Consider the following 288,358-nt stretch of genomic DNA (forward strand, 5'->3'; position numbering starts at 1 on the left):
AGCAAAGAATACTGCATTTGAGATGGGATTTTCTTCCCTGTAACTTCCAATGCAGTTATGAGAGCTCCTCATCTGCAAATGACATCTGTATCCATATGAGCAGTTTGTCAGCATCCCTGGTAGGGGAGGCACTGGTGTGAAATTGCAGAAAGCAGTACATTGCATAAATGACATAATAAAAAGAACACACATTCATGTCAGCTTTCATCTGGTTTTACAAACTCTCATTTGCCCAGTCTCCCATTTTACGAAATGAAAAACGAATTTAAGCAATTTGCAAGAGATCAAAAGGGAAATCAGTGGCAGAACTGGGGTAAGGGTGGAAATCTCAGGATACACAATCACTTAGGATTCCTGTCTGTTAACCCCAGTAGGTCAATTCCTACCACTTTTGGCTTAACCACCAACTCTGGGGAACAGTGTAAAATATCTCTGTATGTGGAGGGAAGCTGTGCTACAATTTGGGACAGGAGGTGAAGGACAACACTGCATCCACTTGACTGTATGAGAGGAATTTAGGTCAGCAGAATGGAATAACCCGAGCTGGTGATTGTCCAAGGCTGATGGCTAAGCATCACAAGTCACAGAATCTGTTTTATGCTGCAAAGCCACAAATAATCTAATATGTCACAGCTGAATAGACCATTGCAATGTTTCTCATCTGTGGCTATGTACAGAAAGGATACTTAAAAGAAATTTCTTAAGTAGTTACCTTCCAAGGTACCGTATCAAGTAGGCCTTCTGTTTCTTCTATGCAAAGGATTAAATCAAGGCAATGGAAATTCCCCTGCCCATGACAGAAAATTCTTCCCTTTGTTTTAGAGCATTCATGCATTTCAGGCATTCTTTTTGAGCCACTGGTCCTACAGCTCTTTTCTACTTTTAATTTTCTGGTGAGCACTGAGGGGTGACTGGTCTCTCCCACTGACCCCCACACACCAGGTTTCTTTACCCAAAAGTAAGGTACAGGCTCAGAATATGCATCTATCACTGCATTCCCAATTAAACAGGACAGTAGCAAACTGCAGAAATGTGTTTGATAAATTTCCTTGGGGTCTCATGCTAATGAAGAGTGATCATTTGTAGTTCCTTTCCCCATTAACGTATGTTTATTAAAAATTGACCTTCTGCTATCATATTACCCGCATCTTTCTCTCTGTATCTTAATCAAGCTTTTGAACCCTTGGCAAATTTTGACCAAATTTGGTCATAAAATAGTAAATTCATACAAAATCGGAAAATATTGAGTGGAGAAAAAGATGCAAATACGGAGGAAAAGGAGAATCAACTCATTCTATCAGACCTCACAGAATCTACATGAGACAGTGAAAAGGGAAAAGGAAAAGTAATAATTTATTTTTGCTGGTTTTGCTGCTTAAAAAAGCTACTTGTTTACATTTTTGTTCCCAGATTGTGGTTATTAGTTTTGCCTCAATATGGCTTATTCTGTGCAGCTGTTTCAACTGGGAGCTGTTTAATAATGAACTGTTTAAAAGAGGTTTGTTAATGCTGCAGAGTTTGTGCCTAAACGTGGAAATCACGCATCTACAGAAACTCGTGAAAAATGTGCAGATTTGTCTAGTGTACTCTCCAAAATGTAGAATACTGCAAGTACTTGTTTAAAGCTCACTTTCTAACCTGGGTTGTCAAGGCATACTGAGAAATAAAGACCACAAGAAATTGCTACAAGCTGGGGATACAGACCACTGGTTTGGTTGTCTTAATTTCAAGCCAAAATATTTATGTGATAATTTTGCCTCATGTCTAGGGAGAGAGGTGATTAAAGAGCTTCCCAGAACCAATAGAATCAGCAGTCTATACTCTCTAATAGGCTCCCTCTCTTTTGGAACAGAACAGCTCAGAGGTGTTTCTTTTTCTACATTGTCTTTTACTTTAGTTGATTTTTTTGTTGTTGTTTTTGTATGGGGTGTGATTCAGACTCTACCATCCTTAACAAAATTCAAGAGAATGTTAGAAAAATCCTGTAATCCAGGTTTGTTACCACTAATTCCCTTACAAGCAATAAGCAGAGCCATGGACTAGAGCCCCGCAGAACAAAAAGGCTGCTTATAACCCTAGCTATTTTCTCATTTATTGATATCCTCTCCCAAACTGGCTTTCATTCCCCCCAAACCCTGAGCTTTCATTCTTAAACCAGTAAGAGACCAGGATTCCGGGGAGGAAAAGGGGATAGGAATAGCAACCATCCACCATCTGCTTGCTACAGGATTTTCACACTTTCTTCTTATGCATTTTGTAATGGCAACTGTTGGAGACAGGGTACTGAGCTGGATGGAGCTGAGGTGTGATCCAGTCTGTCAATCCGCAGGTCACTGTCTGTTTCAAAAGCTCCCAGATTGCTGCTGTTAAATCTAGTGCTGCTATAGTAGTCTCTCTCTGTCCTGTATTTTCCAGTCTACCTCAGCAATGGCTTGTAGGTGTTTGTTTCTTCGAGTGAATGCATGGAGGGAGGAGTGTTTGACATGAAGAATTATTGAAGGAAAGCCAGATGGCAGAGTCTGGGTTTTGCTGTAGGTACCAGTGATGCCCATAGCCCCTTCCACAGCTATGCATGGCAGGCACTTGGTTCACTGCATCCTTAGAAAGCTCTCTTGGGCTCTGTAATATATGGCTGTTGGCATCTGCAAAGAGGTTGGGGCTCAGACAAGTTATTAAGTGAATCTGTGTACTGTTGCGCTCAGCTCTTCTCCTGGCTTTCCTAGACCCACCTCTGTCTCAGGACTGTGTTTCCTGAGACAGTGTTAGCCCTCTATGGTCATTACAATACAGCAGAAAGGAGGAACTGTCAACTTCCAGACCAGGGTATGTGGTGGTTTTCCATATTTTTAAAAAATAAGTAATAGCAATAAAGAAGAATGTGGTAGCTTGGGTCGCAAGCAGGGGAAAAATGACATATTGCAGCATCATTCACTGAGCTACTCAGACTGTGGCACTTCCCTATCCTCTTAAACACTTCAGAGCAACCCCAGGCAGTCTGGAAGGAGAAGGCAGGGGAGACTCTCCAGGGGAAGGCAAGTATAGATGGTTTCCTCCTGTGTGAGCTCTCAGGTCAGGCACAATGACAGCAGCTGGTGCTGGCAGAAGTCACCGCTTGCTGACAGGGTAGGCAGTTGTGACCATTCTGCATTGCTGAGTCTCAATATTAAAAAGCAAATAGAGCCAAAGGAAGCCAGAGAGGAGCCCTTGTCTGTCCCCATTTCCATGTCATAGGGAAGCTCAGATGGCCTCAGTGTAAATTAAACTGCTGTGACATCAATTACAATTCCTGGCAGCTCATTAAATACAAGGGCCTTTTTCCACCTCTTGCCTCATCTTTTATTTAATTCCTTTTCTCGCCTTCCATATGGTGCCCATATCCAAGAGATCCCCTGAGAGGACATCTCTCCTGGGGTAATCAGTTCAGCACCCGGGAAGGTACTTGCATTACCACACCATCTCAGTGAGAGGAGAATAGGCTCTACGATTTCATTGCTGTTACTTCCTTCTCCCTTTTTCTGCACCATGTTGGAAGCCTCTCTTAGCCCCTGAGGAACGACTCAGCATTCAAACTAGGATGAACCCTTCCGGATGAGGTTTGGATGCCTGCTAAAATCTTTTTGACAACTGGTATTTGGTATTAGCCCCTTTTGTATATCCCTTCCAGTTTTTCAGCGCCGTGCTTGTGTTCAAGGATTTGGTGGAAGATACACCACAAATATTTAGTGTTAATGCTGATGCGTTGTAGCCCACTAACTGAGCCTCTCCTACCTTGCTTCAGAGTTCAGCACAGTAATGTCTGGATTTCCCCAGGTGGTCACTGACTGGGAGAAATCTGAGTTCTCTACAGAGCTGCAAGCTCCTGGACACCTCAAAAATGCTGGAAAAAGATGTGAAAGGGATAGCATGGCACATGGCTCATTATTAGTCGTTCATCTTTGGTGACTCAGAGGATCCAGAACAGCACACATGGCCAGAATTGAAACCAAGGAATGTGAGGGAGACAGGGCGAAGAAACTGCCAGCTCTTACATGCATAGATGGAAAAACATCACTAGTAAATACCTTAAGAGATCTGTAAGTCATGGCAGAAAGGGAGGTACTGCTGAGTTCAGAAATAATCTAAAAAAGCTTGTGGGTTTAGTGGAGGAAAAGATGGCAGGCTCCGCTTTGGCAGGGAGACCGGTGTGGATGGAGCAGTCAGGATGAGATCACAGCACCTTCAAGCCCCTCTGCATGTAAACACAGTGTAGCTAACATGTGAGTCCAAAGGCATAGCGGCCTCCAGGGAACGATTGAGATCATGGACTGGAAGCGAGCCACGTCCAGCATGTCAACTCCGGCTGGTGTAAATCTCACACAACAGCAGTGTGTTCAGGGGTGAACTACATCACCTCTGTGCACATCTTGTCATGTGCAGAGCAGCACTACAGAAGCCTGATGCCTTTTCAGGAAAAGACCCACAAATAATTCAGCATTAAGAAATAGTCCTTTCTCCTGTTTCTGTCAGAATATTCCTTGTGTGCTATAGAGAATGAAGCACTGACCTGAAACAGACAACCCCAAACTGCAGTGGACGCTAGGATTCGGTTTGCAAAGCTGCACAGTGCAGGAGCTGCTTTCCTGAGTTCATTTGGGGATCTTGGGTTAGTTCCTGTAAGATCTCAAGGAAAACCCAGCTGAGAGGATCTCGAGTCAGCTGCCCCACGTCCCTGAGTACAGGCTGTAAGCTCTGTGCTTCCCGTTACCTCCATCTGTGTCACACAGATCTTGGATGCAGACCAGCAGCTCTTATCCTGAGACTGTTTACGCACCCACCCGGATCACCCAATATACGCACACCCCAATAGTACTACTGCAGGGCTTGCATAGTATCAACCCATATATTAACACCATATGTTACAGGCTTCATATGAGAGGCTGCATCCACCGCTTCCGCAGTGCAGGCTGTTGCCTAGGGCAACGGGATACAGGGGGGCTGCAAAGCGTTTCGCTATTGCTTTCTCTGCGTGACTGTGAGCTGTATGATTTCCAGCTTCCCCGAGGCAATGAATTCTCTATGGCTGGCCCTGGATACGAGAGCAGTTATCTGCCGTTCCAAGCCATATGTGCAAGCCAAACAATGCTAATGTGCGGTATTTTGGTCTGCTAGCAACAGTTGCTGACAGAACCTGGCTCTCCTTGCTCAACACATGCGTTGACCTCCGGGGATTTTAGAGTAGTTACTCCCAGTTAACACCGGAGAACCACTTCAAGATACCTGCAACGTGAAGAGGTGAAGAAAATCTAAAGCCAGGAGTGGTGTCTTTCAGTACTTCAGGAGAGTGATTTAAATCCCCTTTAAATTCAGGGACCTCTGAGACAGCAGCCATTTTTCACTTTTTATATGTAGAGGATTAGCCTACAGTTGCTGGCATCTCCAAAATCATTGCAGTATCTATAGCTTAGTTAGGACTTTCCAAGGATGTGCAAGCACTAACAGACACGTACAGGGGGAAAGAACTGCAGCAAACACAAGCAGCTGTACTAGCAATGAGTAGAAAAGAGATCATCTGGATGTGCAAAGTTTGTGTATGTTCTCTGTTGGTTGTATATGTTACAACCTAAACACTTCAAATGCTTTTTTTTTCCTCCCCTCCATATGGACTCCATATTCTAATAGAATTGCTGTGGCTAGAATTAATATCAGGAGAGTTTGCCTCTTTTTGTCAATCAATAATCCTTCACATAACAAAGGAGGACTATAAATATTTCCCTCCTTGGGGTCTGAAGTTTACCATTGTCCATTGCACTTTGGTTTAGAGGTCTCCAAAGCCAATGCTTCATGTCTGAAGCGGTCGATACTGGTATTTGCAGCATAAAAGCTGCAGCTGATGACATGCATGGAAACCATCTTATTGATCTTGCAATATTCAGAGAAAAGGTTAGTTCAAACAAAAATAGCAAAGGGTCTTACTATAATGCTGAGCTGTAATCAGATGAATAACTAATCAGAAAGCTCCCAGCAATTATATGCCGGTAATTGGTGGAGGAAGGTTGCTGGAAAAATCTGCTTCATCCTTATTATGGTGATTAGCTTATTCAGCACTAGTGTATGTTTTTTTCTTTTAATGATTTAAAGCTACCCTTACTGTTTCATCTACCTCTGGTATTTGCATTGTTATCGGTATCTAGTATCTTGTCCCTTTCCATGTTAAATCAGTAGAGGATTCACAGTGGACTTACAAGTCACACTTCAGTTGGAGGTAAATTTTCTGGTCTTTATTTTAGTAGGTCATAGATATCCTACTTCCCGGCTTTAGTTTTCAGATAGGGGAGTATGTAGTTTCAGCACTGTGCAATCATCATTCTGGAGGATGGTTAATTACACTCTGGTTACACAGCAGAGCCTTGTGCATCATTACATCTTGATTGAGAGAAAGCTAGCAGCCAAGTGCACTTTGAGGAGCAATGCTGTTTGGACAGGAGCTACGAGGAATCTTTCAAAGTTATTCTGTGCCCGCTCTACCACAGCATCTACAATACAAGCACTGCCCAGGCCATGCTCTGCAGACATCCCACTCTCCTTTTCAGAGCTGGGGGAGCAAAGTCTCCCCATGTTACCCATGGGAAGGAGGGATGAAACAACTGACAGTCCCCTGCCACCTCCTCTGTTCAAAAGCACCGCAGTAGAGCTGCTGCCAGAGGTGGCAAGGGAATAGATTGATCTCAGGAACACAGCTGTGCTGGATCAGCCTTGTCCTCCTCATGCAGAGGAGAGAGCACAGGGGGGCACATCAGTGCTAATTCATACTACAACTTCTATTGCCATAAGTCCCTCAATAACAGGATCCACCTGCTTTGTCTTCCTTTCTCAGATCAGCTGAAAGGCAGGGGGTTACTGAGTTGGGCAGAGGAGCTCCAGCCTCACTCCCTCAAGCCCATTCTCCAGGAGATTTAACGGCACTGCAGGGCTTGGTACCCACAAGTTGCTTTCTGTTGAGAGACCCCATGCCCTGGGAGATTCAGAGGATAGCCCCCATCACTGCCACTTGGGGAGGGGCCACTAGTGGGCACAGAGGAGGGTGTAACCCTTGTACACAAACTTGGTGTAATCCTTGTACACAAACCCTGTAGGAGCAAGGCCATTTTACTGTTCATGCTGCACTCAAAGCATTGAAGTCCAAAACACCTAGTCAGCCCAGTCTCCAGAAGAAAAAGCCTATGAGATAGCCTGTGAGATAGATGCAGATCCTTTGAAAACTTGGGTACACAAGTTCTTTAAGTTTTTCATCTGAATTATATTAGACTAAAGAAGCATATCACTTCTTCACTGAAAGTTATGTGCATGTAATTTTGATGTCTAAGAAATATAATTCAAGTCATTGATACTAGTTTTCCTACTAGGAAGTAAACGTATCCATTCATTTTATCCCTAGAAGATAGAAGCACAAAACTAATCTTATAAGTGCTTTAGCAAAAGGTAGTGATCTCATGTGAAACTTGATAACTTCAGTTACAGATTAAGCTACAAACTGTAAGAGTCTTAAACATTTAATAAGGAAACACCCAGATTAGGAAAATATTTTACAACAAAATAAGAGCAGAGTTGACATGATCATCCTTACCTCCCAGAGGGTAGTCCTACACTACCCAAACAAGGATGGTGACAGATTTAAATGACAAAGACGGCCTAACATGAATCTAGTAAATCTAAACTACAAGTCATAAGTAGCAGAGAAAGTACCTGAAGACAACATCGGCCACAACACTAGTGGAAGAGGGACTGGGAGCCCTCTTAAATGGAGTCACTGGAGCACTGAGCAGAGTGATTGGGTGATGATTAGTGATTAGATGATTAGTGCAGTCAGGCCCCTTGCTACATGCTGCTACTAATTGCAAAATATTTTCTCAGTACACCCTACATGCTCTAAAATACCTGTCATGTCCACTACCAGTGCTGTTATTTGGGATCAGTCAGACCTTGTGCCTGATTTTTAAACTCCTTGTTAGTGTTTTGTTTTTATTTCAACTAATTAGCCCATTCTTAGCTGTTTCAGTTCAACTATCAGACCTGCTGCCTCTGAAAGAGTATGTAGTAGTAATTAGCCTGACACAAACAACAACTGCAAAACCTTAATGAGCAAGATGCTGTTTTAAAAATACAGTGTTGAATCTGCAGATATTATCAGATAAAGTTTGAAAACACTCTAATGTTCAAAGTTGCAAACAGGAGATAAATATTTATTGGTATGTCCCCATTTATCATCTAGCTTTACTGCAGTAATTGCAACTGAAATTAGACAAATTGTATGAATATCTTGGCCTTTGGTTCCCAGCTGAAGATTATTTTTCCTTGTGCTTCATTATTTGTATCAAGATTTTGAAGCTCCTGTGATGCTTCTGATGCAAGTAAATAAATACTGCTTTATTTTTTGTACAGCTGACAGTTGCTACTCTTGAACCAAATATATTTAAAATAAGGGAGACAGGTAAATATTTTGCAGAATCACATGAATTTATGCTACAAAGGAGCAACAATGAAAGGGTTAAAGAGGCAATGGCGGGGAAGGATTATTTCTCCACCTGAAGCAGGTATCAGTTAGGGGCAGGTGTTAGCACTAGCCCTGGTGTGGAGAATGGTTACAGGGCCTGCTTAAAGGAGCTGTGGAAAGAGATCCCAGCTGGAAGTAAAGAAATAATGAGGTAGGTTTTTAGGCAGAGAAAGAAGTACAAAAAGAGAGGCTGGAAGGGGGGGGTCTATAGGGTACCTAAAGGCTATGTAGGAGGCTGGTTTGTGGTTTGAAGCTTGTGTGCTGCGCTGGAGAGCTGAGTTGTGAGAAGTCTAAAGGGTGCCTGCTGTGCAGTAGGTTGCAAGGATGTACAGGAGAATTGAAGGCTTTTGGGAAGCTGGAAGGCTGCCCTGGAGATATGGGGCTATGTAGGAGGCTGGAAATCCCTGTGCTGCTTGGTAGGCTCAAAGGCTGATCTGAATCTGGTGTTATCAGCGCATGGGACAAAGAGACTCAAGAAAAAAAAAAAAGTTTATTTATAAGAGATCCTAAGGATGCCTCAGAACACAGGGATGCAAGCAGTAACTAATGTTTATTTACCAAGGCATTAAATAATTAGATTTCCCTTTAGGTAAATAGTAATCTTGTGGAGTTGTTAACCTACAGCTTTCAGAGGTGCTGGGGCTCCAGGAGATAGAAGAAAAATTAGGGACTATTCAAATATTAATGTGTTTTAAGAGGAAGCAGTACTTCTACTGAGGTCTGCGTGTGGCTTTGCTCTGGGTTGTGGGGTCAGATGGCACAAAAATGCTCACAATAAGGAAAATCTCTGCTGGTTCTCTGCCCTGGTACAGCAGCAGATGCACTAGGAACTGGAATTCCCTCTTAAAGCAGCACAGCCTCCAGCAGACATGCTCACCTGCTCAAATATTCTTCATTTAGTGGTGCATACGTACAGGTAATGTGTGGTTCAACCTTCTCCACTGCCCATACGCAGTGTGCCTCTGCCAATAATTAGAGCCGTGCTCTGAATACAACTGTCTAAGAAGGCAAATCTGCTGCTGAGGTGGAGCTGGCAGATATTCCTGGTTTGTGGGTCCAGAGAGGTGGTACCAACACAAGCACAGGTGTTTGGTAGCTCAGAGAATCTAAAGTGACCTTGCAGACAGACCTATTTTGGGGAGCAGGTAGGAGGATGGCATGCCACTATGTGCCTCCATCCACTCTGAGGTCACCTCAGGAGTCTTGGGTGTAGATCTGAGGTGGTTTTCTTCTTGGCAGCAGAGTCCTCCTAACTGTGAACCTGCTGCTTTGAGCTGCTTCCAAACCATTTTGGTGTTGCTTTTTTAAGCTGAATTTCTTTACATTTAAAGATTCCCTGTCAGCATAAACCAATTCAAAGGGCTCTCAAGCAAGTAGGAAATGTATATGTATATGCTTTCAGCATGTTCCTCCCCAGACTTTTGCTTTTGTGGTGCAAAGCTTTAGGCAAAATTCTTCCTGCTGCTTCCCCTGCCCCCAGCCCTTTTTCAAATGGCTCTCAGATGCGTTCTTAAATAAAACCTAAAATACATGTATTCTTAAACTGTCTTGCTTTATTGGCAATTAAATGGAAGATCATCTGCTTCATGAGGGTAGCAATCTCTCTGTGGTGCCAAAGTGCTCAGCTGAGAATCGCTGGAGAAGCACAAAGCACTACTTGATGCAATATTTCCTGAAGTGGGCTTATGTCTAGCGGGACTCGGGTCCATAAACAGATGTGTGGTTTAAATCTTTTTGAGTTAATAAGTGCTGGTCAGCAGAAAGTGTTTGCAGTGGGGTTTCCTGGCAGACTAAAGAGCAATTTCTTATCTCATTGGAACACTGCTCAGCTTTAGGCAATGCAAGCCCATCGTGCTGTTGCAGCCAGAAGTGCTGTCCTTTCTGTGTTGGTTGCAGGATGCTGGTGCTGAGTTGGCAGGGAAGGTCTCTGTGTGCTGTCCCTTGCCAGATGAGTTATCTCAAACAGCTGGGTGCTGCTTCTGAATCTGACTTCTAGACCTCTTCTGCTCTCTGTGGACCTACCTGCTTGTTAGCTTATACAGTCCCCAGATAAATTTAGGCTTGTTACCAAAGGAAGTGAAGCTCATGCTTTGTCTGTGTATCCCAGCTGGCTTTTTTAGCAGCTCTTCCCTGGTTTTGACACAGCATTGAAACTCCTGGTTTCCTGTGAACTTTGTGAGCATAGGTTGTGAGAGAGCAGCTCATTATTTTTACCATATTATTAGACATTACAGAACCAAGTTAGAGTAAGGTAATAAAAACCAGTGACTGTGCTGCTTGGGGAAGAGAGGAAGAGGGCTAGGAGCATGGTTGTGTGTGGTAGGGCAGTGTCTCTTGGAAAGCTCAGGAAATCACCCTGCAGACTGAGTCTTTCTGGAAACTTAAACCTGTCAGGCACTGGGCAGGACAAACTCAGACTGAGTGTAGGTGTGTGAGTGTCCCATTGTCTTCTGAGGCTGCCCAAGGGGGTGCACATGCAGGAGAGTGCTGCAGTTTCTCACTTGCAGGAGCCCAGCACTGAGAAATTAGTTAGAGATCTGTCCCCAAGACCTGTCCCCAGAGTTTTAACAGCAGCCCTGATCTGGGGAAAGAATAAGAATGGGCACTTCGTGGCTGCCACACTGGTGCTTAGTAAGGGGGAGAAACTCTGTTCTGACTGGCACAGTCATGTCTGTTTCATCCTCGTTTCCTCAGCATTGCCCTAGGGAATGTGGAAGGAGTGTTTGTGTATCTGCCAGCTGAGAGCCCAATCAGTCAAAGCCTTGGTGTTCAGAAGAGTAAAGACAGGAGTTTGAGTTCCTTTCTCCCAGCGGGCTGCTCAGGTAACCACCGTGCACAGACATGCAAACAGGAAAAGATCAATTGTCCCTGCAGTCCAATATCCCACCCTACGTAGTAACTGATGTTAAGCATTAGAGAGACAGCAGTAATGTTGGATGTTCCTGCACTGTAATTTGTAATGTGAGAGGCTGTTTCTTCCTGTTCAGCTAACGCTTGGCTTGTGTCCAAAAGCCTTGAGTATCAACAGCCCTCATGATTCTTGCAGAGCCTATTTTTATCCCATGTCTTTATGGTTCTCCTTCTTCTGCTTTAAGTTGTGAATTACAACAGGAAAAAAAAATACTGCTTCCATCAGGGAATGTGCACAGCTGCTCCTTAGGGAAAGGAGGCGTCCTGGTGGTCTTGGCTGAATGGATCTAGCAGCTGCTCTGTGCTGCTGATGCTCCAGTGATTGATTGCAGGGAGGAAAAAGGTGAAGAGGGAAGAGAGGGGAGCAGTGCAGTGTTCTGGATGCTGGCAAGAGTCAGGGTTACTGTCGCACTGGAGGTGATGCGGTGTGTCAGTGGCAAAGTACAGGGAGGAGAAAAACACGTTCATTTCTTAATATCCAGAGATTTCTCTCCTCCAGCATTCCCTTCCCACTGCTGTTGGAGGGCACGAAGACTGTGCCTGTGCATCTGCCTCTCACATTGTACCTTGTGTTGATGGCAATGTGATCATGGTGTTTAGGAGCATGAGAGAATGGTTAGAAAACCAGGACTCTAATCCAGTGGGTATGGCACTGTTTTTTGTTTTGGTTTGGTTTCTTTTCTTTTTAAAGAGGCTGGTAAAAGGAAAATGAATATCCCTGGATGTCTGCACGGTTCCAGCTTCAAGATGGCAACGAAAGTCTTTGGCAAGACTGTCTACTGATCTTAGCTGTGCTCACTCCAGGTTTGACAGCTCACATGGGGAATAAACATGCACCAAGAGTGACAGAGTTCTTGTTTCCCACTGCTGAGAGTGACCAAAAATATTTTGCTTGTCAATTAGGAAGTCACTTTAAGCAGATCAGTGTAATGAGATTCTGAAGCCATATGGCACTGGAATTAGTGCCTTCTAGTGCAGTAACTGCATGCTGTAATTGCAGCAGTGCTGTATGCTGAAAGTAATTCCAACTGCACAGGTTTTTCTTCTACTCATTCTTTTATCTTGTTAGGGTTTGAAACAATGCCTGAGATGTAGCCCTTGCTTTAAACTTATAAAAAAAAAAAAAAAAAAAAAAAATCTGGCTTTTTATTAGTTGGAATAAAATAAATGGAAGTTAACAGAAAATACAAGTTTCCTAGCTGAACAATGAAATGGGTTGTACCTGTAGCTGCATTGAGTGTTTGTTCTCTGAAAAAGAACCTTAATTTCAAACTCCTGAAATCCCTTGTGGCTCATCAGGTTCATGGTCTCAATGGTGAGGAAGGAACAAGGAAGGTCATTGAGGTATATATGAAAAGGAATAGCAGATTCCAGCATAGTCAACAAAGAACAGTTCAAACTTCAGATAAAACATCAGGATAGTGTGAAGCTGGAGTTTCAGTAGCAAAATCTGAATTTTTCTTATATTATATGCATATCAACCTAAATAACAGCAATGGATTTAGATTTTCTCTCTCAGCCTTGCAATATACTGTGCCTTGGTGAGGGGAGCTGCTGATCTCCATGAATAAGATATCTCTTCTTGATCTCATTGTATTTTTATTAATGTTTTTGAAATCATAGATGGATGGGAGAGGCAATCTAAGTCTTGTCTACTAAACCTGGTTCTTACAAAGCTCCATTGAAAACAGACATCTATTTCCCTTCAGCTGTTCTAATGACTCTGTAAGCTGTGAACAGGAGGTTTTCTACGGTCTTTTCTAGCTGCCTCACTTACATGTGCAGCAGAGGCAGGCTTCTCTCTCCCCCCTCCCCCCCCCCCCTTCCTCTGGCATATAAATACAGTTCCCAAATTCATTTTGAGTGAAGAGGCAAGAATTGAGATCCACTGGGACCAACATTATTGAGATCCAGTGTGTTTGTTGCTTGTTCCATGATTAACAGTGTTAATTATTGGAGCACTACCTTTGGGGGCAGGAGAGTATTATTCCACGAGGAAAAGATACAGGGCTTAAACACATTTAACTGATTTGACTTTAAATTTGTGGCAGTCCTCTGACTGCACAAGAAGATTTGTGCTGTCATTACTGTATCCCTAACAAAAAAGCTCCAATTCCAAGGTGAGCTGGTATTTCCCACAGATCTAGGAACTAGTGCAATTCCTCTGGTTTGATAATGTCAGCTGAAGATACCTGGGTTTTCTTATTTCTCATGACACTTACGCTATTTACTTGCTTATTCATTGTCAGCCCAACCCAGATAGGGTTGCTAGGCAATGCTGGCAATTCATGAGCAGAAAATGTCCTCCTCCTTATTATTTTCAAATGTGCTTGTCTGGAGCAGCAGGAAAGAAACTCCCCTCCATTCTGTGGCAATCTCTGGAAACAACCCAAGGAAACGTGCCTGCTTCTCTTCTGTACCTGCTCCCTCTGCTGTGCTCTTTTGTGTTTAAAGAACAGTGATTTGCTTTCAGTCAGGCTGATAACCTTTTAGCTGAAGAGGGAAAATTGGGAAGAAGTTAATTATGAATGCTGAGCGCATAGTTGGTAACGTGCTACATAAAAGCATTCCTGCAAACCAGCCGTCACAGCATCTCCTGAGCAGACACGCTTGGCGCAGTACAGAGGAGGTAATCCTTTGGGTGGCAGCAAACAGTGCAGCTCTCAGTGCTCCAGTGTCAGAGGTTTCTGATAACCTCAGGAGAAGCTGGCCAAGCTTCTTGTGAAATGTGAATGAAATCAACCTACACGGGAATAAACAGATCTTTCTGTCCACTGATCCTAACTCATGCACCACAGCGCTCTGTCCCTGAGGTAAACCTTACATGCCCTGGAGCTGAATGGTAAGCAGCTACAGTCAGCTTATTTTTTTGTTCAGAGCTGGGTGGTGGCAGTGGCATGCCAGGCATCTGAACCACATATTTAGCAGTGGAAAGGATCAGTGTTTCCTAGGGAAAAAACGAGACTTAAATGATGTTTACCTGCACTTCAGAAGCTCTCATCTAGGCCAGGTTGCTTTTCACATCCCACTTGTAGCATCAAGCATTCGCCTTGGAACAGCGTGTTTCACTGAGCCTCCTGGTGCTAACCCACGTGGTGGGAACGGTATATGCAGGGGAGGCTGGCAGACAAACATCTCATCACAATGTTGGATTCTCCCCGCTGTGCATCTATGTATGTGCAAGGTTGGAGTGCAGTTATTCTGTGTATGTGTGCACACATGAATGTAGTGTCAGAAAAGCTTATTCTTCAAGGTATGTCACGTTTGCCTTTGCAAGGACATCCTGAGCCCCTGAAACAGAAGAAAATAGAAGCTGTACAGAGGATGGAACAAAGGCTTTGAGAAAACCACTGGGATACGTTTCTACTTCTCTTACTTCATGATGACAATTTTTTTTCTACAAATTCTGCCTTCTGCGCTGCTGTTCTCCCCATCTGAAAAATATTGCAGTCCCCTGGGGATTTAATATGGAAGCTCTAATAAATATTTTACAAAGGAGAATGAATCGGGTCTGCCAACAGCACAGTATGCCATTGTCTTCACTCTGCAGGCAGCGTTTTGGCAAAGAGCAGGAGGGTGACCAGCTTTATGCCATGAAGCAAGCTTAGGGGAGGGAGCACAAATCTTTGAGAGCAAGGATCCCATTATAGCTCTCTGTCAACAAAAAGAGAGGATTAGGGAGCTCAGACAGCTCCCTGGTTGGGGAGCACTGGAGCTGGTAGGGGAGGAGCAGCACTGAGCTGACTTTGTGCTTTAGCCACCAGGCATTCCTGCTTGTCCATGTAGTTAGCCACCATGTTAGTAGCAGCTTCATGTGAGGCTTCTTCTCCTGGGCACTTTTGTCCCCTGTTGTTCTCTCTGTATTAATTGGGCTCCTCCTTTTTCACTCTGTCTGTGGATCAGCTGTGATCTGAGGCAGTCAGGAGCTGAATACAGGGTGTAGCTGTGTAAGACACCAACAGGTGTTAGTGACTGAGGCAGAAGGTGGCACAGCCTTTCCTCATCTGCGTGCAAGATCCTTGCAGCAAGCTTGTTCTGTGCCCAGGTCCCTGCAGTTGAGCTCTGGGTTGCAGCTTGGCTCTCATTTATGAAGTTCTTGTATTCTTTGCACTGTCACCAATACTGGCCTTGTGCCTGGTTGTGCATCTCCTATGCAGTTCCCCCTGCTCCAGGGAAGGCTCCTTTTTATTTCAGCACATCAGGGCTGAGTGTTCTCTACAGTCAGTTCCCTAAGTACTTGTTTCTTCACAGGGCTCTCCGATTAGTAATTATTATTACGGAAATAATTAAAAGTGGGGAAAAAAATCAAATAACCAGCACCTTCAAAGAGAGGTTTCTAAATATATGTTCCAAGACCCAAATATTAATGTCAAACTCATGGATCCAACTTCTTTTTAAGAAAGGTTTTGGTGAGGGTTGTACAGCTAGCAGAACATTTCTGCCAGCAATATTTCTGTTCTCCATTTGCTATTCTGTTCATTTAGATGATCAGATCTTGTGAGCAGGGACTGTACACAGCAGCAGAGGGCTCTTCTGTATAGTTGCAGCTTCCCAGCACCACTGCCAGGCATGAATAATTGGTTGAGCAGCTCTGCAGAGCAGTCTTCTTGCACTGTCCAAGCTGAAATGCTGAAGCAGGAAAAAAAAAGTGTCAATAATGAGGAATCATAAGCCTTAAAGGGAGTGAAAGTAATGAAGAAAAATGTTTTCTTAAGAACTTTGTGGATGTATTTGGTATGCCCTTTAAGGGGAGCATCCGGTGATATTGCAGTGTGCTGCTGGGATCTTCCACCTTCATCGTCGCTTGTAGGATAGCTTTAAATTAATGATAAGGAAGCCATTCAGGGCATTGGCTGTGCCGAGGTTCACAGGTTTCATTCTGAACGGGAGAATGAAGTAAACTGATATTGAAAGCAAGGAGGGAGAAACAACCACAGTCAGTAAGCCTATAAAAGTCTTAGCCAATTGCAATGGCGAACATCCTGCTGGTGGGGATGACCTTGAATGAACTAAGTGGGATAAAGTCACCAGCCTGGACTGACGGCTGAAGAACCAGGCTGGATTCCAGCAAACAGCAGATTCCTGCCGAGTCTCCTGCGCTCTGGCAATGGCTTCTCGGTGTCAGAGATGTGGACAACAGGTGCCCAGGAACCCACCTTTCACTGCTGTCCGGATAACAGAAGGAGAAATGAAGTCTTACCATGATTTTATAGGAGGATGCATTAGACTGGAGCGTATGGCAAAGAAAGGTATGTGCAGCATCTTTAAAAGAAATAGCATCTTCTCCTAGTGGTATCTGCACTGCATTCCTGAGAGATTTGCAAAAGGGGCTTGTTTTTCTAATGCTTTCTCTGAGGAGCCAGTGGTAAACAATTTAAAGGCAACTGGCTGGATTTGGATATTAACTCTGGCATGACTGTATCGTTTGGCTTGAATGTGCATGTCTGGGATATTTGCAGTGATTTAACCCAGACAAGGTTAAAAGGGGTGCTGGGTTCTTTCTGAGTAAATGTTTATTTCACTCGGCTGTCAGTGAGATTTCTGTATATGTCTGGAGCAAGTATTCATTGCACATCTAAAATACCCTTTTGAAATGAATGTAAGGAGATGGGGCAGTGGGTTTCCTGCCATAGCTGACCCTGTCACACTGTGCTCCTAAGGCACTATGTAGAAGGTCAGTATCTTTTTCACTGTGATGGTTTCCCTGGACCATAACAGAAATCTGGACTGTCAAGCTTTTTGTGCTCTGCATGTTTCAGGCTGAGTACAGGGTAATATTCTACTCCAAATGGGTTGCTAGTGTGAGATGCTGGTGTCCTGGCAATTTGTTCTAATTGCGTATTAACTCTGAAGTGATGTTAGCTGAAACCTATGGTGCTGACTGTTTTGCCAGCTATCAAGACTGCTGAATCATAGAGCAGTTTTTGTTTGTTGTCATTAAAGAGAGATCAACCAGAGGAACCCTTTGGTTTCATTTGCTCTATTAACTTGGATAAATACTTAGCAAACCTGAAATCCAGAAGTATAAAAAATGTTCACTTGTACGTGATAAAAAAGATCCCCCAAAAGCATGCAGTCTAGTTGTACTTTCAAGTTGATTTCTTTATTATGATTTAGTTAGCTCTTTAGCAAAAGTATTTGCAAATGGTCACAGGTTGAAGTTGTGAAGTATTTTGGTTCTTCTTTGATTACTCTTCGGAAACCTTTGTATGTGGGAGTTGCATTCAGTCTGGGAAATCGAGACTGTTCTGCAGGAAAAGAAGGTGGACCAGAAGCAGGTGATCTGCTGGCAACTCCTGCTTGCAGCAAATCGGGGTTTGCAAATGCTTTCTTTAACAGGGCTCTAACACACAATGCCAGGGTTTGAAAACTGCAAAGCCAGCCCGTTTACCTCTGCTTCTGTTGGCCGTTTATCTGTGCTGACTTTTGGGCTCAGTGCCTACCTATGCTTTGTTGGATTTGGCTGACCTTTCACTAACACGGATGTTTCCAGTTGCATTCTTTGTAACGAAGCATTCAGAGTTCACTCGGTAGCATGGCAGAAATGTCTGGTATCTTGAGTAAATAGCAGAATTCCTCACTGTTCCTCCTGAAGCTTTGATCAGGTCCTTCCAGGTTGCTTATGGCTCTGTGGGCCTACTGTAGTCAGAGCTCAGGCATCTGCTGTTCCTTTTCTTCCTGTAGGTAGAGAGGGGAAGACACTGGGTTTGCCATGGTTACTGTTCCCAGGGAAACACCCTTCCTGCCTAATAAGCTGAGAGATGACCTGGCGTAGTATTACAGGCAGAAATCCCTTGGAAAATTATTTTCTGGTAGAGAATGGGTAGTACATCAATGCAGTCTAAGCACATTCCCATTTTGTAAGGCAGAAAACATCTTTTCTGCTTCTGTTTAAAATTCTACCAAAGAGGACATCTGAAGGGCAGAAGGTAGCTTACCGTTAGGGATGAGGTGCCTTCAGCTGCATGAGCTGCGAAAGTACATCAGTGACAACTCTGCGTGTGGTGACCGTGTTGGAAGGGGACCGAGGAACTGGCAATGTGGTGTAGGATTTTGCATTAACAACGTCCCCTGTGTTCCCTTTCTTCTGCTGTATCATGAACTGACTCTGGCCTAGTACTCATCTTTGTCATGTTTTGGCCTTAGATTTTGCATCTGTAACTTAGAAGCACCAGGAATTACCTCCTTCCGTAAATAGTGGATCCTGTCAACGACCACTTACTGTGAACTGCGACTATTCTGTGAAGTTGAGACCAGTTTCCTTTTGTGGTAGGTGCTGCATAAACCCAGGGAAGGAAAGACAATCTGTCCCAGAGAACCTGGGCTCTGCCTGCCCCATCTTGCTAGTCCCCTGCTACTAGCAGAGGCTTGTTGATAAGCTTTAGGGGTGTGCGTGTGCCTTTTTCTCAGGATGGCTGTGTTTGAACATAGTGACAGGATCATGGATCTCCTTTGCATATTCTGACTTGGCTCTAACTTGGGGAACCTTTTCTGCAATGCAAAGATCCAGATGGAGTATTGTTCAGGGCTGGTGTTTAGTCAGTAGTACTTCAGGCACTCTGAGGTACAAACCATTTTTCACATATAGACTGCAGCTGTGGAGCCCCGGGAATATTCTGTGGCAATTGTCTCTCTTGTACTAAATAACACAGCGAGAGGAAATGGAAGACACAGGTAACTACAGCAGAAACAGAGGCCTCACGGTTGCAGTCAGGCCTGCAGTGACAGTCCTTTCCTGTGAGGTTACGGCTGAATATCTCAGCTCTGTAGGCTTGAGTCTTACAAGGAGTGAACAGCCTTTCTGTTCACAGCTAGTATCAGAAAAATGCTTTACTCTTTCTTTGGAATGATGCTCGTGAGCACAGTGATGCTTTGGTATTTGCTGAAGAAGTAATATCTTTTTATCTTTCTGTCTAATCTATTAACTACTAATAGGTCAATGATGACAGGTCCCTTACAGCTTCGGTAGCTATGTCTTATTTCAGACCACATTCATCCTGATGGAACCAGAACTAAATCCCTGCGGGTACTCAGCTGTCTACTTATATGCTGTTCCCTGGGTTAAATATCTGTGGTAAATGCAGCCGCAGATAACCTACATTTGCTCAGCAATGCCAGCAGCGAGCAGTGCTGGGCTAACCCAGTATCTGGGTTACTTACGTACGAGTTCAAGGCTTCCTTTGAATCCATGGGACTTGTTTTGATGAGGGAAAGTGTGGTTGTAGTCTCCTGCTCATATAGAGAAGAAAATAGTGAATGCTTGCCAAAAGAGGTCACTGTGAGGGGGTAGCTGAAGGGCCGTTTCCCCGTGGCTAAGTGATAACTGCGGAGAGCTCCACAGCTTGACAAAGAGGACGAGGGAAAGGAGCCCTGGTTCCCTCACAACAGGCAGAGGAAGGTTCTTGCTCTATGAGCTGGCCTACAGGAACTGAAGGCACCTTTGGCATCTGATCTGCAAGTATTTTGAGCACCGGTACGTGACCCTGAGACTCTGGGAGCAGCAGTTCACAGGTGTGGTCCCTGAATAGCAAGGGCAAGCAGACCCCAGAAAGCCAGGGAAGAAACGCGGCAGTCTAGAGCTGATCCTCCTTGTAGTGCTCTCAGTTCCATGCTAGACATCTTGAAACTGAAAGTGAAGCGTAGCTTCTTGGCATGAAATGCAGCACTCTTGGACAGCGTCTCATGGCTTTTCAGCAGTAACATGGCTTTCCATGTCACCCAGCTGCTGATTAATGTCCTTTATGCTTTAGGATCCCTCCTGCCAAAACAGTCCCCTCTGTCCCCAGACACCCTTAATAGTCTGCCTTGCTGTCAATGTTCAAGCCCTCCAGTATCTCACAAGGGACCTCATAGCTAATGGGCTTGACATGGATGGATGAGCATTGTTTCTGCACGCTGTGGAGCTTGAGGCTGCAGGCTACGTTTTTAACTGACTAAATGAATATTTTTTAACTGTGCTCAAGGCTGGTGGCTGCATAAAACAGGGTAGTGAATCTGCAGACACCAAGGAGTACGTAGTTCATTGAGGCTATTCGGGATTTTGCAGATGGTGCAAAACCAGACAAGATCCTCTGTCAGTAACTTGAGAACCTCTCTCTTCTGCTAATGTTGTATTTCTGATTTTGTTCTACCCTAGGGCACAGGAATGCTGCAGTTCTGACTGCCCAGCAACCATGGGTGCTTGCTCTGTCCCGCTGCTGTGTCTAAATTACTGCTGGAAATGAAAAGCAATCCTTCATGTCTATCTGTTCATGAAGACTGAAGTATTTGAAATGGGTTTAGAGCAGCTAAGGATTTAAAGGCAGAAAATGTCTTCTTTAGTGCTTCCTACAGAAGGAAATCCCATCTTAGAGAGGCCAGGCTGAGATTTCTTGTACTTCTTGAAGCATCTTTGCCTTCAGTGGTGAAATAAATGAGGAACACCTTCCTTTCCCCCGTGGCTGGCCCCCTCACAAAGACCCTAGTTACTGGGGAAAGTGACTGTATCATGTGAAGACAGAAATCTGCAGTGGAAGATATTTCAAAACCCACTGAGATCCAGCCACAGGGTCTCCTTGTACACTGCTCAGAATTTTTCTTGTTTTATTTGTATTCAATATCTATTTTCCTCTCATGTAAAATGCTACCTAGGGAACCTGGGATATATATATTTTTTTTCATCTGGTTCTCAATACAAAGGAAATAAATAAAATACTGTCTTCCACAGAGGTTTTTATAACAAATATTCTTATCTTAGATGCTTGTGTCTCTTCATTTCTTCAAAGCATGATATGTATCTTGCTTTGCTGCTAGTGAGTAGCACTGAATGCTGCTTACCTAATAAAAAAAAAAAGTCAGGAAAATGGTAATGAAAATAGGGAAGGCAGAGCTTAATTTCCATTTTAAAAGTTTTGAGAGACAAGTACTACAGAGAAGATCAAGAGAACAAATTCTCAGAAGGCAAGTTATAGTAGAAGCCTTCTGGGTACTTATATTTCTGTTCCTCCCAGGATACCAGAACAAGAAATAACTCAGTAAAATGGAAAAGCATTAAACATGGAGAGACAGATAGCTGTAATTGGTGATGTTTTGTTAACTTGCAGGGCTTATTACCACAAGATGATAGCTTAGTTTGCTTTTTTTTTCTACTGCCTGAATTGTAGTCTAAGTTGGCTGGGAAGGAGACTTTAGGGAAAAATGGTGCTGAATACACAGGGAGGTCAGTCTGTGCAGGGTTTGGATCCTGGTTCTGCCAGTGGAGCTCATTATCCAACTTCATCCAGATCTGCCACTTCAAGTGCCACTTAAGGACCCTATTTTGCCGTGATATGTTCATCTTGGGTATGAATTCCGTTGCTGCTTTATTATCTGAATCTTTCTGTCGATTAGCCTGCCCAATGAGCTTTCTCAGATGTGGAGTTGTCTCCCTCCCTCCCGGGATATTATCTAACCGAACTACTGGTGCTCCAGTAGAAAAGAATGATAAATAAAGCTTTGCTGTATCAGCCTAGCTTCCTATCTATAAATACTTGGACTGTGCCAGGTGTCTTGTTCCACAGTTTTGATCCTGGTGGCTCATTCCATTTCTCAAGGGCAAAAAATCCTCCAGGCTTCTGCAGCAGATGAGAAATATTGACCATTTCAATGACTCTTTCAATTATTTTCTTTTGACTCTTTCAATTATTTTTCAACGATCCTGGGAATTTGGAGAGGTCCCGGTAGACTGGAAGCTGGCAAATGTTGTGCCAATTTTCAAGAAGGGTCAGAAAGAAGACCCTAGCAATTACAGGCCTGTCAGTCTCACGTCAGTGCCTGGTAAAATCATGGAGAAGTTGGTTCTCGGACTTATTGAGGCGCACCTGGGGGACAGAGCAGTCATTGGTCCCAGCCAGCATGGGTTTGTGAAGGGTAGGTCCTGCCTAACTAACCTGATTTCCTTTTATGATAAGATCACCCGTATGGTGGACCAAGGGAAACCAGCTGATGTGATTTTTTTGGACTTCAGCAAGGCTTTTGACACGGTTTCCCATAGGATCCTACTGGACAAAATGTCCACCATACAGCTAAATAAAAACATCATACGATGGGTGAGCAATTGGCTAACGGGCAGGGCCCAAAGGGTTATGGTAAATGGGGCTGCGTCAGGCTGGCGGGTGGTCACCAGTGGGGTCCCTCAAGGCTCCATTTTAGGGCCGGTACTTTTCAATATTTTTATAAACGATCTGGATGTAGGAATAGAGGGTATTTTGAGCAAGTTTGCTGATGACACCAAACTTGGAGGAGTTGTGGACTCAAATGAGGGCGTAAAGGCCTTACAGAGGGATCTGGACAGGTTGGAGAGCTGGGCGATCACCAACCGCATGAAGTTCAATAAGAGCAAGTGCCGGGTCCTGCACCTGGGACGGGGAAACCCTGGCTGCATGTACAGACTGGGCGATGAGACGCTGGAGAGCAGCCTAGAAGAGAGGGATCTGGGGGTCGTGGTAGACAGCAAGTTGAATATGAGCCAGCAGTGTGCCCTGGCAGCCAGGAGGGCCAACCGTGTCCTGGGGTGCATCAAGCACGGCATCGCTAGTAGGTCAAGGGAGGTGATTGTCCCGCTCTACTCTGCGCTGGTGCGGCCTCACCTCGAGTACTGTGTGCAGTTCTGGGCACCACAGTATAAAAAGGACATGAAACTGTTGGAAAGTGTCCAGAGGAGGGCTACGAAGATGGTGAAAGGCCTGGAGGGGAAGACGTACGAGGAACGGCTGAGGTCACTGGGCCTGTTCAGCCTGGAGAAGAGGAGACTGAGGGGAGACCTCATCACAGTCTACAACTTCCTCGTAAGGGGGTGTCGAGAGGCAGGAGACCTTTTCTCCATTAACACTAGTGACAGGACCCGCGGGAACGGGGTTAAGCTGAGGCAGGGGAAATTTAGGCTGGACGTCAGGAGGGGGTTCTTCACAGAGAGGGTGGTTGCACACTGGAACAGGCTCCCCAGGGAAGTGGTCACTGCACCGAGCCTGGCTGAATTTAAGAAGAGATTGGACTGTGCACTTAGTCACATGGTCTGAACTTTTGGGTAGACCTGTGCGGTGTCAAGAGTTGGACTTGATGATCCTTAAGGGTCCCTTCCAACTCAGGATATTCTATGATTCTATGATTCTATGACCAAACACCTTTTTTTTCCACTTTTTTTTTTTTTTTTTTTTTTTCTAAGCCAGGATGTCTCAGCAATTCTGTTCTGCGCAGAGGCTGCACCTTATTCATATTCAGGTCTTGTTCTTGTCTAAGTTATTAAACTGAGGATTGCAGAGTTCAGTCTTTGTCTAAACTCCCATCACCACCTTGATAGAGAGCCCCCACAGCAGCATACTTCAAGGAGCAAAGGTCTGTATGACTGAAGGTCTGATTATGAGATGCTGTGAATTAAGGGTCATCATCTGCTAGCAATGGGTAGAGCAGAGGTGACATGGGAAGAGCTAAAGGAATAGGATACCTCTCATATTTTCCTTTGAACCTGTGCATATTGACTTCACTGCTGGGTTCAGGAAGGGAGATCTGCCAGTGAAAAGATGGTAGTGGTGGGAACTGTAATTTTTTTAAACCAAAAATGGAGAAGTCAATGGGTTGGAAGTTAAAGTGAGAGCTTTGAAACACAAGCCAATTTCTTTGTGTTAGGCCAGGTGCAGGGGAAGCAGTGGATTTGCAGTTGCCTAGAGTCTTTAACATAAGATTAAAGAGCTTTCTAAAATGCAGGTTTAATCCAATTTCTGTGAACTTCTTGTGTGTTCAACAAGTCAAACACAATGAACCTAGTGGTCCCTTCTGGTCCTACAGTGAAAAAATCTGGGAAGAGGATCTGAGTTAGAGACGCTAGGGTATGAGCCAGTCCTCGTCATGCTTTCAGAGTGCCATACTTACAGGTGTGAACATATGAGCATGCGGGGTCAGATGCTCAGACAGTGTAATGAAACAAAGGATGAGGTCCTTGAATTTAAAATAAACTTCTCTTGGTATTGCAGATGTTTACCAGTAACACAAAATAGAAACATCAGTAAGTAGTACTCTACTCCATGTGTTGGTGGGACAATATTCATGTGGGACAAGATGTTGTTCTGCTGAAATAGGCAGAGCTAAGCCTTCTGAGCATGGCAAAAACATCTTAGATGTGCACCTTTACTGGTTATGCAGATGAAAGATACCCAATACTTTTAATTCGAATTAAAGAAACTGAAAGTGTTTCCTCATAAATTTTCTTTTGCACATGCCTGTGGGTTCAGTGAGGAATTCCTTGTTGCCCCTTTTCAGGTGAGTTCATTCCTCTCCATCTCTCCGGAGTCCTTCATGAGGTTATCAATTCATGCTCACTTGCCAGGTAGCATTTAGCCTTCTGACTCTCCTTCTAGCTCCCCAGCTGGATCTGTTACTTCATCTGCAGCATCTTTCCAGCCAGGACTAAACCACTTTTCTGAGCCTAATGACCTGGCACGCTTATCGACCACTTCCATAGACTTGACACTTCCACAAGCCTTAGCAGCTTCCCCTACCTCTGCTCCTGGAGAGGAGCCTCTGCAGGCAGCTTACGGCTGCTGCCCGGGAGAGGGCAGTGCCTGACACCAGACCTTGGCTGTGCAGGCCCAGCCTGGTTTGGGGCGCTCGTTGGAGAGGAGCTGGGGCTGGGGCTGCAGTTTGGTTCTTGTCCGTTCGCTGTGCTGAATCTCCCACCCACAGCCTCCCCTCCTGAGAGCAAAACACAGCTGGAATGGGAGGCAGCCTGTTTGTAAAGCAGTTATACGAGAATGTTTGCATCAGTGTGGGCAGCGGAGTAATACTAGGTATGTGCTGCAGCTGGTAAATCCGTTTGTTTAGCACATGGTTTGGGAGAGGCTGCGGAAGGGAAGTGCAATGTAAAAACAAGCGATGCATCTTGCTGCTCTCCTCATGTAGCTTTATCTGCCGAGCCTGGCTGTAACACTGCAGCTGTCTTAAGCTCTTGTGTGTGTCTGGTACCCTAGCATGGTGATGCTCTGTGTTAATCTGGCATTTATCTGTAACTGCATACAAAATCCAGGTAGTTTTCTCATGCTGTGCCATGATCATTGCAATAACTTGTGTTGGTTGGCTGATAGGGGAATGATGGAAACCCTGGGTATGTTATCCTCAAGGTGGAGATCCCTGCTAGTAGCCTGACTGGACAGACGAATGTGCCTGCTGTTCGTTTTGCAAGTAAGGGAAACCAAGAGTGACCTGGATCCCTCTCCCTGTGCCTCAGTTTCCATACCAGCAAAATGAATGACACTTGTCTCTTCTGAGCTGGGCTGACAGCACGGCTTATAGAAGAAACAATAAGTTACTACTGTGTTGTGCTTCCTGGGTGGCAACTGTGCTGCTGCACAGTGGGTGAAGTGACCTGCATCTGAAGTTACTGAGCTGCTGGGTGGCTGGTGGCACAGGGACAACATTTCTGATAAATCTGTTGCTAAAGCAATGAGCCAGTGCTGCTTCAGACAGGTCAGCTGCCACGTTACCATTGTCACACCAACGTGTGTTTCTTCAGGCACTGCAAACTTGTGTCCTGGAGTATTTGTTGATCTGGTTGTTTAGAACCGCTTACTCCCCTGCCTGAGTGCTAGCCTTGTGTTTCCAACTAAATCAATAGGTTTTGTGCAGTCTTTTCCTTTGTCTTTAAATAGCAGTACTACACTCTGGTGTGTGGGTGTGCCTTTGGGATAGTCCTCAGAGACAGCTATTCGCAGCCACACTGTTGGTTTCCCTTGGCCCTGAATACTCTAGTATTTAAAGTTATTTTAATGAGAGCACTTTCCATGCCTTAGTCTAGGCGAGTGAATTTGTTCTGTGTCTGTAGGGATGTACCTTTATTTGTCTGTGCTAAGCTGTGAGTGCCTCCAGAGCGTCTGAGGATCTGAGTGGAGAGCTCAGATCTGGGAGGGAAGAAGGCAGCTGTACCTTGAGGAGGGTTAAAGCCTGGGTATGGTGTGTCAGAGGTCTGTGCTGGGATTTGCGTTGGAGCAGTTACTAAGCAATTTGTGCAGTCTCCTCCAGGAGAGCGTCAGCTCTTTGGTGCACCGCTGTTTAGATCCAGGAGTGCTTCCCCAGGAGGCTGCCTCTCTCCATCCCTCCCCTCTGCCTTCTGTGAACTCATTGCCACAGCAGGACGCCGGAGAAGCCAGCCTGGGACGTGAGGGAGGGCACGTGCTCGTGAGTGTGTATGGGTGCCGCTGCGGGGGAGACATCGCTCTTAGAAGCATTTCTATTGTTTTTTCTAATGGGCATCTGAACTGCGATGGTGGTGACAGCTTGCAGAAGGCTGCTGGAGGGGTGGCTGGGTCTCTTTAGCCAGACAGCCTGGCTGTGAGCACTGTTTGTCCCATTACTCAGATACATGCTCAGAGCGCTGCTGGCAGGAGCGATGGCTGCTATGGCTCACTGTTTATCTCCGATGGCAGTAACCAGGGAAATATTTTTGAGCTAACTGGCCTCTCTTCAGGAGTGAGCAAGAAAACAATCCTTCAGCTCCTGAGCCGAGTGGTCCATCATTAAAATAATTATGTGGATAGTCTCTGAAATGATTTTGCTGGATGCAGTAGTTCAGAGTTGAGCCAGTGACTAGAATTTTTTTAGGTTAACGTTTCAGCTGTGAAACTGTCTGCTGGCAAACTCTGGGGAGGAAGGAATGAAGTCTGCTATCCAGTCTGCTATCTCTCGATTAGCTTAGTGTCAAAGTAGTATAGTGAATGTATTTAACTTCACAGTTTGCCACATGTGTTTTTTGTTATTCATGATGGATTTTCACAGGACAGTGTGGAAATGTGAAACCGTCTTTTATTGAATTCTGTTCTCTGACCAGGAATTTGTGTTCCAGCAATCCAGTGTTGCTGTGAAGCATGCATTTTTTGGGAAGATGATGAATTAACTTTTGTCTGGCAAAATTTAGAAACTATCAAGAAGTGTTTACAGCTGAGGGAGTAGACAAGGTGCTGGGTTGTGCTGCTGTAAATCTGGATTCAGTCCGTGAAGGTGTTACTGAGGTTAGACCTTGGCCTTGAATGTCTTTTAATCGTGGAAGTTTGTTTTCTGGGGAGCAGAATATAAATTCTATACGATATCCTTTGTGCTCTGTGAAAACAGGTAACATCTATTTCAAAACAATTATTTTGCTGTGCAAATGATGTGGAATGGTGTTTCTTTTGTTCTTTGCTGATTATGGATAGTCAATGATGTGGGAGATTTATTAATCACCAGCATCTCATGAATTTACAGCAATGTTGTATCAAGTGTCTTCAGAACAGGATGGGATATGAAGTCACCTAAAGTAAACAGTGAGAGTGTATGCTTTAGTAATTCTGTATTAGTTTTTAAAATTTAATTTTCTGGTGATCATTAATCAAGCATTCATAGATGTGTGCATAAAAGCATGATGTGTTCTGGTACTAAGTAACTGTAGAAATCCTTGAAGTGTGTCACTCTCTGTACACTCCAAACAGCCAAACACGAACATCAAAGGATTGTTTTTCAAGAAGTGGTTAATTGGAAAATGTGGCAAAATCAGTTTCTTCCCCCGGGGAAGTTTATGCCAACATTTTTTAAAGTTGGTTTAGAAAGCTGAAATAAACCCCAGAGGGTGCACATTAGCAGCAACAGCACCGCATATGGTAGCAGCAGGGACCCGTCCTGCCTGGGTTCCTGAGCCTGCTCACCAACTTGACTCAAGTGAATAAGTGATTTTTAAACCATAAATTCTCGTGATTGAGAACCGTCAAATTCACTGCTTCCAAGCCTTGGGATTCCCTGGGCTCAGATTCTAATTCTGTATCTGAACTTCCTGCCTCTCCTCTGTCATTTTAGATAAATACACGTTTAAACATTTAACGAAACAGACCTCTAAGTCTGTGTACATTTCCTCTAGTTTCAGTGCAGCTGCACAGGGACTTAACTTTGCCTTAAGTGTGTGCCTGAGGGGTCTGCTGACCTGGCAACAACCAGGAAGCCTGGATCTAAAGCCTCTGATCCTGGGGGGAGTTCAGGTTTGGATCCAAAATAACTATGGTTCAATTGCATTTCCAATGTAAAGAAGGAGCGTGCTGGGCTCCTTGTGACTTGAAAAGCACTGCAAGTCCTTAAAGTCCTTGCAGTTTGCTGCTGTTGTCATCTGAGGATAAACTAGAAATTGCCTTTTGCATTGTGGCAATGTTGACCTGCAAATACGTGGGAATTTTAATTCTCCAGTGTCCTTACCTCCTTGATGCCTACCTTTCTGTAGTACTGTGGAAGGATAGGAGAAAGGATGGGATTTCCCTTCTGTTGATAGCTGGATTTTTAGTTCCTCCTAGAGCAAGCAATCCATAGCATGTGTGGCCAGCTTGCACCAGGAACCAATCTCGCTGTTCCTCTCTTCAGGCTGGATGAATAAACAAACTATCAATGAGTAAACAGAGGGCACACATAGTGAGGAAGGGAAATAAATAGAATCAAAAAAAAAAAAAAAAAAAAAAAAGGAAACCCAAAGCAAAAGCTTCTTTCTCTGATGTGACAGCCTATAAGTACTTTTTGGCCTTCAGGAAGGGAAACACTTTACTTAAAGGCTTGCACTGAAAATTCTGGTTGGATAGAGTATTTTTAAAACCCTTTAGCCTGCTTAAACCTTTTTGTTGATGATGTGCAAATTTGACTGTTTCCTTTTTATGCTTAATTCTTGAAATCTACCTTAGCTCTGATATACATTTTGCTAACTGTTTTTTTTGTTCGTGGCCTGAACTTGAGAGCGTTTAACTGTAGGTACTTCACAGCTTTCAGACTTTGGATTTGTGATCCTTTTTGGTAATTTTAAAGAAGAACGAGAATGCCTGACATTCAATGTCCTTTAACGCTCTTCAAATGAAATCTGTGGCCTTATGCTTAATTCTATCTGGCACTTCTCCCATCGTAACAGCAATCTGATTTTTTCCCAAATCCACAGTTCTGATTTAATACTGTGAGGGTCAGCCTTGACTGAGCTTGTACAAAGTAGAAGGAGGCTGATGTACTCCACCAATTTTGCAGAGATTTTAATTCACTCCCAGCTGTCTTCCATCCCTCCTTCTCCCACAGTGTGATAGAAATGTGAATCGCACAATTAGGCTGTCATTAGGAAGAGATGAACTTTGCTCTGGCAATTTGTAACCCATTATTCCAAGATTAGTGACTTCAGACGGGGGATTGAAGAACCCCCCTCCTTTTCCAACAGAAGGCCAGGCAGTTGCAGCATTCAGCCACTAAAAACAAAGAAACCCCAGTGTCCTGCTATGGCTGCTTGCCTTGGGTTGTGTTTCGTGGAGCAGTAGGTGCTGCTGTGTCAAGCTGCTTGGCGCAATCCAATCTTTCACTCCAGCAGGTCATCTCAGCAACACTGCTGGAAACCATTAGTTGCCATTAGCATATAAACTAGTTTCTGCTCCGAGAGGAGGGGACAAGATTATATTCAGTGGAGCTTTTAATCGGCTGCTGTTGGTGTAGCTCTGAAGGCAGCAGTCTGTGTGCTGTGCACCGGGCCTGCAGGAATGAATACAGCTGTGATGAGAAACAAAATAGAAAGCGTGTGTCAGGGGAAACCCAAGCATGTTTCACTGCACGGTGAAGAATTATGAGCATAACTGAATGGCTTTCCTCTGCAAAACAGGATAGCACAATTGTAGCTACCCTCTCTTGAGATCAGGGAGGGAGGAGAAGCTGTCAGACGTGACTACAGCAGTTGCTTTTCTTTTTCGCCCCCTTTGGTAGAAAAGCTTGGGAAACAGCAGTGCAAGGCCTAATGCTTCTGCATGAAAACTGGTCTCACATGCAAACATTTGAGTAATCTCTGCTAGGAACCGAATATACAGCAGTTTAAGAGGAGCACCAAGAGTAGATAAACTGACGTGTTTCATTTTTTTTCCCCTCTAGTATCACATCCTTATTCACATTTTAATTGTCCTGGCAAATTCAATTAACTCAAGTAATAAAGATCTGCATGGTATGCGTAAAGATTCAACTTTGGTGACCTGTGTGGGGCGCTGGCATTGTTCCACAGAATACTGTTTGATCAATTCAACTTTATTCTTTTTTTTTTTAAATTTGAGAAGCTAAGTGTGGCTGTCTTGTCAATTAAAAAATAATAAAAATATAAAAATGAAGACCTCAGGAGTAACAAGACAGAAGCTAGGAAATGCTCAAAAACCTTGAGAACTGTGCTCCAGCCCCTTGGCTGGTGTACGCCTTGAGATGATGTGCAGCTTCATGGCTATGTGTGTTTTTGGCAGAGGACAGGACTGCTCTGGAGCTATCAGGGGTTGCTAAATTTCTTCTGCGGATATTAGCAAGGTACAAAGAAGCAAGACAATTGCTGTCAAACTCCTGTGACTTGTCGGCTTCCTTAACCTTTCCCATTGACTTTTGGGCCCCTGTGTAATGAATTAAAACAGGCTAATAAGCTTTTCTGAAGCAGTCCATGAACCCGCAGCTGTTAGGCTGGTGTGCTGATAGCGAGCTGGTAAAGCAGAATTTCTCAGCTGTGGTATATATCACAATAAAATGGCACATTGCTTCTGCCTGAGAGGCTGAACACCACATCCTTGAGTGCATGTGGCTTGCAGTATGCGGGCCAGAAAGGCTACAGGGCCTCCTGGGATAAAGGCTAGTGGAAGAGATGAACTGCTTAATGCTCACTAATGCCAGGCAAAATGTCTTGGCTTTAAAACAAAACCAGACCTGTAGGATCATTTTGGTTTGCTTTTCAGATATATTTTTTCCAGGTTTTTCCTTTAGTCCAAGATTAAAAACCATCTTTATCAGCCCCAGGTAATCATGTGTTTCCAAGGACTCAGACTTCATTGCTAACTCTGAGCTAACTCCTAGTCATCAAATCTATTTTACACCTTTCTCATCATCTGAAAGTCTTGCACAGAGTGCGGGTTTTACAGGAAATCCCACGTGGCTTGCTGGAGAAAGTCTTGCCCAGTCAGGGGATTTGAAGAGACCCGACTGGCACTCTGCAGTTCTTGTTTCTATTACCTCATTTTACCCTTACACCACAAATTTCTTGTGGTAGAAAAAGGATCTTTAGAAACCAGAAATGAACTATTTTTAAAGCAAGCTACTAAAGCAGCTATATGAAGGGGGGAATTCTGCTCTTCTCGACTGTTTGATATCAGTGCTGGCTTCATATTGGCAAACATCAAAAGCAAACTGTTGGGCTGGCAGGCTGTCTTACCCTGGAGGAACAAGCAAGTTTGAGAGAGGCTGGAGATGGCAGCATGTTTTTTAGTTCATTTTCCCCTTCTGTTGAGCCTCCTTTTGATGGCCTCAGCCACTGTAGAAACCTTTGCTCCATTTATGCAGCTGCTTGGTACAAGCTCAGACTTGGCCACCCAAACCTGAGTGCGCCTGCCTGTTGGACTTCACGGTTGTCACAATATCTTTGCATTTTCCAGATGCTGAAATCAACAGTGGTTTCTTCAGCGGATGCTCCAGGGTATCTGAGTTCTGAGGGTCCATACTTTAAATATTTTAAATTAAAATATTTAGTTTTCATTTTCTTTTCCTACTTCATATTTTTTTGGTATTTAGTCTTAATAACCCTCTTCTCGTCTGCCTCCATCTTGTTGCCAACTTGTGCTCTGACAAAGATGGCTCCGTTACTACTGCAGTGATTCAGGAGCATTTCAAGTAGAATGTGCAAAGGGTAACAGAGCTCTGCGACCAAAGATCTGGAGACACTTGTCAGTACCTCTTGAGAACTGTATTCATGCATTACAGGCCCTTTTTGTTAGGGGTTCCTCGGCTGTCTCTAAACACATCCATCATCGTGCTGTTCTTAAGCAGCTAGTGGAGAAATCTGGCTTGTAGCATTCTTGGCTTCATAATAAATAATCTTGTATATTTAAAGGTTTTGTTTTGCCTTTCCTTAAACTCCAAACATGTCCAGAGTAGGACCTGTGGGGGAAACAGCAGAGTAAAAAAAAGAAGAAAAAAATTAATGAGTTACGGTTATTTTGTTTGCTTTGCCTGTTTGTTTTCTCAGAAGATGGTGTGTTTTTGTGGCTGTTGGCTGGTCTATCTATGCTGCCACCATATCGATAATAAATCTATCCCTTCCTGCTCAATGCACTTTCCTTTGAGAAGCTCTGAACATTACTAAAATGAAGCCCATTAACTCTGATTCATTACTCTGCTCTTCCAGTTGCTCTTAGCCACCTGTAAGAACCGGAAGAGCTGACAATATGCTGCATAAACAGGATGGAAATGAGGATACCACATTAAAAACATAACTCATTTCAGTCTGACTTTTCCCCTCTTTAGTTCCAAGAGATGACTTGTAGAATCCATTCCCTTGAGATTTTTTTTCCTATTGCTTGCAATTACTTCCTTGTTTACTCTATCACCCCACATCCATACCGCTTCTCTTCATGTGGTCTCACCCTTTGCCTAGGAGAAGGCAATGACACTTCCTCCCCAGTTACTTCTCGACATTAATGAAATGTTTGAAAGTTGTATGAGTCCGAAGAATTAGGGAATGGACACAAAGATCCACACTGTATGTAATTTTAAACTAAATTCCTAGTTCTGGAAAGGATCAGAATGGATGTCTGAAAGTAGGATAGTGACAGTATTTTGGGCGATATACTAGGATGCAGGAGAAGCAATTTCTAACCTCTCTGACCTCCCTGTCTCTTTCTGGACGGTGTATTTTAAACCAGGTGCCCCAAAGTATGTCAGTGCATGCCTTCACATCAGTGAAGATCTTGTTGCTTAAACACAGCAGCAATTTGCCTTTAGTCTGCTCTCTGATCGATCTGCGTCCTCCTTCCTTCCTTCCACCTGTTGCCTGGGTGTTTCAGACAGCGTAGTACGGAGGCAGCTCTACAAAGCCAGGGCTGGCTGTTATCTGTAGCAGAAAAGTGGCTGAAGGCCCAATTGTAACAGGTACTATTGCAACATAAACCTGGATCCTGCCAGTTAAGATAGCAGATATTCCCGAGTAAAAAATGTTGCTTGTCTAGACTGTGCTGAAGAGCAGGGAGAAGAGTTACTTGTTCCAGTAAGTACCTGTTACTGAGAGACATCAAAGTAGCTCAATGCAGATTATACTTGCTGGACACTGTATAGATCACACAGAAACTACACATGTGCAAATATTGTCATTATTTCTCTCCAGCTGCTTGTCAAGATATTTTTAACTTGTTAGTGCTTACTTAAAAAGAACAGGCTTTGTTTTCATGTGAAGAAAGCTTCACAGCCCCTTATTTCCTCCTTTTACTGTATACTCGCTTGTAGCGGAAAAAGCATCAGCAAAGGAAACTGTTCTGGGTTGGTTGGTTACACGAAGTCCTTAAGAAGGGACCGGGGAGTTCGGAGTGGGATGTGGCTCTCTATCTGAAATAGACTTTACTGTTTGAAAGACTGAAAAGCTGCTTTACATGGTGGCCCATATTCAGTAGCTTAATATGGAACATGAATTAGTAAGGGGCAGTCTATCAGCTTGAGCAAATCTGTGACGAACTCTGGCAAGTCTATTGGAGCTGGTTTATGAAATGCTCTGAAATCAAACGGCAATAGAACAGTAAGTAGGCTGAAGGTGAGACTGTAAGAATTGTAAACTTATCCATTACAGTCATACCATATCTGCACCAATAGTCAAGCCAGACTATTTTCATTTGAGTGTCATCTTCATTTTGCTGGGTTCTTGGAGGATGTAAAACTTACCATTAAGATTTTATTAACTCATTGAAGATTTCTGCTTTCCTTACACAGATGAAATCATGCAGCAGGAGATACGACCGCTGGTTGCAGTGGATATAATAGAACAGCTTCACAGGCAGTTTGCTATCTTGTCAGGTAAGAATTTTCTAGTAATGACGTTCTGGGATTCTCTTGGAAATGTGCTGGAATGTGTCGTGCTGACTGTCACTCTTCAGCTCTGCACAGCAGTTGCAAAAGCATTTTTATATCGCCAGTGAAAAGGGCCGTTATAATCAGACCCTCACAGTGCATGGAACTGATAAGTGCCAGCTTGCTGTGCTTGTTTTTCTTAAGGCGAGTTAATTTTCTGTGTTCTCCACAATGGTAAGAAATTAAATAAAGCTTTCAGTACATATATTTCCACAACGTCCAAGCTTGTTGTTTGTGGGAAAAGTTCTGGTTTATCAGGGAGTTATTCATGACCTCCCCCTCTTCCTCATCTGCCTTTGTTTTAGAAATGATTCATTTCTATAGTGTAAGGTTCTAATCTTTTAAAGATTTGATTATACCATATTCTTTTGTTTGCCTGAACTTTGCAATTGCACAAAGTGACGCAGTTCCTGCCCAAAAGAAATAGTTGATACTGAAATATTTGCCAAATTATTTAACATATTTTTGCTCCTGCAGAAGAGAAATCCTTGTCTTGGTCCTAAAGTGGCTTCTGCTGTAGACTTTGTGGCCTCTGGCAACATCTTTTGTCTCTTTCTGTCTGTTCTGCAAATAAGGAAACTAAGAAATTTCTTTCCTTCTTCCCTGTAGAGACACAGTGAGGTATCATTAATTTGCACAAACCACTTAGATGGTCACAGTAAGGTATTCTTGGACAGCCTGTCCCTCTCCTACTTGTTAGAGAGGACCACTGGATGCGCAGTGCAGAGAGTACACAGACCTGGCTCTGCAAATGATCAGCTCAGCAGACCCAATCCTTGCTGCATCTTTGTCTTTTAAAGTATGCATTCCACCATTGTGTTCAGTGCAGGGTAACAAAGAAATGCTAATATAGCATCTTCTCTAAGACAATTTTTGTGGAGTAAGGTTGCAGTGTTCCCTTTTGGCTTGTCTGGAAAAGCTGTGAGCCCCTTCCCCTTTGTGCTAGTTGCTTAACTGCAAAAATGACTGAGTGGGAGATGACAATCCCCTAATCTGGGGCCTGTTGTCAAATCTGAAATCTGTTCTCACTTAGGCATAGCATGAGTGAAGCAGTTCTCTAATCCCTTTTGTTAGTGCTAACTGACTTTTAAAATATTCTAAATACAAGGAAGGAAATGGGAAAGACTAATCACTGTTCAACTCCTTTTGAGTACTCAGTGAGTTTTTTGCTTCAGTCTTCACTGGCAAGAGCAATTTTTTGGCCCTCAGCACAAGAAGGACACGGATGTATTACAAGTCCAGAGGAGGTCCATGAAGATGGTCAGAGGGCTGGAGCACTTCTCTGCAAACAGGCTGAGAGAGCTGGGGCTGTTCAGCTTGGTGAAGAGAAGGCTTTGGGGAGAACTTATAGTGACCTTTCAGTACCTATAGGGTACCTACAGGAAAGCTGGAGACGGACTCTGCCAGAGAGCGTGGTGATGAGAGAATGGTTTTAAAGTAAAAAAGGGTAGATTTAGATCAGCTAATCATCTGAGGTCAGAGACAATGCAATCATGATATTTCTGTGCAGTAAAGCAGAAAAGAGTGGAACAATTGAAATCAAAGGCTCTTTGTTTTCTCTGGACATGACTCACTAGAAACACTTTCCTCTACTATTGCTGTGCTAAAACTTCTCAGAAGAGGATCTGACTGTCTTGTAGTCTCAGGACCACCTGATGGGAATTATGTAGCTAATAAGTTTAGTGTTTGACACGGTCTAGTTATAATGAATTAGACACTGGCAGCCTCCTGCATGTCCTGGTTCTCTAGCTACCCAACTCTCCAAGGCTGTACTGTTCATGCCAAGAATAGGGAAATGCTTCCAAGGCTTCCTTGAACTGCTGTGGTCATGGAAAAGGCTGAAGTGCAATGTGATGAGCTCCTTAATCACGCAGTTTACTTTCGTCATCTCCTTTCTGTGCGCTGATGTCACCTTGCTTAGCTTGTGAGATCTAGCGGGAATGCTGGCTCTTGTGGTTAAATTCTAGTTTTGAAACCACTGCTGCCTCTTTCCTTTCCCTGACGACTGAGCTCCTAATTATGGGATTGCAGCTGTGACAACACAGGAGTGCTTTGCACACATACGCAGCTATGTTTATGTTTCCTGTAGCTCTTAAGAGAACTAGATTACAAGGATAGGTAGTACTGAGAAGCTGCCTATTCTAACATGAACCAATTTTTACTGAAGAATGAAGAGACACTGGTAAAATACTGTTCCTGTCCCACTGATAGACTAATAACCCACTGTACCAACCTGCTTTTGCAACTGCTCATGCCTTCTCTCTTTTTATCTGCACCTTCACAACCTGTTCTTCTCTCAAATTACTCTGTCAAAGAACCCAATCTGCCAGATGCAGCAATAAAAGATCCTGTTACTAAATCATGAATTTATTAGATGAACTGTCACGAAGTGTGTTAGCAGAGATTCATTTTCCTTTTGTTCTGCTCTTCCTAAGCCAACGCACTTCAGTGCATTGGAGACTATATCTGAAAATGGTAACTGACTGTGAAGCCAGTTTATTTAATTTCTGAAGCCTGGAGGGCATTTGGCCATCTGCTTCCTGCTTCAACTGGGCCTTTTGGAAAACCTGGCCTGACCCTGCTGAAAGGACAATTTGGAGATTGTGGAAAAACCTAAGCCCAGGAAGTGTGATTCAACTTGAATAAGAAATTCAGCATTCATAGCCCTTAATCAACATGGAGAAACAAAATAAAAGCTATTCCAGAGCATGGAAAAAGCCAAACCTAACCAAGGCAGGGAAACTTCAGCCAAGGTATGACCGAACCCTTCATCTGTCTGACCCACAAGATGAACTGTGCTCAGCTCTGCTATGACTGAGGGAGCTCTCTGCATGTGGGCAGACACCAGCAGTTTGCCTGCACATCAGCAAAATTTGAAAGAAAACTTTCCAATACTATCTGATGAGTTGGTGTCTGGGGCAGGCGGCAAGGTGTGCGCTGTAAAATTGCAGACAAACTTCTGGAACTTCTGCTGGTAGCCTGGTTTTGTTTTCCCAAAGGATTCAGTGTATTTGCTGATATCTGATATTATTAGGTATTATTTTACATGTCTAGCTGCTCGTGTTACAAGAAGAGCTGCTTGATGTGGAATGGGACTTGAATGTAGCACCTCAGCATCTAAACCGTGGCTCTGGTGCTTGGGCAGGAAGCATAGGTGGATTAGAAATGGGGAGTCATTGACTTCCTAGGATCCCAACTGTGTCCAGGAATTTGGCTTGCAGTTGTAAATGCTTGCTGCTTTTACATCATTCCTACCAGCACGCAGCTCCAGCTGCGTGACCTCTCAGAATGCAGCCCTCACACCTCATTTGTCAATCACACCTTTCACACTGCAAAGCAAAATTAAACTTTCTCTGCTGTGATATCCTATTATCTGTCATGCATATTCCCCTGAATAAGTGTTCCCCTGAAACGCTTCACCTATTTTATGGCCACAGCCGATTTCCAGCCCTGTTTTTAACAGCTAGCTGGGCTGTACTGGCAGCTGAAAGATCTGTCACTGTGTCCTGTGATAAATTAATTTGTCTTAAGAACATGAAAAATATCTGATAGCATCTTGTAGTTGTTCCTGTGTTGTGCCCCTGAGCCCTGGGGAACTGGCACACATGAGAGTGAGCCAAGGTCCTATTGCCATGCCCTGCACTCCCCAAAACTGTTTGTGCCATCTCTCCTGCTTTTCTTTCCCTTCCACATTGACTGTGTACTTCTGTCCTGTCACCTGGGCTCTTCCTGTCCCTTTGCCCTTAGGCCACAAGAGAAGAGGAAAAGCTGAGCGAGATGCTGGGGTGGAAAATAAGGAAAGTGCTCTGGAAGAGGAGAGAACGGATGCTGGTTTTTTGAGTGGCAAACCTGGCAGGAGGTCAAGCAGGCTGTAATCTTTTCCACTTCATCCTTGCCCTTTTCCTGGCAGCTCTGCCTCTTGCTTTTCCAACTCCTGCTGATGTTGCCTGCCTCAAGTGCTCTAAGTTGTTGGGTTTCACCCACTTCTGTGTGACCCTGAATGGGAATGAGTTAACTGCTTACTGACAACCTACCTCTGATCGCATGTCAAGGCTTACCATCAGCATGCCCTTCCCCAAGCAACAGTGGGCTGGGAATAGGGACCAGCACGGACCTTTAATGCAATGAATTTGGGCTGGATGTGAGGCAGGATCCTGGCTGTCTGCAGAGGGTGAAAGCAGAAAGGAGCTGGACCTCTGGTAGGAAACTGCTGGAGCTGATGGGTGGCATCGCGTTGTGTTTGGAGGCTGGGCGGGGAGCTTAGCTCTGCGTCAGGAGATGGCAGATGAAATCTGGGTGAGTTTCCTGTGCAGACAAAGCTCAAGCTAGCTGTGACAGCAGCCTGGGTGTCACTGGGTGAGCAGCAGTGACCCGTGGGCAGCTGCCAGAGGATGGCCTGGCTGCCCCGAGGCAGGGTCAGAAGTGAGCCTGGCCTGAATGCAGCTGGAGGATAGCCCCGAGCCTCCCGTTCCTGCCAGCTGAGCCTCCAACTCCGATGGCTGCTGCTTGCAAGAGCCACTGCTACCAGCTGCTCTTTCCCTGGCCTGGAGCCAGCGTTTGGGGCTGCCAGAAGGTGTTGGAGGTGGCTGAGAGCTCGAAGAGTGCTGCAGGGTGGCATCTAATGGAGCCTGGAGGAGCTGCAAGCTGGCGAGGCAGAGGTCTGTGCATCGCATGAAGACAGCTGCCAGGCCTGGCTATGCTCATGAGCTCTCTCTTTCAGCGTATCTTTCTTTCTCCTCTACACTGCACTGAACTCAAGTCCTTATACCTCGCTCCTCCCCATGCAGCCCTTTAGCTCAGCTTGTGCCTCTCGTTGCTTTGGCTTTCCATCAAGCAACTTTGCTCCTGGCAGTCCTTGCCCCCTTATCTTTCTGCACAGACACCACTGAATAGAGCGGACGTGCCCTGGCTAGCCCTAATGTAACTCTCCTCAGCTTTGTTCCCTGCTCACGTCTCACTTTGCTCAGCACTCCTTTGCAGTCTCCCTCCTCTTGCCTTTACTTTCTACTTATAATGTCTTTTTTTTTTTTTTTTTTTTAACCTTGTTCTGAAAGTTTTTTTTTTTTCTCTTTTGTTTTCTTTTGTTCTTCACTGGAGCTGTTGGAGCACATTCTGTCCTTGTCTGCCTTACTTATAATGAATTATAAAATGTTCTGGTCAGCAAACAGTCCTTTTTTCCCCACTAGTGATGCCCAGGAGCATGGGCTTCAGGCACAATCCCAGCAGGGTCAGTGACTATTCAGAGAGTCTTTGGGGTGAAATTCCTTGCACTTCGACCTAATGTCTGTGGAACTGATTGAAGGCCGTCCCTGTTGGTTTTTAGTTTGTGCCCTCTGCCCTGTCAAGGCATTGAGGAGCCAGTCAAGTACTTTAAGGATCAGAAGACATCTTGTGACAACTCCCTGGAAGGTAAGGGTGATGGCCTGGGGAAAGACATGGGGCTGCAGCCTGTCAGTTCTGCAGAAATTTGCATACTGCTGCAAATTTTGGTTTAGTGTCAGGGAAAAAAAATGGCATTAACATGTAGATGCATGGAACTGCTCTTGTAAAGAGGAGAGAGCTTTCTAGACACCCTGGGTATATAAGTAGCTTCCACTCTATACCTTAACATCAGCTCTTGTTACCTTGCTAAATAGATGGATACGTGGATAACAGATATGGGTTGTTTTCCCTTGTAACCCAATTACTGCTTCAGGTTCAGATGTGGACATGAACAACGCATTCTAACATTTTCATTATTACTTGCCACCCAACAGTTTGGGCCTTCCTTTTTCTCACTGTCATAATATTTAACAATTTTGCTTCACAAATCTACACCAAACTTCACCCTGATTTTGCAGGAACAGTGAGTTTCTTATCTTTATTTGAAATACAAGATTTCTGTATTCAAGAGCCCTTTGAGCATTCTTCTGTAGCAGTGAGTTCTACCTCCATCTCAAGCAACAAGGAGGAGCCCAAGAGCTGTTAATCCAGCCTTTTAATCAAATGCTCAGTCTGAAGCTGCTCCTGTGTGTTCTGCTAGGTTTCTTGCCAGGGGTGGAGGGAAGAAGGCAGCTTTCTGTCTGCCTGCATCCATTCCTTGGATGGCTTCTTACAGGGGATTCTGTGACAAAAATACACACCCACGTACTTACAGTGCCTCATCCAGCCTGCCTTATCTAATTCAGCAAAAAGGGGACAGAGAAGAGGAACGCAAGTATGAATGTGGATGTAACAGAAAGAGAAGATAAAAGGGAAACAAAGGACATAAGAAGTGCCATGTGAAACTTGTAGATCAGACAAATCTTGACTATGACTGCAGGTAAACTATCGGGTGCTTAAAGGAGAACATCTAGGGAAATCTTTATCTTGCCCTCCAGAGGCAAATATTGCTGCTTCAACCCAGATTAGTCCAGGTAGCTACATTTCCCACATATAAAGAGCATCTTCTCGTTTCTGAAATACATGAATGGGAAAGCACGGTGCCCAGGAATCATGTATTAAATACCTGGTAGTGCCTGCAACGCTGCAGGAAGAGACAGAGCAGCCAAGCATCCAATTTGTGTTCCTGGCTGTTGCTGCTCACGTCCAGAAGATGTCACTAAGTATCTGTAACAAACCATCCTGACTGGGTGCTGGCCTGGTCTCTCGTTCCTGGTCTCTAGGCTACAGCAAATGGTCTGGGTTAGGGGGAAGTCTGACTAGATTGGCCTGACAGCATATTGCACATCAGTGCTGCTGGCAGGTAGTGCAGCTGGAGTGCCCCGAGGTCAGTTTGCCAGACACCATTCGCCTTCATCCCAGGCCAACGTGGAGGCTGTGTTCTGTTCAGAATTCGAAATCAGTTCGGTGCATTGGGGTAATGAAGCTACAGCGAGTTAGAGTATCAAATGGGAAGATCATAGAATCATAGAATGGTTTGGGTTGGAAAGGACCTTAAAGATCATCTAGTGCCAACCCCTCTGCCATAGGCAAGAACTTCCACCTGATAAGGTTGCCCAAAGCCCCATCCACCCTGGCGTTGAACACTTTTGGATGATTGCAGAGCTCCTTTATGCCATGTATACAGGTTATGTGTGCTTTTCAGTGATGGATATACCAGTGTTTCCCATTCAACTGAATATCAACCACTCTGTCCCAAGATATAAAACCACCCTCTAATCTATTTACAACCTTTCTTTCACAGGAGGAAGAGGGAAGGATGGAGCACCCATTATTACCTTCCCAGAATTTGCAGGATTTAGTGACATACCCGATGACGATTTTCTGAACGTGGTCACATATCTAACCAGCATTCCCAGGTGAGCCTAAGCATAAATGTCTGTTTATTTCCATCAGATCCTTCCTTCTTCAGTGGCTCACTGCTTTTAGCGGTGCTACCTGGATGTACCAATGATTCTGCATCCATCCAGCTGGTGTGAAACCTTCCTATGTGCAGAGGGCCCGAGGTACCACTTGCATTATTTGCATGGGAAAGAAGAAGAAAGCTTCACACAGGACAGGTTTTCAGGGCTTTAAGTGGATGGGAGAGGTGTGTAGATCTGGAGAGTGACAATGAAGGGAGCAGATCAAAAGGGAGCTAAGACAGGCTATTTGTGATAACTCTCAGGGGCACTGGATATACCAAGTGGAGAGTTATATCTGTTTCTAACACTTCCCAAGAAGCATACCAAGCTCTGACTGGACAGTCTAGCTTTATCTGAACAGTTATTAATACCTAATCTTAGTGGAAATTTATTTTGTCAATTTTGTCTTTGTGAGAATCCCTTTCCCTCTGCCCCAAGGGGAAAATGAAAAAATTGTCATATAAATATACCATTTATTTCATGATGCCCCACAAACCAGATCTTTCCAGGGCTGGAACTGCATAGGCTATATAGGCAGATGAGGGAAGTCATAAGTGCAGACAGCATGCTCTAAGCTCACCAGAGGTCAGACAGACCAGACTCAAGAAAGCTGGTAAACCTTCTTAGGAATGAGGATCCGTGACCTTGTAATTGGCTTGTTTGGGGATGTGTCACACAAGCTGAGGGCAGTGTGTGGGTTGTGTCCTCAGAAACAAGACAAACTAAGAAGATCCATGCAGTCTGGGGCTGGAACAGGCATTTGCCACAGTGCTGTTGATGTCAGCAGCTCAGTGAGAATACATAGCAGCCTTCCTCTTATGAGTTGCACATTATAGATTATCAAATGTGATTTGCATGTTATCAGGAAAGCTGTTATCAGGAAGGTTGTAACTTTGTAAACCGTATATCATCTTGTGCTTTTTGCTTCTAACGTCATTTAAAGTCAGTAGAAAGACTCCTCTTTGTCTTCTGTGATAGCTGAACTGTGTCCCCTGGTCTCTGCCCATAGATAAACATTTGGCGAATTGCACTTCCATACTTTGATTTTTCTGTCTTCTCCTTGAGGTCTAAGCAGCAGCCTGAGGTATTTATTGATACCAAATAAAACCATAGTATCTAAGCATTGCCTGTTGCTGCATTGTAAAAAGAGGGGGGAACGGGGTTCTTGGGTGTCTGAAAAGAAAATTAGCAACAAAGTAAAAGGCTGATGCAGTTGGTTAGGCTGTGGGAAGTATAGGATCCTGGGCTGTGTACGCTATAGACTAGCCTTACCTCTGAGAAATGTTACAGTACAGTTATTTTTGTACTGTTTTTAAGAAACTGTTTTAAGGAATGAAAAATAAGGGAGAGATTGCTCTCGTGGAACAGCTACTAGCAAATCACTGAAGCAGGGTGGGAAAGAGAGGTGAGTGCCTTGTTGACAGGGTTCTGGCAAGCACATTGTGCTTTCTGGTGCTTTGTTTACTGGGAGATTGCTCTACAGCTAGGATGTTTCCCTTGCTGTTTGCCTGCAGCTGTGTAAGTGGAGTGAAACAAACTCACTTCCACTGCTCTGAGGAAATAGGCTAAGGCATGGCTGCTGAATTACTTTTTGTTTATCCAAAAAGAACTTAATATTTTTTCAGTCCCCTGATCCTGTCTCTGGACCGTGGCTGTTTGTGCTAGTTAGAAGCACAGCAGGGATTTATTATTTCCTGTGGTCTCATGTATAAAGGTGCTTAGAGGATAACGAGGGGAAAACGTGCCTCCTTCAAGTTTAGGTAAGAAGTTTTCCAGCTCCACCTACATGTATTCCCCATATAGAGTTGCCAAAGCAAGCTGAGAGAAACCACACACTGTGAGTTTAACGGCTTCATTGTTTCCCTCTGCTCTGTAGGGCCTTTGTTCTGCAAGGAGAAACTCTTCTGTATTTCTTCACTAGCTTCAGGACTGGGAGGATGACCAGCTTCAGGGTTAATAAAACAGCAATAATAGTTGAGAAAAACACAAAGCTAGTTTGGCGATTCTTTGTATTTGGTATGTTGGTGGGTGATTCAAGGTAATGTTGGAGAGCTAGCACATTACATTGCCAACATGATGGGCAGAAAGATTTTATGATTCTTCAGCCTCCTCCTGAGGAACACCAGAGCAATGAGTGACAAATTAAATCTCAGAGTTTAGGAAGTCATGACAGCTCTGATATGCCAGTTTTACAGAAAATGAGGTACGTGTAAGTAGTATCTTCCGCTACAGACAAGTTTGCCAAAGCTCGTGTTGAGGAAATTGATTGTTCAGCTTGATTTAAACAACCTGTTCAAGGCCAGTGACAGGCTGGAATTTGAACCTACATTTACTGCGTACCAGCATGTTGGTTTGACTCTGTTTCAATCATAGATCTCACCATCAAGATATGAGTTATCCAAGGATTTTTCTAGACTTTGCTGCAGTGCTTTTAGAGAGATTGACTCTGCACTTCTTGAATTGCTATGAAACTTGCCAACCTTTGTGTAGAAGCTGAGGGACAAAGGTATTAATTTAGAAGGAGAAGAACCTGAGTGACAAGCTTTGGTTGTGATTTATGACATAATTATATGAAGTAAAATCTTTGTTTGCATAAGTAGTGCATCTATTTGGGTGCAGCAGATCTTTGTTAATCTGCAGTTGGTTGATCCTTGCAAAGAGAGTGTATCCTTCCTACATCTCAGCAAGCAGTAAAGGGACTGCGTTTGTTATTTTTTTCAGTACTGCCGTACAGTGTGTACTATGATAGCTTTCCAGTTATTTGCTGCTAGTAGTTCACATTTTATTTTATTCTCTAGGAGAAAGTCTAAGTATCAAAGAGACGAAGAGAAGATAATAATCTCCAACTCTTGTGGAGTTACAAGGGATATTGCCATGAATCTGGTAACATGAAGTATCATTTGAAAAGCAGTTCACCCAGTTTAGCATAGAAAATACTTCTTTGCTCATAGCTCAGTGAACCAGACAAATCAGTATCATTTTTTCAGACAAATTTAGGGAGAACATCTGTCGTTTGTAGTGTTTGTTTCTGTGTATCCTGCAGAATAAAGTTTGTGCTCATTGTGCAGAGGTCGGTGATTGCAGATGACATCATTCAGCAAGTTAGTAACTTTCTAAGTCCCTCTGGAACAACTGGTCTTCTGTGCCCATATGACAAAACATTGAAAAGACAGAGGTAGATAACAAGTGGTGTTATTTAGATGCAGAAGCATTATCTCATGTTTGAAGTTACCAAGCAAATGTGCTTTATCAGCTGTGGTGTAATGCAGTATTGTGGGGTGAGCTCTAAGCAATCCCTGCACTTCTGTGTTTTAAAACATAAACTACTTTCCAAGGCAGAAGTTCAGCCCAGTAAGACCTCCATAATCTGCTTAATTTTCCATCTGCTTCAACATGTGGTCATGAGTGTCCCACAAAAGGGACCTACATACATAGACATGCCCAAATGTTAGTTAGCATTGTATTTGCAAATGCATTCCTCTGTGTGTGCATGCTTACAATAGATATCTGCAGAAAGCCCTTTTTTGCTCACTGTATTCCACAGCCAGAATTCCCTTCTCTTTCAGCTGACATGGATGAACTACTTTGGTGAACAGGTGCCCTTCTCTTCTTCCTAAAAGGTCAACAAATTCAGAGTCTCCTGGCCTCCTCAAATCAGTGTTCAAGGGCTAACCTGAATTCAGAGCTGAGGATGGAGCTCTGACTGCCACATTTCATTGAGGGAGAGGGAATTTGCCTGCTAGCCATGTCTAGGCAAGAATTAGATTTGGAGGCAAGCTTGATGTTTATCTGCTGTGCACAATTCTCTTCAAATCCCTCTGTTCAGAGAACTGGAGAAATCCCTATGCACGTCCGTAACAAGGGTAGAGATATTACAGTACTGATAAAACACTGATTGTGTGCTTGTTTTTAAATGAACTCCCTTTCTCTGGACACACACATGCGAGTGAGGCTTCTCAGCTGAACGTCTGCTTGCACTGATGCAGTCATTTTGGCCTGGCCTCTTCCCATGGCTGTTTGCCTGCGCACGTCCTGTAGTGCCAAATGACATTCAGACCTCAGAATGGCCTTTCCTTTTGGTATGCTGACTGAAACAAGATCACTTGCTGACACTCTCTTTGTTTCCCTGGCTAAATTTGGGTCTTAAATCAGCCCCGTCTAGTCATTAAAAAAAAAAAAAAAAAAAAAAAAAAAAAAAAAAAAGAGAGAGAGAGATACAATTGGCTTAGCTCAGCGAATACAGTTGATACCATCCTGAACGTTGATATGAAATGTGGGGAATAACATTACAGAAGCTCAGGTCTAGCTTTGTGCTAGGGTTGCAGGCCCATTTTTTGTTGTCCAAAAGTAGCTCTCATGTTAAGATCTTCTTTGTGTTGCATCCACTAGCCCATAGCAGTCAAGATTTACAAAGACATATCTGTGAATGGTGTCTTTACTGCTTGTCTTTGCCTAGTCTGCCATATGATTCTGAGCGATGTGCCCATTCCCTGACATTTTCTTTAGAGATCTGCTTGGCTGCATTGCTTTTTAGCAACATGTGGTTTTCTCACCTTCTCTTTCTGCTCTTCCTCCTTCGGATTGTATTATTTTAAAAGTTTTTTATTCTCCATTTTTTCATCTTGTTTCATCTCAGATAGTGCACTAAGTTCAATGTTGAAGGTAGTACATACTGTAATAGCTACCAGAATCGTTTGCTTCGTGGCCCAGTTCTCATTTTACCTAAACAAATCTCTCAAATCTCATGCCTTGGCCTGCTCTTCATACTCATGCTCAGCTAGGGTTGTACCTGCACTGTTTGTGTAATATATTTTGTGCATTCTGATCCGTGTCTTCCCCCTGAGCCCCGTGGGCCAAGCCCAGCTGGTTGGCAGGCTTGGTCTTTGCCAACCACAGTTACTCTGCTTGGTCTCCCGTGGGAGAGAAGTGCTGGCTACACCCCACCACGGCTGGGCTGCACACTAAGTGGAGTTCTGCTCTCCTTTGCTCTTTTCTCTCTTTCAGTCCAAGTGTAACTCCAGTGTATCAGTATCTGTTTCAACTTTCCCTTTCTCAGTCTGTCTCTTTAACTGGCCTGCGATGCTGTGTGATTTGCGGTGGCAACTGATGAGCAATATTTCTATTCCCATATGTGCGTTATTCCCAGCCCTCCCCCGTGACTGTTCTCGCCAAGCCCAATTTCATGAGAAAATTCCTTTGCTGCTTCTCTCTTGTATTTTCTTGTCGGAATCTATATTTCATAAGCCCTCATTCCTATTATCCATGAATTTAATTTTTGTTACTGCATCTGATGCCTGGATGCATTTGTGCTGTTACAACCCCCTGTGGCAGAAGAACATTTGAAAAAAATTAAGCGCTAGATCATGCAGATATACTGGAGAAAACAGGGAAAGTCCTTCATTTAAGCGATTTCTTCTCTGCATGTCTGAGGAACTTTTAAAGACGGGACTTAAGAGTTAGTTCTGAAGCACAGAGGCAAGTTTTGCTTGGCACAACCACTTTTGTGTTTGTTTAAACCACGGTTGTACTTGTTGCCTTTGGCAGATGCCATCATGTCAGTTACTTCCTTTGCAGCTTGCTTACCAAGGTGTGATTGTAAGGGTCTGACTCTGGATTCCTTTAGGCCTCCAGTCCTTCGTGTGCACTCCTTTTAGAAAGCCTTTAGCCAGTCTCTCAGGCAGATGGGCAAAACAGGGCAATTTCTATGTGCAGGCAGCGTGTGTGAATGTGGTGCTTATGGATAGAATTACTTGCGGTTTAGCTACATCATAAATTTTACAAAGAACAGCTTTTTCTCATATTTATTAATTTGATATTAGGCGAATAATATTTTTCTTTAGACTAACGTCAGCATTTTGTTAACTTCAGCTAAACATGTCTACTCTGTTGGTCATTTTATTATAAATTGCTGGTTTTAATGGAGTTGCATCAGATTCGAACTTGATTTGTGTATCCAGTTATTGTGTGAGTGATATTCAGAAGCTGAAAATTGATTCTGAGTCTGAGCTATGAAGACCTAACTGGATGTTGATTGCAATAATACAATGGTCGTATTTTGGTGAGCCATGTGATTCATTCAAAATCGCCCTCTTACATTGCCATTTCCCTTCTGCTTTAACATGGTTCACAAAAATTGGCATGGCTGTCAAAACTGTATCAAGCCTAGTAAAGAGCCAGCTTTTTCCAAGGTCATCTAAACCTGTAGCTGTTGAAAACAGAATTACATCAACTTAATTCCCAGCAAGTCTCTCTATTTAACTTTGTTCTAAATAACAGAACAGATAGAATAACACACTCCACGTAACATCAATTTTGGACTGTAACATTGTTCTCTTGGAATAACTGATCACGATTCACATTTTTAGAATTTGGCTCTGGTTAACCAGATAGTTAGATCGGTATCAGTATTCCTTATAAGAGCAAAGAAATTCACGTGGGGTATGCATCTTGTGATTAGCCATTTCTGCGGGCGTCTCATGAACTGCTGGTGGAAGAACTAAACTAAAGAGTTTGTGCCTCAACAGGAGGCCAGGGAGCATGCTCGGCCTGTTCTGGGGAGATCTGGATTGTGACAAATGTCAGTGTAACTGGTATCAAATATTTGAAAACATTTTTTTTATGGATTAGTACTGGTGGATAGGTTGTAGGAGAGTTTTCAAGTATTTGTGAGTATGATCCTGTCTTTAACAAGCCAAATTTCTGTGGACTCGACGGTCAGACAGCAGGCAGTGTTGACTGACTGGTCTTCTGTTCTCTAGGCTGTGGAGCTGGGTATTTCTATCTGACAGCTTCCCTGTGGCTTCTCTGCCTTTTGGGGTGGTAGTTGCTTGGAGGATTGGTGTTCATGTTCAGTAAAGGGAGAAACCAGGGATGTTGTTGCTGGCACAGGGACCGGCAGAGCACCATGACCAGGGGGATGCAGCCCTGATGCTGAGGATTGGGGATTCACAGCAGCCCAGCCTTTTGCCTGGTGTGGGATGAGATCCCAGCAGGTATTAAATGGGAATGAAGAACCAAAAAACCTTTTCCCCATTTCCTCTGTCTCCCTTAAATTTAAATTCACCTTTCTTAAATGCATTTGCACTCTACATTCTCTAGCATTTGTTTTCTTTATAGAATCATAGAATTGTTTAGGCTGGAAAAGACCTCTGAGATCATCTGGTCCAACCTTTAACCTAGCACTGCCAAGCCCACCATCAAACCATGCCACTGAGCTTTACATCTACATGTTTTCTGAAGACCTCCAGGGACAGTGACTCAACTATTTCCCGGACAGCCTGTAACAGTACCTCACAACCCTTTCAGTGGTTTTCATTTAGGTTACTTTCTATAGTTACCTAAATGTTTTTTGGCAAATCATTAAACAAAAGAGTATTTTTTGCACATGTATTACATGAGCAAAGGGGGAAAATGACATATTGCTTTGTGCTCCTTTTGAATTCCCAAACTCTGGGCAAGTTTACCCCAACTTTTGCTGTTTTCACCTGAGGCTTTCAATCCTCTTGCTTTAAAGAGTTAGCTAAACATATGAGAATTTCTGGCACCCTATATATGATGCAGCAACATCAATTGTCAAGGCAGGAGAGGAAGCCTGTCCGCAGAGGTGCTACGTAGTGTTCTGGGTGCTGAAGGTGATTTGCCCGGGCCTTTCATGCTCACTAGACCTCCAAAAAGATTTTTGGTCTCAGTCAGCAGATGCAGTTTAATAAAAAAAAGCAATGCAAATTTGTGGGTAGTTTAAGAAACCCACAGATTTAGATTTTTGTAACTACTTTCTCACACCCTTTCTGTAACAATCTGCAATACACATATTTTTTTTTCGGTGCCTTCCTCTGAATCTTTTTTCCAAAAATCTTCAGAAAATATATAGCATACTGGATTTATTTATTTATTTATTTATTATGTATGAAGGCTGAAGGGGGTGTCTAATAACTTGAATTAATTTGGAGAAAAAGCAAGGTCTGAGATTTTTGCCTTCAGTATAGCACAATGTAATTTGTGATCCTGAATTATTTGTATCACCTAGATTTGGCAGCAAAGTAGCATAGCAGCTGAGAGATTCAGCAAATAAAATATTCATGTTTTGTGTAAGCTGGTAGCCTTACGCTAGGAAGAGAAAAAATCCTGGCTTTTGTATTAAAGTGAATTTCTGCCAAATATTCATTCTTTCCACTGTACATTGCACTTTTGTAATGGGCTTGGAGGGTGATCCGATGGAGGCTGAGTTTTGCTGCTGTACACTTCGTTGGAATGGGAGTATCTTCATGTAACCCAGCAGATTTATTTAATCTGTTTTGCAGTCTGGAGGCTGCCAGCATCGGGTTCATCATCATCATAGACAGACGACGGGACAAATGGAGTGCAGTCAAGGCATCCCTGACACGGATAGCAGTAAGTACATGCTTTTGTTATTTACCTTCTAGAAAGCAAAATTATCTGATGTGCCTTTTACACAGGATACAGTCTCATGTACTCATTTTTAGTTTCTATTTTTTTGGCTATGGATGCAGATTCTATCCTGTCCCGAAACTCATGAGTTTCTCATGAGAGAAAGGAAGCTGCAGTAACAGAAAGTACAGCCTTGTTTACTGCTGAATTTAGGACAAATTCCTCATGTGCTGGTTGACTGCAGTATGAATTCTAGTAATATGAAGTTGTTTCCAGAAGAGTCTAACAGAGGATCCTTTCTGTGCATTGTGAGGGGTGACTATGTGGCCTGTCTGTGAAATAAACAGATCCCAGTGGATTTGTGTTTGTGTGGTAGTAAGTGATCTCAGTCAGAAACTATTAATAGCTCATTGTATCTCATTTGTGAAAGTGGGAGTTCAGGCACTTTTTCAGTACTAATAAAAGCAGCTGTTTTTATATATCTTTTACGTAGAACATGTGCTGTGTGAGGAGCAAGTGCTTAGACACAGAGGTTTAGGATGAAGGGACGACCAAGATTACTTGAAATTACTTCAAGAGTTTTAGATAATTGTTTTTCATTTTTAGTTCTCTTTAGCTGCCGTCTTCTTGTTCTTTTTTTTTTTTAACACTGATGAGCACAGAGGAGAGGAGTGTGTGAGAGGTGTAGGCTAGGTGTTGCAGACAGGACTATGACTGCTGAATGTGTTGAGTGCCTGCACGTAGGAAAAATAAATGAGATTAAAAAGACTAAAACCTTTCCAGAGTGAGAAGGCAGGTCAGTCTGGGAAATTCATTTGTGCCACCTGCTTGTTTCACCAAGTCTAACATGGGTAGCCAGTTCTTGTAGGTTAAAAAAAAAAAAAAAAAAAAAGAAGGGTGGGGGGTTATGGGGAGACCTAAGGTGTGTTAGTGCAAAGGAGGCTTGCTGCGTTTTAGATGTGAGAGGAGGAAGGGTGAAGGTACTAGTGCAGAAACTTCAGAGATCTGTGCTAAATCCCTTCCAGAAAGCAATATATGGCTGGGCAGTAAAATCCACGGTATTTCCATTGGCTTTGGATACTGACATTGGAGTTGTGCAGAATGAACAGCTGATATCATTAGCAGCTGGACTGGCCAAGTTTCAGTGTCCTCCCTGGTTTACCCCCTTTAGGAAACACTTGGCTGAAAATTGCCTTGGCTTCCCTGCAAGGCAGAGTTTTGCCTTCTAATAATTTTATGGTTTTTGCAGGGAGCATTTCCAGGAAACCTGCAGCTGGTGTTTGTCCTGCGGCCCTCCCGCTTTATCCAAAGGACAATCGCTGACATTGGCATTAAACTCTATCGAGATGACTTTAAAATGAAGGTACCGGTAAGCATACATTTTTTTTGTCCATGTGTTCTTATCTCCATGCCTGCAGTGCCTTAGGTGTCTGCATCTTCTCATTACCCAATAATTAAAATTTGATTACAAGTGGCAACTGGGGCTGTGATCTGGTCTGTGTGATGTATACAAGGTCAACAAAACCTAAACAGAAAACAGAATGAGATCAAACAAGCTTTGAGAGGCACGTAGGCACATTTACAACTGACTCCATTGTCTGGATCAGATAAGTTATTTTTTATTTCATTCCAGTGATAGATATATGCAGGGAAAAAGCAGAACCTATTTGTATGTATAACAATGGTTTGTTTAAATTGTGTTTGTGGGATTATCTACTATCAGTTGCAGGAATGCCAAAGAGTTAATTCCTGGTGAATGTCTCACAGGATTTTAATGTGTCTCAGGTTAAGCAGTGACATCTTAACTTGGTGGAGCTGTTCCCCCGATGTAGGCAGAGGTAGATCTCACTCCAGTGACAAAAGTAAGTGGTTAGCACTAAAGAGAAGTGAAAGGCTAGGGCTATTTCTACACTATGGACTGCTGACAATCTCGTAGTGCCCTGTTAAGAGCCTACATGGCATTGCTTATTTTTAATGCTTTTCATGATCTCCACCCCTTCAAGATTCAAAGCATGCTTTTTACTGCTTTTTCTATATACTTGTCATACGTTCAGGTTGATGAGAATGTGATCTGAAGAAGGTTACCAATCCTGAAAGAGTTTTACATTATACTATGATAGCTCTTTTTGGAGTTGTTCCCAGCTGCACGCTTGCCTGTGGTTTCAAAGTGTTTTATAAATAAACATGAATGATGATTATTGCTGGTATTTCATCCCGGAACTGACTCACGCTGTGTTCCACAATGACTTTACTGGAGTGATTTCATATGATTGTTTGGGATTTTGCTTGTGATTTTAAATCGTTTTGCAAAAGACCCATGATTCCGCTCCAACAATTTCTACCTTTGTCAGTACCTAGGTTTGAAGTTCATGCACTTCCTGCTTCTGCTGTAGTAGGACACAGCAGACCGTTTATTACAGTGCATACAGAAAAGAAGCCATGAACATTCGCTTTGTTACTGTGGGTTAATTTTTCACACTGACTGTAGTTTGGCAGGGGTGGCTTTTTGGTGATTAATATGCAAGATTGATGTTAAAATATGTGTTTGATTACAAAACAAAATCTTTTCATTTTATATCACTTTAAAATTGGATGTTCCTGTACTTAGTAAGCCAGAATGTGTTACCATAGCAACTGTTGTACCAGAAACTGCAGCCTACAAAAGGAGAACATCAAGAAATAGCATTTTATAGCAATTCAGCATCTTCTCTACTTTTAGCAATTTATTGCATGGCAGAGTGGCATTTCAAATCCAATTTTAAACTATCACAGTTGGAAGAGGAGTTAATTGTAGGCAGGGATCAGGCACTGCATTAAGTATTAAATATTAGCATACCTTTGCTACAGGCAGAAAAATCGAGATGAGTTTAGTTGAGGGTCTTTTTGGACATTCAAATTTTGAGCCATCTTTGGAATGTCCACATAGCTTTTAGAGAGCAGTCCTAGAAAAACTAAGAGCATGATGTGCTTTATGCTGGATAAAGTCCTGAGCAACCTGGTTTCATCTCATATCTGACCTAGCTTTGAGAAAGAAGTTATTCTAGAGACAACCTGAATTATTCTAGGATGATTCTGTAAAAAAAAAAAAAAAAAAAAAAAAAAGATCAACCAAAAGCCTGTCCAGGCTTGTTTCAAGGCTTTTCTTAGAGCCCTTATTCAACCTGAAATATATGCCCTCCACACAGCTGGGCTCATCTCCCTGTCTACAGCATGTTTAACATGCTCCATTGGAATTAATGTGTGCTAACAGACATAGCCAGTCGTCCTTTCTTCAAACTGCAGGACAAAATAATACATTTAACACATTAAAGTCAAAGGCTTAAAATTTCTAGTTATTTGTTCTCAACATCTTGTTTTTCTGGTGCTGAAGTCATGGTGTATTTTCTAGCTGGTAGAACAACAGGGCCTAATTAAGTATGTTATTTGTGTAACCACTTGTGGTGCAAGATTTACAGTGGTAGCCGAAAGGTAATACTGCTTACCAGAAGATGCTTTTGCTTTCATTAAGCAGGTTGAGTGGTAGGGAGACTGTTTAGAGTAAGAAAATTGATCCTAAGAACAATGATTTAAAGGGCTCGTTATTTCTCTCAGTCTGCTGTGTTTGCATTTGTTTCAGATCATCATGTTAAATTCTGTTTCTGATCTGCACGGCTATATTGACAAGAGTCAGCTGACCCGGGAGCTGGGAGGAACCCTGGAGTATGGCCACAGTCAGTGGATACATCACCGAACCGTGAGTGTTGGTGTTGTTCTTACACGTCTACCCCCACAAGTGTCCAGGTGGCAAATGTAGAGCAACCATTAGGTAGGAACTCTTCAGCTGCATTTCAGCCTACACATTTTACTAGGGATTTGTGGAAAGAGAGGTTCCATGACTCAAACAGAGAAGGGTAAGTTCCCCTAAAGCTTGTAGCAAAAGTAGTAGTTGACCTGGACTAGGGTCTACGGTGTCATAACATTATTATTCAGCAAGGCCCTTGGGCACATTCTTATCTTTTGGATAACTGATGGATTCAGAGGCCTGCAGCTCATGGTCAAAATTGCACATACGCTGTAACAGTGTTCTGAATGAAAGGTCAGGATTCTCACTTTAATGAGCAATTATATCCATGTTTTTAAGAGAAGAAAATACTCAAGACATTTGATTTTATTTCCCTTTGTTTTCATTTCTGTGCTATGTAAACATTTGTTCCAGATGGCTCTTATTTTGAGTAACTTGAGAATAATTAATAATTGTAGGAAAGCAGAAAGACTATTTATTGTGTTGCCTTTAGGAAACTTGTTACAAGTTTGATTATTTGTTCCATTTTGGGTTGGTTAATGTATCTCAGTGGCTGCTTCAAAACAATGTAAACATTTCATTACGATTCCCAGAAAAGGTGGTGGTTTACAAAAAACAGACCCCAATCTTTGTCAGATAATCAGCCAAAATGTTGTCCCATCCTCTCTACATGGAAAGGTGCAAAGCTCAGTCCTCATCCTGGAAACTGAATTAATTTCCCTGAGGGAGTGTGCAAATGCTTGCATGAGTCTTTGTGGGTCTGCTTGCAAGAGTGGTATGTTAGAGCTCGCATCTAAGTAGCCCCAGTGTTTTGCTGTGTTCTGAGCAGCCTGGGATTTGGGTTTGTTGTTGTTGACCCACAGCTAGATCTAGCATTCAGAAAAAGCTTTTCTGAGATAGCTTGGAAGTCAGCGTTGATCATTGTTAACTTTTATTTTGTTGTTGTTGTTGTTGTTTTAAATCGGACTTCAGTATTTTCTGTGTAATAAACCACAACTCTTGTGAAGTCAGATCACTTTTGTCACTTTCCTGCTACCATTTTCTGTGCTTTGCTGTGCTTATAAGATTAAATTTTACTTTTCTTGAAAACCACCAAATGTTTCAGGCATTTAAATATGCAAACATGAATTCTGAGTTTCTTCTAACACCGGCTTGCTAGGTTTGCTGACAACAGTGAGGAAAACCTTGAGATAGAATGTGAACAAGCCTACAGGTTAAAAGTATCAAAAATATGAAACTGTCCTTGTAGGAGGCATGACTGAAGGAATCATCCATGTGATATTTCAAACCACTAAAGGCTTGAAAAAAGTGAGGAAGGGGGCTAAGATGAGGCACAGGCAGGAAAGTCTGTATTAATTATGAGGGACAGAATATTGCCTAAGAGAATATTGTGAGCGGGAACGTATAGTTTGGTAAAATACGCAAATAAAAGTGAGCCAAGATTTGAGATGAGTGTGGCTGTGTAACCGAAGATCTTTTGGTTACGTTTATTTCAATAGCTTTTTACCAAGCACAGAGACTTGAAGACAAAACCACAGTCACGCTTTAGGAATATGAAGCCATTTATTGCTCATATGCATGGGAATGAGTGGGGACAACCATGCTACTACTTGTGGTACTGATGAGCTTGTGGTGCCTGGTGTAGTCAGCCAGGTAATCTGTGCTGGATAAGAGGTTTGTCATCAGGGAAGTGTTGGCCTGAGTGGCACCTTGAAAAAGCCTGACCTTCAGTCTTGCTGATGCAGTGTCTTCATCCCCTTTACTGTTTCTCGTAGTACTCTCATATCTTGTACTGCCAGGGTTTTGTTTTGTTTCATTTTCTGAATCAGGTTTAAGCTGTTGCTAAAAAGTATTGATTTAGCAATCTTACAACATTGCTCTTCGTTTCTGCTTTCTTGAATGGCTAGGAGCCTGTGAGCTTTCTTGCTCACAGAGTACATTTTAGGCTCTTAGTAAGCAGCTCTTTGTCATGGATGGCTTTGTCTGTGTTGCAGTCAGAAGTGTGGCATTTTAGCCAACTGTAATACACTAATTTCATTGCTGAGAACAGCAGGCTACAGCTGATAAGCACTGAGCCAGAGCATATGTCAGTGTACTGCTTCTGCTGAACATGAATTTATGGGGAAGAAAAAAGGAAGAAAGCTATGAACTCTGCTAGCATTGCCTCATCTGGAGCCTGCTTTAAGATCACATGATGTGGAATGTAATTTCTGCACCTTTTGAACAACAATCTACCTCCAGTTTGTTTTCCACAGAGCACACCACGTAATTTTAACCCTCGTGGTTGCAAATGAGGATTTCCCATCATTGCTGGAGAAGGGAATATAACTTGCAAAAACTATATAATGTTTGACCGGGTGTAAGAGCATCCCCAGTGCTATTGAGTGACTCAAAATATTGTGTGGATTAGGTCAAAAAGTGTAAAGAACAAATCTGTGCAGAACAATACAGTCTTTGGTTATCCCTAAAGAAACTGGGGCATGATCATGAAAAAAATTGTAGTCACTTGCTACAAGGTACAAAGGTTTTAATCATATGTCAGAAGTCTGAACTATTCTAGTATTCTAGTTTGAAAAGGCAGCATTCTTATTAAGCCTTTCTCACTTTCACTTCACTTTCTTCAATAAAACCACAAAATTTGGATGAGTTTTGTGTTAGTGCACCCAAGAAGCAGCAATGCTCCAATGAATTTACGCATTTTAAATATATTTGTAGTAAGTCATTCTTCAATTTGTGGAAGGGATGGGAGGGAGTGACTGGAATACATTAAGTACAGATAGGCAGGATGGAGATGCTCAGTTTGAGAAGTCAAGGGGGAGACAGATTGCTGCTAAGTGAACAATGGCTGTATAAAAATAAAAGTAAAAAGGCTTTGGCTTATGTCCTTTTGGTGTCTCTTCAACTTAAATAAAGCCTTAATTAAAATCTTTAAACACCACAGAAATTCCCAGCAAGCATGGGCAGAGGATCTGAAGTTCCAGACTGGGCTTTGAAGTTGATGTCCTCTGTGGTTTCATTATGTCATTTAAGCTCTGAAAGTTCTCCATCTGGTTCATGGATATGGTGATACTTTGTAAGCCTTTGAAAAGATCCTTTGTGACACAGGATTTAATCTGTAACTTGTAACAGATCTGCTCAAAACGAGCAGCATTGCCAGCTTTACAGGCATTGCAGCACAGTGTCTGACGAACTAAACACAGCTGACATGCAGTAAATAAGCAGTCTGTGACTTTATGCTCCTGCTTTTCCAGGCTATTGAAAACTTTGCAATGACAGTGAAAACAACAGCACAGATGCTGCAGACCTTTGGAACGGACTTAGCAGAGACTGAACTTCCCAACGATGTGCAGTGCACAGAAGAGCTCCTGTCTGCACACACTGACCATCACAGCAAGCTGAAGGTGAATGTTGTCTCGTGACAGCTCCATTTGTGTAATAAGTGGGTTTTGATTTAACAATTTTTTCTGCCATTATTTTGGGAATCCATCATCTAAACTACTGAAGAGAGAAAAACCTGGATTCAGGAGATTGATTTGATGCAGCTATGAAAAAGGACTGCACAGCTTCAGGAATGATAGAACAGGATATTGTTCTATCCTGCTCTGTTGCAGTTGACATGAACTATGTTATCTCCAAAGATTTGGTGGTGTTCCTTTGTGCAGTCTCCTTCAGTGCTGGTAACAGGGGAGGACCAGGAATCCCTGCCTTATGAGAAAGTAGTAAAGGTTTTGTTTCACAGGCATCCCCTGATGACTTAAAAATGGATTTCAGAACAGTTCCATGCAAGATGTGTGTGGTGGAGACTCCTCAGCTGACATTAATTTTTGATCATCATTGTCCTTTTCATTGCTCATCTTTCATGCTAGGAAGATACCTTCTCCTGTGGTTGACTCCTTGATAGCTGGCATACCATGACTTAGCATGTCACAGTTTGAGGAAATCCCATTAAGAAGCACAATGTCTCAGCAGCGTCTCAGCTGACTGAACAATTGGCAGCACACATTTGATTTGTGTTAGAGTATTTTATTCTGAAAGTTACCCGGTCAAAAATACAATCTGTTCAGAAATTATGCAATGTTCCTTTTCTCAGAAATATATCTACTGTTCATTGTGAATAGATTTAGTCTCTGTATTCCTAGAAAGATATGTCGTCATTGTGAAGCACTTATATTCTGTTCCAAGTATTCAATGCCTACAAAAGTAACCTCCCTTAGCATTACTATGTTGTCTACCTAAGAGATGGAACTGTTGTTAGCATAAATATATACTTTTCTTGTTTCCCCCCTCAGGATGAGCTGAAACTAGCTGTGAAGCAGGGGGCCACCCTACTGACATGTATTAGGGAGCCAGTCACCCGAAGTGCCAACAGTAAACTCAGTCCGGATGAACTAGAAAATGTGGCAACAGTGGAAAGGTTAGTGAAGCTTGATTACCTTGGGCAAGTTGCTAACTTATTCCTAAGAAATGCAAATGTAATTTATGTCCTCATTTAAATGGTGTAAATATACAGGCTATAAATTCCAACTGATTCAGTCACTCAGGGTTTATTGGATACATAAGTCAGAGAAGGGAATGTCTTTGAGGAATTTACTTGATTAAGCTGGCAGTGCAAGTTCAAACAAGTCCTGAATTTCATGGTAATTCTTGGTTGGACCACTACCTACCTGGTGGAGGATTTAATGTGGAACATATTTTCCCTATTACATCCTCCAAATACCTGTGCCTAGTTAGAAAGTGGCATCTGGATCCATGTGAGATGAAAGAGTATATGCTTGTGTATTTCTGTGGAAACACTGGGGGAGGGAGGAACAGATAAAGATGATAGTCTGAAACCTTCACAGATGTATAAAAAGAGAGAAATCTCTGTTCCTTCCTACAATGCTAGTTATTACCATAATGCTTTTATTTACTATGTACAAGTTTCTGCTGTTCCATATGATGCAGTAGAAAGAGAAATGTTATGCTAGTGTTTCAGCGTATCTGCATTCAGCAGGAACAAAGCTGCCAAAAGTAAAGTTGATATTTTTCACTGAATACTTTAAAATCCTTTAATCAGTCATTCTGAAGAAATTTACAAATTCAGCTTGAATTCAGCAACTAGCTTTGATTAAAAACACATTTTTCAGGGATAGATTGAAAACAGGACTTGTTTTTGAGAGGAATAGGAAGGAACTATTGGTGTTTGCCCCAATTACTTCATAGTTCCAACATAGTTTCCTGCCTGCCTGAAGAATGCCAACTATTGAAAAATAGGATATTCAGAGAAAACTTCATTTTATTTCTTTTTTTTTTTTCTTTTTTTTTTTTTCCTTTTTTTCTTCTTTCTTTCTTCCCTGTTTAAACTGTTCTACTTTGTAATATACTCAATAGGTCATAGAGATTGCAAGGATGACTCATATTCTGGTGTTTGACACTTCACTCGAGATGTGGGACACTTGATACTGATTTTTTTTTGTGAATAAGTGTTTCATTATTTCCATGAAATGAAACATTGTCAGTGGGAGGCATTATGAGCCTCTAATCCATTGTGTTTAGGAGAGATGGATTAGGAAAAATGATTCAACCATTGCTTATTTCTTATGGCAAAAAAAAAAAAAAAGAAAATGAACAACAAGTTGTACAGTTCTGCTTTAAGCATTCGTAAAATTAATAATTGCATTGTATTCAATCTACATTGGCCTGAGGTGAATTATCTTTGAAGATTAGATGGAAGGTGGGGAGTGACAGCCACTTCTGGCTGCCAGCACATGGACCAGGTCTGTATTCCAGTTGTAGGTTAGGAGGCAGGACTACAACTGCCGTAGTAGATCCATGTAACTATCAGCCATCATCACGCTCCTGCATGTCCCACTTTAATTTTTGTTCTCTTTTTCCCAAGGGAAAACCGATGCAGAACCTTGTTCTGCTTCATACATAGGTGTAGGCTTCCCACCATCTCCAAACCCTGTTTTCTGCAATCAATTGGTGTAACTTAAAGGAAAAGAACTGTAGCAAATTAACTGCTTTTCACTCTAATTTCTTAACAGGTTGTTGGCTCAGTTGGATGAAACAGAAAAGGCTTTTGATCAATTTTGGACCAAGCATCATCTAAAACTAGAACAATGCTTGCAGCTTCGACACTTTGAACATGATTTTAGAGAGGTATTTCATTGGTTGATTTTGTCTAGTCTTCTCCTGTAAATAAGGTCAAACTGCCTATATGTAGAAGTATAATGGCATTCCTAAAAAAGAGATTGGGAGGGAAGCCATTCATTATAAAATATGAAATTAATATTCAAAAATTAAATTATTGGTAATTATCTGATATTTTACAGCATTAGGTCAAACTGTGAAATACCAGCTTCATGCTAAATGACTGTGTATTTATGTGTTATCTTACCAAGTATCACTTCTTCTGTGATGCTAAGTGTCCAACTCCACTGATGTCAATTGAAAAGAAAAATGGAAGGCCCAGCTGTCAGCTCAAAGGACAAAGTAATACAAATCTTGGAGTAATAGAGGCTCTAGAGTTATGGATCTTCAAAACTGCATGTCTCAATAAATAACAAGAACCAGGGACAGCTCTTTAGAGAATGGAGATAAATGTTTAAAATGTTTAAAGATGGAGATAAATGTTTAGAACTCATAGATTTGTTATAATTTTATGATCATCTTGTGATAGGTACGCTTTTTTTTGTCGTGTTTGTTTTAGGTAAAACTAACATTGGATAATCTAATGGAAGCACAGGCAGGTTTTTCTGACATTGGAGACAGTGTGACTCGAGTAGAGCACCTCCTAAGGGAACAGAAACAACTGGAAGAGAAAGGACAGGTTTGTGCTCAATATTGTATTCCAGCTGATCATCTAGATGTTTCTCTGTCACTATTGTTCTGTGACACTTACTCTCTTCTCATGGGTCATTATTTTAAACTGTGAAACTCTGATCCTAATTTCCAGAAACCAAGGTTGTTCAAATTTAGTAGTTCTGTTTTGTTACCTGGAAATCTAGAATCAGTTGAAATACCTGCGTTTCAAACCAAGACAAGTTAGGGCCATCTTTGGAATTTGAAAAACTTGGAAGACGTAACAGGTTCCCTTGGCCAGATACCATTTAAGACCATTCTGTTCAAGCTTATAGCAGTTTCAGGAACACACATGCCTTCTGATAAACATGTTTTTTTTGTTGTTGTTGTTGTTTGTTTTTTTCAGATGTTTGAACTTTGCAGTTGTATCAGTTGGTCACCTATATATAACATGCATCACATTTAGTATTATTAGAAAGCATTGAACAAATGAGTAAGCTGAATCAGAGGAGGGTGCACATGAACAAATGCAAAAACTGGTGATGATCTGATGATCTTTTTTAAGCACAGGATTAAGATTTAGAAATACGGTCATCTTTGCCCATCTGTTCTGTAGAAATCTAAAGAAATTTAAGTTACTGTAACTTACATTTTCCTTCCATTGTCCCTTCTTGTTGTGTGCTGTTAGGTGATATTTTAATTATGATCTATTCACAGCATATGTGTTAAAGCACTAACTGTTTTTGTATTTGACACATTATCACAGACAGCTTTTGTACTCCAATGAAGCAAATAACCAATAATAATGGATGTAGTTTGAACTCATCCCATTAAATGGGAAAAAATCTTCTGTACCTATAAGTATTCAGCAAAGAGCTGATGGTTAATAGCTGAAAATAGAGAAAATGTTTCACTGCCATAAACAGTTTAAATTCACTCTGACTTTGCCTTGCAAAAGTCTCGGGACCTTCACACTCCTGAGCAGTGGTTTTAAAAGTTGCCACACCCAACCTGTTATCACAACCTGTTATCTTCTGCCCCTCTGTGAAGATGTGATGTCCTGCTCTTCTGGGAATTTGTAATCCGTAGCTCTACAGATACGAGCTCAGCTGACAAAGCCTGAGATAACAAGATTTGTCATAGGAGTTTGCTCTGGTTCATTCTCCATATTGTGCTGCTCTACTAATCTTTAACTTGGGTTAAGCATGTGGTAGAATATTTTTTTATTCTATGTATGATCTACAGATCATACATGCTCTGTATGATTTTGAGACTGTTTAAGTACTCACCTCTGAATTTAGGCTGTGGAGGCAGGAAGAACAATAGTAAGAAATAATCACTAACACGTTGGTCTTCAATGCAAATTGAAAAACACGTCAGCTAGATGAATATCCCAAACCTTTAGCTCCAGGCTACAGCACAGATTACAGAGATGGTTTATCTTTACTAAATGTGTAATTTTAAGGTCTAACTTTGGATAGTTTCTCATTAATTTCACAGGAACCATTGGAGAAAGCCCAATCTCTAGCGCTCCATGGAGAACAGCTCATCCAAAACAACCATTATGCAGTCGATTCCATTAGACCAAAGTGTGTTGAACTCAGGCGTATTTGTGATGACTTTACCAATGAGACCAAGAAAAAGTACGATATTTTGGGAAAGTCTCTTGAGCTGCATCAACAGTTAGATAAGGTGAGTGAGCCTTTTTAGAGAACAGCCCTAACGACGGTTCTACTGAAAATGAATGCTTTTATAAGCACAGGTACAAAGATTTACTACTTTTTCCTCCATTTCATTCAGAAACTATTACCATAAAAACTGGAGCAGTTGCTTCTCATAATTATGATCTTAAAATGATGAATAGTAGGTTACTAAACAAAAAAAGAATAGAACTAGGCCTAAATTTGAAACAAGAAACAAATGTGTAAAAATATGCTTAAAAATAAACAGCTTACTACTTGTTCTTTTTTTTATCCCACTTCATGTGATCTGACTAGAATAGAAAGCTACATGTAAATGCTCTGAGAATGTTTACATGCTAGTTCAGCCTAATTCCTAAGAGGAAGTACCGGAAATTCATCTTGAAAACCTGCTTTGGAGTATTTTTAACTGAGTGTAATAGGCCTAAGAAGTTTTGGGAAGTTTTGATACAGATCAAATATTAATCTGGGGTTTTGAATTATTTTGTGACTGAACACTGAAATGAGGTAGTACAGCTGAAAGACTTGATTTGCAGCAACCACAGTAACACTCTTCCTCCTCAGAATATTATTATGTGTTACTGGACCATCCATCTATCCCATGAGAGCTGAATTTAATTTGCTATTGTTCTGTATCTATGGTGGGATGTATTTTGACCAGGACCATGCTATGAAGTAAACATTCATTCAGCAACATGGTAGGGCAAATCTGTATTTCATGGGGTGGTAGAAGCAACACTTCATAATATGGACTGTTGGTGATGTTGGGGTCCTTGTTGTCTGATTTTTTTTAAAGGCAAGCAAATGGTGTGAAGCTGGAATCTACCTCTTAGCTTCCCAAGCTGTGGACAAGTGCCAGTCACAAGAGGGAGCTGAAACTGCACTCGTTGAAATTGAAAAGTTCCTGGCAACAGCTAAGGAACACCAGCTTTCTAACCCGAAGGAGTTCTACAATCAGTTTGACATGATCCTCACCCCTGAAATAAAGGTAAAACCTCTCAAATGCATATGCACTCAGTTCAAATTGCAAAATACCAATTGCTTTCTATATGAGAGAGTACCAGACTATATCTCTGGGTGTGCTCAAATATGCCTCTTTTGCTACAGCAAAAGGATACAGAGGTGAGCACTTACGGCAATAAGTTTTACTTATACGAGCAGTCCTATAACCACACATACTTCAGGGTAGAGCTAGAAAATTTAATAAGTCACCAAGTCCTACTCCATGAAATATAGATCTGTGCAGAATGCATGGGCTGGGTTGGGTTAAGCTACAACATGATCTTTATCTCTAATACACCTAGTCTGAGTAACAGAAGTCATCTCAACTTGCTTAGTCCAGCACTGACAACCGTCTGCTGTTTGCCTTTTCTTTGCCTAGGCCAATGCCCAAAGAATTCTACAAAAACTAGAAGATGTACAAGAAATGTTTGACAAGAGGCAAGTGAGTCTGAAGAAACTGGCAGCCAAACAGACCCGGCCAGTACAACCTGTTGCCCCACACCCTGAATCTTCCCCAAAGAGAGCATCACCAAAGACTACGAGACCAGCAGGAGTAGGTAGGCCATGAACAGCTGCTTTCAGATACACACCAGTGTTTTTCTTGCATGGTCATGCTTTAGTTTTTGTTTTCAGAATGAAAACTTGTATTTGATGTTCAGTGTCAACCTTGTAGGCCCAGAAAGTTAAAACAAATGTGAAACAATCTATCACTAAAAGCATATAAGCAAGGGTGAACCAAAAAAAAAAATAAAAATCAGGCTCTTTTTCTTAGGTCTAATCTACAGAGCATATTTCTATACTGTTTCTCATTATGTCATATATTGCTAATTTTTCCCTGAAAATGAAAACCAGGTTAGTCACTGCAAAGTATGTAAAGTATGCATGAGGAACTCTTTTAAATTGCACATACAGTGATACGAACATTTGGCTTTAAAAGATCACAATCCCTCCAGTTTCAATTAGATACTGCAAAAAGCTTTATGCATCGTTGGTGACATTGACTCATTGGTGTGATTTTCTGTTCTTTTGTTTTTCCCTCCACATAACTATTTAGTCACTTTCTAGAGTTGTCCTCTGCTAACTAAAAAAGTTGAATACTGCTTCTGGTTGGAATTTACAGAAAGTTCTTGATTTGAGGTTAACATGCTTAACCAAGGTACCTATTTTCTGCAAAAGGAACGTGGGTGAAGCAACTTGAAACTGTGCATCTTTGAGGCCAGACACCTTGAACCTGGTGGCAGGAAGGGGTTAACCTTTTCAGCAGAGGTGTTTATAAAAAAATAAAGAAAAGAACTTCAGGGCTTTTTAACAGGGAACCTTTAGCTAAAAGGCTTGGGAAAAAACTACTAATTAGCATTAAGAGCATACATGTACAGCAAGCTTTGATTTTTCATCAGGAAGATTAGGCAGGCCAGTAGCCTGACCATTTTGCTTTCTAGGCATACTGTCAGAAGCTCGTACAAATGTCCCTGTTGTTTTCCTCTTGTCCCCAATATTCATCCTTTCCCAATGCCAGTTTGACATCTTTACTTTTTCCCCAAAACCTTGCTAGCTGTGGTCTTAATATGCAGTTACTACCTCAAGTTTCATTTTCATCGTTGCCTTAAAGCGAGCTGAAACCACAATGCCTTTGAAGAGGTCTTGCTCTGATACCTTCATCTGCTAGCAATGTGTTCCACTCTTGCACCGTTGTTGGCAGTCAGTTAGCTGCATGAATTTTTAAGTCTTTGAAAATTCAAAGAACTGACAGTAAAAAAGTAGTAGTTAGTTTTCCATTGTGTAAGTCAGTAGAATGTAGAGAGTTCTGAAGATCACCTAGCCCAATCAACTCCTCAGAGCAGCACTAACTTTAAAATTCTTCAGGCCACTAGTGCTGAAGCAAAGACAGTTGGAGAAAAATGACATTATGGGACCAGTAGGTCTAAGCTAGTTAGTCCTTGTTAGTGGCAGTAGAGTTTTAGAATGGCTTTCACCAGTTGTGAAACTGCACCTTCAGGCTAAAAGCTAGTCTTGCATTTCTATTTATGCATGCAATCTCTGTGTGTCTTAAACTTCTTTCTTGTCATTTTAAAGCACTTGCAGATTTTTTCCATTTTTGATATAAATAGAACCTTTAAAATAGTCACTAGTATAGAAATGACAATACTTTGTTGATCGTTGTTCATACACCCCATCCAATGCTCTCAGCTACTTCACAGAGAATCATGACATGTTCCCTTGCTCTGATCCTTGCATTGCTGTTCGGTCTTTTATAACACAGTACAGGAGATAACTGTGTGGTAAGGATTACTTAGCTTCTGATGTCTTGTTGTGAATTAATAGATAGATGATATTTAATTTGGAAAGTTACTCCAGTCATCCTCTGAGGTGATGCGAAGTGTGACCCAGGCCTGTTCAGACATTCATAAGTAGAATGTATCATCTCATTTAGATTCTTTTTGTGCCTGAAGATGATTGACATAGAGAAATGTACAAAGAAACAGAAGTCCCTGACTTTCTACATCTTATTTTAGGACTTAAAAACAGTTACTTTAACTGCCACGAGCAGTAGATGTATATTTACATGGAATCACAGAATAGAATCATAGAAACATTAAGGTTGGAAAAGACCTCCAAGATCATCTGGTCCAACCATCCCCCTACCACCACTAAACCATGTCCCTAAGCACCAGGTCCAACCTTTCCTTAAATACTCCCACAATGGTGTACCACTTCCCTTGGCAACCTGTTTCAATGCCTGACTGCTATTTTTGAGAAGCCTAAATTCCAACCTCAGCCTCCCCTGGCACAACTTGAGGCCATTCCCTCTTGTCCTATTGCTAGTTATCTGTGAGAAGAGGCTGACCCCCAGCTTCCCACACCTTCCTTTAAGGTAGTTGTAGAGAGCAATAAGGTATTCCCTGAGCCTCCTCTTCTCCAAATAAACAACCACACTCCTTACCCACTCCTCATAAGAATATATATACCGTATAATAGCATCACTTGGGTCTTACCCAATTGTTCACTACAAAGAATCATTCTGTGAATTTCCTGAGTGCCATTTCCCACAGAATGCCAAGGCACTTTGCAAATGCTATATTACTGGTAAGTATTTTCATCTCCCTTTTGCAGAAAGAGAACTGAAGCACAGATCAACTAAGTGATTCACCAAAGTGTTTCTCAGTCTGAGTCTGAGATGTGGCCGAGAACAGAAACTGGCACTAGGTTGTTTCGGTTTGTCCCGGCAGGTAGCTAAGCACCACACAGCAATTCGCTCACCCTCTCCTCACACAGCATGGGATGGGGGAGAGAATCGGGAAAAAGAAAGTAAAAGCGTTGTGGGTTGAGACAGACAGTTTAATAAGACAGAAAAGAAATAGCAATAGAAATAGAAATGATAATAGTAGTAGTAGTAGAAATAATAATAATAGTAATAGTAATAGTAATAATAATAATAATAATAATAATAATAATAATAATATGTACAAAGCAAGTGATGTGCAATGCAACTGCTCATCACCTGCTGACCGATGCCCAGACTGTCCCCAGGCAGCCCCTCCCATCCCCCGGCCAGTCATCCCATATTAATTGTTCAGCACGATGTTTTATGGTATGGAATATCCCTTTGGCCAGCTGTCCTGGGTCTGTCCCCTCCCAGCTCCTCGTGAGCCCCCAGCCTCCTTGCCTGCAGGGTGGTGTGAGAAGCTGAAAGGTCCTGGGCTTAATGCAAGCACTGCTCTGCAACAATTAAAACATCAGCGTGTTATCAACATTATTCTCATCATCCTAAATCCAAAGCACAGCACTATACCAGCCACTAATTAATTAATAATAAGAAAGGTACCCCATATTAATTGTTAATATTAAATGAGTCCTACTCCAAGCCTAGAAAATGAGGCTGTGATATTCTGTTCTTCTTGAATCTGCCCTCTGTAGGAATTTCCTCTGTGCCATTTCTTCACATTCACAGGATCAGCACAGAGGCAGCATTTACATATGGGTAGAATTTATTGAGAATCCTCTTGTAAAACGGAAAGAGGCTGGAAGCACCTTTTTGAAACAGATACCGTACTTCATTGTTATCCAGGACATATCTGAATATTTGTAAAAGCTTGCAAAATGAAACAGGCAACAAGAAACTACCATGTTCCTAGGATGTGTAAACATAAACAGAAAGCTAGAAAGAAAGGCGCTTGTCGCTAGGCAGCAGATCTAACAATACCACGGCAGCACTGCAATGCTTGTCTGTGAAAGCAAAGAAGTTACATTCATTCCAGAATAGATTTTGTTTTGTTTTGTTTTTGTTTGCTGACTCTCTATTTCCCTAACAAGGAGTGGTAGGGTAAATTCACCCCGATTCAGAGTGCTAATGGAAAAACGTTAACAGATGTGAAGGTTTAAGCATGAAATATACCATCAATGTATCTGTGACACACTTCATTCTGCCTGTGCATATACGTAGATGCACACAAGCAAAGCTGATACCATGTATGAGAGAAAGGGCAGATTTCTATCAGGAAAATGATGGAGTTTATTTTGACTATGCATTTATGTCCTGTGGTGGCTCTTGGCGGAGTCTTAGCTCAGTGAAGATTCACAGAAAGGCAGCACAGAGCTGCACTTTAAACTCTCCCTCATGCAGGCTTGCCCCCAGTGCTTTAATTTGGGCCTGGGAATCCTGAGGCAAAAATTGAAATTCATCCCATTTTTGCTTGAAGCTTTTGGTTTCGCAAAGAATTTGCGAATTTCACAAGGGCAGGCCTGTTCAACAGTGGTACTGTTTTATCTAGGAATTATGATGCTCAACAATGACAACAAAAATCTACACCAGTCTATACCAGTTGCAATTAGTGCAAATTTTATAGGAGTCTGCTTAAATATCATTCACAAATCAACCCAGAAAAGACAGGAAGCTGCTGACCCTTTTATAACAAATGCCTTGAAAAATTTTAGTGGTATATATGGCATCTTATTTCAAGAAAAACTCTGTGCTCCCTGTGGAAGCCTGCATGAATTAAGCTTTCCCAAAGACTATCTTACTTAGCTGGACATTTTCTTGGAAAACTTTAGTGGAAATGATTCAGCCACCTCAGTAATCAAGGCAGGGAAAAGCGTTTTGTTTTAATCACCCTTGTAGCCAAAGCTGAAACACAGCAGTGCCAAATGGTTTTGTCCCTTCTTGAAGCTTCCAGATTTGGTAGAATTTTAAAAACTTGGAAAAAAAATCTCAGCTCACACATGTTCATTATGGATTAACTTGCTACACTTTGGCTCCCAAAGTCTCATTTCTTTTGTTGTCAGCAAAAATGCCTGGAATCCAGAGACATGTTTCTCATCCCTCTGCATTTCTGGTTTCCTTAGAGTATGATCTCTTAGCAGTTTAAGCCCTCCTTAATGAAGGGCTGTTTTGGGCTCTTGCTTGTCTCCTCTTTGCCCAACACAGCAGTGTGTTTCTGACTGCTTGACGTCAGTACTTACAGTCACATAACCAGTGGTTGGATTTTTTTTATTTATATATTTCTGTTTCTTTTGGCTAGTTCAGCTCCTCATCATCCAGTTGAAAGAAATGCAGTGCTGACAAAAAAGAGGTGACAAAAGCGTGTGGCCGGAGGTTGGGAAGAAAGGGAGAACAGTACCAGCCCCAGCTCAGATGGGTTTCAACTCTTCTGGAGTCGTCTCTGAGATCGTGAGAGTTTACTGCTGTTTTTTCTCCTGCTGACGTGGGAGAAGCAGCAGTAGGTGTGAAGTTCTGACCCCATTAAAAACCCATGTGGGCGTTAACTTAGCATTTTTGTTTGTTTGTTTATTAGAGGGGTGATTTTAATAACTAGCGCAACTACATAAAAAGATCTACGTTGAAAGGACAGCGAAAGACTGAAATCAGAATTGTTGGTCAAAGTGTGTGCTCTTAAACAGGCAAAGTGGCGTATAGCAGTCAGTAATCTGAAAGATCAGTTCTAAAAATGTCAAGTTGGTCTTCCTTATTAGTCTTTTCTGTTTTGATTTTTTATCTATGGAAAAGCCTGTTACCTCTGAGAACTATCATGAAAACAGCTCAGCGAATATTTATTAAGCACTTGAATTGTAAAAAGGAACCCAAAAAAATGTACTTTCAGAGCAGGGATTGGAATAGTTTATGGAGAGTAAGGCTCTAAGCCCCCACTGAGAAATACAGATAAATCAAAATACTGAATAGCTGCTCATGAGTTCAGTGTGCTTTTTTTTTTTTTTTAATTTTTTTTACTGAATGAGGCAATAGAATAAATCCTTAGGGAGGGGGAGAAAAAGTAGTAAATGTGCAACATACTTGTCAATGGTTGGAGCTAGATGCCTGAACAGAAAAGGGGAAAAATTAGCGTTGCAGGTGTAGCTTTACTTCTGGCATCTTTTCTCTTCTGATCACTATAAAATATTCATGGCGGGATTTCTTCGTGTGCAGTATGAATGTGAAATACAGGAGCAAAACCATCAAAATTTCTGTTAGCTCATTAAGCAAATAATATGTTTAGCAGCACATCACACATACAAAATCCATGACTCACCATATGGGTTTATTAGAAGGCCAGCCTGGAACATGAAATTCATACAGGGGGAATACAGCTGGAGGCTTTTCAGTCCTTTAAAGAATGAAAGCCAAGCTGGTTCCATCTCATTTAAATGTGTACGACTGCTCATTGGATCCCTTCCAGCATTCCTCGCAGTCACTAATGCATAACACTCTCTAACTAATAACATCTGGATAGGGGATTAAAAGAGAATGTCTTGCAAGAGACTGGGGATGTGTGCAGGGAAGTGAAGCAGCAGAGAGATTAGCTGACTCAGAAAAAGACGATGAATGTGATTTTCATTAATGGCTCTTGGGAAAACACCAGTTTCTGTAGCTTAAGATATTTCTGTAAAGAGAAAGAGAAAAGGAAAAAATGCTTTCAATTCTGTGGCTTTAAGGCTGCTATCACATTTGGCCAAATCTGAGGAAACTAAGCAAGTGTTTCTTACAGAAAAATACTCCATTTACACGGGGCCTCACTCTCTGCTTCTTATACGGACAGATTTTCAGGAGGTTCAACAGCAATTTTGCTAGAGCAGAGAAGTATGGACTCTATTGCCTAAGAATGGAAAATACTTTCTATACAATACATGATGAACCTTAGATGCTTGGAAAAATGTTTCTTTAGCTGCCTTGGCATGCTGCTTTGTCATCAGCAGCATAGAAAAACACTCTTAAGTCATTAATTGTCTTCAAACCTGTGTTCCTGTGGGACAGCATTTGCTGCATGCCCCAATAAAACAGTTTAGCACATTAGTCATTTCCATGCCTATTCTTGATGAAGGACTTCGAAGTATGTTTCAGCTCAATTTCAACCACTGGTAGCTGCCAGGCTTTGCTATTCTGTTGAAGAAACTTCCTTAAACTTTCCAATATGAAATCAATGTGAGGAAGTAACTGAGGAAGTAACAGGCCTAAAACGGGCACTGCCAAGTCTTCACATCATCCAACATGGACTGATAAATAGGGGAAGATTTAGGGAAATTGGAAGATTTAGGGAAGAGGGGGATGGAAACTCCCTTAATTCTCTTCCCAGCTGCATGATAAGGCAATTGAAAAGACACAGGGTAGAAGAAATGTCAGCTTCTGGTATTATTGTTTACAAAGCAAAGATGTTGTCTTTTTAGTTGTATATAATTTGGTGTTTCTATTTTTGTTTTTTAAAATACATTAAAAGGAGAATTTAATGACAGGAACACTTGAAAATCTGTTACTCTCACACTTGCAACAATATTGTTCTTTGCCTGACCCAGCAACTTATATAATTTCTTTTGCTTATTTTTAACCAATTTAACACAACTAAAGATACAAACTACAACAAAGAAATTATTTCCTATTTAAGTCAAATATATGAGTTCCCTTCTCACCATTCATTCAAACACTTTTCTTTGAACGGCAGTCTCAGGACAAGTGTTTACGCTGTTGAGGATGATTTTCTAGTAGCATTTGATGACTGCTATAGCTATAAACTGGTTTTTCAGAGACTGCAAGGCTGAACCAACCTGACACGACAGCATATTCTGAAATCATTTTCCCAGAATCGCTGTCATTATATACACAGTCAGAGTGACTTGTTGAACACTTGTAGTGATTACTCCCTTGAGGCTTGTTCACGTGATGAAACCTTACAGGGAACAATCGTTTATAGTCTGACTTTTCCAACCCACTACTGGAACAAAAATGTCCTTCATTTGGGAAATCACAAAAGTAGCAAACCATGAGCTTAAAAGCAATCAAAGTGAAAATTATCTAAGTGTTGATACAACTGGCTAAAACTTACCTGAGCTATCCTAAAGATGGTTGCCAAGGAGGAAACCAAACCATGGTGGTCATTGCAGCATGAAACTACATGCCGATCTGAGGCACAGTGGAGGACTGAACAACGTAGCCCATTCCCTCATGCCAGTTGATGCTTCACCACTACAACCACAGTTTAGTTCTCTAAGCCAGCTGTCAGTTATCAAAGACATGGAAGGAACTTTGCTCATTGTTTTTATTAACATGTAGGACTTTGACTTTTAACATGAGTTTTCTAATATTACTTCCTTTTTGTCTCCTTCAGCTACCAACAGGAGGTCCACAGAAATTTCCTGCCCTCCAAAGTCCATCTCTGAGGCAGAGTTATCGAAAAAGAAAAGTATTAAGAAAACTAAAGGTGGAATTAAGGTATAAGTCTCTGTTTTGGGAATACTCCATATTGTGAGAACTCAAAACAAAATTAGTGTTTACATATTTGTACTTATTTAAAAATAGAAGAAAAACATTTGCAAGCCCTTTGCAAAACATTTTTTACACTTCACACTGCAGTTTAAGTTACTAGATACCAGTGTTAAGATTTATGCTCATAAATGTGAGCAAACAGGTTACACTGAAGTAAAAATCACTTTCAGAGGATGAAAGGGGCAACGTGGAGAGACTGTCCAATGATGGTACATTAAAAGTACCCTCCTTTGTTATAGCACGAGCTGTTTTGTTTCCCAAACTGAAATTTTATTCTAACTCATATGAAAGGTGTGTTATATTCAGGGTTTTACAGAGTTATACAGCTTTCCTCATTTAAATATTTGCTAAGATCATTCTATACCCAAAGGAGGAAAAACTAAACATTTAATACTTAATATAAACAACCATCATTAACAACAAAATTCCACTGCTAACTGTTACTGCATGAGCAAGTAAGATTCAGGGAAATGCATTTTACTTTTGTGTCTCTGTGATGAGATTTGTTGCATCATTGTTTCTGCAGCAGAATTCTGCTCTGGACACTTTGAACATCCTTATCCATCCTTCCCTAATCCCAAACCCTACAGCATTTAAGAGACTTGTCCTTACAGCAGAGAGTATTTTTATTTGAGCTGCAGCTTACCTGGGGATAATGAGATGTCATGACAAAATAGCCCTCCTTGCTTATTTTAAAACCGGGGACAGAAGAATCCAGAAACTTCATTCATCTGCATTCTTTATAACTAAGATGAACTGCAGCTGCATCCTGAAACCTTTCATTTGTCCAAGCTCACAGAAATGACCACTTCTAGAGACCAGATTTTTTCTGTTAAATTTAACACCTCCCTTGCCATATTTTAAATGCTTGTTTTTAAGACCATGTAAATACACCTTTACAAAGGGATGGAACCACAAAAGTTGTATTCTGAATGTTTCTATACTACAAATATTTCATAACTTTGCCAACATCCATTTTAGTTATGTTAGTCAAAAGACAAAATCAAAACATACACAGTGCCACTTAATCTTTTAAATGACATTCCTTTGCTGTAATTTTCTTGTCTTCCTTGCATGAAGATTCAAATTATTAGGGCAGCATATCATTAGAATAGCTTATCAAAATAGTCTACAACATACCAATTCATTTCAAGCGTGATTCTTGATTTTCAATTTGCACATCTAAGTCAATTATTTTTTAACTTGTCAAATGACATACTAGACTGGTGATGTGTTTATTTTTGTAAAGAATTAAAGTTCTCTATATAAAAGTATCAGTGATTAAGTATTTTCACATTGTGTGTGCTTTCCATTCAGATCGAAGTGATGCATGAAGCTAGTCAAGGCGGATCTAGCAGAGTCTTGGTGATGAGCGAAAGCGATGAGAACCTGTCAACAAGGAGGAGGTAAGGCTGTGTGCTTTAGTCATTATGTGACATAACTCCTTAGAATAAGCCTTGCTCATCTTATTTAGTAGTAAAGATCATCTCATGTTCAGGAAACTCTCATTTGACTATATGGCTTTGATACGCTTCTATTTTCAAGTAGAAGTTATAATAATCTTGTCTCCCTTTCTAGAAGGTCTTGAGAAAGATCATACTAATTACATAACCTAAACAACCAAATACTCAAGTCATTTAGTTTAACAAGAAATACCAAGCAAACCCAGTTTTGGTTGAACTTCACTGTCTCTAGGCCAAAGAGAATAATTTAAACCAAACTGCAACAAGCCCACAGAACAAACCCCACTCCTTACTACCTCTATTTCTTTTGTTTTCTTCAGTATAATTTAAATAATTTATATGTACATTATGTCTGTCTCACATGGGTACACACTAAAATTGCTTGATACAGGAGTACAAGTCTGAAAACACTAGCTTGTTAATACACTGTGCTATACAAGTCAGAGACAGCAAAATGCAACATCTCAATTTGTAGTAGGTTCGAAGTAATCTTATATACTATGAAAATAATGTCTATCACTGGTTACCAAACTATCAGCTAGTTTTCAGAAAGTACAAGATGTTATTTGAATAGAATTTATTTAGGTAGATACACATCTCTACAGGAATGATTGCCTCAAAAGAACATATTATTTTGGAAGTTAATATTAACAATAGGCTAAGAATCTAGTACAAGGCATTTTCCCACAGCTTTAAACCTGGAAAGTTGCTAAACAAATTTTTAAACTGCCTCCTTTCTTGAGAATTCCAATTTCACGTTTCCACCCCCTCCCCCTCAAAAGATCTGGAGGTTTGGTTCACAGTAGAACAGACAGGAAGGATAGAAAAGAAGAAAAAAAATCAGTTCAAAGTCCTCTAAGAGAGTACTCAGAATGGTAATTAAGCATCAGAGCTGAGCTTGTCAGCTACAAAGAAAGCAACAAGAAACTCACCAGCTTTTTTATTTTTTATTTTTTTTAAAAAAAGAAACAAGTCTGTTTATTCAAATCAAGTTTTACAAAACAATTGTATTTTGTGGTAAAGAGCAAAATTTAAGAATAAATATTGAACACTTTGTATAAAAATTAGTAATACCAAAGGGAAACTGATGCAAATCAAACAAACAGGTAAAAACAACTTTAGCATTAAACATGCTGTGCAACAATGTCATACTCTTAATGAGGCATAACCGACCATTCAGGCTGATACAGTTTTATTTGTAGAAGTAAAACCTGACAGCCCAGCATTGGAGCACCAAGACAATTGTTAAAAGAGGTTCCAGTTAGAGGTGTCAAATGTTAAATCAGTGTTTAGAACCAGAGAGTAAGTTTTCTAACTTTTTTTTTTTTTTTTAAAGGAGTGCCTTCATGCTTTCATTTTTATTCATAAGCAACTTCCTTTTTCACTGCAGCAGAAGAAAATGCATGCTACAAACATCAAGGTCCTTTTAAGTCTAAGAAACAATTCAAACTAAACTCAAACTAGCTATAAAACAAAAGTATTTCAATGGTCAAGTGACTTTCACATAATGGCAAACTGCATTTAAGCAGTGTTTTAGATGTTAGCTAAATCACTAACCTATAGAAGTTTAATCTACTTCCAACTCAGCTTGTAGAAGTGAAAACATTGCTGGAAGAAATTGTAGTCTTAGTAGTACACATTGGTTATACAGAGCGTATGTAGACCCTCTTTCCCCTAAAGTGAATGGGGTGACTTTTTCAGTAGTGCAGTTTTGCTGTGCACCTCACTAATTTAAACAGCCCACAACAGGTCAGAGATCTGATGAAGTCTTTCTTTCAAGTACTGAATAATACTTCCTCTGTGTGTACCACCACACCCTGCTAGAGCCAACAGATTGTAGAGCTAGGTTTGATGGTTTGTTGTGTTCTATTTCTTGTTTGTTCTAAAGCATCCTCGGATTATAATCTGAGTCTGTTTAGGCAAGGACATGGAGTTCCTGAACTACAGCTGTTGCAGTCTATTTTAATGCTGACAAGTGAGTTATTTGTAGGCTCTATATACCCAACATTTGAGTCCAGTTGGGGTTTTTCCCCCCCTCCTGGAAATCTACTTAGAGTTACATATTCCACTTAGTTCCAGTAGTTACCTAACATCCATCTGAAATAGCAGTTTGAAGAACAGACAGCAAGCTCAGTGCTGTTTGTCTATGCTAGCATATACCATTAGCCATTCAAACCCTTAAAACAAAAGCAGCAGCATTTAAACAAAGTTTACCAGTTGCAGTTTAAAACTGCTGTGCCACATACATCTGTTGTAAAGTTAGAAGACAAATTAAGTAATTCACTGCTCCACATTGCTGTAGCAGCAAGAAACTTCAGGCAGAAGAGAAAAGGCTAGCTTTAGACATCTTAAAAAGCAAGTAGCATTGCTCCTGTATATAGTACATTTCTGGCAGATCCAAGAACTGTGACAGATAGTTAGTAATTTGCAAGCTTTGGGGTCATTTGTTATTGCTGTGCTGATAAATGTGACTCATTCAATCTTTCATAAGTAGTTTCATGACACTACCCACACAAGAACTCATTCCAGCATCAAACCAGTTCACAAACAATATCTGACTGTACCTTGTGCAGTCTGTGTATCCACTCCAGGGAGAGCTACCACAGGCTTTGCAATTAGCAACTAAATAACCTGTACTGGAAACCTGTGAAGACACCATCAGTGAGATAATACAAGAAAAGACTGAAGAACCTTGTTTTTACAAAGTTTATATGGCACCACAATACAACTCATAACAACTGGAGTTTCAATACCACCTAGTTCTATCCAGATTTACAATGCACAGGTATTTTTGTTCCTCTACGGGTGGTATTATTTAACTCTATTCAAGAGTTTTGTGGACACAGACTACCCTGAAGCTGTAAATAATCTCTTGTCTTTAGGAAAAACTTCAGGTTTAGTGATTTTCGTTTGTGTACTGAGTTTGTGGTTCACCATCTCCCTTGTCCCTTCACCATGAAGTCAAAACCTCATGCAGAAAGTATTCTCCTTATTTAACAAATATAAGCAAGAAACATTGCTCTTTCAAGTCAATAACAACTTCAACTATAAAATTCTAAAGGAATACAGCTACAACTTTTGCTTGCTTTTCACCTTTAGAACTATGAATATAGGACAACAGAAGAATTGTTAAAAGAAAATAGGCCTTAAATGCATTTAGTCTATTTGCTTATTAGAGATTGGATTAATTATACAGCTTCATTTTTTCAGAAGGCAGAGATTAACACAACCAATTGCGTAAGTAACATTAGATTTTCTTCCTTTAAAGTTTACTTCTGATCTAAAGGGAGCTCATTTGTTACTTAAAAGAACCAAGTCAGAGGGCACTCAAACAGTTTTCCTTACGTCGAAGACTTAGAGAGCTTTGAGAAAAGAATTGTAGCAGGTCTTTACTTCTAGTACTGTTTGCTTCATGGAAAGTATACCTGGACCTGCATAACTGACAAACAGAAGTGCTGAGGACTTGTAACCAATTTACTTTGTTTTAGACTAGTACAATAGTCTCATTGACTCAGTTCTATTTTCCTCTTATTTTGAGAGGTCTACTCCATTTTGATATAGTTTTTTTTTTTTGAACCATATGCCTTAGCTCACATTGCTTTTTAAAAAAAGCTTCAAGACGTACTGAATCAAGTTCAAAGTAAATGACATTTTCACCAAGCACTTCAAATTCTAGAAGCCCGTTATAGTTCATTTAATGATCATACAATCCAGACTCATCCTGTGAAACATGTAAAAAGCATGTAAAAACAAAAAACACAACAGGCTACAATGTAGAAAGTTGCAGTACAATAGGAGAGCTATTCCAATAACCGTTTCTGAACAGAACCTGGGACCATCCTCCTCCCCCTTCCCTGGTTCACCCCCCAACCCCCACCCCAGCTATTCACATTTAAGTTCTACCCTCTTTTCACACTTACACATATTTTGAATAAACAGCTAAGAAGTTTGTTGTTCTGTTTTGGCTCAGTGGATCTTCAACACAGATATTCAAGTATTAAGAAAATGCAGCTGAACAGGGATATGTGTCCTCATAGAATAGTTTACAGAGAAGTACAATATTAACTATTCTGCAGTATACTCTACCCCAAAACCCCGAGGAAATCTTTTTAACTTCGGGATCTGTAGCCTGCTTCCAGAGACGGTGAAGATCCTCTACATGTCCATGAGATGTCATCATTTTGTTGTAAATGCAGGGATGATATGGAGCCTTTCCTTCCCCAGAAAAAAATACATGGTATTGTGGTACAATTCCCATTTTATTGGCACAGAGGCCCATGAAGACATCATCTATATAAAGACTTGTATTGAGAGTCAATGAAGCCTCGTATACTTTAGCTGCTACATCACTCGATATTACATATGCAGCTCCTGCTGTGTAGTCAGGATAAGAGGGCCACTGGTACATTTCATATGGAACATAGTATTTGCTAGTCTTGTCTCTTACGGGAGGGGATCCACGATGAACACGGCCAATCCAGAGGTCTTGAACACCCATTTGTGCTAGACTTTGGAGATAAGCAACAAGATTTGGCATATGGATAAATATATCATCATCTGCAGACATAATAAACCTGGCATGAGGACAGTAGGCATTCACCCAGCTAAACTGTAGAAGTAATTTAAGAGTAAGATTGTGAAAAGTATCCAAGAAATCTTGCTGAATCAAATCATTGTATTTCTGGTCTTCCAAATATAGTTTTCTTTGCTGCAGATGATCTGAGGGTCGTCCTAAAGCAAACAGAGTTTTAATATTGGCATTAAGTTTAGACTGAACATATTTCTCATTACCCCAAGTTTGTCGAATCGCATTCCTCCGATGATGGTTTTCAGGAGAAGTCTTCACAAGCAACAGGAGAAGAACATCCTGCTGTTGACATTTCTCTTCATGGTTGATCAAGTACTGGTAGCTTGATACTCTGTCCAGGTCTTCCCTGTTGACAGACAGGCTTTCATTCACAAAACTGTAGCTATTTATGAGGTATCTGTATGAATAGGACTTCATATGGCTTACAATGCGATTATCAAATGGTTCCCAAAAAAACATGAGACATAGTATGAAACAAGTGGCAAATAACTGCAAAAACTGGCATTTTCTGACTCTCCTAGGACTAACAAACATTCTGATGCAGTTCTTGTAATCCTTATTCCTGTTCAGGATCGGTGTTTTTAGAGTGCCCGTGTTTTAGCTTGAGAGCAGTGTCACCCCTTCAGGATAAGTGTCTACTGTAAGGCATGTTGTCTTTCATTCAGTAGCCTTGTAAAGCCAGCTTCCTTCACAGATTTCACAAGTCATATTTCTCAAAAAGATTTTTCTTCTGTTGGAAGAGTGCAGACAGTTTTGAAAGATGGGACTTGCATATGAGTTTTTTCCCTTTGTGGCATCTTAAAGTGAACACTGGTTCTAATCAGATCTTCTTACATGCTGATTTTCTTCATGAAGATGAGTACCTACCAAATGTAAGAAGAGGAGGGAGGAAAGTTTCAGTGAGTTGCTATTAACCCATCTGGTTTTATGTTCTGTCAGGGAGACTGACTTTACTGAGACATTCCCAATCACCACTCATCTACATAACCGGCCCCCTCCCCTCAAAAACCGGCAACAAGCTAGGGGCTGTCAGTAGCCCAAAACTTCCCTAAGGTTAGGAAAGGAAAGGGGGAAGCTGATGCGGAGACTTCAGTTCTGACACAAGAAGCTCTTAGGAAAACCCACCGCCATTAACCAGATGAAAACATTTTGTTTAAATTCTTTAAGCTGGGAAGCAAGCCACACAGCATACAAATGACTGAGTTTACAAACTGTCTTTGGGCAGCCTGTTGAAGAGCGAGGCCCACACAGACACCAGTGACAGCTCCCCGGTGTCACAGGGCTGGGCCCATCCCAACGGTCAGGGCTAGCCGCTAGGCCTCACCCCCCTCATCCCCACCACCGGTCCCTCAGGCAGCCATTTTCCCCCTCACTACCACCCCACCTTGACCAGGCTCTCAGAGAGGATATTGGGGCCAATGGGGGCTGCCCTCGTTCCCACTTGGGAGAGGGACACGGGAGTGCAGGCAAAGCGGGGCTGTCGCCACCTCAGCGCAGCCCCACAGAGCTCCTCACTGCCAGCAATAACGGCAGAGCCAGGCCACCAACCCTGTGGTGTTCTGAGGAGAATGGCGGGAAGGGGCCACTGCCACTTTGCCCCCCTGACCACAGCCGGGGTAGCACCACACCAGCTTTGTCCAGTGTGGTCCTGCCCCAGCCATGGAGCCCCTGGTGGCCTGGCAGGCAGGGCATGGGTGTTGTTCTCCCAGCTCAACCCTATGGGCAGGCTTGTAGAAAGTAAGCGGCCATTTCAGCCTGCCAGAGCGTGACTGAAATGAGATATGAACAGAATTGTGCTCCAGTGAAACTCATTACCAAACACTCCATGTATCATCCTAAAACCTGTACTTTCTAGCCAGTGGTGCAATAGAGACCATCTGCAACCAAGCTCAGGTGAAGACAGGTTATGCAGCATGTTGCAGCCGCTGGGGCTCAGTTTGGCACCCCTGTCATAGCTACAGCTGCTAATATCAGGCAGCTACCATCGCAGGGCTATTCTCACTGATATCAGCTAGGGTTTTAGTGAAAAATCTAAAAACCACAAAGCCACGCAAGTCCAGCCTTCTTGCCCTGCAGTTTCTAAAAGTCACTTCTTACGTAGGGGAGACGTGACTCCAGCTACACTAAACAAGAACATCCCAGAAGAGTAGCTACCTGCTCTTCCCGTAAAAACCCAGGGTGAGCTCTCAGAACCAGAAATGTAAGACTGACACACACTGGAAGTAAGGCACCACATTAGCTAGGCACTTAGTGCAGGCAAACACAACCTCTGAAGCAAGAGAACATGAGCTATCGCTATTACATTAGAAGTTACGTGCAACACAAGTTTTTTGAGAGATTATTTTACCCATTTGGAGGTCTTGCAACTGGACGGTATTAGGAGAAACCAACTAGATAGTGATAGTAAAAGTTGATGCAATTTTATAGTGTAGTAATCTAATGCAGGGAGGAGGGCTGACTGCTCAAAATGGAAACCATGGACTGGTGTGGCTGAAGCTTGCAGACTGCAGTGCATAACAGAAAAGCTGTATAGGCAGTTTGGTGAATAACAATCAGTCAGCACTTTTTATAGTATCAGTTTAAACCCGTTTTATTTTGGAAACATTAAGTTAAACAATGCACCTCAGAGTTATAAACTCAGCAACTTTATAATAGAATGCTACTGCAGAGCTTACTCTTGTTTCAGATGAAATGAACTTGAACAAGGAACTGGACTGTCACAGAAACACAGAAATTTGTTAACTTCTTTTGGGGAAGTAGGTCTGAAAATATCCACTACTTCCTGAAAGTGGGGATAAGTTTTAGTTTTCCCCCTCTGTCCTACATGCTTGCGTGTGCTTTTCTCCAGAAAGTCTACACTCTGCATGAAGTTGGCCAGTTAACACAAATGCTGCAGCATTGTAAACTGAATTGGGTGAGGCAAAGTGTACATCAACTTGTTGACATATATAGCAGGTGTCACAAAAAGGAAAGAAAAGTAGAGTTGCACTATAAAGCCTTTGGCAATATCCAGTCATCAGCAGAGAGGAGGAAAAATAAAGGTGACTCAGCTTCAGTGGTTAGGTTGCCCACTGCCATCAGGATAGCTTAAAAACAGCTGACTGACTTTCTCAAGAAAGTAGAGGCAGCACAAGGCAAGGTACTTGTACTTATTTGGTTAGTTCAGAAAGCCTAGTCACCACGTACAGCGTTTTTGGATTGTGCTTTGATAACAGATTTTGGCAAAAGTCTACAACTACTCATGTCATCTGGGCAAAGGGAGAAGTGAGAGAACAGTCAACACCACAAAGTGTTAACTTGAGACTAATGTTGAGGCTAACCTATGTAACAGTTGTTGCTACTAGGGAAGTCTAAATACACCTCAGAAAAATCCCTACCAAAATATCTGTGCAAACAGCTTTAATTTACAGAGAAGATACAGTGGGGAGATTTTAGCATAGATCAAGTCTCCTGCTCTCTAGTATCCCCTCCAAAAAGAGAGATGCTGGAAAGAATTTATTGTTATTATTATTTTAATTCTTCAAGTTGTTCCTTGAAGAAAAAAAACAAGCCCTAAAATCAACTTACAGGCTGTAAGTTGAGCCTCATTTGATCTATTCCAGAGAAATTAAATCAGCATTTAGCTGAGAGAATTTAAGAACCCTCCTCAGAAACATGTCCTTCATAAAACTTAAATGCAATTATAGATAAACAATACTGATGACATTTAAAGAGGCTTCCTTCTCCCCCACACTGTCTCCCTCAAAAAAAAAAAAAAAAAAGAGCCCAGAGACTTGCAAAGGCGCTGATACCCTAGAATCATCTTCACCAAAAGAACTTTATAGACATTCTCAATACTGATCCTTTGGATTAGTTATGCCCTCCTCCCCTTAACAGCTGCCTCAACCTGTACCCCACAAAAGCTATTTATTGACAATGGATTCTTAATTCTGAGGGGAAAAAAAAAAGCCTTCTTCCTAGGAAGAGGAAACTGTGGGACAGAAGATAAAACCATGCTTGACAGTCATTTTCCAGACCATAACTAAAGCGTTTTTGCCTCTTGGTGTGCATTCTCTTACTTGTGGCTTGGAAGCTTTTAGATATACTCTGAGATTGGAGACAAACTGGGAGAATCATGCACTCAAACAGTTCCTGTAGCTGCCTTCCCTTCAGGTGTATCTAAAAACACAACTGTGTGGTCCTCCCCCAGTTGTAAGTACTGAAAGTTTTTTTCACTCTGCAGCAATCCTACTTTTCCTAGATGGGTCTGTTTATTTAACCTGTTGGTATTACCATAAGCACAACTGTGTCATTTGAATGTAGCAACTGTTCACAGCTCAGTACTTTGCATTCTGTAAATATGCTAGCTCCATTTTCATCCCAGAGAAGTATTACACAATAGAAAGTCTTTGTGATGATTTGTAGAGTGAACACTGAAAAGCAGATCCCTAGGGAGCTACTTCGAGTGTCCACAGAAGTCAGCATTTGAAAGAAGTTAGTATGAAGTCAATTTCAGGGTAGAAATAGAACAGTTTTGTTTTGGAAAATCCAGTGAGGAGGCAGAGGAGGCTAAAGAAACAGACACCTCAGACATGAACACAGACATTTGTGGGAGGGACCCCAGAGAAAACTCTGACACAAGAAACTGCCCCACAAAAGAGATTCCCTACCACCACCCTGAGAGAAACCTAAACCCAAGAAGAGACCCGCTGAGACCGCCCAGAGGGAACATTCCCTCACCCCCAGCTACAAAGTTTGTGGTACAATACAAAGGCTGGGTTTCAATTCATCTGTAATCAATTTGACACAGCACACCCCCAAATTACATCTGGTTTTAGAACAAAGATTATCAGGTATATTTCTGTCTTGTGCAGAAGGAAAGAAACAGTTTAGTTCACAAACAGCTTTCTTAAGCAATGCAGGATATTCTAATAAACACTTTAGAGCTTTTTCTTTTTTTAAAAAAAAAAAAAAACAACAACAAACAAAGCAAAAAAAAAAAAAGACACTACCAACAGCTTGTAGCAACAGTCCCTTTCTCATCAACTCTTGCATGGTATTTGGATAGACTTAAGCTTGGTCATCTTACTGGAGATAGAAGGAACTGGTTACTTAAGGGATGAATGAATGACAAGCATTTCTCTGCTTAGTTACAGACAGACAGACTCAGCTCTTCAGATTAAGGATATTTCTAGCTACAGTCAATTTTGTTTCATCCAAATGCCAGCTTTGGTGCCCACATTATCCCTTTTATTTGGCTTGCAGCATATGACAGAAAGACCTCAAGGAAGCAGCAGCCCTTCAGCAAACTCAAATATTTATGAAGTTAAATGCTCATTCTTGGCTGTGCCAGAGAACAGCTAATTAGTTTAAGGGTGCAGTTCCATGCAATTGAACTCAATAAAAAGGTTACTGCTGCCAGCTGAGGATGGCCTTACACTCATTCTTTCTTCATCCCTGTCCTCTCATCACCACCACGCAGATCTCCTGCAGCTTTCATCAGCTCTGAAGCTTATCTAGTTGCTCAGGAAATCAAGTTCAGCTCACTCATTCTAAATTCTTCCTCAAAAACCGAACTGTTGAAACAGTGAAGTAACAGCAAGCAATTTATTTAGGTCAGGCTGTATCTAGAGGCAAAACTGAAGTTACAAGAGGACTCAGGGGTTCTGTTTTGCAGAACCAAAGCGTTACATTCATTGTTTCTGAAGCTTTCACTTTCACATAAGGCTTGAAAGTAGCTTTGTGTTACTACAAGAAACTTGAAATCCTGGGACAGGCTTCTGGACTGTACTCAGGGCAGCCCTGTCACTCAACTACCCCAGATCAGCTTCTTTGATAGTGCTTGCTTGATATTGCTTCATCCTGCTAGACTTCCCATGTCACATGGACCCCAGCTGCAGCACCACTTCCCCTGAACGTATCCAACAAGAGGGGACAGAAGCCAGACAGCACAGGGACTAGGATTAGCACTGCCTGGATTTCAGTTCAGGAAGAATTGTCAAGCCTAGTATAAGAATGAGATGATCCTGAAAAGAATACACTGGATTTTCTTTAAGCTTTCAAAGTCTGAACCCTGTAGCTGCTGCCTAAACAGAGAACACAAATTTTGGCATGTTTGAGCCTTTTCATTGTTAGGTAGAATTTAAGTTTTGCAGTCCTTGGTTTCTGAGCAATTTAAACAGTTATAATCCTTATAAAATTAAACTCCATCTCCACCAGTATTCCTGTACTGCCTACACTAGAAGACCAAAGAAAATTTAGCCTTAACACATCAAATAAACATGTAATTGTGTTCTGATGGCTTATCAGTTTCCCCTTCCTAGTAACTAGAGGCTAAGAAGGTATGTGCCTATGGTAATGGAAGCAAGGCCTGAGCTGATTTTGCTACTCACAACTTCAGCTACAAGATTTCACAACTCGGTTTCTCACAATTTTTTTCATTTACCGGCATGTCTTCACAAGTCGTGTTATCTGGCATTTCTGCCCTGGCCTATATCCTTCTCCTTTGCTCCCTTGTATTTGAAGAGTTTGTACACTAACAAGTTGCATTGAGAGGATATTCAAGTTCCTCATATGAGCTGTACCAAGAAAGAAAACTGAACAGAAACAAGTCACACCCAACACTACAGTGACAGATGTTTTAGAAAAAAACGTCATAAGGTCCTTAACTGATCCTTCCTTCCTACAAGGAAGGATCCTACTTCCTCACAAGCTCCAAGACTGAAAGAAACCATCCTCCAAAGAACACTTCAAGTAGTGTCAAAACCTCCCCTGCTACACATTGTTCCGTACAAAAGTAGTGAGAGATGGGAGTCAGTTTGGACAGTTATCACTTCAGAAAAAACATCAAGAAGGTAACAATCAAAAAGAAGCAGCAGTGTTAGAAAGATGAAAGTGTAGAAAGACAGGTGATAAGAATTGCATCAATAAGGAACGTAAATGCAGAAGTGACAAGGTTCAGTTTTGAAACCATTTAACCCATTATATGCAATTTCACACGCAAGCTTTGCCTGCTCATTTTATAGTTTACCTACAACCAGGGTACAGTTTCCTGTAATAGTCGAGTCAGCATTAAATGCTCTTTGTGCGTGCATTGAGGACTTCAGATTGAACACAGACCCAATTAAGATGTCCAACATCTTCCTAAACCTGAACTTCTGTAGTTGCTCAGTCAAGAAGAATCCCTCTATTAGAAAATGCATTGAAGTACAGCACTCTCAGGAGGACCTTCATATCAGAGAAATAATTCAGCAACACATAGGAAAAAAAAAGCGAGTCAAAAGCTGTAACCACTTGTTGCTTCTCATTGATCTGCAATGTTTGCAATTGCTGAGGCAATCTCTGAAGTGTTGGTTGGCAGAGAAATTCAAAAGGATGGCAAAGTATTAGATGGCAATTGAGTAAAGCATTTTAGCTCCTTCGGGGTTGGAAGCAAGACATATTGTAAAGGATTAGGACTGCCAGGAAACAGCTAATTGCCAGCAGAGGTTTAGTTCCTAGAGATATTTTATATGTGCTACAGCAATTGGGTGAAAAGGACAAGAAGGATTTCTTCCATTTCCTCTAAAATGGAGCAGCATGCTTCCTAACTGCTATGAACAAATCTAAGTGGAGGCATCTGCTAGAAGGTGGAGGGAGGCTTGCCTTCTTCTCAAGTTGCTTTCAGCAGGATCAGTTCCCTAGAACAGCGACTGTGCAGAGCAGGAGAGGTATAGGACCACCCCTTTCAAGCACCAGTCTACAATGACTGTGATTTTCAGTTGCTTTAACTTGCTATAGCCAACGTAGACTATTCACCAGACAAGCTACGAGGGAGGATTGTTTCCAAGTATAAAAGCCTACAAAATATGAATGATTTAGTAGCTCAAGGGATTTTACATAAAATACAGAAGCACCAACGTGAAGTTCTGTGCTTTTGTGCTAGACTGAGCTAGTGAAAAGAGCTAGTTCTTTGCACTGCCTGTAAGGGTAATATTCTAAAGTTTCAGAGTCTGGCAGTTACATGATTGAGGCCACATGCCCTCATTTTCTGCAAAGGTTGATGAAATATGTACCAACTTCCATGCAGGCAAGTCAGAGCTCCAAGAAAGCTCCAAAGGCTGTAACAGTACCTATAGTACAACCCAACACATGTTTTGGCAGATGGCAGCGATGAGCTCTAATACTATCCTGAGCAGCACTCTGCATTTACGTAAGCTCACTTTCATAGTGCTAGTATTTAAAAGATGTGCCAGACTGGTACACATTCCTTTCGAATCCCGTGTACTAAAGCAGAAGTATACACAAAACAGGCAGAGCACATTAGCTACCTGTTAATAATATTACCCACCACCAGTGTGAATGGCAGAGCTTGAATTTCAAAACCATAGTAGTAGGACATAGTATTTACACACCCTGATCTGTTCGGTATAAAAAGCCAAACTGTACTCGTTTAAATTCACAGATAAAAATCTGTAAGAGAACAAGCACTTGTGATAAGCATCAGTACCACGGAAAGTTAGAGCTGCCATTTCCTGTTAATGGTGGAGAAACATCTTTTTCATTCTACAAGGAAGACGAAAGCATATGCACGCAGGACCGTCATTTTCTTGAAGAAAGAAAAATGACAGAAAGGAAAAGACAGTAAGAATTACCAGAAATACATGAACTGCCATTTCACATGTTTAATAGCCGTAAGTAGTGTGCAGGTTTCAAGAAAAGGTATCTTAATCTTAAGTTGAAGTTCAAGACATGGTCAGTAGACTATATTGCAGCCAAGTTAGCGATGACTGCATGTGGAAACAAGTGCATCCTATTTATGCTCAGAGAGTAAGGAACTCAGTTGTTTGTAGTGGTGGTCAGCAAGATACTGCTTTGCTTATAATCCCTTATCTTACATGATTGACTGACTGCAATTGCAACCAATTAAACACACCTCGTGACTTCAAATAAGGTAACTCTTTGTAAAGAAATGAACACATCTGCAGCTTGTTTTTGTCTGAGTGCCAGTGCCCAGTTACTCAATAACTGTTCGTAAAGGTGGTTTCCCCACTGTCACTTTTTTGTTTAGTTCTCATGATTGCTGTGTAGGTACCACTTCAGCAAATACTTTAAGAAGTACCCCAAGCTAAGCAGCATCACAAAGGCTAGGTAAATACTGTATAAGCTTTCCAGTGCTACTGCTACAGGCACCAGTAACTATCCCACTGCACATTAAGCCGTTTCCTTTCGCTAGTAGAACTTCTGTCAGTTAAATTTTTATAAGGAAGTAAGAGGAAAAGCAACATGGAGAGCTGTACTGCTCAGTCAGTCTAGCCCACTATCTTTCTTTTCAGTTTAAGACCTCATGTAGCCTCAAATTAAGAATAAATATGTAATTAGTTCTGCCCACACTGATCGGAGATTTTCCTAAGCCACACAATTTTCCCCCACTTATCTGCTGGCTGTCCATACCACCAATAGTAAAATTGACCAGCACCTACTTTGCGTTTGGTTTTTAGGTCCCTTGCTAATTTTCAGCAAGGTCCATCTCCTACTGCTTGCTCTGGAACAGGAACAGCGAGACAGCTACCCAACTCCTGTAACTAGGGTCATGGGCCACCTTCAGTTACAGGGAGGGAATAAGTGTTTTTTAAAGCAGTTTTTAGTTGTAGGAAGGTCAAAACTGCTGTTAGTCCCCAGAAGAAACTGCAGAGAGAACAGAAGCCATAGAGCTCCCCCCTCCTTCCCTAAAAGTTCTTCCACCACTACCACCCTTTCTATGGAGAGGGTCTGCCATTTACCTGTATTAGTGAAAAACCCACCCGAGAATCTTACTGAACATTAAGTAGTAAGGGAAGAAAGACAATTGTTTGCCAGAAGAAAACAACCCCCACCAAAAAAAAAACCAAACAACACCACAAAAACCTCACAAAGATGTAAATCTTTCAGAGCTCACGTAGAAGCCTCACCTTTTGCAAGCCCAAGGTTCATTGCTGTTAGCAGTGCAAGGCTTACCCAACAGCTGCCAGGCCTTGCTGCATTCTGTAGCAGTTTTAACCTAATACCTAATGTAAGCAGCTAGGGTATCTGCCATGACAGACAACACGGGAAGCAGTTGAGAAAAGCAAACAAATTTGACAAAACCTCAGGCTTCACCCCATTGCGTGGACAGGAGTAAGTTTTAAGCAGCTACTCCACACTGGCCTCCTCTCACCAAACAGCCTAGTAACAGAAAGTTTTTTTTTTTTTTAAAGCAGAATTAAAGCCATTGTAGGAGTCTAGTCTTACACAGAGACTGTCTAGTATCGCTCATACTCCTGCTTTGCTTTAAAATAAAAGTGAGCAATTTTATTCTCAGAACAATGGAAGCCCACCAAAAACAGGAAGAAAAACCTGCGTGTTATAGTGCTGAGCTTGGCTCCAGAACCCTCTTTTTGGTGTAGGAGAGAAACCAATTATCCTATTATGCAAAGAAAGTACTAGAAATATAATATAACCAGGAACACATCTTTGCCCTTTTTGTGTGCAGTTAACAGTCTTCCTGCTTCAGTAAGACTTTGGTCAGCACTTCTTATAGCCTCTAGAAAGCCCCCACCCTTCAATTTTATAGTAGATCATTTCTGGAACCTTATCTTAAAGCTTGCACAGGTAAATAATTATTCCATATCACTTGGAAGATTATAAATACACTTGATAAGCACTTGCAAGAACAGATAGGTACTGCACACTGTTCCCTTGGCTTCAGCAGAATCATGCCTTGTTCATGCTCACACCCTCCTGTTCACTGCTGTATGTAGACGTCAGCAACTCTTAAGCTGAAGAACAAGTGCTGTATTCTGCTTTGGGCTGAGAGAAGTGGAAGAGTTACTAGTGACCCTGTCCTGCTATTAATGGCTCTTGGATAATCGCATCTAATGGGTTCTTGTTTCATTAATAGGAAATTAATCTAGATCTAGTAAGCAGTTTGACTATATATTCTCCTTTTGTTTTACATTTGTGCTTCATTTATTTCCTTAAGAGTTAATTCCAATTTGAGGTAGTTCAGCATAAGGCTGCTAGCACTATTTACACTGCATTTGCACGTGTTGAAAGAGTTCCTATATAGCTTTAATTTCAATAAAAATGTCAAATTTTAATTTTTGTTGCTGTATCTTGAATGACTAAGTTTTACTTTTATTGAAATTAAAGTTATGTAAGCAGCACCTGGAATTCAACCGAAAAGTCACCTTAACCGTAGGGGAATCATGTAGAAAGAGCGACCTGACTTGACTCTCCATTTCTCATCAGTCCCAACTTCAGACTGCCATTCTGAAGGCATTCATGAATCCTCCAGTAGCATAATGAGAAATTTCCAAGTGATTTTAAAGTCGACTGCATAAACATGTTAAATGCATTATGTGAAGAGGTATGTGTAGTTTGAGGAAAAGCAAACTCCTGTCAGTTCACAGTCAAATATGCTTTATATCAAAAGCTTTTGTTTCTCTCCTGTATTGAATCTACTTTCCAATTTACAGACTCTTACATACATGTTGGGGGTCTCCATGCATGTTTGCTCCTCTCTGGCTTGCTTGAAACATCTCAGATTTGATGATAAAGTGGACGGAGAACCACCTCAAAAACTAAAGTAGCTGCAGATTGGCTGGAATAGCAGCAGCTCAAGGCTTTGTTGAAGCCTGCCTGCAAGATGGGTGGGATGAATTCCATTAATCCTCTCCCACTTCTGTGGTAACCAAGGAGAATTCTGGCCCTATATACAGCCCTTTCCACCATGAAACAAGGCCAGAGACAGAACAGGAGACACTCATCTGCTTTTTGTTGTGAAATACGGGGAGCAGGAGCACTACAAGCCCACAGCAGCGAAAAACTGACACACACACTCCCACACACTTACGAGAAACGTGACAGTACAGCAGGCTGCAGCAAATGGCACTGCATCTGGCAGTTCCTCGTTTACTGTAGCTGAAGTGCCCTCTGAGACCTGTAAGCAGTCTGCTGGCCATCACAGGCCCTAGGACAGAGGACCACAAAGAATTCTTCAGGCCTAACTTCATGATTCAAACCAGATAACCAAGGAGCTGTACCATCCTCCCAACACGTTTAGTAGGCAGTGAGATTTAAGACCACGGCCTTCGTAAATTAAATGAGGCGACATGTGCATTTACATTTAGCCAGCAGTACTCGTCTCTGCTCATGAGAAATAGATAGTAGGTCACACTATTTAATGATATCTAGAGTTAGTGAAAACACATGTTTATACACATACAACCCTCACACAAGACTAACATATGGCTGAAATGCATACTGCACCAGATTCAGAATTGCTGCAAGGACCATTTAGTAAAACAAAACTAAGGAGAGCCTAAAATGGAAGTCACTGCAAAACAGACCAAGAACACCAGTCTGTGAACTCTAAAAGGAAGGTACAAAGACAAGAGCTGAAGCATACATGACAGGGATGAACTTAGGGCAGAAGGAAACAAACAGAAAAATATTCATTAAAGAGCCCGATTGTGCTAGAAAGTTGAACTTTGAAATAATGCAATAGAAAGTCAGTACCCTTAGTTACTGTAAATCACTTTATCTTATCTTAATGATACACCAGGATGTGTAAGATGTTCTAAGTGGCAAGTCCAAAGTGAAACACTAATCTTTCCTTAATTAACCAATTCATGTAGAAGAAAAGCCATCCATCCATTTCATAGGCCATGAAAGAGCAGAGCAGAGGAAGGGGGAACCCCTCCATATATGACTAGTAGTGGGGTTGGGGGGAGGGTTGTGGAAATAAGAGCCATAAGTTTCCTGCCTGAAGAGAAAAGGGCGCTTTACCTCATTTGGTACAAACTGCTTCTGGTCTCGTCAGAAATGAAACTGGTAGAACTTTAAAGTTTTAGGATGCAGCAGGAGAAGTAGTGTGAACAGAGACTGACTTAGTGGGACAGCAGTAATCTGGGGCAGACAAAATTCTATTTAAGCAAGTTTCCTCAGCTCTCAATGGAGAAAACTATCTAAAATATCTACCTTTGGTGATAAATCCTAGCACACCTCCCAACAATATGATCTGTGTTGATCAAAAAAATTCTTTGCTTCAGAAGTTGTTTGGAAATCCCTGATGGACAGTTTGTCTTGCTGCACTGTGAAAGGTGACAGCACATCTTCAGAGCACGACAGTAGTCCTGGTAGTTCGGAGTGACCAAACACGTTTTATTCAAGTTTAAAACTACATCCAGCAGTATGTAGATGGTACCAGACAGTCAAGCTCAACCTCATGAAGCTGGTTCACAGCAAGCAAACTTGTTCTTTGCTATGAGACAGGAATTCCTACAGCTTATGATATTAGCAAGATGTAGACGTGTTTCCTCAACAGTCCTTCAAACTAAGTTGCTTTCCCTTACAACATTGCCTTCTTTCAAGGTCATCTGTCCTCAGGCCATTTGGAATCTTGTAGGTTTTCCAATTCATTTAGGCATCTAGCAGTGACATCTCCAAGCCACAGTTTTATCTATATTAAGATCAGGCTACAAAACAACTCAGGCAACAGGTAAACTTCAGGGCTGGTAGAGGTTCACTCTAAAAAGATTCAATTCCAAAGCAAAGGAGTTGTTCCATCATATTTCTGTACCTTGTGGTAACTTTCCCACTGACTGCAGTCTTTAGGTCAAGAATCACCTTTCAAAGATCCTTCCATAGCACTTCCCCTTAATGCCAAGGGCATGTCCTATCCATGAAGCTTCTAAAAGAAGAAGGAAAAACTCTAGCATCCCTGAGTGTTTTATTAGACCTTGAATACTTGAGATGCATAAATCAGGACTACTCGAACAGACCTCATTTTGGGATCTGGACCACACTTCCAAGTGTTGCTGAGATCCCAGATACACAAGTACACAAGCATTTCCTGTATGAGCAAGGAATCTGTTTGTCACTTCTGGATAGCTTGACAGAGACGGACCACACTGCTTTATATTGGACTTTAAAGGTTGATTATTCAGCGGACCATGGTAGTAACTAACCAAAATAGCCTCACCCCAGATATTCAATGTCCTAAGAAGCTAAGGAGGATGCCTCACTATACTCTGCAAGCCATATAGAAGGAAGAGCTAGTGGTGCCACACTAATTCATCACTTCTATTGCCAATTCCAAGGCCAGCAGACCTACTACAGGAACAAAGTCACAGTAAATTTTCCCAGTAAAAACCGCTCATTACTTGTGTCCACCCAAGCCCTTGCAGTAAGTGACATCTTCAATTTAAAGGATTACCTAAACAATTCTTCAGGCATAGATTGATAGCCACGGGAGATGAGGCAATGTTTAGTACATCCTAAATGCCATAACATTATAGGTAAAGAATAACACTGCTTATTTGAAAAGCCGGTGGCTTACATATGCAATGACTTGCAGGATTTTCCACATGCTGCTCCCCAATCTGTAGGTGAATTACCATTCCTAGTTTCAGTACTTGCTACTCCAGTTTGGCCAGATGTCAGAGACACTGTCCCAGCTACTGCTTTGGGCAGCATTAGTAACCAGCTTGCTTCTCAGTTTATGAAGAGAAAGAAAGCAGCAAGTGACACAGTTTTGAATCACTTAATGGAAGAGAACTAGTATAGCAGACACTGCTGGTAAATTTCAAAGCAGAAAAAAAAAAAATCCACAAAGTCTTACCAGTGCAGGAGCCTGCATTTTCACTGAGATTACATTTCCATAGACATCAGATGATGGGCTTCCAGGAATCTAGTCCTGGGCAGGACAAACAACCAGTTGCCCCCTAACAGCAGCACAACACCCAGCTCGGTGTGATGCTCCAGCCTTCTGGGTACACTGCTGGAATATTCCACGGCTGTTGTTCTCAGCTGTGCTTCGCTATCTACTGCCCTGATCAACAGAAAAAGCTAGCATTTATACTGCCTTGGAGGACAACAGTTTTCCCCTTTTCCAAAACATTTATCCATTTCTTAAGCACATCCTTTCCCTCTTCCAACTGCTAGGAGATAACCAACAAGATGCATCACACAAACTAGCTTGAAACATTTGCACACACTACTGCTGAGAGATCCTCAGGCATAAGCCCCGGCAGGCAAGAGATGAGGATGCTCCAGCACAGAAGAGCTGCCCAAATCGACTCCTCCACCTCCTCGTGCAGCCCAAAAACAACTTCAGGCTTTTTAGCATTGTCCCACACAACGCAGAGTAGCTTACAGCAGAGCCAAGCCGGTCTCCCACCTCCAGACAGACTCCGAGACCTTCCTGAGGAGCACTTCTAACAAAGCTGGCTGCCCTGAAGAGCTCAACCGCCTCCAGCGGGGTGCTCCTGCGCCCCCCCCGTGTCCTCCTCGGGGGCAGCCCCCAAGTCCCGGTCCCCCCGAGGACGACCCCGGCCCCTGCTTGGGGTTTCAGCGCCCTCCCCAGCGGCTGCACGGAGCTCCGGGGGGGACAGGGCACCGCTTCCAGCCACGCCGGGAAACAAAGGAGGGAACCGGCCCGGCCCTTCCCGACCGCCTCCCCGCCGGGGCGGGCACGCCTGCGGCCAGGGGAGGAGAAAAAAAAAAAAAGAAAAAAGAAAAAGAGGGAAAAAGCAGAAAACCAGAAGGTTTTAGAGCCGTACAGGCGGGCTGAGCACAAACGCGCTTCCTAACCGCGCTCGGTAAATCCCCCTTACTCTTAGGGCATTTTCTCAAGCCGATTATCTTCTCCGGAGCTCCCGCAAAAGAAGTTTGGGGAAGGGCGCCGAGGAGCGGCCGCGGTGCTAATGAGGGCGTTAATGAGGCCGGGGAGGGCTCGGGGCTGCCCCAACCCCCCGGGCCCGTGCTGCAAACCGCGGCCGAGCGGAGCAACTCCCAGCCGGATCGGCGAGTTTCTTGGGTGGGAAGGGCTGGGAAAGAAAGAGAAAAGGGCATAGGGAAAGAAAACGTGAAAAAAGAAGCCTTTTCCGGTTGGGAAAATAAGAATAAAAGCTAGTAATTGGGGGAAGGAGGGAAGCGGGAGGGGCTCCCGGGGCGGGGGAAAGCAGCGCGGCTTTGAATGGGCTGCGGGAGGGAGCGCACCGCGCCGGGACCGGGGGGACCCTGCGGGGATTTGGGGGACCCTGAGGGCTCCCCGGCTTTGTTTTGGGACACAAAGCAGGCAGACAGCGGGCAGAGATGAGGCTGAAAGGGATCTGCTAGGACGATGCATAAAAGGCGGTAGGAAACGCACTGAAGTTTGGGGCTCGTTTGCCACAGAAATGTGCCAGCCCGCAGCCAAGCCGGCCTTAAGGGGTAAAAGCAAGGAGCTCACGGGGCCGGGCTGGAGCCGAAAACTTTGGGACAAAGCCGCCGGAAAATTTGGCTGATGCAGGGAACCGCGGCCAGGCGCCCCCTCCCCTGAGGAGCCCAGCCCTCGCCCTCCCTGCGGTCGGAGAGAAGCACTTAGGGAAACAGCAACTTCTCGCGGATTTTAACCGCCCGGCTCCCCTCCTCACCACGGCCGGGGCTGAGAAGGGACCGAGCTGCCTGCTTTTGGCGAGGGGACGAGCTCAGGAACCGGGAAGGAGGGAGGAAAGACCCGCACCGACCTCGGGGGCTCACCCAGCGCAGCGGCCGGCAGCCTCCTCCTCGCCGCCTTTTCCTTCCTCGGGGAAGAGGACTCGCCCAGCCCGCTCCCGGGGCCGCCCCATTCACTCAGGATATAGGATCCCTCGGCTCCGGGAGCCAATGGGCTCCTCCTCCCCTCCTCCTCCTCCTCTTCTTCTCCTCCCCTTGTTCCTCAGCCGAGCGCCGGGGTTCCTCACCGCCTTGGCGAGTACCGCGCCCGGGGGTCAGCCGGAGGCGACCCCTGCTTCCTCTCTCCCGAGGCTCAAACCAGTTGCTTTTGTGGTCTGACGTCCCGATGGATCAGATTTATACCTTAAAAGGGAGATGGGGAGTCACGGTGCAGGCGTAGCTGTCGCTGCTGTAAGGCTCCGAGGGCTCCGCGCCCTCCCATAGCCGGCTGCTGGGTGCGGAGGGCACGGAGCTGGCTGAGGCTCTGCACGGCTTGGCTGGGAACATTCAGGGCAGGAAGGAAAGAAGAGGGTTTCAGGGTTTGGTTATTATTATTTATTTTTCCCTCCTACCTTGGCGATTTCTTTGCGTCATCCTGAGGAGGATGCCCTTTTCTAAACTCTTCTGAGCCGTTTTTAGACAGACCGGATTTTCAGAGGCTGAAAATGTGCCTGTGCCTTGCAGTGCTTCAGGTTCAGTCAGTCTCTATAGACAGAGATTGGGAGTATTTAAAAACCAAGTGATGGTAAGCGTTAGGAACGTGCCTTCCTTAAAGACTTTTGCAAACTTCTTATAAAGAGGAAAACTAGGTTAGAAGAAAAAAAGCTGTTTCAAATTAGGCTGGAAAGCTGCTCTAACATTGTGCCTCATGGGTTTGAGGAGGCACTCTGAGATTTCTCAATGAACACAAATATCAGACGTGGGCTCATTGTGTATCTTTTATTCTCCCACAGACTGTGATTGATCGAATTATTCCTGACCTCATCATTGAGTTCATAGAAACTTAACTGTTGCATATTATGGCCATTAGTGTTTGCTGTCACTTCACAACCATAAATCTGACAACATCTCTGCGAGTGAGGAATTGTTTTCTTTGTACACACAGGAGAGACAATGAGAGATATGAATTCTGTTGTCAAGGGCACCCAACAAAAGTAGAGCAAGGGTAAAAACCAAGCAGGTTTTTTTTTTCCAATCCTACAGAAGGATGGGTTGCTTTGTAATATGGGTTTTGTTTGGGGAAACTTCAAGGGCTAAGGAGCTTTTCACTTGACCTCTCTTTTTTTCCTGCTCTGTGTCTTAATATGAACCTTATAACAGCCTTCCCAGATTTCTCTTCATCTGCTTGATTCTGCCCCAAGACAAAACAGAATACTTTCCAGTTGTTGATTCACCGTAGCAGTAAAGGTTCATAGATTGTGTGTAAATTTGGCATGTTATTTAAACAGTATTTAAATAATAGTAAAAGTAACCTAATAAACAAAGCATCATTCATTCTTCTTACCCAAATGATAGTTGCTGACTTTCCCCCTAGTTCATAAAAGGCTTTTCATAAGTTTATCTTTCTTTCTTCCTTTCAGATGTCATCCCATTTGCACAGTTTTTCAGTAGTAAAACAGTATGAATGAGAAATTCTCAATGAGAGATATTTAAAAAAACTTAGGTTAACAATTTCTTGGCTGCTGATAGCAGTTTTTCCTGTTTTCCTTTTCAGTTGAATTTAGTAAGCCAGAGAGAAAAATAAAATAGCAGCTGGATTCTTCCTTCCACAGCTAAGTGTGAAAAAATAAAACTACACAGCATGACTCACTTGTGCTTCGACCAAATATTCCTACGCGCATGCATTTTAAACTTAATATTTACTATGTATGAGGTCAGCTTGCCAAACAAAGTCACCAAGTATTCTCAAGTCAGATTCTTCCAAAGTCAAATGTTCCAAAGCCATTTAAAGCAAAAACATTTCTGTGTTACCTGTGTTCTTGATAACAGTTTCTAGAAAACATCTTCAGGTAGCCACACTTTCAAAATCATGAAGTAGAAATATATAATATACTTTTTAAATGCAAGGTGTGTATGGAGAAACGTGATTCAGATATAATTACAAGCTTGCAAGAATAGGGTTTGTGGAAAGCAAAGTCAGGTTTTTAAATTAAAGAACAAAAGTGACTGCTTCTGATCAGCACTATAAATAGACTTTGCTGTGATGGGGTTTGTTTAAAATTGTGTCCACTTCTCTTTTGAAAAGTGGCATCCACTCAGATCAACACCTTTTCACTTGTCCTCACTAATTTCCCATTTTGGTTGTTCTGATTTGTAAGAGGCCTTTCCATTAATGACATAAACAGACTTCAACTTGCTTCTAATCTGAAATTACACTGGGAGAGTGAATCACTGCAGGGATTTTATATAATAATAATAATAATAATAATAACAATTAAAACACACTTTCTCGCCTTTTTTGTTGTTGTTGTTTTAAAGCAAAATTCCATTTTGCCTCCTTACTCCAACAAAATATTCTTAGGGTCAGATCTTACATTGAGGTAAAAAGCCTGTTTAGAAATAAAACTCAACCTCTTCCCTTTCCCCCCTGTTATTGGGGAAGACTTTTTCAGAATGTCACCCTAGCCATATCTCGTTTATTTTGACCTCTGCCCTTACGGAGATGCATAACAGGATGCATATTTAAACCAACACAGAAGGAAACAGCACGCTGTTTTAAAAGACGCTTCGTGGGTGTTTTTGTCCAGGAAGTACCTACCTTGTTGGTTAACCATACTCATGCACTTTGGCACTGCACACAGGCTCAGGTTGGCAGAGGTGTCTTGGGAGCAGAGGGCTTTATTGGCACAGGCACTGACACTGGAGAACTGATGCAGAGGAGTGCAGCTGCGTGCTCGCAGGAACAGAATTTTACACTGGGTGCTTCCTCGAATGCACACAGCCCTCTGCTGCAGCCAGCCTCAGCTCTAGTTGGAGACCTTGGGCCCTATTTCAGCATGTAGAATGGAAGTGGATGAAAATTTGATAAGATTCAACTGAACAAGGAGAAGCACAGAGGTGTTAGTTTTGGGGAATGAATTGAGTTTTCTGCAGATTTGTGCTTGGTTGTTTTGCCTTTGCTGTTTCCTACTGCTGATATGAACAGTGTGCTTTTAGCTATCCTTGCCTGGAGGGAGAGGCAGGTAGGAGGGAATTTCCCTGCAACCATTCTTTTCTAGAGAAGAAAAATTAACACAGAAGCTGGCTTACAATGAAGTTTTACAAGGAGGCTGGGATCGGAGGCTGCCGTTTGATAGTTGTGCACCTGATGAAGTCGCCCAGTGCTCATAGCGGTGCTGTGCGAAGTGCCTCTGATCCAGCTGCTGCCCCCCTCACCATGCAGACCTGTTCCAACAGGATGGACTGGCACCATCCAACAGCATCTCTGTGCCCCAGCAGCTGCAGCTCAGTATGCAGAGTCTGAGCCTGAGATTCCTGCGAGGAGATATTTAATCCATATAAAGAAGATTTTTAAATCCAGTTCTGTTCGATAAGCCAAACCACTGCCTCCATTCAAAAATCATAATCCTGGACTCTCATTGCCTGATAGTAAATATCAGGTGCACTTTGTAGCTCTCTTGTTACTGTATTCTAATGGACAGCCCTTTGCTTTGCATTTTCAAATCTTTCTGTGTATCCATGAGATGTTTCCTGGATGAGAAATCTGACAGTCTTTCATAACCATGTGACTCTGAACTTAGGCAGTAAGCATGAAATAGCTTTGGCAGTTGGATAAAATCACAAGGCAGGAAACCTTTGCGAGTTCATTCACAGGGAGGGCTGTAAAGGAGCCTGTATGGATGCTACTGTAGCAAAGCGCCTAAAGCTGATGGCACCTGCACCCTTGGTATCCTATATGCATTAACTACATCGCTGTGATACTTTGTGACTTAGGCTCAAACCTTTGGGAAGTTGATCTAGTCAGATGTTTTGTGGTATCATTTTGTAAAAGGAAATCTGATTCATCCTTCTATTCTTATGATGATTTTGCAATCAGTTTAAGTTAATTTAGGATTGCTGCTGCTGTCCTTTCTTCATCTCTTTTTCAACCACCCACCTTGTGTAAACCATTTGTATCCCTTGTACTGGGGCAGGCAGCTGTGCAGCCAGAATGACTTTTTTTTTGGTTAATTTTGGGTCAGGTCAACTCATCTTGCTCACCAGCTTACCCAAGTGTCAGTGTTGCTGTACAGGCAGTGTCAAATGCAAGAGAGAGGAGAGGGCAGGACGGAGTGACTGGCAGCATGCAGAAGTGCTCAGTTGTTCCTCTACAGTTACGGGTAGGATAAACTGATCATGAAACTGTATCCAAAAAGTTGCTATTGATCTCCATCAGATCTGAAACTGAATTTCCTGTAATTTTGGAATATTTTCTTGTTGATTGGCTTTGGAACACATTCATTCTTCACTTTTCTGGTCTACCTTGTATTTTCATGAGATGGCCCCCCAGATACTGCATGTGATGTTGGTGTTATCAGCGACTGGGTCACTGATGTGGCCTTGACAGTGATCGTTGTAAGCACAGCAACATGTGGATTGAAGCATTAGGTGTGCACTGTCTGTGGTGGGAGTTACAGTAGCATTAACGGTGGCTGATTTTCACTCGTGTCTATTTGTACTGAATAATAATTCAGGCTGGAAAATTGCAAGGTGTTGGTTGTTTTGTGTGCAGATGGGGCATGTCATATAGGCAGCATAATCCCTGCTTTCTGAATTAAAATCTCATCAGAGTGTAAGCTTTCACAGAGCTTGTATTGAGAGAGAATTAACTTCGCAAATGACCAGCTCTAGGGTTTGCAGTCTGATGTAGTACTTATGAGACTTAATGAATCAGCTTTAAGAATCTGGGAGAGCCTCAGCCATCACATATGCATGGAGCAGTTCTCTATACTTGCAAAACAGTCTCCAAGCATGTACTCTGTCCAGACTCATTGCTTATCTTCTGGTGATGCACCTAACGTTTGCTTTACATGCTGAGGACATCTGTGGAGCAATCTGGCATCAATTCTTGGGCACAGCAGCAGCCAGCTGTCAAGGCATCTATGCAAACTCAAATTCCCAAGTGTGCAACTTTGGGCCTATGCCTTGAGGTGTTTGTACCCTTAAATGACAGGTTCCAACTGCAGAGTTGGATGTGATTTAAATTGAAGACTCCTTTAAACTCAGTGTATCAGAATATCTAGGTCAGGCCCACTCTCAGTGTTGTTGATCTAACGAGGACTGGGGAGCTTCATTAATCAGTGTGCATCACTCTGAACGTGGAAATGGCAAAGCATATCACGGAACCATCCGCTTGTGTGGGTGGGACAAGATCGCGCCTCTGGCCTTGGGTAAAGAATCAGGAGCTATTTTCAGAATGGGAATACCGTGCCAGAGACCTATTCTAAATCAGCAGTACCAAAGTTGCATTGACGTTAGGTCTGGGAATTGCTAAATTTAGATGTGGGCTGATGTCAAAGATACTGGTTGCTCAGGGAGCACTGCTAAAAGCTTTGGTGTCCAAGTGCCTATTGTATCTTCAGAGCTGCATATGGCAGGAAGGAGGAGCCGAGATCCCTGGGTTTATCGGCTATTGGCCACAGATGCAGAGCCTCTACAGGAGGCAGAGATGAATGTGTTTCCCCTTTTGTATGGCAAAAATAGGATCTGTTGCAAAGGCTTCCCTACAGTGTGTAAATGCAAGATGTAACAAATTTCACATGATAATATGATATTGACTTATATTGCAATTAAGATAAGGAGATTTTGTTAAGTGATTGAGACAAAAGCGTTACTGTAGACCCCAACAGCTTGTCTTTTCAGTCTAATTTCTAGACTCACAAAAACTTAGAGCTGATAGAGGGGAGGAACTTGGAACCTACATTTTAAAAGAGAAACTGTTTTTTTTTTTGAGAACTGTTTTATTTCTCCAGACTTAATGAAAGAGCAGTCAGCAGGAGCAGTTTCGTGAAGCCACTAGCCATTTCTTGTTTGCCGTCAACTCTTTCAGCCTTTACAAAATCTTTGTTTTCAGCGAAGTTTCCCTGTCAGGCAGATTGGCTCCAGCACTTACAACTCTAATTACAGCCTAAAGGGTTAGGAAGACCTTTGAAGTGAAGTGTATGCTGCCATGTAGGGAGATCTTGCTGCTGATAGAAATGTCTGTAGAATAGCAAGAGGAGACACATTCCTAGCATAGATCCAAATATTTCTGGGAACTGGGAAAATTATTATGAACAGGAGGGAAAAAAAATCTTCTTGTTGCCATACAGGGGTTTCCTGAATGTTCTGGAGCCTTTCTGGAGACCTTGCATCCTTGCTCCTGAAGAATATGGAAGGCTGAAATGATTGGTCTCAACGTTCACGCGCTTTCTGACAAACTTTGCACTTAATAAAGTATCAAAGGAGGATAAGCAGCCCCTTTTGCTATTATCTCTCATACCTGCTTGCTGTTGGATATGAAGGTTATTTTAACACCCTTCAGAAATTCCAGGAATTCCTCAACTTGTTTTCTGTGCAGTTCTGCTGCCTGCTGGCTCTGGGCAGGCTCCTGGCATGCAGCTGGCCACAGGCCCATGCTGGGTGGTTGGTGTGTTTTAGGACCACAGCTATCCCTTTCTTACCTGTGTCACAGGCAGTCGCTTTGGCTATCAGCTGGCCACTTGCTGTGCCTATCCAGGACTCTGGAAAAACTAAAGATATGCTTCCTCCCACCCCCTGATCCATCTCAGGGCTTAGTGAGTATGTGCAAATGAAGGCTGCTTTGTGGAACTAGGGTTGGATACATCTTGTCTGAAGAAGCATACATGGGCCATAAGGTTTCAATGTTTGTTTTGTCCCTAACTGCTGCAAGGGATCTAGTAGGATGTATCAACTGTCCATTAAAACCTTGCTTTGCTCTCATCTAAGGTGCTGACAGTCCTTGGCCTTTCTTTATTCACATGAAGAAGGCCTCCAACAAGTCAGAGGTAGCAGAGGCACAAGCCAGGGAGCTGGGGATGGAATTCAGCCCTGTTATCCCTGCTGTGATAGATGGGGAAGGAGAAGGAGAGGTGCTGGTATGCTCTTATACTGCGTCAGTTCAGCTGGTGCTGCTTACTCCTTAAAGGGCAGGACAGGAACTCTCCAGAGTAACAAATCACGGAAACTACCGAGGAGCACTCATGCCTCTCAGGGAGGTGACAATTAGCTGGAGGCAGCATTTTTTCAAATTCTCCAGGCGGATCTGCCAAAGCACACCTCTCTATCCCTACCCACACCAACACCAGCTCCAATGAAACCTGTTTTTAAACGGATCAAAAGGTAAAGGTATGCAGTTCCTGTATGTCATCAGTGAGCTCATGAAGGAGTGCTCATGCTGAGCCCTTCACGTTGTCACTCACAGTAGCACAAAGCCCAGGCTGTGTTGCCTAATTGGGGTGACGGTGACTTGCACCCACACTGGGCTGATGGAAATAATTGCACGGTTTGCAGGACAGCGGCAGAGAGGGCCACGGGAGATCAGTTGGTGCTGTGAGCCTGTGATTCAATGGGGCAGGGATTTATCGGGCGCGCTGCTCAGTAAATCGCCGCTGACTTGACTTCCTGCATTTAACAGGCTGCTCATTAACCAAGGATATAATAACCAGGTTTGGAAGACTTGTGGCACGTTTGTGTTCAGAATGCCATATTTACTTTTGAAAATTCACTTACATTTTTCGTGCAGCAGGCTTCTTTCCTCATGTGGGTCTAAAGAGAAATGCTGTTCTATGCAGGATCACTCTGTTGAGCAGATGCTCTGCACGCCCTCCAAAGTCCCTGTGTGTATCCAGATTATTCAATACGCTGTTGTTGATCTGTCTCCACAGTGTCTGGTTTGGAAGCACTGATGTTTTATTTGTATTTCTTGTTAATGAAATCTGTCTTCAGATTCTGTTCCCTGGTTAATAGTCCATGCTGGATGAACTAGTGTGGCCAGTCTTGTATGTATGGCATCTCACCTGAGCTAAAGCATGGCTGAATAAGGTTGCAGTGAACATGCTACTGTTAGTTAAAATGCATTCAGAGCTCTGTTTGTCTGTTCTGAATCCCCAACTTGTACCCCCAGGCCAGAATTACTGCATGGATAGAGGACAGGGAGAGCTCTTACATCTGTGACAGCCCTGCCTGGAGCAGCATGCCCCACCTCTGACTGTCACCATTGCAGTTGTACCTAGTCACAGTTTATACCACAAACACTGATGGGGCAGAATAGTTAGAGACTTCCCTGGTAGGTCAGGATTGCGTAAGACCTCTGTCAGGCCCTGAGATGGATAAACTAAGCCTCCTATTATTCCAGGAAAAAAAAAAAAAAAAAAAAAGAAGCAGAAGAATGGCAGTCCTGGTGAACCCAAATACCTGTCTACCCCATTGTATTATCTTGGACCTTGGCCATTAGCAACTGCTTAGGGAAAAAATAAGAAACAGGACAAATATTGGGTAATATCTTCTCCATTTTGTGCAATCTGCAATTGTGGGACTGTAAAGTGGCCCCTTCAACCACTTTCTCCATCTGGGATCTATCTAGATTCTCTAAGGCAGCTTTCTTTGGAAAATCTTCCAGCAGACAGCTTTCTGCCTCTTTCTCTAGGGTTGTCGTTAAATGCTGCAAGCTGACTTCCAGAGGTATTGTAGAGAGGATTGTCCAAAGTCCAATGGACGTTGTAAAGAGCTGTAATTCCCAGTCTCTGCTGGTTGTAGCATGGTAGCTGCAGGTGGTCTGATCCTTTCTTGTCCCTCTGCCCCAGGTTATTGACAGAGAGAAAGCATGACAAAGAAAAACACGATGTACTTGCTCCTCAGCCATGGCAATTCACAGCTTACATACTGATGTATCCGTGCCAAGAAGAGATTAACTAAAGCAGAATGTATGTTCCAGCTGCTCCCATAAACTCCATTTTGGATCTTCAGGATTTTCTTTCCTTCTTCCATTCTTAATTGTCATGTCATCCAGTGTATATCCAAGAGATCTACCAGGGTCTTCTGAGGTATCTCTCTGTCCAAGAGGTCTGTGGGCAGGAGAGCCACAGATTTTAAGCCTGACAGAATGCTGTGTGCTGTTATAGGGAGAAACAGATTTTGCAGGATGGAGTTTCCTTAGGGTCACGTCTCAGACTGAAATACAAATCCCCATAGGACCTGGCAATCTTCATCAAATCCATTGCTTCCGTTCCAAGCATAATGTGCACTTCTCTGCTCTGCCCTCTCCAACATAAACATAGAAATGCCTGTAAAATCAATTACTATTCATTTTAATAATGGTAATAATAATTACTCTTTCTGCCCAAATGGCCTTCCAAAGTCTTGCAGAGCAAAGCTGTCGAGCAGATCTGCTAGGAGAATAAAAAACATTGGAACTTTTCCAGCAGTGGACCCTTCAGGGTAGTGTCTGTGTTTCCATTCTCATGAAGTGAGCAACAGTTTCATGTTTAGCTTCTCTATCCCAACTAAAGTAGCTCTGAAGGGCCCTTGCAGGGTCAGGATGAGAAAGAGACTACCACAGACATGAGAGATGTCAGTCATAGCCCTAAAGGGGAAGTTCTGGAGTAAGAGAGTGGGGTGGTGCAGGAATCTGCACAGAGCAGAGTCACACGTACCTGCATCCTTCTCTGCCACACCAACTTACCTAGGATACCTCACCTGAGATTACACAATTTTGGAGAGAAGCTGGAGGCACATTTTAGGTTTGCTGGGAGCCCGAGCTGTAGTAGTAGATAGGAATTCTCAGTATAAATAGTTCCTACAAAGCTTCCTTAAACCTACTTCTGTATTTAAATTTTTGGTCATATCTCATTGAAAGCTTTGTGGTTTTAACAGTTTAAGTTTTGCTGTTATTAAAAGCTCTTTTCCAAATGCCACAGTTTACCACTCTGCGTGGGAAAGTCCGCAGCACTGTCAGCCTTTATCAGCTTCTTGCTCAAGGAGGTCAATTGATATTTGGATATCATTATATCCTGTTTGCAAAGGAATGGAAAAAGTACACTGCAACACGTAAACAGTTTCTGTCTTAGAATTCAAGTTTACTATAAAAAAGCTTGTTAAATAGTTTTTGCAAAAGTCAGAAACTATTACATTTCTAGAGGTTTCTTAGCTGCTCTGTTTCAAACTTTTAAGAAAAAAGCATCCATGAAAGAAATGGCTGCTAAGAAATGGGAATCCTGCAAATTTCCCACAGCAGTAGGACACACAACAGCTAGAGTGCTCTGTCTTATCTTGTAAATAGTATCTGTGGCTGTATGTGCTAGTCCTTATGGGCTGAAAACACATAAGAGGTCATCTTAGCATGAGTATCTTAATAACCATCCTTTTAATTCCATGCAGATATTTATTTATATTTTTAAAAGCAGTAAGCTTCTTTTGCTGTCTGGTAAACTTGAGTACCCATAATGACTCCAGTTTAGCACATCAAAGACATTCTTAGGCAAGTGTAGTGACTAATTATTTTTTTCTCCCCTGTCCTCAGTTTAAGTCCTTTATGCAATATACTTTGCTGCAGTAAATGAAAGATGCAGATTTACTAGATCCACCTGGCCCTAAGAAACTGGGAACTTTACAGTTTGTTGGATAATATATCTAGGGAAGAACACTGAAATTTGCTTCATTTGAAGTTATTTTTATGGACTATATATAAATATTCAATCTCAAGCAAGTGAACAATGCTAAGAAATGACACGGATGTCTCCACGGTACAGGAGCAGACTGTTAACCCACAATGTTCCAGCTGATAACAATCTGATAAAATACGGTTTGCATGTGTGCATGCCACCCATTCAGAAGCTTTCCAGTAAAATTTAAGAGATATTCAAGCCTAATGCTACACAGCAGATACATTAGTAGCAAATCTAATTTATAAATTATTCACCTGCTTTTACCTAATTGATTACTCAGTGCTGAGCTATCGCAGAGCTAAATATATTTTGATCATCAAATAGAAATGGTGTAGCTGCAAGGTTAGAAGACTAAAACTACAGGTGAGATGGATGAGTAGTTCACAAGTATGAGTACTTGGCAAATATTTACACAGCTAGTTGGATGTTATTTTGGCCAGTAGTAATGAGCAGTCTGCAGCATCCACATTGTCTAAAGCTCGCTGCGATTTGTGTACAGAGCTGCATCATTTCAGTGTAGAAGCACAGCTAGGGTGAGAAACAACTCTTGCTTGACTTCTAGTCCTCTATTCATATTATTCATCTCTGTAGGTGATTTAATTAATTTGCCTCTCCATTAACAATGATGTTCTGGTTCCTATAATGTAGGTCAACTAATTTAGATATATAAAAATATTTCCCCAAGGTCATTTGTTTTGGGAACAATGAATGTGGGACAATTTCTTATATGCGACGAGATCAGACCATCTCACGAGAAACAAAATATTATAAATAGTGACTTTGGAGGTGAAATATATTTCTAACAAAGATACAGTCTTTCTGCTCAGAACCTCTGTAATAACATGAGCATTTGACTTTACATCACAGCAGAAAAGGATCATCTAGGCAGGCAAATACAACATCTTCACTAAAAGTCACTAATTTTCATGTGAGAGGGAGCATATTCCCTGAATCCCTTCTGCTTCTCTAAGTTAGTTGGGATTCATTTACAGTCTTGAAATATACTTTAAGTACAATCATTGTTCTTTCAAGGCATTGCTCTCCTCCATTAAGAAAAAAACAAAAACAAAAACAAAAACAAAACAAACAAAACAAAACAAAAAAAAAACAAAAAACAAAAAACAAAAATGAACATGTCAGAGAACTCAGAAATGTTTTCTGTATCAAATAACAAATACAATGTTCTTACGTCCAGAATGATCTTTTACTCCACTTTAGGAGGTAAAGTACTGCAACTGAGCGATTACTCAATTTTCACTTGAACTGTTGCACAATCTCAGCTGAAAATACTTGTCAGCTGGGAAAAGCACTTTAAGCACTGTGAGAAATGAAAAAAAAAAAAACTCTTAAAAGCAATTAGGTACGTGGACTGGAAGTTTCCTCTATGCATCACTTCACACGTTGTCATTGTTTTATTCTGTATCACAGACATTGCTGGGGCAGTTTTAGATTAGACCAGTCAGAATTTCTAGTAGCAGCTTCTAGTTGAAAACTGGATGTACAGATTATTGCTGACTCTGTTTCCACGGAGGCAGTGACATTTTTGTCCTTTATTGCATACAAATAGATACCTTTGCAAAAATTATGATTTTGCTGTATTTTATTCACATTCAAGCAACTGGACAGCAGTTAATAATAGCCAGTACTGGGACAAAAAGGTCTTTATCAGTCTGCTTATTTTTGCAAGCCAGTACTATTTTCACTCTCACTTCTCTTCAGATCCATCCAACGTTGATGTTTATTCTAAATATATGTATCTGCTGCAGTGAATACATTTCCATTCAGTCCTTTCTGCTGCTTTTGAACCCTCCGGTATTTAAAAAGCTAGCATTTCCAATTTAAGTAGATCTCTATCTAAACCAGATAGATTTATGACGTTATGTTTATTTAATTTTTGCTAATTTGATAGATTCTGCTGTTTCAGCTGTTGAAACTCTACACTCTAAACTGTAGGTGTCTAACTCAGGCGTACATTAACTTTTCATCTTCCAGACACTGCATTTTTGCAGGACAGATATGGAATACCTATGCACAAGTGCCACTTTTGCTGGCTCTACATCACTCATGCAGGCAGATTTTCTGGAACATACTGATTGTGGAGCACCACTGAGGATGTTTGTTTGGGTTTTTCCCCCCTAAAGAAATCACTAGCTTAACTCTATTTGATGGCTCCACTTCTGCCTCTGGGAAAAGACTACTTTTGGGGATAGGCACCTGTGGTAGCAAATCCTAGCATAGAAAAAAGATTTGTGAATGGAAGTGAGCCAAAATTTGTTAGAAAAGAAACGCAGTTATGGAAACAAAAATCCTGAATCAGTGTTATGTTGCCATCTGAGTAGGATGCACAAATAGTAACCATATGGGCAAAAAGTCATTGAAGTTTAGCCAGAGCAGATATTAATAGATTGTGGTAGTCTCCAGATATTATTTCTGCTTAGTGCTTCGTTATGTTTGATCGGGTTTTTTAAGGTAGCATGTAGCACAGCGGCGTGACCATCCGACAGTGCTCCTACCAGGACTATTGTGATACCAAACTGCAGAGTGGCCTGACAGAGCTGGGGAGCTTGGCGAGCTGTTCAATTACTTTTCATTTTGCTTTTGTTATTAGTGAAGAAGGAAGGAGGGAGAGTTACAAAAATGTAGCGGGCTGGTATGCGTCATCTTTGCGGTAAGGTCCATCTCAGCACTGGTTGCTCTCAGTTTCCAGGAAAAGCCAGCTCTACACCAATTGACCACATTTTGTTCCATCAAGGTAACAGAGTGCAGGCGATACCTGTTGAGATTAGATTATACATTAACTGATTAGTTTTTATTAGTTTATTAGTTTATTTGTTTGCAACACGGCTCGTTGCTGTTTGCACAGGCCAGAGCAATATAAATAACAATGTTGGGTGTAAATGTCAGCACAGACAGATACGGATATGACAGGTACAGAAATGCACTGCTAGAAGTGAAGGGTGCTAAGTAATACCAGCGTTTACCTCAGTTTTGAGGTTTCACTTACGACCTCAGCTGAGAACAGCGGAGGCAGTGCCTCCACCATCCCACCCCACCTCAGCCTCCTTCTCCAAGCGTCTCCCCGATGCAGCTCCTCCATTCTTACCCCTGCTGAGGAGAATCCTTTAGGCAACCAGATCTTTTTTCTTCACTTTATCACGGCACAACTAACTTGACGGAGGTCAGAGAGAGCACAAAGTCGAAATAGTTTTCCTGTTCCTTTCTCCTTTCCTTGTTGTGCTGGCACTGTGGAGTCTCTCCAAGCAAGGTGCCGTGTCAGGAGGAAGCTGCCGAGCGCCTGCGGCCTAGCTCCGTGTGGGAGGTCCTGGGGGTGCTGCAGCACCTCAGGGGGTCCCGGCTGCCAGGGCAGGAGTGACCTGCCCGTAGGACACTGAGGAGAAATCACACCTGTGGGAAATGAGGTCTTTGTGTATCCAAGGCCATGATGTTTCTTGAGAAATCCGGATCAGTAAATCAGAGAAATGTGGGTTAATTCCTTTTAACTGTTTCCCGTAGCAAGAAGTTTTCTTTGCTGGAGAAATATCTGACAGCATCACATCAGTGAGCCTGTTGTGATCTCTCCTTACCACAGCCACGTCCTAATCCTGCCAAATTAAGGTAGTGGCAAAGGTGTTGCCATCCAGATGCCTTACCAGCTTGGTGGTGGCTAACCCCGCTGTGCTAGGACACACAGGATACCCCCTCCACAGGGGGAAAGTTGACCTTGCTCTCCTGAGCAGCATGTCACTGGACCACATCGTTGTTTCTCCACAGAAAAGCTAGTGGGTCAGATATTGCTGGCACCAGAATTTTCCACCTTTGGAACTCTTCTTGTTTGCTAAGTCTCCTAGCTAATTCTGGAAGAAGCAAGCATGCTGTGCGTTCTCCAGTGGAATGAAGTTTTACTGGCAAAAATGACTCTGACAGACAGGACGTAGGGATTTCTCAGACTCCACGTAAGCCTTAGATCTTAGAAGGGTCAGAATCTGACCCTTAGAAGGGTCAGATGCCTGGTCCTTCAGCAACAGGGCTGAGATGACCTGTTGAATTGGGAATGATCCCAGCAAGGAACTGAGAAAGCTGACCTTGAACTTCAGCCAGCTCAGAGTTCGGTTGTCTTTGGATAGAAGCCATCCAAACCTCATGTCTGTGAAATGTCTCTGAAACAAAGGAACAATGGATTGTGGAAGACCTAACCCCTTACCCACACATCCCAGTTGTACCTGGTTTTTCTCCACTTTGGGTCACTGAGGGGAGTGTTTGGGCTTTACCTGTAATCACAATGCCAAGGCCAGAGTCAAGGCTGCTTGCTGCTTCCTTCGAGACAGCCAGGCTCAACAAATCTGTTTACAGCGTGCAAGTTCTCATTGGCCAAACCATAAAGAGTCCCTTGGCACCAAGGGCAAGATTTCAAGTGGTCCTTTCTGGCTCCATCTCCTGTTTTTATGTTCCTCTGGAGGGGGAGGCAAATACCAAAGTGGATGGGATGTATCAGTGCTGCATCTGCTGCTGCCTCCAAGGGAGCCACCTGCTGATTCAAGCTAGTGAGCAGTGTGTGTGGCAGCACTGAAGGCTGGAAAAAAGCCCTTGCAATCTGGTAGAAATCTGTGTGAAACTTTGCTAAGTAATACGGACTTAAACACAGAAGAAAGAAAAAAAGTTGAATGAACTGTAGTTTTGGCAAACCTTTTGCTTTTCATTGATGTCAGAGGACCTACATTTAAAACTAAAGTACGGGCCTGTATCTGACCTGCCATTCAGTAGTTTATATTCGTTATTTTTCTGTTACGTTTTTTCATTCCTTCACTGATTCACCTTTCATTTAATTTCTGATTATTGACAGAAAGAATGTACCTTCTTATCAGTTAGAAAGACAATGGATTAGCTGCATTCATCATTATTTTTTATCTACAGTTCAATGCCCCAAGTGTCTAGAAACAATGTGTGTTTACATTTGCAAAATCAGCTTTGTTCAAATATTAGATAATGTAAAGAGGACTTTTGATGCAGCTGGTCACCAGAAATTACTTCTAACTTAATCACACTTTTTGAGACCATGGGAGGGAAAAAAGGGATTTGAAAGAACTGCCTGTGACAATAGTTCTGTCAGCAGCTGCATCGTATTTCCCTTTAGTGTGATAACCCTACAGCAGGTGCATGCTGAGTTACCCTCGCTGTCCCATGACATCCTGGAAGAGATGGTGAACATTTCACATTTCACCCGTCATAGCTTGATGTAAGTCAGATTATGTCACTACCAGTTTTTGAGGCTGTTAGACCATCTCAAGTGTCATTAAATCCCCTGTGCTGTATGGGAAGCTCTCCACTTCATCATTTAGCAACCCAGCACACCCACACAGGTCGAAGTACCTCCTCTAAACCCTCTCAGCGCTTTTCGCCACAGCAGCAAGACCCACCTCTGTAGCTTTTCAATTTCCCGTTGTCACATTGCATCCTTGTCAGGGCAATTCTAGGGTCCTTGCCTTAGTTCACAACTTCACATTGTTAACCGGTTGATGAGAGAGCAATTCATGTGTCGCCAGGCGATTGCGTGTGCAACAACCTTTGATGTTTGAGGTTGCGCTGCTGTGGATATTATTTGGAGAGCAATTCAGGGAAGTTACTCGGAGTACTGGCACTACATGAGGCTGTTTTCTGATGGGCTTGTGCTGAGTCTTCCTGGTAGCTTGTGCTGAGTCTTCCTGATGGCTGCTCCAGCACCGGCCCTGTTACTGTACCCCCTACAACACCCTTACTCCCCAGGTTTTTAGCTTTGCCCATTACAGCACACCTGGTCCTGGATCTGTGTCCAACGTGTTGAGTCTGACACAATGCTGGCTGTTTGGAAGTCCCGGATAAATGGTCAGATTCCTCTTTTTCATGTGGACATAATTTGTGGTTGGAAAAAATACTACAGTTCTGGAGAGGAAAAAATGAAAACACAATGAAAGCTTTAGTCAGGCAGAAATCCATCTGCCTGCTTGTGGGAAGTATAGAGAAATGGTTACCCTGTATGTGCAGACTCGTGGCTTAGAGGTATGAGCATCACAATGAAGCTCTTGAACTCTAACCCAGAGGGGATAAATAATATTGTCATCACATTATCTTTGCTTCAGTGTCATTGAAACTGAGATGACAAAATGGCCAATGACACCTCTGCAAGGAATGAAAGGGTTAGTTAGACAAGTCTTATATAACACTTAGAAAGATAATGCATTTACTTTTAGTAGAAATCAACATATATAATTAAGTTAATTTTTAAAAAATCTTCTTTAAAAATCCTGTTAAATTTTATGAGACCCCCCCCCCCCCCCAACTATAATGGCCATATCTAAGGTGTCCCACAGAACTTCCTCTAAAAAAGCATTCTTTATATGTGAACTTTTTTGATGCCCTGAATGGACACTTAGTCCTAAAACACTATGATCAGTAAAAAAATAGTTTAAAAAAAAAAAAAAAAAGAGAGAGAGAGAGATTTATAACACTAGAGATTGAAGAGCTGGTACTCTATGTTTAAATAGCAATGAGAAAATCATCTTTCCTGGAAAGATGGGTAGTAAAATATTCCAAAGTCCTGTACTTTGTTCACTAGATTACTCTGAGTTGTGCTTCCGACAGGCACTGCCACATTATTGTTTGTATTTGTCACAGTTACCAGGAAACATATGGACTAAAAATTTACTTTTCAGGTACAATTCTCAGCAAAGTGCTGGGTGGGGTCAGTCCTTATGCAACCTTTTAGGTAATAGAGGAAATAACATATGGAAATCTATATCTTGTTTGCAGGTAAATAAGCATATTTCCACAGTAAGGGGAGCTTTAAGATTAATTTATAACTTAGAAACATGAAGTTTCTCTGATGATCTTGTTACACCTTCTCAGTTATATACATGTATATATACATATATATATATATACACACATATTTTAAAGAATGCAGCAGCTCTTTGGAAATGTGCGTTGTGAGTATTAAATAAATGTCATGAAGTTCCAATTGCTGCAACATAAAGCTCGGCGAGAATATAATAATTCTAAGTCTTCAGAATCTGGAGAATAGACACAATAAACAGAATCAGAGCTTTTCTTAAAATAAATGTAGGTTAGAGCTGAAGGTGGCATTTGAAAACTTATAACCAATGGAACAAACATTTCAAACTCCGTGTCAAACCCATTCTCCAATTCATGAAATACGTGTGAGGCAGCAGTTCCTAGGTCCACCAAGGGAACCAAGAATGTAAGCACCCTTTCACTGAAGTGTGTTCAAAATTAAAATATTTCTGTGTATCATTGCAAAGACCATAGCTGTGTGCACGGTTGTGATGTACTTGCAGTTTCTATGGCCACACTGTCATGCTAATGCAAATTCAGAGTTTGCGTGGGAAATTATACCCGCATGCTTGTGTTTAGTGTCTCTATTAGTGGCTGCCTACCTGGGCAATTGAATCTACAATTTTCTCTGATGAATCTGATAGCCAGAGTGGCAAAAGTAATTTGAATTACATAGACAGAAGGAGGTAGTGACCACCAAACACCTGTCTGATCCAACAATTTTACACTGCTTGAGTTTGTGATGTAGCTGGAGAACTGAGCTTGATGAAACATGTTAGTTCTGTCTGAAGCCAACTTTTCATCTCTGTGAAATGGAAGTAGTTGACTCCAGAAACAAGTTGTGGATTGCCCTTCTGGTTTCTTTTCATTGCTGTGAGTTGTGGTAATGCTAGAACAGTAGCCATCTGCTTACCCCCTTTGCATCCGGACTGTGTGGTTAACTGCAACAGCTGTTGGAAGGAAAGGCAGATTTAACCAGAACACTTTTATTTGTTTCAGCCGGTTATAAAAGCAAGTGCTAATGTTTGTAAAATCATTTTATTGGCCATTAGGCCATTGGCTATGCAATTCTCATGGAGGTGCATGGAAGTGACACACATATCTGCCTGACGAGGAGTAATCCAGTACTGCGAGTATGCCCCAAACACATTTTGAAACTTGACAGTATATGCAAATTCAGGGAAATATGAACAGGGCTTTTATATGAGTTAGACACCAACATGGCCTGGCTTTCCTGGAGCATGCATAGCCCCAGAGTGCAAAAGTGCTGCTTAGTCAGGAAGAGTGATATATTTTTTCCTCTATAGCTAGACGTGACTGCTGTTCATAAATATCTTCATTCAAGATCAATGTGGAGGTTAACTGAGTCCATGCTCCTGGGGTGGGCAGTGTCCAGCCCTCACCCATTTCTCTGCCTTGTGGTAGGCACTGTATGATTTTGTCTTGACTTAGGCCATTATGGCAAGGTAGCTATGGAATCCTAATTACTTTATAACATTTTTTTTTCTCTAATTAGCTTTCATGTTTTCAGACTTCTGATACCAGCTGCCTGTTTTTGTAATACATTAAAGAAAGGAAGTCTAATCAGCAATTTTGTGTATTTTATAAAAGAAAGCAAAACAGAAATGGAACATAGCCTTAGGAAATATAACATCACCTTGGGAAATAGAATCCAATTTTATTGACTATTGTTAGTTATTATTAGAAGAGGAAACCCTTTTAGTTTGCTTTGTGGGGCTTTTTAAATCTTTATTCAGGTGTACAAGTATAAAAATGAAAGAAACAAACAAAATGAAGTTTAAAATATACTGAAAAAATAATAATCTAAGAAATATTTAGGCTGTTAAAGCTTACCAACAAGGCACAGTATTGAAGTATGGAGAAATGACCTTTGAAAATGTCACAGAGTTTTTATTTTTATATTTCTTTTTATTTTTATGTATTTATTTTTGTGTAGATGAGTGCCTTAACACAGCAAACATACAAGGAATGCATTTTTTTTCTTTCATGTGTGCTTTGCTAAACATTACAACTCTCCATCTTTCTTTTCTTTTAGCCACATAATCAATGAGCTGATAGAAACAGAACGGGTTTATGTAGAAGAACTTCAAAGTATAATAGAGGTAAGAAATTCTTCTGTAAATTCTTCTGGTGCTTAACCTCTAAGTCATTGCTGGGGTTGCATATCCTTCACGGGCTGAGCACTCTCACCTCCCACCTTGTGTTTAGAGAACACAAGTTCTCTGTCAACAAGATAGCTCAGCCTTGGAGATGGAAAGGAAGAAGGATGATTTGATCATTTGCCTCAGGGTTTAAAGGAAGAGGCACCTTCTTTGACCCCAGCCCACAGAATGGTGACAATTGTGGAGTTCTCAAAGTTATGGGCAGAGGAATAGTTAGTAATAATCTGTGGGAGCTGACAGCTCTGATAACTGATGTATCACTCCGACATTAAAACCTGACGTCAGAATATTCTTGTCTCAAAATTTGTATTAAATAAAGACAATTTGGCTTCTACAAGAAACAGCCAAATAATCAAGCCAAATGCCACAGCTCAACAAATAAATCAAACTAACCTTTTTGCGAGGAAGCAGTGTGGCAGAAAGATAAGTGTCTATCAAACTTAGCAGTTTCTATCCCTACACATCCGAAATGGCTTTTGACTCCATGGAATGGGAGTAAAATGATGGCTAGGGCCATCATTTAATCTTTTTTGCTGATCCAGTAATCTGTCCATTCACAGTTAAGATTATGTTTGAACAGCTATCAGGTGTAAAAGCTCTAGGGAAAATTAGAAGCATCAGGAATTCATGAAGCAACAAAGAAGCTGACATAGGAGAAGCCTTTGTGTGCTCTGTTGAGAACCAAAAGTACATAGGCTTTGGGGCTTTTTAGTGTCTCAGACAGTATTTCTTTCCTGGTAAAAAATAGCCTGGTTTTATTTTCAACTCTCCTCTGCAGGGTTATGCTTCAGAAATGGACAATCCCAACTTAGTACATCTGATTCCATCTACGCTCCAGAACAAGAAGGAAATTCTTTTTGGGAACCTCCCGGAAATCTATGAATTCCACAACAGGCACGTGAGAACTGCTGGTTGTCCTGTGCTCCTGGTGCTGCTGACACTTCTAATCCCTTTATATAGGGTGCTTTGTTACACTCTTATGTACACAGGCAGGAAAAGTCGTCCTCACTTTGCCTCTGTGTGTGTCCTATAAAACCCATGTGTAGACAACACCCCTGAGATCATCAATTTCATCTCTTTGTGAAAGCTTATATCTTTTCGTGCATTTTCTAGTGATTTCCCCTGGCATTATTAATTTTGAATGTCCCTAGCGGCAAGTATTTTATGACCTCCCTTGGTACACTGGTAAACGTCACAGGGCTAAGTCCTGATGTTCTTTCTCTGCCCAAGCGCCTCTGTGTTGAAATTTTCTTAGTTATTTGTCCTATATTTCTGGTATCACATCAGCAGAAGACATGATACTTTTGAGAGCACTTTTCTTAAGGAATTTTATTGGTCACATGTTCTAAAACCTCTCCAGAAGCCTTGTCTGCACTGTGGACATTCATCAGCAAACCGTATACCTGATCTGGTGCCCATAACTACAGAATACCGAGTATGGACAAGATTAAGCTCTTTTTGATCCCCTTCCAAAACACAAAACTTAAGGGCACTTATTTTAATTTCCTGCTTTTCTTAGCCCTGATTAAGTAAACCTGTCTGTAGTCAAGGTGAGAATTTAATTATATTGAATAATGATTGCCTGTAAGATGCAACAGTTGAACAAAATGAAAAACAAACAAACTTTTGCAAATTTAATTATTATACCAGAGTAACTTACACATAGTAGAAAAAATATTTTCCAATTTACATATCATTTTGAAAGAATGTCTTCTATGTTGACAATGTAATTCCCCTCCTGTTGCAAGCCTGGTCTTTCTTTTCCTAAAGGCTTAAGTGCATTGACTGCCAGTGACTGCATCGGTCTTTGGACTTCAGCCCACATTTTCATTGCTTGCTGATTAAACAACTGCATCTGACAGAGCTTTTTTGTCTTTTCTAGCTGCTCTGAAATATGCTTATAACCAAATGGGAAGCGGGTGTTTGGGCTACGTATTGGAAATAAATCTCAACAGACAGAGGAACCAGGTGTATGAGTTGTTTGTGAGCAGATGAAACCATGATAATATTGGTGATTTGGGCAGTCAGCTGTGAACTGTATCCCATTTTCTAAAATACATGTAATATATTTATTTGTGTGTCAGAATTGTTGCTTCTCCCATTAAATCTTTTTACTACAAAAACATAGACTTTAATCTGGATTTATATGGAAGTTATGGAAGCTATTTATATGGAAGTTTATATGGCAGTGTGAATAGGATGTTCCATTATTGTTTGCTTTCCTTTCTTCTTTGCAGGATTTTCCTTAAGGAAATAGAAAATTGCATTGAAAATCCTGAGCTTCTTGCCCGATGCTTTTTAAAAAGAGTAAGTCAATCCTTTTGAGGGTTTGCATGAGTATCTATGGTCTTATCCTACAATGCTTACAGACTTACTCCTATCTTTTCACTCTGATTGCTTGTGCAAATGAGGGAAATTCATATAAGCAAATATTCACAAATTAATCCACTATTAATGGGTGTATATTTTGAAATCTGAACCTTTATCTGGTTTATTATAGGACGGGATCTATTACTGTTATTTTACCAATGTATTGACCTGCCTGAATATACAGCAGGCACCACCGTACAGTAAATAAGGAGAGAACAGTTAATGGCAGATTGCTCTCAGACTGCAGATATCTCTGTCTTCTCTCTTTTCTCTGCACCATTCAGGAAGCTTACTCCCCTGCAACCGGTTCAGTAGAGTCTACCACCTTCCTTGTGTGGTGAAACTCCACCAGCTCCATAAGCCTGGGGCTGATTCCTTTACGTGTTCGCATAATTCAACAACCAAGTGGGATTCTCCCCACTTGTATGAAGTGCTGAGGGTTAGCTGTTTGTTTAGAGTGAGCTCAGTTTATGAGAAGGCCCAAAGCTTCAGTTTATCATTGAAGTGGTGGCTTTAGTCAGATGCCTGTGCCTTTGCTTCCAGTGCCTGAATTCTGCAGCAACCTCCTCTGCGAGCTCCCAGTCATGCCCCCATTAGCATGACTGTTTCCTGTGACATAACAAAAGGTGCTTGTTTGTCTAGCACTCATTCAGAGTGCCTACTAATAAGAAAAACCTGTTTTAGAGGGTTGCTACAGCTTTCTTATACTCTGAAAAAGCAGCTGCTAGAATAAGACCCTGTGTGTCATATGGGGAAGGGAAGAGGAATGAAAAATGGGAAAATCTGTTCTTTTCTCTGTAGTCAGTGTACCTTTTGCTTCCACTGCACGCTACATCTAGCATTTGCCACTTTTCTAGTGTACATGTTGATTTAAAAAAAAAAATTTAAAGAAAGTTCAAATTCCATGTTTAAATGTTGCACCTTATGTCTCTCTCTGTCAAAACTGCTGCTGAGCCCAGTTCTCCTCTCTATTCTACCAATGTAAAATCAGCATCACTAAAACTGTGCTTCAGGTGTCAGGTGAAAGAAAAGCAGTCCCTCTTGTCATATTTGCTTATCAGCTTCCATTGGCTAGTCAAACCCCAAACGTTATGAATAAGAAGTTAAATTTTGTGTTTGCTTTTTCCCTATTTCAAATCTTGCGCTGAGAAGGCAGAAGCCTATCTCCTGAAAGGTCTGTGCTCACACAGAAGCACCTTTGATTCAAAGGCTTCCCCTCCTGTTCTGTTTTTAGAAGCCACATAAAATCCAGAAAGTTGTTGTTTCTGTTGGACTGCCTTTAGGAGGCACAAACAAAAGCCTGGTTGTGTGTTTGTGTTCCCCACAGTTTGGCAGCTTTTTGCGTCTTCCCACTGAGCAGAGGCTTCTGCCTTGCCCTGTGAGTTGTGACTGCTCTTGCCGTGGCACGGGGGTAACCGAAACAGCTGCTCTTCAAAGCCATGTCTGGTTCTGGGAGGAAATTCACGTTGTTGCAGATTCACTTCTGTTTCTCCTTTGTCCCGGTGTAACCTTCCTGCCATCACAGCATGGTGGGCCTGTAATTAGAAACAGACTGGTACTTTTTGAAGAATATTATCCTGTCTGAGCACACTGGACCTTTCCAGCCGTGATTCTAGAGCTGCTTGAAAGCATTCCAAGAGCTGCAGTGGGACGCTCTGGTGCCTGGCTGAGACCCTCCATCCCCTATGTGTCATTCCCCTCCTATGTCCCCACCCATTCTCCCACCTCCACCAATGCCACCTGGTCAGCTGGCACCAGAAATACAAACCCATCTTCTCAGGTGATGGCAGGAGCAGCACATGGAGTTCCAGCATATTTCTCCTCTCTGACTTCTCTCCTGGAACACAGCAGCAAAATCAGGTGCAAGATGAAACAGAAATGCCCCTCTTGTCCTCCCTCACACTTTGCCTGATCTTGTTAGGGCATGATCATCAAGTGAACCAAACTGCAAGTAAGCCAGCTCAACTTCACCCCTGTGGTACCTGGGGTAAATACCATCATGAAGGTACCTGACCTTGCTTAAAGCTCTGTGTGGCACAGACTGCACAGATGCTCAAAGATGAGGTGTGTGCTGAAATGCCTCGCAGGATGGATCTTGTAGCACTATATCAGCAATAAGATGAACGCTCTAGTTTGGTCTGCCAAAACTGGGGCTGGGAAGAAGGAAAGCTCACTAAACCAAAGCAATAATGCTTGGGAAGAATCGAAAGGTGTGTCAGACAGCTTACAAACATATGCCAGGTGAGGTGCCTGGCAGGAGTGACTCACTGTGGATTACCAATTACTTATTCATATTGCAACCATAGAAAAAGAGAATAATTTGACAGGAATTGTGAAAGTACTGTAGCACCTGACCAGAAACCTTGGTGTTGGATTCAAAGAGCTAAATTCTAATCTCAAAGAAAATATATTCATAAAGCAGCAGCCAACAAAGATAAGTGGAACTGTGCATGTATGCCACAGAAATACACTGTGAGTTAAATCTTACTATGATTCCAGGATGCAAGTTCATCATGGAAAGGAAAGTCATAACATGATGAGCATTGTGTGAAAGTACCAGTGGGAAGTCAGAACCTCTGAATATTGAAACAAAGATGTGTGAAACATTTAACGCTAGGATTTGAGTAACTAAATAATTAATTATGTCTTGAAATTTTAGAGTCTGAGCCTAATAATTTTATCAGTAATGTTCTATTCCTTACATACACACTATTACAGAAATTAAAAACTGGATCTAAAGATCTAGGTATCAGCCTGAGCTGGTGTCACTGATGCATGCAGCAGTAGATTGTGTTGGCACAGGGCAGTTCCACTAGGGCAGGTTACTGGTGAGTTGTTGATCATTTTACCTTTCCTTCATGTCAAACAGGTACTTGTCTTTTTGCCCCTGCTCTTGACTGTCACTGTTTCTGTTCTTGCCCTGTCCAATTAGGTTTCTATGGGCCAGGAACAAATTGTAATGCTTGATTACCCCTTTTAATTATTTTAATTTTGTGGGTTTTACCCCCTGCTAACTTTCCTCCAAGGCAACATGTACAAACAATCCTATTTAGGTGAAGAAAACTCTACGCTTCTTTTGAAACAGCACCATTAGTATTCTATTAAGTTGCAGTGGAGCTTTTTGATTGCATAATCCTTGACACAGTGAGGTGTTGCATGGCACAGTTCTGCTTTTATATCTGATTCATCAGGGTGACGCCAGTAAGTGCTATAGAAGAAAATACCAACAATACTGCTTTCTTCTAGTAACTATGAAAAAGAAAATGTTTTCCCTGTAGCAAGGGTAAGTAGGCACTGTCCAGTGGCCTGAAAGCACAGAGGAGAGAGCCAGGAATTCCTGGGCTTTATTTTTGGCACCAGTTCATTAACTGAGGTCGTGCCCACCAGGCTAGGTGCAGAGATAAGAAGCTCCAAGCTGGTCAGGCACAGCCAGTCCTGCTCCATGGTGGTGTAGCTTCTGAGCTAGTTGCGCTCATCGTTAGCAAGCTAACAATCTGGCAGAGGAACATCTGTTGGTCGGGATCCATCCATATAACCTAGGGAGCTTGAAATCTCCCTGGGCTTTCATAGCGATTGCCTTTGTTTTCACTGAAGTCAATGAAATATTGCTGTGGACTTCAGTGGGAGCACCTGTAGTGTAGTCAAAGGTAAATACAGGTCGAGAGAATCCACCACATCTAATTTGGATAGAACAGTTTAAGCAGTTCTCCCTGCCTAACCTAGAACAGCAAGACGAACTTGCCACTTTGTGTGTTTTTTTGTTTTCAAATAATCAATCACCCTCTCAGGAATACAACAGTTTCGCAATTAGGCTACGTGTCTTTCAGTCTGAAGTCTTCTTGCTTTGTGCAAATAGTGAGAAAAATTCATTTTTTGGTGTATTTAATTTAAGAAAGTAAAGAGCAGGTTTGGTAGCTTCAGTACATTTTTACATACAGACTTATGACCATGAATTAATTACTTCTATGTGTTAGGATGGCAGGTAAGAAAAAGTACTACTCATGGCAGATGCTTTGTGAATCCTTTCTTCTTGCCTTACTTAAGATCTCCTTTTCTTGCAGAAAGAGGACCTCCAAATATATGAAAAATATTGTCAGAACAAGCCAAGGTCTGAAGCTCTCTGGAGACAATGTGGAGACAGCATCTTTTTCCAGGTGGAATTGCATTTCAGACTAGCAGTGGGAGACCATCAAATGTGTTTTCCTTCTTCCTTTTCTTTAGAAAACTTAGAGAAAAAATAGAGATTTTTCTGCATGATCCTTATCCTGATGGCAGGTGCTCAGTATGTGTCAATGTGCTCTCTGCAGGAGGTTAGATAGAATAGTTCCTGGACAGGAGCCTAGTTCTTCAGGCTATAGCCAAACCAAAGAATTGCTGGCTTCTTTGCAAATCCCATATGATTGCAATCTCATGAGCAAGGCACGCCAGGTTTTGACACCAAGCTGAGCTTTTGATTAGTTCTCATTTAGATATGTTTTCACTGTGGCAAAAGTAACCTGTAAATTATGCAGATGGAACAAATTTCTCTCTCAATTAATTTACAGACATACTGATTTTAGATTACCAAATGATAATGATCTTGGTGTCTTGCCTGGGTTTCAAGGAGCAGTGATATTTTTCTTCCCTGTTATCTCTTACAGGAATGTCAACGTAAATTGGATCATAAGCTTTCACTAGATGCTTATCTTTTAAAGCCAGTCCAGAGAATCACCAAGTACCAGTTGCTATTAAAGGTCAGTTCTCCACGAGAGTGCAAAGGATTCCATTGCATAGCTTGTTCTACCTAAATAATTGCATATCAGTGTTGTTGTCCGAAGGACTACCTGGAAATAAATCCTCTCTCTCTTCTTCAACAAATACTTTGTAATGCTAAGTTGTAAAATGGTAACAGAGTCAAAGAAAGGACCTCCCTTGATAAGAACTTTTACTGCTTCACTGGGAAAACAAAATAGCATATGTTATATAGCAAGTATTTTATTATTTTAATTATCTTTTAACAGAAATTGAAAATGGTTTTATTGGGTCGGTGTGGTTTTACTGGAAAACAGTAACAGGAACTAATGCTCCAAATCCTCTAACATCCAACCCTATTTAACAGAACTCTTCCAGCTCTCTGAACCTACTGTTTACCCATAGTTGTGACTCAGATCTTTCAGAATGGTCTACTCCTTTTTGGTGCCTACATTTTGAAGACCCAACTAGGAACAAATTGTCTGTAAATTTTCCACAGGATGTATATAGAAACCTCAGTTTTCATTTGGTTGGAACTGTGAGTGGTCCACACTTGAAATTTTGGCCTGAATGGAGCAACAGGAAATAGATACTCTCAGGCCAATTAAACTTTTTGAAGATGGTGGCTTAAGTTCCTGTCTTCATCTCCTCAGTTCTTAAACATAGCCAATGTTTGCTTCTCTTCCTTATGGGAAGGCAGTGAAGATGAATTACATGCTGTTTTGAAGCATCTGGACTTAATGCAGTGCTCTGTACTGTCACAAAATCTAGTGTGAAATTTGCATTGAGGGTTTTAGGCTCTAATCTTTTTTGCTAATAGCTATCATGGCACTGGCTAAATTATGTCAGCTTGTGATGATCTGTCTGGTTATTCACTTGTGCAGTATTTCTGTGCCTTGTTACTGATTTTATGCAAAACTCTAGAATCCAGAAATTGAAGGAGGTTATTAAGAAGGGTGCTGACACCAGTACCTTTGTATCAACTTAATCCAGAAATAAGTTTGGCTCCCTTTTTTGAAAGTATTTTTGAAAACATTTTTAAAACATTTTTTGGAGCTTTCTTCTTAAGGGAGAAAGGAGAAAATGTCAAGGTGTTCAGAAGAGCAAGAGTAAACCAGATTCTACTTTTAATTTGGAATACGACTGTGAATAAACATAAGATCAAATCAAGGAGTAAAATTCTCAAGCAAAACGGGTTACAGCCATTGGAGCTGAAGCTGGTCAGACCAGTTTTGTACATAGGAACAACGCTTTGGCAAGGACATTTCATTTGTCAGGGATTATGAGATCTGTGAAGATGGTGCACGAAGTCCCTGGCAGCAGGAGATTTTAGGAGTGTAGGAAAATGGGAGTGTGAAAAATTGGCAACAACTTTTGTGCCTCAACTGTGTGCCTTGGTGTGCAAGAGGCAGACTAGTTTTAATTCTGATTGCAACCCTCTGGTTTCAATCAGTTCAGCTAATATTAAAACCTGTAGTCCCTCTATAAGGATGCAGACTACAGGGATCCATACTGGTCCTAGAAATTGTGCAACAGGTACCATAAGAGGCTTTTAGCCTCCAAACCCTGGTTGTCCAGATATCTGGGGACAGACTCCTGCTGTTTTGGTTTTGCAAAAACTACTTTTTTTTTTTTTTCCAAATATGGCTGAAAATGATGTACCTGAATGAGAATCATGTAAATGGCCATATATGGTCATACATGTCCATATATGGCCATTTATACCATGAAAATGATGAGGGAAAAATAACTGGAGTCTTGATTCATTGCTGGATATATTTCTGGGGCATGCTTTCTATTGGCATTGTGGCCAGCGTAGGGAAAGAAAACTAAATTTACTGTCCAGTTCTTAGTCATGTCCTATTGTTGCAACACTTTATTTCTTGGTTTCTTTACATTTTGCATTTCTGAACTCAAACTTGCATCCAACAAAACACTTTTTTTCATACCACTGACAGATGTATAGGGCACGGACAAGTCAATAGTGAATAATAATAATAATAATAACAAAAAAGTCTAACAGCTAATATGTTTATTCTTTCCACTGAATAGTGGATGCAGATTCCAAGCATCAAAATCATAGGTCACTGTGGGTGTCAGTAGTCAATAATGCTACTTCTTTTAGTTACAGTCAAATTACTTTCTCTATTCAGTGGTGGGAATCCTGATTGGCTTTGGTTTCAGATTCTGTGGTATAATCATGGTATCTTCCAGGTCCTTTGAGATTCATGACTTCTCAAGACTGTACCAACCAGATGTGGATCTCTTAACCCTTTTTCCCCAGATACTTTTTTTTTCCCAGTCTGTTTCTGATTTCAGGTTGATACTCATTGGCAAGTAGTTCTTCCTATGCAATAAAGTAAAAAAACAAACAAAACACAAATTTGTGCATCTGAGTAAGGTTCAAGCTCCTCTGTAGGCAGAGGATGTGTCTTTCAGGATTTGCATAAATTATATTTGTTGGTTCCAGGAAGAGAACTAGGTCCTGAGCTATGACTAGAACTCTTCAAGTAAAAAACACATGTAGAAATAAGAAAAGTCATACTCATAAGGAGCTCTGCCAGGCTAAGTAAATAGTTGGCCCTAAATACTTGGAATTCTAAATAGGATCTCTCTATGTGAAGTGATTACAGAAACGGAGCCCTCAAGAGGTATTGTTTGTTAATTTCCTTGTTTTGGGCACATGTAGTTTAACTTGTCCAGTTTTGTTTCTTGTCCAAGAGGATGGAAGATAGAATGACTTCCATCATTTCAAGCAGAATATAATATTTAAATATTTTTTTTCTAGATGTCAGCATTGTTCTGTGAAATGACTGTCCCTTAAAAAAGGTTGTCACATTTGCAAATGTAGATCTGTAATTCATAGTGAAGAGGTAGAGAATAAGAAGTGGGGAGGATTTATGGTAATCTTTCTTACTTCCTCCACCAAAAAGTTAACATCTGAATAAGATGTTTCATAGATTAAAAAAGCTTCACATAATTTAGGGAAGAGAGATTTGTGAGATGATTTGACCACAGTTTAAGCATCTATACAGGAACCAACTTCTTCCCATTCAGGCTTTATCTAGCAGACAAGAGCTTGTTAAGACCTAATGACTGGAACATCAAGTCTGACAAACTCAGACTAGAAAATAATTTATATTCTTAGTAGTGGGGATACATATCTCCTGGAACAAATTACAAAGGGAAACAGTGAATTCTGTAACACCAGAAATCATTGTATTAAGTTTGAGTTGTTTTTTTATAGGAGGTATGGAGTAAAAAGACAGGATGTAATTCTGTGATGTGCAAAAGATCATTGTAAATGTATCAAAATGGTCCTATCTCATCTTTAATGAACCCATAAAACTTGAAAATATGAAAAAGCTCAAAGTGTCCATCCTCAATGACAATCCTGGTAAATGTCCTGTTTTATTTTATCCTACATATCTGCTAATCTGTCTATGCAGCACAAACTTCAGGGAGGATTGTGTTATGGTGGCTTCAGGTATAAGAACTTTTCAAGTATTTTTTTTTCATCTTTTTTTAATCAGGAAATGCTGAAGTGTAGCAAGAATTCAGAGGGTACTGCTGAACTGGAAGAGGCCCTGGCCACAGTGCTTGATATCATCAAGTCAGTAAATGACTCCATGCACCAGATAGCTATCACAGGATATGAGGTATTATTTATTGTTGTTCTTACTGTTGTTCTTACTGTTGTCTTGATCCATACAATGTTCATGTCATCACTGATGCTGTGCCCATGGCTGGTACACTTTGCAGGAACCTGTGACACATTCTTGAAGGATGTCTCTCAGTGGCACGTTGTAGTGACCAGAAAGACATGTTAACTTCTCTGTCAACATGGGGATGGATGATGAATGTGGGGAGGAAGCAGTACAAATGCAATCCATATGAGTAATCACACACAAAACTCATTTGTAGGTGAGAGGCAGCAAGCGTGACTGACGTAACTTAAGAAATTTGCTGGAACTGTCTATGACCCCAATGCAAGTCAAACATTTCCAAATCTTTTGCTCTTAGGGAGGAAAATTTGGCTTCCATTTAAAGTGGGTAATAGAATCCACCCCAGTGACTGGCAAATTCATTATCTGAAATGTGAAATAACAGTCACAGTGCAAATAAAAGGCCATGAATGTATATATCTCTCTACTGAAGCTCCGCTAAAGTCATATGACTTGCAACATCCAGTACTGCCTTCAGAAAATGAACGCTAGAGTGAGAAGTGGAAGTGATTGACGTGTAAAAGAGAAACATGTCTGGTGAAATGAGGCCTGAGGGTGATGTGATTGCCCATTTTGAAATAGCTGCAGGGTGAAAATGTCAAGGAAAAACACACAGAACAGCCTGGTTGAAAGAACTATTATATCAGGGTAACGGGGTTTAGTCTGAGCACCAGAAAAACAGCATTCTGTGCAGAATGTGACTGCCAGAAGATATGCACAGTCTGTACTGACTGTGTCTGGGTGGCAAGACTTATTTTGTGTTTTGCAGGATGGAGTGCCTTCAGGAATTTTAATTTCTGTATTTCTCCCTTTTGTTCAAGTGCATCTGCACCTGGTAGCTGAGTAAATAATGCCTATTAGATCAGCATTATTTTATAAATGAATTTAAATGCATGCTTAGCTATTCGTTTTAGATCCACTGCTGTACACAGTTGGAGGTGCTCCTGTGGGTTGTGCATTATATTTAAAATGAGGATATGAGTTCTTATCCTGAAGTATCTGTACTGAGTTGAATGTGAACTGGTGGCCACCTCATTATATTAGTAAACACATAGACTAGCTGTAGTTCCTGTGGATTGGAGAAACACCACAGGTATTAAGCACAGTTTAGGTCTCCCGAACCTGAGAAACTTAAGTAAAGCATAGACTTTACTCCAGTCCTCTGTACAGCTACAAGCTGTACCAAGTTGATTATGCATGGTTGCATGGATTACAAGTTGATCCATGGGGTCTTGTACTATGTCTTCACACTGACAGCTGGGTTTAGATTAATAATATAGCATGAAAATTTCCTTCTCTGTTTAAATTATCAGTATCTTGTTGATAAATTTTCCATCTAATTTTCAGTTTTTCCAGTTTTTCTTCATGTAGGAGAAGCCTACTATATTCAAATTTGTTGGCTGGATAGATATAGTTTGTTGGTTTTTTAATTTCTCCAACAAACAACGTCAAATCCAGCACCTGGCTATTTCTGTCATTGAAAATTCTTAAAGAATTTTTTATTAATAGGAATTCTTTACAAGAATCCTTAAAGAATTCTTTAAAAATAGTCCCTTTTCCCCTTCTACTTTTGGATTTGTCAGACTTCCATGAAATGCCAGGCAGTAGCCCCGATAGTAGTAGACATTTACCTCTGCTTTATTGCCTGGACTGAAAGATGTGAAAAGGTACAGCATGGTTGGATGTGTAGCCTAATGCTGACAGCATTCCTGAGATGGTTTGTTACATGATTATTAAATGGGGTGAAAGTGTAAAAGTACATGAATCCAATACTTTCTTCTCCCCATTACCCCAATCCCTGGTGCTCAGGTCTGATGCCAAATCAACACCTCCCATTGCTCATAAAGCCACACCCCACCTTGTGGAGTCTACAATGCCCACACAGGCATGGTAGAAATACTTGCCTAAAACACCTTTCAGAGATGGATATTATGCCAGTGGAAAAGCAGGTTTTGTGGCAGCTGATGAATGCTCCTAATTGCATAGGCAATTCTGTTTCTTGGAGCTGTGCACATACAGTCTTGAGGAGCTGAACTCTTATGTAAGAAATTGTCAATATGGAAGGTTTGGGCTTTTTTTTTCCTTTTTTTTTTTTTTTTTCAAAGCCACTAAAAGTGTAAAGTAAAGCTTGGAGAGCAGAACTTTCAGAGATCTTTCCTACTATCATCCTAATAAATCTTCATGTATTCAAAATGTTTATTTGTATTCAATTTGGCCTGGGTAGTTTGTCCATTAGCTATGCAGCACTTGAGCCATTCATACATATCTCTTATCTTCCATAAGCATGAAATGCAGTGTATTGTTCTGACAGGAAATAATTATATCTGAGATAATGATGGAATCATTCACCTTAAATAAACTTTCTTTAGGACAAAATATCACTGTCCACTAGCACAAGTTCCCAGGAATGGTGTCCTCCTCTCTGTATTTCTGCCCACGCTGAAGACAAGAGTCCAGGTTTTGTAGGCTAGTATTCAAAGTCTTTTGTAGAATTGCTGCAAACTGCCATCCCCATTCATCCTCTTTCTCTCTGCAGTTGTGGCCTCCCACTTCTGTTGCTATAATCCCAATTCTAGACCCAAGACTGAAGAGGCATATCTACCACAAAAGTTGAACTGAGCTTCTGGATCTCAGTGCTGTATTAAACAGTAGCTGGAATGACAGGAAGCTCTCAACACTGTAAAAAAAAAAAAAAAAAAAAAAAAAAAAGAAATGCGTATTTTTGATTTAGCTTTCTGTTTCATCAATATGCTTTCCGCAGGTTTGTGGTTTACACCAGCCTGCACATGTAGATGCAAACATACAGTCCTGTATGCAGGAAAACCAAACTCTGTATTAGAAATGGCAAATGGTTATATTATAGAAATGACTGAGTCTTTTGGAGAGTCTCATAGTATCCTGATATGAAGTGGAGAAGTACCTCAACAAACCCTCATTTTGCAGTTGGATCTAGGTTAGAAGAAGGGGAGCGTGAGAGAGACCAATTTGCACTCCATGCTTTAAGAAATCATTCCCACTCAGAGCCAACATCTTTACCTTATAATCAACAGAACATAACAATGCTGAAAATATGTCCTTTAATAATGAACCAAGCTTATTCCCTAAACTACTTATACAAAGCACTCCCAGAAAAACTTGCCATTAGCATAATTATACTCATCATTAGTTCTAAAGCCCATTACCATGTAGATGCTGCCATGTCCTCTATCCACATATTACTATGCTCTTTAGTAATGAACTGAGCTATACTTGTTTGTGCTGCTGGCATCTGAGCCAAATATCATTTACATCCACTGAAGTATTTCCCCATAAGTGGTCCTGTCCTCAGACAATGGCTTTAACTCAGAAAGCTCTGTTTCCTGCTTATAGTTTCACTCTCCCTCAGATACTTTTAGGGCTCTTTGGTGCATTTACTCGCTCTTTGCCCAAGGCTGTAGAGAGTTGCATAGCTTGCAGATGGTGAGCTAAGAAACAATTGTCAAAGCTTTTAAATGCTGTTTTGCAACAGGAGGGAATTACATACCTACATACCTCTGAGCACCAGTCTGTCTCCAGACATCTAAATGTCTTTCCAGTTCTTGTCCAGGGATGCATACATCAGAAGCTCATAGCAGAGAAGAAACTGAACCTGGATCTTTCAGAGCTAAGGCATTTGTTTGGATATCTGGACTGCATTGGTCTTCATACTGCTTTGGGATCAGGAGTTGTGAAACCCAGTTCTTGTCAGAAAAAGACACTTCCGTGGTCATCAGAGGACAACCAGTGTGCCAGATCTAAAGAGGTCCTGAGACAGACCTTAGACACTAACTGTGAATGGGGAGACAAACTTGAAATTATGGACATAGAAAACAGTGGGTTAATGGTGATAGGAAGAAACCACACAGGTTTAGGCAGCAGATATGAGCAGATGGGCTTGCAGATGTAACACGTCTGCTCTCCCATACAAGGAATGCCTAAGCACATACCTCTGCCTGGAAACTTAATCAACACTAGAGGAAAGGACTGTGCTTGAGATTGCCCTAGTTTGAACATAATGTAGGTTCTCTTGTTTCCTTGCCTGCTAGGGGGATGTTAGTGAGCTTGGTAAGCTGCTGATGCAAGGTTCCTTCAATGTGTGGACTGACCACAAGAAGGGTCACAACAAGGTGAAGGACTTGGCTAGATTCAAACCGATGCAGAGACACCTGTTCCTCTACACCAAGATGCTGCTTTTCTGCAAGAAACGAGAGGAGAACACAGATGGTCATGAGAAGACGGCTTCGTACAGCTTTAAAAATTCATTAAAGGTAATAAATGTGGTAATGGGAAAGGGGGAAAAATAAATCTGGCTCTCACAATACAGGGAGGTTTCCATGTGGAGAGCTGGAGAATGTAGCCATATCTGGAGCTATCTCGCAACCCTGAGTAAATGGAAGCTCCTGTTTTAGTTTCAGTTTGGAGACAGATCCAGCCATATGTCTTGCAATTCCAGATGTTGGTTTTGCAACTCACTACAAACTGGCACCTTGCGTGTTCCTGCCTAGTGTCCCTTAGAGAGGAGCATGACTGCGTGGACTCAGAAATCTGTTCTGCCTATAGGCAGAACAAATCACTGACAGGAAATTGAAAACCTCAAACTGAAATTTTCTATAGGTGGACAAGAGTCAACATAGTGTTGAAAACCAACCTGCAGTATGAAGCGAACAAAGCAAAGAGGATAAACCCATGATCAGATAGTAGCCAGTGTTACTTTTGAGCATTTTTGTTAATTGTTATTTTATTTTGCCTGTGACAATCAAGATGATGAGTGATAAATCATAAATTGAGAAATACATGTTCTAAATTTTTGTTTTTAATGACTCCCTAAGGTGCAGAAATGAATGTAGTCTTTTAAAAATGCATCTCAGAGGAGACAGAATTTAAAGACTGTTGACATTTTCCAGAGTCCAGCTTCTTCTTTTCTATTTTCAAACAGATGAGCACTGTGGGCATTACAGAAAATGTAAAAGGAGATAACAAGAAGTTTGAGATCTGGTATAATGGCAGGGAAGAAGTCTATATCATTCAGGTAACAACAATCCTTTATTTCTAAGGACTATGTTTCCGTTTAATAGAATTACTTTTAAGGAAGTTTTCAATGTTGTGACTATAATTGTCCTGTACAGTTATTCTGTCGGAACTAAAATTACCAATATGTCATTGTGGAAATACAACTTTGGGCAAAAAAAGAAAGCAAAGTAATGGAAAATTATTTAGTGGGTTGGACAGAAAGGCAAAGACTGGACCTTAGGATTATGGTAGCCATTCCATCTCAAAGAGTGGCCTTTGCTTTCTTTTGATCTTAAAAGGGTTCATTCCTAGGTGAAACCAAGAGCAAATGTAGGTCAGGGCATCCAAGGAACTGACAACATGCTTTAACTAGATCTGCTTTGTCTTTTCCTTTTGTATTCTCAGGCATCTTCTGTTGAGCTGAAAAACACTTGGATTTCAGAGATTCGCAAAGTCCTGACAGGACAACTGGAGGCATGTAGAGGTAGGACACAGCTGATCTGATGATATTGCTTTCCTTCTGTAGCTGTGTGTGACATCGTGGAGCTGGGATAAGTTCTAGCATTGTCCAGTACTACCAGTGAAATTAGCAAGAACAGATCTTCTATGCAAGGATGAGTTGGGAGATTGCAGCATTGCTGGGATTTAAACCCATGTGTATGAATAATTATTCCACTCACAATTAGTCTGAGGAACGTGATTTCTGTCTGTTCTTCCTCTCAAGCGAAACATCCATTTACATCAGCATGTCAGGAGATGGGGTCCCGTTCTTCACTCTGTGCCTTCTCAAGACTGACACAAAAGATCTCCTTCCACACAAATGAAAGCACACAGCAACTGTTCCCATTCTTTGCTTTACTTTGTGATTGATTTTTTTTCCCTGTATATGGGAAAGTATGAGGGCAGCGATTGTTTTAAATATGACTATCAGTCAGTTATCCCATCTCCTCTCCTCTTTTTTATTTCTTTCTTTTACACAAGTAAGGAAGCAACTTACACGATTCAGAGAAATTTCTTTTAACATTTTTTTTTATTATTTTTTTTTTTTTAACAGAAGCAAGTCAATTACACCAAAGAATCACTGAGAGTGTATACCATGCACCGATGAATTCCTCCAATATAACCAGGTAACTACAGCTATCATGGCATATCAGGAAGATGTCTTTTTTGTGCCTTTGTGCCTTTGCAGGACATCAATTCTTAGTGTTCTGTTTAGCTTCCAGGGTACAAACTTACTAAATTGTCTTCGTATTCTTCAAAGGCATGTAAAGGCAAGTAAGGGTTTTGCTCATGGGGAAACTCAAAATTGCAATGCAGAATTCATTTCAAAGATCATCATTTGATTTTGCAAAAGAACCATATGCTCCCAATTAACTTGAAGTTTAGATATTGGAACATTTTCAGGATGTTAAATGGAGCTGTCAGCAAATCTTTGTAATGACCCAATTGCTGGGCAAGTTTAATATGTGAATTGGCATGGCATAACCACTGTAAATGTTTCCTTGTGATTGCTTTAGCAGGACAAACTAAACCAAGAGATCCCAGGTAACACAACCAGTCTTTGAGAGCTGTGCAATTCAATGCAAGAAATTTTAAACAGATGCAGTTCTGTTAATTCTGCATTACATTCTCTCTAGGCTTGGTTATATTTCAGAGATGCTTTGTTTGGAGTTTAAGCTGAAAAGGTTTAAGATGAAAATCTTTCAGCAAAACCACCCTTGAGATAGAAGGAAAAAAATGTTCCAGTAATCACAAAAAGGTTTCAAATCAATCCAGATGTATATCCCTCTCACAAGGCTATTAAAGTGAGAATTTTCAAAGTAGAAGTTATAGACAAAATATGACAGCAGGAAATTAATTAACTCCAGGAGGAAAGGCCATGTGATTAGATAGTTATCCTACAGTGGATTAAACCAGAGAAAAAATGAATGCTTGTCCTCACTCTACCAACCCCCCCAGAGAAAGAGAGGTTAGATGCTTCCACTCCAAATGCTGGGTTGTTTTAAAGGACAGGAAAATATGGTAAGACTTCATGAGAGAGCAAAACACGAAGTACCATTGCATGTCTTACTGACTGTTGTAAGCTGAAGCCACCTTGATCTTCTGTAATGTGTCTCCAACAAGAGCAAGGGCAGAGGAACTGCAGCGTGAGATGCCTCTGCAGTGGCTGATGAGAAACAGTGGATTCTTCAGACTGTGGAGCTCCTTCTGCAGCCTGTTTTGGGAAGCTGGGTGGAGGCAAGGCAAGGAAGGAAGAAGCTAGGCTTTGTGACAGCCACCTGCCTGCGCATAGTCTGTGTTTGTGACTGGCATGACTAAGCAGCGCCGGTTGTGAAAGGTGCTGTTATTTAGCTAGTGGAAGGTAGTATTAGCCAAACAGCAGCCAGCATCATCAGTGCTCTGCCAGAAGTTGGAGGCTAATTAATTAGCGAGATGTTATCTAAACATTGGAACACCCTCTCCTCGGTTGCCCTTGTGTAAAAGGCTATTGCTTGCTGGGAATTATCAAACCTGTACTGTCACACTGGGGAAATCTTTTTGCAGAAAATTCCAACCCCGTCCCCAAGCCACATCCATTCACTGACAGTCCTTTTTATTTGTTTACATGCTGTGGCAACACTTGGGAATGTAATTCCATGAGCTAAGCCAGGGCTGGGCTGACTCAGAATTGGAGCTGGGGTCTCTGCAAAATAAACACTTAGAGCTGGAGCCTTTGATCCAGGTGGTTATCACATGTCCCTAAATCCTGCTCAGTCTGTTTAAAATCTCTCTCTGTAAATTCTTCCCCAAAGTTTCACTATTTAATCCTGAAATGAGATGTCCTGTGGTATCTATTGCTGCTGTATCCCTCTGAAGGGATGGTTGCTGCATTTTAGTAATAATGAAATGATCCCTTTTTATTGTTTTCTAATCTATTAAACATAAACAGCTTAAATAGAATATATTTCTAATGTTTTAACTCTCTGATTTCTTGGAAATAACTGATTAAGTCACACATCCATGTAAAAATATCCTGTGCACACAGATAGACACTAGGAATTTTACTGCAGATTCTGTTTCAAAGAAGCTGGTGTGTTTTCTTCCTGTCTTTCTCACAGCTGTAAATCTTTAACTCTGTCAGCTGCATGTTTCATAGACATCTCAGCCTAGATGAGAAGGAACAGAGAAAAAAGAATAAGGAAATGTGAGTGTGCTTTGGATTTGTTCCCGTATTTATTTTGAGCCCCATTTTGTATCTGACATCAGGCTGCAAAATCATATTTTGATTTAGTGCAGGAGGTAACAGAGACCTCCATTAATGTTCCATCAGAAACAGGTCAGAGGTTCAAATACAAAGCAGTCTCACACTGTACTTATGTATGCTTGTACTTATAAAAGGTACATGTATTCATGGATCTCCAAATGTTTTGAAGATTTTAATGATAACTTGGACTTTCCCTTACAGCAAGACAGACACCATGAACATTAAGAAGAAAAGTTCATATGTTAACTGTAAACAGCAATGTAATTGCTGATACATGTTAGTAATGAGCATTTTGGGACAGAGTATTTCAAGTGTGTAGAAATAATGACATGGGTGGAACATCCAGTCTGCCAAAGATAACAGTCATACACACAAACTAAACCACCAGGCACTTGCAAAAAAAAAGAGGATAAGAACCTTGCAGCTCTAATGCCCTACAAACCTGCGGCAGGGGGCTCATTCCCGTTACAGATGGCAAAGTACCTGTGTAAATCTGGCAAGAAAGATCCCCTGGTCTGTGGTTCAGTTGTATATAGGTATATCCCACTTGGATTCATGTTTTCAAAGAAGAAACAGAAGTTGGGAGATCCTGGAGCCAATGGAAACCGTATGTTTCTCTACACATGCTATGACCTCTACATGACCATCCAGTACACATTTCTCTCCTGGGGTCAAATACATTCACGCCTCAAAGAACAGAGAACTGGGGTCCTCTTTTCTAACCCAGTTTCTCACCTCTTCCTTCCAAATCTGCTGGACTTGTAAAAGGAGAAAGGAGGCAAGGGCCAGAATAGCTTCTTCCACCATACATGCCTACACAGATGCAGATTTTTATAGAACACAGTTTTAAAACCTGCCTTTTACTCCATAAATTAAAGTTTCAACATCTTATTGTAACAAAGAATGCTTAGTGCTAATATCTGAGTGCTCCATTGGGTATTAAGCAGGAATGTAACTATTTTTGTATTTCTTTTGTCCAAAGGTATAGCAGGAAATCATCAAACATATATGAAAACAAATCCGAGACATCAAATGTGGAAGCGTCTAACAATAAAAACAGGAATTCCAGTCCCAATGCCAGACAAAAGAGAGGTAGGAGTTCTGAGACAGAGCTTTTTGCTTCCAAAGGGTAATATTTTTATTTTTGCAAACTCATTTCTAGAGTTTGATGATGATACTCAGAATGCGTGTTGTTTAAGTCCAACATCAAAAATCAGTGCTACAAACCTGAGCAAAACTTCACTAATACCAAAAAGTGTTACCAGGTTAGGAATTTTTAAGTCTGAGTTTTGATGCATTACATCAAAATGCTCTCTATGTTTGTTTATTTATTTATTTATTTATTTTTAAGTATGACTTTGGAGGTATAGTATGTGTATTTTAACCCTCTATATCCTGGATAAGTTGGTTTCTAAACATATTTAATTTTAAGGTTGTCCATGAACTTTCCTAACAAATTTCCTTACTTTATGTCAGAGATTCTCTTGCCTCCTCTGGGTATAAGTTTCCCACTAGTGTATATTAAGTAAATGCACATGCAGTCACCGAAAATCCCTCCATTATTTGAGGGCGTAAATACAATAGATATATTCTATAAAGTGCAGGTTTAAATGAACATTGAAAAGAAGCTGGATCTCCTCTGGCAGTAGCAGGAACACCACTTTCTCTTTTAGGTACCATTTTGAAATGCTGAAGCACAGCATTTTTTTTTAATCCCTTTATTAATAGAGATGGTCAAAAAATATTGAATATTTTTTTTTGAAGAGTAGGCTATGTGTCAAAAGATTTTCATCACAATAAGTTTTCATCAGCAGCAAAAGTTATGGATTCTTCATAAAAGAATGCAATTTCATAAATTAAAAACCTGTTTCATATTTTTTTAAATGTGAAATATTTTAAAATTTAAGAAAATGGAAAAGCAGAAAAGCAATCTTTAATTTTAAACTCATAAACCCTAGCTTTTAAAATTTTCTGGGGAAATTATTGGTGTTTTTTACTGGTACAACTTGCACATGAGTGTGGGAGCTGGGATCACCCTGTATGCTGATTTTCACTCTGTCTTCTGTTTTCCCATGAGCAGTTCCTTAGGGCTCTCACTGTAATTTCTTTCTTCCTCGGTGCTAGCTCAGCTGAGAGCCACCTCATGCTCTGGTATGTGGCTGCTCCTGCAGGGCTGAGCAGTGAGTCACTTCTCTCTGTGGGATTCAGGGTGTGTGCGTGCATTCTGCCCTGCAAAACACACTGCAGAGAGAGTCAACGGAAGAGCTATCTGGCTTTAGATGTCTCACTTTAATTTGAAACTTTAATATGTGTCCCTTTGAGGCACCAGCGCCTCTAGCTGGGACTCTGCAGGGGCTGAATTCAGTCATTTTAAGGATGTACAGTTAGGTCCTACCCATAAAGATGCATAGGAATTGTTCTGTGACTAGGGCTGTGCTGGTCTGCAGTACACATGCTGTGCTCTGCTAAAATTGTCTCTTTTGTGCCACCTACTGACTGTATCGCTCCCAATATCTATGTAGTTAATGTGAATTTTCAAATGTTTTCTTTAAGAAGTACGGAGTGTGTGTGTGAGTGTGTGTGAGCTGCTATTGGCAAGGTGTATCAGCTTCATCACTGTTATGGCTAAGTGCATGTGATTATGTGTTGTCCACATATAAAACAGTCATTTGTGTGGACCTGATCGGTAAATTCAATGATGTGAAGCTATATGGGAGTCAAGTCCTGCAAGAACCTCTGGAGATCAGCCAGTCCAAGCACCCTGCTCAAAGCAGGGTCAACTGCAGCAAGTTGCTCTGAGCTGAGTATGTTCAAGGGTGGAGATTCCACAACCTTCCAAGGCACAAAGTCCCAGTATTTAACCTTGACAGTAGAAAAGTATTTTCATATTTTTAAATTGAATTTCCTGTATTTTTTTTCCCCTATATTATTCCTTTTGGTGCTGCTTGCCTCTTGTTCTGTCACTGAGCTCCACTGCGAAACATCTGGCTCTGTCTTCCTTACTCACTCTCACCAGGAATTTATATACATTCATAAGCCTCCCCTCAGCCTGTTCTTCTCCAGGCTGAACAATCCCATTTCCTCTCTCCTCATATATCTGCTACTTCAGTCCCTTAATCATATTCATTGCCCTTCAGTGAATTCACTCAGGTTTGTTGATGTCTCTCCTGCACTGGGGAGCTCAGCACCAGACTCACGGGGCTCACCTGTGCTGAGCTGGAGGAAGCATCACCTCCTCGGACCTGCTGGCAGGGTTCATCCTAATGCAGCCCAGAATCCTCTTGGCTATCTTTGCCACGAGTGCACATTGCTGGCTCATGTTCAGCTTGTTGCCCAGCTAGACCCAGTCCTTATTATGTTTGGAGGTGTTTTTCAGGATGATTTGGTATACCTGCAGACTGAAGGAAAAGGTTTGAAGTAACTCAGGTGGAGACAGTATGACACTAGAAACCACTCTTTAATGACTGGCTAGTGCTGGAATGCTGCGAGGACTTGTGAAATCCTAAGTGAGAGAGGATTCACTAAGTGAAGTGATATAATCCACAGCTGAACAACTGGCATCCCCCCCCAACCCTGCCCTTTCCTCGTGATGCTGTGATGATCAAGTACTATGGATTTTCTTGTTGTACACAAATGGGAAGAAAATGTATTTTATATACCTTTTTTCTGGTTTATTTATAAGCTAATCCAGAGTGGTCCGAACTTCAGCCTGCAGGGCATTGTATCAGGCCCACGGTATTTTTACAGGTGTTGCCTAGCAGTGGGAGCACTCACGGCAGGGAATGGATCTGAGGCCAACAGAGGCAGTCCAAAAGCTGAACGCTTCCCAGTGCACCTCTGTGCAGCCCCACAGCTGAAGCTGTCACCTGGTAGCACTTCCTCACCAGATGCATCTGACATGCAGATGACCACACTGACATTAAAAAAAAAGAAAAAAGTACTGTTAAAATCTGTTCATCTCACACCCACCTATGTGTGCAGGCACTTTGGATCCTGAATTATTTTGGCTGCAGATCAGGATGTGATAGGATGCACTTTCTTTTGGAAACACAGCTTCTCTGTCTGTTGTTTGTCTGTCAGTTTGGATTCACTGTCTCTTTGTGTTCCCTTTGTATTTCTGGTCTTCATTTGTGCCTCTAATGGTTTTAACTGGACAATGTATGGAATGAAGAGGAGAAAGCTAGTGGTCAATCCCAAGACAGAGAACCAGGCAGCCGACACATGGCTTTTCTCCTGCTTTTTTGCCATAAACCTCTCTGTGTTAACCTGCCCATGTGAAGAAAGAGACAGATACATGATTTGGCAGGAATGCACAGATCAGGGGATTTGATCTAGGCCCACCTCTTTCCTGCAATGTGAGTAACTGTGTGTCTTTGAAACCCAGAGTCCCAGGACCTAGATCCATCTGTGACTCCTCTCGATAAATGTGAGTGTCAGGCAGCATGGCTGGCTTATTCACGCAGGAGCCTGGCATGTAAGCTTTGATGGCATGGCCCTGCTTACATCCTGGCTAACCACCAATTGAGAGCATTACTATCTGCCAGCTTTGGAGGCTGTTAGAAAGACTTCAGCAGGTAAGGCTGAGCATAGCAGCTACAGGGGCTGATCCTGGCAGACTCTGCGGTGCTGGTACTGGCTAGCAAAAGTGTGATTGCTCACAATGCTGCTGTCCGTGCATGTCTTGTGCTGCAAGGCTTCTCTTATTTCTCCCTACAGCCTTGCTGTTCCAACCATAGTGACATGTTTTCCTAGTCAAAGGTACTAGATCCTTTTCAATGAGCTTGCTGCTAAACTGTATTTTCCTTTGATGAGAGCTACATCCCATCACCTGTTTTTCTTTTTTGTTTGTTTGTTTGTTGCTCTCCATTGAAACTCAGTGAGCCTAACTCAGCCTGGGGGCTCTGTTTAGCTCAGCTGATTTAATCACCCTGACCTCATGTCACCTTTCTAATTGATTAGCTCTTGCTCAGGCTTGAACTGAATCAAAAAAAAATCTCTATTTTCAGTTGTCATCCAGTGCTAACCTTTCCTTTCCCATAAGCTGAATGGCTGACCCTTCCTTCCTTATTTCTCTTCCCTCTCCCTCTCTCTCCTAGTTGATGCTTCCACCAGCCTTAACCTTGAGCGCACAGCGCTTGCTAGAAAGCGATTCACATTGCAAGGTCTTTCCAACCGCAGAGCTCCACCCAAAGGTAAAATCACCACATGCAGCATTTGGTCTCTGGCCATCTGTCTCCTGCACTCCCACAATGTTCTCTCCATCACATAGTGCCATCCATCACTATTTCCTAGAGTGCTGCCGCATCCCACCCAAATGCGCCTGTCTGATACGCATTTATGACTCCTCCAAGACCTTGTTAGCAGAAATGGCTCTCATGGCAGTGTTGGCAAGGCAAGCTTTAAGTTGAGTGGTTGGATCTTTTCATAGTGCACAGTGCAAGTAAGGTTTGTTTCCTTTTTTTTTTTTTTTTTTTTTTTTTTTTTTTTCCCAAGGGCCAAAGTGTGAAGATCTTTTTTAGACAACCTAACTTCTTTCAGCAGTTTACTGGCTTGTAAGGAAGAGTATCATCGTTGTGTTGTGTTGCACTAGGTTTTCATGTGTTAAATCATTCACTGGCTGGAGCCTTTGGTTTATCAAATATTGCTCAGCCATGACCTAGTGGTAAGACTTAGGAACTGGGATTTAGAAGATCTGGAGTTTGTAGTCATTTCTACCAAATTGTGTTGTATGACACTCTAAAATTATGTGAGTCTTTGTGCATAGATGTTTAGAAGACACTTAATATCCATGAGTAGAGAGCATTGCATGTTCCTGACTGTACTAGGAAGAGACCTTAGAGGAATGAAAGAGAGGTGAATAGAAATGAAATTGAATGACCATATGCACAATCACTCTGAAAATATAAGGTAATTATTCTTTTAATTGTTATTATATTGCTTTTCCCTTGCTCTGAAAAATATTTCTTATGTGAGACAAAGGGCTAGTATGCACTGATGAAGAGGGTCAGCATCAAAGGAGGAAGAAGTAAGTTCAGGAAGAAGAGTAAGGAAGTAAGAGTAAAGTAAGGAAGAAGAGTAAAAAGAAAAATACAGAGGAGTTATAGTAAAATGTTACAAAGAGAGAATATTACGAGCTAGGGCAGCCGTAAGATTATGGCTGCAAGGATAAGGCAGTAAGATTGGTAAACCACATCAACGTTCTGAAAACACAAAAAAAAAGAGTGGTTTTCAGATCCTCTGACTTGGGGAAATCAATCACAAAATGCAGATCTGCCAAGTGCAGGATAATGCTGTAATTCAGGGGAGTTCAGATCTGCATTTTTGGTTTGGGTTTCCTTCTCCTTTTTATCTGAAGTTGTGTCATTATGTGAGATGTCTTGTGTTTTGTCCAGTATTTCCATGTTCCAGACAGCAAGGCACACTTCAGAAGAGTTCATACCCGTAAGGTGTAGCCACTGTCACCTCAAAGACTTGCTGGCTCTGGTTACTTGAGGTTCCTGTGACAAACCTCCCCTACGCAACGGCCCATGTTTGCTGATTTCCCTTTGTTGTGCTGTTCAGTTATTAATCCGGCCTAAAGGAAACCACTTGGCAAATGGCCTCAACGTTTTGCAAAGTGTGGTCATTTCTGTAGGCAATGTTGTGACAAAAACTATGCCAGCACTGACTGGCTGCCAGCATAACTGGCTGTTCTGGCAGATTGGAAACAGTGAGAAGGTAATGGGGAAGTTACTGCAGTAACCTTGTGCTGCTTTTGACCCTTTTGTGTAAAGATTCATTACTGGCCCTGGCAGAAGATGGCATACTGAGCTCAGCTTACTGTGGTTTGGACCCATTGTGTCTGTTCATGGCCAGAACACATAAAAGGGAAAGTCTGAACAACAAAATGATGAGACTAACCGGGGGAAAACAAGATTGCCAAATGGATGCTTGAAGCATTGCTGAACTGTCTGCTTGAGGTAGATATCATGGAGAAGAAAATTTTGTATAGAAGCACCGTGGTGCGTTGGTGAAGGAAATGCTGATGCGTGGAGGAGAAGCCTCACCAGCCTCCACTCCATCAGTATGGAGAGCCCCAAGTCTCATACCAGAACTGGCACCAAATACAAAAACCCACACTTGCAGCACTTTGCATTTCCCCTCTCGCAGCATTAGCTGTCATGGCTCGTGGAGCCAAGCTCCAGTTCCTCGGAACTGGCACGGGGTCTCCAAGAGCTGCAAGAAGCAATGTAAATGTAACCAAATCCTACGAGTACAAAGTGAAGTTTTCTTTGCATTTTAATAAGGGCGGTCACAGCAGCCTACATTTGGAATAATTCTGTATTAATCATCACTGAGGGCAGAGCTTAACCTCTTATTTTAATTCAGCCTTAGGAGGCATAAATAAGGATATACTTGAACATGTGTGCTTATCAATATCAATTTACTGCTATCGATACGTGAGTAAGGAGCTGCATTAATGCTTACAGGAGTTACAGACTTTTTACAAAGGCAGAAGTACAGTTAAAAATGCACTGAGATTTTACAGAGCTAATATGGTTCCCTGATGTTTTGGCATAACAAACATTGCAGAAATTGCTGTTTGACCACTCATGCTAATTTCTGCTCCACTGGAAACAGACAGTGAATGTGACATTTATGAGGCAGAACTATGGAAAAAAACAGTGTAAAGAGAAATGTTGTGAGGATGACAAGTGTGAAAGAGAATTTTAAGATTCCTGAAACACAAATCTTCATAGTAATATAGTTTTGCAGAGCATATTTAAAACTGAAGTTTAAAATCACATGATATTTCTTTTACTCCAGTGCTGTTTGACACATAACCATGAAAAAAAAAAAAAAAAAAAAAGAAAAGAAAGAAAGAAAAAAGAAGATACAGTAAGAGAAAAGAAAGCTATTGGAATAGAAGAGTCTCTCTGAATCTTAGTCACTGACTGGAAACATCTAGGCGAAGATTCAGCAAAGATAGACACATGTTCTACAAAGAGCTTTCTGTGATATAATTCTTGACCTGCCCCAGGAAAATCTTCAATGAAAATAGAACGATTTATTTTTTACAGAAATCTTTCTTTGATATTTTAAAAAATCAAAATATGAAAATCACAAATATTTTTTAACAATCTGCAAAGTTTCAACAGAATATTTAAAACCAATTCTAATGCCATTTTCAGCTGAAGCTGTGTCCTGGTATAGTTAACTGTTCAAGGATCTTACTGAAACTGAGATCTGAAGGCTAGGAATAGCTTTACTCATGTCTCAAAGAAAATACTCACTTGAGTAATGCATCACATGGGCTTGGACTGTTTGCAGCAGAAGAGACTGAAATTTTAATCCTGAAATATTTGTAAGCAAGCAACTTTTTCTCCCAAGTGTTGCTGCTGTAGTTGGTAGGTGCAAGAGCCATGTTACTGTGCTTCTGGATGTGTAGATGCAATCTCCTAAGAGCTGTTCAATGATGAGAAAGCGTTTTGAAACATTACGTGCTCGCTGAAGCTAGCGGTTAGTCCATTAATACCTTTGATCTGTTTATGAACTATTTTGAGAAAAAATGTGGCTCACATCTCACAGTGAAATCTTAGAAAGTTGTGTGTTTATTCCCAAACAGCCTTTGGGAAAAGGCATGATTTGAATTGGAATAAACAAACAAAAAAAAAAACCTCTCTGGTGACTTCATTTTTCTGAGCTGATTTACACCCATAAGGAGAGGACATTCCCACAGCGAACTCACAGAAATGACAAACGTGAATTCTAAACTGTTTGTGTTTGGTTTGCAGTGTATTTCAGGCCAGTCATCACAGAACAAGCAGCTCAGTGTCTAAATAATCTGAAGTTCATCTGCAGACACACACCCCGCTCTAACCATCATCCTCATCTCTGTGTTTTGTAGCTGTACTTAGACTACTTGGTTGCTACAACATTAACTGGCTAAAACATTAAGTTTCCCTTCGGCAGCATTAAGATTGGCTCAATTGGAATTGCTTTGAAAATATGTTTATATAAACTCTTTTCTGTGCTTTTCACTTTGTAGAAAGTATCTCTCCTGGCTGTTTTAGGGAGCAACCTACCTTTTATTTACCCTTTTCCAGCTGCTGCTTTGCTTTGGACATCTTTTACCCTCAGTGCTTATTAACCTCTAATCCTGCCCTGCATTGCATCTATTCTCCCAGATCCAGAATCTAAGGAAAGAGAAGTTACCCGTCGCTTTTCCCTAGCCTCCTCCATCAGCACCACAGCTAACGCATCTGCTGTGACCAAAGGTACCGTCATGCTGCTTGCTTAGCTACCCTTCTCCCTCCCTGCTGACTGATTCATTTGCTGCCAAAAACTGTTCACAGAGTGAGTTATCAAGCTCAGTTTTTATAAATGCATGAGGTTGCAGTAGAAGAAGAATCAGGATGAGTATAACACCTCTAGGGAGGCAGGCCAAGACATCTGAACTTTGTGTCAAGGTGTGCTCCCATTTCTCAGCTTCAAGGAGTGGTGATGATTTCATTGGAAACTCTATTTGCTTTTGGCTGTTACGGGTTAGTTTTCCAACTTCTCCATGCATTTAATTTAGCCAAAATTCAACAGAAATTATTTTTCCATTTCCTTAAAGCTGCTTAGGAATTGTAGATTTCAAGAAAGATAGGTTGTGCTCTTTGAGTAGCAGTAATCAATAAGAAAGCTTGAAATCAAGCCAAAAATAGAGTAGCAATTAGTGCCAGTTTTAAGCATATTTAGTGTAATTACAGTTATGATTCGAATACTTTCAGAGTGGCAGGAAGTGAAAGCATGGTGGAGTTTATAAGGAGAAGGATGTGATGTGACCACTCTATATAAATACTTCTTTGCCAACCTCTTTAGACAATATTTCAGCATTACCACATGAAAATTACAGGCACAGCGTGGGAAAAGAGGTTCTTATAGTGTCCAGTCTTTGGCATCAGCTTCAGATATATATGGTCAATTATTAGGTAATGGGAAAACTGATAACCTACAAAATTACTCCCTAAGCTAGGGAATAGAAAGAAGCACATACATAGAAACAGAATGGGCAAACTAGGGTTGTTCTGTAGTGTGATTTACAAGAGGGTGTGTATGAATTACAGTGAAATTCAAACTTTGTTAAGGTTTCATGTAAAAGAAAAAAGTCGTAGGATCCTGTCTACCATTGGGCTGTTGGAATTTTCTTGGGAGGATGAGAAAACTACTTTTGTAATCATTTTAAAAGCTAGAAAACAAAACCAGTGCTTTCCAATTAAGCGTTTTATTTACAGCATATGCTTCAAAAAATGTTTAGCTTAGCTCCATCACATCATAAGCTCTCTACATGTGTAGTCAGGACACAGGAGAAGCACTGTCCGTGGAGCTGTGAAGGATGCCCTCCAATTCTGTGGGACTTAAGTGTTGGCTTTCTTCAGCCTTTCCCTGCCAGCCTTATACGAAGCTGAGATTGTGAGTCTCCCTGCATTAGTGCCATCTCCTGGACAAGCGTGAGATAAACCATCTGTGAATCCTGTTTGGAAGCAGATACATTTATTGTGTCTTAATGTCTTTTGCAAAAAGAGGCCCGTTTCCTATTCACACCACAGAAGTGTTTGTCTTCACCACTTAGAACTCAGGGGATGGTCATTTTTCTGGGCAACATGGAAAGTATTAGGCAGGTCATGGTTCTAGGTAATGGGCAAGCAAGTTTCTCTTTTAACAGTATTTACAGCCTTGTGACTCTGCAAACTTCACACAGGTCCCCTTGTTCCTGCAGTTAAAGTCAAGAGACATGAAATAAAGAGTGACCCAACTCCCTTGGGGTTTGAAGGTATGAGTATTTCCATCCTGCATGAAAACCTGTTTGGCAATCTTTTGATATTATTCACCCAATTCACATCTCATTGCTGCTGGTGGATGACACTGGACTCCATGTAGGCATTCAGGGTTTGGTGTCACTTTATCTGTTTAACTGTGATAAACAAAACATGTCACCTCTTTTCTTGTCACCTGCACTCATGCCATATTTATGAACTTTCACCTAGAGATGGGCCTAAATTAAAACCTCAATTATCTGCCTATTTTGGGAAGTAATGCTCTAGACTATGATCTGGATCTGGGTTTTTTTACCCAGCTTCTACCTCACCCTGTGGAGCGGGAGGAGAGTTTAGCAGCAGCGAGCCAAGGGGCTACTTTTCACCTTCATCTGCAGTCTGGCCACTTGCATCCCTCTTCCCTTGTTGGGCTTTGCACCTAATAAGAGGAGCAGGAGCCACATGCATGAAGATCACAAAAGAGGCTAGACTACATCAATATCCATTTAAGGTGCAGTGTTTCATTTCAGTCAAGCAGAATTTCCACCTGTTTGTTGCAGCAGGTTCATCGATTACTGTTTAATAAACAATACCAAAAAGTTAAACTGGGAAGTGATTCTCCAACTACTGGAAGATCGCCAGCTTCCAATGCCAACTTTTTCCCTTGCACAAGAATCTGCCAGAGCACATTGCTCTGTGGGACACAAGCAGTCAGGTACCCCCGTTGTAGGAGAGGGAGAAGAGAGACATAGGCTGAGGAATCCTTTCTTATAATTGTGTTGCTCTGCACAAAACCCTGGTAGAAAGGACATATGGCCAGGCCAGTGATGGAATTGTTAACACATCAGAGCTACCTGCTCTGTTGCTCCCAGGAGACAGCAAAAGAGGAGACTGAAACAAAGAGGCTGGAAGAAGTTCAGAGGCAGCAGATGAAATAGTGGTTTTGCTGTTTGCAGGATATTTCCTCATGCTTGTGACACCTGGCATTAAGTTTGGAATTAATCTGTCACTCAGCACCATTTTCCCAAACCACAGTGATTATAGCTCACTTTTCTCCATGATAGACACTTTTCTCAGCATATCACTTGGTTGCAGAGGCAGGAGGTATTTCAAGGTGCAAGTACTAGTGATAGGACTCCAGAGCTGAGTTGATCCTCACTGGTTAAAGAATATGGTCCTACTGCGTAAGAGCCCTTGCCAGACTGAGTTTCTTTAAGCAGAAAGCAATGAGCGTTGTCATCCCTTTACTGGAAGATGTTGCTGCTGTTGCCAGAGCTCTGACAGAGTTAACAATGTTAAGGATTTGATTTACTTAGATAAAAACTTCCCCCACAAAACCGCATTCTTCAAGAGTGCTGTCATTCAGTTCTGGCAGGGAAGAAGAGCCTCCCTGGTCTGTTTTCATTGCTGTATGGTTGAACATCAATCCCATATACCACCACCTACAGAATGATTTGAAAGCTGCAAGAAAAGTATGTTAAAAATGGGTGAGGAAGCTGTAGAGAAATAGAACACTGCACTGTACAGCAACTGCTTGCATTATTTCACATCGGTATTTGTTTGACTCATATGGCTGTTCTCTGTCATTCCCACGTTGTTCTTCTGAGGAATACTGCTGTAGTTTCACTCATTTGTGCTCATCAAATGTCTCCTCTTTTTATAACCATTGGATCCCAATCCACCTGTTTGTTTAAGAGACAACCAGTTGCAGAGGTGATACTGGAAGTCCCTTTGTACTGGTTGTCTGGTCACTGTTTCACCTTTAAGACAAAAAACTATACTTCCTGTCACAGATGCTTTTGAGAACACCATATTGGCCCAGACTAAATGTAATACTGGTTCCACCACGAGACCTGTACCTAGATCTGCTTCACAGACAGGTAAACAAAATTAAAACATTTATCATCATCTTGATTCAAGAGTGTAATGTAAGTTTACGACAACATTTATTCTCTTTAACTAAAAGATATTTTTCTTGTACAATGAACATTATTTTCCTTGAAAGCAATGAGAGAACAAGCTTGGATCAGTAGCAGTTATAGAAACAATGTCCCAGCATCTGGTTTCCTACAGTTCAGGCATAGCTGAAAATAATTCTTTGAACGGATGTCAGAGAGCTCAGAATTTGATCTGTGATATTTTATAGCTTGAATGAAGTATGTCTGAAGTTATTGTAGCAATTTGTGTGGAAGAGGAAGATTGATGCATGTATTTGTAAGAAATTCTTGCTGCCTAGCTTTCTGCCTTGGATATATCCTTTGAATAACAGTGGCAAAAGATCACTGATGCTTTGTCTAAGCGAGAAGATGTGTTGTGTTGTGTTTTGTTTTGTTTTGTTTTGTTTTCTTTCTGGTATTCATAGCTTGACTTGCAAATTTGAACTAAAATTGCTATAGCAGTTTAAATCTAAACACCATCAACATGTTCTTGTACATACAGACAGCTGGTTGTGTTTTGCTGGTGTTATTCTACTGATAGAGGATACAGGGTCCAGTTCTAAATTCTGTGGGCTCTGTAACTGAAATTGTCTCTTTTATCTTGGTGTGAACACTCACAATGCAGCACATGAACGCCACTTCAGAGACTAGTTTATACCTTGAAAAATGTCACCTGGGTGCCATAACCATACTTGCAGGGTTATGACTGAGGATGCTGGTCTGGTGGAAGACAGTCGCTGTCTCTTGTAACTGAATTGTAATGGTCAGGGCAGCCACAACCTCTGGGCAACAGGAGGAAGGAGAAGGGGCTGCAGAGCTGCACAACCACACGTTCCACACACTTATTTATTCTTAAATAAAGATTAAAATTACTTTTATTCTTTAATTATTCTTTAAATATTCCTTATATTTAATTTAAACAATTATTTAAATAATTATTAATAACCTACCACCAGAGGTCTGGTTGCCTTGCACCTTGTTTATTCTGTCCCTTCCCTGCATTTTCAGCCTACTCCAGGGCACAGTCTTTTAAGTTGCTCAGATGGTAATATTACCTTGGGGTGTGATGGAGATAAGTCAACCAAAATTCAGTGGCTTCGATTTGTAGATAAATATGTGGAGGTAAGCTAGAAAATGAATGAGCGTGGTTTTCTGAAAATCATTTTGGCAAAGTCATAATTTGCTACAGTACTTGCTATACAGAAATATTCCTGACCTTGTTTTTGTACCTCATGAACTGAAGAGATTTAGTGATGGTAAACACAGAAGGTATTGATGCACATGTGCATCATGGCCACACAGTCCACCCTCCTACAAATGACAGCAACTGGTACAGATGTTTTAGAGAGAGACTAATAGCTGCAGTGTAATTTTTATGTCAAAATCAGGGAAGAAGCTGTAAAAAGGTATGAGTAATTCAGTACGTGAAATAACAGGAAGTGAACCTGTGACATTTATTTTTAAAAGACTGAGTCTGAAAGCAGCTAATGACCAATAGCTAACTCTTTTTGGTTTATCTCTTTTGAAAAGGTTGGCCCAGCAGGCAACTGCCATCTCTAGACACATTTGAAGATTTCGAAGCCATCCCCTCCAGCATGGATGAACTCTCCAACTCTTCAGACATGGAGGAAGAGACCAACCCTAACAACGTAATTCCTTTTTCAAAATAAAGTACAACCTTTCACAGTACAACCTTTTCTTCTCTAAGGATCAAGATTTAGCCTACAAAGTTTGTGTTCATACCTGCCTTAAATTTATGGATGTGTGTCAAGACAGAAGATGGGAGTTTGATCTGGCATGTTAAGGAATTATTCTAAGGCTATTTTATTGATAAGGATCTGTACCGTTAAAAGCCACCCTTACTTGTAAGCTGTAGCTTTACCTTTATTGCTAAATTACAAAAGTGGGAGAAAACACTGAACCCTCTAAAAATATAATTCCAGACTTTTCCAGGTAACATAAGCTAGTGTCACAAAATCAGTTTCTGTATCAGAATAATGTCTGCTTGGTTAATTCTGAAGCCTGGATGCACAGCACAGTTCTTTCCTGAGTTTTAATAATGTTTAATCATGGGCATGATAAAAATAATAGAAAGTGACACAATTCCCCAGAAGAGAAATATCTGCTAGCTTGAAATGCTTGATTCAGTGTTCAACCAAACTCACTTCCTGTTGCACAATGTTCTTTCCTCCATAATGACTATAATTCTGGTGCATTTTTTCATTTATTTTAGGGGACCAATCTTTTTCGGGTAGAAGGAAGTTTTGACAGCTGTTTCCCAGATTCTCTTACACTTGAGGATGGAGATCTAGTGCAGTTTGTGCAGGAAGGAGAAAACGGACAATGGTAAGTACAGCAGAGAGACAATTTAACAGGTAGAATGTCTACAGTCTATTGGAAAAGATAGAAAATGTTCAGGAAAATGCCAAAGCACATTCAAACTCTGTCTGAATCCACTCACTCCATTGACCAAACTGTGAAAAGGCAGTGGTGAGCATGAGCATAGAAGCAGCTTTGTTTAATTCCACCTAGTTGACTTTCATCCCAAATGATTGTGACACGAGGCTTGAGAGGATGGGAGTTTGTATGAAGGGAAATAAAGGAGAATATTTGGACTTTTCACACCTAGCCAGGACAGCTGTCAAAGGCTGCATCCTTTGATAGGATACATCCGTAAAATCTCATTGCCTTCCACCAAGCTGCAGCAGCGAACCAGAGAGCACGTTTAGCTCCAAAGGCTTAGATATAAGGCTGTATCTCAGGCATGATTGATAAAGCGAGTGTTAGGAACAGACCTGGCAAGGTGTCTGAATTCTCCTTCCATGGCCAATTTGGAGGAAGATCTGATCTCCTTGAAGTGCCCATATGGTCAGACCCCTCACTCAGAAGTGGCATTCAGCTGAGATGAGAGCAAGTCCCACAGTGTGAAGCAGTTTTTAGTAGTGAACTAAAACCATGCACCCTGGATGATACTTTCAGGAGGGGAAATGGATGATTCAGTTTCTTTCAAATTCAGCTCTGAATTTGGTCCAGGGTCCGAAACACAGACCAAGGCCATTGCCTCCTTCTCACACAATCTGCTTACAAGTGAGCTTGTTCTGTGGTACTGAGTCACCATCTCAGGCTGCTGAGACTGGGGCAACAGATAACTGTAGGACTACCCTGGGTAAAACACATGCTTTACACCTACTTGGTAACCATTACCTGCTTAGTTTAGGAAATAGCTGTCTAACACACATCTCTAAGAAACACAGCTCAGGGAGAGAGAATGTAAGGAAATGCACTGACTGTTCTCTGAGTTACAGGTTAGTGAAGAAACTGGTCTCTGAGAAAAGTGAATGGGTTCCTTCCAGTATATTGCAGCCAGCAGAGGGGGACAGTAACAACATAATTAAGAACAGCAATGCAGGTAACAGAGGAAATGTTTTACTGGTATTTAAAATCTCTTCTCTCTCTGTGTGTGTGTGTGTGTACATCTGCTGAAAAAGGAAGTAACAAAAAGTACACTTCCTATATTAAAGTATTTAGCCTGAGTGTATGTCTGTGCTGCAGTCTCTGGTGACACAGCTGAGCTAGCCTGAAATTTGGTGCTTTGGGTGTCAGAGCTAGCTAGGCACAACAGCTTACCTTGGTCTAATTATTTTCCCCTTCTCAGAGGGAATTTGAATCTTCCACCAAATTCCTGTGGCTACCAGTACCTGGGCTAGCTACTTTACAGCTAATCCAAGTGTGTTACGTGGCTGGGTATGTTGTAACTGTGGCATAGCTTTCATCCTAACACAGGTACCATTTGGATTTAGATCAGCATCAGGGCTGTGATTCTGGTCTAGGTTTGAAAATGTTAAAATCTCATCAACTATTAATGCTTTCATGATATTTCACTACTGTCTACAAAGGCCGGAGAAAGGGCTGCTATGGTGAGATCTCACCCAAACAAACACTAAAAGTCATTCTTTCTCCTTCAGCTTTTGTTCTGATCTAACACCCAAACAGGTTGCACTGGAAAAGCTGTATCTCAACGACTCTGCAGATCAAAGGTTTAAAATTTTAGATTAAATTTTGCCCATCCATAAGCATAATTTACTAAAATGTGCCCTGTTTTTCTGTTGGTAACAGAACAAAGCAAAATCTGGCACAGCCACTCTCTGGGGACCTGCAATAGAGAGCTGCCAGCAGCTATTTATTCTGAGTTATTAGTTTCCTTTGTTGATGTTTTTGTTTGGTTTGTTTTTGTTGGTGGTGGTTTTGGTCAGTTCATTGAAGTGGAGAAAACCCTTCTTGAAAGTTAACAGGATTCTTTGCTGTGGTTTAAAGGGAGTTTGGTAATTGCTGCTCCTCCACCTGCACAACAGGTCAGTTCTGTCTGCAGCCTCAGTGCCTTAACTATGGCTCTGATTACGTTAGCATGTCTGATGCTTTAAAAGAAAACCCAAACCATGCACATTACAATTAATTACTTGCCAAAAGAGCCTCCCGTGCCTTTTTTTTTTTTTTTTTTTTTTTTAAGTGAAGGGAATAGGAGAACGGTAGAATTGTGATTGTTTTACTTATTTTTTTATTTTATTTCAGGCTTTTAACAATCAACCTCAAGACTGTAGATGGGAAATCCTTTAGACGTGTTGTAGTGACAATGCCCATGTCCTCCTTTTCAGACATGTACAATGATTCCTGCAGCACGGCTTCAGTAGAGTCAGACACCAAGGAGAGTGAGGTGGCCAAAAGCTTCCCAGCAGAACAGAGGGCTGGCAGCTGAATGGTAGGACCAGCCTTCCTCAGGACCCTATCCATCTCTTTATTTATTTTGGGTGGACACTGGATCAAAGTTGCCTTTCTCACAAGCTCTGAGCTTCATAATTCTCTGAAACTTCATCAGCATGAACAGATGAGAACTGCGAGGTCCACCTGGCAAGCTGGGAAAAACAAACCCAAAAGGAACATGAACATCCAGACAACATCAAAAACCACCATCAGTATTAGAGGAGAAAAATGCTTCTTGCATTGTTTATCAAACTGTTTCAGAAGATGTGGCCTAAATTAGGTCGACAGCAGAGCTGGAGAGTTACTATGCACGCACCTTTTGGCAACTTTGCTTGAACACCGAGTTACTGCAGAGGGACACATACATGGTTTTGAGTTCTTGCTCTACTATGGGGTCGCCTGGAGGTTTTTCCATTTGCTTGCCTCAGTGGCTGTGCCTTCCCCGCCCTCCTTAATTCCAGCTGATACATCACAAATGTGCCCTTTTTGCTGATGGTAAACACCAAAACCATCACATTTTAGGTTGGTTGTGGAAAGGAATCTTCTGACTTGGGCCATCGGAGAGGCTTCATGCAGCAATGACTTGACTACTTTTGCAATGGCACAGTGAACAACCTGCTGCACACAGCATTATTTTGGGATGATGCAGATGGCAACTCCTGGCCATGATGTGGAGGTGCAGTGCTTAGCCGGGAGGCAAGGATGTGTGACAGTTACTGTGACAAAGAACATGTTTGACTCTTTATACAATAGAAGTAATTCCTCTGCCCCCTTTGCAGTCTGTGGTTGCTGGTTCACAATCCTTTGCATTTGGTGCCGAGAATTCAATTGAATGCCATTTAATGTCATATGTTTGAGTAGACTGCATGCTTTTTTTGTGTGCTGGGCTATGGAGTAGGAACATTTCACCCCCCACATGGAATATACTTAAGCATCACAAATAGGCAGTGAGCATTAGATGCTCCAATGAGTGGATAAAGTGTTGTAGTTAAATACTTATTTCCAAGACATTTGGTTAAAGGACTGTACCAAATCTCTGCCACATAAGGATGTAATGTACAATATAAAGTGATTACAGATTTTATTATTCCTATATAAGCCATTAGCTCATTTAGAGCAGCTGTTAAGGTGTGAAGGTATTTTGATGGTAATTGGGTCTTAGGTCCCACAAAAGCTGCTAGTAATTTAGTAAAAAATAGTATTGACCAAGGTTGCAAACAGGTAAAGATCAGACTGGAAAAAATGACCCTGGAAGCTCAAAACAGTGATTGGCTTTCAATATTAGAGATTTTTTGTTTATCTCTGAGAACAGTGATGCTCTATGTAAATAAGGGGACAAGATCACTAAAAAGGGAGAGAAAGCAAAACCAAATAATACTCTTTAGTAGTTGAGCCTCTTAGCAAAACAGTAGGAGTCTGTAACATGTTTGCTATCTTCTTTGCAGGGACCTGAATGTTTTTCTTTGTGTCTCAGTGAAGGCTGGTATTGCAAATATCGTAGTGTGTGAGTCAGGATAGCTGCGAAGCAAGTAGATAGTCCCATTCAAGAAAGAGCTTTGAAGTAGGTAGGTAAAGGCTTATTCAGATTTTGTTTGCCTGTGAAGGCTTATTGGTTAATGATGAGTTGCACTGTGGTGGTGAATCCCCATAAATAATGTTCTTCTAACCCTCAGTTTTAAACTCTGGTTTCTGATGTTTTCTGTTTGTGACAAAAGGACTGTAACTTTTTGGTAGCTAATTTTGTCCTACTGAGATAAGAGCTGGTACATTTTGTGCTGGTCATTTACCTTAAAAATGACATGTAGGCTCCCAGGAACATGATTCCTGCTAAAATCTGCTGAAGTTATGAGCACCTTGAGGGAAGAACTGACTCCTTTCAGTCCCCCAAGGAAACGTGCAGTGACATTTTCTTGTAGTGCAATTATTTAATCCTCTCCATAAAATTACTTCACTTTGGTTTCTATATTACTTTCAGTAATTCTTGCATGGCCTGTTAACAGTGCTCCTGTCTACCCCTGCCCTATGCACAGGAGAGGAACAGGGAAGGGAGCTTTGATTGCACATTAGTAAGTAAGTATAGTAAGCTTTTGTGTGTGTGTGAGAGGGAGAGATGGGGGAGGGTTACCCTGTGTAAATGAAACTGCCAAAACTAGGATTTGTGACATTGCACATTTGTGGGAAGACCCAAACCTGCACTTTGGAGTTTCTGTGGCGGAATCTCATTCTAATGGTGACATGGCAGTGGGAAGACTTTGTTTGAACTGGAGATTAAAAATCAGGTATTGTGAGTCCTTTTCCTACCTCTGCTGTGTGCAGGGTGTCAGTGTGCTGCTCCTGTATCCCCTGGTGCCTCAGTATCTCCCTGTGAAATGGGAGGTATTGGATTTCCCTCATGTCCAACTCTGGTGTTAAATTCTAGCGTGTGTGCAAAAACTGGGGACCTTTCGGGGAAAGCAAAGCATTCACATGTCCCACTGTGCCGTATGTGAGTGTCATCAGTGGCATCCTGTGGGGTACTCAAGAGCTGGAGCAGGGAAGAGGATTGCTGCAGAAGTGTCTTCTGTCTCCCAGCTCACCAACCCACTTGATAACTGCAAAGGTATGGGCTGGATTATAACAATTCTTGTTCCTACTTTGCTTTTGAAAACATTGTTGTTTATTTCAGAATCTCATGTTTTATCCTGTTGGACCAAAGTTTGAGTTACCCCTGCACCAGGAATGTCCTGAGGCTGGCTAGTGCCTCCCTGCCCCACGGCTGTGTGCAGCAGTGACACAGCACTCAGGTCTCAGCAGTCTTTGGGAGCTGGGTTTGCCACAGCTGTCCTCAGACTCGCTGAACCTGAGCAGGGAGCCCACACCAGTTAGTTGTGTCTTTAATCTCTCTGTAGAACCAGAAAGCCAAAGGCAGCTGCCTGTTTCTGTCCCCGTGTCCCAGACTCAGACCATGCTGCAGCTGCTGCTGGGGAGTTCCCGGAGCCCTTTGCCTGGCTGATGTCTGCGATGCTCCTCAGACAGTGCGACACTGCTGGCTTTGCATTTTTAAAGAATAAATTTCAGTGAAGGTCAGGCTGACAAGTCTGTGGGCAGCCAACAAGGACTAATGTTCTGGCTTTGCTGATGCAACAGAATGGGGTTTGGTGACTTTTTTTTGTTGTTGTTTTTATTAGTAGACAGAATAGTCTTTTAATTAGTGTATTTTTGTCAAGCAAGGTGATGATTAAGGGAATGACTCTCCATGACTCTCCATGTGCAGTTTGGAATATGATCTGCAAAGGTCCAGCAGCACCGATGCGTACATTAAGGTATAGTTGTTCTGTATGTAGGTCTTTGAGATTATCATTTTCAGATAGATGGACCCAAAAATGGTGGTTTCCAAAGATGGATTTCATTTCAGTGTTGTTTGGAGATAATATAACAGTCATTTAGAAGTAGCCACAAAGTTTCAGCTGTGGAAAAGACAAGGCCCAAGGTAAATCTGTGCCATAGCAGCACGTGGCTGAGCACCATGCTCTTTTGTGTGTGGGTGGGCCGAGGGCTCCTTCATTGCCAGAGGCAGTGACCAACAGACAGGCAATTACCATGGTATCAGTCTTGCTGCGTTAGTAAACCAGGCCAGAATGTACCCAGGCGTGATCCTCTCCTTTCATTTTCTGACTCCACTGAATGGAGATTCAGACCAGTTATCATTGTCTGCATCAGAAATGGCTCAGCCAAACCGTGTCTGAACACTGGTTTATCCTGCCAGTCACAACAAAGCTGCGTGTGTGCGTCTTATATCCTGGTTGTGTATGTGATGAAAAGCCATTTTATTATCCATCATTTTCTTAGGTTCTGAGATTTCAGACAGGATTGGGTATGAAAAAGGCCTTGTGCTTCCTTTCCAAAAATACTCAAAGCCTGGTTTCTAATATATATATGATTAGAAATATTTAAGAATAGGGGGAGGAAAAAAAAAAAAAAGAGCCAAATTGTGTATTTCTTCTTGCAGTTGGAGCTGAAATAGCTGCTAAGATTTCCTCTCCCCAGCTGAGAATTGGTACAGTTTGTTTTTCTTACATATTTTCCATGGTGTTGATAATGATGTATTTGTATATTGTGACTGATGAGAGATAATCAGACAGGGAAAAAGCACAGAATCACCTGTCCTTTTTTCCAGTCAAGACAGAATGTATGAATTTATTACAAGGAAAAAAAAAAAAGTGTGCAAATGAACTTTCTGTAATAAGGCCATTCTGACCTATGTAGAACCACACTTTGTTTGAAATTTATAAAAATTATAACTAGTACAAAGCATTGTGGTTGGTGTCTCTATATGAAGCAACAAGTCACATGAGCTTTCTGTTCAAAATAAATGTGTACTGGTAAAGGCCCATCCGCATAGCTGAAAAAAAACACCCATCCATCCAATATAACTTTATTAGTGCAACATATACGTGTCACAAAAACACAAAGTGTTGTTTTAATTTTCCTTTGCCCCTCTCCCTTAGCCATGTTCCTGAATCTCTGGGACTCTTAGGAGAGTGCAAAGGTTCATCAAGACAGCTGAGAGTTTTGCATGCACATGCTGCAGTTATAAGGTGAGGAAGCTGTAGGGTAACTGTGCTGTAGTTAGCCCCAGGATTCCTGCTGCCAGCGGTGTGTTGAGGAGGGCTAATTGATAAAAGTGTCTGTTGTGGATCATGCAGAAATGCAAGGAGGTAAAAATGAGAATGCAGAAACACACTGCAAATAGAGAGAGCAAAATAAATTGGAACTAATTTTAATCAGCATCCAGATTTCTAGGGGCAAACTTCACTTCTCCTGAGTTTTCAAGTTATTGGCCCTGCCATGTTACTGCATTTCAATATCGATGCGAGGAAAACAAAAAAAAAAAGAATCAAAAAAGAATCGGGACCATGGCAGATCCCAGACCCTTTCTCCTGTTCCACGAGTGTATTATCTCTTTTCTACAGCCATTAAGCTTTTTCTAGGGCGGTATGTGGGGCTTTGCTTCCACCCGCACCAAGCAGGCCCCATGGCAAGGGTGCAAGGCTGGAATCTGGCCGCACACACGGGCAGGTGTGATGCTCTGCTGCAGATCTCTGGCGTGTGGCTCCACATCCTAGGACCTGCCCATGCTGCTCCTGTCCTGGCTTGGCATGGCTCACAGAGGACGCCACAGGACATAGGTGAGTCACTGCGTTCTGCTGGGGAGTGGGTTTGGACACAACGCTAATGGTGAGCCACCTCAGGGATCCACCCTGACCACACTCAGTCCTTGGGCAGCAAAGTCTGCTGACAGTCCCCAGCTAGGACCAGAGCCCTTCTGGGTCTTTGCTCAGCCCTGTCTGTCTTTGAGCAGGCTCTCTGAGGAGGCAGACAGAGATCACACCTCTCCCTTCTGTGCCTTAACCTCAGAGATGGAGTTAAAACCCTAAAGAAACTACTTTGTTAAAGAACATGGAGGAAAGTACAGGTTAGCTGGTCTTAACCCTCCACTGGGGCAGAGCTGCATCTGCTCCAGGTTATCCAAACTGGAGAGAGGAGCACGAAGCTCTGTGTGGCCCCGCAGAGCCCCAGGACTCAGTTTCAGGGAGAGCCTGTCCTCCCCTGTGCTAACCCCGCTGTCCTTTCTGTTTTCACTTTCTTTTCTAAACATCATTTATTTCCTTCTGCATTAGCTTACAGATGCGCAGCATTGCTCTCGCCCTCCCTCCCCACCTCCTTTCCACCCACGTGACTGAGCACTCTGCATCAAGTGAAACTTCGCAGCCCACAGGAAACCTTGACTCCTTTTGACCTGCTCCACGGTGAGAAGCAGCATTTCTCAGCCTTGCAACTGTGCTGACCATGGGAAGAAGCTCGCCGCAGCTCATCTTGCTCGCCTTTGCCTGTGGTAAGTCACGTCTACCAGCATTTCTATCCAAAAAGAGACACAGTATGCTGCTTTTATTTCTTTGCACTTAACAGACTGAAAACTTGAGTCTTGTTCGTAACAGTAAGGGAGCTTTCAGTAAAGTCTCACTGGTGAGAAATAACTATAACTACATTTCATTGCAGCTGGTGTAGACTTAGTCTGATGTTTTCCCTAATATTTTGCCTTGTGCTCTTTGGTGACATAAACTCTGTGATAGAGTCAGCTCAAAATAGTATTAGAAGTAGGCTTTTTAAATTTTCTTAATTAAATATGATTCCCAGACCAGTGGAAAGGACTGAAGGTCTTGAGTGAAACAAGCAAAAGAAAAACTAAAGAAACGTTGCCTGAGTTGTTCATTTGTCTGCACCGCAAGGTGCAGAGCGTGAGCAGGAAAGCAAGAGCGAGGCAGGGGGTTCAGGGAAGGCTGAGGCAGGCTGGGGCTTATCTGCCAACAAACCACATCAAAGTCACCGTTCAGTCCTGCTCTGTGAAAATCTGTGGAGCCAGCCTGGTGAAGGATGTGTCCCAGCATGTAAAGTCAGCCCTCAGCACCTGTAGCTGTACAAAATCTACTTGGTAGGGGTGGATGGAGAGGGATTGAAACTGTAACAGGCAAACAGTCTTTTTGCTCGCTGGTGGGGCACTGGCTTTCTGCGGTGTGTTTTGCTGTCAATGTGCCGGGATCACACCAGTAACACCCCCTGTCCCCCTCCCAGCTCTGCTGTAGCACCACAGAGAGCGGGGCAGCAGCACAGGGTCTCGACCACAAACAGTTCCAACATGGTTTCTCTGCTTTCCCACACCTGCTTTATAGCCACAGTCTGCTGAAGTAGCCCCAAAATCTGTACAAGGAAGGAGAGAAAGATCAGGCTCAGGGAAGTAACTCAGTGGTCAGCAAAGATATCTTTGGCCAGGAAGAACTTTTTCCTCGGCTGCTCTTCATCCATTTTTGATTGTGCCTTTAGTAATTTGTTGTGATCTTTTGTTAATGCCCCAAAGTCGGGTCTTTCTGCACAGGTAGGAAATTAAAAACAATCAGAGTTTAAAAGAGGAAGATCTGATGGGTTGGAGGTTTAAGAAACCTCTCTTGTCTTTGAGGAAAACTCTCTCGGAGAGTACTGAAACCTCTCAGAAAATCTTGGTGTTTTTCCAGTTCCTCAACAGCTTGAACCAAAGAGCCTTTCCCGTGACTGTAGGAGCTGGGTCAGGTTTTTGTGTCTGTAACTATTACAAAATCTGCCAGCCAAATACAAGCATTTCCCCCGGGTAGCGTAAAGCAGAACAAACCTGCTGGGCTGCTGAGCAGTGGGAGTGTGTGGTTAGCAAGAAGGAGAAAAAAATCCCCAGCAAGAGGTTCTCCCACCCACCCCATTACAGAATGTCAGGCTGAGACATTTTGCTACCAGGTCATGGCACTAAGCGCTCCTCTTCCTCTGTGGTGCCTGGAAGCAGAGCTGTTGTGTGCTTTTGCTGGCATTGACTCTCATCCATGAAACCTCCCATCACCATGACTTGAAAACAGGAGCTTCCAGGCCCAGATTAGGAATGAAGAAAAAAAGAAATGGAAACTAACAGCAGGATGCAGGGCTTCAATTAACTGTTACGCTTTTGACAGTCAGGACCACTAGATGCAGAGAGCAATCCTTACCTATCTCTGAGAGGGCTTGCTGAGCCCATGTGGTCAAATGCCTTTTGAGAAGATGACCCAAGCCAACGGGCAGCATGGCTGTGGCCCAGCAGAGGCTCCAAAATGCTGGGCAGAGCTGTAGGATGAGACATCTGGTAGGTCACCTGGTGAGCACAAGCCACAGGCTACTTCAAAGGCACTTCGGACTTTATCCCTCAGTGACCGCATGGGGCTGAATGTTTTTCCGATGAAAATAGTTAGGTTGCAATGATCTTTAGGGGAAATATGAAATTTCCTTTAAAAACTATGGGCAGCATCCAAGCATTAGGGAAATGTTGTTTCTCCCCATGTCTATATGAGATTGTGTTATCTGGTCACTAACCGAAACAGATTGGTTAGGTAAAAACTGAGAAGTACTGACTATTTAAGGCATTGAAATTTAAATATAATATGAGTTGTTTCATGAACTTAAAGGGGGAAAAAAAGAGTGAAAATTGCAACTTCGTCTGTTTTATCTCTATTGTGCTGGTTCAAATTGAACCTCCTGTACCTGGTACACAGCAACTCCTCTGGTTTTCCACTGGCCCTATCGATGTGAGCATACAGAGAAGGAGAGGTTATCTGCTTTCCAGCTTTGCCATCAGATGTTGTAAAGTCTAGGGGAAAGTGAGAAAATTAACTAAAGTATAATTATTAATTATGGCATCTTTAGGTTCCTTCTGATAAAATTCAGTACCAGAGGGATCTGTTCTGCCAATTTTTTTGTGCTTTTTCAACTCTATCAAGTTGTATTATGGGAATTTATCTATGTCCTCCATCTAATTTAGGTGGTAAAACATTTAACTAGTACATCAAGGAATATATTTATGCCCACGATTTATTACTTTTGGCTTGATCTTGTCTTTTCAGTGTCTTGGTGCATACTCACAATCAAAGACTCAAACAGAAGAGTTGTGACCTTCATCTATTCTTACAATGTATATTTTCACCTTGTCTTCACTTTGTTAGTTTTATTTAGGAAACAGATATTTTCTCTACAGTTCTGCAAGGGACACATTTCTGTAAATGTTATAAGATACAAGTGTAATTTTGATGCTGTGACTATTTTTAGATGTGGTCCAAAAAGCCCCTGAATGCTGTATCTTGAAATTTGTTTCTCGTTACTGAAAGACCATCACTAACAGGGCTAATCTTCCCCATTTGGAATATCCCCTTGGGCATCTCCCATGAAGAACTTGGGGGTTCAGGCTGACATGGCTACACCAACAGCATAAATACATTTTTGGAATTTCCCTGTCTCCCAGACTGGTTTCCCAGACTATTCTGAATCATTATGACTATTATGCTTCCACTCTTCCTTCAAATAATAAAAAAAATTCATTTTCTCCATGTTCGTTTGTAAGTAACCAACCATCCCTTCACTTGTTCCACCCAGATTTCATTTTAACAGTACAGGCTCTTAAAACAATACCCATAAGCCACAGAACTTCTTCTTTAGACCTTGATAATTTGCTCTTAGCAAATCTTGCTGTATTGCTGTCTGCGAGGGAATTAATGTGCTGTGTGGGGATTGTGCAAGATCAAATCACACTTCCAGCATCCTCTAGCTTCTTCAGCAGCAAAAGCAGCATGTGGGGAGCCAGGGACCAATGTGCTGCCGCTGCAACATTTATTTTCAGAGGTGTGAAGGCTAGAAGAGTGGTGAGAAATTATGGGTTGTCCACTAACGTGCCTGCTTGCACTCTCCTATCATGGCAGGAGACAAAGGAAGAACAAAATCGTATCATCCATTTGATGATAACAAAGTCAGTGCAGTTATGTTGCAGGTATCAACAAGACTGTTAAATGCAAAGGTTTTAGACTACTCATTTTTTTGCTTTTTTGCAGCATTTTCTTCCTGCTGTGCTGAAGTGGCACTGGTTGCCAAGCAGTCTCCACAAACCACATCCTTCCACCATGCAGTTACTTCTGCTCACCCACTTTCCCTTCATCATTCTTCGCCCCATCGAGGCACCACGGTTCAATCTAACAGCACAGGCTCCATGAGCCATACAACTGTGCAGAGAACAGGCCAGCATCAGGTAACCACAACATCAGCTCCCTACGTGACAGCCCAGGCAGGAGCAGCCACCAGAAGAGCAGCTGGCCAGATGTCTCCCATGGTAGTAACCACAACAGCAGCAAATGCAACTGCAGCTGGCCAGACTACAACCCAAGCAATGGAAACAATTACACTGACTGTGAAGAACACAACCATATATTCCACGGCCCCAGCCAACCAAACCACAATGCACGCAAGCACAGCTACAAACACAACCATGAAGAATACAACATCAGAGAAGCAAATGACAACCACTGCCAGAACTTCTACAGCCAAGAAAATTATAAATCCCACCACAGCATCAACAAATCAAACAACAACTCCTAAAAGTCCAACAACCACAGCCATGCCCAACACGACCACTGTTCATCCACGGACTCAAACAACCACCTCAACAGTGACGGTGAGACCCACTCTTGCACCACAGCCTTCTCCCATCCCCACTGGCACATACACCCTTTCCAGTGGGAACAAGACCTGCATCAAAGCAGCGATGGGTTTGCAGCTGATGGTTCAAAACAAACAGAAGGTGAGGTGAAAGCGCTACAGGGCTCAGCCTTGTAATTCCTGTTTCTTCCTTTGCTGGAATTTATTCTACTGCTAAAGCAAATTACAGAATTAGGTTGTATGATAAAAATAAGTGGTTTGCTACCAGACTAAGGCCTTTTCTGTGCCACAGCAGCTCAGCTGCTCTACTTTGGCTTGTATGATGATGTCTTTGGGATGTATGGATGCTTTTTTATGGCAGTGGTACCAATATTTAGGAGGGCAGAACTGGCTCTAGTGTTATTTCTGTTTTCCAGAATAGGAGACTAGTTAAAAGCTGAATTGACTTCAGTGTAGGGCTTGAAACTGCAAGTTGCAATGAAAGCAAGAAATTTTCAACTCACAGACTTGGATTCAGAGATAGGTTGTCTTGATGATGACATGTTGAGCTCTTAGGACCACAGAAACTGCCAGGCCAGATCAGAGCATGGACCTGGGACGCTGCCACCTTCTCTCAGTGGTGACCCATGGTGGATAATTCAGCAAAAGATGTAAGAAAACTTGAAACTGTGGTTATAGCCCTCACAGTTAAAGTTTTGTAGCCTCCATTAAAATAGTATGTAGGGTTACATCCTCAGGCTCTGGAGTTCATACTTCTTGAGCCATCCCAACTGCAAATCCAAATATTTTTTGCCTGGAGTCAGAATATTTCTAACATGGGTTGAGTATTCAATATGGATGAAAGTATTTTTCACCCCTCATCTGTTTTGAAGCCAGGCAGGAAGTGTTCTTCCCGACTTCACCAGACCACAGTGAGATTGTTATTGCAAAAGTTAGGTGTGTATGAGACCAAGGGAACTGAGGAGTGTATTAAGGGCCTCAGAGGTCTCCTTTCAGACCACAGCATGGGTTGCCAGAAGTTAGAGAGGAACAGCCCATGCCAAAGCCAATCTAACCACTGCCTGCCTGTCTCGATCTTTCCTCTGCCCTCAGGCACAAGTTCCCACTGCTCCCTCTCTTTAAACTATTGCTGGTGCTCATCTAACCCTGTTCTAACTCATTTTAGTTCACTAAATGAGCAGAAAGCTCTTCTTTTCTGCCAGTTTAATGCATTGGAACAGCTCGGTGCTAGGGCTGGTTTACAAGCAGGGAAGGACCCTGGCAGCCAGCAATTAGGCTGTGCTGGAGCCACCAGCCATTGGCCTGTTCATCCAGACACACAGAGCTTGTCTGGAAAAAATATATTTGTAAATCTCTGTGTGTTTCATACTCAATTTTCCCTTCCTCTCCTTAAGCAGCCTCAGAATGTCTCTTCTCTCCACAGAAGCGGATGGAGTACTTGACTGTCAACCCCAATGCGACACGGATATCTGGAAGCTGTGGGACAGTGCAGTCCGTGCTGAACATCACCTTCAGCGGAGGGTTTATAAACTTTGTCTTTGTAAAGGTAATTCTTGCATTTAATGGGAAGAAGGGTTTGGGTTTGAGGAGCTGGAACCTGGGCTGCCTCCGATCCTCTCCCAGCCACTGCAGTGACACAGGGTGTGCAGCAGGAAAAGGCATTTCATCCACCTCACTGCTATTTTTCCACATGTGCGTGAGGCATTATTATTCCTATCCTTCCCAGGGGGCTAGAATCATAGAACCATGATTAATTCAGTCTGGGAGAGACCTGAGGCCACCTGGTCCAACCCCTGCTCAGAGCAGGGCTACCTTCAATGTTACATCAGGCCTTGCTTGTTTGAACTCTGAATTTTGAAAGGTTCTTATGTGTAACAAAGAGTAAGTACAGCGCCCTGAGATCCTTTGGTAGAAAGTGCTAAAGAATGGCCTTACAGCTACCCATTTGGCAATACAAAGTCTAGATTAGCCCTAAGCAAAATCTTCCTGTCATATTTACAGAGGTAAAAGTCTAGCTGGGGGGAAGGCCAGGTCTGCTGCTTGCATTGTAAGGGGACAGAGAGAATGGGTTTGGCACTGGAACCCCAGGAACCCTGCACAGGAACAAGGTGTGTGTGCTGAGAGCTCTGACTCATGCTGTCAAGTTGTTCTTACAAAATGGTGTCTGAGGGGCAACCTGAATGCATGTGGAGTTAGTCATATGCTTCCCATAAATGCTGCCCAGCCAAAAGCTGGCAGTGGTCGTTAAATCCAGAGGGCAACCTGTGTGGGTGTACGTGTCCAGGAGCCACAGCCTGCACACAGCCAGGGGGGCTTGATTTCTTCTAATTTCTGCGTGGAAAATTCCAAACAACTGGACTACAACAACAAAATTGTAGATAAGTGCCCTTAAAATGCACCGCACCAGGGAGACTCATAAGTATGCATGGAAACCTGGCCAAGAGAGAAGCTCACACTTTCTTAATATGAAATGTCTTTTTGACATTGTGTCCATCGATACCAGTTTCTGTCTGGAACTATATCACATGCAGACAAGTCTTCAGCATAAGCTACCACATGTACTGCTGACTCTATAACCACAGGAGACAAATGCCTAGAGTTCAGTCATGCTCTCTCCTTCAGGCATTTACACGTTTTGAGAGGCAGCGTGCAGTGCTGCAGGTGGTTTTGATCAATAATTGTCTTGGTTTTAGTTTATGGCAGGAAGATTTCTAAAAGCTGCAGACAGAAAGTGAGATGACAAATCAAGGAGCTGTTCTAAAACAAGGGATCAGTTCAGACCATGAGTGTTTGGTTTAAATGTATGCTTTCTGCAACAAGGGTGCCATTTTCTGTGTTATAAGGATCCTTAGAAAAAGTCTGGTGATTCAAGTACCCATAAAAATACCAGCTCATAGCAGTGCTAAGTAGAGTGATGTGAACCTTTGGGAACTACTTGACCTCTCTTGTCCTGAAAAAGGTCCTGAACTGGCACAGCATCAGGCAATCCACCCAAGATAAGCCTCAAGAGAGTGTCAGGGCTCGGCTTAGCTTTCTTTGAAATATGAGGCAATAAGAAATCTTTTTGCTGCTGTCTCTGATGTGTTTGGTCCCCACAGTCTCTCCAGCTGCTACAGTGCTGGCTTTGAACCACGAGTGCTCCAGAGGAGGCACTTCTGGTTTTCAAGGGTGACAGAGGAGCTGGGCTGAGGCCACAGTGTGGCTGTGGGGAGGTGAGGAGCTGGCTCAGTACTTACCGCTGCCGGGTGCCTTTTGCAAAGAACTCCACAAAAGGAAATTTTGCAACTAACCCCCAGTATGTGAAGAAGGAGCAGGTGTTTATCCCAAGCAAAGTCATTAGCTATGTCCAAACACGGCTGCCAAAAACAAGGTATTATTTGACCTCTATATTTCTTTAAGTAGGAACAATGCTAAGGACCTCTTTCTTTCTTAAACTTCTTTCACAGTCCATCCTGCCAGTTTTAAAACTGCATGATATTAAAAGTGGGTGCCCAGGAGACATTCATGTCTGCTGCCATTTCGCATCCAGCTGCACTCACCAGTCCCTGTGTGTTCATACCTGGAATTAAAGCCACTAATGGGGCTGCTGCATAAAGACTCCAGCACAGCTAGCAGGCAGAAGCCCCTGAGGCCATGTCTTGTGACAGTCCTGGGGAGGGCAGTGTTCAGGCTGCACTAGGGTTTTAGAGCATACACAGGCAGGACCCTTAGAGGAACTTTTACTCTATGCTGTAGTACCAGGTGCTTTCCATGTCAGCAGTCTGTAGGCATATGGAGTAAAGCCAGCCAGCACCAACAGGGTCAACAGGGTTGAAATAGCAGTTATTGCTTCCCTGTAGACACATCCAGGTTGCTGATTCCTCATTTGTAGTGACTGATGTTGGCAGACAAAGTAGAAAATCAGAGGTGCTAGCGTTTAGAGATGAGCTCCTGGCTCTCTGCTTGTTGCTGACCTCTCCCAGAACAAAACATCAATGAACACCAAAGCACGGCTGCTTTTTGCAGTTTACTCATACAGAGGACATCTGTGCATAAAGTGCACTGCAGTGCAGGGAGTCCTAGGTACTTTAAAATGTATCAGCTTAGGTTATGCAAGCTGTCAGGCTGCAGGTCAGCTTGCAATTCAGTGCAGGATTACCCGTGCAGGCATTGTAGGAACTTTACATGAAAGCAAAACAGGTTGCTAAAACTAAACTGGTCTTATGACATGCCTTGTGCAATGTATAACATTTGCTTAACTCCCTCCTACTTTGGGTTACCACAAGTATCACACTAATGTCTAGCCTGAGCAGTGTGTGCAAAAGCACAACTGCATGGTCCTGTTTCACCAACCTGAGCAGAACTGGTGATGTATCTGAGATTGTTGCATTACACCAGCTTATCTAGTAAGGATTTGAAAAAGAAAAAGCAATACATCCAAGCAAGTTGGATCGGTCTCGAAGGTGATGCTTTAAAAATTGTTTCTTTAGGATTTTTTGTGTGGGCCCACTTCACTGTTGTGATTGCTTTGTTCACAAATATAGGGATGGAGTAGGAATAATGATACTTCTTCCTTTTCAGAAAGCTCCCATATACTATGCCAGTGCAATTGAGGCTGGATTACAGTTACCTTCCGAAGGTCAGTGATTTTATGCTTAAAGTTCACAGTGTTAATTTCCTATCAAACTATTCTGTGTGTGGGGTAGGCTTTCATATCTTTAAAACTCTGAATTTTGCCAATTATGCATTTATTAGGCTTTCAGTATGTCATTCATCTAAATATTATGTGATGCAAATGGAAGAGAAGTGACCAGGCTGCAGTTCAATCAGAATCTTAAACTTTTCCTTTTGTCCTAAAAAACTTTCCCTTTCCTTTCACTACTCTTTCAGAATAGAGATTATTTTAGGCCTAAATTTAAGGTCCAAAACAGTCCTCAGTCTTGAGAATAAGGTTTATCTGCCAGCACAGGAAAATGCTGTGAAAAAAATAAATACAGGAAGAACTTATTAGTGGTCAGGGCCAGCCTGAGTTTGACAGCCTGAGCTGTGACTGCTACTCATCCTCCATTTCATCTCTGAAAGAGGCTGTTTTAGCAGTGTTACCGTGCATGCCCATTTCTCACTGTCTCCTCTTTATGGCCTCCAGGTGTACTTTACTATGTAGCCATACATGAGCAGCATTTTACAGCAAAGCTGGGGAATTCCTTTAAGTGTGCCAGCAAGCAAACCTTTGGCTTGGAGAAGACCTTCCAGCTACTCATCGTTAATATGCAGCTGCAGGCCTTTGATATTGTCGGTAATCAGTTTGGAAAAGGTAAGTAACCTGCAGACCCCTTCCACCTTCTGAGATCTAATTGTCAGCACTCAGCCTGAGGTATCTCCTTCTGCTAGATTTTCACCATATAAACCACTTCCCAACTACTCTAACCTGACTAACCTGTCTTACCCTTTTCCCAGTCATTTTCACCATGGTGCAATAGTTACGGAAGATCTTTCCCTCCCACATTAAATAATTTATCTTTCCCGTTTTTGTTAAAAATGTTCAACTCTACAGCCACCATTTTATTCATCTCAATCCATTTTCTTCTAGAGCAAGCAGAGGTGTGCTCACCACCATTTCCCTGGCTTCTTCCAGCCCCTGATACGTAATACAGTTTGGTTCAAGGTCACTGCTCTCAATATAGCCAGATCTTAGCTGTTCTGAAAAGCTCTTGACACCCATGACATCCCACAGCTGCAGCAGTGAAACTGCCAACTAATAAGGGATATTTGTTAATGCAGGATACTTACAGAGCAGCTGTGTCTAGACATGATGAAATGTGCTCCCGAGGAGGAGCACAGTCGGCATGCTCCCTAGTTCCAGAATTAAATGTGATGGTTTTTTTTTCTGCAATTTGTCTGTTTTGCAGAAAGGCAAAGGTAGCTTATTTCTACTCCCTGGGAAGACAGAGACAGACCAACGCTGATTCCTCTAGTCCCTGGATTGCCTATTCTGGCACAATATATTGGAGCTTGTCACAGCTTCTTCCCTACACCAAACCTATGTTTCCTTCCAAAGGGAAACGGGATGTTGCCATCCATGTTTCTTGTCAGGACGCAGCTGGGTGTGAGGTCCAGGGCTGCTGGGTGACCTTGGAAATTCCCATGTTTCACAGTATGGGTGCTCTGTTTACTGCCTTGCTTCTTATGAGGTGCATGAAAGATTCTACACAGAACAGAGATGGTCTCAGTAGTACCCTGACATCTCTTTCAAACAGCACATCTTTATGTTCCTCTGACTTTTTCGCAGGGTATTTCCATACAAGAATTCAGGTGGACAGATAGGCCTATCAGTAATCCAGCCCTTTACATGCACTAATAAAACATTCCCTTCTTCACACACACACAGAATCACAGAATTTTCTAGGTTGGAAGAGACCTCAAGATCATCGAGTCCAACCTCTGACCTAACGCTAACAGTCCCCACTAAACCATTTCCCTAAGCTCTACATCTAAACGTCTTTTGAAGACTTCCAGGGATGGTGACTCCACCACTTCCCTGGGCAGCCTGTTCCAGTGCCTCACAACCCTTTCAGTGAAGAAGTTCTTCCTAACATCTAACCTAAAACTCCCCTGGCTCAACTTAAGCCCATTCCCCCTCGTCCTGTCACCAGGCACGTGGGAGAACAGGCCAACCCCCACCTCGCTACAGCCTCCCTTGAGGTACCTAAAAAGAGCGATAAGGTCACCCCTGAGCCTCCTCTTCTCCAGGCTGAACAAGCCCAGCTCCCTCAGCCGCTCCTCGTAGGACTTGTTCTCCAGGCCCCTCACCAGCTTCGTCGCCCTTCTCTGGACTTGCTCAAGCACCTCGATGTCCTTCTTGTAGCGAGGGGCCCAAAACTGAACACAGTACTCGAGGTGCGGCCTCACCAGAGCTGAGTACAGGGGGACGATCACCTCCCTAGCCCTGCTGGTCACACTGTTCCTGATACAAGCCAGGATGCTGTTGGCCCTCTTGGCCACCCGAGTGCACTGCTGGCTCATATTCAGCCGACTATCCACCATCACTCCCAGGTCCTTCTCTGCCTGGCAGCTCTCCAACCATTCCTCTCCCAGCCTGTAGCTCTGCTTGGGGTTATTGCGCCCCAGGTGCAGGACCCGGCACTTGGCCTTGTTGAACTTCATGCAGTTGACCTCAGGCCATCGGTGCAGCCTATCCAGATCCTCCTGCAGAGCTTTCCTACCCTCAAGCAGATCGACACACGCACCTAACTTGGTGTCATCTGCGAACTTACTGAGGGTGCACTCGATGCCCTCGTCTTCTGCCATCTGACTTCCTCGATGCTTACAAAATATTGCCCCTGTATTCTTCTTAATTTAGATCTCTCTTTCGACTCCATTTGGCTCTGTCTGACTCATTCTTTTGTTCAAAATTTTGGCTGCTTTTCTTATTCTAGAAGGAATAGAAAGGGAAACTACATCTGGAGCTTTTTTAAGATAAGGAAGGTTTTTTTCTTTACAAACTTTAAGTTCTTAAAACCCACACTGAGAATTCAATCAGTGCTCTTAGTCTCGTGAAGATTTTTTCACAGGATAAAACTGAACTGGGACAACTCATAGGAATCAAAGTCCCATCTGGTCCCCATATTCATGTTTGAATTTTTACGATGTATGAAATCAGATATGGCTTTTGGTATGGCCTCACTTCTGGCAGAGGCAGCTTAGGAAGAATCTCTCTCTTCAAGGTCAGGCTGATCTCTGCTAGGCAATACCGTACACAAAATTAAACTAGTTTTGCTCTTAATCAAAGGGCTGAGAAAACAGGTACCATCTCTGAAAGAATTCTCCAGTGGCTGTGAAGTAGTTTTGACAGTGTTACATAAATCTGCTGTGTGTATGTATTTTAAGATACCAAACCCCCAGTGAAGGGAGGGTTCTATAAAGCAAGCACATCACCAGCCTGTAGTTTTCTTGAGACCTGTAGTTTCACTTCTGTTGATCTGGATTTGCTTATCATTAAAAGAGGAAGAAAGCACCGATGATCACTGGTTTCAAGTTGCTTACATTTCTGTAAAGACTGCAGCAGTGTTACATCTATAACTTGGTCTGTTTGAGTCTGAAAAACTCCAAGTGTCTTCTGAACTGCATTTCAGCAGATCAGAAAAAATTCCCAGATTTCACAGCCCAAGGTTTTCCTCAAAGTAAAGTGAGTAAGGTTTTTGAGAACTTTTGAAAAAATCTTGTATTCAATAATTTCTGGAATGCGGATGCATAGTCTACAAGCATGGTGTTCTGCTCTAACACATTCTTTGATCTCTTTTTACTTTCAGAAGAAGAATGTTTTCGTGATAAAAACAGGAAAGCAGTTCCCGTCGCTGTGGGCCTGAGCATACTGGGACTGTTGGTCATTGTGTTCGTCACATTCCTGATTTCCAGAAAAAAGTCATACAGAGGGTACGAACGCATATGAGGTGCCATTGTACTTCCAAATGTGTGTGGCAAGTAGAGAAGTCCCAAGTTTTTGCTTCTACCTGGCAGTCTCGCTACCCTGGAGGCATATTTTTAAGTGAAATGACACCATGTGTTTAAAGCTAATGCACGTTTCTGGGAGTGATTTTGTTAAGGTGGGAAGGAGAGGACATATACCATGTGTTTTAGGCTATTCTTAGTGTCTAATTTAGATGTAGTCCACAGATGACCAAAGTTGAAAGAATAAATTCCTTATATTATCGACAAAGGAGGCAATTCAGACCACCTAAGTCAGATGATCAAAAATAGTTTAAAGCAGACAGTATCATTATCCACCATAAAATCAATTAGATTTTTCTTAAAAATAAAATAAAAAGTTAACAAGAACCCAGTTCTTAAAGATGGCATTCAGATTTCTTAGAAGAGATGAGTCCAGTAGTAAACCTTCCAGTGAGCAGAGCAGAGGTCCACAGCTACAGACAACCCTGTTAAATCAGAGTTCAGTGCTAGCCTTGTGGGAGCATTGTGTTTGCTGAAGGCTCAGGGCAAGAGTAAGTATGACTTCAATTGATAAACAGATTCCCACTAGTCTTTTAAAATACCGGGGTTATAATTAGTAACTTCTTGTTGCTTCCTACTAAGCCTTTCAGAGGGTCACAGTGGTAATATGTTAGTTACCCTCATGCTGAAGGCAGTATTTTTAGATTTTTTTCTAGCTGCAGCTGACTGCATGCAGATACGGTGACTCAAAGAGGGTCTCTCTTAATGTGGGAAACATACCATTGCCACTGAAAATGCTGGGGATTAAGTAGCCAGCACTGTGGCAGACCTGCACAAGGTCCTTGAGCAAAGAAATCCACTGAAGCTCTCTGTTTAGGGCTTCCGTGGGAACTAAAAGCTTGCACAGGCTTTGAGCAAACATTCTGCCCAAGAGTGAATGCTACCCAATGCACTTACAGTTGAGCAGCCAGATTTTCATATGGAAATAGCTTGGAGTTGCTTTAAAGCACACTATTTGTAACACTCTGTAGTCTGTTTCCTGCTAAGCAAATGATGAAGGTTTGTAAGCAGTAATTGCTTATAAGAATAATTAAGTTCAGCTAGTGTTCTCTGTTGTCACACAAGATTTACAAAGCTAAACGTATGCACATAAACACACGTGTACACACACATACCACATACAAATCTGCTTACTTCAGCAAACTACATGAAAATGATAAGAAATTATATATAAAAACATTTATAAAAGAGAAAATCATATTCTGTAAGAGCTCATTTCCTCCTTAGGGGTTAGAGCAATGTGAATGTTAAATGTTACTAACACAAGTTTTGCCTTGAAAAGGACTTTGGAATGGCACCCATTAAACAAAAGAAAGACTGAAGTTATCTGTAAAAATTCCTTGCTTGTTGTTAGTTTAATTTGGAAATAAACAACACAGAAATGCTGGAAGATAATTTGATTTCCATTAAGCAATGGCCCAAATCCTGAGCAGCTATGAATGGCAATGGATTTTCATGGTGTAAAACTGATGTCAAAACCTCGTGAGTCTAATTTGCCTTAAGTATTTTTTAAAATAATTTTGATATTTTGCTAGTATTTAACCATTGAGAGTTTAGTTATTTAAACTGAGAAAGGAAAGAAATCCTTCAATTCCATGAACTCCTGGAAGGTGCTGGACCACATCAAGCAGGAAACACGTCTCAGCAGCCGCACCATTCCATAGTCGCCCCAACAGGTAGCTGTGTAATTAACAATCTCCAGAAATGTTCCCTTTGAGTCTGAATGAACCCATAAATAAGAATGATGAAGACAATTTTGAAGCACTTTTGCACTTGGAGAAGAATAAGGCAGAACTCAGAACCACCTAAGAGCAAGGGAGACAACTGACTACAATTAGAAGGTAAAGCAGCATACAGACACAGTAATTTGAATGCTCCAGTATTTCAATGATTATTTTGTAAAAGGCTCCAGCAGTGTTGATATTACTTATCAAACTTTAGCTTATTTTAGCTCTTCCTCTTTTACCCCGTTAGGGGACACACAGCTCACTGACCTCAGTGTCTTTGTTTGGGCTTAATAGGATCTCCCTAAATATCAGGGTGATCTTCCTGTTCATGGTTCCTCTCACATGAAAATAAGTCAGTTAGCAGGAGATCTGGGTGCTGGGAACAAGTTCCTGTCTCTAAGAACTAAAGGTCTGGAAAGATTTGGGGAATTTTGAGACTGCTGCTTGTTTCTTCTGAACAAAGTGAAATGTCAAGTTTTGTTCATCTGATGAAGAAGTGAAGCTGTGGATTTTTCTGAGTTACTTGTTCCTAAGTAGAAGAGAACAGTTTCAATACTATTGAACTGTTGTTTAGAAAGCAATTTTTTTTAATATGGTATTAAAGGGGCTTTTTTTTGCTTTTGTTTTTAAAAACAATGTCATTGTTGAGGTGTACAGCAACTAAAGGTAAATATATGGAAGTGCTTCCAGTTGAAAATGAACCCCTGTGTGCAATACTGATGCTTGTGTTCTAAACTGTGACATGTGGACATTTTAACAAGCATTGCCTTAAAAGCAGAGTTCCACACACAATCTGACCCAAAGCCATTCTGACTGGTGGTCAATAGGCATCTTTCCAACTCAAAACTAAATCCTATTTCACATGTTCTTTGGGGTTTTGGATTGTCTGATATGTATGGTTTATTAGTTTTGTTGATATGAATTTAACATTTTCTTGTTATGCTCTGTACTGAAAAAAGCTCTTTATGTTAATATTAAATCTTTTAACATTTTCTAGCAAAAGGAGGCTAGAAAGGTGTTCTTAATGGTTGGTTGTGTTTAATCTTGTGACATCCTCTGGCATGTTTACCAGTGATGCAAAGATAATGCTTTTTTCCCCCATTTTTTTTCTCACTTTCATGAATCAAACTATTGGTATTGAACAATGCTTAGATTCATGTTTAACTGATTTTTTTTATTTTTTTTTTAATTGCTATTATTTGTTTGCTGTTTTTCTAAAGCTGCCTACAGACCTTTCTGGGCTTGCCCTAAATGGCAGAGGTGAAGTGCCCATGTTCTAAACCCATGAAACAATTCACAGTTCCCATGACACGCTGCCAACATGCAGCCAGATGAGTCCAGTGGAGTTAGTGCTTTACAGCAGCAGAGGATCCATTGGACAAGTCCTTCCTGCATCAGATCCCAGTCCCCAGGGTGCAACCATTCCCCCACCTGCAGCCCAGCCTGAGTGCTGTCACCTCCTTCCCCGAGCACAAAACACGCAGGCAGCCCGGTGCTCTGCTGCTCCTTTCACCCCAGGGCACGCCGCTCACGGTGGTCTCTCGCACACCCAAGCTGGACAAAAGAGCATCCCATAGGTACATGCTGTCATAGTTAGCCAAGCTGCCAAGGAGTTTATAAAAGTTTAATTGCTTTCAGTCATTTATTGCTCTCTGATATACAAAAACAACGTTAAAAAAAAGTCCAAATTAAAAACCAGCAGTTATTTCTTGTTGAGCAGAGGAAGGGAGATGTCGATTAGCTTCCTGAGTGTATGAAGATGGTTTGGGTGATCTCTTCTAGCTTGCTGTAATATGTGGTTGCTAAAAATTACTTTGTTATGAGAAGTAAGATATGCTCATTATTTTTCTATTACTGGTATTTCTATAATAAAGACTGTATTTAGTCATTACAGTGTGCATTTCTGTGCAATTGCTTTCTTTTGAGCGCTGTTCCACCTAAGCTGTTTAAAATAAAATTGCAGTCTAACAAACAGGCAGGGGCATATGGGCTTTGGACACAAGCCACAGACACAGATTTGCTTATATCCTAGCCATGACTCTGACAATGATTTTTTCTGTGGTTTGGGCATCTCATCTAACATTTCTACCTATGTGTCATCGGTATTAAAAAATAAATAAAATTGAACACAGTATGAAGTTTTCTGTTAATCCCCCCACAACTTCCTGTGTTGCTTTTTTTATATGTCTACTTCTCGTTTTGATTGCTATTGGTCCAATAAACACAGACCATAACTCACAGCAGATGCAATGGATTTTTTTTAATTTGTGTTTAAACTCTTTTCACAGATAATAATCTTAGGAACTGTTCTGAGAGTCTTCAGAAGAGAATGCATCTTTTCAGTATTCATTTATGGAAAACAGAGGAAATAAATAGCTCGGAAAATACCAGATATTAATTCCTGAATTCAACAGTTTCTATGCCGTTCAAAGGAATTCCCCAACGAATGTGACTTTGCTGTGATTTTGCTGTTTGTTACGTCAATAACATAACAGCCACCTTAAAATAGCAAAGCCATGACACAGCTGTGAGAGGTGAACTGCTCAGCAAAAAGGGGCATACAGAAGTTCTTCAGATTCATCTTCAACGATTTTCCAGTGAAACTTGAAGCCAAGTTTGGCTAATAAGCACAGGCAGACCCCATTTTGGGTGCAGGTTCCCGTAACGTCTCACTGTCGGGAGGCTGCATGAAGTAGCTGGGCTGACTCAGAAAGAGAGGGGTGGGCAAAGAGATAGGGAAACAGAATAACTCCTTCACTCTATGTGCAAGATAAGGCTCTGAAATGGCTGATTGAGTCTCATGTGTCATTTTCTTCATATCTAAAGAAGCTAAGGTAGTTGGATGAATTGCAGTAAAGCAGATGTGGTAAAGATGGGAGGAGAAAAACTTACCTTTATGTTGCTGACAGCTGATGCATGGGACTTATCTATTAGAGAAGAGGCAACAAGGGCAGCAGAAAGAAAGAAACTTATCTCAGGGATAAAATGCTGTAATAACGACTGCTGGTTATCTCAGAAATCTCTCTTTCTTTACAAGGATTAATGGCAGATGGAAGAATAATCAACCATTTTTCTTTTTAAGGCAAAAAATAAATCTGTAAGTCACACCATGGACAGTTCTAGAAGCACAAAGCATTGGAATTCACTGAAGAAATAGCTTTGCATCACAGTGTCTAGGAGAGAAAAGTATTTAAACAAAAATAAACAAACACCAATTTGAGGAAAATAGCAAGGGTGAGTGGAGAAAGATTTATATGAAGTTAATCCTCACTAGTAAACTAAGACACTTGAAAAATACATGGATGGCGAAAGGACAAACTGAGCTTACCTCTCTGCTACTCATGATAAGAAAGATGTGAAATAAGCTTGTATCTGCAGTGTCTTCCCCAGGGAGACCAGGGCAGGAGGGGCTGGGGATTCCAGACAAAGGCAAAAGGTTATCTGGTGCATACATGAAATGCACCTATATTTAGTGAGAGATATGCAGGGATTAATATATGCTCATATCACGAAGACTAAGTCCATGCATACAGCAAAAGACATGCTTCAAGCTAAAAGTTAATATGTGAAGGGAGCTAAGCAACTCTGAGCTAATCTTTTTCTTTCTCGCACCAATAGCTCTGGCCATGCCAATAACTCAAGGCCATGCATGTTTGAAGCTCATGTTCCCAGCACCTGGGCTTTCCCAGCTAGCCACAAAATGTCAGATAACCTTCATTTTACTTTTTCTGCAAGTTCTGTTCCCTATGAAGTTGCTAGATCCCAAGTATTTTATTAAATTATTGTTTCATTGGCTCAGGTTCTTAACTCTTCCTTCAAATTTTTTAAAAGGAGTAAGTTGCATTCGCATGTGCAGAAATGTCATAAATGTTTTTTGGGGAAAATGGGAAGTGTTCAATCTGAGTCAGAAAATCTGTACAGATTAAAGACATGGATCTTGTTTTTGAACCTTGGCTTTGCTGGGGCTTTCCTATAGCCCATATATTTCTAAAGAATATGATTAATGAGTCCAGCCAATGTTTAACCTTGTTCATCAGACCAGATGATCTTAGAAGTATTTTCTGACCTACATGATTCTATGAGTCAATGTTTTTGCTGTGGAATTATTTTTTTATCACCCCAAGTAAAATGAATTCAAATTTCAAACAAATTATGTTGTTCACAATCTGCCCATAGAAAAAAAAAAAGGGGGGGGGGGGGGGGGGATAAGTACTCAAATACTAAAGCAGCTTTCAAAATATACAAGCTTCTACAATAAAAATTAAAATGTTACCAGCCCAACCTATTCAATACATCACTAGGTTCATGGCAGTGCCTCCATCTATGTACATGCGCATTAAGCATATTACTGGTGTCAGTGGGAAAATGGTTACTTTCTGCATTTTGGTTTTATTACATTGCCCTTTCAAATATCTGCATACTCAAACTGGTGATCCCACTTGACCTTGCACGCTCTAAAAGCCACACTGACAGGACACTTTCACCAAGAGCAGATTTGCAAAACAAATGTGCTTGCTACTTCTGTTAGTTTTACTGTTCAAAGTGTAAAATCCTCCACCACCTCTGATTTATGTATTGCAGAATATCCTTAGCTCTCTTAGTGTTTAATGGTAAACTACATAAAATGCTGCCATCTTGTGTTTAAAGACAAACATGCTGAAAATTTTGTTTAATCTGTATATCAATAATACTGCCACTATTACAATTGATGGCTTGGGTGTTCCTGGGGAAAAGTGTGGTCCATTTGCTATTTAAATAGAGTAGAATAATTCAGCCAGAAGGGATGTACAAAATAATCTAGTCCAACTGCCTGACCACATCAGGGCTAACCAAGAGTTGGAGCGTGTTATTAAGATCCCAATCCACATGCTTGCACAGACAAGCCTGGGGCATTGACTACCTCTCTAGGAAGCCTGTTCCAGTGTTTGACCACCCTCTTGGTAAAGACATTTTCCCTAATGTCCTTTCAGACCCCCCTGGTGCAGCTTTGTGCCATTCCCATGCACCTTGTCCTTGGTGACCAGGGAGCAGAGACCGGTGCCTGTCTCTGCACGTCGCCTCCTTGGGACGTGGCAGAGAGCAGTGAGGTTGGCTCCCAGCCTCGTCTCCAGAGAAGACAACCCAAGTGTCCTCAGCCTCCCCACACAGATGTGGCCTGCAGCCCTTCTACCAGCTTTGCTGCCCTCCTCTGGATGCTTTCAGGGACAATATTAGGGGTGAGGCCACACCAACGCTAAACACAGCCAGAGAATCGCCTCTTTAGGCCGGCTGTACTGTGCTTCATGCACCTCAAGTGTGATTTGCCCCTCCTGGCTGCCAGGGCAGCTGCTGGCTCTCACTGAGCCTGCTGCCACCAGCACCCCCAGGTCCCTTCCTGATGAGCTGCTCTCCAGCCAATGCATCTCGCAGGCTGTGCCTGCGTCTGGCATTGCTCCATCCCATGCAGCACCTGGCGTTCGCTTTTGGTGAACATCAAGCCGTTGATATGGCTGTCCAATGTGCCAACATATCTAGATCCTCTGCAAGGCCTCTCCTCTCTCCAGAGAATCATCAGTAACTGTTAATACTTTGACTAAGTGCTACTGTTTTTTCATTCCTCTACACAGCTAATTTTAATATCATGGTCATCTAAGTACTACACCGGAAATATTTTATTGCAGTCTATCGGTATCACACTTTATCTGAACTTTTCTGTTAACCTGAGCTCTGTAAATCAGTGTGACTGCAGCAAGTGAGGTCACCTTGGTGATTCCAACTTGTTTGCTTGCTGTGCTATAAGAGTCTGCTAAACGTGGACAGTAACAGACCCGGCTGCAGCTCGCTCTGTGCCCTGGAGCCACACGGGGAGGCTTAAGCCCTGCACCAGGTCGCCTGCCATGAGGTGATGCCTGAGTGAGAGGTGGGGGCGAGAGGTGCCCCTTGTGCATTGTCTGTGGAGGCGGGACGTGTCTCACCCCTCTTTTCCACATAAATTGCTCAGTTTTGAGCCTGGTGGTCGTGCCTGGGCACAGGGACGCTGTGGTGGCAGGGAATCCCCGTGCCCTTCCCAGCCACCTCTCCTGTGTCACCACAACCGCGGGGCAGCCCCTGCTGCAGGCACACAGCTCAGAGCCCGGGCGTTCCTAAACGAACCCAAGCCTCCTCCTGCCGCCTGCTTCACCTCACGTTTATCTCAACTTTATTCCGTCACTTTATTGCCCACTTTCTCTGCCGCCTCCCCCAGGTTCTTCCTCCCCGAGCGAGCCCCACGAGCCGCCCATCGCCTCAGCGAGCGCTCAGCGGCCCCTTCTCGGCGCCTCCCCCGGTGACCTCCGTCCTCCGGCTCCCCGCCCCGCCGGCCCCTCCTCGCCACCGCCCGCCTCAGCGGCAGCCACTCGGGGCCGGGCTGGCGCGCACACCCCCGCCCCGCCGGCCTCCGCGCTCGCCAACATGGCGCTGGTGCGGGGCCGCCGCTGCCTCTGGGCGCTGCAGCGTCAGTGAGTGCGGGCCGGGGCGGGCGGCGCGCGGCTCCCTCAGGCGGCGGCGCTCCCGCCCGGTTTTTCTCCTTCATCTCCTCCTTCTCCTCCATCTCCTTCTCCTCCCGGCCGTTAGCGGCTGCCGGCGGGGCGGGCGGCGGTTGGGGCTGGCGGAGGCGTCGCGGAGCCCAGGGTGCAGGGAGGAGGCGGGGAGGGGGCTCTGCGCCATGGGAGGGGTGCAGGAACCCCGGCTTCTGCTGTGGAAAAAAAAAAGGTCCCCCCCCAAACAAACAAACCCAAACCCAACAACCTTAAATTCAGCTTTAGAAACTAGTGTGGATTCCATCAAACTGTCCTGGGCATTTGGGATTTGATACCTGTCACTGACTCCCCCACAGTAGCCACCCCTGTGCTGTCCGTAGGGGCAGAAGGAGCTGGTGACGATGACAGCTGTCTGTTAAAAGTTCAGGAAGCCATGTCCCATGTCACTGTCAAGGACATCTTGAATCTTTTTGTCCAGTATCATTTAAGAATTATTGGGCTTGGTCCAAGATTCCAAAGTTGACCTACATGTCAATTAAAATTGCTTCAAGAGTTTGCTTCAGCAGTTTCTTCCAGCCACTTAGTCTTCAGTACCTGGTTTCTTTAGAGCTTTCAGTTATATTTGAGATTTAACTTTCCATTTCTGAAATGAAATTCAGATAGAAGAGTTCTTCACAGGTAGGAGAGTTCTGTTCTCAGTTTTTCAAACTCTTCTTTCTTGACATCTTTCACATTCAGCTCTTGTGCCTTCTGTCTGTATAAACAACTATTGCCTGTGCAAGATTTTCTGTTTTGTGGTTATTTGTGTCTTCTTTCCCAAATACTTCACGTTGCCAACTCTGTATTAAGTGCCACACTCAGTTTTGTCCACCAAAGGACTTAGAGTAACCCACAGTAACTCTTCCACTTTGAATGCTGCTCAGAAAGCGAGGGGGCAGTTTGTTGTTCCTGTTGTGTCTAAGGGGAAACCCTTCTACACAAAGATCTGATGAAGTTTGTCCACCCTTCCTTAGCACGTTGTACTTGATTATGTTCTGTGTAAATAGTTATATAAGAAACTTTGGAGTTGGGTTGGTGCTGTCTTTGCACCTGAAACTAAAAGCAGCTCCTTTACGCACTTCTGTAACTATTCTGTTTGTTTCTGATTGTACAGGCCATGGAACCCAGCACAAAGACTTGTGAAATGTGTCTCTTCGACAGTAGGTATGTAATACATGTATGCTTTCTTTAGCTGCAAGGTTCAATTGCTTGTGTAACATGAATGGTTTTACAATTAGTGTTAGATTCAACTTACATGAAAATTACATTTTCTGTGACGTTTTCCTCTGAGACCTTTTCTGATATAGTTTGCAAAGTCAGTGTGAGAATTGTTTTTTAGGCATGTTAGTATTTAAGCAACATAAGAAAAAATAGTAAAATTTAGCAAGGTGATTTAAATGAACCCTGTTGTCATGAATAAACACTAAATGGTGAAAAAGAAATCAGAATTCTAAAATTGCTTTATTTCCAGCATTGTTTTTAATTATATATTTATTTTTAAAATTGCTTACTGTGCTTCATCCTTGTAAACAGGAGGTCACAACATAGGGAAGATTCTTATTGCAAACCGAGGAGAAATTGCATGCAGAGTAATGCGAACAGCGAAGAAAATGGGTGTGAAGTCTGTAGCAGTTTACAGTGAAGCAGACAAGAATTCCATGCATGTAGCAATGGTGAAGTATATTCATTATGTTTGTGACTGATTCTGCAAATGCTTCTGTATGGGACTAACATTCATTCAAAATGGTAGTTCTCCAAGTTTCTCCCAGTTGAGTCCCTTTATGAAGAGAGGCAGTGATTTAAACTGTTGCATGCTAGCAGTATGATAAACAATAAAATGAGCTGAGAAATTTGAAGTTAAAACTGCTTTTTATTGTCTAAGAAACAATCTGTGTAATATCTATTTTTTCTGTAACAGGCAGATGAAGCATATTGCATTGGTCCTGCACCCTCACAGCAGAGTTACTTGGCCATGGAGAAAATCATAAAGGTGGCCAAGGCCTCAGCAGTAGAGGTACGTTGATCATGACCTTAAATCTTTGGATACCTGCCTGCTCTTCAGTTTTTCATATTTATACGTGATATTTGCATCTTGTGCTTCCTTAGCACTATACTGAAGTTTCAGGGTTTTCTAAGCTAAACTAATATAAAAATAGGCTGGTAACATTATTCTATTTTAGGCTATTCATCCAGGTTATGGTTTCCTCTCAGAAAACACAGAGTTTGCAGAGTTGTGCAAGCAAGAGGGAATCATCTTCATAGGTCCGCCTTCATCTGCTATCAGAGATATGGGTATTAAGAGGTATCTATTTCTGATTTGTTACTTGGTTATGCAATCTACAGTTTGGCAAGGCTAATTTTGTTACTAAAGGATCAGTTGCTACATTTTTTTTATTCCTTCAGTTTTCATTGTCTTATTTTTATTGCTATCCTCAGAGGAATAAGCTCCAAATTTGCTATTGTGGGATTCCTATAGACATAGGAATTGTTCAGTTATTGGGATTTTAATAATTAAATACTTAACTGATTCTAGTTTTCCAGAACTGGGACCTTGCAGTATTATATAAGTAAGAGTTCAGGAGTCAGGTTGTATCTCTTGCATATTGATCCTGAATGAATCAAAATGGTGGTGGTGGGGGAAACAAAACTCCCTATTATCAGAGGTTATTGTGGCTGATGTAAAATGGGGTTATAAATTTTATTCATCACAGAGAATCTTATTCTTAGTTACTTACCCTGGAAACATTTCTTTGGTCAATAAAGTATAAATCTAGCATATAGAAATAATGTTATTACTAACACACAAACTGTGCAATATTAATTTCAGCAAATTAATTTTTTATCACTTGCTAATATGAGGGTAAATTACCTCTGTAATTTAACTAGTTTTGCATGCCTGTTTGAAGTAATTAGTGTTATGCTCAAGTGTTTTATGTGGTGTGAATCCAGCCTGTATCATGAAAAGAGTTTTGTCTTTGTAGAACCTTAAATATTGTTTTAGTAAGGTATAGTGCGGTAATGCAAAAATAGTAGGTTTTGACAGCCATAACATGGGTCAAAAAATAAGAAAGAACAATAAGCCTGAATTGACCCCCACTTTTATCTGGAGGGATTGGAAAAAAAAAATCCCAATTTGAAGCATTTGATTAATTACAGTAAAATGCTGTAGAACCCAATTCTGTAACCCGCACTGGTATCAGTGGAACTACTGTAAAGAGAATTAACATGGGTAACATATACAGGTTTGGAGCTTAAAAGTAAGAGAAAAATATTATTTTAATTCTAAATATAAAACTATTCTGTCAAAGCACTTCCAAAGCTATAATGTCTGCTGCTGGCGTTCCTGTTGTTGAAGGTTATCACGGAGAAGATCAGTCAGATGAATGTCTAAAAGACCATGCCAAGAGAATAGGATATCCAGTAATGATTAAAGCTGTTCGCGGAGGTGGAGGAAAGGTAAAGGAGCTAATGCAGATCTGTTTGTCACAGTTGTCATGCCTCAGTTTCTAGTTTATTCTAAAATAAATGTTTGAAAACAAACTGGAAAAAAATTTTGGTTAAAATTTATTAATAATGTCCAGTACAACACAACCTTACATTCATTCATTCTGCAGCCAGGCAGAAAATAAGTAGCTGGTGTAAATTGGGAGGGTTTTGTTTATTTCAGTGGATTTCCATAATTCACATAAGCAGAAAAATTGTCATTCAGGTTTATCTGTGTGAAAGTAGGTGACATGAAATTGTTACCCAGTGATAGCCTCTGTGTCTTATTTTATTAACAGTTTTAAATGTTGAATAAGAACAATTAGAAATATACTTAACTATTTGGTGTCTAGACACTATTTAATGTATTGTGAATTCCCTGTTGAAATCTGATTTTACTCTGAAATACTTATCTGCAAAAGTTGAATGACAGAATTCTTGTTATTTCTGTAATAGCTATAATTATTTTGTAATAAAATCAAGTTTTCTTTGCCAGTCTTTGATAATTTCTGTGATAGTTAAGAATCCAATTGGATTTGATATGCATGTATGTCAATGTATCGATAATATCTATTCATTGCACTTCTAGTGGTACTTTCAGTAGGATTTATAATAGGATTCGCTTATTGGAAGTTAGTTGATGAGCAATTTGTATTGTTATCATTAAGTGCATTTCTTGCTGTTTTAGTCATGAACCTGTTTGTATGTGTCAAGGATTTTTACTGTGTACTGTATTCTTAGACATTCAGGTATGTTTTTTAATTTGTGTGTGTGGTGTATTCTAGGGCATGAGAATTGCTCATTCAGAAAAGGAGTTTCTGGACCAACTAGAATCAGCAAGGAGAGAAGCAAAGAAGTCTTTCAATGATGATGCAATGCTGATTGAGAAATTTGTAGATAATCCAAGGTGAGAAACAGATGTTCTAATAAAAACAGCATAATATTTTACTGTTAAATAAACAGGTGTTGTAATAATAGAGTGAAATTTCCATCTAGAAAGAATCACTTTATAATACTTCAACTACAGACTTGAGTAAAGATGTTGTGGTGTTTCTGCTGCCCTCAGATGCCCTAAACTAGTTATTTATTCTTCCTCTAACAGAGGAAGTGATAGCCTTAAAACAGAAGTGATAGTCTATAGCTCGTCCTGACCTGTGAAACTGAACCCATTTGTTTTTTGTTATGAACTTTTGACAGAGGTCTTTTTGATGATCTTGCATTTTACATCTTTCTTGAAGCAGCACTGTAAAGAAAGCATTCATTAGAAAGAAAGTGGGGGCTTACTTATGCTGTCAGCTAGACATGAGAAAATCTCATTACATTCTTACGGAATTTGCCAGCATTGGAGGATTTACCTGAATGGTGACAAGATTTCCTTAGTTTTATACAAAGAACAAAGTTCTGTCACCTAATGGTTGTCCTCTGAAATGGTATGTCAAAATAAATAGGGTTATTCTAGAGTCAGGGCTGATGCCTCTTTTGAAATTATATCAATTTGTTAAATTTGTAGGAAAATAAATAATAATGAAATATTTCTACTTTTATTGTAACATAATAATTAGTAGAGAGGTAGCAGCCTTTAAATATGTGTCATGTTCATTTTAACCAATGAGGTTTCATTATCTAGCTGGCATTTAGGGTCCTATTTCCTTTAGGACCCTCATTTCTACATTTTTGGCTACTCAAGAGCAGATACCTAAACCTGTAAGAAATCTTACTGAAGAGTACAGGACTGTGTACAAGTTCGAAGTCTGTTTGGGTGAAGTCAGTTGCAGGCTTGGGGATTCAGTGAAATACGCAATAACATCTATTATTATGAAACAGGCATGTTGAAGTCCAAGTGTTTGGTGACCAGCATGGCAATGCGGTCTATTTGTTTGAAAGAGACTGCAGCGTGCAAAGAAGACATCAGAAGATCATTGAAGAGGCACCAGGGGTGAGAAGAAAGTTCTTATATTTTCCTATTTTTTTATTAAATGACATATTTTAAAGTGATTGCTAAGCCTGTGTAATTTATCAAACAGGGTAGTAATTTATTGGTAATTCTTACCACCTGTTTTAATTTTGCTGTAGAAAATGTTCTACCTAAAAAAAAAAAAAAAAAAGGATGTTTAGGAAAGTGATTCTCAGAAAAAAAAAAATAAAAATCACTTATTTTTAAGTATTCCAGTACAGTTTCTAGACGCTTCAAGATACTCATGCATAGTAGGTTTAATGTCACTGATATTTGTTATCTTATGCGTTACTGTTATTATTTACAGCCAGGAATTAATCCTCAAGTTCGAAAGAGACTTGGAGAAGCCGCTGTCAAAGCAGCTAAAGCAGTGAATTATGTAGGAGCAGGTAGGTTTGGAGGTGTGGATGCCCCAGCAATACCCTTTTATCTTATTAAGTCTCTGAATCTCAGGGCAAATGACATTTGATTGTTTTAGTGTACAACACGTCAGATATTTTTTGAGGTGGAAGCAAGTAATAGTTAATTCTCACATAGTTATAAATTTATATGAGCATACCTGGTCTGTGCATAAGACCAGTGGCAGCAGAATAGAAAGAAAAATACTTTCAGAGCAGATGTTTCAATCAACAAGATTGTTTTTGGAAGGCGAGCATTGTGAATGTTAGTAAGTTTAAGCAAGGCAAAGGAAAATAATTTATCTTTCAGCTTACAAAGAATAAAACCTTCTCCTCAAACAGTAAAGCCTTTTTTAAAAAAACAAACAAACAACACTGTCTATAAGATCCATAGTATTTTCCAAATGAAAAATTACCTGCTAAAATTATTTGTCACTTCTCCTGTTTTCCCATTGCCTTCTTTGGATGCTTATTTAGAAAAAAAATAATGCATGCCCTCTGCTTACACATAGTGCTTTCAGCAGTCTTGATGTACTTTTTTAGACCTCTAATGAGATGTAGCTGTACTGCTGAAGGAGGAGAATGGTCACTAAATGGCACAGAATATGTAAATATGCAAGGAAACAACTCTCTTGTTTTCAGACCTCAGCTGTGTCACCCATAAAGATAATTCACATACAATTTAATGAGATTCATTGCATCTGTTTTAGAAATAATAGTCTTGTGACATAAATCAGTTATGTGTCTTAGATATCTGTCCTGAGAAAGCCTCATGAAACCTCCATTTTTTATTAAATACTTCAGGAACAGTGGAGTTTATTATGGACTCCCAGCATAACTTTTACTTCATGGAGATGAATACCAGACTGCAAGTAGAGCACCCTGTTACAGAGATGATCACTGGAACAGACTTGGTGGAGTGGCAGCTAAGGGTAGGTGATAATTGATTTCGGATGTAGAGTCCCTCTCCTCTGCTGAGTAGCGCTCTTTGGTATTGCCTATGAGAGACCAGATAGATTTTCAGGTACTTATCTCCCATTCCACTAGTTGGGTAGAATTTTCTTTGTTCTGGAGAAACATCTCTTATTATGCTGATTGTAGAGTATTTTGTGGATGCTCTCAATTCCAACAAATTCTTCCAATTTTGGAGAGAAAAACTTTCTCTCCATATATTTAGTGAAACTATAGAGGATGTGGAAAGTGGGATGATTAGGGTCCTGACCTTTCTCTTGCCATGCTGAACAATTTCTTAAACTCTACTTTAAATGTATCTCTGGCCCCAAATCATACTTTGATCAGGCCGTGGAAGGAAGACTGTTCACAAAAACATGTCTGGTGTTCTGCCAGTATAGTTGCATTCTAAAATAAATGTATAGTTACGTGGGCTGGAAACAGGCTATTTCCTCACACACCCAGCATGCAGAGAGATTACTCACACATTTGAACAGGAAGTTTTGGACCTTAGGGAACTGGAAATTAAGAAAAATAATTCTATGTAGATAAATCAAAAAGTGAGGACAGCAGCACACATTGAGCTTAAATAGATAGGATGGTGGAGTGTTTCATGTAAGCAGAAAGAAAAATAAAATGCCAAATGTGGATGCAAAAAAGGAGGCTTTTGGCTTGCTGATCTAGGAGTGGAAGCTGAGCATTGAGGGCTGAGTTGGAGCAGAGGTCAAACAACACTAAAACGAGAGAAGGTGGAGAAGTTTACTGATCTTTGCATGCAAGTCAGAAGACAGAAAATGTCTGTCAATACTTTGAGAGAGATTTTTTTTTTTTTTGAATCTGTGTAGCACTGTTTGAGGACTAAGTCGTATTGGGTTGCCTCTGCTGAAAGCCATAGTTTGGTGAGCATGGGAAACCCCCAGTGCTTCAAATGAAGAAAAAATGTTGTTCAAGATTTTTAATAGGAACTGGTGTTTCCACTTGTAGATGGAGTTTGTGTTGCTTCTTGGTGAAGTGTCTCCTCTCTGTTGAACTGCAGCAGGTTTATTATTTTGCCCCTAAAAGCTGTTTTTTTTTTCAGTCTCAAGCTGGCATGTTATTGGTGTTTGTTGGTATTCCTGCATTTGTAATGAAAATTCCTTTGAGGAATAAAATGATATTTTCTTGCCTATTAAAGATTTTGTAAATTCGTAGAAATTACCCTAGAGAAACAATCATTTACATGTACAAGTCCCTCAGAATACAAAAGAATCAGCAGTATATGCCAGCAGTGTTGGCTGCCAGTAATCCATTTTATCGTCTGCTTTTAGAGCAGTTTTTCTCTCTAATAACATCTTGGTTGATCAACCTTTAACTTAAGCATTTAATTATTTTTGACATAACGAATTGGAAAAAAAAATACTATTTTTCCATTATGTTTAAGCTGTGTGAAATACTATGAGGTCGATTTACAGTAATAATGCAAAATCCTTTGACTAGTGACTCAGAAAAAAGGAAGGAGTAAGTTCAGAATTAGCCATTTATGATTTAACACTTTTTTTTTCCTTGCCCTTTTTAAACATGCTTTAATTGTTCATGTTTGGAAGAGGGATATTTAACCTTTTCATACATTGACACTCCAGAATATTGATCCTGCATTAAAGAAAAAAACACCTTTTCAGGTTGCAGCTGGAGAGAAGATTCCCCTAAAGCAGGAAGAGATTCTGCTCCGAGGCCATGCGTTTGAAGCTAGAATATATGCTGAAGACCCTAATAATAACTTCATGCCAGGGGCTGGGCCATTGTTGCACTTGTCCACCCCACCACCTGATAGTTTCACCCGGATAGAAACTGGAGTCAGACAAGGTAAAACTAAAGGCAGTGGTATAGTTAGAAATATTTAACATGAAAAGCTTTTCATTATAAACATTTCCTGCTTTGGCCTAAATAAATTTGTCCCACAGGGTGTTGTTAAATACCAGTCTCCACAGAATTATTCTTCTCATGATTGTGTGTACAATCACTGGGTATTTTATTTAACTCTTTATTTTATCTCTATACAAATTATTGTCTGCTGGATTATGCTGATTTTATTCTTATCACAATTTATTAGTCCTGCTAATTTGAATAATGTTACCTCTACAAAAGTCTGTGCTGAGTTTTTCCTTGGAACTGAAATGCCAGGTCACATCATTCAAGTTAATAAATATTCTTTAAGACCATAGAGAAACATGGCCATTACTTGTGTCAGAGAGTTTAATACCATATGTTATGCAGTATTATGTACACCGCCTTTCAGAAGATACGTTTGTAGTGTTACAGATTTTTTTTCATATATTTTAGGTGATGAGGTTTCTGTTCATTATGATCCAATGATTGCAAAGTTAGTTGTTTGGGCTGAGGATCGTCAAGCAGCACTGAGAAAGTTGCGATACAGCTTGCATCAATATAACGTAAGTAGGAGGAACCCAGTGTGATTTTAAATCTTTTAACTAACTTGAAGCTAACAGCTTGAACACCTTGAGGTAACAGCATACAGATAGAAAACTGCAACAAAGCAAAAGTGTTTTTTAGAGGAAGATTGGATGGCCACTGCCATTTCAGATTTATATGTAATAAAACGTAGCAGTTGAATTAATTACATTTTGTTTGTAAATTTTGTACTTTGTTGGTGTTGTATAAAGAAAGTTTCATCTATGCATAAGTTGAGCAGAAAGCTGTGCATTTGTAACTTCATTTCAATTTGGCAATATGCTTCTTTTTCTTGACAGATTGTAGGATTAAGCACTAATATTGATTTCTTACTGAGCCTGTCAGAACACCCACAGTTTGAGGCTGGAAATGTGCACACTAATTTCATTCCTCAACACTATGATGAACTGTTTCCAGCCAAAAAGGCGACACGACACGAAGTTGTGTGTCAGGCAGCTCTGGGACTCATACTGAAAGAGAAAATGGCAACAGATGCTTTTAGAGATCAGTCAGGTGGTAAGGATCATTCTTCTTTTCTTGTATTTTGTTTTGCTTGACTGGATGAGACAGTGCTGTGACCTCATGTGTAGTTATTTAATTTGTGTACTCCGTTTTTGCCTTACTTTGTGCCTGCTCAGGGTTCTGCATTACAGCATTTGTCAGATATTTATGCACTCGACAGACTATAACTTTTGTTGAGAGACAGATATTGAATATATCACCACTGTAATGTAGAGACTACTTCCCTAGGCACTTCAGATAAGCGCCTGTCTGAAAGACCTTGGGATTCTTAATCTGTGTCACTGTGTCCTTTTTGCTCTTTACAAGCACAGTGAGTATCTGTCACCGTTAGTCCTACAGTTGGACCAAGGTCTTCAGAGATAAAGACTGACTGGCTAGACTTGGTAGAGGCAGAGGGGTTTAATGGGATGAAAAGGACTTCGTGTTTTATGTAGATGATACAGCCTCCATTTATTCAGTCTTGAAGTTTGAATGATGGATTGTCACCATATATTGCAGTGATTCCCTGATCTTTAATGTGCAGTATAAATATGTAAGTTTAGTTATAAACATAAGTTTAGTTATAAACATATGTTAAGGACAGTGATATTTGTGGTGTAAGTTGTAAATGTTGTAAGTTTTGCCAAACTGTAATAAAAGTAACATGTCTGTATGTTTTGTGTTTTAGATAAATTCTCACCATTTGCATCCAGCACTGGTAGAAGAATAAATATATGCTATACTAGAAAACTGTCTCTGCTGGATGGGGAAAATAGTAAGTGAATAAAAAAGTGGGTGTGGAGGGAGAGGTAATACTTGATAAAGTTATTTCAACTGGTGCTTGAAAATTCAGGTTAAGAAATAGCAGATGGAAGCAGTGTTGAGTTTTAAGCAATTGAAGCTGAGAAGGGAACTCACAAGGTTGCGTGTTTAATTATTAAATCTATGGCCTTAGATCTTGAAGAAATAAAAAACAAATTCAAATGGTACTAATGATGTTCATCATTTAAATGAGTAAGGTTGAGATTTTGGAAGAACTGAGTGCTGTTTTGTTTGACTTGGCTTAGGTGTGGTAGTGTTCAGCAGTTCTTCCCCCTCAAGGATCTGTTTCCTGCCCAGGTAACTTAATATAGAGATTTCAGAGCATAACTTCAGATGGTCAGCTTTGAAAGACAAATTGTCTAGAATTCAGTGTGAAATCTGCAGTGTCTGCTAAGCTAATCTGAAAATACTTGTTCTTCTCTTAGTATTGGTAGGTCTCTTTTTTATCAAAAAGATTAAGTGTAGTTCATATGGTTTTATTCTCTAGATCCTACTATTATATCTACTTACATATATTTTGCTTTATTGAACAGTTGTGGATGTAGCTGTAAGTTACGGTAAAGAAGGATCATACACCATGCAGGTAAAGTAGACTTTTTTCAGATATTTCATTAGAATCAGTTTCTTAGAGACTTTTTTTGGTATCAACTGTTAGTAAAATTGCTTGATGATCAGGAGTCTGTTTTTGGTTCACTTGTAGCAGTTGTTGTAGACTTCAGTATTTTAGCCTTGGAGTCATACTCACTCCTTTCTTGGAGTCATAATGGATTTTATCTTGAATTTGGCACCCCCAAATGATTGTATGCTTGAGAATGCAGTCTCTCTGTAGATGAGTTTCTCATTTCTAATATTCAGAAAAGGGAAATAATGAAAAGGAATCAGTGTTTATGAACTGCTGAAATTATATAGAGATCAGCATAGTACAAAAATAGTGAGAGAATTATTGCACTTTCAGGTGTATATCCCCATGTCAGGTAATTCAAGGCTTTATACCCTTATTTTTTTGCAGATATGAATATTGAAATAACCCACATCCCTCAAATAACCCTTAGGTTATTTTGAGTGTATCGATTACATAAGTAATACAGGAAAGCTTTTACATTCTAGGCTTTTCCCATATAAGTAAGGTCAGCAAAATATAAAGAGGGTGAAAAGGACATAAAGTGAGGCCTTTGTTGGGAGGTGAAGTGCTACTGGGGAGAATGTAGACTCCTAAGGAGGAATGCAGGTTGAGATGGAAATGGGGGGAAGCTGGAGATAATGGTTGGAGAGGCAGAGCTGTGTGCCTCAGGATCATGAAGAGGAGAGTGCCACCAGAGTGCTACAAAACCTGCCCTGGGACCGATACCAACTAAGAGCACGTTGCTGGGCCAGGGAACTGGCAAGCGCTCATGGTGCTGCCCAGGATGTTGGTCTAACTTGCATCCCTGCTCAGGATACTCATCAAGCAAAGGATATTTTCTCAGGGATCAGTATCAGATAGGCAATATCCATTCAATACATGTGATAAGGTGGAAAATAGTTCAGTTGAAAATAGTGTGGGACTGTATAAATGTAGACTGAATTTTCTATCTGCCTGTAACTTTATTGAAGACTAGCAAGTCTCTGATTCCCAATATCATTCAGCAAGACTTGCAACTAAAAATATAAGTTAAACATAGCACACTTACATTCAAACTCTTACCGTCTTTTTATTCTGAAGCTGTGGCAGACAGCCAATTTCCATTGACCTAGATGAAAGGGTTACGTGCAAATAAATGACCTTTCCATTTGGTCTTTCTTTTGCTGTTTTATTGTCTAATTAACACTGTTTCCTTTACTGATTTTCTCTGCTCTTTTATACATTTATGAAGAATGTGTTGATGATTTTCTATTAAAAATTTCCAAGAGTGAGAAACTTACTTTTGTAAAGCAAAGTGGAAACTTGTGAAATGAGGTGGTTTATATGGGTTTGAAGAAAAGTTAAGATATTAGGACAAATTAAAAATACTGGGTCCAGATCCCATCACTAAACAGAAAATTCAGTTTTGTTGTTGTTGTTCTTGAGAAATAACATACCTTTATATTTTGCTGACTGCTATTCCATAGTTTATGATACAAACTGTCTTGGGGAGAGCGTATTAACTAGTCTGAGTTGACTGCAGTGGATACACAATACATTCTGTTAATCAAAAACTAAAGGATACATAAGATTTAAAAAGGTGATTAAAAAATATATCCAGAATCATCTATGAAGAAACACAGGTCATGAATATATACTACGAACACTAACTTCCGTTTTATTATTTTAGTGTCTGTGAAGGGTTAGGATTTGTCCTTAAAAAGTGTTTATCTTTCAGATTGAAGATAAAACGTTTGTGGTTTCTGGAGAGATTCTCAATGAAGGTGATTCAGTTTACTTGAGGTCTTCAGTAAATGGAACAGTGTGCAAGTCCAAATTGGTCATCTTGGACAACACCATTTATCTCTTCTTTCCAGTAAAGTACCTTTCATTTTTATAATGACTTAAAAGTTTTATACATGTAAATGAACAACATAAATTGCAATAGAATGTGGAAGAGAATCATAATCTAATTTTTTATATTGGCCCGTAATGCAGTGTCTTAGCAGCCTACCTACTCCTTACGCAAACAGCCTTTACTAATTTTCTAAAACTTTCTGTGCTGTTGCTGCATGAATAAGGAAGGTATGGATGTGGGACAAAGGTCCATGTAGAGCCTCATTTTCACGGCTGTAGTTTCCTCCTCTCTGATCCTTCAGCAGCAACAGGCATGGATCTTGAGAACTTTGACATTGCAAAGCAGTCAGCATGCCCCCCGTCCTTGTGACCTGGCTTCAGTAGTCTGCAACCTAAAACAATTGACCTATTTGCTTCTGCATAAAGCTGCGTCTGTCCTGTCCCCATATATCAGCACACATACTAGTGGTATTTCATTATGTTGTTAACTCGTGTCATTGATTTTATTTTCTGTAGGAAGGTAGTGCTCAGATTGGCCTTCCTGTACCCAAGTACTTATCTGCAGTGAGCTCAGCAGGGACACAAGGTGGTGCCGTAGCACCCATGACAGGCACAGTTGAAAAGGTAATTATAATAATATGGGTAGAAAAATGAATTCGACACTATTATGTCAAAGTTCACTCTTCCAGCAATGGTGCATGGTTCTGTACTGCCAGGAAAGAATCAGGGCCAAAAATGTCAGTGCTGTGTGGCTCCTCCCAGTTAGATAAAGTCCTGTTTAGTCTGACTTTCCAGCAGCCACACAAGAGTCTTTTCAGTTTCTTTTTCTAGAGCTCAGGAAAGTATGAATATATAACTAATCCTACTGTTTGAATTTTTTGTTTGAATTTTTCCTTCATCGTAACTGCTTTCTAACCCAGAGTTCCCTGAAATGTTATAGGCTGTTTGACCCATTTCATCGTACCAAAGAAAGAGATGATAGATGTGCTTGTAAAAAAAAACAACAAATCAAACCAACCAACCAAACAAACAAAATTAAGTTCTATTTTTAATTTTTTTTTATTTTTTTTTCCTTTAATTCAGCAAGTCTTCTGTATTTTTCTGTATGGTGGAAAAGGGAAAAGTTTCAACAGAAGGGAGATGTCCAGGATACATAATTTTAGTAGTTAGAGGATTCTGCTAGTGATTAAAAAAAAAAAAAAAAAAGGCACTAACCCTTTGAGAGAGTGGAGTGTATTAATTGTGGATCTCTTACTTTCTAGAGAGATGCTCTAGAATCATAGAATATCCCAAGTTGTATGGGACCCACAAAGACCATTGAGCCCAACTCTTGGCTCCACAGTAGTAAGTGCTGTCGATATGCTTCTTAAACTTCGTCAGGCTTGGTGCTGTGACCACTGCATGGAGTTCAGGAAGCATTCTAAATCAGGGCTGCAGAAAAAATAGGTGGCTCCTGCAGTCTGCTCTCTGGATTTTGCAGAGTCTGGCTCCAGGAAGAGGTTCTGGACTTTGTATCTCAAAATAGAAGCTTCTTAAGCCCAGATGGAGTCAAATATACTTTGTCTCTTCTAGTGTTTCCTCTTTGAAACATAAATGGCTTCCTCATCAGCCTGTTGACTGGTATTGAACCTCTTTGTAAAACCTTTAACTCCCCTTGAGTATTATGTAGAGAACTCAAATACCCAATTCAACAATAATGAAGATATTATAAGACTGTTCTGAAAAACCACAATTACTCAGTGGATTGTGCTAGCCAAGATTCAGCTGCTGTTTTTTAATGGTGCAGATCAGACGTGCATGATTTTCTTTCCCAATTTGAATTGTAGGTGTTTGTGAAAGCAGGGGATGCGGTTCAAATTGGAGACCCTCTGATGGTTATGATTGCTATGAAAATGGAGGTGAGTAACATAAATGTATAAAATGTTTTAATTACTGAGAAAATAAAAATGTGGTCATACACAAATCAGTTTTGATTGCATTAATGAAGTGTTGTGCAGATTGTTGCTTGTACTTTATATGCTGTAAAACAAGTGTTGCATCAGACTAGATTTTAGGGGATTACATTTGTTGTTAATATTAACAAATGATGATTATATAATCTGTGGCACTCTGCAGATGTTTTAACATTTGCTTGGTTACCATGTCAGTCCCTTTCATCCCTCCCCCAAGAAGCTAACAATCCTTTTATTTCTAGCATGAAACCGTCTAGGTCTATTTCTTGCTCTCTCTCCATGATAAAAGTGTATTTATTCTAATGCCTGCAGTAACTTAATGCAGAAATTCAACTATTGGTGACTTTGTAAATATGCCCAAGTTTTTGTTTGTACATTTTTTTATTATTTGCATAAAAGCTTTACCATGAGCATAAGAAAAATTCTTTGTAATTGTCTACATGGCATTCAGTGGACTAGTATTTTGGCCATTATATATTGTTACATTGCTTGGCCATAGCTAAAATTGCTTAAACTATAGATTTTGTAACCTGAACTCTTTGGATTTGGATTTATTAATTTATTTTACACTTCAGTTTGTGGTAGCAGAACAAATATTGTTGAGAAAATTTGCTTTTCCCTTAACAATGCCCCTTTAGAACCTGCACTAAAATTACATGAAATGCAACATTGCACCCCAAGTTACACCCTCAAATTATTTGAGATTGAATACTAAATATTTGTGCCTTTCCAGATGATACCTCAGACTGTTAGCTGAGTTGTCTTTTTTTTTTCCTGCAGTGCTGTTCAAAGTGTAAAACTTCAGAAACATTATTTAAATGAATTCTTGCTTAATGTGAGGATTTAACATTGTTCGTAAACATTTAGATGTTAGACTAACCCTATGTAGAAAACTAACAAGAATCAAAACTTAAATTGAAAACTAACCTGATAAAATAACAAATGAACAAGTTTGGGGGTCAGTATGAAAACACACTGTTCCTGCACTGTCACTAATAGTCATGTTTGTATTTCAGCTTGATTTGCCTAAAATCTTTTTGGTAAATACCTGTCTTGAGGTGCAAATAAATTTGGCTTTAGTAAATCTGTAGATTGGTCTTGGAACAAATCTAAAACTTTATTAGTATTTCTGCCTGCTATCCAGTGTAATTAAAAAAAAAAAAAAGTATTAGTGAAGCATCATAATATTCAGCTATTTGTACTTCAAAATACAACATCATTTAGTATTTTTGTTCTTAGTATACTTATGAAAATATATATCGGTGAGGAAATAAAACTTGAAAAAGGGCTAGGATAACATTTTAAAAGAAGGCTTAAAATAAATATAGAAGCGACAGAGGAAGTAATTAAGTATGTCATGTTCTAATTGCTCCAAAGAGTAATATTAAGATTTGCTGGAGAGAGAAGGAAAAAAAAAAACAACAAAAACAACCAAAACTACTACTCTGCTGGTTCACTATTGATCTGTTTCCATGCAGCATACCATAAGGGCTCCAAAGGCAGGAGTGATAAAAAAGGTTCATTTCCAAGAAGGTGCCCAGGCCAATAGACATGCTCCGCTAGTTGAATTCATGGATGAAGAGGCTGAATCAAAATAAAATTCAAGGAAGGTGCATTTTATTTTTTTTACTTTGCTGATATTCTCTCAGGAGAAGGTTTATTCACATTTTCAGTAAAGTGTTTTGTATAACGGATTGAGGAATTGGTTTCCTCTGCACTCCCTGCATAGTTGTACTGTAAATTATGCTGATTTTACTGAAAGCTTGGATATCACTATACTGTAATCGTGTATATAACTTGTGGACCTACATGATTGTTGTTCAGTGATTGTGGTTGCTTGTGAAAAGGCATTAGACTGGGAAAAGATATGGACTGCCTTAAGGATATGAGAGATTAGTAAGGACTGCACATTATGGATAGCTAGGGTTCTTCTGCCTACTTTTTCATTCAAAGATGCCTATTTTCCCTGAGATGTGAGATTTCCTTCATTTGAAGGAAATCTGAAAGGTGATAATTATTTCACGAATGAATTTCTCATGCAAAATTCCTGTTTGTGGCCTCGTCTTTTTGCCCAAATAGAGAATTGAGAATTGTTTGTCACCAAGGATCCTTCTCGGTCATTTTTGGTGCATCTGTTTTCACATTTACCTCATGAGCAGTGAAAATTTGCATTTCAAAAATTATTTCAATATACTTTGAAATATGTGATAAAAAATAAAAATACGAAATAATACTTGCTACACTAATCAAAGTTGGAATGTGACTGCTTTCAAAAGATAATATTTGATCTTTAAACATGAAGCAGTAGCACAGAAAGATAATAAGCTTATTTAATGCTTGGAAATTGTGCCAAAATAAAATACTGACTTTAAAATCCTCATTACTTTTCTCATATTGTTCATGTTCAAATATGTTACTTACCGGATGGAGTGAAGTACCAAGGTCTTTACAAAAAATGAAATGTAACTGAGAATAATACACCTTTTTGCATCTGTAGTGTTGCAAAAGAGAAAATGGGAAGGTTTTTGATATGTAAAGAAAATATTTCTCAGACAGCATACTGATGGTTTACCATTTTTTTAACTTGTTTAAAAACTGTCTCAAAGACAGGGGAAGGGAGAAGAAAAAAAACACACAAAGAAATGCTTTAACTGTTACAAACTTTTTACTTGCAAAATTTTGGTTAAAGTGAAGTTCTGCTGGTCATATGCACTTTTGTTACATTGATACTGCACAAAGGAACAAATAGGTGTTGCAGTGATCCCAAACACCTATTTGTATCTGTGCAAATAAATCCTTATTTCAGAGTTAATATACAATGTCTTGGGCAATTTTCTGCTCTGATTCTGTAACTGTGCAGCCTTGCCTGCAATGCAGACAAAAACTGTAAAAAGTGAAATGGGTCTAGACGGTCTGTATATTAAAAGCATAAGAATACTGCTTTTCAGTTTACCTCGTAATCCAGTGGCCACTTAAAAAAGTAAAATCTAATGATCGTCTTGGAGAGGATTGCCATGGTGATTTTTATTTACCACCAAATAAAAATTAAGCTGGATTTGGAATGTTTGTTTTCATTTTTCTCAATTTTGTCTTTTCCTTGGTTGAATATGGAGAAATGTTTATGTATTAGTCAGCTGTACATATATCATGTCCTGATACCTGAGAAACCTGCAGGTGACATTTAGGAAGCAATAATCAATCTAGACAGTTGTGATGGGTTTCACCGCAGGTAAGTTTTGTGACTTGTTTTTATCTAAAAATTCAATCTACATACAGAAATGTGAATTCAGTTTTGAAGAGACACTCCAGATTTACTTTTTTTTTTTTTCCTGCTTGACATTGCTGTGTTTCTAGATCTGTTTTGCTACACTGAATCTGTAGCAGAACATTGAAACTCACAGCACGAGGTTGTCTGTCCGCTTGGTCTGCACTGCTTGCTTCATCCAGCCAATGAACAAGAGCGTGTTCGTCGGAAGCTGACAAAATGTCTTCCTTGGGAACGACAGCCTACAAATCATTTATCATTTTAACAGTTTTAATTTTCCCTCGCTTTTGAAAATTAGCTATTTTTTTTTCTATATATAGTTTTTTTTCACTGACATTTGGTTTTTCAAATAGTGGTGGCATTATTTATTTTAGAATTTATGCCCTTCAAAAATTTTTTGCAGAAGTCAGTCAGAATTTGTACATTTGAAATGTGCTGTAATGCGATTTAATTTAATTTAGAGTATTATTTAAAGTAGGATGTTCCTGCAATCTAGAATTTTAGTTTACAAAATCATATTTTATATTTATTACAAATTTGAAATGTGAAACATTTTCCTGTGTTATAAATGTGAGTTAGTAAGAGCCTTATGATAGTAACTTAGCTATAACTAAAGAGTTGTCTGTGGAGCACTCGGTGGTTGAGTAAGAAAGAAAAAGATGGGTAATTGTTTAAAATGTAGTATTTTAGTGCTTCAGCTAAAAGGACGATCTCTGCCAGTTACTAGTTATCAATGTGCCTTTTGAGATAGCGCTGTAGTTGTGATAGAAGAGTCATGGGTACTGCAGAAACCATGAATTTGAAGTGATTCTAACTGTAGTGATGTACTCTGCTGCCAGAGGGAGAGGGAGCAGGTCAAGGGATATGTAGTTAGCAACTGTTGATAGCCTCCAGGAAAGAACAAGGCCGGTAGTGTTCCAGGCTACGGCTTGTGTGGGACAGCACCAGAGTAATGCTCTCAGTAAGCTTATTGGTCAGTGTGTTTAATCAGGCATGTAACATCCTGCTTGGTAACCTGAATGTTAGCCATACCAAAATTACAGCCTGCTTGAGCTGTAGTTATCCACCTGTGGGGATCTCTCAGTCTCTTTTGCTCTCACACTCCTCAGCTGCTGTCAGCCACTATTCACAGAAGCTCCAATCACTTAGACCCAGTGTAGATCTGTACAGTGGAGCCTGAATTCATGCTGAGCTAGTGGTTAGGACGCAGGGAGTGGAAAGCAGGAGAGCCAGGATTGTATTCTTATTTCAGCCACTGACTCACCATGTCTTCAGGCAAATCACTTAGTGCCTATTTGCCTTTGTTTCCTCTTATATAATGAGGATGAGGGTAATCAAAACGCTGTAAAATTTGTGGACACAAAGATTTATAAATAATTTTCCATGCTTGCTGGTGAAGTTGTAATGTCAGTTGTAGATTATTATTACTTGCAAGGTTATAATCTTTTACATTTTATAGAGTAAATATTTATGCCAGTGAATTGTAAAAAGTTTCCAGTGTGTATTAACTTCTTTGTTCTAATTGTTTTAACTTCTTAGTGACCAGAAAATCTTAGCTTCTGTCTTCAAGATGATTAAAAAATGAATACTGAAGTGCTTTGGCAGGACACTCAGTCAGTGGTAAGGAAAAGAGTGCAGTTGATCTGAGCAGAGTATTCTGTTATTAAAGGAAATAAATCCCATTTTAAAGGACCTATCAACCAATGTGCTTATCACAGGTATATTCATTTCTGTTGATTATTCTTTCGTTCAGTCAGATCAGGAATTATTTGACTGTGTTCTATCTGTTCTGTTTGCTAAAAGCTCAACAATGCTGAATATACTGTGTTTACTGGAACAGTCAGTGGCAGTGGATTAAAGTCTGAACACAGAGCTTTTACACAAGGTGTGTTTTCAACAGATACCTAAACTGCTTGTATAATTATATTCAAAATTTTTACACATGAATGATTCACAGATAAATATCACTTAGTGTTTTTATGATACTGGAGCGTAGCCTCCTGCATAAGAATTCCATTTAGAGAGTAATATATGCTACTGAGTGTTGTCCTAGAGAAAATGGAGAAAGTTGAATGTTGAGTTGAATTAATCATGTTGTGTTTCACTTCCACTTAAAACCAACCAACCAAACACATTCTATAAATTCATTAATGCAACATTAATGAAAAACCATGATGCAAAAAAATAAAATTATGTGGACTGATTGTATTTCATGTAAGAAAAAAGCCTGGGTTCTAAAAGCAGTGCAGTATCTTTTGTGAGACACTTGATGTTAGGTTAAAACCTTGATTATACAGTGAATCCACTTTAAAATAAGCATGGATTTTCTGGTTGAATACCCCATATTTTTTGTTGTAACAGTAATAAGTAAGTAAAACACATTTATATGTCTAATGTCCTACTGAGTTTTTGAAATGATAATGGTAGCTGGATTTTAGCTTTAATCTGTTGTCCTTATAAACAATTCTGGTGCCAAAAAGTTTCTCTTGAAATGATAATCGGTCTCTCTGTGAATGGCAGTCACTCTGCTCACTTGAGAAGTAGGGAAAGCGGGAGGTGTTAACATGTGTAGAGCCAGCAAGCTGCAAAGTGTTTGGTGAAAAGAGACTGCTGCTGAGAGCTGCACCCTGTTTTTGCCCCTTTGTGAACAGAAGAGACCCTGGCTGTAGCCAGAGACCCCACGCATGTTTGCTGTCTTGTGCTCAGCATCCCAGAAACATAAGACATAGCCTCCTGCTCAGAGGTAAGTTGAGGTATAACATGAACTAGGAGAAAACTATTTTAAAATGGAATTTTTGTATACAAATGTAGTTAATGCATGTTCTCCTTGAGGTTTGCTCTACTGTATTGATGTTGATAGCTAGTCACAGGAATGTAGGTCACAGTTTGCCACTTAGATACCAGAAATTTAATGTTGGCTGGGTGTTCCCAAACTCTGGTTTTCTGTCATGACAGTGAGTAGAGTGGAAAAGGCTAAATGTGTATGACACATAAGACAGGAGGAAGAGCCGTCTTGTACTCTTGCTTTGTGTATCTTTCTTACTCTTGCAAATTGCCTACCTCAAAGCTCAGTCTCCCATACATATAACTTAAATTACTGTTTCTTATTTGAAGAGCAAATGTGTGCCCTGAATTGGGATGATTTCTTTTTTTTATTAAGGTGAACAATTAAAGGTGGCACAGATAGAAAATCCCCATGATAGGGAAACTCATAATGTGTCTCCTAGAGTCTTGAAGTCACCCATTTCTAGTGAGGATGACGGGCTGTTTACAGTTAAAAGGTACAAGTTTTAATCATAAGATCATAACTGTGATGGCACTGTCTGGCTTATAGCTTGGAAAATTCCAGACCATTCTGTTTACAGTGATCATGCCTTGTTTACAGAAGTTCTGAAATAAGAAAATGTCTGTATCTCTTATTGTCCTCTCAGTTTTTAGTTTATATTACTTACATATTCCGAAATCATGGCATTTTACCCTCAGTATTGCTACTTAGTTCCAAAAAATAAACAAGCCTTGCAGTCTGTTGCCTGTTAGGTGTCCTGGAATGTTGTATTTATACAGTCCTGCCAGGGTGCATGAGAAGTTTTCAGACTTTCCTAGATCTTGGGTTCACTGACCTGACTGCTCTTCCTTTGTCACATAAACCTGTCCTGCTTCCTCCCAGAGATAGTGCCATGTGGAACCCAGGTCCTATCAGTGCCTTGGACTGGGCATAATAACTTGTTAACCTCTTACGTAATGCAGGAAGGATGAAAAACTTGAAGGTGAACACCCTTCTCTGTGACCTGTTAACAACAATCTTCAGATATTGGCCGTCTGCCAGTTTTCAGGTTAAATTGCATAGACACCTACAGGACTCACTGTTTGTTTCCTCTGTGCTTTTTTTTTAAATAAAAATAAATATACGTACTCCAACTATATCCGTTGAACAGTGAGATAGGAGGAAACCATTGGGTCCATACCTCTGAATGCTAAGAAACTTCATTTCTTTAGAGTGGCATTAAAAATCCTTGTTCATGGGACTTTGTTCTCTTAGTTAAACATATGGTCAGTGTTTGCAGGAAAAGAGCCATAGCCATAAGCACTTTATGGCTACTCTACCAATGTAAGATAAATGTGTGGTTTCACTTTCTAGAGCATAAAGAAGCTGACAAAAAGGTGTAGGGGTTAGAAAGACATTTCTAGGCCAAGCTGTTCCAGGATTTTGTTATCCTTCATGAAGCTTTGGGCTTGTTCCTTAGAAAGTGCTGTAAGTGGAAGTTCTCTAAAAGGGGATTACGCTAAATGGTTCTGCGTTGACTTAACATGAGACTGACTTCTCTGTCTGCTCCAGAAGAGAGTTCCTGTCAGTCAATGTAAAACAGAGCAATGTTATATTCAGAATTATTAATTGTGCACATCCATGTACAATGAGATCAAAACATCACTGACATGTCTCTGGGGTTTGTATGAGATAATAAAACACGATTGAATCACAACAGAACAAACCAAGTATGTCACCCTTACAGTAAATTAGAGAAGTCGTCATGTTGCTGCGGTCACTGTGATTATACTGCATGCAGATTGCACAACTGATGATGTTTTCCCCTAGTCTGTATCACTGAATACGTGTCATGTTTACAAATAGCAGAGCTGTTTATCACTGGTCCGACTTGCTGTGCCATATTGGATGGAGTGGTACAAAAGTATGACGTGTAACGAGCCCAGTTTAGACAACATATTCTGAGTATGTGCAAATACTCCTTTTGGCATCTGCCTCGTGGTGTCTCTTGCTTTACAAAGATCTGTTTTTGCTCAGAAGCTTTAAGGGTGAGATTCAGACAGCACCCACATCACTGAAGTTCCCGATCTACTTCTGCAAGATGTAGAGCCAGCCAGTAGGCACAGCAGCGTAAATAGAATTGGGAAAACTGGACGGTGTCCTGAAGTGTATGCTGGGTGGAGTGCCATGTGTGGGGAGGATAACCCAGACAATGTAATCAAACTGGCTTAGGCACCAGATAGCCTGGCCATGGTAGCCAAGAGCTCAGGGCAGGCTAATTTCCCTTTGATTCTGTCATTTAGACGTACCCAAGGAAGCACTCTGGAAGTAAGAGCAGCAGAACATGTTGCCCCACTATGATCAACAACACAAGACTTAGGACTTAAATGGCAGTAGGAAGCCACTTCTTTTCTCATAGAGAGTTTTACCTTATAATGGAATTTTAACTGGAAAACAAACCAACAAACAAACATTTCTAATGCATTTCACTTCTCTTTTCTTTCGATTTCATTTGCTTTTCACTGAATCATCTACTTTTTTATGCGCTAAGAAGACCCTGCAAAGCAGGCAGAAACTCCCAGAAAACAAAGATAGTACGGTAGGAACAGTTCCTGGATATTAAAATATATTAAAGAACAACTTCCACCTGACCTGCAGCTAATTTAAAAATTGTTAATATGTAACCCAGACAGAAGATGAAAATAATGGATTTAACTAACAGTTGTAGCAATTGTGATTTTTTTTCATGCAATGTTTTTAAACTAGACTTAATTTGAATGCATAAAATCAGGTCTTCTAGATAATACCCATGAGTCTAATGATGAAAGTAGCAACTTACTAAACCTTACGAACATTCTTGCATGTGAAGTTCCTTGTGCTCTTAAATGTTTGTAACATTGGGCCTTCATTTATAATGAGTTTAATCTAAAACTCATCTGAAAACAAAGCAAAGACCCACAGTGATTTCAGTAGCTTTTTTAGGACCCATACAAGAAAAAACTAGTTAATGTTCAGGACTTTATTCAGTGAACAAAAAAAAAAAACAAAATGAAAAATCCTTTCAGAGTTGTAAATATCTTACATACAACTTGTTGAAAGCACAGGTAAAACAAAACACAGACGACGTGTCATCCTCCTCTTTCCCCCCAGTAAAAAACAAACTCCAACCAAACACCAAGAAACTCTGCAACACAGAAAACCAGCAAGAGTAATAGACACTAAAGAAAGAAGTCGTTTAAAAATCCTGTCTTTGTCCTGAGGAATCCACCACAACTGCAGTTCATCTCCGATTATTGTTACACGTTGCAATAATTCTCAAGAAGTTCTAATTTGCATCTTCAGATTGCAGGAGGGCTGTCACAGCACGTTATAGTGATGGCAATTAGCTATCTCCAGGAAATAAGTTTTCATGTTTGGCTTTGTCTCTCCTGCTGTGGTTCAGGTTGACTCTGCCCCTGTAGCGGCTGTTTACACTGGCCACTTTGTAGCCATCCTTGATTTCAAAAACAAGTTTTCAGAAGGATTTAAGGTACCCAGGCAACTATCATCTCTTGGGAAAGCTGAATTCCCACTTAGCTCTGAATATCTAATATCATGACAACTCTTAGTTTTACTGTTTTGGTGCACCAGTATGATGGAACATCACAAGTCCTGCTCAAATACTCTCTCAAAAAAATTCTCTCTCGCAATATTGTTTTTACTCTTTATATTCCATCTAAGCTTAGATCTGATTTTCAGCGAGTGCAATATGTGAGAAGTGATTCAGACCCTTCTGGACAAAAAATCATGTATGTAACCCCTGGATATCCATCACAAAGCAAAAAGAATTGGCTTTCTCAAGTGAAGTTTCTGTGGTGTGTGCGACCGTACCAGTCATGTAATGTAAATACAGAAGCTTCCATAGCTCCCAGCTCAGCAGGAGATGCAAAAACAAAGATCAGATATCAACTCTTTGTCCTTCACATCTAGGAGCTTGCCACCGCTGCGAGTTTTATCAGCAAATACTCTGCTTCCCCAAACCTCCTCAGCTGCCAGAAGTCTACAGTGGCTAGAACAAGCTTCCCTGGGGGAAAAAACCAACAACCTACAACTGTCTGGTGTACTGGTACAAACTGTGACTTAACCCTAACAACCTCTTTTGCTGATGTCTGTGCAGAAAAGGCTACAACTTTTGATGGCAACTTGTAAACAACAGCACCCAAAAGGGATCATGACCTTGAGACCTTGCAGAAGGATCTTGCAAGCGTAGAGGTGGTCCCATCCATCAGAAAATGCCTGTAAAGCTGCTGCCCTGAAATTTCACCTCTCCCAGCTCTCTGCAATGCTTTCAGCCTCCTTTGGAAGTGTGTTCTGAAAGGCCATGGGATGGTTCCCTGGTTTCTCACCCCAAAATGCAGGCTCTGCCATTAACCGCGATTCAGCCACTGGTAATGTACACTCAGGTGCACGTTACAAAATCTAGCGTTGATGTTTCTGGCTGGAGTACTGAGCAGGCAGACTCACACCACACAAAGCGGTACCAGAAGTGGTACCACTGTGCTCCTACCAACGAGGGCTCTATGCAGATGCCAATTTTCCCCCTGCTTTTCCCTTTCCACCTCTTTTTACCCTTAACACGCTCACAGCGAGGGGCTACCTCAGGGCACCCCTCAGGCGCTGCCTGCCCTCAGCAACCACCCCGGGGCTGACGGAGGAGGCTCCCCTCGCACCGTCCCAACGTCCTTTAGTCCATTTTTGATTATTTTTCGACCCAACGCGCCCTTTTCCCCCTCAGGAACCGCGAGGCGGCGGGCGGGACCCCTCACCCCGCTATCCCCGTGGGCGAGCGGGGCCTTTCCCGCTCCTTTCCTCAGCCACCCCCGGCCCCTCAGCAGCTTCCCCCCCCCCATCCCGGGGCTTCCCCCGGCCCCTCACGGAGCCTCCCGGCCGGCCGGGCCCGGGGCCCCGCCGCACTGCGCATGAGCGGGAGGCGGCGGAAGGGCCCGTGAGGAGCCGGGAGCCGCCGCCGGAGGAAGCCGCCGCCGATCGCCGCCGCCGCCGCCCTCAGCGTCTGCCCGAGCCGGGAGGGAAGAGGCCCGCAGAGCCCCCACCATGGTGAGCGGCCTCCCCTCGCCTCCCCTCGGCTCCAGGCGCGGAGCCCAAGCGGCGCTAAGGGGGTAGGGGCAGCCGGGGCCTAGTCGCGGCGGGCCGGGGTGTCCCGGAGCTCCCGGCTCTCCCCCCGCCTCAGATTCTCTCCCTCAGGGCTTTGGGGCTCTCGGTCCTGCCGCTGAGGGGTTGGGGGCTGCTCCCGGGCAGAGCCGAGCGCCGGGGCCTAGGTTGGGGGGCGCCGGGCTGAGGGGGAGGCCTCCGGCCCGCGGGGGTCCGGCAGCTTTGTGCGGGCCCCGAGCTCCGGCAGCAGAGGGAAAGGAGAGCGGGGGGGTTGTGAGGGAGCCCTGGGACAGGGCAGGGGGCTGCCACGGGGGGCTCGGGGGGTTTTGGGGGCTGTGGGGGAGGCTCCGGGCCCGTTAAGCCTTGGGGAGCTGGTGGGGGAACTTGGCCGCTCTGCTCCTTCAAGGGTTGGTCGGAGGGTTTCTGGGGAGTCGCTTTGTGTGGTTTTGGTGAGGTGCTTTTGGTGTAAGTGGTGTAAAAGAGGGCCTGGCTGTCCTGCGTCTGCTGTGCATTGTCCTGTCCCTAACAGCGAAGGACTTGTGCACTCGAAAATCACTTGACTTTCTCCTTTCCCCTCTGGAGGGAAACCACGCTGCTGCTATTTCTGTGTGCTTGAACAAAAGGTGATGATGTTCCCGAGTGTTAAATAAGGGATCCTCGCTGGCTTGTAGCATCCAGTGTCTTATGTACCTGAGGGAACGTGTTTATAGTCGCACTTCTAGGCCTCTTCTGTATACAGAAGTTGTACAGCTTTAACTACATCTGTAGGCTTAAAGTAGCACAACTTTTCTGTAGAAGCTGCGTTGCGTTAGGAAAGGTGTAGGAGAGAGGCTGAGATCTACGCTGCACGTTTGTTGGTATAAAGATATCTTACACATGCAGCTAATATGATTCTGGCAAGCAGTGTTCAGAGCGTATAAAAAAAAAAAAAAAAGTACACCTCTAGCTGATGGGGTGATGTTGGCATGAAAGTTTGGTTAGCCAGGATTTAAATTAGTGGTGTGGTACGTAGACCTCTAATAAACCTGTCACTGTGTTACCAATATAATTTTTAATTGAATAGTTTTATGTAGATCTTCCTGTGAATTTTCTTAAGGGAGCTTGAAACTAAGGTTGAGGCTGTAGAGGTGTCTGACAGTAATTCCGCAGCTCTCGGGACTGTCCCAAATAACTGTTCCCTAGTAATGTTACACAACTTCTAACAAAGACTTTTTTCCCATAAAAATCACCTAGAGCCATCTCACGGTGTATCTGGTGTGAGCATACAAAATAAATACACGGCTGATGTCTTGTGTGAACACTTATTTTCGGTTTGCTCTGTGGTTAGGGATATAAATTGAACAGCGCTGTTGTAAATGGCAGTGTAACAAATATTATGGCAATATAACAACAGGCGCATCAAACTGAACAGCCTTTTGTGAGGAAATGTAGAATCCGATCTGCTTTGGCTTCTCGGAAATACTGAAGTGAGGAGCTAGCAGATAGGCTCCGTGGAACAATCCTGCCCAGAGAGATGTATTTATCAGACGGGAGCGAGTACCTGAACGCTCTGGTTGTGGCCCCAAGCGGGCTGTTCGGCACTGTGTTTTCCAGGTCGTGCTTGTTGGCTCCAACACCTGGGTGAAAGGATGTCATAGGCACTGAAGCAGGGCTAAATGACAGGCTGTGGGTTTTATAGGTTATAAATATAGGTATGAAATGTTTCCAGTGTCCAAGGTTCTGCAGCTACGCCTGTTCTGTCAAAATCCTCTAGTAGGGGAAAGAGCAGGGAGGCTTCTTCCCAGGGATCTGAAAATCTCACCCAGAAGCACACGGTTGGACATCCCGTCCTCCTGCCTGCATGCATGGCTGCTCTGGCGAGTCCTTCCAGTGGCTGGGGCAGGTTCCTGGGGCCGGCTGCTCGTCCACCACAGCTCGTCCCGTGCTGCCATCGAGGCTCCTGCAGCCGAGCTCTGGCTCCGGCTCACCTGAGCAGCGCTGACCATTGGGGCATTTCTGGTGCTGATGGTCTCACCGGTGTTCCTCCCGTCGCTGCTGTCAGGACAAAGTTTCCTGGTGTTGAGTTGTCTTTGTCCGACACCTGGAAGGGAGGCCAGCGTGGCAGCCTGTTAGGCTCGCTCTGGCGTTTTAGTTAACTTGAAAAGCGCTTTCTGTCCAGCTCGCAGCGCTCAGGTACGCTGCCTGGCAGGGTTCCTGGGGCCACTGGCAACTGTGTGCCTCTCCTCCCCGTGTTTCCATTCCATCTGAGCACATCCCGTAGCAGTGGTCACCTTTTGCCATGTCTGTTGTGTTGCTGCTTCAGCTCGGTTACTTCAGACGAGTAATGTGCCTGCCACTGCTGACAGGGTTGCTGGCAGCAAGTTGATCCAGCGTACCCCGAGCCATCCTCTGAGGAGGAGAGCTCCCAACTTCGCTGTTGTGAATGATTTAATGGATTTAGAACTGTGTGATACTCCAGGCAAGCATGCACCTAGATACAGAACCTTTATCCAGAGCCAAAAGCCAACCTTCCCTGTATTTACAGGATCTCTTATATTGTCCAGTTTGTGCTCTCCAACAAATATTTCTGTGCTGATAAATGCATCATTCCTTAAATACATTATTTCTTAGTGCAAACCTCAGGTGACAGGAAGTTGAAGTTCTTGTAATACTGAATTTTTAAGTGTCTGACACTGTCCTGTAATGTTATTGTACTTCATGACATTGTTATTTAGTGTTTCACCCAACGAGCTATTCTGCCTGGCTGTTTTTTTATGGTGCATATTCATGTCTGTAGTAGTTTGTTGATATTAAATGTTTGGTGTCGGTTCTCCTATAGTAAAACTTGTGGATTCTTGGCATCATATTTAGGACCAAGCAGTCTGAGTGCTAGACAAGATGGTGCATGATCTTGTTTCCTCTCCCTGCTAACCAGAGAACCCTTTGAACTTGCACTGTAAAATCGCTTTTAACTGGAGCCATGAAAAAACTGTTCGGGAATATGAACTACTCTGAGAACAAGGTGTGAAATTTATTATGTAGCTCTTGATACTTTACTCGTGTTTTATGGTGCCAATGCAAATTCAGGGTATAAAAACAGCTTCTAATGGGTGAACAGAGCTTCTAATCTGGAGCAGAGTTAAGAGTGCTGAACAACTGACAGCTTTTTTAAGTTGAAAATGCCCAGATTTTTGGTGTTCCCTTTATCTCTCAGGTTAATGTCAATTGCCCTAAAACTCTACTATACCTACTGCTTTCCTCTGGGTAGCTGCCTGTTATTGCTCTACTGTGAAACACTTTCAGCCTGTATGCATGTACAGAAATCATTTTATCCACTAAACTTTAGAGGGTGTAAAAAGCAACTTTGATTTTCTGTTGCCTGTGATTTTCTCTTTGGGTTTTGTATATCAACAGGCCTTGTAAATGTCGGTTTTGTTCTGTTCCACTGCAAACAAATGGATTTCAAGTCAGTTTCAAATAGCTTAAAAATCTCTTTACAGTCTTCCTTTGCGTGCCCCTTTTTTGGGTAAAAAAAACCTGCTGTAGAACATAAAATTTCGTTGAAGGACACGTTTATTTATATTGTACAGAAAATACAGCTATTTAATCGTCTGTGTTGTTAACTTGGATTTAACGTGTTTTTATGTATATATATGTCATTGAAATTGGATTAAAATCTAATTACGTGTATTCATAGCCTTCTGGCAGAAGTAAGTTGTAATTAACTTTTGTTTTCTTATCAGACAAAGAAAAACATTCACGATTTTGCGTTTTAAGCTCTAGCCGCGGATTTGTCAAATCGAGGCAATAAACAGATTACTTGCAGGCATCTTGTACGTTCCTCTGGCTATAGTGCAACGTGGAGTGATTCAGACATAGCAGGAGGAATACTCTTCTGAGCACGTTTTGAGGAAGGAATATTCTTTGTGTGCACACAAAGACGCGGCAGAAGTGGCGGTCGTGGTCTGTAAGGTAACCGCGTGCACAGACCCGTGCCGTGCGTGGGCTGACGGTATTTGGCGTCTGACCCGACGTCACCAGGGTCCTTTGAAAGTGCATGGATGCTTCCTGCAGCCAGGTATCTTGCTAGGGTTTGGAGGGGGTGAGGCTATTTTAGAAAAGGCTTTTACCTGTCACCCGCATGAGAACCAGAGAGGCTTTTCTTTGAGTCCAAACTGCGAGAAATGCGCAGCTGCCCCATCGTTCAATTCCCGTAGTTAGCAGGGAAATTAGCAAGAGGCAGATCCACTGAGTGTGGGGAAGCAAAGCAGACTTCGACACTGAAAAGTGATACTGCAGATGCCTTTTTGGGGGCCGTAAGGAATTTGGGGCAGGGATAGATCAAACTGATTGTACACTGCTTGTCTGGCAGCCACACACAGCCGTGAAGCCAAGTCCAAGAGCAGCGTTTCGGTAGGAATCCAAAGGCTCTCTCCAGCCCTAGCAGTGCGGGACGAAGGTTGTTTATGTTTCCCATGGACGTTATCCAGGGGAGTGGAGCCCTCGTACGGCTGCTTGTTATCCAGGAAACGGTGGTGACCGGTGTGTAGAGTTGATTTCTGAATGTGAGGTGGCTAAACACTGAGTGTAGAAGATGAGGAAAAATAACCGTGTAAGCAGAGTTGGCAGGTCACTTCCAGCATTTGCTTTTGGCCTCGACTGGGAAAGCTTGCAACCCTAGTTGGAAGGAGTAGCAGTCTGAGGCCAGAAAGGGGAAAAAAGACCAAAGTGTGGATTTTATTTTATTTTATTTATTTTTTATTGTTCACTGAAGTATCTAATAGTGGTCACAACTAAGAATGGGTTATTGAATTAGAATCATCAACTTTGGTGCTAGATGGGGAGAGGGAAGTGTTCACTTTAACATAGCATCAGAAGTTGCAAGGAAAGATAAAAATATTGTGGAGCTATGAATCTACATAATGTAGCTTTCAATTTAGAGAAGTTAATCTGTGTTTCAAAGTTCACCTTTTGCCTCTTGTGACATCTGCATCGTAAAAGGTGGAATGGACACCGCGCAAACTTGATCGAAGGCGAGCTGGTCCAAGTTCTTCCTTTATCCCTTACCCTAAAGGGTAGAACATATTAGAAAATCTGTTGCGTTTTTTTTCTGTTGGTTTTCACTGGTGTATTTTAGCAAGAAATATATCTGTTAAATGCGATTCTGTCTTTCCTTTTAACTAGCATTAAAGTGGAGATATTTTAAATGGGTTGCATTACGTTGCGGCGCACACAGTTGCAGTGTAAGGTATTTGTTGCCTGATGGCTACAAGATTAAAGGCTGGAGGTGCTTGTGGCTTTGCTCTTGCACACTTAAAACAATAACAGACTGTTGGAGCTTGGCTGCTAGAAATAGCCCTTAAAAGTGCAGGAGGTTTGGAACCTGTTCCCGCCTGAAGTGTGGGTTTTTAATGGGTTGAAAGAAGAGCTCTGAGAGGATAACAAAAACGGCAGCAATTCCATCTCTTGCTGTCCTATCATAGGCTTCCAAGGAGTTGTCCAGTTGCTTGGGATGTGGAGGGTCTCATCCACCTTGGTAAGCTTCCGAGGGAGCATTCATCACATATAAAGGGCTTTGAGCTTCACTAAAAATAAAGTCATCTTTGACCAGTAAAGATAGAGGTATTCCAGAAAAAAATATACCCAAACAGTACGATTTATTGCATTTACAATATTAGCAAATGCTGTGTGTGCTATTGCCTGTTATTAGCTGCTTGACTCTTGGCAAATTCAGTGTTCTTTTTTTTGTTGTTGTTTTCAGAGTGTTTTTTATTGTTCCTGTTCAACTGGGGAATCCCAGGCACAGGAAGATCTCATGCATAAATAGGGTTAAACTTTTATCATAAACCCGAATCGATCTAATAAATTGCATACCATTTTTACGTGACAGCCCACAAAACCCACTACCTGTTGTGGTTTTCAGTGTCCGTGATGAACCCTTGTAAGCCTCTTCCTTGACCTTTCTGTGGTGTGTCCTAGCTTTTAGACTTTATCCTTGCAGCAGTAGGACAGAACAAAGCCTCTTTCTTGAGGTTTTACAGAATACTCGGTTTAAGAAGTGTTGTGCACCTTAGAAACTAATGATTAAAGGCACCAACTTTCTCAAAAAAAAAAAAAAAGGATGACCTGAGCTGCCTTTTTTCCTTTTTTCAAGTGTGACTGCCCCATAGCACAGCTGAGCCTGCGGTGACACAGCAGCCTGGCAGTGTGGAACTGATTTGGGGAAGCTGGTGATTGGTACAGAAAGTAAGACATGCGGCTGTTCCGTCTCCGTTTGGCATTTCATGCCGTGCTTTGCTTTAATTTGGCTGAATTTACAGAGCGATTTTAAAAACTCCAACTGCAAATTCATTCATCGTTCCTGGAAGTCCTGCCACATGGCTTACTCAGCATCAGCTGTCTGACTTTGGTGAAGGTCTCAGCTCGGTCCTGCTTGGTGCTCAACATCTGCCGTGCAGCACAAAGCCGGCCCCAGGTCCCAGCAGCAGGGCTGGAACCAGGCCTGAGAATTGGCCTTACAGAAGCATCTTCGTAGCTGAAGGTCCAATGTGAGAAACATGTTGGAGAGGCTGAAATAAAGAAGCAATGCATAGCTTTAGAAGTAATAGAGACCAGCATGGGTGTGTTGAAATCTGCAGCGGGAGTTGGAGACGTAGGGTTGCTTGGTGGCATCGTGGGTTTTAAGGCAACGTGCTTCTAGTGTGTTCAGGTGTTAGTGTAAACCCCATGCCTTGCCTGCTCTTATGAACTGTAATGTGCTCGTTCACTGTCATCAGGCTGGAGAAATGATGTTGAGTTTTAGGGCAGATTAATTTGTGTTCTGTTGGTGAGCTTTTCTAATGGCAGTGTGATTGGACACGAATTGTTCTCTGGAATGAGGAGCTCCAGCTCATACTTCTGACCCGTTCTTTCTTTGGCTGAGGGTGGTTTATAGCTCCTAGAGGTTGATATTTGCCTCTCTGTTTTTCCTTTACCCCTGGAGAAAGAGCCGTGCACTTGGAAATGGCAATAATGAAATGAATATGTAAATCCAGGTAGAATGCAAGGCAAACTACATGTGAGATATTTGTGCCATGTAAGAAGCACGATCCGGACCTGAGAAGCCAGGTCAGGGCTGAATTTGGATGTAGTGCAAGGGCTGTAAGATGGCTTTCTCCTGATCAGCAGTTAGCTTCGTGTAACTGATACCTTGGAAATACCACGTGTGCTTCTCCTCAGCAAAAATATCCCTGGGAATCTCCCTGCAGCAATAAATGTTGGGCAGCAAACTCCCCACTCGGTTTTGGGCTGGAGCAGGGCAGCTGGTCCTGGCTCGAGCCAAGGGCCGGATTCTGCAGCTTTCCCCAGCTAGCTGCTTCCCTGCCTGCTGCAGGTGAAGTTCTGTGCCTTTTTTTCCTTTTTTTATAGCTTCAGTTGCTGCACCTGTGAAATGGAGACAATGCCTCCTCGCAGGAATGTTTGGCAAATCGTGTAGGTGGAGCTGAGCACCTTCAAAGTGAAAAATTCTCTAAATTGGTCTTTTAAGGTATTTCAGCGCGTAGCTCCCTGAAACATCTGAGCCAGTGCAGTGCCTTGCTGCCGCCTGGGGTTACCTGATCCTGGCAGCGTGGTCTCACAGCAATTCCTGCTGCCCCCAGTGGTTGTCCTCCAGTCTTTTGGGGTGCATGGTATTCACCCCACATCTCTGGGAGGCCGGTACTCTGGGGTGGGACGAGTGCCAGCCTCTCTGTCGGTGATGGTGAGCCCTGAAATGGCCTCTTCTGCACGAGGACTTCTTCCCTTTGAGTTGGTATTTGCTGTCTCTGTTGAGGCAATTAATCTGTCAAGTATTTTGATAGCCACAGGCTTTACTTAAGCATTTAAATTACCTGTTCTTGGTAGGCGTACCATTTGGCCATTAAGAAAAAATGCTTTTTTTCTTTTTCTTCTTAAAAATTGGTTTAAATACAGTCAGGTGTAAGGAGGGACACATTTGTGAATTTGCTATGCCCTCTGGTTCTCTCTCAAGATATGCAATAATAATACTCATTTTTAACTTCTTTGATTGCTTTGCCAGCGTGGTTTCTGTGATGATTCAGCTCAGTTTTGTTATCTTCATTCTAGGTATTTTACACGGTAAGTTTGAAACACATACTGGTGTGCATTGCATATGCAGCAGTAAGAATGCATCCCTCTTACACATCCAAGAGGTTCTTTGATCTAACTGTACCAAAACACATAACAATCTGTTCGCATATAGAACAATATCTGTATCTTCTAATTTAGCAATTAAAAAAAAAAAGTGCTGTTTTTAAGTGTCTGTTGCTAGAAAGAGCCTTAACTGCTGGGGAAAATTGTACTGATTTAAAAAAAAAAAAGTACTGAATTTTTTCCTTCTGATAAAACATTTATAGTTTCGGTGTTGTCTGTTTTTGCTAGAACAAGTTGAAATCATCACAGAAGGATAAAGTGCGTCAGTTTATGGTCTTCACGCAATCTAGTGAAAAGACAGCGGTGAGTTGTCTGTCTCAGAATGACTGGAAGCTAGATGTTGCAACAGACAACTTTTTTCAAAATCCTGAACTTTATATACGAGAGAGCGTTAAAGGCTCGTTGGACAGAAAGAAGTTAGAACAGCTATATAACAGATACAAAGGTGAGTACCCTGTGTCTTAAGCCCTATTTCCTGGTTGTATGTATTCTTAATTATGGTGTGTAAGGCAGAAGGGAAATATACGTAGGTTTCTGCTTTGACTTATACACTTTAAATACATGTCCAATTGTACAAGATTAGGGTTTGAAACTGGAATTGTGAGTACAGTGAGTAACTGTAATGGTCACTGTGGATTTTAGGTGACTCTTTTGGGGGAAGCATTTCACTTAGGAGTTGCTCCTGACAAAGGGTTGCATAACAATGACAGATTCTACCTGGTGCTTATTATCAGTGTTACAGTGAACAGTGTTCTGTTAGGAGAAAATGAAGTCTTTTTATCTGTTATACAGGCAGTGTTCAGCTGAGAGTATCCCACCACATACATTAAAGGGGATTCAGAACAGTAGAACAAATTCAGTGATTTACCTCTAAGAAAAAAAGTGCCAAATTCATTGTCGGTTTTTGTGTGTGGACATAATCCAGATACCATTTTGCTCAACTTTTCGTTGGCTTGTGTTAGCAGATTTTTGTTAGTGCACTTGAAACGTGAACATCTTACTTCCAGACAAGATGTAGATTGATTTCTTCGGGGAAAGGCATGTGCCTGGCTGGAATTGGTAATGGGGCAACGTAACTTTACTCTTGGAATTTAGCATGTCCAAACTCACGTGTGCTGGTGATGCCAGAAAATGCACAAAGCTCGTGTTGATTTAGTAGTTTATGGGAAGATTTGATTATTGTGTCACTACAGCTTATGAATGGACGCTGCAGAATTGTTTATAAAGATACCCCAAATCTTACTAAAGATGCCAGTAATTAAGTGTGCTGGTGGGAAAGGACTGCTCTTCTGTCTCTGGAATGAGTCAGAATATCATGCATGTTAGGCAGAAACCAAATCTTTGCTGTGCTTTTGTCTCTCAATAAAAATGACATAAGCTTCATTGTACGGGAAGCTTCATTGTTGAAACTTCCTCAAATGTTAAAGCTTAAGTATTGGAAGTACTAAACTAATTCTGTTTTTTAAAATACACACTTTTAAGAACTTATCCCAGAAATGATTTGAAAATGGTTTTCTCAAAGACTATTGTTGAATAAATGTAATATTTCCAAAATCGCTGTTTTTTTTTCTGTTGATGCTTACTTTTATACCCCAAAGATCCTCAAGATGAAAATAAAATCGGTATAGATGGTATACAGCAGTTTTGTGATGATCTAGCTCTCGACCCAGCCAGCATTACTGTACTCATCATTGCATGGAAATTCCGAGCTGCAACACAGTGTGAATTTTCAAAGCTGGAGTTCATGGATGGAATGACTGAGTTAGGGTAAGTGTGCAGTATTAGAGACTGTCGTGCCAGAAATTGGAACAGTCCTGCTCAGGGGAATTCAGAATCACATTGCCCTTTCAGACTTCAGAGGCTTTTCAGAGGCTAGCATCACTTGTCTGCCTCTGTAAAAATGCATCCGCTGTCCGTGTGCTAGATGCTTAGTGACCAGCAAAAGGAAGGTGGGTTTGAGTGCTGCTTGCCTTGGTTGCGTGAGTTAGCTGCTGTAGAGTTATTCAAGGAGGCAAAGCAAGGTTGTTGGTCGGCAGTCCAGCATACCTGAGTTATGCCTGTGTAGTGTGAATATAATAATCTTTATCATGTTTTTCTAAAGATAGTGGAATAATAATTTGGAATAATAATAAAAATATGGAATCTGATCCATAAGCTAGTATGTGCAAATGGCAATGTGAAGAAAGAACAAAGAAATTGAAATGTTTTATAAATACAGACTAGCCTGATTTTGTTTGTTTGTTTGTTTTTGTTTTGAGAACTGTGTTGTATTCCATGGAAATGTTATAAAAGACTTCTAAAGTTGTGTCTCTTACAGCAAAACGAATAACACACAAATAAACATGCTTTTTAAAATGCAGATGTGACAGCATAGAAAAACTAAAGGCTCAGATTCCTAAAATGGAACAAGAATTAAAAGAGCCGGGAAGATTTAAGGATTTTTATCAGTTTACTTTCAACTTCGCAAAGAATCCGGGACAGAAAGGTTTAGGTATGTATTCTTAATCATAAACATTTGTGCACAGACATGTGGAATGACTGATGAAAGCAGTAAGTGAAAGTATTACTGTGATCCCATGAGTCTGAAAGGTAACCTCTCTTGTAATAAAATACATGTTATTGTGAAAGATAGGTGTCAATGTCAGATTTTCAAGGTGATAGAAATATCTGTGTAATTAATATATTAGACTACAAAATTTTATGAGAGGGTTTATTCTCTTATGAAGAGTGTGTGAAATTCTCAGTGAGCACAATGGATTGCGGTCTTACATTAAAGGCATAATTACACCATTTGGAACTTGCAGCACTGAACAAATTAATTAAATTTTCACTTTTAGGGTAAATTTAAGCTGTAAAACTGATTTCCATATGAATGTACTTGTACAGAGTCTCTTGTATCACCAAAAATGTGTGCAAATGCCTTTGCAAAGTAGAATTGGAATAGTACACATAGATTTTTATATCCTAGGCTTAGATGCCTTTTGCTGTTGTGCCTTCGGTAAAAGGTGCTTGCCTTCAGCCTTTTTTCCCCTTGGTTCAGTGAATGTTTTTCCTTTCTTTCATTATTTCAGAGCTCTTCTACTGATTGTTCTTTTCATTACATAATAGGTGAAATAGAAGAATTGCTTATTAAAAATAACTTAAAAAACATAGCTTTGATTGAACTAAATGAACAAACTGTAAATTTGTCTATTCAAAACTGCAAAAGTAGAAGGAATCGTGCTTAAAAACATATGTAGCCAGATCTGAATCCTGCAAATAAATGAATGGGCTGATTCTTACTTTCTGTTGCTACAAGTGTGTAGACAGTAAATCGTGAGCGGATGGAAGGTAAGTTACAGACAGAGTCAGTGTGTAACTGTTCACATCAGAGAACTGATTACAGTTTCTTCTGGTTACCATTGTGATGTTTGTATGTTATTCTTAATTTTTAAACAGCTTTAGACAGCAAGGAAAGCTTTTGCAAAATCCCTGTTAGGTGGTAAAAGTGAAATAATAAATTGCAATGAGGCCATAATTAATTGATCAGTTCTAGTTATGTTTCTCAAGGCTTCAACATAAGCAGGACTGTTTGATGTAGTAGTAGTTTGCTATTTTCCTCTCCCCATTTCTAAGGTATTAAGAAGACTTCCATTATATTTCTGCTTTTTTTTCTGGTACCTTGTGCTATATAGAAATGAATCTTTTGAGCATCCCAGACGGAACAGACCTCAGTAAAAATGGTTTACCAGCAAAACTTAACTCCCTTTCTTTTCTTTCCCATTCATCATAAAGGCTGTTTGTGCAGGTTAAGCTCTAACAGCGATGAAGAGAAGTATTTCTCAGATCCAAATAGCACAAATATATATATATCATATGCACACAGGGTAAGGTTTTCAGTGTGGCTCCAGAAGTGATGTAGAACTAAGCATAAATCTGGATGTTTACCTACCTTTTTGGTGCCAATAAATGCATGGTTCTAGGCATGAATTTACAACAGGTCAGAATAATTCTGGAAACCCTGAAGCAAAAGAATATCAGGGAAGTGCAGTGCTGAAAAGTAAGTGCTCCTAGTTAGGCAATTAATTTTGTACTGTCTAAATAGCGTCTTGTAGGCACTTGCAAATTGATTTTAATATATATTGGTCTCTAATCTTCTAAAAGTTGTGTAGTAGCTCAGGCACAGTTCTAGGAACATATGTCCTGTGCATAATTCCTTACTGCAGTGTAAATACTGTGGATGTTTTAAAAGTTCCTGTGATATCTGCATGTCACTTTAGAATACCTTTTAGCTGACGCTCATTGCAGACATTGTTTGCTTCTCCTGCATGCCTGTTTTGAGACTTCCATATTTGTTCCATACGTTTTTTTTCTGCGCTAGCAGATAATGAGAACGTTCCTGAGCGCTCTTTCAATTTTCTTAAGAAAATGTAAAGTTAAATGCTTACTTTATTATTTTGTGACTTCATAAAACATTCTAAAGCATGTAGCGTTGTCCAAATTATGTCTTCCCCCAGGAATAATCTGGAAGTTGTATATAAGCATGTCAAAATGCACAGCTTGTTTATAATGTTTGTTCTACAATGTACTCTAAATATGCAGAGATTTGATAACCTTGTGTTTTTTGTTATGTCTACCATTACTGCATCACAAGTAAATAAAACCTAGTTTTATGATCTGTTTCCTTGAGGAAGTGATCAATTAAATCTGAACTCTGAATCTATTTGCTTTTAGAAATCCAGTAGTTTAAGTTGAAAGCTAAATTGTGAATTTTTATGTATGGATTCTTTGAAAAAGAGCTACCTAGCCTTTATGCTCGTGAACAAGTTATCATTTTTGGATATTTAGTGATGCAGTGCATCTTCTGTTTAATTTAATGGAAACCCAACCTTAAGCCTTTAGTGTGAAATTACATCCCCTTGCCGCTGATTGAAAATCATCCACAAATTCTATTCATCAGTTTGGTCAGGAAGCATTATAACGTGTTTACACTGTCAGAGAAGAACTTCTTCTATCAAAGTTACCAAACAATTCAGAATCTTCCCCAGCAGTCTTCTATGTTCCCTCCAGCAGTGTAGAGTTGAGTCATTGTTTTGTTTGCTATTGGTTTCACCTCTAAGGTCCACCTGCCTGGTTTGTTTGTTTGTTTTTAATAGATTAGGGGTTGGGAGAAAAGTGAATATGTTTTTTTGTTTGTTTGTTTGTTTTTTTTTTTTCTTTTTTTTTTTTCTCATGAGGTTCAGTTGCTCGTGTGCCTCTTCTCTCTTCTTCCACAAGAGGATTGTTTTTGGAAGAAGAGATTTAAGAGGCTGCAGCAAGATGTAAGAGCTTCTATGAAAAAGGAGGTCACTTAGCTAGGTAGCCTTTTGTAGTTACTTTAATTACTTGATGATGGATACTGAATTCAGGTAAGATCACAGCATTTTATTATACAGTACAGAGATCCTCTTTAATTCCTGGTAGTGGAGATCGTGCTAGAGATCATGAGCTAGAGCTCATATACTTTTTTTTTTTGATCAACACATTACTGTGTGTCACTAATAAACAGTAAACACATGACATTTCAGCCTTTGGCAAGTACCATGGAGGCTTTTTTGTTTGTTTTCCCTCTTCATATGTTAGATTAACTAGTCTTCTCTCTAATTGCTGTGTTCTAACAGCTCCCACTGCTGACAGCAATGTGCAGTTGCCTGATAGGCAGCATGTTCTTATTCCTGAACTCTGTCAGGTTGCTCAGTCACCCTGAGAAATGGATTCAAAACAAGCAAGAACTTCACAGCGGTCATTGAAATGCACAAAGTGAAACCCATCATCTGCTTATGCAATAATTAATACTTAAATAAAGAATATCTCAAAGGGAAACCTGTTGCAGAAATGAACTCTTGTCAAAGGCCATCTAACAAAGCCAGCAATGTTGCACTGAAAATGAAACCATAAATACAATTATTATTAAACTACCTTTTTATATGTATACAAGTAAAACAAAGCAGATCATATTACAAAGTACTAAATTTTTGTCAAGTCAATAGTAGATTTAAGACAAATATTTCACTGGATTGTATGTAAAGTATTGTTAGATAGCAAAAAGCATATGAAATTGTGTTTTGAACATGTTGAATATGAATATGGGCAATTTTCAGTTCTGTATTCAAGTGACAGTTTCAAAATATGTAAAGTATTCACATAACAATTTGTTTATTTTGTAGAAGATTCACGAGTATATTTGCATCATTCATCTTTTTACTCTTATGTATATGCAGTTCATCGTAGATACCTCTTGAGATGTATTGAAATGCAAATCTCTAAGAGTAATATATTTTAATATTACAGATTTAGAAATGGCCATTGCCTACTGGAATTTAGTACTTAACGGAAGATTTAAATTTCTAGACTTGTGGAACAAATTTTTGTTGGTAAGTTTTAAGTCTTTACATAAGTGGGACTGCAGTAATTTCAAAACCTGAAATATAAATATGTTTATATTTTTGAGTAGATGCAATGGACTGTTTTGTTACAGATCCCAGACGCTGCACTTCATAATGTATACAAAAAAAAGATGTGTTCTGGGGGTATGATTGTGTCCAAGACAGTAAAAATGATTTTGTATATGTGTTCTTCATGCTTTTTTCTTGTATTTTCCACCCCTCCAAACAGGAGCATCATAAAAGATCAATACCTAAGGACACCTGGAACCTTCTTCTAGACTTTAGTACAATGATAGCAGATGATATGTCTAACTATGATGAAGAAGGTAAACATTTCCCTTTATTTTCATTAACTTCTGCGTTATGCTATGTTTATTGCTGTGTATCCGGCACAGATATCTAATAGTGTAATTAGAGAACATCGCTGGTGATCTAACGCTCAGAGTTAGAGCTACTTTAAAACATGTTGTTATCTGTTTACTGCGGGTTTAGAAAAGAAATGCTGATGTTTTCTTAAATCCCTGTTTACTCTTTTTTCCTTCTTCATGAGCTCAGGTGCTAACTCTTTCTTCTTGAGGAAAGACCCTCACATCTGTATTTAAAAACATGGATTCTCTGTCAGCGCAGTTTTTGGCATCTCCAACCAAGTAACTGATGTGTGGTCTATGCGTTTCCTTGTAGGGGTCCTCTGGTTATTGCATTTCTTAGTTTAGAATATTCTTGAAGTTTGATTGTTTTGGCTCAACATGAAGATTGGGCATGCGATAATACTAAAGTGAAACTGGCCACATGTAGGGGTTACAAAACATAAATAATTTTCTACAGCATGTGTTTCTTGTAAATTTTTGTATTGATTTTTTCATCTTCCAGTCCATCTGCAGCCAAGAACTGCTAATTACCTTCAATCGTTGGCGGCAGATCAGTTGAGTGGAGGAAACTAAACTTCTTGATACTTCAGAACTGAGGGGAGCAAACTTCTACAATTTTAATAATTATGAACAGTTCTCATTCCCTTTTCATCAAGCGAATGGGCTGCTGCCCATGATAAGTCAACACAGTTTTGGAAAGATTAAAGGCAGAAAAGACTGTTCTAATGATTCGGAGTAAAAATCCTTTCAGGAAAAAAACAACCCACCCACAATGTAACTTTCACGTGATAATGGTGCATGTGATCAAGAGAGTGGCATCTCTTTGGATATCACTGCCCGTAATATGAAAAATGTTCCTATGCGTTTCAACTACCCCTTGATAAGGAATATGGAAGAGCATATATAGTATAATGCCAGTTTCATAGGGCATCGGCTACTGGGGTGCATTTTGTTTTTTGGGGTAAGGCTACCTATGTTGATTCTAACAGATGAGCATTGCATGCATGCAAGATCATATTGTGAGCTGTAAATGCTGTAGCATGCTGTGACATGCTGCTACTTAAGCATAGGCTCCTTCATACGATGTTGTTGTTTTTTTTTTGTTTTGTTTTTTTACCTTGTTGATCTGATTTCTTATGTTCTGAGTCTTTTTTTTTTTTTTTTTCCTCTTTTAGGGGCATGGCCAGTTCTTATTGATGACTTTGTGGAATTTGCACGCCCTCAAATTGCTGGGACAAAAAGTACGACAGTGTAGCATTAAAGGACCCTTCTAGAGTGTACATAGTCTGTACAAATACCTGAAATGGAAAATTGCACAGTCAATTTCTGCTGGCTGGACTGAACTGAAGATCAATCCTCACAATGTGGCTGAGGGTTGAGACAAACCTTTAAGGATACATCTTGGACCATATCATATTTCATTCTTCTACTGGTGGTTTGGGCTTTTCTTCTAGTCTGGACCACTCTTGCCCGCTAAAATTCCAACATTGTGGATTTCATCATGGATTTTTTTTTCTTGTGTGTGGACCACCCTAGTTTCAGCTCCCATAAGTCCTAGAAGCTTTATAATTATTTTGAGGTTTCTGGTTTCACATAAAGCACAATGCTGGTCATCATCAGACAACTATTACATGGCATCTGAATTATACAGATCAACATCAAAACGATTTTTAAAAGAATCCTTAAATATACACTTGGGGCTAGTTGCAAAGACTATTGATAGCACTTCCTTTAAGAGTGATATATTTAAGTGTACTGGGTCTGATTTCTTTTTTTGTTTGTTTTTTTCTTTTCCGGAAAACTACAGGTATCGTCTAAGTGAGTTTGAGCATCTGGTAAAAACAATTACAGAAAGAAACAAGAAAAACCGAGGTTGTTGATACTGGGCTATCTAGGTGCCTATCTGAATGGTTTGATTGTACATCAGCTGACTGTGAGAGCAGTTGAAGTACGACACAACTACTGTGCACTTACAGCACCCGCATTTAATGTTCTAGTCGGCCTTCAGTGAGCGTCATTTGGATGAACAGTGTGCGTAAGGGTAGAATCTAGTATGCTCTAGGTTATTATCTAAGAAAATAGATTTCATTACAGTTTTGAAATGCTTATCTGTCTGTCAAAGGAAGGCTTTTTCATTTCTGTGGAAATCTAAAACTTGAATATGATGAATTTGTGTCTTAAGTTTGCTACACAATGCAGTATTTTAAATTCAGACATTAAAATTTTATGCTTGAGGTATGAAGAATCAAATGGCCCTGGTATAAAAAGAAGGTGGTGCGTTTGAAATGAAACTAGGTTTTGAAACCGTTATCCTGAGAAATAAGTTAAGTCTTTATAACATACAGGTACTGCTGTTATAGATGACACCCATTTTTAATTATTTTGTTGAGCTTTCCTTAAAAAGACATGTCACTGTGGTTGCCAAATATAGGAATGAAGAGTAAAGCGTTCCCAAACAGGCACAGATCAGATACAAAATACTACACTGGCTTAGTTTGCTTAAATTATTTTGTTGGTTCATCACTACTTCTCATTGTTTTACCGCATTTAACTAAATCAAGTTCATTTTGTTCAAAACAGGTTTTATCAGATGCGCTTCTTTATTTTTAATATTACAAGAGCTCGTGAGCTGCTTTTGCGCTAAACATGGTCTTTACTTCTCACTTAGTTATCTGTGAAGAGATTTGGTATCTTGAGATAAATACTACTCTGTAAAGCAAGCTGGAAACTACCAAGCTCCAGGGAAAAAAACAAAGACTATAGCTACAAATAAGGGTAGAGGTTTGAGTCCATGTGCTAAATAGTCCCACGGTAAGACCAGAATTATTTCTGAAATGAGTAATTGGTACTTGCACTAAACAGCAGAACACTTCTATGCAGATGCTAAAAGTATTTTAGGAAAAAAAAAATTGACTATTAAACTGCTAAAAATGCTTATTTCTGTTCTCTGAGGTTTGACCATGACGCTAGCTCCCCCTTATAGCAGTGCCCTTTTAAGAAAAATCCAGCTGTGCGTTTATTTCAAGAATACAGTTCCACAGAAACATTGCAGATTTTCTCCAGCTACTGGAATTGGCTATGCCAAAAAATGTGTGTTTTGCTGCTTTTCAGTATTTCCTTTCTAAATTCTGTGTAAATATAAATGGGGATTTGAAATTACGGGGAGGGTGTGTGTGTGGGGAAAAAGCTCTACAAGGTATCTATGCGTGCTGTTTTCTGTGTTGAGGGTTTTGGTACAGTTTCAGATTGATTTGTTCAAGTATGCTGTTTGGGAAGGAGAACTGACTTGGGTTTTTTTATCCCAATACAGACTTGTCCCTCAAAAAAAGTCTGAGATTGGGTAGTGGCATAATGCCGTGGTGTTTTAAAGAATATTCCTTTTGAATGCAAGATCTTTTCAACAAAATAGTGTTGTCATCAGTTTGGTACTACGTGCTTATAATTACTGTGTAATTATAAAGAAATACATAAAACTTTGACTAATTATGTTGCAGAAAAAGGTTATTTGTGCTATGATGGCATCATAGAATTTTTCAAAACAAAATTGAAAGAAACATTGATTTAACAGGGTGTTGTTCTAAGGACAAAATGCCTGGTTACAGAGAATATTTTGTACTGAAAAGTGCTCAGATGTGGCCATGTGTTTGTTTTTCCTTTATATATTTGTTTTGGTTTGTTTTTAAGAATGCAGACAGTTGCTTACTTGGATTGCTTTAATTCATAAGTGCTAATGTCCTCAATCTGATGATCTCCCCTTAATGGATCAATTTAATTTTGCCAAATGTCAGGAAAAAAAGGTAAACATCAAGTTTATAACCTGTTTTTATACATTAAATGTGTACAAAATTAGAAGTGCCCTGATATAAAACACTTAATCTCAAGATTATATTTAGTAAAAAGCATCATTTACATATCTCTGTAAGTTCAAATGTAACTTCTTACAATCCCTCTCATTACCAACAGAGGCAATAAAGCTCCAGTGAAATTGCCATGACTAAGTCTTCTCATGCATTGATTGTTTCAGCGCATTATTTGTGAGACTGTCCTAGACCGTCCTTTTAACCGGGGGAAAAAAAAAGTACGGAATACTTGGATCCTGCATGAAACATACATTCTATGGTGGGCAAGTCTTTTTTGGGGGAAAATAGTCTAAGAACTGATGCAACATCTTGCCTGCTGCTTATGCTGAATGTTTACAGGTACAGAATGGAGCCGATCTGACCCAGCTATGCTGCATTAACATTACCTTGCATGCAATGGAAGACACCACACACACTGCATTTATTTAAATAAGTTGGGTTAAAGACTACAGTCCGTAAGTGACTTTTTTATTGCTCAACCTGTTGATACGTAAGTTATGAATTGCTTCAAAACTGTTTTACAATGAACTCCTTGCAGAGAACTCCTTATTTAAGAAAGATATAATTTTTTAAGAATACATTTAATAAACTTTTGTCATTCACACTTTATTTAAATAATGGTGCTAGAAGTCTCTGGAGATTTTATTCGAGTTTGGTATACTGCCTGTGTCTTTTTATTACATGCTGCTATTCAGTCCTTTGAGCTCTCAAAGACGTAACCAAACCATTTAGTTGTTGATGAAATTGTTATCTTACCTAGGCTCTTGCTTTGTAATACTCAGCTGAATGGTTTATTGACAACAGGGGACAGTAGCTGCATGAGTAAACTCCCAAGAGTTTTGGTCCCTGAACAGACACCTGTCAGTCAAGCCCAAGTCTGGACACTTAAAAGGGGGGAGAAATTTACCTCCCTGCTGCTGGATGTTCTGCCAACAACCTACCCTCTATTTATTTCAGTTCCCAAGGTAATTTAAAAAATAAGTTGGCAAGTAAAATATTCAGATTAAGCTGTTTTTTAAACTCAATTCTATGTCTGCAGAGTATAAAATGGCAAACCTTTCTTCCATTAAAAGTTCAAAGGACAACTGGCAGGTGTCAGAACAACTCTTAAGTAAGTCAAATTAGGAAACTGTTCAAGAACCCAAGGCTGAGAGCAGACATGTATGTGAATGGTGTGTGGGGAGAGGACAAGGCCACAGTGTGGTGGCCAAGCGCACAGCTTATTTTGCTGCAGAAGAAATGGGCACGAAGCGCCTGGGGGAAGCCCATGGCTGAGCAACTCTCTGGGTAAGCTCCTTGTTGCACAGCTGGTGCCAGGTGGGAGGTGCGCTCACAACGCATGCACAGGTGGTGGGGCTGTACCAGCAGCTGGCACAGGGGTGTTGCTTCAGGGCCTCTCAGCAGCTGGGGAGCCTGAACCCAGGGGCCAATCTGCTGAGCCTGGCAGCTGTGGAGGCGCAGTCCAGCCATGGCCAGCACAGCTCCTGAAGCAGCAGCAGTGGTCACTGTGGTCACTGCTCTGTTCACCTGAGTGCGCTGAGGGCTCTGGCTGTGACCTGCATGTATGTACGCAGGTATGTAATTAAAACAATGACCCAGCTAGAAGTGAAAGGTTTATTTAATAAATATAATTTCCATAAATCATTTTTAAAACAACTTCTACTGCCCGAGCTGTACAATAAACATTGACACGCTGTCAGAGAATCAAAAAAAAAAACAAAAAAACATGAGGCAGCCACAGTGTCAGAGGTCCCAAAAATCTTTGTACTAATTATTGCTAGTTTCCAGTTGTCAATGCCCCTTATTTGTCTAAAATTAAGGATCAACATTGTTAAAAGTGTACCATCAAATGTTCCTCACAAAGCTATAATTAAATTTTTTTTTAAGAAAAAATTGATCACACTCCCATAACAGAACAGAAGTCTAGCTGGCTTGTTATTTTAAATTGTGCATAAGAACTGAAGTCTCCAATGTAACCATAACTGGAAATTTTAAAAATCTATTCTTTGCTGTAGTTAGCAAATGCCATCTTCTTTGTACCTGAAAATGATTCTCATTTTAATCCATACAGTTGAGGAAAAAGGAAAAGAGTTAGCTTTTATCTTTGAACTCATGGCAGAAATGCAGAAAGGCTAAGAATGACTGGACTTGGCTCATAAACAAACACTTCCCTTTAAATCTGCTGAGGAAAAATTAATATACACCATAGCACATTTAGGTGTATTGTAGGGCTTCTTTCAGGCAAGTCACACTTCATGGTCTAAGCTACAGTATTTTTTGTCTCTTCCCGTTTAACGTTACATAGACACCTTTTGCCCATGGCCCCTCAGATTTTTATTCTTGTCCATGCATTTACACAAAACAGAAAAAAAAAACAAAAAAAAAAACAACGACGAAAAAGTCATATCTCCAATGATGACAATTTTATATACTTACTGTAAAACAACATAACATGGCAACAACTAGAGCAAGGTGAATACTTCAGTGATGAGAATATTCCTTTTAAAGAAAGCCACAGAAGCTTGGGCAGCAGACAGGGTCTCTCTAAGTTATTTCTGGCATCTCTATGAGCAGTAGAAAAATCTGTGGAAAGCAGAAGCCTTGCAACTACTGATGCAAATGTCTGTCTAAGATGATCGATGGCAAGAGCTGATACAGCCACGCGCAGCCAATCTTTCCTCCTCCTGTTTATAAATTGAGTCATTCAAATACAGCTCAGAAACCAGACAAATCATGCCACTGGAAGCAAACAGCAGAGGCAAAGAACATACAAAACAACTGACAATAAAAGAATCACCAAAGAAAATCTGCAAAGAACAAAGTCTAAATAGGAAATAACTTAGGAGAAAAATCTAAAATTAATTTGTTTTCCTGACAAACGGTTCACTCAGCTCTAGGAATGTATTACCATTTTTAAGAAGTGTTTTGTGTAACAATGCAGCAGCAGGTGCAGTCACAATGGTGTCATAGCTATCAGTTATTCTACAGCAAGAGACTAACATAGTCTAAAAAATGGTTATGCATGATTATGCACTTTTGGACCCTGAATTTCACCAACATCACTAATATTAATAAATCTAGACATGTCAGATGAAACTTAAAAAGAATTTAACTACTGACTGAACAGCTTTGAGACATTTCTAATACTAGAAAATGATTTTTTTTTCTCCAATATAGAAGTTAGTCATTAAAAAAAAGTGTTTGGAAGTATTACTAAAGGTTCCTGGTAAGAAATTATAGTTGCCTAATATTCGTTCTAAGTTGCATAATCTTTTCTTAAATAATCTTTTGCATTAGAAAACAAATCATTATGAAAAGGTAAAGCTGAAGTTCTCAGCATTTTCTCCTTTGTGTTTTTTGGTACCCTCTTCCCCCATAGCCTTAGAAAACTTATAGAATATATATATATATATATATTTTTTTTTTCCATCTTTTCACTGCACCCTTTATAAAGCATAAGTTTGGTAACTATGTTTTATCTAAACACCACCACCTCGCTTTTCACAGAACAGGAAAAAAAATGCTGAGAATTCAAATCAGTTCTCAGGGTGGCAAATGGAGAAGGTGCTCCTTCAAAGACGCTGCATAGTAAGGTGACAAACACCACTCTTATTTACTGGACTGTCTACTGTAGGCTTTCCTGCCATATGTTACGGATTTCAGGCCAAGAGATAATTCTACAATTTCTTCTCTATGGCCAATTCTTCCTCATCCGTTAATTCTAAATCAGAGAGATTAATTCTATCATTAAACTGAGTAAGTTGCATTTTGTTTAAACTTCTTTGTGTAGACTTCTACAGTGTACGCACTGCACAACGAGTGTTTTATACATTTTAACTGTCAAAGGAATACACAGATTATTTCATCTTTCAATAAAAGCAATTTCAAATGAGCTGTGATGTACTTACAAAAACATGATCAATTCCTCCTTTCAAAACAGTTGTCAGACCAAAACCTGTGGTCTTGTACGAACCAATTCTACACTCATTAAATGAGACATTACTGATTTAGATTTACTGCAAATAAAAAAATATACCTTGGCGGACAGATGGATTCTTAAATTCTTCCTGAATTGTTTAAATGCATGTTTCTTCGGTAACCTTACAAACACTGGGAAAAGGGAAAGTAGGGGGGAAAGGGAGAAGAGGAGATGGAAGGTTTTAAAGAAACACATAATGAACGTAAATTATTTTTCAAATACAGTGCTGTGCTTCTTTTGAGCAAATATAATTAACATATTTGTATGGTAAAAGCCAAAATCTATTTATGTACAGAGCTTGAACCAATCTAAATGCTTGGAGTGGGGTTGTTTATCAAAGCCTTTGACTTTCTTTACAAAGTTAACCACAGTTTATATTTCAATACACAATACACTAACCACACATACTGATGAGGTAATGAGGCCTAAGATGGTCAGACAAACTGACTGGATGCTATGGCTGACATGGACAAACAAGTACTTCTGAGAAGTTCAACATGGTGGTTCAGACATAAAAGATACAGCTAAACAGCAGAGATCTGTTAGAATAATCTAAAACATTCTTATTTCCTGGATACCCATGGCAGCTAGAAGACTGGCTCAGAAAAATAAGTCATTAAGAGCATCATTATTTGGAAAATAATTATTAGTATATACATGAAATGTAAATAAAGCTAGAGGAGTAGATGAAATCCAAATATATATATATATTGCATATCTGCTTAAAAATTTTCTCGGGGAAGGGAGAGGCAGCAAGGAGTTTAATACATATCTGCACAGGAACCAGGTCTTGAAGTATATGCAGTTAGCAACATTGCATGTTAATGCCCATTACATGTGGTATGCAAGACTATGTTCAGTTATTTCTTATCCATCTGAACATTCAATGTAGGGATCTAGTATACAGCTAAAAGCTTCATGCACTGCACTTAGACAGTCAAAGGCATGATACAAGTATATACTATGAACACTAAAATACTTATTTAAAAGGAAAATTTCCTATTTCTTTCCTCATGTCATAACTTATTTATGGCTTCTAGTTGTGAACTGATCTTGGTCTAATACCAGCAGGATGAAAACCTATTATTTTGCATGTTCAAGTCACTACAAGTTCCAAAACAAGGTTGCAATGACAATTTACTACAAAAACATTGCCTTTAACAATGAAAACTTGAAGATCTAGTAGTATCTGCAGCCTTCAGTTTAGAATGAAGCTTCCAGTCCTTAATGCAAAGATAAAGTTCCACGAGAACTGAACTAACACAAGTTAAAGCCATGAGCTAGAACAATTAATAGCAGACCCGTTTATAGGTTAAGGAACATCCAAAACATGACACAAGGAGAACTGGACCTCACCTGCAGCTCACTGAACTTGGGAGAATTTGGGATGATAGGAACAAGAGGGATTACTCTCCTCCCTGGCCCCACTAGGACATCACATCAAGATGTTTCTGCCACAGAATTTGCTTGGGAGACAGTGCTTGAGCCAATAGCAAAAACTCATACAGACAGGGTGACAGCAGCTAATGCTGTTTTTGTCCATATTAAGCTTAACTGAAGCTTAACAGGTTTGCATAGACACTACTTACAGGTGCTATTTACAGTCTGTTCGATTTACATTTTATTCCACAAAGAATATATATATATATATTTAATCTTTTGCTGTCTGACAAGGAAGATATTTACAATATTGATGGGACCTCTTCAGTATCAGAGACTGACTCCAAACTGGATTCCCAAACAAGCATCCAGAAGCAGCAGCATTTTTACTGGCCTCTACCTGAAGCCTACCTAAGACAATGCTCTATTATATCTCTAGTGGCAGCACCTCCATTTTACCTCCCACGTTTGAGACAACTAGTAAGCTTAGCCATCTTAGCAGAATGAAGAGGCAAATGTTGCTACACAGCCCCGAACATCCAGACACACTTACACTGGTGAGAGAAGAGGGGAGGGGAAAAAAAAGTACCTGCACGATGTACCATTCAAAGTTGCATCTGTGCAATCTGTTTTTATTGGCATACTTAGGTATAAAAACATTGCCACCAATGTCTCAGATCCTTTAGATATATGAAGATAATTAAGCATTAATTGCATCTTTGAAGTACAACATGACCAAATATAAATACATGAAAAAGAAAACATGCAAAGATTCCCCAACGATAAAAGAATTACTCATTCAAAAAATTTATGCTAGTGAGACACCTGCACAATCCACAATTTCTTTCCCAATTTTCCATGTCAAATTCGTGAATTGTTATAACAAAACACAGAGCATTAGAAAAGATGACTGGCTTCTGAATTGTACTTCAAGAAAAGTGAACTGTTACACCCCTTACAATTCCAAATTACTGATCTGTAAACTAGCTGCTTTTCAGTGATGACTAACACATTGCTATTCATACACCAGCATAAATATTTGAATTGTATTTCACTCTCAAAAGTATTGAGTGCTTATACACTGTAGTAACCACCCATGGAAATAACAAGAGTGATTTGAAAACCGTTAAGACAGCATCTGTAAGAAACAGGTTCAAAATGAGTGCGTGAGTGTGTGTATGTAAAGTGAAGGGTCATCATGAAAAATGCAACTTTTTAATAAAGTTTCATTTTGCAAATTCAGTTCTATTGAATCGTTTGGATTTGGGAGAAGAAAGATTTTGTTGCTGTGTTACATCAGTGTCTCAAGTATCAAATACAAGATTCCAATCTGCTAACATGGTAACAAAAAAGATTAAATGGTCAGAGGTAAACGTATTCCTTAAAAAATTGTTTAGCAACTTGTGGATATAATTAGAAAAACTATTGGAAGCAATTACAGTCCATATGACTGTTATGCTAGGCCAAAAGACAAGCCACAGTTTGTCTTTAAGTCATGCTATAGTCCTGTCTAGGGCAGGGATGCAGCATTGAACTCACTTCAGAACCTACTATAGGTATGTGAGCACCACATGGCTTCCACAAGGCATTTACAAATGTCCCTGTTAACAAGTGGATGAGTCCATTGTGGAGAGAGTCAAGATGCTTCTGTCGTTGGCATAGAAGGGATCCGATGAACTCCATGATCTAAAGTAACAATAAAAGAAAAGTTTGGCTGACTGGGAATTTATAATCTAGAGGCAAGGCGCAAAGTCTATGAAAGCAAAGAAAAAATGTTAGGAGATCAGGCAAATGAAGCTCTTTAAAAGACTAATCTATTAGTTTTATGTAAAAAGCTGCAATTCATTTAAACGTTTGAAAGTACACTATAGTTAATAGAGCCAACTATTTAATTAAAAATTCCATGCCTTCCAGAAAGGTAAAGTTAATCTCAGCTACAGATATTTTCACTGCTTTAAACTTAAATAACCAGAAGTTTATATTTATTGGCCAGCTTTCCAACTAGTTTTAGTACTGTGCCTCACAAATGTTGCACACGTAAGTTCAGGCACTTTGAACGCTACGGTTTGATTGCCTGAAGTCATTCTAGTAAAGCCTTGTGGTAAGCACAGCTAACCACAGCATGCCAGTAGATTGCTGTTCTAACATTAAACGCCCGTGCTGTCTCAAGTTACGGGTGGGCAAAACCTTATCTGCAGCCATGAGTTTATTTCAACCCTTACTGTTAAATTTAAGTTAAATTTTAAGACATCGGGAAAAATATCTAACATGTTATGACTCTTGATTCAGAAGTGATCTTGCAACATCTCTCTCTCAAGGACGGATTACTGCTTTTGGTGAAGAAACACTTTAGAGGGGCCATTGTTTCTGGTTGAAAAATATTATAGGACTGTACATGAAAAGCTGAAAAATAAAGGGTTGGAATGCAAGAAATCCAAGTATAACAAACTTATCCTCCAAATTTTCCTCTGTCAGAAATCTGCTGTTTCTTTAGAACTGTTACATGCAGTGCCTTGACACGAGTACTACTAATGGCAGAGCCAACAACACATTAATGAGCCCTACTGTACAAGAATGTATGTGATCCAGCATTCCTAATATTTTAGTGACTGACAAACTGACAGACAGTTTAATGGAACAGACAGACAAAAATGCATTTCATCATACTACAACACACATTTTATAGTGAATGAAACTATAGAAAATACTTCTTGAATACGTTTTACAAGCAGTAAGTACTGAATTCCTATAGCCCTCTACTCCAAGCATTTGCACAACTTTGATTCATCAACGTTTCTATCAAAATTTGATACCGTATTTGATTTCATGTTCAGTTATCATATTTGACAGAGTATCAGGAGCACAAAATACAACACAATCTATCTACATCAATATTATTTAAAATTCTGCTCATCATTCCACAGCATGCTTACAATTTGCTGCTGTCTCCTGGTTGAATATGAAGCTGCTTTATACAGCATAAGTATGCAAGAGGCTGTCTAACTTGTGACTGTGTGATCTAAGACATCAGCTATTAAGTACAATGAAAGCAGCTCAAGAAAATTTACAAGCATTTTTAAATCACCAAATAGCTTTTCTAACTGTACCTTCAGGATTTCTCAACTTACACCTGCCATATGTGATCAAAGCAATTAGTACATTAAGAAATAAACAAAGACTTTCACATATTATAAGGCAAGTGTAAGGGAAGAATGTAAACAGTCTTGACTTTTAGACTAGGTTTTAAGTGATGTTGCTGTGGATGCAACTGAAGTCACTGGAGAAAAGACTGAAATAAAAAGTTTTCTTTGTAGTTCTACTGTACAGAAAATTAAGTGAAATGAGAAAGTGGTTCAAAGAAATTTCAACCAGAGGCAAAAGCAAAAGCTACGGAGCTTCAAGCCCTAGTGCGGCACCACTACAGTTTTGCATAATCAATAAACATAATACTAACTTCGGTGTTCTAACAATTCTGAAGTTACTTAGCTAGGTGTAACTTCATTTGAAAATTATGAGGTAAACAGACACAAAAGCTGAGAAAAAGCAATCTTCAAAAAATGCTTAATATTCTGTCAAATATGATTCATCTTCAATAAATATTTTTAAGTTAAAGAAAAACAAACTGCGTGAAATAAGGAAATGGTAAAAGTGTAAATACATTGCAGAAACAGAATACCTACCTTGTAAAATTACACATTACTAAAGCAAATGTTAACCAAAAAATCTGCTCTAATTAGATAACAATAAATGAAAAAAAATAGCACGAGAAATGTTTCATTTGTAAAGCACAGTTTTACACAGAGGTGGTGAAAAAACACCAAAAAAAGAAACAAAATAACAAAAAAAGCCACAAGACCTTAGAGCAAATACCACCAAGATGTTGATTTTTAGACCAATTAAATGCTCATCTTGTAGATTAAGAATTCTATTAAATTGTTTATTTTACACATCATGCCCGCCTTCTATACAGCAAGAATTTAATTAAAAATGTACTTATCATAACAGTTCATTTTTCATATGGAATGAAACATTTTGCATAATCATACCCTAGATTTGTAGAAATGCTGAGTTAATTTCATAAGCAAGCCAAATGAGAAACCAACTGAAACCACAGACATGGCGTTCAACACAAGAGTTCAAAACAGGGATGTACTACGTATCACGTCAATACCTAAAGGCAAAATCAGAACTGACAAAGCTTGTCAGTGAAAATTACCCACACAAGATTTCACACTGAACGAATGATATCATGACCTTTAACGAAAAGAGACAAAGTGTCAAATACAAAATGAGTTTCCTTGAAAATGCGTGAAGTGCAACTTTTTCAGGTTTGCCTTTTGACCAATGAAGGACCATGGTATCATTCAGGGATTGAGATTACGATGTACAAAAGACCATTTGTATTTCTACCCCCAAATATTTCCGTGTTTGTAAGACAGCCCTCTCTATTTGGAAACGGGGAGATGGCACATGAGCAGATTTAGTAAGAGCTTTTTTCCCCTCACAGTTTTGCTCACTGCAAGAAAAGTATCGCTCCTCAGAAGTATTTGATTACTGTAACGTGCTTTTATCCCACAGAGGTTTATTTTACATGTGGTTTGTGAAGGAAAAGATTTATTTAGCACATACTTTGGAATGGCACACATGATTTTGACAATAAACCTTCTAGAACTTAAAAAACGTTTAAAATTCTTAGAACCTGATGGCTCTGTTCTGTCAATTACACTGATTTTAGAAATAGATTATAAAAGTTATACTACAAAAATATTTAATCTCCATATCAATCAATGGCTGCAAGATTAAAGACTTTCCTTATAACAATAAAGTTATATTCAAGGAGGGGGTGTGAGCCTTTTCTGTATCTTCAGGAGTAATTCAAGCTCCAAGGTAAATATTTGGAGGTTGTACATCAAGAACCAAGGGGAAAAGTCTTTTGACTTTACAAACAACTCCTGATTCGTGAAGGCAAAAAATCATAAAACAGAAGAATAAAAGCAGCAGCGAGGCTTGATTATCTAAAGAGAAGAATGTACAAAAAAAATCAAGAGAAATTATGATAGATACAATGCAAGAACTTGTACTAAGCCAAACTAAACATTATAACAGAAATTTTTTGAAAACCGTTTTTCCCCCTCCCCATCCCAAAAGAAAGCACTCAAAAAGAAGAAAGAAACTTATCTTTGAGGATGAATAAAGTACAATAAAGTGTTGCATTTCCTACTTAAATAAACAAAACCTGCAGCTGGTTTGTTAGACATCTATAGCTGCAGGCTCATCAGGTTCCAGTTTATAGGAGAATCGTCTGCAGCAAAGGCTATTGAGAGAAATTCCACACCTGTTGACCCGGGTTGGACTACATCTTCCCATTAGTCGTTCCAGCATTCTTCTAACAGATGTGCATGCTGTTTCCCCATCTGAGAAGCAGCACATGGAGTCCAAGCAGTTGATACCTGAACTTGCCTCAGTAAGCTGGAAGGATGAAACATAAAAAAGAAAAATAAAATAAAATTAGTATTTGTAAATTCTAGCAATAAAGATGTTATCAGAAATCACTTAGGAAAGGCAGGTTTTCTTGAAGTTAATGTGTTGAATATTTTTCAATCTTACTGAAGAACTACAATGCTGTTCACCATTTCCCTTCCCAAGGCCTATAAACACTATTATTTGATGTTCCCAAGGTTTAAAACACAGCCTCGCTGAGCATATGGAAACTGTATAACACCATTTGTGCTTAATGATAAAAATAAACTGGTTACCAATTTTCTGCATTACAGCTAAATGAATTTCTGGAGCAGAGCATCATGCAGTTTAAACTGTCCAGCCTTGATTAAACTCAGTAGAGGTACAACAATTTATATAATCTGCAGGTGTATTTTTTAAGCAAAATCTATTTAGAGAAAGCTTCAAATCAAGGCTACGAAATAACAGTGCAGCAATGTGATTGTAAGTATTAATTATTCTTTAAGAAGCATAGAATGCAACTTCCGATAATAATTTAGATCCTATCACAACCACAGGTACACACATCCTTGCCTTTGCAAGGAACAAAAGCAAATCCCTAATTTTGTGAAAATCTCTAGATACGAATCAGACGGATGCTAAAAAGGTTTAGTCAAGCTTATGTCAGTACGAAGAGCAATTCAGCATTAGCATAACAAACTTCCTATTGTTCATTCTTAGCATAATGAGAAAAGGACCCAAACAAAATGAAAGTTACATGGAGATGTACGGGTTAAAGGTAAATTACATCTATTGCTGTACTCCCCTATTATTTTTGAACACTAGTCAACTGCAACACAAGTGAAATCCAACTGAAACTTAGCACTATTGGATAGAGAATATCCAAATCTGATTTTAGCATTCTTTCCAAAAGGAAAAGCGGAGTGTGGGGATTCTTTCTGATTTTACTTAAAAAGTCTACATGAGAGCATCCTGTCAAACAACTGCCAAACATACAGGCTGATTTTAAGCACCCATTATTCTTAACTCACTCTCAGACACCTGTGAATGAGGAAACCCATGAGAAGTCAGCTTAACCTATGGCAGGGCACAGCTCAGTTTTAAGAACGTTCCCCGACTTTTCACCACGTGACTGAAAGTAAATGACTGTTGTCTGAAAGACTTTGGTTTCCAAACCCAATTTCTTTCATGCCACCCATTCTCACCCGGTACTAACACCTCAGTTTCTCAGAGAAAAGTTTCTCTGAGCAGACACATTGATTATGAGCAGACACATTCCTTCCTAATCCCCTAAAACCCAGGCAACTTGGACAGATTACAGCTTCCTAACAGAACAACTCCTTTTCTAGAATGAACAAGCAGCCAAAAGAAACAGGAGACTTTTGGAAATCCAAGAAATCCAAGTACAGTGCACAACTGTGCTGTCACAGAAGATACCATGACGAGGAACAGCATAATTTACAGAGTTGCACTGAAAGCAAGTACAACCTTCACGGCAATTTCTTATTGTGCTGACAGAGTATTAGACAAGAAATTACACAGAGCAGAAGCAATTCCTAGCAGGAGGTCAGAAAGCAAGCTCCCTGCCACACATACAGTGATCTTCACTGTTGTGTTAACAGCAAGACAAACTCTGAACATTCCTCCACTTAAGATTTCAAAAGTCCTGACACAGAGCAGTCCTTGACGTTATTAAAAGACTGGCATAAAGAAGAACCAGGAGTCATGCAAACTAGCTCTCAAGGAGGGAACCTTCAGTTCTGGATTTGGAGGCTTGGTCACTCCTCTGCAGTAGAATCTCCTTCGTTCCTCTCAAGTTAGAGGCTAACAAAAAGCTGGGCTCATACATGAACCATTATTTATGGAGAAGTTAATATTATCCTTTTAAAAAAACAATAGATCTGACCTTACGTAAGCTTGCACAAAACATTTATGTTCTATCAAATTCACATCTAAGTGTAAAGTAATACTGGACATGCATTAAGGACACAACATAAACTCCGTTTTATGTGTACATATGTTGGGTATCACTGCCTGGAGAACGTGGGTTTTAATATCTATGCCCACTGTATGGAAGGAAGATATTTATATTATGCTAAAGAGCTCTTCCCACTTTTCTCTCTGTGGCAGAGAGTTACAATCATAGGTCTATAGTAAAGTAAAATATGGAGATGATTATGCTCTGCTGCCTTACCATGCCAAAGACCTGAAACATACCCTCAAGAGATAAAAGGGAGGTGAGCCAATGCTTACAAAATCAATACACACAGAGAAATATCCGATATTATTCACATTTGGGCTGCAAACAGTCTTTTCAGAAGGTAAGATCTGGGATCACCATAACAGAACAGGTATTATAACAGATCATTTAATGTAATAAATGAAAAACACAGTTGAAATGCTGAATTAAAGAGTGATTTGGTTTGATAAAGAAAATCAGACCCACATACTGTGATACCCACATTTCTGGTATCTACGAGAAAACTTGCATCTTGGAGATGGCTTCATGACTGTCTATGAAATGATATTTATAAATATATATACACACACAGTAGGGTAGAGTGGGAGTACTACCTAGTGAACGTAAGAACTGTCCTGTAGGCTAGATGGATCTAGCAGTTGCCTATTGTCCTCCCCTCTGTGCTTGCTTTCAGCAAAGTCACATGCTGAGCTGACTGAACCCTTATCTTCTTCCATCTAGAAGGACAGAAAAGCAACAGATCTTATAAAGCACCACGCTTGCATTGCTTTAAAACAGTTACCACATGAACTTTCATTTTACAGATTTGTTCTTGAGAGAACAGGGCACATTTACATGGAAGAGGCAATTTTTTCAAGTTAATTGGTAAAACACATGGTTTATCAGCGCACAAGTATTAGAAAAGTTTGGTCTTTTTGTGCACCACAGACTGCAGAAGGGGAAACTAAGTCTGACATTTATTTCAAATTTTCAGATTGAGGTTTAGTTGTCCTTTTCCAACAGGAAGGATCATTTCAATTTGTTCATCTTACTACAAGGTGTTCAATATGTGACACAACAGACATTTCAACCAAACATGTAATCACACTGAAATACACAGTTGGGACTTCGCTGAACAGTAAATGTATTTAACCATGCACATCAAGGTACAAATATTGCAGGGTATTTTCCTGAGCCCAGGTGCTAACTACCAACGTGTCTGATGCCGTATGGACATTTAAGAAGGTATATGATACAGGTATTGCTAATCTACAATTAAGTTGCAACTTAACTCCCTTTTCTAAAGCTCACTTCTGTTTTTTAATCCATAACATGCTGCGTAACAAAATGACAATTAGAAAGCTTTAGAATTTTAAAAGAATATAAGAGTACTGACATCTAGCAACTTCATTGGAACTTATAATTTCAACTTTTTTTTTTCTACTCTTCATTTCTTCACATCAAGTAAACCTACAAATGCCATTTTTTTCAATTATTTCAAAATAATTAGTAAAAAGTATTTTCCAGTAAGTACACATGTACACTTTTGTCACTGAAAATCAATATGAAAAATCTACTCTCTCATTGATTCCCTCTTCCTATCATAGGTTCTGTGGATTAGCTCACAGACAAGCAACACACTATGCTAACACAATATACAAACCTGTAAAGGAAGACAAAGTTTGTTCAAAGTTTAGCAAATTATAGTGTTCTGATATATTTCACTACTGTACACTCGTACAGTTTTTTTTGGAAGTTATGTGGTTTCTGTAAGGAATGTGTAAAAGGAACAGAAAACTCCCTGCTCTGACTTCTACACAGCTGGTCTAGATCACATATGATAGCTATTAGGAGAGGAATCCTATGTAACAGCAACTAGAGGAAAAAATACAGACAAGTAATGAAGGCCATAAAGACAGGGCCAGAAGTTATGGAGACAAGTAAAGAAAGCAGATCTCTACAGAGATGAAAGGAAAACAAGCCAACAACAGATTCATGGGAGGGCAGATGAAGAAAGAACAGGGTCTCATGCTAAGGTAAATGCTCCAGTTTAAGAGTCCTACATATGTTATGCACTGACAACCTTCCCTGTAAATAAAAATCCTGTCTGTGTTTTTTGTTTCCCTGACACTGTGCACAACTGTAATACACTGTCAAAATGTAAAAGCCTCTATAAACAGTTAATCTCTGATTAGAATTAGAACATGTATCTGAACAACACGTCTTGCATGCAGATTAAGATTTCTGACAGTTCTTACGAAGCAGAGACATCAAACATTTAACACAAACCTCACACGCAAAACTTTGTTTACAAAGAAAAAACAGAAATGAGATACAAGGGAGCCCAGTTAATAGCCCAAGATAGAATTTGACATGTTCCACTAACTAGAGACAGCTATAGAAGAAAGAAAAAGGAATTTTTTCAAGTATTCAGTCATCCGTCTCCAGGTAAGCATAAAGCCTGCACCTGACCTGTGCTGTCGTATTTCCTTTTCATCCCAAGCTACAAAATGACATTATAGTTCAGAGGTAAGAGTTTAAGAGGCATACACAAGAGTGCATTTCTGCCTTACAGAAATCACAGGGATGTTTAGAAGACCCCAAGCTCTTAATTCTGTGTACACCACAAATGTTTTATAAACTTGAACTTTTTTGGACACTGAAGTCTAACCACGCAAAATTTGATTACAACATCCCATATATTTTAATTTGCATTCATAAAAGGTGTTAATGTTCTGTTGATATACCATTGCTTTGGTATATCAACAGAACACTAAGCACATTCTCAGAACATGGCATACGTCAGTTAAACCTGGCACTATATTGCTTTTGCTTTTCATCTGAAGACTAACGAAGAACTAGAGAAAGCCAAGTCCTAAGTTTACTAAAATTGAAGAGGTAGCTGTACTGCAGTTTTTGCCTCTGCTTTAAAGCTAGTAAGTGCTAAATTTAAAGAAAATAAAATAAAAAAAAAAAAACAAAACAAAAAACAATGCCTCTCTGGGGTGTTTGGCAATCTAAATTGCAGAATTCCTGACGTGTTTTCACAGTGTGACAAATAATGGCTAAAACCTGTTAATAAGCCATCTGAGCAGAACAGCCACTTCAGATGTCTCCCTGCAAATATACTGTCCACTCTCAGAGCAAACAGAAAGCTTTTTCTTTTTGATTTTAATAGGGCTTTTATTGTTTCAATTAACTGATTTAAAAATACTCTAACCACTTCCAATGACAACTTCATCTCTTCTACTTTCCCTTATTAAAAAAATGTAAATTAGTGTCTCAAACCCCCCAAACATGGGTTGCTTGGTTCTCCTAGCATCCATTCTCATGCTTTTAGGCAACAGTTACCTACAAATTATGTAAAAGAAATCAGTTCTCTGCATTATTTCTTACCATATAATATAGATGTAGATAAGGGTAGGATAATACATCAAACAGATTAAGACATTATTGATGCATAAGAATGTTTTAGTCTTACAAGTGAGAATCATTATTTGATAGCGTTTCACGTACTGAACTCTGCTACACATGTACACTTATCTTTTCTTGTATAATTTTCTAGAACTTTGTATAAAATGTATTTGAGAACATGTACCTGTAACAGTCAAAATAAACAACACTCACTTCATATATGCACAGAACAAACACAGAAAGCCTTAGCTGCACAAGTGTACATATGCACCCAAATTTAAAACATTTTCTGCACTTTCAACACAAGTGAAAGCAAATTAAAACGGGCAAACAACTCGCAATAAACTGCTGCTTGAAATATATGGACCTTCCTGTCACGGCCTGATGAAGCTGAAATTATCCAACATGCAAAAAGCACTATTAATTTTGATCATGAAGAAATTAAAGCATTTTAACCATGCTAGAAACTATAATTATTTAAAAATGGATGCAAGAAGAGCTAGGTCTATTCCAAAAGTAGAGCATCATGCTAGGGATATTTTTTCCTAAAAACAAAGCACGTCCAACATGCTACTTAGGAGAAGCATTTGGCTCAAAAACATAGAGCGAAGCCAAGAAATATACCAAACTTAATGTATCTGCACTATATTGCCCTCTCAACCCGCTAATATTCATGCCTCTTCCCATCTCTCTCAGCACTGGTTAGTTCACCTTCAGCATGCATAAGAGTTGATGAGGAACTGTCCCTCCTACTCTACCTAATTTTGCTCAGCTGATTCCTTGCCCTGGACAATGGCTGCAGTGCGATGAACTCGTCACTTAAAGCAACTCTGTTGGAGTACATCTACAGTTGGACAGAGAAGGGATGGAACATACATGTCAGTCAGTAGCAGCAGTAATTTTCTAAGAGAAAGACACAGGACAAGACATTGTTATAAAAGTGGTATGCACATTATATACAGAAACACAAGCCTGGTACCTTTAAGACAGTTCCTGGATCATCACGGCCAGTTGTTGTTTGGGAGGACCATACCTGAGTGCACCTCGGCTTTCACACTAAAGACAAAGGCCTTTACGCTTACATGTCTATACTTTACCTCACATCCTTACTCTGTATTACCTTGTTTCCTCAACAGTGCTGTGATTTACCACAAGATTTATATTTTGATTCAGATTTCCCTTACTGTCCAAGTCTTCCTACTTGCCATAGTTGGGAAAGAACAGAACTATAGTCAGAAATTACCCAGAACGGGGTAAAAGACCAAAGGCAGAAGACCAAAGTCAAACATATGATGTATTCTCTTCAAGGTCGGCAAAAAAACTAGGAACACAGGAGAAAAACAAACCAAAACACAACCTAAACCAAAACAAACAACAACAAAAAAAAAGACACTGGTACCCTAAAAGGGAAAGGTAGATCTAACCAAGCTAATCCTGTGATAGAAGTCAACTCATGCTAGCCCATGGAAGACACAGATTTTTATTTTCCTTAAAGTCATTGTAGAACATAGAAAAATTACATTTAAAGTTTAACACCTTCTAAAGTGGTTCTCCCTTATACTGGTTAAATTTAATCGCTTTCTTGGAAGTAATTTATCTAAGTGTAACATTTAACCATGACTGTTGATACTATGACCTTACACCAATTAAAGGATTTAAAATTAAGTTGCTTACATACTCAATAGAGTAATGTAGACACCTATAGATTGGGTTAATTCAAAGCGCTACAGTGTGTAATTCACACAAATAGTGTGCTCTAAGTTTCTGGAAGAGCAAAATAATTGGAACAAGCATTTTCAGTCAAGAAAGCCATGTTAGTTTTACTCACAACTTTCAGGGGAATATTTTACAATCTAAATAATGGAGGGAAGAAGTAATTTAAATAGCTATGAATTTAAACATCAGTAACTAAATATTAGTTCATGTAACAATTTGTCTTGCTCTAATAAAAACTTAGGAACTGTAAACTAAACTTTTCTTCCCTCAACATGCAAATGCACCACTTTAGTCATACAATTAAAAATGAAAAATTAAAAATAATTCAGTTGCACAGAGGGTGCTTTAGGACACAAGTGTTCTCCAAACTCACTCTATTGGAAAGCTTGAGTCATTTCCTCTGCTTTGAAACTGAAAGAAAAATATTCACCTCAAATTTAAAATACATCTAATGAGGTATAATAATGAAAGAAGCATCCTGTTACTTCCTGAAAGTAAGCGTGGAAAATAAGTTGGTCACCTTGAATATATTCACTTACGTCTACTTCTTCACTTGAAGAATAACCTATGAAATTCTGTAGGGCCAATTGTCACATTAAAATGGGGAAAATCTCAACAAAATAAACCTCATAAAAGCCACAAACAGGTGACTTCTTTTTGGAAATATATTTTTAACTGTGATTTTGCTATCAGACATGCAGAGAAACCACCAGCTGGCTGCTGAAGAATTTTTGGTCAAATCACATTTTAAATACTTAAACTTTGCAGTGTCAGGAGCTAGTTTTCAGAAAAAGGCAGTGCTTTAGTAAACACAGACCTTGGCGTTGAAATGGCTGTCAAATGGCACTGCAGAATGAGGAAAAGGAAAACCAAGCTGTGCACAAAACAAAATTATCATGGCCATGAATTAAGCTATAGCCACAAGAAATGTGTTAAATGCCCATCAAGATGGTTTCTTAAAGGTAAGAAGCCTGATTGTGTCCTTGATACAAACGACTGTAATTGAAACAAACTTAACCCGATTTTTTTTTTTGAATCAATTAAGAAAATAAGACAATGAAATAAGGATTATATGGCAAAGGCTACAGGAAAAATGTAGGGCTTTTGGTATTTTAATGCAAGTGCTTTTTTTTTTTTTTTAGGGACACGAGAAACCTCAGCAACCATACTGATACACTGCCAAACAGAAATAGTTGATGTAAAGAAATGAAATGGAAGTGTTCAATAAATATTGTTTTAAGTTTTTAAGGGAAAAAAAAAAAAAAAAAAAGAATCTAAGTAAGTAAAGAAGAAGTTCTCTAAAATCAAACATGCAATCAGGATTCTTAGCAGGTCTATCTGAGCAGTTTTCTGTAAGCTAGTGGTTTTTTTAAGAACAACCACTCGGATTAAAGCTTGGATTTCAGCTATTAAATTCCAGGAGTGGAAAATGCAGCTAGTATTCCAATTCTGAAAAGGGATTAATAGATATTTTGGCTAGCTACAGGTTTGTCAGCAGAACATCTCACATGGATGTTTTTAAACACAAATTAGAAGGGTAATATAATTCAAGTGAATAAAAAGGCACATACATCAAAGTAATTTAAAGATTAAATACTAAAGTTAACAACACTGATGTAATGTGGTTAAGAGTTCTGTGTACATAGCTCAATAAAATTTGGATTAAGCATCTAGGACACCACAAAAATCAATATGGCACACATTAAACAGACTAAAAACTGCCAACAGTTTTCAGAAGAGAACTGTATATGGGCTAACTTCATCAACTGGCTGCTTTTCTATTTACTGTCTTTTTTTACTGCTATCTGACCTCTTGGCAATGACCTGGAAGAAAACCAGCTCTTGCAGATAAGAAAGATGCAGAAGATAACAGGTTATTGACCTATATTATTTAGTGAACTGAATACAGCTGAGGAACTTGTAATTTCCATACTTGGCACTGATGTAAGCAATGCTGGAATATTGTGTCTTGTGGTGATAGACAAAATTTAAGGAGTGGTACAGATTACAGAAGTATAGATTACAAACTTTTTTTTTTTTTTTCTCTCCTTCAGAAGTTCAAGTTCAATCTCTGTCAGATCAAATTAATTTGATCAGAAACCTAACTGTGAATAAAAAAGTCATTAACAGAAGAACTTACAGTTTATCAGAAAGGGTATACAAAGATAAGTGCTGAAAAATAAAACCAGAGAGGGTGACTGAGAATTGTGGGTCAAGACTTCTCTGTACTGCCACTAAAAAGTAAAAACACTCAAATACAGAGGACACGTTTAACTAAAAGAGAGCTTAATTTCAACAAGAATGATTTCAAGGAGATTTTGTGGCCTGCTTCAGGCAAGAGAAAGATTCTATTATCAGTGTCTCTTTAGACCCCATCTATGAATTTAGGAAAATACCACATGGGTAATTATCTTTAATTATATAATCAGCAATTATTTACATGGCATATGTATAACACAAACAAGATTTAAGAAATACTAATTAAAACAAGTCCTACTAAAGTATTATTTAAAATTGTTTTCATCAACATTTTAAGAACTATTCAGTATTAATTACAGTTGAAGAAAACTTCTAATACCTAGACAAACAAATTCAGTTACCATTTTAAAGCAGGTATATATGATCCTCTTATGCAGTTGCAAACTGAGATGCAAAAGATCGAATGACCCCTCTATAAGTAAGTCTACTATTGTTAATATATTGATTACTTAAGCATAGATGTCATTGCCTTGTAAAATGGTGTTCTCATTTTGGTAATGCTCAATTAAAATTTATCTTTTGAAATGAGAACACTCATTTATACATTAAACATGACAGCAGTATAAGAGGACAACAAAATAACACAGGAAAGTAATTAGTTTACAAGACAGATTTTAACAAATGCATTCTTTCACATATTGATCAAGCTGGATATAAAAGCATAACATTACCTGAGCTTTTTCAGTACTCGTTGGTTGTAGATGTCGGTACAGAACTTTCTTCACAACATCAAGAAACAAACAAGCAACTACTATGAGGATTATGGCAAACCAAGCAGAACCACTTGACAACAGTTGAACAAATACAAAGTACATATCCTGGGTATGTAAAAATGGCCTGAGAAGTTAAAAGAAGTGGTAATTATTATAAGGAACTTCTAGAAACAACAGTACAGTACAGGCAAGCTCAAGTGTATCCTAAAATATGTCAAGCAACAAGTCTCTTAGGATACAGAGGTACAACCGTTTGCTGTCCAAGAACATTAGCAATCTCCTGGACCTGGCCTACAAAGAAACACCGAGGACAGAGGGTACCCAACTTCAGAGGAAAATGATCTGTTTTAAACTATGTTGCAGAAAATCACTCAATGTCCTATAGCTCCAAGCCCCCCAAACACAAGCGAAAATGTATCACTTTACTGATTTACCAGCATCATCATTTCTATTGCATTTGCCTTCTACACAAAACCTTCTGGGAACCCTATGTACTTTTCTAAAGGCATTTCTATTTTTTAGTCTCAGACTGTCAGAGACAAGTAATCCCTGTCCTTGAGCACATCACAGTTTAGCAACATGGCTCCCATTTCTAAAAGAATCGCAAAACGTAAATGGCCTCAGTAAGCTTAGAACTACATTTTTTCAACACCTGCCACAAAATTCAGAGCAACATGGTAAAACGTAATACCTGTGTTCTTTCATGATTTCATTTATCACATGTCCTATAGAAAGGAAGAAAAAATAACTCACCAGATAATTCCCCCATAAAATAAGGAGAATATGAAATAAAATACAATGGATCCCCAAGTAACAAAATGGTTTATCCATGTCCAGAAGTGAGTTTCTAGTGCCATCTGAAACAAAGATAACTTCAATAAATTTCATTTTTCTCCTCACACTTCACAGAAAATGACAAATACTGGTCTGAAGTCATTTGATCATGCTTGTGAACTGCACTTGTGCTAAAACTAAATATTATTGTAACATGCAAAAGCACCTTTGAAACCAAAATAATAACCTCTTCTCTGGAATTCTTAAGAATCAGTTACTTCCATATAACTTTTAAAGCTATTTTAAATTATTGTTCAATTACATAGTTGCCTATGTATCAAAACGGAGATTATGGTAACATACCTTCATCGTAACAGTTATAACCATAACGGTGAAGACCAAAGTACCAAATGTCCAGTTTCCAAACATCTAAGAAAGTGGCAAGGCAAAAATAAATTAGTATTAGTAATAAAAATGATCGGCCAAAGCATTCATGGAAAGTTAGAATTTTCTCAAGTCTGCTATACTAATAAAACAAATCTGTGGACAAAGCTTGTATCATGAAAAAGAAGGACACAAAACAAACTACTAGAAAAAATAGAGCTTATGATAGGAGCAAAATTAACATTCTACAAGTCATCTTCCTTCCTGGTTCAAAACAAGTCACCATAAAGGCTATGTGAATGAAGAAAGCTCAAAATAATTACATGAAATGACAGGAAAATGAAGATACAAATTGATTGATTAAATGTAAGCATCTGAACAAAAATATCAGGTAGAAGGTATTCACTTTAACATAACTGCAAAACACTTACAGTTTTAACATTTTCAGACAGTTTTCAACATGCAGCATCACCTGTAAGTTCACATTTTTCCCAAGCACAATTTTACAATTCAAAAATAATGGTGCCATTATAGTTTTCAAGGAAAATGATAAGGAAAAGACACTTTGTTTCAAGGCTAGTGAACACAAAATGAAGTTTCAATTCTAAAATGCTGTATCAGTCACTTTTGTATTCTCTTGCCCACATAAGTTAGACTATCAAAACTCTGAACAAGTTCTACAACAACGAAATCTCAGCTCTGACACCAAGCGGGGATGTGAGTTTGTATTCTCTCTACCCACATGCTACTCAGACACACGCCACTCTATACACGTCCAACTACTCTGCTGTTGCAAGCAGTCCCAATACCGAAACGAAAGACTGCTTTTTCATTTATTTATTTTTCAATCAATACCATACTAAAAATGAACAAACCCTCACCTCATTATTTACCAGTAACAAACTAAGCAAGCACGGACAAAGGGACTACATGCAGACAGGCAAAGTCATCCTAGATTGGACTGGTTAGTACAGCACAGGGGCATGAAAAGGGTTTTGCACAGTTGTAGTCCTTGTTACAGAGCTCTGACAAAAAATAAAAATAAAAAAAAATCCCAACCACCTTATCAGAGATCTCACAACTGCTTTTCTCATCTTTATACATGGGTGAAAAGTTAAGGCAGCTGTAAGTCTGGATTTACGGACAATTTTACAAATCTTTGTTGAAATGCATCTTGTGAAGCCTATTTTGGTGTAAAAGGTAAATATGAAGCATTTAACAGCATGCTTGCTATTAATTGCTGCAATAATAATCTTGAAATAAAATTAGTCTACTGCTTCAGAGTGACCTGTGAAAGAAAGTGTCTTTGTTAACACTGTTCTAAAACGGTCACGGAGTTAGAATGAAAACATGAACAGATTCTTGCCACCATTTTATTTTTGAACACATTTACACTGTGGATGCTGCATCCTTTAATCCTGTGAAGTAACAGATACAATACTTTGTATCTCCTCCTCTTCTACGCTCTTACCATTTGCCTGTTAGGTTTCAATAGCTGACGACATGCACAGCATGAAAAAGGGGGGAGAAAAAAGAACTAAAAGATCAAGTTGTTGCGCAATGTGTTGATGTAAGCCTAACAAACCACCATCATTAAAAAATTATGTACTGTTCTCTTCTGCTTTGCTCCAAACTTGGAACTCAGAATGAAAAAATAAGGCTAATTGCTGGCTCATTGCCTTAGGATAGGATATATCACTGTATTGTATCACACATTTGTGTAAAGTGATCATTTCTTGAGGACTATTACAAGAAAGCACTTCAACAGTATACAAGTTTCTCTTGCCCTTAACTCGTGGCTTTTTCAGGCACATACTACTTGCAACTTATTTTAGGCCATAACTAATTCTACCTGTTCAAATAAGCATCTTTTAGCAAGCCCACAGAAAGTAGAGTATCTTGAAATACATACTAAAGACTTTTTTTTAGGTCACATCACAGAAAATGTGAAAAGCCAGAGTGCATGTGAAAGCTGTACTTCAAAGATTCTCATTCAGTTGAGAGATTAGTTTGTACAAGAAACAATAAGAGAACCTTCTCCATAAAGACTGCACTAACACTTAGTTTAGCTTTACAGAATATAATCAGTTCCCTAAACTAAACAATTGTTATTATATACGATGTTAAAAAGCATCTTTCTGCTTTGTAGATGTTCACTAAGCAGTTTTGAAGTAAGGTGCCTTGACAACTAAGACAGATGCTCAGAAACGCACTGACTCATAGCACAGAAGTACTTCATTAGATAAATACTGAAGGTCCTTTACCAACTCACAAGTATTTCAAAGTCACACAGCTTGTAATAAATGACAGCAGAGGACATCCACACCTCAGTTATGAAAGACGTTTTAGTCTGAAGCACAACCACATTAAGGTTCTTCAATAGCATCTCATGATGAAATAGGTACTCCAGACAGCTGTTTCATTCCCCCTTTTATTGCTCTTTTCTCTGCAAGGATGTTAACGACCAGTTCACATGCTCTCTGATTTTAGTCACTCAGTTCAATTTTTGACCATTGCCTCCTCACCATTACATGGAAACCCTTTTCCATGCTAAGCTTCCTAAGGGAATGGGCACAAGCTATCATCAGCAGACCAGTGTGAATACAACATAAAGCTATTTTTAGACCAAGTGCCGTAACTTGCAACACTACCAAAGGCTACATGAAAATCAGCACACACCTCATGTCAGTAGTAAGAACAGCATAAGGCGTGATGCAAATGACTTTTGTATCACTACCCATAACAGTTTTATGAGTAACCAAGATTCAGGTTGTTCTAAACTGGTCTGACGAGAAAGCAGAATTGTAAAGGCTTTCCAACCTTAATTAATCTAATGGTTTCATCTGAAGTGTTTGTTTTTTTTTTTAACATGACTTTTCCTCTCAACTTTGACATCATTAAAACACAAGAGTTCAAATCAGTATTTGATGATTTCATTAAATTAGTTATTGTCTTCAAAATATTGAGAGCACACACGATGAATGGTAAAGCATCTTTGGTATTTATACAGTTAATAAAATCAAAAACATCTTAGATTTTTTCTGACAATTTTGAATTAAAAAAAAATATATGTATTACAAAATATCACCAAAAAATACAATCAGAGAACAATCCTCATGACATTTTACCTGGCCATTTCCCAGCAGCGAAGTGTCTTCTCCCATTAGAAGATACGAGCCATAAAAGAAAATAAATGCATGAAAGAAGCCCAAGATCGTCCAGTAAAGAAATGGTTTATAGCCTAGATGAGCATTTTTACTGATGTCTCTGCAGAAATAAAGATTTCGGATTTCAGATTGTCTTTTTATAACCCATCAGCTATTCATACTACATAACTGCTACTGCTTTGAATAAATGTATCTCTCAACTGCACCAAGATATGCTTAATGAATGTCAACATACGAAAGAAAAATTATGTAAATTATGAGCAAAAAGAACTCAGAGATGACTCTGCTTATGCAGGGATCATCAACGTAAATTTTGTCTTATGGGTCAAATTCAAACTAGCACAAACTAGAATTCTCCTTACATGTGGAATTGTAAGAGAAGAAATAGCCAGATCTGATACTTGCCCATTATCCTGTCTAGAAGAAGTCTTTCTTCCAGTGGTATGCAGTGCAACATTCTACCACTGGGAGGATATCTAATTCCACAGGAAAACAATTCCCCTCTTAGAAAAGCATTTTTGCAGTGATTCCTTAACTATTGTATCTTAGTTCTTCATTTTTCATGTTTGAGTATTTTTCACCTTCTCCAGGCAATGCAGGAGAAGGCCGCCAATCATATAAGTTGACCAAGTATTCAACTCTTCCAGTTTTAACATGGCTAACATAAAAAGATACTTCTCTTTAAAATACTAATTTTGCTTAACTGTAGGTGCAGTACTTCCTCTCTTGAGGATAATTATTGAAAATTGCATAAATTACAGATAAAAGGAATGCATAGTAGCAAGTTCAGACTTCTACAGATGTCACTGTTCTAAATGGTATGCTGCTGTTGCGATGTATGTAGGATATACATACCGATAGAGCACAGGTTTACTCTGTAATACATGCGGATGCACATGCTGTTCAAAAAGACTGTAGATGAGGACAGGCAAGGAAGTGAAACAAATATTGTACAAGGTCAGGTATACACTGTCATAGAGTGTCTGAAAATGGAAATAAAAATTATTTTGAGAAATGTGAAGAGTTGTTCATATTTATTAAAATCAACAGCAGAAGCAAATCATTTAATCACATAAATTTACTGAGTAGAAAAAAGCTATATTAACATAATGATCTAGTAACATCGAGCTGTCAAACAGAAAAATTAATCTAGATTTTTATTGAATTTTACATCTGTGGTGCTTTTATGTACTCTACCTTTTCCATGAAACAATTAATTTGCCAATATCAGAAGAAAAGCATGCAGAAGAACTTTAAAACTTACAAACCTTTTAAAGTACTCTCAAAGTACATAAAGCTGCTAAAAGAAAGTTTTATTATGGTATATATGTAATTTTTACAGTCAACAGCCTGAAACTTAAATTTACATTGAAGCAAAGAACCCTCTCCTGTTCCTACAGAAAATAGGTGAATAAAAAAGAGTTATACTCATCAAAAATATGGTTATATATAATCACATATACATTTATTTTAATTGTGGGAAACAGAAGCCCAGCAGTTAGTCAAGCAAACTTGAAAGATATAGGCCAAAATATCCTGAACTTCACTAATGATTTATAATTTCTCTGGAGGAAAAGAAACAACAGCCATTTAACGAATGACACACCAGTTTGACAGCATCTTTGCATCCAAACTGAACAAAAAGCTCTTACAGAGAGCTCAGTAAAAAAATCTTACATGTGCAACTTTCTTTTCATTCGTATGAATTGCCTAACAGTGAGAGATTCATTCATCAGCAGTACTAAGTTGAAAAAAAAATATCACCAAATACACTTGCTTTCGATGAGGAAAGAATATTTCATAGTTTTTTTTAGTTATTTACCTGAGATTCTCATACACAAGCTATAAGGCATCCTATACTTACTTGTTGTGAAAACAAACAGAAGAACTGATATAAAAATTGTGGTGTAATAAAGCACACATTCTGAAAAACAAGAAGTGAATGAAATAATTAACCCTTCAGCATATGCCTTACAGTTCCCAAAAGAAATTGCTAACTCTTGCAAGCGAGTAAAAATACGTGGTTAGAAGACAAAAATGTGGCTTAGCGGCCAACGCTAGAATTACAGATAAATTTAGATTAGAATAGAATAGTTCAGTTGGAAGGGACCTACAAGGATCATCAAGTGCCTGATGATCACCAACTGCCTGACCACTTCAGGGCTAACCAAAAGTTAAAGCACATTACTAAGGGCATTACCCAAACGCCTCAAACACTGACAGGTCTGGGGTGTTTACCACCTCACCAGGGAGCCTGTTTCAATGTTTGACCACCCTCATGGCAAATAAATTTTTCCTAATACCTATAATAGCTAGTCTGATAGTGAGGTAAGGTTTTTGTTTTGTTTTTCACTTATGCCTGATGATCAACACACACACAAAAAAAAAGCTATTAGTTTTGAGTTTTAAGCACTCCAGCCCAGGACTGAGCTCCCAGGCTTCCAAACACCAACTTTTCCCTCCAATATTTTGCTCATGCTCCCTGCTGCTCCAAGTCTATAAAACCCCAAGAGGCATCCAGAGATAACTTGGTTGCTGGTGCATATTTTCCTTGGCCTGTTTCACCTCGGGATTTTTTTTTTTAAGTCAAGGCTGGGACTGTTAAATTTCCTTAAGGTGAGCCTTTTCCTTAAGGCAAAGACCATGTTCTCTCCCCACATGCTTCTCTGCAGGTCCTTCCCTCCCTCACATATTTCCTGCTTTCTTTTTTCCTTTGAAAATAAATGTATTTAGTTAATTTTAAAAATCAGTAAACAAAAAGGTTGTACTTTAATATCTTGGTAAAGAAGGCATTTAATTTCAAGCTAGCACTACTGCTTTCAGCAAGCAAACAGTATCTGTCTCCCACACTAGGTGAACTCACTGAGGTATTTAAAACCTACTTCTAGTGGAAATACTAAGGAATTTCACAGTTAAAAACCTGCATTTGGTTTGTAACTGCATTTGGTTGTAGAAACATCAACAACAGAAAACACGTTTAAATGGGCTAATTTCATTTGTTCCCAACAAAAATGTTAAATCTAAAACAAATTTCTTGCTGGGAAATACATACATGGTTTTCTATGAAGTTCACTGTCACACACTGTGAACACTTACCTTATAAAAAAAGTACTGTACAAGGGTTGCTATTCTAATATAGTAAAAGTGTCCATGAACAAAAAGCAACTTGGAGAGGAATTTAAACCGTGCTATTGCATAGTCACTATTTCTTACAGCTTGTCTTCCTTCCTTGCCCATGATTCCTATAATATTTGGGATACAAAAACAAAAGACAGGTTAAACATGATCAAAATGAATTGTTGTTATTTAAAAAAACAACATACATGTGCATATATCTAACCTACATCTAAAGACATAGTTCTCTTATTCTATACTTCAACATAACTAAAGATTTGAAGAAGTGTCAAACTAAGGCATTACTCTTGATCCAACCTAGGGAAAATGCTAGTTTAATGATGATCCAATTAAAAAACCACCATAAACTATACTTAAAAATAGACTTAAAAAATATACTTAAAAATATAATAAAGTATCATCTGCTACTGGACCGTAACCTCCTCAGACAGGCTATACCCACAGTCTTAAAAATCACTGCCACAACTAAATATTACTTACACATTTTTAATCAAAACGGCAACAGACTCAACAGCCTGTTGTACCAAGCTCTTATTTAAGAACCTTCAGCATTAATAATTTTGTTGGATGGTATTTGTTAAAGGTAACACCAAAACACTTTTTTTTTTTTGTGACAGGTATTCAGTTATACATATTGAAAACAAAATAAAATTTTATATTGAGTTATACAACTCAGCAGAAAAGTTTAAAAAACCTTCACACTAGATAACAGAAAGCAAATAAACAGAGAAGTTAACTGAGAATCAGTAACAGCCTCTCAAGAAATGTAATGAAAGCCTTTACCACAGAGACAACCTAGACACAAATAGCAATTCTAGAATGATACAGACACAGTGCAAACATCGGAAGCATTGAGCAAAGAAAGGTTTGAATGTAAAGTTTACACAGGAACTTAGGAACTGACAATGACCTCAATAAGATATGTCCACTTCCAATGTCTGAAGCAGAGTACTTCTGAGATTCTGGTTAAGAGAATCTCTGCTGTTCTTAAGACAATGTTTAAGCATGACTTCTGATTATTGGTAGACTACACAATAAATTTAAGACTGAAAAACAAACAGCCTTGCATTTCAAATTTCACCAAATCTCTGCAACAACAGATGACTCAGATTAATGCCTGATTATTCACAGGGGTAGAAGCATTAGAATTTTATCTGCTTATAAACACACTTCATCATCAATTTGTCTACTAAAATTTTCATCTTATTTGCCTTTATCTCTTGTGACAGAAGTAATTTACCTATGCCAACATGTGCTTCTTGTATCATGCTCACATCATTAGCACCATCACCAATCGCTAACGTTATAGGTTTTTCTGGAGATGTTTTTAACAGTCGCACTACCTGGAAAAAAAAAAAGGCAAAATCTTTTAGAATCGGACCATCTTTCTACAATAAAACAACCTGCTCTTTTTTGCATATCTAGCATCTCATACAAGGGTTTTCTAGTGCTTTAAGGTAAAAAGCTGCCTTTTTATTTTTCTGCAAGGTAAAAAAACAGATTGGGCAACGCTGGCCTTTCAGAGGTTTAGTATTACTGGAAATACACAGGAAAATCCTCTAAAACATACAGCTAAGCTAAAAGTATAACATATTTAAAAATACTAGAATTGAGGTATGACTGAATATTAGTCACAAAAGAAGGAAGAGAAACAACATGAAAAGAGAACGTTTCAAAAAGAAAGAAGGAATATTGTATCTATTTACAGCTTTGCTTTCTGGAATTGAAAAAAAATCACAAAATCTGAGTTTGAATTTTGTCTGATCTGTATTTGAGTAACATTAATTACGTGTGAAATAAAAATGGTCTTAGAGGAAGAGAGCATTAAGGCAAACTTCTCCTGAAGACTAGGCGTCAGCTTCCTTTCCCTTCTACTTCCTCCTCAAACTTGGTTCATTTTTTATTTTTAATCTATAGAGCAGTGTATTTTTCTGTACAGCCTCATGAATCTTTCATCTAGCCTTTAGTTTGTGATGGAACATGCAATACAAAACTGTACAGGTTATGCAGAAAGCCAACTTTTAATCAGCCTCTCGAGTGTTCTGTAAAGCAGTAGCTTTCTTACTCCACTCCACCATGACAGTTTGACTCTCTTCTCTGTCCATTTGCAAATTTTCACAACTGCATGTCAAAACTCTTGAGCTAACTACTCCAGCTGAATTGAAGAAGGGTTCAAAAGTCACACAAAAGGCAACCAGAAACAATCTCCAGAAATCCTTGCCTCTAAGACAGCATTATAAAAGTACTTACAGGACAAAGCTGACTATAACCTTACCTTTGCTTTCTGAAGGGGTGCCATGCGACAGCACAACACTGCAGAACAGTTTTTACAAACTTCCATGAACAGTTTTTCATGTTCCCTGAGTGCAAGAGAGAGGCTGGTCCCATCCACAACCAGTCCGTGCTGAATAACATGGTCTTCCTTTATTCTATTCAGGGACAAAAAAGTTGATTTTCAATTGGTTAAATTTTGTCACAAACTATGCAATTGCTCATGCAATAAACAGAAGTTAACCTTTTAGACAGACTGCTTCTTTAAGTCTATTATAAAAGGGAAAAAAATTAGCGGTAAGAAAAAAAAAAAGCATCTTCACATGTTAGGCAGAAAGTGATTCCCACAAAATTTGAAAATCAAAGAAAATGAAGTTAAGACCATCACAGAGATAATGACATCTCAGGTACTTTACCTCTTGGCTAGCTGCCTCAGTTGCTCTGCGCATGTACTGTCTGATTTGTGCTGCACAAGTTCGAGGATGTTCATGGTTCTATGAAAGTGTCCACATGATAAACTGACACTAACAGCTGTTTCGTGCTTATCTCCAGTGAGAACCCACACTTTGATACCAGCCAATCTGAGTGCTTCTATCGTTTCTTGGACTTTCTCCTGCAGTCTAGAAACAAGAAAATCTTAAATAACCAATCGAACACTTTATAAAAAAGAACTCACACTGTAACATCACTGTCATGATGATTAAAGACCACATTTTGAAAATATGTATCATTGGTAAACTAGTCTAATAGATGATATTCTCTTACAAGCAATACAATAAAGGCCTTCATAAAACAAAACCTGAACTTCAATATTTCTAAGCGCTAAAAAATTTGTAATAAGCATATCTTAATTTAAATTAAGCACTGTTACAGTTTGTAACAATTACTGTCTGTACTGCATGAAAAACTAAGTTCTCCATTGTAAATTCCAACATATAATACACTCTCTGAATTACAAGACATTCTGCTGTATACACAGGTATGTGTATACTTTGTAAAGTAACTACACATCAAAGTTTTCCCAAGGAATTAGGTACTATGCTTAACATTTACTCAAATTATTCTGACTTTATTTCATATTCATTAAATGTCTCCTAATGAAGTTCATTTTTTAATTCTTATAATGACAAAATCAGTTTGTACAACACGTTTTCAGTGTTCCTCAATCCAAAAAGAGTGGTAAACACACTAAACAAAAGTAGCACAGAACTTCTGGCATTGGCAGGACAGTTTTTCGCAGCACACATCGTAACACAGTAATAAATCCTAAGTTTGCTATGTTTTCAAACGTAGTTAGCAGAAACTCCATTGCATACTTGTCTTCTACTCCTGTAGCTCCAAGTAATTCCAGATCCCTTTCTATGAAGTTGAATACATCTGCTAATCTTTCTTCCCGTTGTTGTAAAGCAGTCCTTGCCTCATGAAGGCGTTTGCAAATTTCCTGGTATTCTTCTGGTGTGAATCTTCTATAGGCTACACACAGAGTTCTTAGTCCTTTCTGTGAGAAAATAAAAGACTACATTCAGAGTAGACTAGATTCCAGTCTAACAACATGTCACTTGCAATTTGTTCAAGTCACAGAATCTGTATCAGAAGAATTTTCTTCCAGTCAGCTGGGTGGCATGTCTACACTTACCAAAGCAAATTCATCCACGTGTACCCTTGTTTTGTCTATTTCTCCACTCTTACTACGAGGAAGAATAGAAGATTCTGCTCCCTTTGTGAATAAAAGTTTTTCTCCTAAAAAGTAAAATAGAGTAGAAATTAAGAATACATAGTATTTAAGAAGTTCTTAATTGCAGCTGTGTTAACTTCTGATCACTTACCTGATGGACTCTCTACAATGACACTCATTCGTCTGCGATTCGGATCAAACTCCAAAACATGAAGCAACTTATACCTTTGTTTTGTTTTAATAGGAGAGAGATAGGAAAGAAAACATTTACAGAAATCAATTTTTACATATAATTACTTATTACTTACAACCATAAATAGACACTTATACCTGGAGCTTTTCCCAAAGTGTCATTTTATATAGAAACCTTACAATTAATACTCTGAGTTGAGCAGCAATCACTGTTATCTGCATTTCTGAAATTGATTGGTTTTCATTACTTCATATATATAATTCTATTCCAGAAAGATAAAAGGTTCTACCGATAGGAATTTTATTTCCTAAATACTAGGCTTTGCATCTGGAGAGTACAAATCATCTCCTACGTATTTCTTTATATTTTTATCATTACTCCAAGTGTAACTTTGAAAATTCCATTTTCTTTCTACACAGTCAAAAGAGTGCATTTTCCCTGATAAAACCTGGAAGTACTGGCTACTGACCCAGATCATACAGAGAAGAGCTGTTATGACATACTGCAGATATACAATTAGCAATAATATTTCTACTAATATGGGGAAAGTTTAAAGATGTAATTGGATTATGCATGTGTTAGACTTGCCAGCACAGCTGATTCTGGGAATTTCTAGAGCTGAAAGCACATTATTAGAGTTGAATAAAAAACCTAATACTTCTTTATTTATTAAGCTCTAGTAGAGTCCCAATTTTGAGGAATGGGCAAAGATGCAAAACTGTTATAGAACTACACAGAGGAACTGTGTAGAGTAACACAAAATTCTTGCATCTCAATTTCAATTGGTAAGGAATAAGATGCAAGCTGTCTTGAAGACAATTAAGGGAAAAGCATTAAAGACAGTATGTTGGGGAAACGCAAGGTTTTCTTATCAAGAGAGAGGATTAAGACAGAGACATTACATTTATCTTTACCATTGTTACGTTCTTCAAAAGAGAAAAGGATTTTTAAATTTATTTATTTTTAAAAAGATTACCTTTCTGGTTTTCCAAGACTTTTTACTTCCATGCTGTCCCCGCTAGTTCCAGTAAATACTACTCCAACCCTAAACGGAGAAGAAAATAGACATTTACGTGGCACTGTAGAAATGTACATGTAATGCCTCTTGGTTACTAAATGGTAACAGAAATAAAATAATAATAATAATAAAAAAATAAAGGAGATACATGTTTGTGTTCTCTTTATACAGTACTTTAACAGCAACATACTCCACCCACTTTAATTTCTCAAGGATTTCCCATAAACATTTCTAATCATACATTACAATATCCCTAGATTTTCATGCATTTTGTTTTTGTATGTTTTCATAATAAATGAACAGTAACAGGTCTTGGGCTTTAGAGCTTCTCTGAGAAATTTTTAAGTTTGCTTTGAGTAAAAAAATCGCCTGCCCTAGTAGGCAATTTTTTCAGTACATAACTTTGGCATTAAAACTCACCGGCTTGCTGCTTCAACTAAAGCTTTCTCATCTGGTGAAGAAGCATAATACTCCAAAGGGGATGCTATTCCATTGGCATGCCAGGGACCATCAGCACCATCTGTTTGATCTGCATTGATCTGTACTGTATGACAAAGACAAACTGCTTTCAAGAAGAGTTCTTCCTCTTTCATCTGTAAGAAAGGAAAAAGGATTATTTGTAATATTTAGATATCAACCCAGTTTTGAACGTATTTCAGAAAAAAAAGATGTTTAGAATTAAAAAAAAACGTCAAGTATTCCTTGTCAAATAATCACATCTCTACCTACTTAATAAATATGAGGTGTTCAGTAACACTTAATAGCTTCAAACCATTCTGAAATTCATATTTTCATTTTAAGATTATTACATTTAATGCTAGTACTAGATCCTTTCTACCTAAAATGCCTAATGAGGGGAGAGTTGGGAGAGGAGGCAAGTAGGAGTCTTACCAAACTATGCATATTTCCATCTGGAGAATCTTCAGAAAACCCTTCTGGTGTTAGTTTACCATTGACCTCCTGGTACTTTATGCCATTAATGGAGCACTCCCGAAACTGCATCTCATTTTCAGTTAATGTACCGGTTTTGTCTGTAAACACATACTCTACCTTTTATAAAATAAAAACAAAAAAAAACAGATGTGCAGTTGCGTATACTTGCTGCTGTTGTTTGACCATGTAAGAATTTAGATTTCTGCCATAAAATCAGATATATTACTTTCAAGTTAATCAGATATTAAGGCACTATTAATAAAAAGTCTACAATAATGATTTTTCTTATTAAAAGAGAAGTAGAAAATGGCAGTTAAAATAAATAGAAGTTAAAAAGAAGATATACCTGTCCCAATTCCTCATTGAGGTCTGAAGTATTTACTTGTGCTCTCTGGTTTGTTTCTTCATGATAGAGGTCAAGATCCCAGCCAATAAAAAAAGATCCAAGAAATTTCTGCATCTCAACAGTCACATAAAGTGAAATAGGTATAATAAAATTGTAAAGTACCAGAAAAGCAAGGAAATCTGAAATAAATCTCAGAATCTATGAGAGAAAAAAGAAAATATAAAGATTACTGCAGTTATCAGGTAAAACACGGTTGATTAGGTATGTTTCAAGTGTATGAAAAATGACAAATAACCAGAGCCAGAGGAGACCAAGTTCCCAAGCTTAAATGAGAGATACAACAAATGCATTGACAATGCAGACATTTACAGGTTACCTCAGCAGGTTGCCCTTCAAACTGGTGCAAGACTGCCTTAGGCAGTTTCAGTTCTCAAGTTCATTAGTTTTTGTCCTTTCTACTGAACACCAAGAGGGCTGTAAATTAATATTAACTGTAGTGGTGATTCTATACTCAAACAGCTCTCTTGAAGGAGCTGGGACCGAACAACTATCACGTTCCATCACACGGCACTGTTCGCAGGCTTTTCTAAGAAACCATACATGGTGAAGACAAGACCCAAACAACTGACGTTCTGTACTATCATAGGCAAATATGCAATTATTCACTATTGGCTTACAACAGCAAAGTGACATAGATTTCTGTTTACTGACATTCCTGATTGAAGTGGGTGTCCTAGACTACATGACAGGAAAGAGACTGAGTGGATTTCAGTGGCACAGATTTCCTTTATGCCTCTCAAAATCCTTGCATTCAATACATATACTTCAAGCAAACAGCTATGTAATAAGATAGGAATTTCTTTCTTAGGTATGATAACCTTAAACTTTAAATGCAACATTACAGTCTCCTTGAAGGTCCCTCTTTCTCATTTGTACAACAAATTAGTTAAATTATACTTTTGAAAGACACCTATCACCACTTGAATAATGGAACAGAAAATAGAGACTAGAGAAACAAGGACAAATCCTTTTAACTTTAACAATAATATTGTGCAGGAGAACATTTTGGAGATAGTATAAAGTAGTCAACAGTTTACTAAGGTAAATAATATCTGTTCTTCTAATTATGAAGTGTAGCTATAATTACTTAATAAGAGTCAGTATCAATGATAGAGGGATCTCAAGTCACAGAACCTGCTGAGTTTTTTGAGATCTTCAAAACTAACACATAAAAGATAGATAACTACCGAGAACAATAATTCACGCAAGACAAGATATACTGAGAAGTGATAATGACTAAAGTTAGCAAGCATACTGAGAAATGCAAGATTGTGAAAGAACACAATAAGCAAGAGAGAAAAAAGACATGATAAAAGGAGAGTGACATTGCAGAAAGATAGATGGCTCTGTATGGTCTTGAAGGCAAAGGGGATGAAAGGATTGCATAAATACTTATCCCATTATGCCTTCTGAATTGAAAAGGCTCCTTAAATTAAGAGCAAAAAAATTTACTTGACTGACTACTTCAACAGTTTAAAGTCCTTTAAGTGGGTGGAGGTATTAAAAAGAAAAGTGACTAAACAATCTGGAAGTTTGTGAATTCATTTAGTGCTTTCCAGTAGTGATATTTTTAGGTAAGATTATTTTAGAATGCACTGAAAAGTTATCAATACAGCTATCAAAAATCTGAACTAACCATTTTAAATAAAACATGGCATTGACACAAAGATATTTTTCCAGTTAAACTAAGAAGTTTACATTACACACTTCTGAGAAAATTGTCTATTACAAAGGAGTGCCAGTAAACTCTTCACTGTCCTGGAATCCGAAATATTCTCCAATTACTTCTTTTTTCCTTTCCAAACAATTATGTACTAAATGTAAGTTTCACTCTGCTTGTGAAGCAGAACAGAAGTCTTCTAAGTTAGGATTTGGGCCTTTAAGCATATAAAGCAACTAGTGAACAGATTTAATTCTCAACTCCCTGGGAGACAGAGGGAGTATTAAACATCTGACACCACATCACATGTGGAAATTGGATTTCTAACTCTTTTGTGCTTTAAAAATACCCTCTACTTCTTAGAATTAGCTCCAGCCAGCTCCTGAACTGCTTTGGAAGAAAGCAGACACACAGAAATCAGGAATTAACCACAGTACAGGAAAGTACAGAATGACTACAAAACAAAACTAAAAAACGAATAAAAAAAACCAATCATGCTTCTCAGAACTGCAGATTTAAGGAACACTTCAATGTATCCCTTCAATTTCTACATAAAAGTGAGAAGGCAAGAAGGAGCCCGAGCAAAATTAGAGCCTTATGAAATTGCCTGAACAATTTCAGCATCACAGAACATCCAAAATGACTCAATTGTGAAATCACCGCAACAGAACATACACAGGAACAGCCATCTTCCTCCTGTTTTCATTTAAGGAATGAACAAAAGGCACCCAAAAGAACAGTAACTGCAACCAGAACACGAAATATCAGAAGTATGTTCTAACAAAACAAAATTTTCAAAAGCTTGGATTTTTCATTAAAAAAGTAGTCCACTAGTAACAGAAGTAAAATTTTTCTATGCAAGGGCGAGGCTACGTACAAGGAATGCTCTTTCAAAAAATATGGAGACAATATTACACACACTTACAAGTGGATCATGTGGTAGTTACACCTATGTCCAAGAATAGAGACGTAATAAATACTTCATTTGGTATCGAGTAGTTGAAAGTTCCTCAGATATGAAACTGGGTAGAAATACATTACCTTACTGCTGTTCCTTTCATGCTCTGTTTTTCCATTATACCAAGGCTCATCCCATTTTTCTTCAGCTTGCCATGCATACTTCAAAATAGTACTTAGAATGGCTTCAAAGAGGAGGATTATTAGATAAATAATCAAAAAGGAGTTCATAGACCTGGAACAAGGCCAAAAAGATGAAATTTCAGTTTATTTTGCTTCATTTATTGACAAGCTATAAACATAATGATCGCTTTTTATTTATCTTTTTAATTAAAAAACAAAACAAAACAAACTATCCTGTGTTTCATAAGGATCCAAAGTTTCTGTATGACAAACAAGCAGCAGGAACGAAAAGAAATCCTACGTCTGACTAATACACACTTTACATATAGCCAACAGGAAGACTAGATTAAGATGCAAGGATATACCCACAGCTGACTTGTGTCACACCTGCTCTCCAAAATTCCGGGGGCTGACTTATCCTTCTTCTAGCCATTCCCTTCTTCCCTGACTATCTAGTGAGGCTGTGAAGGCAGTACAAAAAGCACTGTGGAAATCCAAGGCTGCAGCTTTTGTCCTCAGTTAGAAGAGCACTTCTTTGTCCATCCGATTATTTAACCCAGAACATGCTATACCAGGGTAACCTTTCAAACAGGTTTATATTCTGGAATGTTACAACCCTTTCCACCCCTAGCTTTGATGGCAATTTTTCTGATGCACCCTATAGATCTGTCTGTATCTGGCTATAGAAGCATAATGAATTTCATGTTTGTAAAAGAATAGCAGGAGGTACTCTTTTTTTTTTTTTTTAAATAACTAGTAGAAAGGCAACATATCAAAACTCCTTTTCCTTTTAAAATAGTTTGTTGAGTTCAACATATGCATTTTTATTATAGTAACATCTACCACAGATCTACAACAAGCAAAGTTTTTAAAAACCGAGCCTGCAACTTGTTCATTGTAAAACATATTTTAAAGGATATAGCCTAGGCAGATATATGAAACAAAGCTATCTCCCTGTTGTATCAGATACTAGTATTCAGGACAAAGACTTGTATGTGATTAAGAATTCAGTCCATACTCTTTAAAGACATGATGCAGTCTTATAATAGTGATGCAGAGACAGCAGAGGCTGCAACTGCTGTGAAAAACTGCTGTGAGAAGTGCTTCCAGCACTTAGTTCAAGACAGCATTTCACCTACAATTAAACGATTTCTACATCTCAGAAAAACAAAACAAACCTCCCAAACTAACTTTTCTTGCTTTAAATCTTCTTAACCTTAGGTATTTCAACTTTGTATACATGACTGAAAGAAACAATAAAGGATAGAATACCACAAAAATTATTTTATATTTATAGCTCTCTAATGAAGGCAAAGCAATTACCCTCCCTTCCCTTGCCTACAAACCAACAATGAGATCGTCAGGATTCTAAAATGTATGAGAGAAGACTAAGCAACATTTCTACAAGAAAGATACGAGAAAATAAACATACTTTTCTACTGCTGACCGTTTCTGAGATTTACTCTTGTAATTTAATGCCATCTTTGTCTCCATACCTGTATACACTGCAACACCTGGGAATGAAGGAGGAAAAGGAGTTATACATGATTTTCTGCATATATACAATTCATGGATTTTTTCACTTTGTTTAAGAGATGCAATTTAAAAATCAAGAGGTGCTATCACTTTTGTATTTACTTCAGTACAATGATGAGATGGTATTTCATAATTATTTGCAGTGTTCTCCTATAGTAAAACAGTACTATGAAATAATTTTAGCACCTATTAAAATGCTGTGCATTATTATGACTGTACTGCTCTTCAATATGTATTTTATGGAAATCAGAACAGTAAATCTCAGGAGAAAGTCTTGAACAGTGTAACAGCAACATCAGTCACTTAACCATTAAAGTTACATTACTCCTTTATCAAACCACTTCAAATATTTTCATAGAGTAGAGCTGGAACTTTATATCCTCAAAGATTCTTTAGCATAATAGCATTACTTTCATCTATAATCGTATCCCCTCAGGTCACCGTCAGCAAGATTATCACAATTTCTTCTGTGCAAGTAGAACTAAACTTCAGTTCATCAACACTTTTGAAGAACAGAACACTTTTTAAATATTTAAGTTTTTACAAACCAAATATTTCTTTAGTATTTTTTAATCTTGCTCCACGAAGTAAGAGACTTTCAGGCCCAAGAGGTCTAAAAAGAAACAGACATAACAGAGTTTAAAAATGAGTTGTTCCATATTCTGTGGAATTTATGACATCATATACAAAAAGATTCAATGTCACCAGTAAATTCCCACTACAGTAACTCCAACATCACCCTCATTTTACTGTGTTTTCAATCCTCTTTTTCCTTTTCTATACATTACCCACACATCTCCACAGAGCTCTCAGTTTCCTTTCAAAGCTTCTTAGGTCACCACATCTTGCCACCACCGTGTTCAATATTCCATAATTAGTGACTAGCTACATGTACTAAATGGCTGGTTCAGAGAGAGCTGCAAGTTATTTGAAGAGCCAGTAGGCCAAATTCCTGTCAAGCTCACAATGCACCAGAAGTGCTATTTTAGGTTTGGCTGTTTTACCTATTTTCTTCTATCTCTCTGTCAAACTGAAACTGTCTACTAGGTTCAAAAGAGATTCATACCAGTAAAAGAAAGGTAAAAACCTAGATGGACAGACAATATAACACAAGTTCTGGATCCTAGTGCAGATGTCTAAAATTTCACAGATTATTTCTCCTCACATCTATCACCACAATAATACATTTATTTCATCAGTTCACCTAACTGTAAAAACTGCTCTGAAAATAAAAGTACAGCATATAACATTGTGATACGAAATGCATACTTTTGTTTATTCAGTGACTCTCTTTTCTGATATTCATAGTTCAGTTACCACCAATTCTTAACATTACTCTAATCTTATAAAATTTTACTTACCGTACTATTTCCTCAATTTGTTGACTTATAGTTATTCTTCCAACAAATCTGTGAAAGATGGCCACATGTCAGAAATATCTACATAAAGTCTCAAAAGTATAAAAATAAATTAAAAAAAACCTTCTCAATTAACAAAAAAAAAAAAAGATGTCACTAAAATTTCTCAAATACAAAACAATCAGTCTTTATCAACAAGACTGGTGAGTAGAGTTCAAATCTTTTTTTGAGCATAAGCAAAATAAATGTGACCAACATATGGACACAAAATTTCATATGAACAAGCGTGCTACATAGGACTGAAATCTCCTGGCAGAATCATACAGAACTTACTTTCTTCAAACAGTTCACTGGCTACTTTTTTTTTTTTTTTTTTTTTTTTAAATGGAATTTCAGAAGTTTACTGGTTAGAAGAGAAAAGAATGTAAGCATTATGATTAAAATATAAAGTTAAACATTCTGCTATACATTCTGATTTTGTATTGAAATACTCATATTTAGCTTGTCACTTGCAATTTGCAGTAAATACATAGGTATAAATGCTTACATTCATTATTAAAACTTGAAACATAAGCAGATGTCTGAAGCTATTTTAATCCCACCCAAATCCATATAATTCCTAATAATAAACACTTCATTAACAAATATTTTGCAAGGAGTCCAAAATAAGTGGTACCTGTATAGATCTGCTTCTGGCTGCTGACATTCTATAACAGCTACAAGTTTGTCCAGGTTGGCAACAGACTGCAACACTGCTGTTTCTGGGACTGCAACATGTGTCTGTAAAAGAGCATCCATTAACTTTATTATACAGAAATCAGAGGGGGGTATCCACCAGGCTGCAATAAAAACGACTTCACTAACTACATTCTATTTCATATTAGTAACTCAGACCTTAAGATTTGTCTCTCCATCCAAACTTGCTGTAGTAACATGGCATGAACCGTCCACTCGATCAGAAGATAGAAGCACCAGATCAACAGGAAAAGTCTCATCTTTGGCTACTCTCACAATGTCCCCCACCTAATGAAATGAACACAAATGAGAAGCAAACGAAGTGTTTTAAAAGAGAAGAATTCATTTCAGCTTTATTATTGAATCATCATGAAACAGGCCACAATGATTAATAATGAAACAAGACCTTCAGCTTTTTTTCTGAAACACAATTTTCCATTTGTCTCTAAGCACATACCCGAATGTTTTTAGATCTAGTTTTTACAAGTCCACCACTTCGAACAACATAAACTGGAGCACCGTTTACTTCATTGTCTGCTTTATGCCGTAGCCAGTCTTCATAACCCTGTGGAAAACACATACAAATTTACTTTCCAAGCAAGAAACCTATAAAGCATAATCATTTTTAAGTAAAAGTCCTTCAAAATGCTTGCTGTGTGGCCTTAATGCAGTTATGAATTTCTCTTCGTTTCAGTGTCAACCACAGTGTCAAACACTTGATTTCTACTAAATTTGTCCAAGCAGGTAAAGGCAAGCAAAGTAGCAAAAGTGCCGAAGAAACTTAACAGTTCTGTGCTCTGATAAAACAGACATTTTTGCAGATGGGATTAAAAAAAAAAAAAAAAAAAAAAGGCACTCAGATCTACATGGATTAATCTACCCCAAAACATGTAACAGTCACTCACAGTCCCTCTTATGGATCCCCTCCCCTCCTCTCTTTTGGAAGACAGATGCAAAGTAAAATTTGAGGAAGACTAAAATTACTTCCTCATGACATACCATGCGATTTTTCAAGCATAGTTACTGCCATCGCATAACCACGAAATCTTAAGATTGCTTGATTTTGTATATGCCATTCACACACCTTTGCAAGAATTGAATTTTAATAGGGAAATTAAGGAGCTTTTCTTTACCACATACTTGGCACCTCTTTAAGCACCCTTTATCCCATGCACACATGGAATGCTCAGAAATGTGAACTCAGAAGTATTTTTCCTCTCCTGTTTTCCTACGAAATTAATACTTTTCTTAATTAATCTAATAATGTGATCACCAATAGCATGATTGCTTATCCCCAAGTCTAGGTATCGTTTGAAAAGTCACAACAGTGAGCACAAGAAACAGATCAGTTTATGTAGGCAGTTCAGCTGTAATGTATCTTTCTGGAAAAAAAAAAAAAAAAAAGAAAGAACAGTGCTTAAACATGAGAATTTAAGCAAATACTACTGAACAGCTTTATATTCTGCCTCTCGCTCATTAAACATAGGCAAGACAAATAAGCAAGAGATGAGTGCGTGTGTGCATTCAACTCAAATAACAAAAGCAGGCTCATATGGAGAGCACGTAAGCTGTCAGCTAGGAATTAGAAAAAGCTTTTTTAGTACAGAAAAAAAAAAACATTTTCTGACAGCTGATTCATAAACTTACTTTTTTACACAGAATCAAATGACTCTTCAGCACTACTGTAAACTACCCTAAGAACTACATGACAATTTCTACAATACCTTAACATTTATGAGTTTATTGCAAAATCACAGAAGATGTAAGAGGTGGTACAAAATCTTTAATCCTGGCAAGACTTATACAACTGACGTGCAATAATAGAGACATTTCCTAAAATGTTTTTCTGTATTTATATACAATGTGAAAAAGAGTGAAAACTGCTTTCCTGGAAGTTTGCAGGCAGATGAGAGCCCTCTGAAACAGCAGGCATAAGCCCAGCTCATCCTATTACACTACAGACGTTGTATGAATGTCCTAACACACAGGGTACTGATAACGATGCAGCTTTGAGAACTCTGAGCCTTGACTAGAGTTTGGAAGGATGCTATTTGATGAATTTCGTATGTTAAAATACAGTTCTGCACTTCTACCTTCATGGATCTACACTGTCACTGGCACAAATGAGAACAATGCATACAGAACTATCTAGGCCTACAAACTCAAAAAAATGGAAATTTGTACATGCCAAATGCTTAAAATAATTAAAAAGTGTGCAGTAATAGCAGCTACGGAGATACTGGGGGATCAGAATCCTGAAAACCCCTAAGACTCTTTATGTTTTTCATTCTGATTGGGAGTCAGCACCTACAGCTCCTTGTTAAAGGGGACTGACAGAAGAAAACATGAATTTAACTAAAATCCAGTAACCTTGGGGCATTTGTCTCATAAATCTGAGCAGCTGAGCAATATGGGCTTTTGGCAAAGAACTGAAATTTACCTTCTTTAGAAAGTACAGATTTCAGCTCTTTCTCCATCTGACACCTATTACCTGCAACACAAGGGTGACATCTCACACCAGGGAATTCTTAATAGCCAGCTTACTATAGTCCATCTAAGTTCCTCCAAAATTTACCTACTGCGGCATTTTTAAGAGAGAGTTCCTAATCCTCACTTCCAAATGTTGCAAAAATACTATTAAAAGAAAGATGCAGGAACACAGGAAATGTTGCTTGACTGTACAAACAGAAAACATAAAAATCCCTGAGATTGTATTCTTAATTCCTGCTAATATACCAGCATCAATGTACTTGAGACAAGGACAAAATTACAACAGGCTTGTAAATTACATTACCAGGTTTTTCATTCTTATTTTATTTGCGTATTTAATCAAAATCTGCAAAGTAGTTGTTTCTCATTCACCTGGCAAGCATGTAAACATCCATGTGTCTGAGCAGCCTGTTTGCTAAATATTTATGAACTTACTAAAATAGATCAAGTTCCTTAAAGTTCCTTAGAAAACACTAAAGAAAAGCAAACTTTTATTTTTATTTATTTTAGTTTGCCCCATCCCCTTAATTTCTCTGAGGATCGTGTACACGTCTTCAGATCTGGGCATGAGGAAAAAAGTGCTTTAGCTAACAAGTTCAACAAAATGACACAGCATGAGTTGCATCACTTTGCAGTCTTTATGTCCTTCTTCTGACCTAGGTGGTATTGCCCTTCTGATAAGAAGAAGTTCCATTTCCTTGGCTGGGATTAAAATACATCTGAGTTCCGAGGTTTGCTAGGGGCACCATGTTAACTGGTCTCCTGAGAGAGTTCTTCCCTTCACTGCTAAACTTCTCAAACCCAGATACAATTAATACTTGTGGTTTCCCTTTTTATCTTTGTGGAGACAATTATCCCAATATAACTTTGTATCACACCAGCATCCTGAAGCTTTCAGAAGTGTTTTTTCCCCTAAACACTTCTTCCTATACCACCTATGGTTTTAAGAAAATGGGAACTAGTTTGGAGAACACACTGGGTACTTTCCCTCTGCATTTTAACAGAAGATTTATATTTCTTCCTTGTTCAAGGGCAGCCTGTTGTAAAGAGCACACTGAATTGCCTTTCCAAGGTAACAGCTTGTGAATACTGTTTGCCTACTTTGCAGCAGGTAGAATAAACACAAGAACCTATTAGATCAGTTTAGGTAGTTCTGATAGCCCTTGCAGATAGATCTTAGTCAGAAAAGCTCATAATACTCAACAACTCATATGATTTGAATTTTCTAGTAGGAATGCCAGAATCTTTATTCTTTGCTGTTGATGGTAGAACCCTTAAATTTCCTAATGCAAGATTTGATGTCAGGAGATGATAAGGCAATAGATTATCTTCTACTATTTTAGACTTACAAAAGCCCAGCTCTTTTAAAAAATATAATACTTGCATCCTACTTGTACATTCAATTTCAGTTCATACAGCTCTAAGGGATGTCTTCTATTGCCTACTTACGATGGCAGATCTTGAACACATCTCTTGGGGGTGATAATAACAACTAAATATGGTTAGGGAACTCCACAGATATAAAATGCACAGCAACAAATGGAATGGTAATTCAAAGATTTCTACAGCCCCAAAGATTCTCTCTGTCCCAAACAACATTCTATCTGGCTGACAGCTAGAGCTATTTTTTTTTTTTTTTTTTTTTTTTTTTTTTTACTTTTGCCCCATTTCTGGGTGGTTTGGGGTCTTACTGGTGCAGAAGGCAAATTGAAATTCAAGCTGTAGCTCCATAAAAGTCTCCTGCTTAATTTTCAGTTGCTATGACTGCATGTCTTCCCCAGCCAACGCTGTCAAACCCTTTGAAGGGGCCAGTTCCTGAAAACTACTTGCCTGCAGAAAAGATCATAGTTTCTATCCACATCACTGCTTTATTTATGTGCTTGTTTCTTTCTCTCTGTCCTCTCAGTTTAAGGGTTTAAAGAAAACAGACCTTTTTTTTTTTTTTTTTTAAACATTATCCTTCTAGGGTCCATAGGTCTTAGCAAGATCTACTACAGTGCTTAAAAAAGATTCCTATTACACTTATACTTAAAAAAAAAAATTCTTATTTCAAGTGCTATAAAAGACTCCAAAATGTTTTATGCAACTGAAGAAGAAGAAAACAAAACCAGAAGCTTCTCAAATTTGATCTTTTACCTGGTACAGGATTATAGTTAATGCATGTTTCATAGCATGAAATATACCCCCTGGGGCAAAAATTGCCTTTTAACTACTGACAAACACGGACTGCATCATTGCATCATCTACCCAAGCTCCTTTCTCAGTGTTATGTAGGGGGATTATTTTTAATATGTAGCGAGGTATGCCAAAGGAATAAGTGAGGAGCTTTCAGAAAAGGTCTTATAAGAAGTGACATGTAAAGCTGAGACAAAAACGCTGTCTGACAGTCATTCACTGTCCATTTGAGGGTACTGTGGTGAGTCACCAAGTGCTTGACAACTAAGTAAAACGATCAAGTGTCTAACAAGGAGCATTAAATACACAAACTGTTTCTGAAGATGTCACTTTATTTTTTGTTTCTAAACATTACCTTGGTCAGACTTGGCTAACTTACTTAACTACAAGATTCCTGCTACAAGATCTTTTCCCCTTTACCTGCTTTATGGCTGTCACAGTTATGACAAAGAATAATGGCAATCCACTGGTAATAGGACTGGTAGGGGTATCTATCATGAGCTAAAAGAGAAGAAAACGTGAAAATTAGCCCAAATTTGATTTTACAGTTTTACTTTCCAACACTCCCCCCCCCCCAAAAAAAAAAAAAAGAAACAACAACAAAAACCAACAAAACCAGTGAAACAACATGAAAGATGTTTTCTAAATTAGAAGCTGTGAGGAATTTTACTGCACATTCTCCAGTATTTGTGGAGCAAAATTCAGTTCCTGACACCTAAATAGATGTCGATAATGCTACAAAGGTTCTGGGACATAGAACAGACAATCACGCTTCTAATGAATGTGCCAATTTTAAAACTTATTACTAAAAGGTGTTTTCACCCTACAAAAATAAATTTAAAAGTATTACAAATCAATGAAATTACATTTTGCAAAGCTCTTTCAATACTCTATACAAACAACTGCTCAACAGCACCATACAGTATAACAACCATCACTTTAGAAGTGAAGATGAATGTTAACAAACAGCCATTTCCAACAGTTCAGTTATTAAGGAAACCCCCTTTCTTAGACTGCTCCTTTCATATTTCTCCAACATGCACATTTTACAATTTGTGCTGCCATTGCTGTCATGCCAAAAGTGCAGTGTGTACACTAAAATGCTGTATGTATGTGTGGGAGGGAGTGGGATGTTGGTGGATCTCTCCTGCTGCAGGAAAAAGACAACACAGTCAAGTGCTGAAAATATACATGAGAGAGCTATTCAAAATCATGGACACTGATTTGGTTCACTTTACCTGAGACTTATGGCATTGCTTTGAGAACCATTAAAGAAGAAAAAAAGAAATTACACATGAAGCTTACTCTGTTAAGAGCCAAGAACCTCATACAGAAAACATAACATGTTACAACACATGCGTGATCTACCTTTTTCCCACTGACATGTAGACAATTTAGAAAACACAACAAAAGTCAGACTTTGCTTGCAATATTGTGTGTTCTTCAACTGCAGCATTGTAATTTCAGCTTGGCAGAATGTTGTCCAAGACAATCCATACCAAAAACACCTTATTTCTGGCTGCAAAGGCCTAACCATGGCATTTCTGCCATCTACAATATCTCCTCCTTTCTCAAGAGAGGCCCATACGTTAAAGTGGAGCAAGATTTCTGCCGGTGGAATCAGCATGGCAGCCTGCTCATTTCACCAGAACACCATGAACCTTTGCCTCCTGCACGGATGGACGTGTATCCATCATATACCTGGTGTGGAGCATCACACAAACAAAATGCAGTCTGCCACCATGTTTCTGGCATGCATATGTGACATGGACAACGTGGACTGGATTGTGCTATACATTTAATCACACAATAATAACTTGCCACAGCCCTATTATCCCCAGTGGAATAAAATGGTAATAACAGACACTGCATCTTGGTCACAAGAGATTCATCATGGAATCTACTCTGTCATATGATAAATTTTTAAAGGCACATCTGCCTTGTAAGAAGAAAAAAATACATATATTTAATAATGAAATTCCAGATGGGATTTGAATAAAAGCAAAATTCAATTCAACAGAAGAAAAACAAAGAGTAACAAAATTGACTACAGCTTTTTTCCTATTAGGTTTCCAAGGACACAGGCATACATACAAGACATCCCCCATACAAATTCACTTGAGTCATGAATTGAGAGAAGAACATGATTACACTGAAGAGAAGTTCTGTCTTTAGATCCATATTTGTTCACGTGCATTGCATTTACATATTATTTCAATCTAAACTAACAATTGAAAGAAATGTGACTAAAATTGAATTAAATAGGTAAATTTGCATTAGGAAGAAATAAAAGCTTTAAAAACACAACACCATCCATGGTAACAGTAAGTAGCACTTCTGTTACATCTCCAGCATGCTCCCATCTTCCATGTGCTATGATACACTAAACAGTCTGAGGCAACACAATAGTAAGAACAAAAGCAATATTCCTAAATATTAAGACAGAATGGGCAATGTGTTCTCTTAAACTAAGTTAGAACTATATAGCACTTACAGATTATGTAAGCAGAAGTTAAATTCATAAAACAGAAAATCAGTGGCAGAATTCACTACACAAATTGCAATTTCCAGCTTAATTTCTACAGCTATACTAAGTCTCAGTATTATCCACTTACCTGAACCAAAAATATGATCAGAAAATAAAAGTTGGCTACTCTTCTGAACTGCTCAAATAAGTTTTTTGGAACAAAATTCCACACTGTATACTGAAGGGGGAAAAAAAGAGAGAGAATAGTAGTTACAACACATTGAACAGTTTTTCAGTGAAATTCACTTTTTCTCCCATCAAACTCTATTAATTTCTCATTTTCTATCTCCCCTCCCCAAACCTCATTCTGGTCTTGCCCTTCTCCCACACAGAACAGCTGTATTTAATCTCGTGGGCGTGCAAGCAAGGATGAGTGGGTGAAGTGCAGCTACCAGGAAAGCGTCAGTACCAACTGCACTGCCTTTACAATCAAATTTTTAATTGTTCTCCTGTCAACTTGCATAGGAGCACCTGGAGTCATTTGGCTTCTTGCAGCCAGGGTATCAGAGAATAATTTCATTCTTGCAGCTATAACTTTCTGTCCTATACTCCAGTGACAAAACAACCCCACCACAAATTCTGCTGATTCCAACCCAAGACCACACGAGGAGGTCTTGCAATTGCAATCTGCAATTGCAATTCCTTGCTTATAATTCATCTGTTTTATAAATCCCAGCAATTAGCTTCACCCTTCCTTTAAAATCACATTCAGACATGGGCAACGCTAGCTTAAAGCCTACTTTCCTTCAGAAGGTCTGACTGAAATGCTTCATCACTCTATATTTAGGTGCTGAGGAGCAAGGGATGGGATGAGAGTAGGAGAAAAACAACATAGAAGGTAGGAGATAACATAGGTTTTTCCTCAAAAAAAAAAAAAGTGCTTGTTTCATTTTGAAGATTGTATATGCACCATTGGACATAATACAAACATGCACATTTGCTATGCAATTTCTCATGTATCAAGTATTTTCCCTTACCTTGGATGATATGATTCTGTTGTCTGCAAATTTCTGAGGAACATAATGGCCATGCTGGGGAAAACGATTTGCTATATAAATAGTTCGTGTATCGCTTTGATGTGGTGGGTCAAAACCCTAAAACACAAAATAATAATAATAATGATGATGATCATCATCAAGAACAACTACTTTATTAACTATAGGGTTATTTTAAAAAATATTTTTAATGGTTATTTTAAAAAAAATCTGCTAACTTTATTCTCAAAAATGATAGCCAAGTGTCAAGCAGCAGCTTTACTATAGTGGCTTTGAATGGGAAAGAAAATTAATTCATAAATTCAAGTCTGCTACGTCCAGAGAATTTTCAAAAAATGGTTTTTAAAAAATCTCAATTTTGAGGTTGTGTATTCATTCTGGAAGAAGAAAAAAAAATCATAAGCCTTGAGAAAGCTTAAAGGAGAAAAGCAGCAGAAGCGGAGATGAAAACATGTAAGTTACAAAAATCTTCATGGCTGTGCTCATAATAAACCCAACAGAACACAAGAAATAAAAGGTCAAAACAAACAAGTCATATTACTATGCTTCAATAACTGGATTTTGTAAAGGTTCTCACCAGATCAAAAAAATACATACATCTGACCAGACAACAGTATTTTTCCCAAAGAAATCCAATCTCCAAGAACCAGCAGTCTGTCTAGCCTCAAAATCAACTCTAGCACCAATTCATACGTTAGCAACGGTGCAAGCAAACACATTAAAATAAAGTATACTCAGAAATACTGCACAATACCTTTCTGTCAAAACGGGAGACCTCAGTGAGGTCTCTTGGAACCAAAGCCCTGTTTTAGGGCTAGTGTTCAGTATTTTCATCATTTGCCTATGTGAGCTGAAGGAGAATACACATTAAATTGAAACATGGCGCATAGTGCAACGTGACCTATACCTGAAAACATGATGTACAACACAAGGCTAACAACCTAACAAGCGAAGAGCCAACAATTAGGGCCAGCTATGCTACAGCAGAGGAAGCTCAGGATACGCTAGCACATCTTCCAATATATAGACGACTTCCACTGGGAAGAGGAGTTATCTGAAGGACAAGGAAGAATAGAAGCAGCCTTAAGTTGCCTTCTTACTTCAGGTACAGAAACTTATTAGGAAACCATTGTTTTTTCCCTTCTGATGGAAAGGAGTAATTAAAGCCCAAAATAAGTCATGGGAGAAAGCTGCAATGTCTCCGTAACATAAGGGCTTACATCTAGGTCGCTCCAGCCTATCTTTACTCAAACCTGCCCTGGGGCTCCATGACTCAGAGCCTTCTCCAGCTCTTACCTGGAGAAGCAGGTGATGGTGAAAGACAAGACAGACAGTACAACGTAATTCAGATAACAGGCCAAGAAAGCAACTAAAATAAAAAATATAAAGCTTTGAGGTGTGTTGCAAACTAGCAATTAAACTTGTTACTGTGAAGCTGTTCCCTCCACTGACTGTGTGGGAAGTCATGAATTTCAGCACGCGAGTCAGCCACTACTTATCTTTGGACTGACAAATATGATTTGTGCCATCTACAGAGTTCCCTTGTTCTTCCCTGGCAAGTGAAAGGACAAGTGATTGAACATGTGGAAAGGGCATTACAAGTTTCAGTGCTGAAAGTGAGGAACCTTTGCACTTGCATTGCTCCACCTGCGAAACCAAGCCCAGACCTTGTTTCATTTCAAACAAAACCTGGTATTTCAGAGTATCCAACACAAGACACTTCTGCACCAATTAACTATGGAGGGTGATGAAGATTGAGCAAATTGAACTACATATAAAATGATCAGCATAACCAAGAATTTTCTTTAACCCCTGAAGTCTACTAACATAGGACATGAGCTATGTTCACTTTTACGATGGTGTCATTTTAAAGTAAAGGAATAATTAGAAAATCCTTTCAAACATGCAATTAGTGTATCTGTCACTATTAATACTGAGACATTCAGCTTCAGAAAGGTCCAGAAGTAAGAACGGAGGAAGAAAGGAAGGGAGATTTTTGCAAAGGGATTTGAAGGAGAATAAAGTTTACATGACAAGCAGTGGAAGGCTACTCTAGTCACACGCTCTTGTTTAAAGATAAGAGCATGGCAGGAAAACAAAAGAGTAGATATGGGAAAGAACTGGAAAAGTATACAGGATGCCAAAAAGAAAAGGAAGGAGCTGTTCACAACTTTGAGAAAATGAATATAAACACGAAAGCAAAATAAAAAAGTATGTGTTGAATGCTGACATAAAATTTGAGAGAACAATGTAGCAGAAACAGTTTGGATATGACTTTAGTGACATTATTTCTAAATCAATACAGAAGATGCCACAATAAAATTGTTTTACAAGTAAGAAAAAAAGCTGTGCTTAATCAGGACTAGGCACACAGCTTCTCTCCTATCTCAGAAAATGTCTGGCACTCACAAAATGCCAGATATTCTCACTTTGGAAAGTCATATTCTACAGCCTGCAAAGAAAATATGCATTTCAGAACAGACAAATGTGAAGCATGGGAAAAACAGAAAGAGGAAAGCAAACCAACAGGCAGTCTTCTGATGGTGATAAACGGTAACCTCTGTGCTAGTTAAAGTTATTAGAACAAATGAAAAATTTCAGAGTGACCTGGGTATCGCTGAATTTTCCATGGTATTTATACACTCCTTGTAGGCCACTATCTGAGCACCTGAAGGTTGATGTATTTTCTGACATTTTTACTCTGAAGAGTAAGGACCTCAAAACAACTCAAGCCTCACTTCAGGAGCAATTTTCTCAGAGATATGTTTGCTTGAAGTAACCTGGTTCAAAGTGAGGAACATATTTTCCAAATCAAAATCTCAAGCCATATGAGTTTTGCAACTGCACTTCGCACAGGTCTAACTCTGTTTTGTTGACGCTTATCACAGAGCAAGAGCTGCTCAATCAGAGCTATTGCGCTGACAATGCAGAAGCAAGGCAGGCTGAGGTCAGGAACCTCTTCAGGTGCCAGAGCTATGGCTGGAAAAGGACGCACCCACGACAACCTTAGTGGCTCGACCACAGCCACAGCAGGAAACAAGTGTCAGAGCTGGAAAGAGAACACGGATTTCCTAATTTCTATAACTATGAAAAATGATTTGAAATTACTGATCCAACAACCCGCTCATTATGTAATTATCTAGTGAGAATTTCTCTTCCAGAGAAATTTTAATTATACATCTCTTCAAAGAAAATTCAACTTCTACGCAGAATTTAATTGTTCAAGAAGTGAAATTCCTGTAACTTTTCTATTACTATGTGGCTTGCCACAGATCCTGCTCCTGCCACAAAACTGACCTGTCCTTCAAAGGGATCTGGGGGTAGTATCTGTATGCAAGCCAGCAAGGAGATGCAGAAAGCCCAGCTTCCTAATTTCACTTATAAGAAGCTTCTTTCTCTCTTTCTAATAACATTATTAAGCTCAGCTTCAAAAACTAGGGTAGCATGCCCTTGTCAAAGGATTTCTGCAGCTAAATAGTATGAGCAGGAAATCCTTAAATCAAGTTTTGAGTCTTGAATATAAAATAAAAAATCATAGCTGTCACTGATATCTTTCCAATAGAAGTTACTTTTCCTGCATTTATTTAGTGAAGTGATTTCTACTCAAGGGCACAGACCACTGACTTTGTAATAAATAAAACATAGTTTATTACAAAACATGATGTTTAAGGCTTCTTAATCAGGTGTATTACAGAAATCTGTAATAAAAACTTTTTAAAAAAATCAATTGACCATAAGATTGAATTTAAAATAAAAACAAAAATGTATTTGACTCATCCTCCCCTTCACGTTGCAGCTTAAATCTAGATTTATTGGTTGACGTTGAGCCACTCAGCTTTTTTTATTTTTTATTTTTTTAATTAAAGTAAACTTACACTAAGCATTATCTACCACTGGAATACAGCTCTCATATTTAATCTTCAGTACACACCAGCCTAATAGAAATCTTGCACCCAGATAAGCTTGACATATTTGGTTTTTGAAAATAACTTAAATGAACATAACTTACATATAACACAAAGATGTCTGAGTCAAGCTGATTTACAAAGCAGAAACCCAAAATCTTTTTTTAGAAAAAGAGGAAAAATGTGATTCATGCCTTTTTAAAAAATATATATAAATTTGCAATGTCTCTAACCAAAGTCAAAGGCATTCTTACTGAATACTTCAGTAGTGATTTTCTCAGTGTTCTATAAGTTAGACAAAGGCATCCTCTGAGTAATAAATTAAGCACCTTTAAAGCATAGAAAACATCCTTGGAAACTGAGGGTAAATTTCTGACTGTGATTTCATCCTATTTCTTTGATGAAAGAAACAGGCTCTGATAGCCGCCTCCCCCCTGCTCCCTGCATCTCGACTCCACCTTCCCATTGTGCAGCCGTATGGTAAAAAAAGGACTGAAAAACTGACCCAACTGAAAACCCACCATGTTCCCAATTGTTTTTTGTTTTTGTTTTAAATGGATCGATCCCCTAAAACAATCAATTGCATGGTCATGCCAATAGCTTGGCTGGTACGATATAAAGGTGCAGTGTGGAAGAAGAGTTTTATATTGCTGCTGCTGAAGCATTAGTAGCATAAACAAGAAATTAAGTAACTGCAGAAACAAGTAGAGTAAGCAAATGAGAAGAAGCACTATGAGAAAGAACTCTGCCATCCCAACACCTGCAAGCATAAGCAAAGTTAAAAAACAAAACCTTTCTCAGCCAACTTGGTAAAATATACTCTAGTGCACACTTATTTCTTAAATATCACAATTATAAAAGCCTAGCTTAGGACAGCATGCCTTTACACCGTCCCTGGCAGAAAACTACAGATCCTTCAGCTTGGATTAGTGACAGAAGAGACCAACATAAAATAAATCAATTGCTGTTTCAAGCTCTGCAATATATGCATTGATAGTTACAAGTCACCTGACAAGCAATTTTTGCTAATGATTCATCTACAGCTAGTATATTAACATAATCTCCTTGTGTTTTTTGATCATTCACATCCTTTACAGCAAGAAGAGAAAAACTATATTTGCCAAAACTACTACATAACCAGTTTTCAGTGAAAGGGTTGAAAAGGTTCCACTTGAAAGAAGGAAGTCTCAGTTGGAGGATCTTCCTCCTTTCAGAAACCACGCTGAACACTGATAAGGAAATTAGTAGCTTCCCCAGATGCCCTTTGGACACCCCGTGCTAGTTAATAGTACTAATAAACATCACAAAAGTCTGTCTCAGGAAGCCTTTTCCCTAGGAAGGTGACTGAATAACCATGGCTGCAGAAAACCCACGACATTTCCTGGCAGGCAGCCCAAAAGCTTTTTATTACACTGCTGCCAAGATAGAGTTTGATTAAAGGTGCTTTGAGGAAATGGGTTTTCTTGCTTTGGATTTTTTTTTTTTTTTAATATACACAGAATAATTTACCTTTGTCAGATAATATGATCTATTCACACTCCATGCACATTTTCAGAAGTCTGTGTAAATTTATACTCGAAACAGTAAGCCAACAATTCTTTCAGTCATACAGCTGGGCAGTAGTCAAACCAAATTTGTCGGAGCAAAGGCTAGCATGAAGGAAGGAACAGCCTCTCACGGCAATTTTAAACACTGCTTGAACAACAGAAGTAGTGAACCAGCTGAAGCACCCTGAGGTTTATGTAGTCCCATGCAATTTGTTCCTACTCTGCTGAATACTACTCCAAAAAAGACAGAAAAGAGTCTTAAAAGTCATGCACCACTCATGCCACTTCCTCTTCCTGCTTACGATGTCTACAGTTGTTTAGCATACCTGATAACAACTCCTTTTGTAACTTCATAAAATATCTATACCCAGGCTACATTATGTTGTGAAAACAATGGAGGAAACAAGAAATGAAAGCAAGAAACATTCTTGCTGAGATATCATGGAGCAAGAAACATTCCTTTCACAGAGTTAAAAAATGAAAACAAACTAGTGTTCCTCTGTCATTAATACCCCTCTCTCCCCCCATCTGTATTTGTGGGGTGTCACACATCCAACTCTACCAATATCCTTTAATTGCACATCCTGTGCTACTTGGACTGAGTGGCATGTTTAAAAAAAAAAAAAAGGCTCATCCATATTGTTGCAGAGAGGAAAAGGTGCTATTAACAAGCAATGAATTCGGAAATCAGTAAAGGAGAGGAAAATGGTTGCAGAGACTTCTGGCAAGAATCAAACATACACAAGGCAAGGCAATCTGTACCAGAGATGACAAAACAAGAGACTTTACAATAGAAGTGCATTTAAAAGAGAAAGAAATTTAGCAACTATTTCCATTTTAAGAAGCAAGTCTCGATCTCAAGGAAATGGTCAGTGGTTTCCAAACTACTTTGCAAGGCTATTCAGGGCCCTCTACTTATTTTTAACCAGCCAACCAACCAAACAAAAATTGCATTACAGTGGTCAGAGGTCTGAGAGAAGTTGAGGCTTGGTGGTACCTGTGGTCCAAAACCTTTGGTCTTTTGCCATGATTCCCAAAGCAGCCCATTGTTCTGAAGATGTGGAAATGAAGATGCCTTTGAAGCTCCAACTACACAATTTTAATTTCAGAAATAACACTGATTTATTCTGCGGGCTAAAGCAATTTGTTATACTCATTCACAATATTATTGTCTATCCAGACGCATACAAATGATAGTAGGCAAGACTTCCTAACATGAAGGGTGTTTGGATACCCATAAAAGGCTACTACAGGGCATCTTATTTTATTAAAAGAATAAATAATAGTAATAAAAATAAAGAGACAATTGAGCTCTCAGAACTCAATTGACTCAAGCTGCTTTTAAGGATACAGATTAAAATATATTAAGTGCTTGGAACACACAAAGAGCTACAACTCTGCAATACTCCATCACACAGAAATAGCAGTTAGCCAGCAAACTAAATCACGCTAACAGATATAGAACCACTACAGTAAATGAAACATTCAACACAAAAACCCTTAATATACCTTGAATAACCATAGTATCTTTAAAAAATAATAAATGAAATCATATTTTTTCTTTACAGTAACCGGATTCATTCAAGTCATTTAATATTGAAAGGCAAGGAAAAAAGTTCCTCTTATTAAACAAGACATTCAACCGTGTGTCAGTTTGTAAACTTCATTTTTCACCTAAAATTAGATTGCAGTTTCAATCTTGCAGCTATATAAATATACAAAAAGTATATCGGTCAATTCCATGACAGGACAAATACAGAAGAATCCCAGATCTCTTCACTTGTTTGGACAGTACGAGCACTATTATCTTAAAAAGAAATGCTGGTTACCCACTGTTTTGAAGAGCCACTGACAAAACTATGTTTTAGAAGCAGGAAGGGTTCCTGTTCTGGGCTACTCGTGCAACCACTATCCCACATATCGGAAAGGACCCTGTTCAATATTCAGATGAGTGCCAGTAGGCAATAGTTACTTACGCTTGTCAGCTCCTGCACTGTAAGTCCAATTCCTATTTTCCTTCAATATGAAAAAAACATGAAAATTCTTCCCAAAAAAACTGCCTCTAGATAACAAACCTTAAGGCTTCTTCAAAATGTGTGTCAAAATTGTCCTGACAATTGCTCTGACAGTTGCTGCTCACCGCATTTCATGGGAAGAGAATTTAGTCCATAGGTAGAACTGTCTAGCTCTTCCTTTTAACATGCTTTGATAAAGTCTGCTCTGTAAGCATTACAGATTTGAGTCTCCTCCATTCCTTTTATCAAATACCATTTTGAGTTTTAATTCCTTTTCAAATATGATTTATGACCTAAGTATCAGTTTAATGTACTGCTCTCAGACATGCCTGCAAACAACTTTATCCCTAAAGCCTGCTAAATCATAAGCTTCCTTTGTATTTTGCCACAATTATTTTTCCAAACAGACATTTGAATATCTGCAAAGGTCAGCACAGCTACATGCAAAACTAGAACAAAAAGGTGCATGGGGGATAATAAAGGAGCAAAAACAAAATGTAACAACGTATGACAAAAAATACTCTTTGGTATATAACATTTAAAACTTTTCCAGGTAAAAATATTTCAGAATGCAAACAAACAGCTTCCTGTTGTCTGTATCATTACCTCTCCTTTCCCATTTGAAGGGAAGTGCTCCTTTCCCATGCTTATTTTTATTCTCAAAGTAAACAAGAAGAAAAAATCCTCTTATGGCACAGTACGTGGGAGGCCAAGTAATTGCAAGATTTCTTAAATCATGGTGTAGCTGTTGGTCCTACTTTCCATCTTTTCTACCACCATCTGTACTATTGCTGTTCTGTTTGGTTGTGTTATTCTTTTTTTCTTTTAAACAGTAGGAAGTTGAAAAGGGATTTGTATATAAAAAAAAGTCTAGCAGCAAATATGTCACCTGTGTTTTGCTGGAAGAGATGACCTTGCATTCACAGAGGCATTTTGTCAGATCTATTTTGTTGTAGCTTTTAACTGCTGGCTTACAAGACTTCATGCTAGAAATTAAAGGATTTTTTTAGTGGTATGTTGTAGATACCTTTTCCCCTGTGAAATAGTGGCAAATGCAGTCATGACAACAGAGGACACAACAACACCATAAGGAAAAAACAGCTCACCAGTGAAGAGCACAAGTCCCAATACTTTCAATTAAATATACGCACATTATTTTTTTATTATTATTTTTATAGTCTATAATTGCTGTGGAGTTGTAAAAAAAAAAAAATGTCAAAAACCACAAGCAATTCTGAAAACAAACAAAAATCAAACAAACAAATCAATCAAACAAAAACAAACAAACAAACAAAACCCACCCCACACTCAAACACCTTCTTTGGTTCAATTCCTTAAATTACTTAAAACGATTAATCTACAATAATACACATATCAGCACAGAACCGAGACCAAGTGCTGTCCATCTCATGCAGAATGCAGATAACCGCAAGTTATTGCGGAACACCATCTGCTTCTCTCAGAACACCTTAACGGATCCTAATATCTGGAAGGAACAGGGAAAAAAAGTCCCAGACATACAGGCCTCTAGCGCTAGTCTATTCAAGGACATGTCCCTTACCAGTAAAAGGAAGTTTTCATTAGAGCCTATCTAGGAGATGAACAAGAAAGCTCCTATTGATATCGTCCTTAGGGGACAAACAAAATGAAACAAGACCAAAACAAACACAAACAAAAGGCAACCAACACAAAACAGATGGAAATGTTCCCTGCGATTGTCTCTCAGTGCAGGCTGGGCAGAGCTTTTGGACCAGATCACCTCCTGAGGCCCCTTCCAACTGGAATCCTCCAGTAAGCCTTGAAATAAAAGCCTGGTAACTACATTTTCCGGTTAAAAGGTGCTTATCCTATGGAATTAACCCATATTTTGTCTTTGACTTCTTGTCGAATATCAAAGCGGCATTTGCCTGAATGCATACTGTGAATGCTGCCAGTGCACAACAGCATTCAGGCTCACAAATCGCAGAAGAAAACACTCTGCCAAACACAGCAGAAGCCTGCTTCTCTTGCACTGCCCTTTACAGAAGGGGAACTGTGCAGGCACCTCAGGTTTCTCCTCATGCAATGTCTTTTGCACATCATCGTGCTCGTCCATAATTTATCAAGAGGCTCAAACTCCACAGAATAGCAACTAGAAGGGAAATCCATAGACCCTTGCGCACTTAACATGACTAACAGATCAAAATCACGCAGCTAGGTTCATACACACATGACTGTTCTATCGCAACTTTTGGAAACCTCCTTGCCAAACAATTAAAATTGTCATCACCTTCTGTTGATGCCACTGCAACAGCCCTTACACTCCATGCACACCGCCAGGACATTTACACAGCCCAGACAGTGCCGTAAATCTATCCAACAAAGTGGTACAGAAAGTCACTGAGCGTTACAGCCACCTCTTGCTACTTCTGTTTTGCACCAGCACTACAGAAACTTGACTGAGGAAACTGCAATAATGCTTTGCTGTACACAGAGCTGCAATGTAGTCTAACGTATCAGATTTGGAAAAGCAAGAAAAAATGTCCTATTCCTGAATATTAACAATGCTTCCTATCAACTGCTGTTTACTTGGCTGCTTTTTCCAAGCGGAGTTGGCTGTGCCTGTCGTGTTATGCAACCCGCAGCAAATCCACATGCCCACTGTCTGCCTGAGGTCTCAAGGTAACACAGCTGGAACTCACGCATCTTTCCTGCCTAAAGCTCATCTTTCAAATGCATCCGGACATTTTACTCTTTTTCTAAAACAATTAATTATACTGCATTTATTTCTACATTTTAATGATTAAAACCTAAGTACTTCCAACTCAACTAGATAGTGATATTGTAATATAATGTTATATTAGTTATAAAGTAGTACATTGTTAATGGCTTACTAGATATTTTACTTACTATGGGATGACAATAGATGAACAAAACCTGGTAATCTGTGGGTGGTGGTGGGTAGTTAATTGTTACTGAAGAAACAGAGCAGACTAATGGTGAAGCTACCAAAAATCCTGAAAATTTGTAAGCGAGACCCACACAGGCATCGAAGACTGAGTGATAGTATTACTGCCACCAAGCTTCGTTATACAGCAAATCACTAGAAGGACAAATACAACCTCAGAAAACTGTTTCAGACTGGTAATACAATAATGAAGATGAAGAGTCTTACATTCCCAGCACATCTCCTGTTCTCAGAGGTACAGTCACTCCCTTATGTAGCAATACAGGCATGCATACATCTTCCCAGACTGAAGTACATTTAAAGAACATAGCTGAAATAATTTGAATTGCATACTAGATCCTCTCATTACTTACTTCTAAGACTACCTGCTTCATTTTCCCTGCCCCCTTTTACAACTCACGAGAACACAAGTTTTCAAGCACACAGCTATTCAGGACCATTTCGTTAATTAGTATATGAAATACTGTCCTCTTAAACAAGAAGTTGCAAAAGATTCATTGGTTTCATACAGAGAGTACTTAATAACTACCTAAAACCACCTTCAGCAAAATACCAGTGTCTTGCTACTTTCCAGTGCTTCTTCCCACCAACGTTTTTCTTTTGTGTTACTACAACATCCAACTTAGATGACTCCCACATACACGCTTGGTTCCGATCCTCCCATATGGAAAGAACTCTTTTCAAATCCTGTTGCCACATCTAATGCAGGTAGAAATACACGCTCTAAAGAAATCCAATCCCACACATTCTTCTCTCTTCATGAGAAATAAGTCAGACAGATTTTGCCATCCTTTGATTCAAATAGTCTGGGTATTCCTTAAGCTCCATAGCCATCCACACTACAAACAATCCTATTTCTGTCATCCCACTCTTCCTACTTGCATTAATCATTTTCTCAGCATCTTTCGCCAGGTTCTCAGCTTTTTGACATTCTTTTCTTAATAGAAAATAAACATCACAGTCATATAAAGCAAGAAGCGTGCGTGATGTATGTTAAACCAATGACTATACACAGGGATGAAGTGTCTGAGCACCCCTCAGAAGAAACATACCTATCTTAGGCCATCTTTCAACTTAATGGGCTGTGAAACAAACAAGGAATTAACATCAAACAGCGACATTTATAGGAAGGAAAACAGCCAACCTGTATCTTCCCTATTGTTTTTTTCTTTATACAATATTTAAACCCTTGTTCAAGCATCTTATTATGCCTTCCTTCTACAACACTAACCCTTTCCTGTGAAAACCAGTAAAAGTTTTAAGCATTTATTTTCCCATCAAACAGTCTCCTTTAGAAGAAGGAAACCCTCTGACTGCCAACAGAGTTGCTCATCTTGCTACACTCGATTTTTAATTTCTCTTAAGGGCAAACATATTTCTGAAAAGCTGGTCAGTGTACTGACAGAAAGAAAAGCAAGCATGCGTGACACATGGATTCGGAGCACTGATGCAGTCCTCCTAGTCTCAAGTCTACAGAAGACAACATACGGCTGCTTTAACAACCATGCTCAAAAACCTCAAGCCACCTTCATGGCAAAAAAAATGACAGCTGTATTATGCCAAACAAGCTTTATTCAGAAGAGCATGTGCACGACTGTAACAGAACAGAAAAGTGCTGTCAGAGCTCGGATAGAGTAATTAATTTCCAGGTCAATAAACCTTGGTGTCACACCAACCCAGAGAGCACTCTCAAGCTGGCATTGAGACCGTCACCACAAGTTCTGTGCTTCAGACACGGATCTCTAACAGTGCTGTGTTTTTTAAAGGACTATAAAGTAATTTTCAAACCCTCAGTGAATGTACTCAAAAGCTTTTGGCTTTGCTTTGGACCATGGTAGCGGAGATAGGGGAAGAACGGAAAAAAATAAATCAATTTTTATAAAAAGTGATGTAACAAATTAAATAAATCACTAGTGAGACAAATATCCTTGCCACTGAAATATAAGAGCATAATTAATATAAGTTTTTGGACAAAATTGGGCAACATCTTTGATGTAAAGCAACTCTAACAAATATATATATATTAAAAAAAAAGTTTGTAAATGGAGCTTTTAGCCATAATTTCTCTCCGTGAGGAAATACCAGAGAGGGGCAGGAAGCCAGCCAGCACTTCGATCACAACTGCCAAAGGCGATGCATCTCCCTGCCACGGCTGCACGGCTTTGCCCTGGCCACGCAGCACCCGCATGCCCAGCGGCACCCATCTGAAGCGAGGCAGCCTCTGACCGCAGCCGCTCTCGAGGGTTTTCCCCCTGAAAAGCCTCCTCTGTCACGTTTTGCTCCATTTCTCGTCACTTTCCAAGCCTCGAGCAGCCACTCTCTCCAGGGCTTTCCCCCCTGCACAGCCTCTTCGGTCGCGTTTTGCTCCATTTCTCGTCACTTTCCAAGCCGTGCACACCCACAGCGCTGAGGCTGCCCGGCTCTCAGGTAGAAGTGCGACGCCGGCCCGGCAGGTGGAAAGCCTTTCACGATTTCGCAACGTGAAGGAGGAAGCGAGGAAAAGTGCCGGTGCAGCAAAAGGCCCCGTCACTCTTCCGTGAAAAGAAGTTTGGGGGGGAGCCCTCCCGAAGGGGCCCCCAGGTAAGGCAACGCGCTTTCCTCAGCGCCAGCGTGGTTTCAAGAGAAAAAAATGAAAATAAAGACCACCACCCAAAAATACCCTAACACCAAAACCTCCCCAAAAGCCCAGGATCTTGTTAAAATCGATGAGCACGTTAAAAATCACAAGAAGCTGTGAGGGAGCCCGCAGCTCCGCCTTGCAGCCCCCCTTCCCCATCCCGGCAGGACCAGGACCCCCTCCTTCAAGCTGCCGCCCCCAGCCCCGGCCTCTTTTCCTCACGACCCCCTCCAGACCTCTCCTCACGGCCCCCCGGCACCTACCAGCTGCTGCCGGACCCACCGCCACATCCCCGGCGGCGCGGGTCGCGGCCCCCGCGGCGGGGCCCCCCGCTGGGCTGTCACCGCGCCCTCCGCTGTCGCCGCCTCAGGCCAGCCGCCCGCCGCGGCTCGTCCCCATGGCACGGGGGCCCGACGCCGATTAGGAGCGGCGCAGCCCCCTCGGCGGCCCGAGCCTCCGCCGCTGCTGCTGCCGCTGCCCCGCGGCCGCCATCTCAGGGCCGCCGCTGAGCCCCGGCGGCTGGCGGCGCTGCGGCCCGCCCTCGGGAAGTGACGCGCGCGGGAGGGCGCTGAGGGGAGGCAGGCGGGGAGGAAGGGGAGGCCGAGCCCGTACCCCCCAGCGTCGTTATTTGTAACGAAGTGTGAAGACTTTTTTTGTAACGAAGTGTGACTGCGGCTTCGTCGTTTTTGTCTTTGTTTTCTTGTGAAAAAATAAGCGCGTGATGTAAAATAAAGGCTTTGGAAAGGGGTTGTGTGTTTATGTAATCTCTGCCTGGTGATGGGTGATTTAAACTGAAGAAGCCAGCACGCGGTGTGTTGGCATCTCAAAGCGAGCTACGCGTGCTGGAAGGATTTGGCGCTTTCCTCTCTCTTTTTGTGATCGTGGCAGTACTGTGCTAAGCCACTCTTCGGTTAAAATTGGGTGGTGGAAGGTGTTGCTGCCTGGCAGTGATCTCTTCCACGGCTTCCATTTTGCTCTGAAAGAGCAACCACTTGTGAAAACCAAAACTGTTCAGCCTCAAATGGTTTCGACACCGACACAGGCCTGCAGCCTTTAGGCCAGCATGCTAAGAATTAAAGGAGATTACTTTAAGCAGGAAAGACCTGGGTATTTGTGACCAAATACTGTTGCCACTAAAGTCAGCGACAAATTTGACACTGACTTAACGAAAAGTCTTGCTTAGTGTGAGGATCAGAATACCATTCCTCCCATCCACATTTGCTTCCAGCTAATTATGTCAGATAGCAACAAATCACCATCATATCTGTCATAGAGCTTATGTAGTATTTAGTGTACAGTTTGAAATTTGGGATATAATTCAGCCTTTAAGATGGATGATATAACGTCTGAACAACTGAATCTTGTGGTGAATGCTTATCGTTTAAGCATCTGCATTTAATTAGAGAAGTGCCCTTAAACAGTAGGGAATAAGACTGTTTCTATCAGGCACTTATGAAAGCTAATGTTAGCAAAACTCCATATTAAATGCTAGCCATTATTTCAAAACATTTAAATACATCAAAGCTGAGTTTCAAACAGCTTGCACTACCCTATTCATCTAATGTGAAGTCTAAAATAACAGAGTGATTTCATAGCTGTGGCACACTGCCTGGAGGATGGCCTCCAGCCAAAGCTTGGCTGATACACTCACTATTCTCCTGCTCCTCCTTGCTGATAAGATAAAAAACAGCATCCTGACCACAAGACTCTAAAAATCGCATGCCATTTCTCTGAAGTGTAAGTATATTTGCTGCTGTGTCCCTGCCAAATTTAAATTTGAGTTGCACTTTCTTCAAGCCTGTATTTCCACTGCTCATGGTTGCATTACGTAAAGCTACTTTGTGCTTCCTGTTCCACATTGCTGTAATAGTACTATTGCACTAGACAAAACCTGAAAGCAATTTATGAATGGTTTGAACTTTGTGGTCTGTATTTTTCATTTCAAAAATATATATTTTAGTGGATGAAAGTATATGGATAGGATGAAGCTATCTTGCTGTGTGCCACAGGAGACCCTGACCCCATTTCTTTCTGATATATGGCAAAATTCTATTAGAAGAGTATCCTTGCTTAGCATTCTTGCTAGTGAAACTTTGCACCTTTTAAATTGTTCCAAAGCCCATGCTAGACATTTATGACGTTTCATATCACCCTTGAGAGGTAGTTTTCAGGAGAAAAAAAGGGAAGCAGAATAGCCAACTTAGATATTGATGCACCAGTAACATTCCAGTACTTATCAAATCAAAGGTCAACTGTCTTTAAGTAAAAAGGTTCCCATATCGGACACCCCACTTTAAAATGTTACACTGAAGTCTCACCTGAATTCACACAGCTGTCTTATACAGGAAAAAAAAAAGCAACTGCAGAAGAAAAACATCACCCTCAGATTTGAAGATTAGGTTTAAACCATTGCTAAGGCTTTCTTGATTAGACTCCAAGATTTCCAGTTAAATATCCACAAGAGCAATGATTTCAGATGTTTGTTTAGCAAGATGAGGACACAAATGTTGTCTGATATAAAAATGTGTACACAAATATAGAAGCACACACAAACATTAGGTCCAGTAAGCTTTTAATTATATGTGCATGATTAATTCTTATTTAATCAATTGCACTATATCTAGGTTTATAAAATTAAACATTGGAAACCACAGAACCATTTCCTGAACATGCAAGCATGAACCTTACTCCCTGGGCTTTCTCTTGTGCATTCATATATTTCCATTATTCTTCAGTGGTGTTTGAGGGCTATTCTTCAGTGGGAACTGGTGAAGTGTTGGCATGCCGTACGGCTCCATACAGCATGTAAGGTCATACAGTGATGTGCAGCGCTGATGCCAGAAGGTGAATGGCCTCCAGCCTTTAAAAACTTGAAAGAGCACTGTAGCTGAACCTTTTCCCCTGCCACATCCCTGGATGCACCAGCCATATCCCAGTTTGCTGCTGCAATGCAAATGAAGCACACATTAGCAAACAGGCCAGTGTGGTCTGGAGCACTGGGTCACGTGGCAGGAAGGCAGCCCAGGTTTTGCAATGCAACTAGGGAGCACCTGTGTCCTATGGGGCCAAACAGAAAGCAAACAAATGAAGAAACAAAACCACTATGAGGACGGGAGCAGGGATGTAGGTCTGTGTCACAAAGGACAAGTAACAGCTCCTTAGAGTTCACTATTTTCCTGGTGGAGAATTCCTACCACTTGTTATTTTGATTTTTTTATTATTTTGTCATTTCTTTAAATGAGTATTTTAATCTGTGCATTATTTACTTCTGTAACTATGCTGTGAATTAAAAATGTATGCTAACTAGAAAATGCCCATTTTGTTTCTAATCTGTAGAGAAAAGAGGTGTCTAAGGAACACAGAGTTTCTTCTAGGCATCTTTATTCCACAGACATTCACTTATTGGCTGAAGCACCAATTATATATAGATAATCAGTGGCTTATT

The 288,358-nt window shown here is 40.2% G+C and overlaps 6 protein-coding genes across 12 annotated transcripts; 4 read left to right on the top strand and 2 right to left on the bottom strand.

Annotated features, from left to right (window-relative positions):
- Positions 1-16,547: 16,547 nt before the first annotated feature.
- On the top strand, positions 16,548-150,778 carry MCF2L2 (MCF.2 cell line derived transforming sequence-like 2; the record flags this gene model as incomplete). Its single annotated transcript, XM_084292349.1, has 34 exons — positions 16,548-16,689; positions 34,190-34,273; positions 41,493-41,607; positions 49,953-50,043; positions 51,290-51,409; positions 53,657-53,773; positions 57,073-57,222; positions 58,111-58,235; positions 59,848-59,962; positions 60,513-60,632; positions 62,105-62,296; positions 63,101-63,292; positions 63,686-63,863; positions 71,895-71,998; positions 73,370-73,458; positions 114,083-114,149; positions 114,988-115,103; positions 116,447-116,516; positions 120,641-120,733; positions 121,220-121,312; positions 124,844-124,969; positions 129,100-129,321; positions 129,990-130,082; positions 130,469-130,547; positions 131,118-131,190; positions 134,290-134,399; positions 138,404-138,499; positions 142,475-142,564; positions 144,034-144,105; positions 145,882-145,968; positions 147,556-147,674; positions 148,259-148,371; positions 149,331-149,434; positions 150,678-150,778. The coding sequence occupies 34 exons, from the start codon at positions 16,548-16,550 to the stop codon at positions 150,776-150,778; spliced, it is 3,858 nt and encodes a 1,285-aa protein (XP_084148475.1).
- On the bottom strand, positions 77,497-78,637 carry B3GNT5 (UDP-GlcNAc:betaGal beta-1,3-N-acetylglucosaminyltransferase 5; the record flags this gene model as incomplete). Its single annotated transcript, XM_084292350.1, has 1 exon — positions 77,497-78,637. One exon carries the CDS (start codon positions 78,635-78,637, stop codon positions 77,513-77,515), a length of 1,125 nt encoding a protein of 374 aa, XP_084148476.1. The 3' UTR covers positions 77,497-77,512.
- A 5,834-nt stretch (positions 150,779-156,612) lies between the features above and the next one.
- On the top strand, positions 156,613-169,222 carry LAMP3 (lysosomal associated membrane protein 3; the record flags this gene model as incomplete). Its single annotated transcript, XM_084292152.1, has 6 exons — positions 156,613-156,658; positions 160,194-160,936; positions 162,218-162,340; positions 165,355-165,412; positions 165,920-166,087; positions 169,083-169,222. The coding sequence occupies 6 exons, from the start codon at positions 156,613-156,615 to the stop codon at positions 169,220-169,222; spliced, it is 1,278 nt and encodes a 425-aa protein (XP_084148278.1).
- An 8,206-nt stretch (positions 169,223-177,428) lies between these two features.
- Positions 177,429-195,532, top strand: MCCC1 (methylcrotonyl-CoA carboxylase subunit 1). The gene is made up of 19 exons (XM_084292332.1): positions 177,429-177,484; positions 178,659-178,708; positions 179,078-179,217; positions 179,463-179,558; positions 179,725-179,846; positions 180,853-181,000; positions 181,813-181,934; positions 182,852-182,963; positions 183,289-183,370; positions 184,184-184,311; positions 185,989-186,172; positions 186,650-186,759; positions 187,078-187,294; positions 187,968-188,054; positions 188,635-188,684; positions 190,441-190,578; positions 191,076-191,183; positions 192,386-192,457; positions 193,990-195,532. Exons 1-19 carry the CDS (start codon positions 177,438-177,440, stop codon positions 194,107-194,109), a joined length of 2,133 nt encoding a protein of 710 aa, XP_084148458.1. The 5' UTR covers positions 177,429-177,437; the 3' UTR covers positions 194,110-195,532.
- A 7,985-nt stretch (positions 195,533-203,517) lies between these two features.
- On the top strand, positions 203,518-222,623 carry DCUN1D1 (defective in cullin neddylation 1 domain containing 1). Of its 2 annotated transcripts, XM_084291957.1 has the most exons (8): positions 203,518-203,634; positions 212,086-212,302; positions 213,456-213,624; positions 214,218-214,348; positions 218,167-218,249; positions 218,491-218,587; positions 219,805-219,870; positions 220,437-222,623. In XM_084291957.1, exons 1-8 carry the CDS (start codon positions 203,632-203,634, stop codon positions 220,445-220,447), a joined length of 777 nt encoding a protein of 258 aa, XP_084148083.1. In that variant the 5' UTR covers positions 203,518-203,631; the 3' UTR covers positions 220,448-222,623. The 2 variants fall into 2 exon arrangements, with proteins under 2 accessions (XP_084148083.1, XP_084148082.1); XM_084291956.1 differs by having other exon boundaries at positions 219,805-222,623.
- Positions 222,624-224,140: 1,517 nt separating this feature from the next.
- On the bottom strand, positions 224,141-285,425 carry ATP11B (ATPase phospholipid transporting 11B (putative)). Of its 6 annotated transcripts, none has more exons than XM_084291676.1 (31): positions 285,177-285,425; positions 271,865-271,981; positions 270,976-271,065; positions 268,781-268,861; positions 264,153-264,260; positions 263,855-263,983; positions 263,637-263,740; positions 262,964-263,011; positions 262,151-262,215; positions 261,499-261,580; positions 260,028-260,178; positions 257,267-257,464; positions 256,879-257,037; positions 256,408-256,580; positions 255,946-256,014; positions 254,928-255,001; positions 254,738-254,841; positions 254,418-254,599; positions 253,518-253,721; positions 253,106-253,259; positions 252,071-252,173; positions 250,792-250,937; positions 249,560-249,619; positions 248,551-248,678; positions 247,657-247,795; positions 244,508-244,573; positions 244,124-244,227; positions 243,329-243,494; positions 239,441-239,526; positions 233,184-233,317; positions 224,141-229,534 (listed from the first exon to the last, which is right to left on the bottom strand). In XM_084291676.1, the coding sequence occupies exons 1-30, from the start codon at positions 285,201-285,203 to the stop codon at positions 233,215-233,217; spliced, it is 3,420 nt and encodes a 1,139-aa protein (XP_084147802.1). In that variant the 5' UTR covers positions 285,204-285,425; the 3' UTR covers positions 224,141-229,534; positions 233,184-233,214. The 6 variants fall into 6 exon arrangements, with proteins under 6 accessions (XP_084147802.1, XP_084147803.1, XP_084147800.1 ...); XM_084291677.1 differs by having other exon boundaries at positions 224,141-232,863; XM_084291674.1 differs by lacking the exon at positions 239,441-239,526.
- Between the last annotated feature and the right edge of the window lie 2,933 nt (positions 285,426-288,358).

Source organism: Netta rufina (assembly GCF_964035555.1).
Source record: "Netta rufina genome assembly, chromosome: 9".
Lineage (NCBI taxonomy): Eukaryota > Metazoa > Chordata > Aves > Anseriformes > Anatidae > Netta > Netta rufina.

Excerpts from the sequence above, each read along its gene's own strand:
- ATP11B (XM_084291673.1), bottom strand. The coding sequence starts at position 285,203 with ATGTGGCGGTGGGTCCGGCAGCAGCTG. Across the intron at positions 256,581-256,878 it reads ATGGAAATATGCATAGTTTG|ATGAAAGAGGAAGAACTCTT; the intron begins GTAAGACTCCTA and ends CCTTTCTTACAG. Across the intron at positions 249,620-250,791 it reads TACAGTACTTTTTTTATAAG|AATGTGTGCTTTATTACACC; the intron begins GTAAGTGTTCAC and ends CTTGTTTTTCAG.
- DCUN1D1 (XM_084291956.1), top strand. Across the intron at positions 213,625-214,217 it reads GATGGAATGACTGAGTTAGG|ATGTGACAGCATAGAAAAAC; the intron begins GTAAGTGTGCAG and ends TTTAAAATGCAG. Across the intron at positions 218,588-219,804 it reads GTCTAACTATGATGAAGAAG|GGGCATGGCCAGTTCTTATT; the intron begins GTAAACATTTCC and ends TTCCTCTTTTAG.
- MCCC1 (XM_084292332.1), top strand. The coding sequence starts at position 177,438 with ATGGCGCTGGTGCGGGGCCGCCGCTGCCTCTGGGCGCTGCAGCGTCA. Across the intron at positions 181,001-181,812 it reads TTCGCGGAGGTGGAGGAAAG|GGCATGAGAATTGCTCATTC; the intron begins GTAAAGGAGCTA and ends GGTGTATTCTAG. Across the intron at positions 188,055-188,634 it reads TCTGCTGGATGGGGAAAATA|TTGTGGATGTAGCTGTAAGT; the intron begins GTAAGTGAATAA and ends TTTATTGAACAG.